General features: G+C 40.7%; 24 protein-coding genes and 1 pseudogene across 104 annotated transcripts in view; 15 read left to right on the top strand and 10 right to left on the bottom strand.

The window, feature by feature from the left end:
* Nucleotides 1–1,222, top strand: part of LOC1269049 (Y+L amino acid transporter 2) — an 18,388-nt gene extending 17,166 nt beyond the window's left edge. For all 9 annotated transcript variants that reach the window (XM_061644009.1, XM_061644007.1, XM_061644006.1 and 6 more), the window contains exons 5-6: nt 1–308; nt 384–1,222. The exon at nt 1–308 is cut by the window's left edge and continues 142 nt beyond it. In XM_061644009.1, coding sequence (XP_061499993.1) covers nt 1–308; nt 384–714 — 639 coding nt within the window. In that variant the 3' untranslated portion in view covers nt 715–1,222. The remainder of the gene's footprint in view (nt 309–383) is intronic.
* Nucleotides 1,223–3,779: 2,557 nt separating this feature from the next.
* Nucleotides 3,780–5,955, top strand: LOC1275923 (signal recognition particle subunit SRP54). Its single transcript, XM_315212.5, has 4 exons — nt 3,780–3,950; nt 4,020–4,907; nt 4,981–5,242; nt 5,325–5,955. Exons 2-4 carry the CDS (start codon nt 4,123–4,125, stop codon nt 5,790–5,792), a joined length of 1,515 nt encoding a protein of 504 aa, XP_315212.2. The 5' UTR covers nt 3,780–3,950; nt 4,020–4,122; the 3' UTR covers nt 5,793–5,955.
* A 1,278-nt stretch (nt 5,956–7,233) lies between these two features.
* On the top strand, nt 7,234–9,873 carry LOC1275924 (glucosidase 2 subunit beta). Of its 2 annotated transcripts, none has more exons than XM_061650318.1 (3): nt 7,234–7,380; nt 7,494–8,963; nt 9,049–9,873. In XM_061650318.1, exons 2-3 carry the CDS (start codon nt 7,534–7,536, stop codon nt 9,296–9,298), a joined length of 1,680 nt encoding a protein of 559 aa, XP_061506302.1. In that variant the 5' UTR covers nt 7,234–7,380; nt 7,494–7,533; the 3' UTR covers nt 9,299–9,873. The 2 variants fall into 2 exon arrangements, with proteins under 2 accessions (XP_061506302.1, XP_315213.4); XM_315213.6 differs by having other exon boundaries at nt 7,258–7,434.
* A 207-nt stretch (nt 9,874–10,080) lies between these two features.
* On the bottom strand, nt 10,081–19,369 carry LOC1275925 (uncharacterized). Of its 15 annotated transcripts, none has more exons than XM_061650310.1 (9): nt 19,108–19,369; nt 17,632–18,053; nt 16,224–16,427; nt 15,935–16,059; nt 15,096–15,439; nt 14,893–15,016; nt 13,934–14,808; nt 13,339–13,738; nt 10,081–13,263 (listed from the first exon to the last, which is right to left on the bottom strand). In XM_061650310.1, the coding sequence occupies exons 2-9, from the start codon at nt 17,751–17,753 to the stop codon at nt 12,071–12,073; spliced, it is 3,387 nt and encodes a 1,128-aa protein (XP_061506294.1). In that variant the 5' UTR covers nt 17,754–18,053; nt 19,108–19,369; the 3' UTR covers nt 10,081–12,070. The 15 variants fall into 15 exon arrangements, with proteins under 15 accessions (XP_061506294.1, XP_061506296.1, XP_061506297.1 ...); XM_061650312.1 differs by having other exon boundaries at nt 17,632–18,013; nt 19,108–19,358; XM_061650313.1 differs by having other exon boundaries at nt 19,221–19,356.
* Nucleotides 19,370–23,258: 3,889 nt separating this feature from the next.
* LOC4576922 (uncharacterized) lies at nt 23,259–24,840 on the top strand. 2 transcript variants are annotated; one of them, XM_061650301.1, is made up of 5 exons: nt 23,259–23,395; nt 23,498–23,732; nt 23,887–24,000; nt 24,150–24,402; nt 24,489–24,840. In XM_061650301.1, the coding sequence occupies exons 1-5, from the start codon at nt 23,299–23,301 to the stop codon at nt 24,795–24,797; spliced, it is 1,008 nt and encodes a 335-aa protein (XP_061506285.1). In that variant the 5' UTR covers nt 23,259–23,298; the 3' UTR covers nt 24,798–24,840. The 2 variants fall into 2 exon arrangements, with proteins under 2 accessions (XP_061506285.1, XP_001237639.4); XM_001237638.4 differs by having other exon boundaries at nt 23,884–24,000.
* Nucleotides 24,441–25,669, bottom strand: LOC1275928 (huntingtin-interacting protein K). Of its 2 annotated transcripts, XR_009765434.1 has the most exons (4): nt 25,372–25,667; nt 25,172–25,279; nt 24,930–25,108; nt 24,441–24,761 (listed from the first exon to the last, which is right to left on the bottom strand). XR_009765434.1 is itself a non-coding variant. In XM_315218.5 (3 exons), exons 1-3 carry the CDS (start codon nt 25,522–25,524, stop codon nt 25,013–25,015), a joined length of 357 nt encoding a protein of 118 aa, XP_315218.4. In that variant the 5' UTR covers nt 25,525–25,669; the 3' UTR covers nt 24,914–25,012. The 2 variants fall into 2 exon arrangements, 1 of the variants encoding a protein (XP_315218.4); XM_315218.5 differs by lacking the exon at nt 24,441–24,761 and having other exon boundaries at nt 24,914–25,108; nt 25,372–25,669.
* Nucleotides 25,670–26,603: 934 nt separating this feature from the next.
* On the top strand, nt 26,604–27,811 carry LOC1275929 (zinc finger protein 830). The gene is made up of 2 exons (XM_061646372.1): nt 26,604–26,785; nt 26,913–27,811. The coding sequence occupies exons 1-2, from the start codon at nt 26,652–26,654 to the stop codon at nt 27,787–27,789; spliced, it is 1,011 nt and encodes a 336-aa protein (XP_061502356.1). The 5' UTR covers nt 26,604–26,651; the 3' UTR covers nt 27,790–27,811.
* A 7,374-nt stretch (nt 27,812–35,185) lies between these two features.
* LOC1275930 (uncharacterized) lies at nt 35,186–88,063 on the bottom strand. Of its 12 annotated transcripts, none has more exons than XR_009765432.1 (9): nt 87,796–88,063; nt 86,436–86,655; nt 78,467–79,365; nt 68,610–68,762; nt 63,736–63,876; nt 63,530–63,647; nt 38,389–38,585; nt 36,634–36,980; nt 35,596–35,826 (listed from the first exon to the last, which is right to left on the bottom strand). XR_009765432.1 is itself a non-coding variant. In XM_061650293.1 (8 exons), the coding sequence occupies exons 3-8, from the start codon at nt 78,918–78,920 to the stop codon at nt 35,681–35,683; spliced, it is 1,209 nt and encodes a 402-aa protein (XP_061506277.1). In that variant the 5' UTR covers nt 78,921–79,365; nt 86,436–86,655; nt 87,750–88,056; the 3' UTR covers nt 35,186–35,680. The 12 variants fall into 12 exon arrangements, 9 of the variants coding, with proteins under 9 accessions (XP_061506277.1, XP_061506276.1, XP_061506275.1 ...); XR_009765431.1 differs by having other exon boundaries at nt 36,638–36,980; XR_009765433.1 differs by having other exon boundaries at nt 36,638–36,980; nt 38,398–38,585; nt 87,796–88,062.
* On the top strand, nt 38,712–45,751 carry LOC4576815 (ATP-binding cassette sub-family C member 4). 5 transcript variants are annotated; one of them, XM_061650285.1, is made up of 5 exons: nt 38,712–39,012; nt 40,871–41,603; nt 41,719–44,010; nt 44,091–45,193; nt 45,293–45,751. In XM_061650285.1, the coding sequence occupies exons 2-5, from the start codon at nt 41,076–41,078 to the stop codon at nt 45,588–45,590; spliced, it is 4,221 nt and encodes a 1,406-aa protein (XP_061506269.1). In that variant the 5' UTR covers nt 38,712–39,012; nt 40,871–41,075; the 3' UTR covers nt 45,591–45,751. The 5 variants fall into 5 exon arrangements, with proteins under 5 accessions (XP_061506269.1, XP_061506268.1, XP_061506270.1 ...); XM_061650284.1 differs by lacking the exon at nt 38,712–39,012 and adding an exon at nt 39,243–39,355; XM_061650286.1 differs by lacking the exon at nt 38,712–39,012 and adding an exon at nt 39,313–40,512.
* LOC5667623 (ATP-binding cassette sub-family C member 4) lies at nt 46,598–56,398 on the top strand. 3 transcript variants are annotated; one of them, XM_061650282.1, is made up of 13 exons: nt 46,598–46,699; nt 47,998–48,438; nt 48,509–48,716; nt 49,394–49,616; nt 49,928–50,650; nt 50,749–51,224; nt 52,169–52,552; nt 53,087–53,442; nt 54,066–54,480; nt 54,587–54,737; nt 54,827–55,057; nt 55,138–55,852; nt 55,927–56,398. In XM_061650282.1, the coding sequence occupies exons 2-13, from the start codon at nt 48,104–48,106 to the stop codon at nt 56,234–56,236; spliced, it is 4,527 nt and encodes a 1,508-aa protein (XP_061506266.1). In that variant the 5' UTR covers nt 46,598–46,699; nt 47,998–48,103; the 3' UTR covers nt 56,237–56,398. The 3 variants fall into 3 exon arrangements, with proteins under 3 accessions (XP_061506266.1, XP_061506265.1, XP_061506267.1); XM_061650281.1 differs by having other exon boundaries at nt 47,978–48,438; XM_061650283.1 differs by lacking the exon at nt 46,598–46,699 and having other exon boundaries at nt 47,691–48,438.
* Nucleotides 56,549–63,687, top strand: LOC4576814 (probable multidrug resistance-associated protein lethal(2)03659). 2 transcript variants are annotated; one of them, XM_061650290.1, is made up of 11 exons: nt 56,549–56,804; nt 56,948–57,244; nt 58,477–58,702; nt 58,770–60,400; nt 60,464–60,764; nt 60,825–60,975; nt 61,047–61,277; nt 61,403–61,698; nt 62,473–62,733; nt 62,943–63,115; nt 63,189–63,687. In XM_061650290.1, the coding sequence occupies exons 1-11, from the start codon at nt 56,704–56,706 to the stop codon at nt 63,442–63,444; spliced, it is 3,924 nt and encodes a 1,307-aa protein (XP_061506274.1). In that variant the 5' UTR covers nt 56,549–56,703; the 3' UTR covers nt 63,445–63,687. The 2 variants fall into 2 exon arrangements, with proteins under 2 accessions (XP_061506274.1, XP_061506273.1); XM_061650289.1 differs by having other exon boundaries at nt 56,912–57,244.
* A 4,319-nt stretch (nt 88,064–92,382) lies between the features above and the next one.
* LOC1275934 (putative defense protein 3) lies at nt 92,383–94,495 on the bottom strand. The gene is made up of 2 exons (XM_315224.6): nt 93,944–94,495; nt 92,383–92,537 (listed from the first exon to the last, which is right to left on the bottom strand). The coding sequence occupies exons 1-2, from the start codon at nt 94,381–94,383 to the stop codon at nt 92,456–92,458; spliced, it is 522 nt and encodes a 173-aa protein (XP_315224.5). The 5' UTR covers nt 94,384–94,495; the 3' UTR covers nt 92,383–92,455.
* A 2,300-nt stretch (nt 94,496–96,795) lies between these two features.
* LOC1275935 (probable phosphoserine aminotransferase) lies at nt 96,796–99,405 on the top strand. Its single transcript, XM_557484.5, has 4 exons — nt 96,796–98,007; nt 98,091–98,463; nt 98,543–98,712; nt 98,887–99,405. The coding sequence occupies exons 1-4, from the start codon at nt 97,832–97,834 to the stop codon at nt 99,260–99,262; spliced, it is 1,095 nt and encodes a 364-aa protein (XP_557484.2). The 5' UTR covers nt 96,796–97,831; the 3' UTR covers nt 99,263–99,405.
* On the bottom strand, nt 99,274–100,055 carry LOC1275936 (guanosine-3',5'-bis(diphosphate) 3'-pyrophosphohydrolase MESH1). The gene is made up of 2 exons (XM_315226.5): nt 99,833–100,055; nt 99,274–99,759 (listed from the first exon to the last, which is right to left on the bottom strand). The coding sequence occupies exons 1-2, from the start codon at nt 99,960–99,962 to the stop codon at nt 99,338–99,340; spliced, it is 552 nt and encodes a 183-aa protein (XP_315226.4). The 5' UTR covers nt 99,963–100,055; the 3' UTR covers nt 99,274–99,337.
* A 4,889-nt stretch (nt 100,056–104,944) lies between these two features.
* LOC1275938 (pyruvate kinase) lies at nt 104,945–110,672 on the top strand. Of its 6 annotated transcripts, XM_061650279.1 has the most exons (5): nt 106,523–106,803; nt 106,877–106,917; nt 108,310–109,690; nt 109,855–110,011; nt 110,099–110,672. In XM_061650279.1, the coding sequence occupies exons 2-5, from the start codon at nt 106,879–106,881 to the stop codon at nt 110,109–110,111; spliced, it is 1,590 nt and encodes a 529-aa protein (XP_061506263.1). In that variant the 5' UTR covers nt 106,523–106,803; nt 106,877–106,878; the 3' UTR covers nt 110,112–110,672. The 6 variants fall into 6 exon arrangements, with proteins under 6 accessions (XP_315228.5, XP_061506264.1, XP_061506262.1 ...); XM_315228.6 differs by lacking the exons at nt 106,523–106,803; nt 106,877–106,917 and adding an exon at nt 104,945–105,313; XM_061650278.1 differs by having other exon boundaries at nt 106,250–106,803; nt 109,855–110,672.
* A 2,345-nt stretch (nt 110,673–113,017) lies between these two features.
* LOC3291047 (gamma-aminobutyric acid type B receptor subunit 2) lies at nt 113,018–158,794 on the bottom strand. Of its 7 annotated transcripts, XM_061650270.1 has the most exons (13): nt 158,632–158,786; nt 155,787–156,365; nt 154,093–155,654; nt 124,291–125,793; nt 123,920–124,138; nt 123,264–123,559; nt 122,749–123,112; nt 122,321–122,656; nt 121,877–122,180; nt 121,017–121,089; nt 120,447–120,873; nt 119,826–119,991; nt 113,018–118,190 (listed from the first exon to the last, which is right to left on the bottom strand). In XM_061650270.1, exons 4-13 carry the CDS (start codon nt 125,218–125,220, stop codon nt 117,292–117,294), a joined length of 4,014 nt encoding a protein of 1,337 aa, XP_061506254.1. In that variant the 5' UTR covers nt 125,221–125,793; nt 154,093–155,654; nt 155,787–156,365; nt 158,632–158,786; the 3' UTR covers nt 113,018–117,291. The 7 variants fall into 7 exon arrangements, with proteins under 7 accessions (XP_061506254.1, XP_061506258.1, XP_061506253.1 ...); XM_061650274.1 differs by lacking the exon at nt 155,787–156,365 and having other exon boundaries at nt 121,017–121,086; nt 158,632–158,794; XM_061650269.1 differs by lacking the exon at nt 155,787–156,365 and having other exon boundaries at nt 158,614–158,786.
* Nucleotides 158,795–179,944: 21,150 nt separating this feature from the next.
* LOC1275940 (cyclin-dependent kinase 20) lies at nt 179,945–183,143 on the top strand. Its single transcript, XM_315230.4, has 3 exons — nt 179,945–180,940; nt 181,124–181,789; nt 182,214–183,143. The coding sequence occupies exons 1-3, from the start codon at nt 180,737–180,739 to the stop codon at nt 182,259–182,261; spliced, it is 918 nt and encodes a 305-aa protein (XP_315230.4). The 5' UTR covers nt 179,945–180,736; the 3' UTR covers nt 182,262–183,143.
* A 7,252-nt stretch (nt 183,144–190,395) lies between these two features.
* Nucleotides 190,396–211,002, bottom strand: LOC1275941 (EH domain-containing protein 3). 2 transcript variants are annotated; one of them, XM_061650266.1, is made up of 4 exons: nt 209,271–210,983; nt 194,906–194,962; nt 193,775–193,945; nt 190,396–193,461 (listed from the first exon to the last, which is right to left on the bottom strand). In XM_061650266.1, exons 1-4 carry the CDS (start codon nt 210,493–210,495, stop codon nt 193,253–193,255), a joined length of 1,662 nt encoding a protein of 553 aa, XP_061506250.1. In that variant the 5' UTR covers nt 210,496–210,983; the 3' UTR covers nt 190,396–193,252. The 2 variants fall into 2 exon arrangements, with proteins under 2 accessions (XP_061506250.1, XP_315231.5); XM_315231.6 differs by lacking the exon at nt 194,906–194,962 and having other exon boundaries at nt 209,271–211,002.
* A 1,230-nt stretch (nt 211,003–212,232) lies between these two features.
* Nucleotides 212,233–219,926, top strand: LOC1275942 (serine-arginine protein 55). 16 transcript variants are annotated; one of them, XM_003436812.2, is made up of 8 exons: nt 212,233–212,645; nt 212,880–213,030; nt 213,106–213,176; nt 213,265–213,363; nt 213,449–213,548; nt 218,326–218,399; nt 218,481–218,774; nt 218,869–219,926. In XM_003436812.2, exons 2-8 carry the CDS (start codon nt 212,905–212,907, stop codon nt 219,158–219,160), a joined length of 1,056 nt encoding a protein of 351 aa, XP_003436860.1. In that variant the 5' UTR covers nt 212,233–212,645; nt 212,880–212,904; the 3' UTR covers nt 219,161–219,926. The 16 variants fall into 16 exon arrangements, 9 of the variants coding, with proteins under 9 accessions (XP_003436860.1, XP_003436861.1, XP_061500259.1 ...); XM_003436813.2 differs by having other exon boundaries at nt 212,249–212,645; nt 213,467–213,548; XM_061644275.1 differs by having other exon boundaries at nt 212,448–212,645; nt 212,850–213,030.
* Nucleotides 219,927–222,654: 2,728 nt separating this feature from the next.
* Nucleotides 222,655–224,574, bottom strand: LOC1275943 (lysosomal acid phosphatase). Of its 3 annotated transcripts, none has more exons than XM_061644272.1 (4): nt 224,313–224,574; nt 223,972–224,240; nt 223,641–223,883; nt 222,655–223,576 (listed from the first exon to the last, which is right to left on the bottom strand). In XM_061644272.1, exons 2-4 carry the CDS (start codon nt 224,218–224,220, stop codon nt 222,890–222,892), a joined length of 1,179 nt encoding a protein of 392 aa, XP_061500256.1. In that variant the 5' UTR covers nt 224,221–224,240; nt 224,313–224,574; the 3' UTR covers nt 222,655–222,889. The 3 variants fall into 3 exon arrangements, with proteins under 3 accessions (XP_061500256.1, XP_061500258.1, XP_315237.6); XM_061644274.1 differs by having other exon boundaries at nt 224,409–224,574; XM_315237.6 differs by having other exon boundaries at nt 224,413–224,572.
* Nucleotides 224,575–224,951: 377 nt separating this feature from the next.
* LOC11175844 (N-alpha-acetyltransferase 80) lies at nt 224,952–229,113 on the bottom strand. 8 transcript variants are annotated; one of them, XM_061644268.1, is made up of 8 exons: nt 228,932–229,113; nt 228,691–228,792; nt 227,036–228,601; nt 226,407–226,959; nt 226,236–226,345; nt 225,984–226,166; nt 225,650–225,907; nt 224,952–225,572 (listed from the first exon to the last, which is right to left on the bottom strand). In XM_061644268.1, exons 3-8 carry the CDS (start codon nt 227,409–227,411, stop codon nt 224,983–224,985), a joined length of 2,070 nt encoding a protein of 689 aa, XP_061500252.1. In that variant the 5' UTR covers nt 227,412–228,601; nt 228,691–228,792; nt 228,932–229,113; the 3' UTR covers nt 224,952–224,982. The 8 variants fall into 8 exon arrangements, with proteins under 8 accessions (XP_061500252.1, XP_061500251.1, XP_061500250.1 ...); XM_061644267.1 differs by having other exon boundaries at nt 228,691–228,760; nt 228,932–229,111; XM_061644266.1 differs by having other exon boundaries at nt 228,691–228,760; nt 228,884–229,109.
* An 84-nt stretch (nt 229,114–229,197) lies between these two features.
* LOC1275945 (kanadaptin) lies at nt 229,198–231,717 on the bottom strand. The gene is made up of 3 exons (XM_315239.6): nt 230,411–231,717; nt 230,193–230,329; nt 229,198–230,107 (listed from the first exon to the last, which is right to left on the bottom strand). Exons 1-3 carry the CDS (start codon nt 231,471–231,473, stop codon nt 229,310–229,312), a joined length of 1,998 nt encoding a protein of 665 aa, XP_315239.5. The 5' UTR covers nt 231,474–231,717; the 3' UTR covers nt 229,198–229,309.
* Nucleotides 231,718–231,747: 30 nt separating this feature from the next.
* LOC1275946 (uncharacterized) lies at nt 231,748–234,126 on the top strand. Of its 2 annotated transcripts, none has more exons than XM_061644284.1 (3): nt 231,748–232,248; nt 232,876–233,199; nt 233,282–234,126. In XM_061644284.1, exons 2-3 carry the CDS (start codon nt 232,983–232,985, stop codon nt 233,743–233,745), a joined length of 681 nt encoding a protein of 226 aa, XP_061500268.1. In that variant the 5' UTR covers nt 231,748–232,248; nt 232,876–232,982; the 3' UTR covers nt 233,746–234,126. The 2 variants fall into 2 exon arrangements, with proteins under 2 accessions (XP_061500268.1, XP_315240.3); XM_315240.4 differs by having other exon boundaries at nt 231,889–232,248; nt 232,881–233,199.
* Nucleotides 234,127–237,045: 2,919 nt separating this feature from the next.
* LOC1275947 (ADP-ribosylation factor-related protein 1) lies at nt 237,046–238,248 on the top strand. Its single transcript, XM_003436808.2, has 3 exons — nt 237,046–237,306; nt 237,382–237,806; nt 237,898–238,248. Exons 1-3 carry the CDS (start codon nt 237,214–237,216, stop codon nt 237,983–237,985), a joined length of 606 nt encoding a protein of 201 aa, XP_003436856.1. The 5' UTR covers nt 237,046–237,213; the 3' UTR covers nt 237,986–238,248.
* Nucleotides 238,249–265,674: 27,426 nt separating this feature from the next.
* Nucleotides 265,675–267,166, top strand: LOC133392167 (uncharacterized; annotated as a pseudogene).
* Nucleotides 267,167–267,912: the final 746 nt, after the last annotated feature.

Raw genomic sequence — 267,912 nt, 5'->3', positions numbered from 1 at the left:
TTTGGCTCCGTCGCTTGGCTGATACCAATATTTGTGGCTCTCAGTACCTTCGGTGGGGTTAATGGAATATTATTCACCTCGGCTCGTCTTTTCTCTACTGGTGCACAAGAAGGACATTTACCAGCCTGGTTTTCACTAGTTCATGTCGACCGGCAAACCCCTATACCGGCGCTTATATTTACCTGCATCACTTCCATAATCATGCTGCTTTCTGCCAATGTTTTCGTTCTGATCAACTATTTCAGCCAAATCCTCTGGCTTTCTGTGGCCGCCAGTATCGCCGGTTTGCTGTGGCTAAGAATTTCAAAGTATGTCCATAAATGTTTTCGATATGCGTGTAGTACACATAATTATTTATATTTCATTTTATTGGTTCTTTACAGACCTAACATGCCGAGACCTATTAAAGTTAATTTAGCTCTGCCAATCATATTTCTCGTCTGTTGCCTGGGATTGGTGCTGCTGCCGTCGTTCACTGAACCATTCAACCTACTTGTCGGTTTGGCGATTACTTTGTCCGGTGTTCCTATTTATTATGTGTGTATCGTATGGCGCAGTAACAAACAAACTAAAAACCAGCTCATGCAATGGATTGAACGGGGTTGTCAAATTCTGTTTAATGCAGCCTTCGTGGACTGTCACCACGACCGTAAACGGGAGCGAGAATTTTCTGAAATGCAGACCAGTATCGAAGACAAAAGTGTAAGTCACTAAGCTATCGAATGAAATAGTACCGTTGTTGCAGTTTTATGTGTATGCCCGCTACGACAATATTTGAAGCCAAACGACGAGTACCCCAGGACGAGAAAGACTTGTTGCTGCAGTAGTGCCAACAAAGCCAACGCAAGTAAAATTTAGAATTCTGAAGAGTAATGTTCTTGAAGAAAAGAGGCCGCTAGTTTGATTGTTTATTTTGCAACACAAATCTTTACACGCGAATCTGTAAGATTGAATGCAGTGCTTTAATTACGCAGGAACATAGAACAAAGTCTTCATCGTAACAACTACATTATTTTTAAATATTTGTGCACAATAAATGTATGAAACGTACATTATGTTTAAACACAAATATACAAACAAAAAAGATAACTCGTGAACTAAACAATACATCGCTATCTCCAACGAAATGATTTCTACTGAAGGTTTACTCTATGGTCTTTGCTTATATCAATGTACTTAAAAGATTTAAGATAAATATTAATAAACAAGCATCGTTGTTTAACTGCTGTAGTGCTTGCTTAATTATCAACTGATCGGTATGGAAAGTTGAAGTGAGTTGAATCGTAAACAGGTGAGTCATTACGTCGCCGTGCCAGATATATATTTTTTATTGCATTTCTAAACAATGAGTAAAATATTATATATTCACATTTGTATTATGTTTCTACTTAATCTTACTTTTTAATCTTTACCAACAAAAAATATATTCTTCCTATATCACATAATCCCTACCGTATACATATATACAGCACCGTGTTTTGAAGTCTTCTGGACTCGACCTGGATGCTCGAATAACACGGATAATGAGTCGAAGTATATATTTTAGCACAAATTTCTGTATTATTTAAATTTATATTATGTTTTGGTAACCAGTATTAATAAATTTCATGTTTTTCCAATGAAAATGTTTGAAATGTCATGTAAATCATAAGATTTTATGTTATGATAATGTGCTCTGATAACCGTTTTTCAGCCCGTTAATAACCGTTTCGTTCAAATTACCTTTTTATTGAACTGTCATTTCTCAACAGCCGGATAAAAGGTACCCGGATAAACGGCGTTCTACTGTATATATACATACATTTTTTCTACTCAAGAGGAACGCCTAAACGCCACAGATTAAGCATAAACGACTGGAAAATCGAATATCCTTAAAAAATGAAAGCTTCATAATAGCTTCATTGGTTTGATCTATTGAGCAACTATTACAACTCAGCATTATATTGCTGTCATTTTTTTGCATGTATTGTATTTCGACAAGTTTCATCTAATCATGAGCTACAAGCCTTATAACTTTCTGAGCAAAAACCATATGAATGGTCGTGTGGTCAGATACGTGGGTATCAACACCAACGACTGTTATTCAAATCTCACTTGCTTCAGTGCTGGTGGTTTCCATTGGAGTTTAGTATTTAAACAATCGTATCGCCGTTCTAGTTCTAGCGATGCATAACTTCAATGCGAAACCATACAACAGTACAGAGGGAATGAAAAAGCTCTCCATGCGTGGAAACTCCACTGGTTGGGTATCCCACCACCAACAGAAGGCCGCACCAGATTTTTGCTATTTTTAGAATGCATGAGTCGTTTGACGTCTGCTAAACGAAGTCTTTCTTTCTATATTCCGTTTAGATAGAGAGCTTGAGTCGTTTAGAACCCGTTTAGTGGTCGTTTAGAGGACTTGTGGCACTTGGGTTGTGTGTGTTTGTTTACTTGCAAAAGGACTCATCGATTTCGCTGCTCAGAGCACAGTTTATAGATTTATAATATTGCCGAAATTATGCTGTGATGTAAGTGAATGAGTTAAAGTAAATGATGTGTTAAAATCATGTTCAGCATATTGACCTTAGCCCGCACTTGATCTATCTTTTTCTCGTCAACATGTTTGGAAAAGATGGGCCAAGCGTGGGCAAGGTCAATACATCTTATTAGAACTGACAGCTCCAATTGTTCTAAAATTTGGACTGAATCGACCACCACTAAACCGATTTGGTTATTTGGACTACTTCTTAGAGCGTTTCTACATACACCGAGACTGCAGCTGAGAAAAAAGCTGACAGCATGCTTTGACAGCGACTGACAGCATTTTCGGTGAGAGAAATCTCCTCAGCATGCAAAGAACGATGGAGCTGAGAAAAATTAAATTGGCAGTTTATGGCGAACGATCAATTATAGTTTGCATTTTTGCAGTCTAATAATCGTAGAAAAATTACTAAAAAGTAAAAGATTTTTTTTTTTACTTCATTTTAGCGATTCAAATGGATTTTTTGAACATAATGTTCCCTCTCGTTCTCTTCGTCCACGTGATACTCTGTCAATTGAAACACGTCATACTCTTTATACTTTCAATGACCCTCTTCTGTCCTGTTTCAGGTTGTTTAACCACTTTTACTATCTCTTTGATTTCGACTCCTCTCTTAACTCTTTCCGTAACCGTATTTTTTCTTCTAATTCCCTTTAATTATTCTCCTTAGTTTTCTATTACTCTCTTTTTTTTTTGTTAAGTTTATGATAGTCTCTACGCTCTACCCTTGTTTTTTTTTTCTTTTCTTTCTTGCTAGGTCAAGACTAGGTTAGTTAGGCTTAGTTTTTCATGAATTATTTTGTTTATTTGTTAGTATTTAATTAGTTTTAAGTCTATTATATTTAGCCTTGATGGTGGATATTGTATTAAATAAATGAAATGAAATGAAATGAAATGAAATAATTTTAAAAGTCTCATCTCGGCGCTTTCCGGAGCTTCTACACACACCGGCGTGAGAAACCGGTTGTCAATTCTCTCACAGCCATCTATCAGCTGCAGTCTAGGTATATGTAGAAACGCTCTTAAACAAATTATCGATGGTATTCGGTTGTTAGAGCTTTTTGTCGTTCGTGTGTATATTTTTGGTGCGGCCACGAGAAAAGCTCTTTTTTGCTTATGACAAGCAATTTTGACAAAGTTGAAAAAAAATCAACATTTTGTCACCTCCGTGGCTAAGCGCCTATATCAACTCACTTTGGTTTTGTAAAAGGCTTTGATTGTCATGTAGACAATTGAAATGGAATGACCTTGCTTCAATTTGACATTACAATTTGACAGCATGTCGAATGTTGTCCTGCTGGCACAACGGAGCTGTACAAAACAAACCTTTTTCTACGACAATTTGCGTATCGTTGCAATCTCCAATTTATAGTAATATTGCAACAATTAACATTATTTTGAAGTATTATTAGGCCCCTGAACGCAGGTAAACAAGTAGTTCACATTAATACAAACTAGACACTCCACTGATTTTGAAGTGTATTCTTTGTCACAGAAAACGTGCAACTTGATTAAGGTTGCCTCGAGGCTGACAAAATCCAATCCGGAGCGGTCCAAGATTTCAGGGAGCGTCGCACTGTCTGTATTAAGTGGTCAAGATGGTGTTAGCCGATTTAGGACGCAAAATTACGAATGCTTTGCACTCGCTAAGCAAAGCGACGATCATAAATGAAGAGGTGTTAGATTCAATGCTGAAAGAGATTTGCACGGCATTGCTCGAGGCGGACGTCAACATTCGGTTGGTGAAGAAGCTGCGTGAAAATGTACGTTCTGTGATCGACTTCGATGAAATGGCCGGAGGTTTGAATAAGCGACGAATGATTCAATCGGCAGTGTTCAAGGAGCTGGTTAAGCTGGTTGATCCGGGCGTGAAGCCATACCAGCCCATTAAAGGACGTCCGAACGTGATAATGTTCGTAGGACTGCAGGGATCTGGTAAGACGACAACTTGTACAAAACTGGCGTACCATTATCAAAAGAAAAACTGGAAATCGTGCCTAGTCTGTGCCGATACGTTTCGTGCTGGTGCGTACGATCAAATCAAGCAAAATGCCACCAAGGCGCGTATTCCATTCTACGGTAGCTATACCGAAGTCGATCCGGTCACAATCGCACAGGATGGTGTAGAGATGTTCAAAAAGGAGGGCTTTGAGTTTATAATCGTGGATACGAGTGGCCGACATAAGCAGGAGGAATCACTGTTCGAGGAAATGTTGGCAGTGGCCAACGCGGTCAACCCGGATAACATTATTTTCGTCATGGATGCTACCATTGGGCAGGCTTGTGAGGCCCAGGCAAAAGCGTTCAAAGAAAAGGTGGACATTGGTTCGGTCATCATTACGAAGCTAGACGGTCATGCGAAGGGTGGCGGTGCACTATCAGCGTAAGTGTTTGTTTTATTCTTTCGGATAGTGTACCATGCAAATGCCTGTTTCTATGTTTTGTGTCGTTTGCAGGGTGGCAGCAACTAACTCTCCCATCATTTTCATCGGTACTGGTGAGCACATAGACGACTTGGAACCGTTTAAGACGAAGCCCTTTATTAGCAAACTGCTTGGAATGGGAGACATTGAGGGCTTAATCGACAAGGTGAACGAATTGAAGCTGGACGACAACGAAGAGCTAATCGATAAAATCAAACATGGTCAATTCACCATTCGGGACATGTATGAACAGTTCCAAAATATCATGAAGATGGGTCCTTTTTCGCAAATTATGGTATGTCTGTCATCGTCGTTTTTGTGAAGAAAATACTGATCTTATTGTTTGCACCAACAACCAATATTTCTATACATTGCAGGGAATGATTCCAGGATTTTCTCAAGATTTTATGACCAAGGGCGGTGAGCAAGAGTCAATGGCTAGAATCAAGCGTCTAATGACCATGATGGACTCCATGTCTGACGGGGAGCTCGATAACAAGGATGGTGCGAAACTGTTCAGCAAACAGCCAACACGAGTAACGCGAGTGGCTCAAGGATCGGGCGTCATGGAGCGGGAAGTGCGCGATTTGATATCACAGTACACGAAATTCGCTGCAGTCATCAAGAAGATGGGAGGTATTAAGGGACTGTTCAAGAGTGGCGATATGACGAAAAACGTGAATCCGACACAAATGGCCAAACTGAATCAACAGATGGCAAAGATGATTGATCCGCGCATGTTCCAACAGATGGGCGGCATGAACGGTTTACAAAACATGATGCGCCAGCTACAACAAGGTGCGGGCGGCCTCGGTAATTTAATGAGTGGGTTCGGTGGCAAATAGATGGAGGATCGCACCAGAACATTCATCAGCTATTCATCTTTATACTTCCTGGGCTCATTATGTTTTATAATGTGTTGAACGAAAAAAAGGTTTGTTTTTAGCAACTTATCTGAGCGTATCGACAAGATCGGAGCAATAAATGGTATGATTTTGTTAGCCTTTATTGATTTTTTTCTTCTTTTATTAAAATGCTGACACGCTCCCATGTATTTTAGAATTGACTTTATTTTATAATTTAAATTTTGTTAAAATCCTCTGCTCATCCTATGTTTGTGTTTAATGAAATATTGTATACTTTTTATTCATATGTTTCAATTCACTGTACAGGTAGTCCCCGAGATACACGGAACCTCTTACAGGGGTTTTCGATAGAACTCATGACCGAGGGATACTTGAAAACGTTGACGATACCGGGGTCTACGGATTTGTATCGCAAGACTGCGGCACACTATCGCACCGTAGGGACATATAACTTCACAGCCTACATTTTTATTTATTTTTATTATGAGATCCCGCTGTTTGAGGCTTGAAAAATTAATCTGTAATGGCTTTTTATTAGTTTTAAAGCGAATTAATTATTGATGCACAATCTAAAAACATAAAACATGAAATTTAAAAAATTTGACTGTCAAGTTATATGTCCTTGGGATGCCCGAAAAAGTGTGCCGCATTGTAAGTTCTATAGGAAAACCATGTATACGCAGTTTTCTAACCCAGCGCTCTAGCACCAATCGAACACGACATCGAACATGAAAAATCTATGGGATTTGACATATTTTATTTGGCAACCAACACCGCGAAAACCACGTGTCTCCGAATCCGCGTATAAGAGGTACCGTGTATCTTGGGGACCGACTGTACTGATTTGGTAAACGCCAAATAATTACCCTTTTGATTGTATGTTAAAACCCATTTGAAATGGTGTAAAATTGTTAAATTCAGTCAGAATCACATCAAATAATTAATATGGTGCCTAAAACCATCACCTACTTCCAAAATTACACGAAGATTAGTGATGTTTTGGCTGGAAATTATGAGATTCGACTTACGTGGAAATTCGAGATACGCGGTCGTTTTTTGGTCCCCATTAACTGTGTATCTCGGGGGCCGTCTGTAAAAGTAAATTTTACTTCAATTATTGGTTTTTCTGTGCGTTTAGCTTATCTTTCAGTAAAGAATCTGATGAAAATAAATTTTAGCCAAAAGCCCTGCGACAAAACATGCTACTTCAGACGTAAGGCGAAAGAACTCCGCAGGAGCCAAAGCCTCTCTAAACCATACTAACAACAACAACTTCAGACGTATTTTGCCGAAAACTAAACTTATTTTTTCTCTTAGCATAAGTATTGTCCGATCACGCCTCTATGTCATGGAGTCATTCAATTCATTTATTTATCTATTTATTTTTAAATATCGTACTGATAAAATGCTTAACATACAAAAGGTGCAATTTTAAGAATGTTGCTTCACGAAAATCATTATTCGTTGTACGAGTTGGTGCCTGCGCAGCTGTAATCGACGAAATGCTTGCACTGTCAAAATGACAGAAAAGGGACGATTCGGCTATTTCCAACTTGCTAAGAAAAAGGTTAGCGATTTACTTATGTACATCGAGCCGGATTTTCTTTTCCGTTTAGCAAAAGTAAGCAAAAGTCGTATAAGTATATACAATCAAATTGTGCAAATATTTCTTATTTCTAGGTATAGAACGCGCAAGATAATTACCGAACAGTGTAGGAAAATGTCACCCAAACATAGAAGCGGGGGCTGGTTGCTGCTGCTGGCTACGATTTGTAATTTTGGTATTCTAGTGCTCACCGAGCTACCCCGTCCTAGGGGAGTTTCTATCGCACAAGCTAGTCTGTACGAAGACCGCACCGGTAGCGGGCAGTTTGTATGTCTCGATGGTAAAAAGATAATTCACCGGGAGAACATCAACGACGATTACTGCGATTGCGACGATGGTAGTGACGAGCCGGGTACGGCCGCTTGTCCGAGTGGCATCTTTCACTGCACTAATGCCGGCTACAAGCAACTCAACATCCCCAGTTCAAGAGTAAACGACGGAATCTGTGATTGCTGCGATGCCTCGGACGAGTATGCTTCGCAGGCGAACTGTGCGAACACATGCAGCGAACTTGGCAAGGAAGATCGAATGCGTGAAAAGCAACGTAGCGAGATGCTCAAGACGGGCAACCAGCTAAGGTTGGAAATGAGCCAGCGAGGACGCTCACTGAAGGATGAACAGCGGGCCCGGCTGGCCGATCTCGACAAGAATCGTGCCGAGGCGGAAGCATTGAAACAGGAGAAGGCAACATTGAAAACAGAAGCGGAGGAGTTGGAAAATGCGGCCCTGAAGGTATACCGAGACCGTGAGGAGGAATCGAAAAAAATGAAGGAAGAGGCCGACGCTGTGAACAATCGCGACGAAGCGGAAGAAACATTCCGGAAATATGATTCTAATCAGAATCAAATGCTCGAGCTTGTCGAACTGCAAACGAGGATCGTTTTCGATCGCAATCGGGACGGTGCGGTAACGGAGGATGAAGCTCGCTTTTTCCTAGACGAGCGAGATCAGGTGGACTTCGAAACATTCGTAACCTTGTGTTGGCCGCGCATCAAACCTTTCCTTATGATGGATTCCGGGCTATTTAAACCGCCAGGTGAAGAGCCCCAAGGCACAGCAGAAGAAACGGAGGAAGCGGAGTTGCAATCCGATACCTACGAACTGGAAGGTAGCGAACATGATCCAGCCGTAAAAGATGCCTCCTACGTGGAGGAAGGCTATCTACCGCACAACGGGGAGGAGGAAGACGAAGATACGATGGACGAGCAGGAGGAAGATGACGGGGAGGATGTCGGCGAAGGAGAGGTCGAACGGGCAGGCGGAGGCGAAAAGCCACCAGTTGAATATGATCCGGCGACACAGGAACTGATTAATAAGGCGAACGAGGCGCGTAACCAGTACACAGAAGCGGATCGTCACGTAAGAGAGATGGAACAGGAAATTCGCAGCATTAAGGAGCTGCTGGAGAAGGATTACGGCAAGGATGAAGAGTTTGCTGCCTTAAATGGAGAATGTTTCAACTTCGAGGATCGTGAGTACGTGTACAAACTATGTCCGTTTGACAAGGCGATCCAGCAGCCCCGAAATGGTGGAGCCGAAACAAGGTATGCATAAAGCAACAATGCAGTAGTAGTAGTAGGGAAAGGGCAAAATGATAACTAAACAACACGTATACTGACTGTCTTTTAGATTAGGAACCTGGGACCGATGGAACGGACCGGGTGACTACAGTGCGATGATATATTCGAACGGAGCACCTTGCTGGAATGGACCTCAGCGGTCTGCTGTGGTGCATTTGGAATGTGGCCTCGACACCAGGGTACTATCCGTCACAGAGCCGAACCGTTGTGAATACGAGTATCGCATGCAAACACCGGCAGCTTGCTTATATCAAGAAGAGCAATCGAACGGTTCCAAAGAAGCGCACGACGAGCTATAGGGTTAGACAATCCACACAGCAGCGGCGTTGGTGATATCGATGGAGCGATGTTCTCATCAAAATCCATCGGTTCACGATGCTGGGTTGTAATGCCAATAATCGGTCCCGCTTATCGAATCAACATTCCCACGCTGGTGGTACTGAGGGTCCGCATTAGCGAAAGAATGTAATCCGTTTATTTTAGTGAGTGGTATGGTACGGAAGACAAAAATGACTGACAACACGTGTTTGACGTGCAGGTAATATAAAATTCTTCATGGAGCAATTCAAACGACGAGGTTTGTTCAATACACCCCTCCAGCAAAGGACACAGCTTCAAGGAGTCGGTGTTTTGTAGGGAAAACTATGTTCATAATCTCGTGGGATCAGTAAAAATCAGTCATTCCAATTCTCAGGTCAAGTGAAGTATGAGGGTGAAATATACAGATGACAAACTTTCAGATAAAACAAGTCCAAACCAAGCAGATAGTGATAGCGGATATGTTGTGCCCACCCGTGAACTTCTGAAATTCATTATTATTGATCTAAAAACAAGAGTAAGTGTCTCGGCTAATAAAACAAAAATGTGTAAAATATCGTTCGTTTGTCGGCGTTTTCATGATACATTCAATGCAATGTGTTACACACCACGATACAGGAAAAATAAACAATAAACACGACACTCTAGTGAAGAATCCATCGACATAAAGGCATTATTTGAGTGCATAGCTGGGCGAAGGTGTTAAAGGAGGTAATTAATGTATTGATTTTTCTTCCATATAGAAAAGATAAACATTCATCTGTTCCATTTTCGTAAGTATTCAATTTAATTAGATCTTCATTTTGTTTTACATTTATTCACAAAGGGTTATAAATTTCATTCGTAAACTTTCGCTTTGCATCTTGTTTTTGTAACGTTGTGTATAAGAATTGTTAAATTGCTTTTCATTTTCTCATGTTAAAGTTTGAACAGTAATTTTTAAATGTGTATATATATCGCTCTTTTTTAATTCATTAACCTTAAATTATTATGCTGGAATATTTAAGTTGTGCAGAAAAAAAACATAATTTCGACTTCAGGTCTATTTATAATTTTTCCCTAAATGTATTCAAACACTCCGGTCTGGCATTACCCACCACTGGAGAATATGCTGCATACCAAGCACGGAAAATAGAACAAAGCACAAAAAATAATAACAACCAACATGAATGAAACAAGTAATAATAACGTAATAGTGTCATCAACACCATGCTGCTTCTGCGCCCTGAACCCAGGAAAGGGGGGTTTTGGGTGCTGCTGCTTTTGTCCCCTTTTCTCGCATTATATGAGTAATGTTTATTTCTTTATTTTAGCTATGCAGACATTGCCGATGGTATAGTAGAATAGGTCATATAAATACAAAAAATATTTTACGTCTTTAAAGCTTACGTATATTAATAATATAATAATATAAAGCTTGTAACAACAATCGATAATTAATGCTGATCGGAAAACAGTATTATTAAAAAAAACAAATAAACAAACAAACAAAACACCTTGGTCCGTGCGGGTTTAAAAAGAAGATAAACAAAATCAATAATTAATCTAATATTTTCCCTGGTGGTGGTAAACAATACTTTCTTTAAGAGTGATACATAAAGGTACAGTGAACGTTAGGAAGCGCGTAGTTGGCATATGTACAATCAACATACATAATTACGGGCGTTGCAAGACGTTGTTGTAGAAGACAGCAGCAGAGCTTTTATGTTTCATGTTCTGCTGTTGTCTAAAGTGTAGGTTACTATTACTAATTACTAATACAGATTGCAGAACTTTCACAGATAAAAAAAAAAGATGCTATCCAGGTAATGATTTGGAACGATCGAAGATGCGAAATTATTTAACTTCCAGAAAACAGACTCTCCTCCCCAAACCGGTGCCCCTATCTTATTTTAGCTAAAGTTTTCGTTGTGGCAATGCTCACTATCCCTTGCCTAAAGATACTTTCCTCCAATTGTAAATCACATGATCGAACAAATTCTCGACATTTTCTACAAGCAATCAGCTCCAATACACGTACGAAATTATTTTTTTGTTTCCTCTTGTCTGTATATGGTGGGATGCTTACTGGGGATACTTCCCGATCAGTCCAGTTGTAGTTTAATCATAGTCGATGTTTCTCTTTTTATCGTTGTATACTCCGAACTCCAAGTATGCCTTATTGCATGAATTTGGTGGAAGAGAAATGCCTTCGACCTTTCCTCGTACTCAAAAACCGCGTGAATGTACCTATCACGACTAAACGCACACAATATGCATGCAAATGCTATCTCCAGTGCTAATAAAAAGAATTAAGAAAAAGAATACAGTGCTTTTCGTTCTCCTACCAGTTGCTATCCCATACTCTATATGTGTGCGTGTTTTTTTAGTTGTTTGTTTTTCTTAACAGGCACAATTTACATCAAATGTTCAAGTAATATTACACACAAATGGTACAGCACAGTTGCATTGCAATAATCACCGAAGCCTAAAGACTGGACAGTTAGTTAATATCGTGGGTTGAAGCACTATAACGCTGTGGTTACCACAAGCCACACTACTATATGCTTCCATTACTCCTATCAGATGGTGTGGATGGCAATCGCTACAACCCATCGCATCCAACGTTGTCATTCGTTTGAAATTTATGTTAATGATAACAAGGATTTAGTTTTAAATAAATAAATAAAGTCAAAATTTGTCTGAGATAAAATAATCACTTCTCAGCGAATGCGTTCTATAGTGGGATAAGGGACGATCTAAGCTAAAACAAATCAAACTTGAAAATAATCACTAACCGCCGCTGTCCCTGTCCCATCACTATCCGGTGTGCCCGGACCTCTGCGGACGATTGCGATACCACCAGCAGGTAACACTGGTTGGGTTACAGGCGTTGGAGTTGCAGTATCCGAATCAGTTGTAATGGAATCATTCGTTAATGATTTAGTAACAGATTCTACACCGCTTGCCGCTCCACCACCTCCTCCGACTGCTTCATTGTGCAATCGTTCGTAAGGATTTTCCTTGACGTTGAGATATTTCACTGATTCGTAGTTTGGATCAGATTCACTTCCAGTGAGCGATTCGTAGTTGCTCGATATTCGACTAAGACTGTTATTGGTCGTTACCGTGGTATTGGTGTTGCTATTATGCTTACTGTATCCGATCAGCTGATCCGGGGAGCTTGTACTTCCATCACCATCTCCATCGGTTGAAGAGGGCGTGGTGCGAGTTTCCGAAATACTGGAATATCCTGGAGATGAGGAAAGCGTTCCCATACCTACAGAGCCGGTTCGGTCGGGCATGGGTGTAAAGTTGACACCGGTCTCTATAATACCACCAGAGATCCCCGATGAACCCGTTCCCAGACCAGAGCCACCACCTACCACTAACGCAGATGGTGAAGGAAGCGTCAGTGTACCGGACGCGGTATGAGGTATGCTGGAATATATATCCGACTCGTCTTCCGGTTCTAGATTGTTGTTAATATTTGGTTTTCGTTTTTTTGCTTCTTCCGTTATGCTGGCATAATCATGACCTGGTGGAGGATTTTTCCGTTCCGATATCACACTATACCCGGGATCGTAATCATCCTTCTCTTTGATACTGCTGTATCCTGGCGTATTGCTGTCCGCATCTTCATCATCTGCCGTTCCTCGCGATACTCCGAAATTCAATCGGCTTCTTGTCCCATTTCTCGTAGTTTGATGGAGTGTTTTGTCGGTCTCCCGTATACTACTGTAACCATCACTATCACGACTGGTGTCCTCAGCGTTTCCTCTCAAATTATGTGTCGCTGATGATTGATTCGCAGCAGATGGTTTGCTGCTAGCTGGACGCAATATTTCGTAATTTGGGTCAGAGTCCGATTCTGTGCGGTTTGAGCCACGATTGAGCGTTTCATATCCAGGGTCGTTGAGGCTCCCACGCGTGTCTGGCAAACTTTCGTACCCTGGTTCTGCGTTCGCTGTAAAAGATCGTTCATAATGCTCATCAATACCGTAACATATTTCCAGCGAACCAAGCGACACTTGTTCAATACCTTGCGCCACTAACGCGCTCAAAGAATTTCCATCACCGCCTGGCAACACGTTGCCAACTGTCATCCCACCAGCAGCTGCGTGATTGCGATGCAATTTTTGAATCTGCGCATAGTCGGCAGATTTACGGGCCATTTCCATACCCTTTATGCTGTCGCCGGGAATGGTCTCATATCCAGGGTCCTTATTTTGGCAATTACCGGTACTATTACGCTGTGGTCCGATCACATTTTTACTGGGTGAGCCACCGTACAATGATCCACTATCGTTACACTGAGACATATCCGAGTCTGACAGGAACTGTTGCTTCAGGTGCTGCTCATCGGTTGAGCCGTCTTTGCGCAGTGGAACAGGAGATGAATTTTGCGATGGAACTTTTGATAACTTATTCTTTTTCATAACCTGAAACGTAATCAGAAGAAAAAAAATGATTAGATAAGCTATTTAAAACCTCCTCTAAAAATTATCATTGGGAGTTATCGAAGAGATTGATCCAGAATCCCGGTGCATTTATCCAAAAAAAACCTATACAAACTTCCATTTTGCTATTTTTTTAGACTTAAAGGCACATTTAATGAAAAATTATTGATAGCATACCTTTGCATACATTCCTTCCAAATCCTTCGATGGACTTTTCTTCTGTTTGCTACCGGATGGAACACCATTAGGTAGCATTGTACTATCAATATCTGCACTAGTTTTGTTAACAGTGTTTTCCCTGTTGATTGCTGTAGATCCACCGCCGCTACATTCAATCACCGAGGCAACTGAGTTACGTCCAGAGGTTATTAACGTAGCGTTTGATGACGCTACACTACCAGATCCAATCATCGACTGGTTCGAAGTGTTGAAGAAATTATTTGCTTGATGTTTTAATGTTTTTGGCGTTGGAGGTAAAGGGCTGTTTGCTTGTCGTTTCTCCGGCTTTGGTGAGCCCAAATTTCCTACTGAACTAGTACAACTCGAGGATGAGGCTTGGCGTGAGTGTTGAACAAATGTTTGTGCTTTTAAACCACCCTCAGTCCCGGCAGATGAGGAGGTAAAGTGTCCATGGCTATGCTCGTCACCGGATGTTACCATATTGCCATGATTGCTAAGCCGATTCGGCGTTGTGGAATTCATTTTGGTGCTAGTAGAACTGCCGGCTGAATCAAGGGAATCATTCATTGCAGCATGCAGCGTTTGCATTGGTGGAGGTTGAGGCCGGCTCGATGCCCCCGTGTTTATTTCAACTGATACAGTCATTGCATTCGGAGGCTGAATTTGTGCGTACGTTTCCGATCCGCTAGTGTACAGCTCACCTTGATTTCCCGGATCATCAATCGCGGCGTACATTTCGTCCGAATCGTCCGATACCGTAGCATAGTGCGAATCGCCCAATACCTGTCTTCGTTTGGCCGTGGTCTGGTTGGGCATGTTCTGTGGCATTAGGTTAGCCAACGGTTCCCTCACACTGATGCTTGTGTAGCCCTCTGTTTTGTATGTTGTGAAAAACGAAATAATTACATAAGCAATCATCCAAATTATAATGATTCCGTTCGCAAGCCTCTACTCACTTGAGGAATCCTGAGAATCACCACTAAAATGCTGCGTTGAAGGTTGAACAATGGGAGGAGTCATGTATGGTAAATCTTGACTAGCAGAAACACGTCCAGCAATTGCAGACGCAGCCGGAATATCCTAAAATGGGGAAAAATAGATCTTCAAATACCATGCTCCTTCCAAAAACTGTGCCGATTGCGAATGATCAAAATCTTACCACGGTTGAAGTGTCTCGTTCCTCTATATTCTGCGTCGATTCACGGCGTGAAATAGGACTCATCAGTTCGTCGTCATCTTCGTCTTCATCGTCATCGGCATCGCCGTCCCGCGGCTTTGAACGGTTTGCTATTCCAGAAGGGCCACTAGTGCCACCATCGTACACATTACCGCCAACACCAGATCCAGCCTGTGCTACTTGCGCGTATGGATGTTCCATGCGGCGCAATTTGTCATATGCATGTGGCGGAGATCTGACTCGTGCATAAGGAGAACTTATATCATCCGCCTGACTGATGGAACTGTGTTGCGATACACTGGTTTGTTTTTTCAAACTGGCCGATGCTGCGAATAGTAATTATATATTAAAAGCGGGTTTTTCTTATTTTTGTATGTTGTATAATAAAAACTAAATTGAAATGTGTAAACGGCTTTTGGAGTAAAATTTATTAATTATACATAAGTTAAGTAAACAATATCAAACATTGTTTCAAATAAAAATCACGATATCATAGATTCCGACTCTTCCATTTCGGTTATTCTCTTTACATTCACAGATATTCGACATACGACTATTTCGACTTACGCCAACGGCTTACGGCTTTTGAACATTATTTCGGTCCCAAATACAGGCGTATCTCGGGAAACATAATACAAACGTAGGTAAACAACATTAGAAATGCGTTGTTTTTGTTTACTTTTTGTTTTGTAAACGGAAATTCTTTATAAATTTAACACTTTAACGAAAAAATAATAGTTTATTCGGTATTGGTTTCACTGATTGGTAGGGTAAATTAATTCCTTCCTGCATCCTTCTTGAATATAACGTAAAATACTTACGACTCCTTCCCTGCGGAAGATCCTGAACTTTGTCGCCCACGGTTGCATACAGTTCTGAATTGTTATCACCGGTGGGTTCGGCGATTGGTATATCTGGAAGGCTTCGATGAGGAGCATTGGAAGTCCTGGGATTGGGAATGGAATAGAAAAGAGTTAGTCAATACTAATCTAGCCCGGACGGTTCATTCTACTTAACAAGATTCATTCAATTTAAGTCAAGAATAATGTTTGATTACCTATACATCCGTACACATACGAAAGAATGACAAAATAATGAAAATTGACAAACCTTTTATTGCTGCTCTCAATATCTGAACCGAAAGCACCGCCAACACTGGCAGGACGTAGATTAGCCGTGTTTGATGAAGCTATTCCATTTGCACCGTTTGCAGTGCTGGCTGATGCATTTATTGCCATGTTTGAGCTAGTGGGTAACAGGGTGTCCTCAGGATTTGTGAGTTTTACCATACCTTCCAGCCCGAGCAGATCATTTCTTCAGGATTTTGCGGAGTCCACAGCAACGACAACATCAACAACAACAACAACGCGATGTTGAGGGGAGGTTGATGGGAAGGACGTTTGTTCAATGTTGTTGCGGTACCGCCCATTTACATTATCAGACCAAATGCAAGCACACGTAAATACCAATTCCATATACACACACGCACACAACATCCAGCAAACATCAAACAGTGAGAAAGAAAAAAAAAAGACAAAAAAAAACATTGCAATGAAACCTTATGAAAAAATTAAAAATACCCCAAAATAATAAATACTAATAATAAAAAACCAAAATAATAATAATAAAAACATATAAATAACAAAAAGAACATGAACAATAACCAACTTAAAAATCGAATATTTATGCATGTCTCTGGTGTGAGATCAGATAAGAAGCTTTTACAACAGAGTGCGACTGTTCAAATTATCAAATATACTTTTCATGCTTGTAATTCTTATGATTCATTAAGTAGTCTTCAGTCATTCAGTGTTATATTTATTAATAGATTAATGTATGATGTGGCTACGATTTTCCATCGCATTGTATCGTTGTTGACGTTTTTTAAACTGGTTTGGCACATTAATTGGAAAATGAATGATTCAAAAACAAGCAAAAATATGCAATTTTAGACAAAAATTAGATAGATATCAAAACTATGGCTGAAAACCACGAAAATTCGACACTCGCGATTCGAACAAATCTCGGGGAGAATATGTAGATCTTTTGCATAAAAACTTTAGTTCATGTAGGCAGTAGACTCAAAGCTATTATAAAACAAATTAGGCGTTCAAAAATTCAAATTTAGCAGTACTTTAGGCACAAACTTACAGCATATATTGTAAATTTAAATTAATTAAAACAAAACTAAAACACATACAAACATAAATGATTGCCACTCCGTATCGAATATTATCAGATGAATACTATAATGTAAAACTACATTGAATTCATACACTCAATTTATTTTAATGTGTTATATTTTAAAATATTTAAATGAATGTACGAAATTTAACGATTGAAAATTTAATGTCGGTTAGAGTCTGAGAATAATAATCGTAATCACTCACGGTTTCACCCCCTGATCCTTTAAGTTTACGGCCAAATTATTGATAGTTTACAAGATACCACTATTCATAACACACACCACACACAATAGGATAATATTATCTGGAAAACGTTTCATAACGCTACTTACTTCATCTCCTGTTTCCGCCGACAGCAGAGGCATGATAATATCGTGGTGATCATGCTGACCATTACAACGGCCGATATTGAATACAACCAGAATGTGTCGTACCCCAGTGTTTGGAGCTGCATTGTGTCTCGCGATTAACTTAGAGTTTTTGGTCAGTGATGCACATTAACACGGTAGAGTAGGGAGTCGAACAGCAAATAATATTGCTCAACACCTAAAACGGCACTGAACACGACCGAGTTGCGTACTGGAGCTGCGATCACAGAGCGTATTACTTTAATGTTTAATTTATCATATTGTCGGCGATCTTATAGCTTTTCCGATTTGTTCGCTAATCGCACTAAAATCTGGCACTGCACTGAAGCAACTGTTGGTGACATTGCTGCATTTTGAACGAAAACAGAGACCGTATAATTACTGCACTGGAATAAAAATAATATAATACATATCACATATCATACAGAGGAACGGAAGGTTATAGCTGTAAACAATCGATATCCCTTTTACTATATTTAAAACACGTTCATTAAATACTCAAAAAGTCATAACCACTAAACACTTCCCACCCATACAAATGCAAAGGGAAATGCAATACCTATGGAATGCAAAAGATGCACCATTCACTCAGTCACCTGTGAGCACACTCCTGCACAGCTGTGTCGTGCGAGGTCAAATTAGATTAAGGAAAAAAAACACTGTTTGGTAAACATGTATATTCGCACACATGGTTCCTTTGGGACAACATAGCAGCTCACATCCCCCAACATAGTTTGCAGATTTCGATAGTACACCGTCATATGAGCTTCACACCAATTTTCACCACAATCTCACTATGAAAAAGAAAAACAAACGCTTTCTCTCATCTTTGCACGGACGGTACACATCTCGCGGTTGACCCTCTTTCACTCACACTTCCTTTTGGAAATGCATTGCAGGTTTCCTATGCTCGATATAGATGCTGTGGAGTCGGATCCGCGGCAGAGCAGGGTTTGCACTTCCTCCTGCTATGCCATAGCTAATCCATAAAGAGAAAGGTGTCCCAAGCAATACGATAGCAAAGCGAGCAGAGTATGAAGAGATTTTTTTATTGCTGCAACAGCCTTTTCCGAACAGTCCGCAGCTATGTTGCCGGTTACTCTATGGCTACCACACGGGGTAAAGTGACACCGAACACATAAGCAATCTTGAAAAACGGGAACAAACTAACGAAAGTCGGCACAATGCCCCGGAATTCAACAAAGCAACCCTATACCAACCCACCGCTGTTGACTTCTCTCACTGAATTACGGAATATGACGGCCTTCGTCTGGTCGGTATGAAGGTGAACATAAAAAAATGCATTCTAATACATAGTAACAATACTGCACGATAACTTTAACATTGGTGAACATCCGTGACTCGAACGGAAAGCAATGCAAATGAATCATTCATCACCACTTTTTCACTTTGCTTAGAAACTCAATCCGATAGACGTACCATTACTAGTAAATTGCTTTAATCATTTCACCACGCATCAGGATCACACATCGATGCAATGCAATGTTGCCATGTAATCCTGTAATCGATGGAATATCGCATATGGAACGTACTTTTGCATGTAAAACTATCACAACACTTCGTAGGATCGAGAAAACATACTTTCCTTCGCTATGGTTACGGACGACGAACTACGCGATGCTTGTCATCAGCGAAGAAAGTGTTGTTAAAAATGTCGGTATGCCGCGTTCGAGTTTTTTACCATATGGCCAGTTGGGAAAGCTGGTATTTTTACTGCGAAATGAATCGCAACATCTAAACAACCCCTTTGTCAAATGACAGTCACCATTTCTATAGGACAGGTTGTTGCGAAAATCGCATTTAAAATTTTAAATACAGGCGGTCTCCGAGATACGAGGTACAAGTAATCCCCTAGATACGCGGTACCTGTTAAGGCCTTATTAAACGGAGGAAAATCCTGTCATTCGATTTTGGAATCTATCCTTCAAACATGGTTTGACAGATAAATGCGAGTCGGAAAATCGGAATTTGACATGCTCAATTCCGATTTGCTCGAGAGTAGATTTTTACTATCAATGTCGGTAGAGCATATTGAATTTCTTGTGAATGATGAATAAAAACAACAAAAATGGGAAAAAACGAATGAGTCTTACAGATAAAACCCTAAAATTCAATAAATTAAATAATAAATGTGAAAGGTGACAAAATAATTCTCTTGCCTTATTACACGTACGAGAGATATTTTTGTGCCAAAGTCTAAGTTTGACAGATAATTGTCAATCGAGAAATGACCCAAGTGCCACAAATCCACTAAACGACCACTAAACGGCTTCTAAATGACTCAAACACTCTACCTAAACGAAATACAGTCATTATCCGATATACGCTATCGCACGGGACCGAGCGCAATAGCGTATCTCGAGTTTTCGCGTATAGCGGATTCCTATGGAAAAATAGTTTACACTACCGGTTCAAGGGTTGAAATACAGCGTCACAGAGTTTTGCATTGAAGTTTTTTGTTATAAAACAGGTATCTTTTGCACAAATTTAATGCAAAATGCATTAAGAACATCTAGAAAATTCAACAATAGCATAAAATATTTCAAAGAATTAAAATATTTGCAAAAAACACATAGAGCTGTCAAATTTAGAGGAATCGCGTACTGCGAATTCGCGTATATCGAGTATCGCGTACTGCGGATAATTGCTGTATAGAAAGACTTCGTTTAGCAGACGGCAAACGACTCATGCATTCTGAAAATAGCAAAAAAGCTGGTGGCGCTATCTGTTGGTGACATACCCCAACCAGCTGAGCTTCATCGCTTGGAGGAGAGCTTTCTCATTTCCTCTGTACTGTTGTATGGTTTCGCATTGAAGTTACGCATCGCTAGAACTAGAACGGCGATACGATTGTTTAAATACTAAACTCCAACGGAAACCACCAGCACTGAAGCAAGTGAGATTTGAGTAATGCTCGTTGGTGTTGATACCCACGTATCTGACCACACGACCATTCATATAGATTTTTGCTCAGAAAGTTAGAAGGCTATATAGGTCTTCTTATCATGATGAAACTTGTCGAAACACATTGCAAGAAAAGGACAGCAATATAATGATTAGTTTTAATACGCCATCTATTGATCAAACCAATGACCCAAATAGCCAGCTCGTACTTTATAGCTGATTTAGGGCTGTTTAACGAAAAATCGTTCCGATGTCATACTTTGTGGCTAATTAAGAGATAGACGGTACTTTGCGGAACTATGGAGCTTTTTAACAGGCACATGGTACTCTTTGGAACTTTGCGGCTGATTAGCACTATGAGTAGGGTTCATGATGGAACTTGAAGGCTTGTTAAGAAAGGGTACTGAACTTGGTGGAACTTTTTAGCTTTTTAATGCATGACATCGGTATAAGGTGGCTCTTGTCAAAGTGTCAAAGATTATTGTCGGCAATAATCTCAATGCTGCTGCACAAGTTAGATTCGTTAATTGAAGAATGAATATTGAGTGAAGTGATTGTGAATTATCAGTAAATTGTGTAAAATATTGTGTAATTCATCAATACAAAAGATTTAAAAATATGCATATGTGTTTAAACGAAACAAATCTTGTTGTTTACTTCATCGATGACGCTTGCTTGCAAATAAAACACAAAGAAAAATAAACCCTGGCATCGTGGCATAAAGAAGCTGCTTAGGCGCTGTTTGAAAGACCCACATAGAACTTTGATGCTGTTTATCTACTGCAAAAGGCGAATTAGAGCAGCGATCTTTAGCGTGCCAAAATGAGCTGCTTAAGCAATTCTGGCTATTTGGGGAAGCTGTGGAGCTTTCATTTTTTCTATGGATGTTAAATTTTCCAGTCGTTTAAGCTTAATCTGTGGCGCTTGGGGACAGTATTTTCCTCTGTCTAATAAGGTCTTCATACGCTGATTTAGATATGCACGATTTTTTTTACAGTTCTTTGAGCAAAGTGTACTAATTTGATACACAAATTGTAAAAGTTAAAAACATATTTTACATTTGGGTCGAATTTTAACCGTCTTATGTAGGCCACACATTTTGTATGGAAGAATGATGTTTTTCGTGGTTAAAAGCGTATATCTTTTAAATTGCATATTAGATTAGAACGAAAACTGTCTTATATCCAACCCAAGTGCCACAAATCCACTAAACGACCACTAAGCGGGTTCTTAACGACTCAAGCTCTCAACCTAAACGGAATATAGAAAGACTTCGTTTAGCAGACGGCAAACGACTCATGCATTATAAAAAAAGCAAAAAAGCTGGTGTTGCCATCTGTTGGTGGGATACGCAACCAGTGGAGCGCTTTCCTCGCTTTGAGAGTTTTCTCATTCCCTCTGTACTGTTGTATGGTTGCGCATTGAAGTTACGCATCGCTAGAACTAGAACGGTAATACTATTGTTTCAATACTAAACTCCAATGTGAACCGTTTGTTCAGAATCAAGTGAGATTTGAGTAATTGTCATTGGTGTTGATACCCAGGTATCTGACTACTACACTACTATTCATATAGATTTTTGCTCAGAAAGTAAGAAGGCTTTGTAGGTCGTGATTAAGATGAAACTTGTCGAAACACATTGCAAGAAAAGGACAGCAATATAACGATGAGTTGTTGTAATACGCCATCGCCATCTATTGAGCAAACCAATGAAGCTGTGTGGAGATTTCGTTTTTTCTTCTATGGATATTCGATTTTCTAGTCGTATAAGCTTAATCTGTAGCGCTTCTGATGTTTCAAGTTACACCTTAATTACAATGCAATTCCACACTTACAACTATAATTTTGACAATGGTTCACATTTCCTATTTCTTCCATTTTTCTTTCATGTATAATTTTTTTTTAAATTTTGTACTTTTGTAAAGCAGATAAAACATTAAAATAATCACGAACCTGAAGCACATACCACGGACACTTTATCGATATTCAAGGCAAGAGGAACGGGCAGAAGAACAGTGTGTCAAAAAGCGCGGAAGAAAGGAACTGAGGAACTGATAAGCGCCCTGTTACTATCTTCGCCCAAGATATTGATACCATGCCCCATCATCATAGCTATGCCCCATCATCAGAAAGGCGATAGCAACGTTTGCGCTTTTCGATAAACATTGTTTTCCAGTTAGTCCAGGGGTTCACCTCATATGGGCTGTACAGGGAATTTTAGTGGGATCTTGAGAGCGGACTTGATGTAGTGCTCGCGTTTCTTCGTTCAGCGTTTCGCCGTAGTCGTCGAAGGTTTATTGTAGAAGAGGTAGTAAACACGACTACGTGTGCAGCGTACCCCATTCTGGCTCGCTGATATACGTTATTTTGGATTCCAAATGATACACTCGTCTTCGTAACGTTCGACGGTTGCGTACTATCTCTATCAATCGGGAAACCAAGTACGTAATTATGATAAGAACAAATGAGCTAACACAATACATCGATATACCGCTGCAAATCACCCCAATTGTGCTCGTATTTTCAAACCTCTATCGCCACTTTGATCGTGATTAGTGGCATATTGCATGCTAACGGTAACACCGTTCTTCCACAAAGGCATGTTTTGCAATTGATCCGGCGAAAAGTTAATTTTCTACTTTTGAATATGCTGTTTTAGTTGATCCACCCAAAAAAAATGTTATCCCGGTTCACCAACACTTTGGAATGGACACTACTAAGATAGCGTACTTGATGCTGGCTGTTTGCTTTAGTTGGCTTCCGGCATTGAGCGGCACAACCACTACGAACCCATTTCACGCAGGTATGCGGGTGCACTTGCTACGCCGTCATAGCAATATGCAGTGGTTTGTGTGCTATACTATTTATTATTTTATATTTGAGTGATTTCTTTGTTCGTTTGCAGCTCTAACTGATAATTTGACGCAGTGTGGTGCTGTAGTTTGTGTCGCGGAAACTGAAGTGTGCAGAGAGGATAGCTTCTGCGAGTGTAAACCTCACTTCGAAGATCAAGGATCCTTTCAATGTGTGCCTTGCCCAGCCGAAGGACAGTACTGCCGGGGTTGTTGTATCAGCGATGCACTTACCTGTTATCATGGCGTTTGCCGGAGATGTTCTTTGGATAGCAATGGAAATTGCATGTAAGTATGTGAAAACGGATCGTCACTGGACTTTGTTTTCTGTAAAACCGGCTCAATCAGTGAGCAGTATAGTCTTATAAAGTATATTGAGAAGTGTGTATAACAATGTGCAATGATGAAATTGTGTCTATCGTGTAAATCTTCTTCACAGCAGCCAGGAGTCTTTGTTCTTCTTGACCGCTGCTCAGGTTGCACTGGCAACTGCTATGGTGCTTGGTGTGATTTCTCTAAGCTTTCTCTTGTACAAAACACTCCGTAATCGTCTGAGGTAAGATCGTCTGATGTGTTCGTTTATCTTTTTCTAGATAGTGATAAAAATTATCTCCAGGTTTGGCTTTGGCAACCGCGATTGAACACTGTCGCATATCAATTTAACAACATTTGTGTAAATAACCTTTCCTTTTACATTTCCGCCAGACGCAACAATCAAGTGCTCGAGAGCGAATTTCGCCAATCTGTTGTTAGTCGAGTTTCTTTATCATCCATACAACAACGCGTCATTAGGCGCTTACGAGATCGTCCACCCAAATATGAAACTCGGCATAATTACGAGTACCAACAGAGGCAAACGGAGAGACAGATCAGTCAGCAGAGTTCATCGGTCGAGCCCGATAGACAGTCCAATCCTGCCCCCGTAGGTGGCCCGCCTCCAGCGTACGATGGTGATACGGTACAGTACTATATTTAGCCATAAACCACATGCAAGACTTGGGGTGTTCGACATCCAATAGTGATATGTTTCATCTATTTGTTCAGATATCTCTAGCTGAGAATCCGCCACCTTACACACAAGAACAAACTGACAGAACGAGCAGTGGAATAGCAGTAATCGATATTCCCACGACCACCACAACCGATCATGCACTATCCATGGATTTGCCAACCGATCGCACCTCCAGTAACCTTCAGGGCATAACAAATCATGCGTTCGAACCCGATAAACTCACTTCATCGCAGCCACAGATCATACAACCCTCCGATAATGGTGAAACGAATGGACGTCCCAAGGAAGAATGCTATGATATTCCTCTAGTCAATAGCAATGATAAGACGGTTTACATGTAAAGGGTGTTGATAAAAAAAATTAGAATAACTAAATTTAAATCGACTTTTTGTACGACTTAATTTGATCTAAAGCGTATAGTTTACAGAAGGCAATTTCTTTTCTTTTCCGCTCATACTTATTTTTGAACTTACTTTGCACTTCTTTTATTAGATTTTAAGCGTCCAGCGGCGCACTTCATATAGTGTATGGAAAGGAACACAAACGGCATAGATTTTTAGTTTATCAGCGCTTCTAAGGCTGCTACCACGTCGCCCCGGTGCACGCGTAGAGTCTGTTCCGCCTTGCTGCGAGTGATTTCCATTTCACGAATCTGCAACCAATCTTATCGTATCAGGCATTCTAACGTGAGTTTTTAAAACTACTGAATACTTACGATCAATTCTATGTCCTCCTTTTTCACATGTACTTTCTGTAGTTCTCGTTCTATTGCTAGCTTTTCTTCATTTTCCTTGTTGCGTTTATCTTCAAACAAGTTTGCAGCCTAAAAGAAAAGGCAAACGATCGATTTAATAATAATGGCACTAAACAGCATTTGCAGCATGTACGCTACTAGGGCAAAAGATTTATCCATACGTTTGAACATAAATTGTGAGATGTGATCTCCTTCTCCTCGGCGTAATCCGTCACTCTTTCCAAATCGGCGGCTCCACCATCATGCTTCGACGATTTCTTTTGCTTTTTGTCGTTCGCATCGTCGACACCATTTACTGCCTCCAGATCGGCCATTTGGATGTCTGATGTCTAAAAATTGCGTCCAGAACAACTTTACTGTTTACAAATTTCCGGCAATGCGGAATAATGAAATCAAACTATAATCGGAAGCACCACACTTGGTTTTTTTCTCTGTTATTTGACAGCGTTTACAAATGTCATAACATTGAAGCATGCCAAAATGGCAGGACGGATTCTGCGGCGGAACGGTGTGATCTTTTAAAAAGATGTCTATACAATAGATTTACAGAAGAGACAAACATATTAGAAAATATTTTAAATAGTAGAAGTACCAATGATAAAAATAAATAAAACCCCAAAATATATATTTTACTGATTATCTTTTATTGTTAATAACCTTAATTGCCGTTGATGGTGAGGCCTTGGTCACATCTATGACCCACACGATTTTGCCTCATGTGGCGAGAAATGTGTTTGTTTTTTACCGTTTAACCCTGTCACACTGCTTCTAGACGGCCCAAAAAATCTTCCGTGACAACTTTTGGCGATTTTTTCCATATGTCAAACCGTCCTTGTTTTAGCACGAAAGTATGGCTAACTTCGATCGTAATGTCGCGAAACGCGAGCGTTGCCTTTCTGTGAAAAAATCACAAACCCGCGACAATCACGGTTGCCTTACATTTTGTTCTAAAACTAAGATGTTTTATTAGCACAAAGAGCTCGCAGAAAATTTATCGCCGTATCAAAGTTGGTCGTCTAGAAGCGGTGTAAGAGATATCTCGGGGACCGTCTGTATATCAATGTTATGTCAGAAAAGTTGTTTTGTCTGGACAACCATAAACTATTTGCGACCATTTTTGACAACACTTCCCTTTTCTCCATCCATACAGGTTTTGGCTTGATGGCTCGTTGTACAGGCAAATTTAAAACGATTTGGCAAAATCTTATCGTGATATTGTATGACCGAGCTATAGTATTATATGAACCTTGGTCTTCTTGTAATATTTTATGGATCTTGATTTTGCCCTTTGGATAATAAAGGAAACTTCAAACAGTTGTACCTAACATTACACTCTGTGCATCCACTGTCAGGGCATTATTGGTAAATAAACTGGCCGGAATATTCTCTGCGAAGTTGAGTTTTGTTTTTCCCATTTATCGGCCCGTAAGAAGTTTCGAAAATGTCTGCCGCTTTTAAGTTTTCCAAGAAGAAATACTCTCAGCAAGATCTGAGGCGTATAATGAGTGAAACAAAAGCTGCCAAACAGCAGCAGTCCGACAGCGAGTTGAAACGCATCGAATCTCCACTTGCAAAATATCCTTTTCCAAAACAAAATATTTCGCGAAGGTTTTTAGGTAAAACAATTGAACACATTTCATATATAATATTTACACATAGTACATACAGTAGATTTTTCCTTAACTGTCGATTCCTCCAATACATATAACGATGCCGGACAACTAATGTGTGTTCTTTGTCGGTCGATCGTTCGATCAGCTGCGGTTTGGAAAGTCCACATACACTCTAAGCAGCACAAGGAAAACAATGAGTTAGCAAAAAAGCTCAAGGATGGTTCCGCAGTTGATAGTGTGGAGCTGAGAAACGCTCCCAACGCGAATCTGAAACGAACCGGCGATCCAGACACGGGTGTTGATAGCGTGCCTGTGAAAAAGATTAAAGGAATACTGAAGAATTCCTCGCAGACGGGAGCAACACAGAACACATTACCACATGACTTTTTCGATGATGCTGCTAATTCAGCTAATGCTCCCTCTTCTATCCGTAAGGATCTTGTCAACATAAAACTGCCAGAAAAGCATCGTGACCAGGTGGGAGAGCCGATGGATCTCGATCATACGGAAAAAGATGTTGGTGGTTCCTTAATAGTGGCAGATGAGGAAAAATTACCAGAAGGATTTTTTGACGATCCGAAAATGGATGCGAAAGCACGTAATCAGGAGTATAAAGACCCGAACGATGAGGAATGGGAAAAATTTCAGAAAGAAATTAAGGAGGCAACAAACATTTCCATGGCCATTATCAGTGAGGAACAAGAGGAATCCACCGCCGAAAGACAAATTGCGGAGATAGATGAACAAATACGCAACTGGTCTCGTGTGTTGGATTTGGAAAAGAAGAAAGAACAAGTTAAGACCATGAAAGGAGTTAAAGGCTCAGAAATGTCCTCCAGTCCTGCTAAAGGGACGGGCCAACCTGCTCAAACAGCCAATGACAATGATCGTGAGGATGATGATGATGATGCCGATGAAGAGTTTGATGAATTTTTAGATTGGAGAGCAAAGAAATCGTACAAATAGATTTTCATAGTATGAATGTGAATACACAATGAATGTTAACTAATACGAAAGAAAAGATTGAACTGCTTCCTGAATAAAGGTGAGAATAGAAGGTGGCGTAAAAAATAATAATATACAGGCGGTCCCCGAGATACACGGTACCGGATTTAGAAATTTTCTAAATTGGGATTTCTAAATTTGAGCATGTTGTACTGATTTGACTTATCAATTGTAAAATGCCAAATTTTTTTCCGTTTTGTTCGGATGTTAAAAACTATTTCAAACTAAGGTTTGAAACTATTATATTCAGTCTGAATCATATTCGTTGAGTTGATTTACTCAGCCATTTACCATCCGATTTGGACGTCCGTCCTCTCAAATGAAAGGCCGTGAGGCCGCGGACAGTATATTTTTTCTCCGCTCCTGTCCGAACACTACCGACCGAGTTTTACTACTTTTAAACTAAAAACTTAAAAAAAACTGTTTTACTAAAATATAATTAATTTTCGTATTTTTCTATCGATTTGCTTGTACGGCCCTTATTAGAAAAGAATTTTCTCCATGCTCACTGTAAAACGTTGATATATGTTCGTCAAAGTCAAAGTAAAAAAAAAACTATTCTTTACTCTATTGAAACTATTGCCTCATGAAAATATTTATCTCTTTACCCCCTCTCTGTTCCCTCTTCACATGGGCCGGCCAACGAAAAGAACAAATCGCTTGCATCACACCTCTAATCCGTTCGACCACACAAGTCTCCCGCATGCATTGAACGGTGGGTTTGGCGGAATCCTCATCGATGTCGATGTGTTCGAAAAACAATTGTTGGTGCCACCGATCCAAAAAATTGTCACCAAAATTGGTGGACAGCTTTTTACTTGCTCCTTAGACCGCATCCCATGCCCCTTCCTTCCTCAGACCGCACATCTCGTTCGTTTCATCGGAATTGAACACTAAACAACAGACCATGAAAGCAAGCAGAGCGAGAAAGCATGCTAATTTTGTTGCTTGAGACCATTTGCACGTCCCGCATACTATCGTGATGATCTTTTTCTTCTTTTGGCACAACAACCACTGTCGGTCAAGGCCTGCCTGTACCCACTAGTGGAAGTGAGCTTGGCTTTCAGTGACTTATTGTTACCATAGCAGGATAGTCAAGTCCTACTTGTGGGGGCACGGTCTATTCGGGACTTGAACTTGTGACGGGCATGTTGTTACGTCGTACGTGTTGACGACTGTACCACCAGACCGGCCCAATTGGGTTTTATAAGTGTATAATAAAATATAGTCCACTAAGTTTTTGGCCAGGAGTAGTAACCGTTGGAGCAGAAGTTGAGAGAAGATTTCATAGGCGGCATTTGGTATGGTAAAGCCACGGTAGTTTTCGCAGTCCAACTTGTTCCCTCCAGCGCCAATGGGGATGTAGAAAACACGCAGCCTCGGCTCAACACGTACTCTCTAAGGGACAATACTGTTCAACAGGATTTCAAAGCCGCTTTAGACGAGTCTCTACTACCACAAAACAAATATGAAACTACGAGCGAGAGGACTCTAAAAACAAAAATAATGTGCAAGAAAATCACTCCCATTACGTCGTGGAAAAACCTATCAGGCTGGTTCGACGAAGAATGCAGACAAGTGACTGAATGTAAGAATAATGCATACCGAGCAATGCAGCAACAGCATAGAACGCGAGCATGTGCAGAGGAATACTCACGGCTCAGACGCGAAGAGAAACGAGTTCACCGCTCCAAGAAACACGCATGGGAAGAGCAAAACATGCAGGATCTCGAGCAATTCATAGAGGCGTACGGACCGACGCGAAATTTTTACCAAGCAATTGCAAGTACAGGTATTTCCCGGTACACGCCATACTCGATATACGCGATTTCACTATACGCTATTTTCTAAATTTGTCATTCTTTGTTCTTTGAGTTTTTTGAGCAAAATGCAAAATTTGATGTCAAATGCAAAATAAATTCCCTTTTATTCGAAGTTTAAAAAACATTTCAAAAGGTATAAAATTGTAATCTTCATGTGAAATCAGATCAAATAACTAATTTGGTGTCTAAAACCTACCACTTCAAGCAAAATTATACGAAAATCAGCTATACCCAAATATCCAAAATTGTTTAAGCTTTCAATTTGGCAAGCTAAAGAGCGCTGCTTGAATTTGTCTTTTGCAGTAGATGAACAGCATCAAATTCAAATAACTAATCTAACTGGAGCACAAACCAAGAGACGGCGTCTGTCTTTGACATTTTGACAAGAGCCACCTTGTACCTATGTCATGCATAAAGCAAAGCTATAAAGTTCCACCAAGTTCGGTAGACATTCTTAAAAAGCCTTGAAGTTCCATCGTCAACCCTACAGATAGTACTAATCAACCGCTAAGTTGCAAACAGTACCGTGTGCTTGTTAAAAAGCTTTATAGTTCCACCAAGCACCGTTTCATCTCTTAAATACCCACAAAGTTCGACATCGGAACGATTTTTCGTTAAACAGCCCCAAATCAGCTATGGAGTTCGAGCTCGCTATTTGGGTTGGGTCCTGAGGCAGGCCAAGACCGCAAGCGCCGGATAAGTAAGTAAGTAAGTTGAGAACACACTTTAGAAGTGAATTCGATTCAACTCACATGCCGATCCCGGATTCTCTGACCTATCGTTGGATCCCACGTAAACTTCGACCTAATGACCGTTGAGAGTCATCAGTGACCATCTACGGGATCATCAATATATAATATTCTTCTATTTAATAATAATGTTAACAAATGGAAAAGGAATTTAATTTGACTAAAGTTCATGTGCATTCATTCGAGATTTTGATTACATATCGTTTGATGCATAAACATCATCAGCATATTTTGTGAGGATAAACAAATTCCAAACTCTCGTTATTCTGTTTATGCTTTCTCTAAATAATCATTAACCATTCAAAAAAGTAATTTTTAGCAGCTTAAATTATAGTACATTGGAAGTCATCATGTGAGAATAAATTAAGAATCGACACGTTTGTGTTTTTTTAGTTTATGTAAAGTAAATAAGTTTCATTAAAAGATTTTAGGTTCTGTAAAGTGATACATCTTAGCTAGATTTTTCATTTTCGTGTTTTGGTTTGTATTTTTTCATAATAGAGTTGTCGCTCAATTTGAGTATGCAGTAATGTAAGTCATCGTCATGTGCAGCTTGGATTTTCATGCGACAGTTGTTTCATATTGTGCATTTTCGTTAGCTTTGCCATTAGCATAAAGTGATCACCATATTTCAATCCTCATTCACACGCGCTCCTATGCTATGTTTAGCTTCATTTTTGTATCAGGCCAGATTCACTTCACTTGAAGTTTTACATCTGCGTTGCAGCATGTCTGCCTAGTTGAGTTAGTATGTTACAACCGTTAGCTGTAGCGTTCTTCCTCAAACAATCTACTTGCATATCTTAGTTGTGTGGTGTGTTTTTGTGTTTGTACGTATGTAAATGTGGAATTGTGACGAGTGGTGAAGCACACTTTTAGGAATGAAATTGTTCGTGATCATGTTGCCGTGATGAATCAACTATAACGTCCAGTAGTAGTAGGTTACAGTAGCTATCGTATGTTTGCCGAGCGTTTTCGAACGTAGCGTTTTGTCGCAGACTGTCACAGACAATGTCACCCAGAGCAGTCGCTAACTCTGTCGAACTCTGTATAGAAAAGTAGAACAGAGCCGGTAGAAAAAAAATCTTCTTATGTTGAGACCATGTATAGTAAACAGGAGACAAGGCAGACAGGTGCCAAGACAGTATTAGAAAAATAGTTCCCGAAGGTCTATAGCTAATAGTAGGCATACTGATAAATTGTTCATTACTTCACTAATCTCTGAATGAGCTGTCTAGTACCTACGTTATTCCTGCTCCTGGTTTTGCTACACAAAAGAACCTAAAACATGTACAGCGTTGTACACAGTTGTCGTCGTTTCATGATTATGCTACTAATGTTTACGCTTTGGTATTTCTATTGTGCTACATCACTAAATATCACCTAAATGCTACCATCCTGTTGCTATTGCTACTCTGGTCTGGCTGTAAATGAGAAGTATCTGTAGAATGATTGCGCATGGAACGCATTTTTTTGTGCAAAAAACGTATGTGTACTGGCAAGTTATCTTCATTGTACTGAATCAGCTACTGAGCTACACACGAAAATAGAAGCTCTCAAAAAAGCACTATAAGTAAATTTGATTCTACAGAATAATATTTGTTTTTGATCATTTCTAGTACATTTAGAAACATTCCTCTCCTTTCGTGTCTCATCTTTGCCTACTCCTGCAAAACGCATGGCAGTCTTTGAAATTCTTCCCCAAATTTCAAATTACCAGGCGTTTTAGCGATTTCTCTTCGTCTGTACTGATAGTTGTTTGTGGTAGAATACGACGCGTACCTTTCCTTTCTAATGCTAGAATGCTGGTAGTATTGCATTGCATGCATTCGCTTTCTTCTTAAACAGTATCATTCTCGTTGTACAGATTCTTTTAACTGTTTTTACCAAGATTACGTACGGTCAGAAGCATTCTGCTTTACTACAAGTTGCTTTCATGTTCTGCTACTAGCTATACTCTTATTTGTTTGATTGAAATTTTCAACCTACCGGATATCTCTTATTTACTACAGGTATGCTACAGTCATCGTTCCGCTAGTTGGCTTGCTAGTTCAAGTGTCTGTTTTCTATTCGTCATGCATTCAGTGATTCATCTGCTGCGCAGTAATAATCTGGAGCCACCTCTGAGACAGCATACGATTAGTTCCGTTGTCTCTGGTGTACGAACAAAGCGAGTGCAAAGAGTTTCGTTTCGCTTGACCATAGCTGAAAACCAGTCCCACTAACGAATGGCTGAGAGGTACAGATGCTTTCGTACTTCATCGCTTCCTGGTTGGTTCTATTTCAAAGATATTATATTAAATCTTGCCACTCATAGGACTAAATTGTGGGCTATATCCATTGTGTTGCGTTATGCATTGTATTTAAACATTCTCCAAAATCTATTCACCTACAATGGTTATTCTTACTCAATGCGGTTTCGTAACATTCTAAGCCATTTTTTGTGTAGTATGTTGTGTTTCTCGTGCTACTTCCTCTATACCATCTTTCTCGCAATATTTGCGGTCGTGCTGTTCAACTACGATCGTTCGCTGCATTATTTGCATTTGTTGCTGCTGTATGCATTCACTTTAGCTGTGATTCTTGTTGTATGAAGTAAGAGTAGACCAAGATATAGATTCTATGTATGTATAACTTATACGTGTTTGTGTATATATTTCTATGTATATATATTTTGTTTTGTATAAAGCCTTCCTATAATTATAAGATGCTTACCTTTAATATATATGTATATCTCAAGAAAGTTATGTCAAGTACATTTTGATTATTTTTTCACTGGTTGCATTACTTTTAATTACTATTGTTTGTAATGTTGACTGCAGGCAAAGGGCTATGATGCATTCTCGTATGATGTGCATGTACCAGTCGAGGGGTCTTGAGTTACGGAAATATATTCTACTGGCATTGCTAGTTTGAACCTACCGTCACAAACAGTCACGTGTTCAGAGAAAAGAATTTATCATAGATTTCACGGTTTAAAACAGCTACAATAGGAGAAAAGTTAGGGTACTTATTTCGTACATTCATACATTCGTGTAATTGCACACGATCTTATTTTACATTGGTTTGTTCCATTCATTATTAAAGCTTTTCAATGTATTAGATTGATACGGTAAGCTCATGCATGCCGCTACGAATAGGGAAATATGTAAATGTAAAGTAGTAAATTGAAGAACGCTGCTTTTTTCAAAGGTAGGTGCTTACTGTTTTGGGCGATTCTTGTGTAACTGCAGAGAAATAGAATGTTCAGAATGTTTTTCCTAAAATCTTCCCCTATTTTATGAAGAATATTCTGATGTTATTTCTCTGTTCAAATGTGAAAATAAATGTGTGTGAAAAACAAACTTCCACTGGTGTATCACACCATAGTGCATGCTATTATCTTTTTTTACATTTTTCGGCTTCATTGTTTTTATGATTTTTTTTTGTAATTCTTTTAGCATGTACTAATTTCATTTGGCAGCGCATTGCTTGTAAAATTCTATAGTGTATCAGTAATGGCGATAATAAAAAAAGCCTAAAAATTTGCTACACTCAGTACGTGTGATAGGTTTAAGTTTTTTTTTACTTTTTGAACATTTTTTTGATGTTTTTGTTATTTTTCTTCGTTTTTATATTGTAGTAAGATTTTTGCTTCTACAGCCTAAGCCTAAGAACCGAAGTTCTAAGCGAACTTCGTTCCGGTAATATCACATGCAAGTTGTGGTTTGTAGTTGTCTCTAGAGTAAAATTATGCTCTATAGTTCGTCCTTGTATAGCAACTGCTAGTTGCCACAGTGGAATAAGATGGACTTGCGTTTCGCCCGATCCTAGATCACATGGGTACACAATAGAGATTTATCTTTATTCGCAATAGTTTGAGTTTGTCTAAGTTTGGTGATTATTTAGATCTAATGAGATCTTCATTGCCAATAAAGGTGTTCGCAACGCGATGAAAGCCAAGCACGTTTAGCATTTAATGAGATGCGCAAAGCAATATACCTTCTTCCATTCTCGACAGCAAAATGTACATTTAAAACAAGATCACAAATAACCGTCCAGCGATGAATGTAGCTGAATGTTTAATATAATTTTCAAACAAAACCGATGTTTTTTTTTCTACTCTACTTATGAGATCTAGCAATGTTATGTTACTGATGAGAAAGCGTTTCTTATCAATATTAAATTATGTTAAAGCATGATACATTTTCAGGTTCACCCCTCCTCTTTATGTTTTAACCATCTTTGTTATCATTCGAAACTTCTGGACACTGTTGCATTGATAGCACACGCAAGATCCATTCATCAGATTTTCATCACGAACAGGATAAACGATCATCGGTCGAAGCATTTTTTCGTTCTAAATTTGTTTCAGTTTCGCTATCTCATGTAGGTTGTTTTGCTTGTATCATTCATTTTTATGTAGTCATTATCATAATCTGTCTTTCCTGCTATCACGGATGATTTTATGCTGCACGGAAAATTTTCCCCCCTCTCTCATGATCTTGATATTTGTTCGTCATTGTTTTTCATCCTTCGATTGTCTTATGTAGTGCACCTAAACTTGTTTCTAAATGTGTTGTTAGTCAGTAAATGTATTCAACCTTTCTGTTGTTGTAATCACCATCTTCATTTTGTTCACACCGGGCTGCAAGAATGCATATTTATTCGAGTTCATGTAATCAATTTGTATGCATTCTCATTAAGCAGCACAGTTGATACAGTTAACAGTGTAAATGAAGGCATAATGAAATCAAATGTCATCCTGTTACAATGTATTCCTGGCTCTCAAAACTAATTAGATCATTTCTCTTTGCAGGGAGCAAGATCGATATTTATTTCACTACCATCAGCTGTTTTTTCTTCTCTCGCCTTTACAGCAGCAGAACATTTCATTTAGCAAATATGCACTATATTTAGTTAAAAAATATCTGCAATACAATCCGTGCGCTAGAGCCAGTGTTTGTGTGCAATTGTTTGGATCTCCGTGCGACTAATTCAATTACTAAATTGTGCTTCTACTGTTAGAAGGTTTTGGGCTCTTTAGTGAAACGCGTCGTTTTGTGGTCCCTAAAATGGTAAGTTGTCGGAAGCCGGATGGTTCATAGGACATAGTATTTAAATTATGCCTTATATATGAGGCATTGATTAATGCTTTGGGAGAGCTTCACAATTAAAGGCAAAACATATCAAAAATGAAATACACATACATATAGTTTACCGTTTTGGCGCTCTTTTGCGGTTTTGTAATTTTCTTTATCGTTTTCCCATTGTTCTGTTCTACTGTTATCTGTTATCAATTTACGTTTTAATCTCCGCGATCTCAACCGTAACACTCTCGTTCGGGTGTGTTGTACCGTTGTCCTTTATGTGATGGTTTGCACTACGGTTGGATTTGGTGGAAGTTGCCGATGCATTACTGCTTCCGCGGGAACCACGCCGTGAGCCTAAATCCGATGGTATAAGATTGAACGGTGGTAAAAAATTAGAAATGTGAATTAATTACATACAGTTTAATAGTATCCTAGAACACGAACCATCAATTAAATCTATAAAATTAACAGAGTACTCGTTTCTTATGTACTTGATAAAATGGCAGAACAATACATTGAAGGTGCGTTTTCATAAAGTACTTTAACTACGCGGAAAAAGGGAGATTGAATTGTATTGTAAAGAGGTATTTTTTATATCATTTGGACTCACCGAACAAAAGATGATTTTATAAATTCTATAAATTTTTGACACATTGGTAGACACCGATACATGTCCAACATGGATTATACGTGTTTATTTCTAAATACCCAAGAACAGACAGTTCAATGTCAAGATGGACTAAAAAACACATAGCACAACAATGTACGATAGTAGAGTAAAACATGTGAGAATTGGTTCATTGATGCAACTTTCAATTGAAGATATGTGTGATGGAATGGATGGTAAGGCATGCAAACGAATTAGAAGGGTTTTTTTTACATAAAATAATGTGTTTATTCATTAGAAGAACATTAGAAGCCTTACTGTAAACGATTCAAGCTTTAGTAGATTGTATCACAATAATAATATCTATTCAGCATACAAATTGTGTAACTAAATATCAATCAATAAAATTAATCCGGTACAAAATGAAGTAAATGATTTACAACTATATCATAGCAACGGGGATAGAGCATGTAAAATAGACCTTTTTTTGAATAGATTAATAGAGCAACACTTTCTACCAACATTACTTAATTATTGTTAAAGCAAATAAATACCTACTAGTGAGCAGTTTTTCATTATTGAGTAACTGCGCAGACATGTTAAAGCTGTTCTGTTTAATGTTACTTTATGTGAATCCGCGAACAATTGTGCGATCAAAAGTGGAAGATTCGTCGGTATAGCCACATTGGAAGAAGTATACAGACTAAATTCTGATCACCTTAGATCGTTGTACGGCGATTATGCGAATAACGTATGTGCCCCCTGTACTGTTCACGGTGCTTAACATTACTTGAGCAAAATGTGGCAAATTATCTCATCTATTGTTTTGTTTGCTGAATTGATGCCGGCGTTGATGCTGCTTGATCTTGCTGCTGGCTTTTTTTGGCATGTGAATGTGTTTCTGCGAAAAATGGGACGAGGAATAGAAGTTGGGTTTGTTTTTCTTTGTGTTGCTTTGTGTTGTTGGTTGTTGTTGTTGAAGAAGCATCTGCATTTAGTATAACATGTTTTATATTGCTATGTTAAATGAGTAGCATTCTTTGCTTACGGTCAGGTACAGGTTTTTTCTTTCTTATTTTTGCTATATTTCCACTTCATGTAGTGGATAGAGACTACCTGTACATAATTAACACAAAATAGCAAGAAAAGGTACACGTAGAGCAGAAAAGAGAGAAGAAAAAAGAGAAAAAGAATGAAAAGAGAAAATACAAGCACGAAAGGATAGACATGTTTTCAGAGTTTATCGTAAACCAAACGAATAACGGCGTTCTAGAAGTAAATCAAAGAAATTATTTACACCACACACAATGCGCAAACGATTGTGATTAAAAGTTAACTTTGAATCAAATAACCATTGCCGAACTAAACAACGAACACACTATAAGCACTATTGACATAAGTCGTGACGCACTATTTGGTGCTGTTAGTATGCAAAGCATTTGCGTGTATGAATATTTTACGAACGAATGAAAATGATCAGAATGGTATTACAAACGCATTTTCCAATCGTTTGTTTCCCTCTTTCAAAGGACTGAGAACTATGTGTTTTTTAGCCAATCACAGACGAATAAATGTAAAACTGATAATGTCTTACTACAATCAGTCAGTTTCAAGTTTTCTCTAATTAATGGTATTCGCCAATTGGGTAGATTTAACTAAGACTAGAGAGTGGTTGCAAATGATAAGATCGTATGGCAGGTCTATAATTCTAAACGAAATAAAATATTTCTGTGTGAATCTATGTTCGTTTAAACTGAGCTTAATCGTCGAAAGCTAACCAGAATCATTGGAAATAAATCTCTTAACGTTGATATGCATTTAAATTTAAATTCTAAACAAACGTAACATAATAAGTATATATGTAAAGGTTAATTGATTTTAAACATCATAATATTGATCTTCGTCTTGGTATTTCCAAATTTTTAAGAAATCATAGACCAAGAACATAGACATAATATTTTTGTTATTAATTTTGAACAATTGTCATCAAGATTATTAACCAGTAACATAAAAAGTCGTAAAATGGTTCAGAAAAAATCATATCATAATGTGTTTCCAAACGAACAAGAATCAACAGTCAACTACAAGGAACGGCATGGTGAAACTAACCGAATAGGTAATAGATAGGGAAAGATTGATAGTAACAGGAAACGGCAGATGAAGAAGATAAGGTCAGCAAAAGAGCACAAGACAACGGATACTATCGACTTCCAGTGACACTAGAACCGAGAACGACTAACGGCAGCTACGTCCAAGCAGACACTTGTGATAATGGACGGGACATCGGGAGCGGATTCCCATATACAGACCTATCTTACCTATCGATGCATTCGGTGAATGCGGTCGCAGTGATGCCATGCTAGGCTGACGAGATGGTAAACGTACGGACATGCGTGAGCCGCGTCGTTCTTGGCCGTGCAGGAGTTTGTTGTCTCGTAGAAGCGAAACATTCATCAATCGCGGGTTCGGTGTATTGAAGATCGTTCGATTTTCACGCCAACGTGCCCTGTGTAAACGAAACGGAATGAATGAAACGTTATGAAGAAGTTAGACTAAAACATAGGATATATGTGCACACATCAACTAGTGAACCCACGACGAAACTATAAACGATGTACGATATGGTAGTGCTCAAAGATTGCACCACGATGTAACCACGTAGAGGATACTTTATTGCAATTGTTGGCAAAACATTACTTTCCGTTATGAAATTGTCTCTAGAGTTTCTGTTTGCGTTTGCATCAGCCCCTGGCAGCAAATCAACATGACAGCGAAGCTTATCAGTATGAGACTTGCTGGTGCCGAGAGCGGAAAGATAACATTGAACAATACGACATGACCGAGGCCATAAGAGAATACGCTTAGTATAGTTTCAGACATTGCTAGTAGACGGCGTGTGTGTGTGTGTGTACTCTTGCTGTTCGTTTGAACCGGTAAGTATTCGGGGAATTCTAATAGATGAGAAGAAGCAATGGTGACGATTGCAACAGTACTAAAACCGTTAACAAGTGCTCGGTAAACATGATTCCAAAGTGTGTTTTTGTAGCCGTTGCAACGAAAGAGCGTAGCTCAAAAGAGTATATTTCTTCAAACACTCTCTAGACGTAGGTAGGAAACAAAGAGTGGAGAGTTTAGAGCGCCCGCGCGAATGAGAAAGAGAGAACTGTCATTGACAGCTGTTTTTTCGTCAACCAGTTGTGTGGTTGTGTGTGGTAGCGTTGTATTGTTTGCCCTTCATTCATAATCAAACTACAGACGCAGACGGTACCGCCGCGGGTAGGTTGTCAGTGTGTTGAAATTCAGTCGCAAAAAATGCAGTTCTTGTAATACATAACTAATGCACCAATCACCAGCAGCATGTTGTAATGCTGAACTGAACGTACCAAACGTGGGTGTGAGTGTCGAAAACGAAAAATAAAACAGTGGTTCGGTTTTTTTTCGCTCTATCTATCAATCGAGGGTGATTGAACAAATCGGACATGGTGTGTTTATACTAAAGGCTTCAGATTCAGTGAAAGTTTAAGATCAATGGGCCGTTGCTTTCTATTGTTAAAAAAGAGCGAACCTTTCCGGCAAACGTTGTTAGAAGGCTTCGATTAAGAGATTTGAAAGCGAAGAAGACACGTATATTGCAAGAAGCTACCCTAATAAGTGATGTGATTGTTCTCAGCCGCCTCACGACTTTAATATATTCAGGCGGTGCTGAAATTAGGCAATGTTGATCGTCCTGCGTATACTTATTGATTGAGCATTGTTTATGAATGGCCTTCGATGCGAGTAAGCCGAAGTTATTGTTTGGGGTTGCTGTTAAGTGTTCACTGCAGGCCCACTTATAGTAGTGCACGTTGATTTTCTTTCGATTGCCGCAACAAAGCGAGCTATTTATAGTGTTTGTGCGAATCTATGTTTTACAAATGAGTTAGATTATTCTTCTGTGCTACAAAATACTTGAATAATCGTTGTGTGCAATCGTTGCCAGTAACCATCGTTAGGAAGTCCAATAGAGAGCTAATCCATTCACGGCACGGAACACTGACTCGCAAAGCACACATGGTGGTGGACTTTTGGCAGTGCAAAAAGGCGAACATAACACACTTTTGGAACCATTTGGATGAAGTTCGCATCAAACGATTGAAAGCATTTTTGAATCACGATCGACACATCATAGCAAAGCATTTCTCCGGCAAGCGCAGACTGCAGACGGCTTTACACTGGAAAAACCGGTTCCCACGTCGCATTGCTCTGACCGACATAATTCTTCTCTGCGTACTATTCCGGCATGCTGAACATAATGAGGGATATGAAATCGTTGATGCGGAATGATTAGTTTGGTCAGCCACATTGAATAACTAACTACACAACAATGAATGTGTGCAGCAGTCTGGAACTATTCGCATTGCCAGTTTTGCTGTTCGGTAGTTGGACTATTGTTCGTAAGCAAATTATATTATCTTTAATTCAGTAACATGTATCAAAAGTGTATGTACATTTTTTACCTTTTTTGGGGGGCTTATAAAAACATCACTATAAACTAGATCTGGTGTGTTTTAGATGCATGAGCTAGCTAAAACTCAATGATTGATCCAATATATTTGCTACGATCATACAAAAATGATTCATCCATTTACTATACCATCGCTCGATGGCTATATTTTTTCAATGATTATTATTTAGCCTTATACCGGCTTTAGATGCTTTGGGGATTCACACGGCGGTGGATGCGGAAATATTACCATAGTATTATAATTTGCAGGGGATTTTGAATGGAATATGTTTTCTTTTTCTTTTTAGATCCAGTTTGTAGCGGAGTACAGCACAGCCTTCCTCATTGATCCTGAAAACGAGCTGTAAAGACAACTTGCAACAGATTGATAATCGGCATATATATTGTGGTGTATCCTGCTAAATGGGACGTCATTTATGGCGAATGACTGCCCGTAGAAAGCTTTGCACTGATCAGTTAAACAACACGAAAAACGAAACGGTTTAGTGAAGAATGAACCGCGAAAACCCATTCGGTAATGGAAAGCAGGTCAACCCTGTACAGAATGCCTCCTTTCTGTCGAAACGTAGTTTCTGGTGGCTACGAGAAATGTTCCGCTATGGACAGCGTAAAGAGATTACGGAAGAAAAGCTTTACGCGACACTGCCAGAGCACAGCAGTCACGGTTTGGCGGAAACATTCGAACGCCTATGGTCAGAAGAGGAGCAACGTGGACCGACCAAGGCTAGCTTTGCTCGTGTTTACTGGCGTGCTTTCGGCAAGGAAACCCTTTTCTGGGGTCTAGTGTTCTCGGCTTTCGAAACGGCCAACCGTGTTGCTCAACCATTGCTGCTGGGAGAGCTAGTATCCTACTTTACTCCTAACCAGGACACCATCAGCGAACGAGACGCATACCTGTACGCGATAGGCGTTATCGCATGTTCGCTGTTATCGGTCATCTCATTTCATCCCTTCATCTTCTTTATTTTTCAACTCGGAATGAAGTTTCGTATAGGCGCTTCGTGCTTAATTTATAACAAGGTAACTTAAAGCAAATAGCCCAACGAGATTTACTATTACTAACGAGATTTAGCACTACTTGTAGGCTGTTTGTTGCGACACACATTACATGTTTCACCTTGATTCTGTCTTGTAGGTACTTAAACTCTCTAAATCCACCACTGCTGGCGACGGACTTAATGGAAAAATCATCAATTTGCTCTCGAATGACGTCGGAAAGTTTGACATCGCATTATGTTTCGTGCATGATCTGTGGAAAGGCCCCATGGAAGCTGTTCTGCTTGGCTATTTCATTTATTGTCAAATTGGGTTCTCGGGCTTGCTAGGAATGGCCTTCCTGATGAGTTTTATCCCGCTTCAAGCCTGGGTGGGTAAGAAAACGGCCACCTATCGAATGAAGGCGGCCAAACGGACGGATGTACGTGTACGATTCATGAACGAAATCATCCAAGGTATTCAGGTGATCAAAATGTACACGTGGGAGAGCTCATTCGCCAAAATGATCGAAAATATCCGGCGGAAAGAGATACAAGCCATCCGTGGTGGTGCATACGTGCGGGCAACGCTCATATCGTTCTTTACCGTGTCGCGAGTGTCCATTTTTATCAGCCTACTGTCATACACAGTCACCGAGAACGTTATCACTGCCAAAAAGGTGTTCATTGTGACGTCGTTCTACAGCATACTGAACGATTCCATGGTGCATTTCTGGCCCATGGCCATTACCTTCTGCGCGGAGGGATATATCTCGCTCAAGCGTATACGTGATTTCCTTTTAACACCTGAAGGAAAAAGTAGCCTCAGTACAAACATGCCATCAGATGTAAAGAAAGGCAAGAAAACAACGTCTACCAGCGATAAAGATAATTCGAGCCAAATGGAATCTAGTAAAGGAATCAAAGAAGATGCCCTGCAAAACGGCAGTAAAGGCGTGACAAAAAATGAAGACGTCGATTTTGAACCCTTGCTGCCAAAACGATTTGTACGAACGGTGGATGGAGAAAGAAAAGGGATCGTACTCGATAACGCCACAGCACGTTGGATGTGCCCTTCAGCTGTACCAGTTGGAGCAATTTCTACAATGGGAAAAGGAGGTGGAGATTGCTCAGAAGAGACTACAAATGTTGGCATTGAGTCTGTCAGTTTGACTGTCGATCCGGGAAGATTGTGTGTGCTGGTAGGTCCAGTTGGCTCGGGCAAATCTACTCTGCTGCAGGTGCTATTGGGTGAGCTAGAACTCGATCAAGGTACGGTGGAAATGTATGGAACAGTCAGCTATGCCGCACAGGAACCTTGGCTATACGAAGGCAGTGTGAGGAATAATATCATTTTTACTGAAGAGTACGATGAGCGGCGTTACTTACGGGTGGTTCGTGTATGTGCTCTGGAAAAAGATTTTGAACTTTTTCCACACGGCGATCAAACGATTGTTGGAGAACGAGGCATCAGCTTAAGCGGAGGACAAAAGGCACGTGTCAATCTTGCCCGTGCCATCTATCGAAAAGCCGATATTTATTTATTGGATGATCCACTGTCAGCAGTCGATACACATGTGGGCAAGCATATTTTCGAGCTTTGTATTCGCGATTTCCTCGCTAATCGAGTATGCGTTTTGGTTACCCATCAGTTGCAGTACTTAAAAGACGTACAACAGATAGTGCTAATGAACGCGGGCCGAGTAGAAGCATGTGGCAGCTATAAAGAATTGAAAAAATCAAATATCGAATCGATCATGGCACTGACACCTGACGAATCTCCCCTAGAAAGTCCTATAGAAAAGGAACTGAAAAACCGTCGCCCACGACGGACTAGTGGATCTTCGACCGGTTCGCAGCGTGATAGTGATCTTATGATGGACCTGTTGCAGCAAGACAAACAAGAAGAAGAAAAAGAATCTCAAGGCGGTAGCGGTAGTGTGGGGCTCTCAGTGTACAAAACCTACTTCAGCGCGGTCAACAGTTGCGGATGGGTGTTCTGGCTTAGCGCTTTAATGGTGCTATCGCAAATCGTTGTCAGTGGAGTCGACATATTTGTTGCAGAATGGGTGAATTGGGAGGAGAAAGTGGCTGGCATTCCTCCGGAATTTGATTTGAATGATAATCACACTATTTTGAGTTCTCGCGATGTGCGAATTTTACTGAGAGAGCAGGCTGATGTGAGCAACTTCATAGAGCGTCAGCAGTATATCTGGATCTACAGTGGGCTAATTATTCTGCTGGTTATCTTAGTTGTACAAAGATCGTTTTCGTTCTTTTACGTTTGTCTTCGCATTTCCATAAATCTACATGATCGTCTTTTTCGTGGATTGACCCGTGCAACAATGTACTTCTTCAATACAAATCCTTCCGGGAGAATTTTGAACCGTTTCTCAAAAGATATTGGAGCGATTGATTCAGCACTGCCCATGGCACTGTTAGACTGCGTTGTGGTAAGTATTGAGCTGAGTTGAACTGGAACTGGTTGAGAGCTGGTCAAATTGATTGCCTTTTACCCTTAATTATTTTGCAGTTTTTCTTGGAAATGATCGCAGTAGTAGCGGTGGTATCGATCGTCAACTATTGGTTCCTTGTACCTACTGCGGTGGTTGCGGTGGTGATGTATTACATTCGTCAGACTTATTTAAACACGTCTCGTGTGGTGAAGCGCATCGAATCTGTCAACCGATCGCCGCTTTTCTCACACACCAATGCGACTTTGCAAGGACTATCAACGATTCGGGCGTTTGGTGCACAGTCGATACTCAAGCACGAGTTTAACGAGTTTCTCGATGTGAACTCCTCTGCTTGGTACATGTTTATCTCTACGAGTCGTGCATTTGCCCTGTGGCTCGACGTGGTGTGCGTGTTGTACATTGGTATCATAACGATCAGCTTTCTCGTTGGCAATAGCAACCAAATGCTAGGCGGCAGCGTCGGATTGGCCATCACAAAGACAATCAGCTTGGTCGGTATGTGCCAGTGGGGGATGCGGCAATCGGCAGAACTGGAGAATCAGATGGTTTCCGTAGAGCGTGTGAATGAATACACAAACCTACCGTCTGAACCACCGCTCGAGACTGCGCCGAAACATCGACCGCAACGAAACTGGCCTGAGCATGGTACAATACGGTTCAACAACGTTGATCTGCGGTACTCGGACGATGGAGAGCGTGTACTAAAGGACCTTAATTTTACCATTCGTTCGAACGAGAAGGTTGGCATCGTGGGACGTACTGGGGCTGGCAAATCGTCCTTGATTCAGGCACTTTTCAGACTCGCACCCTTCGAGGGAAATATTGAAATTGACGACATAGATACAAAGACCTTGGGTTTGCGCGATTTACGAAGCAAAATCTCAATTATACCTCAGGATCCCATTTTATTTTCCGGCACGTTGCGTAGCAATTTGGATCCATTTGATCAGCGCAAGGACGATGAATTGTGGAGTGCTCTTGATCAGGTTGAGTTGAAAGAGGCCGTATCTTCGCTAGCCGGAGGTTTAGAGTGTCGCATGTCCGATGGAGGGAGCAATTTCAGTATGGGCCAAAGGCAACTTGTTTGTCTCGCTAGAGCCATTTTGAGAAACAATAAAATCCTTGTTCTCGACGAAGCCACTGCCAATGTAGATCCGGAGTAAGTAGATATGTACATAAGTACATTGTTTTTTAAAAATAGGTAATGATCTGTACAATTTACAATTAACATGTTATTTCTTTCTTTTTGTCCTTACAGAACGGATAAACTGATTCAAACTACGATTCGTACAAAATTTGCCCACTGCACAGTATTAACAATTGCGCATCGATTAAACACGGTTATGGACAGTGATAGAGTGTTGGTGATGGACGCTGGACGCGTAGTCGAGTTTGGGCATCCGCATGAGCTTCTGCACGGTCCGATTGGCTATCTACGGCGACTAGTGGACCAAACTGGTGTTGCTACGGCAGCAATGTTGATGCGTACTGCTGAGGATAATTTTAAAAAATCTAGTGCACGGCAGACGGAAGCAATTACACTGGGATTGTCATGAGACAAGGTCTAAAAGAAAATATACACACTTGCTGCATAAATGCTTGAGATTATTTTATGTACAGTATTTATGTACAACATAAACTACGAGCAATATTTTGTGTCAATTTTCACTGAAAGTAAGATTGAAATCAATAAAGAAATATAAAAATAATACACGAATTACTCCTCGTCTTTATCCTTAGTATACTAAAATTAATCAATTATATCATAAAAAGCACTTTCACAAATATGGAAGGCTAAACGATGCGGAAGTATGAATTGAGTATTAAGAGCATTGGTCAACCAACTGCCATAAAAATGGAAAATTACATAATATATAAATTCTAAAAAATATACTTTGTTGTTCATCTGAGGGTTACTGGCCGGATGAAAACAAATACGATAAAGCTAATAGAAAATGACGCAATGCGACAACCGACCAAACGAATGTTGACAACTGATCAAATGATATAGCTAAAAAAGATAGACCAGTTAAGAAATCAAATCAAAATCAAACCAACTTCCTTCAACCGCTTTAAGCAAAAATTAAAAATATACATACAGTGGCTCAATCGGAAAACCGGACTTGGGTTAAATGAAGTTTTGCCCGGTTTTCCGATTGAGGCACTGTAGATAGTAAAATTGTACGTAAATAAGTGTGCGTCTATATGTAACAAGTAACAGCTTGGTGTGGTCGGAATTTTGCAGGGAATATACGAAAGAACGGTATCTGGTTGTATCTTCCGTCGATTTGTTAAAAGTAATAGCAACTGACTGTTAACAGTTAACAGTAAGATTGTTGTAATTGAGAAAACCGAATAATGAAGAAAGTAACACACAAACCTCGAACAGTAAAACAAAGTTGGTGAACGTACGTTGCCAACCTAGAGAGAAGAAAATTGAGCACACATTCCGACAACATAGAGATCTGCTTGCGTGTGAGTAGCGCGAGCGAACGGAGAGATTGAGAGTGATTAAAAGTAGTCCGCATGGCATTACAACACGCGGTCGTTTGCGCTTTAGTTCGAGCAAGTACGTGAGAACAACAAGATGGTCCGTTTTTCGTGTGAAATTTCGCGTATTGTTTGTATAGTGGCTGTAAACGTGTCTTCAAGCTAAATTATTTTTGTAAAATACTTTATAAAGATATTTTATTACGAATGAGTGGAGTACGCAGACGATAAAAATGAGAGCAATGTGGTAGAATGTGAGGACGGAATGTACAACACGATACGACGATGTAGTGCGAACATACTGTGTGCTGTTTGGCGTGACGTTAAATTCGTTCAATTAATCTGCTGTAGCAACCGTTTTTGTTTATTTGACCCGTGGAATTGACACAAATCAATTGGTATTCACTAGGGACGGTACGAGTTAAACCGATCTTGTGTGGGTCCGTTACTGTCACGCGTCATTCGCGCTGCGATGAAGAATGATTAATCGGGGACAACGCTGCACAAGACGGTACCACCACCACCACGCGTTCGTGTTTTTTTCCGTCAGTCAAACTAACGATGGCAAACAAAATCATTGTCGATTGACCGTGACTTATCTTTATTTTGACGCTGTGCGTTGTTCGTTTCCTTGTCCTGCCGGCTGGCCACATGAAAATGAAACCTATTGCCTGGCGTCATCGTTCATACTCAGCGCAAGCCGCACACTCAGTGAATGCGCCGCATCATTTTCGACGCTACCGAGCACGTGGTTTGTTTTATTTCTACAGATTTTTCTTTTTGCCAGTCGTGTAAGCATATGCCAATCGTAGTGAGAAACTCTATCATACGAGTGAGAAAAGACCAATTGCTGGTGAACGTACCCACACAGATTCGTTTGATGCTAAATCGATAGTCAATTTGATGTTAGTATTTTAAATAAAACTTTAACTTTATTAAATTGAAATGCGATGTAAAGGTGTTGATGTTGGTTGAATATTCAACCACGACATTCCCACGACAAGTCAATAATGATCACGCGTAAGAATATTCGGGTGCTACACTAAATCTTCCAGCATACTCTCTGCTCAGGTTCGAAATATTTAGACGTGGATTAGAGATTCTCCCTGAAGCTGTAGTCATATTGTCCGAGATAAGAGTAAAGATTGTTTAATCTCCCAGCAGACGCCCAGCGTACGGCGATGGTACCAGCATCAGTACATTAATGAACCAGCATGCGACACCATAAACGTGTGAGCAATACGCGATCGACTGTCGCAACGTTTTAGTGCAGATAATAATTGTATAGCATAGTTTCGTATTCGCACTATTGGTTGTGTTGTGGAATTAATTGTTATACTAGAAAACTGTCCTGCATTTTAAAACGATTTAACGATATGAACAGCAGCAATGACCAATGAGATAGCAAATGTATGTTTAGCTTATTTGCATACATAATGTGAGTGTTTGTCAGTGAAAAAGATCCACTTCCAGACCACTGATTAAGCAGCGTTCAGCGTGATAAAGTGATAAGTTACAGTGTTGTTAAAAGCGGTTGCGTGTATAAGCTACAGTGTGTGTTTTTTGACCTTACATCACAATGAATCCGGCTGAGTATGACAAGGACACAAAAATACACGATCTCCGTCGGGAAACCAACCCGGTCACCGGAGCGAGCTCAGTTTCGTGGTACACTTTCTGGTGGCTCAAACCCCTGTTTGAAACAGGTCTGAAGCGCCCGATCGATGAGACCGATATCTACGAGACGCTTTCCACTCATCAAAGCTCACAGTTGTCGTATCAGTTTGAAAGCTACTGGAAAGCGGAACAGAAAAGCAGCAAACAACCGAGCTTTCTTCGGGTCATATGTCGAATATACTGGCGCTCGATACTTGGCTACGGTGCGATGTACACTATCGTAGACCTACTGGCTAGGTATGATAGGGTCGTCCCAATACCGAGCACCTGCTACATGACATGTGGATGTATTCGTCTTTCATTGCAGAATCTTTCAACCGCAGTGTCTTGGTGGATTGGTAGCGTACTTTGCGCCTGGCCAGCAGGATATTAGCAAAGAGGAAGCGTATTCCTATGCTGTGGGCATTATTTTGTGCTCCCTAGTACCCGTAGCTATCTTCCATCATTTTATCCTGTACATATTTCAAATTGGTATGAAGATTCGGGTCGCATGCTGTTCGCTGCTGTACAAAAAGGCAAGTATCGTTGTAAAACAAAGCAAACAAACAATGCTTCGTTGGCATCAGTTAAAAGGATTTCGAAAATGGGATAACACAAACGGGCAAAAAATCATGCACAAAAGCACCAACTGGCGACAGAAAGGCGTCGTGTGAGAGTATTGCAGTCTGCTAAAACATGCACAATTTAATCAATTATGCAACAATTTCTGCAACAAATCGCTGGCGCCATCGTTAACATAGAGACAGATTCCTTTTGAGTTTTGTGTGTGTGTGTGTGTGTGTCTGCGGAGGCAGCAAAGAGAGAAAACCATAAACATCAATATTAAACTAAACGTTGCCAGGTTTTCTTGGAATGGTATACTCAATGCAATGCACTGCATTTACAGATCATTTGTTTGCAGACCATTCGTATGTAAAAATGAAACATAATAGATAATCCACATAGGAAATGCAGTTCATCCATTGTATGAACACGAGATTATAATCGATATCTATCACAGTTGTTTGTTCACATTGCTTATTATACTATCTAACCCTAGTCATTGTCACTCAACAATAACTTTTCGTTTAATACGAAATAGATTGTATGTTTTATAGGTGTATTTTTGAGCTCATTTGGTAACAGAATTAGAAGAAAGCGTTTGCAAGAAACTTGTAATTAACTTGTTTTTGTTTGTTTGTTTTTACTTTAGGCTTTGCGCATCACTAAAGCAGCTGGAACGGATGGTATGACTGGACAGGTTATCAATTTGATGTCCAATGATGTGGCCAAATTCGACACGGCGACTGGCTTTGTGCACGATATCTGGAAAGGATTAATTGAGTTGGTAGTGCTAGGTTTTTTCATTTACAAACAGATTGGCATATCGGGCCTGTTCGGGATTGCGTTTTTACTTAGTTTTATTCCCCTGCAAGGTAAGCATCGGCACATCATTCTTGTTCAATCAATTGATTCGTGATATTCCAATACGATATATCACGTCAGTTATCATAACATATTCAATTATGTTGCTTATTAGTTGTTGCTCGAGAGATTCGCTCGTTAAAAGAGATATTTGTAGAGAGAAAATAGTAAACATATTATTGGCTGCCATTATCAATTTTCTTTTTATAACACAACCATAGTATGTTTAATAATAAGCACAAGCACAACTGAAACATTCCCAATCGTTTCAATTTCATTATAAGGAAATAATTGGAACCATAAACGTTTCTCGAATTTTCAGCATGGCTTGGCAAGAAGGCGGCAATTTATCGCCTGAAGACGGCCAGCAGAACCGACCGCAGAATACAGTTTATGAACGAAATCATACAGGGAATTCAAGTGATTAAGATGTACGCCTGGGAGGACAGTTTCAGCCGAATGGTGGACCGCATCCGGCGGAAGGAGGTGAACGGGATACGGGGAACTCTATTCATACGTGCTGGGCTGCTATCGTTTAATCTCGTTTCACGAGTGGCCATCTTTCTAAGCTTAGTCGCGTACGTCCTGTACGGAAACGTATTCACCGCAAAGAAGGTGTTCATCGTGACCTCCTACTTTAACTGGCTATACAGTTCGATGCTACATTTTTGGCCGCTGGCACTCACATCCGTTCACGAAGGGCTTGTATCGATAAGGCGTATACAGGACTTTCTACTGCTGGAGGAGCGAAAGTATGCACCGGACCGTACCAGCGTCTTAGGTGGCCAAGGAAGCAGTACTGTTCATGAGACGCCGGTGGACGAGAGTGCTCGCGGGCTGCTGAATACTTCAAATGGCTATGAGGTAAACAAGGTGGTAGCCGCAGCACCGGAAGGACACGCTGGCAGTATTCGCAAAATGGCACCTAAAAGCAAGCGTGTCATTAACAGAAAAGCTGTGGCACGGCAAGGGATTTTTATGCGTAACGCTACAGCACTTTGGGATAAGGATTTGCTAGCTTCCGCCGAGGATATTACAGTACGAGGTAACGTGGATGTTTGCAATGAAACTAGCTAGATTACTGGACAGTAGCATTTTGCACAGTAGAATTTTGATAAAAACACAACAAACTCTCATTTTCAGCTGGCGGAATAAAACACGTAACGCTAACAGTAGACAAAACAGAACCGTGCGCAATCGTGGGCTCCGTTGGCAGTGGCAAATCGACTATGCTCCAGGTTATTCTCGGGGAGCTGGAATTAGACGAAGGCCGGTTGGAAATCAATGGCAATCTCAGCTATGCGTCACAGGAGCCTTGGCTGTTTGAGGGAACGGTCAAAAACAACATCGTCTTTACCGAGGACTACCAGGAAAAGCGCTACCGAGAGGTGGTATCGGTGTGTGCTTTAGAGCGCGATTTCCAACTTCTTCCAAACGGGGACCAAACCATCGTCGGCGAGCGCGGAATTAGTTTGAGTGGTGGGCAACGCGCTCGTATCGGTTTAGCAAGAGCTATTTATCGGCGTGCGGACATCTATCTACTCGATGATCCGCTGTCCGCCGTCGACACGCATGTGGGAAAGCACATTTTCGAGGAGTGTATTATGAAATTTTTGAAGGTAACTAACATTGTTTAAAGTCATAAACAAACCGCTTATTATTACGTTGCAGCTACTGCATTTTAAAACATTCCCCTTTCGAACGAGCGTATGGTTCTACAACTAATAGATGTATTTACATAGGCGAAAGAACTCCGCAGGAGCCAAAGCCTCTCTAAACCATACTAACAACAACATGTATTTACAGGGTTTTTCAAGTCACTTTCGAATGTGCACATAATTATTCACCGCCTTCAAGATGTTTTTCAACAGCTCAAATGGTGTATTTGCTTTTTAAAAAATATCAGTTATTAAACATGATTTTCAACATCACATCGCCAACTTCCAACAATCCAACTTGAGATGTGTCTAAAATCATGTGGAACAACTGATACTTTATTGTGATGCAAATGCAAACATTTGACAAGTATTGAAAAACATCTCGCAAGCAATGAAAAATGACATTGGATAGATGGTAGACATTTAGAATTGACTCAGAATCTACAGTATTTGTCTTCTTTTTCTGCTAAATTATTTCTTTAAAGCAGCAACAGTAGAAATATTTTGTTGTTGTATATTTTTATAGAAACTTTGAGCCAATTGGCTTCATTTGTGTCTTTCATCCGGTTGATTAATTCTAAGCAGAAAAACAGTAGAAGTAGTCTCTGGTAACATGCATAATTCAAGTGTGAGGAGTAGAACGCGTGCTATTGACGACTATTTTACCCACTATTTTACCCTGTACGAAGTTTTCATTTGCAAAAAACACCCTTTCTTGTATAGATTTATATGCACATGTTTCTTCTCGCACGAGTTCTCATAACGCATATCGGTAGCACATAGACAGCATGGATTAGAAAAGACTAAAAACACCTTTGACCATCCTTTCGGTCGTTGTTTTTGGTTCGTTAATGCAAACGTAAAACATAGACTGCAGTAGCTTACGTGAACATTGCCAATTGCAGGAAAAAGTTTGCGTGTTAGTAACGCACCAGCTCCAATACTTAAAGGACATGAAGCATGTCGTGCTAATGAACTCGGGAGAGGTAGAGGCGCAGGGACCATTCCACACGCTGGCTGAATCGGGCCATTTTACCACGCTGCAGCAACCGCACCACGAGGGCGATAGACAGAGACAGAAGGAAAATAACGCATCGTCGGCTGATGCGCCGTCTGCAGTGCCGTCGGCGGAAGGACAGCACACTGCCGATTCCGCGCAATTTCGCAGCACCCTGGACACGGATAGCAGCCAGACACAAAAAGTCGATAGTGTCGCGAACAATGGGATTGAATACGATTCCATCGTCAACATTGATATCAACAGTAAAGCTGAGACGCATAAAATGACGGTAGGTGTTGTATACTATTTTTGCCATCCATTTTCTATTGTCTCCCTGTTCTCCCCCATATGGCCATCGCTTGTGGTGGACGCACCGTCTGAAAGCTATCCCTGTGAATTAAAAAAATATATACATACATGCCGTGTCTTATCCGGCTTTAGATCGGTGACCATATCGCAGGGTTGTTGTTGCGCTTTTTTACATTTCAAAATTGAAATGAATTCGATTTCACTCAACGCATAAGGGAGCGGTAGTGTTTCATAGGGAATAGCTTGTTCCCCCAAGGTGCCAGTACTGGTGGCGAAGTAATTTGAATATTTTAACATCATAACTAAACGCAGGGTAGTAACGGTAGCCGCTGTGGGATTTACAGCGATGCGTTTATTGAATGCTGCAATGCACGACAAACCAGTAATTGCTGTTAGATGTGCCACCTAGGGAAATGCTTTCTATGGTTGGAGGGTAGACAAAAAAAAACTCACATAACTAGTAGTCTCATTTTTAAGCTAATTTTGATATCCAAACAAATCCAAACACCACCAGGAACGCAGGCACTCGATTCTTCCCACACCAGCCCAACAGCATCTGGCGCATCAACAGCATCAGTCACTTTACCAGCCCTCGCCATTTTCGTCCAGTAGCATGGTCTTTGATGGGTACGATGACAGCGACGAAAATGGGGGAGCAAAAAAAAGAACAAACCCTTCTCAGAATGGTACTTCGAAGGGCGACCCAAATCACCTTCATAAAGAATCACAACTGACCGGGCGTATCGGGTGGCGAGTGTACAAGAGCTTCTTTGCTGCAGTGGAAAGCAACTTGCTGCTGCTAATGGCTGCTGTTCTGTTCTTGTTGGCGCAGGCTAGCATGAGTGGTATCGATTACTACATCTCCCAGTGGTAAGTGTAAATTAATATCAACATCGAGTGAGCTCGCAAGCAAAACGAACGTACGTTTTAAGCTCTTGGCTACGCTACGTGTTGATTGGTGGTAATAATAAAGCTTCCAATCGTAATGGGAAGGCATTCTAGAAAAGAGTTTCCTGGCACCGTCATTCTGTGATGGACGTGACCATTAGGAGACGACATTCTGCGAAACAAACCGACTTTGTCTAAAACATTACAAAGAGAAGAAAGATCCGAAATCCGAAGAAAGATCTTCCGTCCGTATATGGATGATTCTTTCATCGAAAATTAAATCATACGCACATATACGTCATTAAGTAAAAAGCATTTGCAAATAATATTCCAAACATTGCAAATAATATTACATTTAGTTTTATTTTTGTAGCATTTCTTTCTCAAGGAACCACTCTAAACCACCACATGCCTCTTTCATAGAACGTGAGCATGTGTTTGGCAGCACTTGTGGTGTAAAATACGGCGTGAAAAGCCCATTATCTAAAGTTGCTATTTCCGCTTCAATTATCCATTGGAAACGTGACGTTCATACCGTTAGAAAGGATTAGCCTACGCTCAATGTCGTTTCTTGCCAGGTATTAATCATTCTCTTCCATCTGTAGGGTAAACTGGGAAGAATACTCAAGCGCTCTTGAGAGACTGAGAAGCAATATAACGGAACTAGGAACGGACGGATCGGACGGTACCAGCAGCAGTAACAGCAGTGAAGCTTTACTGTCGATTCCGCCGAAACTGGAAGGAAGCATCTTCACGCAACTGTCCCGCGACGAGTACATCCTGATGTATGCCGTAGCGATGCTGTTTATGTTTGCACTATCCTTGAGTCGATCCTTTCTGTTTTTCTACATCTGTCTGCGTGCCACAGTTCGGTTGCACGATCGTCTGTTTCGCGGTATCACACGCGCCACAATGTACTTCTTCAACACCAATCCGTCGGGACGCATACTGAACAGATTTTCGAGGGACATTGGTTGCATCGATACCTTCCTTCCCTTCGCCATGATGGACTGCATTTTGGTAAGTATGTGCAAAGCGATCCTGCTGCTATCCTTTGTGACAAAGACACACTTTGTACTGAATTTAATTCCATTCATTTTCCTTTATTGATCGCATGAATCCGCAGTTTTTTGTGGAGTTTTCCGCAATCATAGTGCTGGTGGCAGTGGTGAACTACTGGCTATTGTTTCCAACACTGGTGATGGCCATTATTTTCTACTTTTTGCGTCATGTATACACGAACACAGCGCGTAGCATCAAACGCGTCGAAGCGTCCAGTATGTTGAGAAAAAATGGGTTGAGATTTTATAACTTGAGCACTGAATTTATGTTACACTTTCCTTGTTGTTGTTGTTGTACGTTCCAGCGAGGAGCCCCATTTTCTCCCATGCAAATGCATCTTTCCAAGGACTCAGCACCATCCGTGCCTTTGGAGTGGAAAAAATACTGGCAGATGAGTTTGATAAACATCAAGACCTAAACACGTCGGCATGGTACCTTTTTCTGGCAACAACGCGCGCATTCGCCCAATGGTTGGAAATGGTGTGTGTGTTGTATATTGCAGTGGTAACCCTTAGCTTCCTGATGGTGGAAGATTGTAAGTTTGGACTTTAATGGTATGTGTTTGGAACAATAATAATCTATGAATTATGTTATTTTCCCCATTCCGAACGATAGCAATGAGCGGTAATGTAGGCTTGGCCATCACGCAAGTGTTCAATCTAATCTTCATGTGCCAGTGGGGCATGCGACAAACGGCCGAGTTGGAAAATCAAATGACATCCGTCGAGCGTGTCGTAGAGTACGCCGAGGTCGACCCAGAGCCATCACTGGTGTCAATCGGTAAACACAAACCACCAGCCGACTGGCCGACCAAGGGTGCCATACGATTCGAGCATTTTTCGTTACGTTACTCGGCCCAATCAAATTCGGTTCTGCGAGACCTCAATATGTCAATAAACGCGGGCGAAAAGATAGGCATCGTCGGAAGGACGGGCGCAGGGAAATCGTCCATCATCCAGGCCCTGTTTCGATTGGCGGTTAACGAAGGAATAATACGCATCGACGGCGTGGACATTGGCACACTCGGATTGCACGATCTGCGCAAGCGGATTTCAATTATTCCACAAGATCCGATTCTGTTTTCCGGAACGTTGCGGGCGAATTTGGACCCCTTCAAGCAGCACGGCGATGAGGCACTTTGGAATGCGCTACAATACGTGGAACTGAAGCAGGTCGTTTCAGCGATGGAAGGAAAACTGGACGGTAAAATGGCGGACGGTGGTACCAACTTTAGCATGGGACAACGGCAACTCGTGTGTTTGGCGCGAGCTATTCTTCGCAACAATCCCATCCTGATTCTGGATGAAGCCACTGCCAACGTCGATCCTGAGTGAGTTACTGCTTCACACAACAGCAACGATTCATACATTAACTGTCGCCTCATCGACTTGTCCTGTTTTTCAGAACTGATAATCTCATTCAAAAAACCATTCGAGAGCAATTTGAACGATGTACTGTTTTAACAATAGCGCATCGCTTACACACTGTCATGGATAGTGATCGGGTGTTGGTAATGGACGCAGGTAAAGCCATCGAGTTGGCGCATCCTTACGAACTGCTGCAACGAACGGACGGTGCTCTGAGGCGGTTAGTTGACGGAATGGAGGAATCTACAGCGCAACAGCTCACTGGTATAGCTTATCAAGCTTACGGAAAACGATTGACGCAACCGAGCAGCACTCCGAATGGTTCCAACCGTGCGAAAATGGTTTGATGCCAGCGAAAATACAACGGATGGCGATAATGTTAATGATGGTGGATGAGGGTCAATGGGGTCCCTCCTCACATGTCGATTAACCAGTTTACCTCACTAGCATGTACTAAACGAAACCAGGCAGGCTTATCAAACAATAAAAGAATATCAAGCCTTTGTCAATTTTGGCACGTTTTTTACAGTTCCACCGTTTCACGACGGCACGACTCGCCGATAATCAACCGGCTATCCTGATAGTAGCGATACGCGTTATGCCACTGATAATAGATCTTCGCCGTTAAAACATTGTATAAGATGTCTGGCGAAGCCGTTATCACGCGTCACTGAAGAAAAGAGGCAACGATATGAAGAACCTTTATGATTTTTAGCGTCCGCATCGTTTGTGACAACCACAGTCGTTCGCTAGAAACTGTGAAATCTGGAGACAATTGGGGGCAGAGTATTGTGTTAGTGAGACCGACCGAGCAATGGAAACCTCTGCAAAGTTAGACAATCCGAGCGACCAACATTCGACGGCAAAGTTACATCCATACGCCAGTGCCAGTGCAGTTTCGCGTTATTTTTTCTGGTAAACCGTTTGAAATGCTTCTTCGCCCCAACATATTCAACCGTGACTCTTTGTATCGCTTTCTTTGTCCCATATTGTGCGTGATTGTTGCATTTGTCATCTTTAAGGTGGCTGCTTGATGTACTTCGACTTGGCGTGCGAAGGCAAATCGTACCGAATGATATTTATGACACCCTATCCACTCATAAGAGCGCACAGATCGGTGCATCATTCGAGGAGCAATGGCGACGCGAAATATCTCACCACCGTGCCTCGGCCCGCCATGGATCGATCAATGATGGCGAAAGCAAAACAAAAGACGACACGAACAATATGCCACCGGCATCGCAGCAACGCAAACTGCCGGCGCCATGGAGGCTTCTGCGGACCATAATACGCATTTACGGGACCGGTGTGCTGGTGTTTGGATTTGTTTACAGCGCTATCGAATCCGCGTGCAGGTGAGCGTTTTCGTTCATATTTTCATCACCAAGTACGCACTCTCTGTTTCCCACGACCAACATCTGAATGTCGCAGCTGTTCAACAGTTCCTTCATTTCGGGTAGTGGTTTGTACCGGTAGAAAACATCGACTTACACATTCCAATCGATATGGACAGCACGCTTGGGTGTATGCTAACGTTATACTTAAACCACCGACCAGCAAAATAAAAGTAACATGCCGTGGAAAAGCAAGTGAAAATCTGAACGATGAAATGATTTCAGTTTCCAAAGTTATCATTCCATCCAGCTTCGTATTTACGTTTGTTATCTTCGTCATTGAGTTTTTGTTATTCGATGTATTCATGTATTTGCCATCTGAAAGGAATGTCATGTGTTTTTATGAATTTCGTATTGTGGCAGTGCTCATATTCAGCAAAACACTTGTACATTGGCTCATAAATTTGATGGTGGATGATTTTGGTTTCGATTTTTTCGGCCAAATTTTACAACATATATTTGCTTCCTTTAATGCAGCGGTTGGGGGCGGTCCCGTGGTACAGTCGTCAACTCGAACGACTCAATAACATGCCCGTCATGGGTTCAAGCCCAGAATGGACCGTCCCCCCGTTGCAACTATTATCCGGCTACGTGGTAATGAAAGTCTCGAAAGCCTGTATAGGCCGGCATGTCCGCGTAGGACGTTACGCCAAATAGAAAAAGATTTGCTTGCTTTAGTGTTCAAAATAATTATTCGGATTATTTCTTTCCGTACATTGACCGAATTCGTACATGTCACGGTCGGGTCTAGCCACCGTTCGATTTGCGACCTATTTTTAATTGTATAAATTTAGACTAACTAACTAAATTAATGCTCCGAAGCACAGAAGTTGTCTAATGGTACTAAATCCGATACAGTTGAACCATCCATTCAGTATGCCACTGTATTAATTTGATAAAGGTCGGTCGGTGTGTTCAAAATACAACCTATTTAGGGATTGTTCCAGTATAAAACAGTTTTCATAATCAATCATACATTTATTCTTGCTTTTTTAAATAGCTTTAAAACTCAAATAGTAGAGTGAAATGATAAATATCGAAGATTTTTGACAGCCAATCACATAGAATACACGGGAGGGTTAATTAAATATTGCATTAAGATACAGATACATTATAGATACACATTACATTTCATTGTGTTGCGATTATCATCCGTAGAACTAATTGTTAAAATTTAAACAAAAATATTGTAGGATAGGCCAACCGTTTCTTCTTGGTCAGCTGATTTTATATTTTGATTCACAACGAAATGTAGCGTCGACAGATGAGCCAGCCACACTTGGAGCGGCCTATGGGTATGCGGTCGGTATTGTTTTGACGGTGCTGGCCCCGCTAGCCATATTTCATTGTTATCAACTGTATCTGCTGCAAGTGGGAATGAAGATTCGGATCGGCTGTTGCGCAATGATTTACCGTAAGGTAGCAAACCGTCACATGGAACATACTCTGCATATATGCTTGATGTACACCATCTTCTGTTTTATAGATACTTTGCATGAATAACGCCGGGGACGGTTTGTCCGGAACGGTCATCAATTTGATGGCAAACGATGTGAGCCGCTTCGATTATGCAGTAATATTTTTCCACGACCTCTGGAAAGGCCCAGTTGAGTTGGTGATCGTCGCTGTATTAGTTTACCGAGAAATTGGTCCCGCTGGGCTGATTGGGATAGGGTTTTTATTGCTGTTTATACCGATCCAGGCGTGGCTAGGCAAACAATCGGCTAGATTCCGAATGAAAGCGGCTTTAGCGACGGATGAGCGAGTGCGCTTGACGAACGAAATAGTTCACGGTATTCAGGTGATCAAAATGTACGTTTGGGAAAAACCTTTCGAGCAAATGGCACGGAAGCTGCGAACCAAGGAGATAAAAGCACTGCGCGGCAGTGCGATTATAAAGTCCGCACTCTTTGCGCTTCGAATTGTACCAAAAGTGTCCATCTTTCTGACACTAGTGGCCTACGTTTACTTTGGCAATGCTCTAACAGCTCGACGGGTGTACATGCTGATTTCGTTCTTCAGCGTAATCCATCACTCCATGGTCGAATTTTGGCCACTAGCCGTTACGTCCGCTGCAGAAGGATGGATCTCGTTAAAACGCATACAACAGTTTCTTTTTGAAGATAATGTACGCGACCATGGAAAGCAAGCAGAATCTCATTGCCCACATGCAGATGTTCCACCGTATGTGGAGTTCAAAAATGTCCATACTTCGTGGCCAAATTCCAATTTCTCACTTCAGGACGCATCGTTCAGAGTAGAGGCAACAGCTCATCGTACGGCAGTAATTATTGGTCCTATTGGTGCTGGTAAATCGACATTGCTGAATCTCGTGATCGGTGAACAATCAGCAACTCACGGAACAATTACAGTGAACGGTACAGTTAGTTACTGCTCCCAAAAACCTTGGCTGTTCGAGGGAACGGTTCAGCAGAATGTGATCTTCGTCGACACGTACGATGAAACACGTTATCGAACAGTTGTAAAGATATGCGCTTTGGAACACGATATTCAAACTTGGCCCCATGGGGACCAAACGATGGTCGGTGAACGCGGGTACAGTTTAAGTGGTGGACAAAAGGCACGGATCAACTTGGCGCGTGCCTTGTACCGTAGGGCAGATATCTACCTTTTAGATGATCCTCTTGCAGCGGTTGATGCGCATATAGCGAACGTTATATTCGAGCAGGCGATAAGGGACTTTCTTCAAGACAAACTGTGCATGCTAGTAACCCATCAGCTCAAGTACATCCATCAAGTGGAACACATCATTGTGCTGGAAGATGGCAAAATTACTAGTCAAGGACACTACAGCAAGGAGTTATCAGAATGGTGCACATCACATCAGCTTTCAAAAGATCAAAAAGCACCCATGGACAAAATGTTGGAGTGTGTAGAAAAAGACGAACCACAAGTGAGGCGTACCGACACCCAGGAGCAGACATTGCCAGCAGAGCGGAATGTAAAGGAAGGGCAAGAAGATGGTACCGTCGTGTTTAAAGTCTACATAGACTTTTTGAAGTCGGTTAACAGCATACCTATCGTAGCGTTTACAGCTTTGCTAATGATTGGCTACCAAGCAGCTTCATCGGGGACGGATTATTTCGTGTTTATATGGTAATAAGCGACTGCGCTTCTGCATTTGAAGCCAAAGCCTAATGTAACGTTTGTACTTTCCAGGGTGGACTGGGAGGAAACGTTCAGTAACACGGTACATGCACTGTGGACGACGGACGACCATGTTTGGTTCTACACTGGAGCGATTGTTATCACCATCATGTTAACTACCAATTCATTTGCTTTCTTCGAAATGTGTCTTAAGGCTTCCCTTCACTTACATGCCGCACTTTATCGAGGAGTAACAGAGACCGCCATGGCTTTCTTCTATCAAAATCCATCGGGCAGAGTAATGAATCGCTTCTCGAAGGATATCGGGTTAATCGATACGAGCCTACCCACCGTAATGATCGATAGTCTATACGTAAGGAATTTGCATTTAAGATTTTGTATTCGCGTATTAAACCCAGCGAAATGTTTGCAGTTTTTCCTTGAGCTTTCTGGTATTATAGTGATAGTGGCGTTGGCTAATTACTGGCTGCTCATACCTACTGCAATCATGGGAGTTGTATTTTATCTATTGAGGGGCGTTTTCCTACGAGCGGCAAGAAATGTGAAACGAGTTGAGGCTATTAGTGAGTGCAACGGTAACGTTTACCATGTGTGAGCGAGTAATCTTCACGTATGTTCTGTTTTTCCTCTAAAGCCCGCAGTCCAGTATTTACGCATACAAATGCAACGATCGATGGCTTGACGACGATACGCGCGTTCGGAGCAGAACGCTTTCTGGAAGAGACGTTTCACCAGCACCAGGACGTTAACACATCAGCGGCTTTCCTGTTTGGGGCAACGACTCGTGGCTTCGCTTTCTGGCTTGATGTCATTTGTCTGCTTTATATAGCGTCCGTGGTAATGAGCTTTCTGGTTATCGGAGACGGTAAGTAGCCTAAAGCATGGGTTTCCTCATTGTGTAAATGTTGTGTACATTTGCTCGGCCAACATCTATGGATGTGATAATAATGTGTTTCGAAAACCTTTCGCGGATGTTGCGGAATGCACCAGGCATTATAAGCGGCAATGTCGGACTGGCCATAACGCAAGTTCTCAACCTGATTGGAATGTGCAACTGGGGCATTCGACAAACGGCGGAGCTTGAAAACCAAATGACATCCGTGGAACGGGTATTTGAATACGCCCAGCTCGGACCTGAACCGGACTTGGCGCCGGGTGTCCAAACAATTGTACGCAACGAAGCGTGGCCCGAAAACGCCAGCATAACTTTCCGCGAAGTTTATCTACGCTACTCACCCACTGCCGAGCCCGTACTGAAGCGACTTAGTTTCACGATAAAAGCCAAGGTAAGCGTCACACCCGGTTAAGCAATCGATTTCCGTCCGCTTTGAATCGTACCAACACTAGTTTGAGGTTCCATCAGCCATCCCAGGACGAACGGTCTGCCAAACAACTACAAAACATACCACAAATAGGTTTAATGGTTTACGTGCTCGGCTTCCCACACATTGCCGTACAAACGACAGCGGTTTTTACTCGATGGACGAGCACGAAAACAAAAAGCAATATGCTGAATAGTTTAAAATGTGCCTCATGTGTGTGAGCGAAATTTCCTGCCAAATGGTAATATGTCCTTGCGGAGGCTGTGATTTATAATTGAAAACCCCACATACACTGAGCCTAACTGGGCTGTGTGAAGAGCGAGTGGTAAAAATTGGCTTAGTTTAACGCCGGTTGATTAAATTATACCCATATCTGTCGTATCTTTGACTCTTTTCGATTTTCTAACTAACCAAAGGTCTATTTTGTGACATTATCAACGATCGTGGCCTTCCCCTTTGTCCTTTGTTCCCATGTAGAAATGATTCAAGTTTTACGTTTGAGGGTGGCTTAAAATAAAATACGCATGAATTCTTCGTTTCGTCGGCCCGACCGATATCACTTTGTTGGAAGCTTGCTGATAGAAACAAGACAAAAAAAAACATCCCAATACGGCGTAGGGTAAGGAAATAAAAGAACCGTCATTTCATCGCTGGTCATATTCTTTCTTTTCCGTAAATGTTTCAACCCCACATCGCGCAACGGGCACACCCTGCCGCACGGTCGTGAACCACGCATAGGAGCATGTTGGAATTGTCGGACGAACCGGCGCTGGCAAGTCGTCAATAATTCAGGCACTCTTTCGCCTAACACCCTTGCACGCCGGCGATGGTAGCATCGAGATTGACGGAATCAATATCGGATCGGTGCCGCTGCGGCAGTCTCGTGGCCTCATCTCGATAATTCCCCAGGATCCGGTCATATTCTCTGGCAGTTTGCGAAGCAATTTGGATCCGGAAGAGCGGTTGCCAGATGAAGAGCTGTGGAAAGCGCTCGACCAGGTAACCCACCCCTAGGCTACATATTTAATCGTAACACATTTCTTCACCAATTTGAACGTTTAGTACATTTTTCGCCCTCACTTTACCCCTTTGACAAACTGCGCTGCGTTCGAAAATTGATTTGTCAGTACTTGGCTTTGTTTAACTTTTGCATATTCCGTGTCTCGATTGACTGGGCAAAACCACGCAAAATAATGGTGATCGAGCAGGTCGAGTTGAAAACCACTATCAGTACTTTTGCCGGCGGTTTGAACACGAAAATGATGGAAGGAGGCACAAATTTGAGCGCTGGCCAACGGCAACTGATTTGTTTGGCGAGGGCAATCTTGAAAGGCAGTAAAATATTAATTCTCGACGAAGCCACTGCCAATGTTGATCCCAGGTAAGAAAAGAACAATGCATCAATGTTCCACGCGTAAATCATACCACCTGTTTTTTTTTTCTTTTCTTCGCAGAACCGATGCACTTCTTCAGAAAACAATAAGAACGCAGTTCACCGATTGCACGGTTCTAACTATTGCGCATCGTTTGAACACCATTTTGGATTATGATCGGGTGCTGGTTATGGATGCTGGGCAGATGGTAGAGTTTGACAGCCCACAGAAGTTGCTGCAAATTGCAGACGGTTTCTTCCGTAGGTTAGTTGAAGAACACGGGGAACAAGAAACAACAAACAGCAACAACAATACACAACGGTATGACATTGACTAATGGCTGCCTTAAGCGGTATACTTTCAATGCGAAATGGTTTATCTAACGGGTAAGTAGTGATTAGCCATTTGCTGTAAAGACTTACTTGCTGAACAAGCGGAGAACTACACAAATGATGATGAACATGACTGCCATTGCTACTAGGACACCAATCATTGCGGGATCGATGTACTTCTCCGGTTCGATCGGTTTATTGATCGGAGCTACGAATATCCAAAATAAAAGCGAAAGAAAGAACATGAATACCAGTTTATAAGTAATCCTTAATTTCAACTGTAAATATTATCCTACCTCGGCACTCGACGCTTCCATCTGGCTTGAAGAAAGGGTTCATCTCGAAAAGGCAGATACATCTTCCATCACGACACTCGGTTTGTTCGGTCACAGCTTCGCATTGTTCACTGAAGAAGCATGATTCGTTCACTTGTCGTTCTGAATAATTTATAAAGAAAATTGTAACATTATTGAGAGTAATATAAAATAATAATATATTTCTAGTGTTGATATGCTTGCATAGCAATAGATTTTTATATCACAGTTAGTTGCAAGCATTTTTCCTAACTGGTGTTCATAATTAATCAAAAATATGGTTAGCTAGTTTAGTAAGAATTACTTTTTTCGTTTTGTTAAGCTGCAGAGTTTCTTTACAAATATGTAATGACATGCAAAATTTTATCAAACATATTTTACTTTCAGTTTTTGTGGTTTTATCTGTGTGGTAGTGGTGATATGGTAGTTTATTCGGCATCGTTCGATCCCCATCTTTTAATCTTCATGAAATCTCGTAAACACCCCATGTAGACGCTGCAGGGTACCCTTTTGTGAACAAAAATCCATACAGTTTGTTCATGTTTGCACAGTTGTTTACTTTACCTCCTACAGAAAAGGCGTGTGATTTTGAACAGCCAAGCCACCGCTATTTCAAAGCTCCATTTTCTTCTGTTATCCTTTGACGGTGTGGTTTTTCCTAAACAAATTCTACCACGAGACCTTACCCATGTAGGGTTTTTGTCATGATCGCTTTGAACATCGTAAGGCACTTGATTTAATCTACAACATATACTTTTGGGGTGGACAACATTAGCCTCCCTACAATACCGTTCCGAATGGTAGCGTATATACGCTACTGCATATAAATGTTTTGCTAGCAAGTAGATGTTTTGCTGGCATACGCATTTTTCACATCCAGTTTTAGGTAAACAAAACATAATGAAGTGTGAAGAACATGGTTAAATCAAATAGTTTTCACCTAGAAATCTATATGGTATATAGTACAACTTATTACGCGGACATACCGAACTATACAGGATTTCGAATTATAAAAAAATAATAACAATAAAAAGCGATTGATAAACGAATGTAATCAAACAAAGGTGTTATCTTGTCATTGATAAAATAGGATCGTTCGTTCCACAAAGTGTGTGTCTGGGTAAAACTCTAAGAAGAGTATTTATCAGGTGTCTCCAACATGTGGTCCGTGGCGTTAACAGATGTGGTCCGCGAAAGAATTTTTTTGAAGAAGAAAAGCTAATTACATATAGTGCAATTTTTCCCACAATCAAGATTAAGTAATAAAACAGGCATGTCTAGAATAAGATAAAAACATATTTTTGATCAAAAACGTTGAACTAAGTCTACAAAATGCATGCCCTCAATCGATGTGGGCCGCGGCAAATGTATTTTCAAAGCCAAGTGGTCCGTGAACCTAAAAAGGTTGGAGAGCACTAGTATATATGATCAGTTTTACTAATGGGCAAGGTACATCGAATTCCTTTTTTATTTATTTTATTTTTTATTCAGGAGGGGAACTCATTATTTTATAGTTTGTTTACAAAAACATTTTATGGATAATTGATACATTATTTTAATAATGAGTATTATATATGTACAAAAAATGATTCTTTTACTTTATTGTAAGAGCCACAATCAATTAAGTTCTTCCATAAGTTACTCGTGGATTGTTTGGGTATCTATAACTTATTGGTGTATCTATTGCAGGATAGTTAATCCCGGATATGAGAGACTTGGTTCATGACTTATAATGGTAGCTCATGAGCTCATGAAGTTAATGTTTTTAAGTCGTACGATTTGCTGAATGTAACTCCGAACAGATCGAAAATGGATATTAATAGAGGAAATATGATTATTGTTGAAAACTCGTGAGTGCCCAACAATCGGTCAGGTCACAACGCGAGAGAAGAAACGGAGAGATAACGAAAGAGTGAGAGGGATGTTAAACGAGCGAGAGGAATAGAGCGGGAAAATAATAAGTTAGGAGATAAAAGCGCAGGATTCATCTGCTCTTCTCTTTTAAGTTGAAAACGTTAATCGCTACAAGTGGACAAATTATTCACTATCACCATATCCAGTCACAATAAAATTACACGATATCTAAAAAAATACACTGTGTTTTTCAACAATTATTATAAACAATCTTTTGTTGTAACTGCATTGAAATCAAACCTTGAAAAATATGTACAAAGTTAAAAACTGTTCAGGCACTATAGTGAACAGTAGCGGCTAGAGCTGCATTGAAGTACACTATATTTAATTTTATAATTATAGTTTAAGTCATTCATTGACATTCTAATCGATAAGCATACTTTGAGTAAATGATAGTTTATTCAAATGCCAACATCGATTGACATGATGACCATCACCAACTGCTTTGAATTAATTGATTGAACCCAGAGGTTTCTGTTCCATCTTTATGTAACTAACCGATTATGTTCGGATAGTCTGTTCATTTGCTTTCGTTCAATATTTACAATAAACCTACCTCAGCACCGATAGAGATCGATGGCACGACCACGGTCACATTTGTAATTCAATAGCAAAAGTTGGTGCATCAATTACCAAAAGCTACCCAAATAGACTTCTTTTTACATAAATAAGTAGTTAGGTGTCTTGTATATTACAACACACTACAACAACACGATCGATTAAGCATCCAATTCGCCTGTTTTAACAGTTTTATTTTTATTTTCATTTTCTTCATCCTTATAAACAGAGAGCAGGTATGACAAGATACATAGTTTCTGGATATATTTTCAGCTGCTTTTCATGTTGAGTGAAAATTGGTTTGAAGGAGTATTTAACTCGAAAATGTTAAATATTATTGTTTAGAAACTATAACATTACATACAACTTAATTTTGTTTAAAGAATAGATTATTACAAGAAATAATGAGTATTAAAAAAACTAGATTCGTCGTTGCTTTTCTTTTGTTATGAATAATAATAAAAAGTTAAATCATTTCAAATTTCATAAAACATATGTTAATATGTTATGTATGTGTTCATTATTATTATAAAATATTATTAAAATACACACAACCACTAACAATTATGAAAATCCACCACTATCAAGTGTTGTGAAGTGACAATTTCACCATGCATGTTATTCATGTTCTGATATTCAAAAATATATCAATTATACTACACATCGGTATAATCATGGTATTTACAGGTACACTGGTACACCGGATTTCGGTAATCAACAGTGATTTTTGCATTTTCTATCATTTCCTGCGAACTGCTGGCAGCGACGATGCTGAACATTGCAAAATGGATATTCCACCGGATGTGTTACCACAACACATCGCGGTCATGTTCATGTTCAATATGCAATGACACAATTTTAATTTTCTGACCGAGATTTGGCTGATTGTTCGCTAAGCGACAAATGAACGTATGTGGTGGACGAGAATCATTGTGATTTAAAAAAAAATAGAAAGGCTGCACACCTTTTATTTTTAAAGCTGTTAGTCTAGCTATTTTACCAAAGTTGGGAATTTGTAATGACTGTAATTTTGACAATATAATAAGTTAACATCATGCCCGGCATGGGTTCAAGCATCATATGGACCGTACTCCCGTAGCGCTATTCGGCCGGGTGATAATGTATAATTCTCAAAACCTTTATAAACCGGCACCTTTATAAGCCAAGACTTATTTAAGAAAATAAAATAAGTGAACGTCTCAGTCTATATTGGGAATTATGCCTTGATGGTAAACAATACTTCTAAATTACTAAAACTAATACACTACGGTCAAATATACAATTAAATAATGTGTGGGCCTATACTCGTTGTACAGTCAACGACTCGTATGACTTTATAACGTGTCTGCCATGGATTTGAGGCCCGTATGAAGTCACTGTTAGCCAATCTCAATTAGCGGCTAACGGAGGCCTAGATACAAATCGAAACACATATACAAGTACAAACAAAAAAGAGGTTATAAAAGTAATGAACAATGCACATTTCCCAAAAATAATGCATAACATAATTTCATTTCACGCCCCTATGCATTTTTGCTAGTTGATGGTACTACAACCAGATTCCTTCTGGTTTTCCTTCCATCGGTATACGAAACGCGACAACAATGTACGAAGTGTGTGAAAAGTTGTGTATGACAACCTTATCGGCAACATAAAAAAGAGGTGCATCACTACCATGTACATTGTAATCGAACGTGTACAAACCGATGACGCATAGCATTGTCAATGATAAAAGACACCAACCACCAGGTATAAGGTGTACTTCCATTTTTGCTCACAACATTTGCTCTACTCTGGACAGCACACCATGGAACCACACTCGATGTAATCAATAGCGAAACCTGTCAAGGCAAATACTTTTCTTTATCCATAATCTATGGTAAAGTAGAGTAGAGGATAGATTACAATGGACAGCATTCTGTGATGATGAATGAAGCGGGAAACTACATACATTTATAAAATAGCAGCATCCTACAGTGGAAATCAATTTCGCACTCTCAAACATCATGATATCGCAGCAGTATATGTAAACGAGGATTTTTGTACAAACACGCAATATATGCAATATAATCTATAATATACGCTATATAATCATCTTGACATTACAAAATACAAATAGCGCAGAATGTCGATAGCGCCGCCGCTAGAATTGAGATTCATTTTTAAATGACTGGTTTGAACAGTGCAATGAACGAATCATTTTCCGATATAATGTTTTACAACATTTCTTGGTAATTAAATTTGGTAAAATTTCATAACCTGCTCTTCAAATTATTTACTCGTCTGCGATGCATTAAAAATGTTATATATTTGGTATATTTTATAAACAGTAGAGATAAGATTTATCTAGTTAGTTTAAATCATTTTAATATAGTCGTACTTACTTTTTCCGCATTTGTCGATGTGATTAGTTGCTGGTAAATCGACAGTACACTGACATGTATGCTTCTTCGGATCGCAGAACGATCCGGCGAAGCCACACTCAGTGGTGCTCTCACATTTATCACCAAACTTTTTACTACCGCGAGTAGATGCATCTGAAAAGAATATGTAAATTGATATTAAATTAAGATTCAACAGCTATAGTTACAATAGATCAAAGTTATCCCTGTGATGGTTGTTTTACTGACAACGGCACTGTTGTATTTTCGATAGACATACCGGTTTCCACAATTCTAGACGAGTTCTATTCCCATTTGGAGTGCCTCCCCGTAGCAAGGCTTCCTGCCTACGTGATAATAAATAAGTCTAGTAAGCCTGTATAGAGTCGGCATTCGATTAAACATAAATTCCCTCGGAAGATTCCTAAATCTTTCGAGATGATTCGTTTTTGATAATATGATTTGAACACTAAACCCATCTTCTTCTACTAGTTTTTGGCCTGTTACAGGTTTATGCAAGATTTCCAAGACCAATGTGATTAGATAAATTACAGGTGAGCTTACAGGGTTTCACACTTTATCTCAAGACCGCGGGACCCCTTACCGAATCTGTCTTAGCCAATGCCAAGACTGCGGTATGATGCATGAAAACGATGATACCTGAATTCATCGGGTGCAATGCTCAATCTGCGGCACATTTCTCGAACACACTGTTCCGCGCCTAGGACATGCGGTCGAACAATTTTTTTACACGTATAACCTTTGTGTACATCAGTGTATTGGAAACACCAAATTATTCTTTATGTTTTTACCAAAAAATACAATTTAATAAAATGAATGAATGCATATTTGTTTAATTAAAATATTTTAAAAGTCATGACAAGGATGCTAGCTGCCAACCGGTCATTCTACAGCCTGAAAAATCAGTTCACCTCTAAGAACCTGTCGCGACAGACGAAGCTGGGACTGTATAATACCTATAGGACCGGTACACATGGACATACGCCTCTGAGACATGGACACTGTCCAAATCTGAGGAAAGCCTCTTAGCCGCGTTCAAGAGGAAGATGCTCAAAAGGATACTTGGCCCCGTATGTGTGGAAGGACAATGGAGGAGCAGCTATAATGACGAGCTATACGGGATTTACGGCGACCTCACTGTCGTGCAGCGTATCAAGCTCGCCAGGCTAAGTAAGTAAGTAAGTAAGTATATATAAAGCCAGAATCCTAAAACCTGGTCTAACATTACTATATCTAAACTTGGCAAAAGCTGATCTCTTTATTGATGCCAGAATCAGTGTAGAAATTTGCGACCTAATATTGACGGTTTCTTTAACAACGCACTAGTGATAAATAAAAGACTCGCGTTAATCTCGCTCCTTGCCTTAATCCGGCAAAAGTATTTATTTTACTCTAGCGCACACGCGCGTTAAAAAATCCCGTGTTCTTTCTCCCGATTATTGATCGCAACTGGCCACTTCTTCTTGCGGTGCCACTCGCTCTCATTCGCTCAATAATCGGGAGCGGCTTAAACCTGGCTGATCGTGGTGGTCTAGTTCGGCTGTCACAACTGCTTTGGCAACAATCAGGATATGATCAACTACCAGGAAATTTGAACAGGTTAATTTAAAATGGAAGACATTATGAAGACGGATCCTATGGCGGAAATCAGGATACACTTGCTTGTGGGCGGCCTTCAAATTAGATGCGATTGGTTCCCTTCCGTTGTATCCTCAAGAAGCAAATACTGACAAGATATCTAGATATCTATTGTGTTAAAATGAAAACAGAGACTAAAACCGAGTATAAAATTTTGAAAAATGAAAAAAAATTGTAATTTGAATCAGTGGAACATCCCGAACGAAGGCAAGGGACCATGGATTCTTCTTCTTCTATTTGGTGTAATGACTCTTCAAGATGGGGCCGGAGAGGCTTACCGTCAAAATGCATCAGCTGATCGTGAAAGCAAGGCAGCCTACGACACCATAGACCGGAAGGAGCTATGGAGCATCATGAAGCAGTACCACTTCCCTGGGAAGTTGATCCGCTTGAGGCCACCATGAACGGGGTGCAGTACAAGGTGAGAGTATCGAACTTGACGTCGGAATCGTTCGAATCTCACAGGGGTCTGAGGCAAGGTGACAGACTCTGCTGTCTGCTCTTTAACTTCGCTCTGGAAGGTGTCATTCGAGGCCCGGGGCTAGACAACGACATCCGTGGCACGATCCTCAACCGATCTCTCCAATTTCTTGGCTTCGCGGATGACATCGACATCATCGGCAGGACAACAGCAAAGGTGTGTGAGGCGTACACCCGACTCAAACGCGAACCAGCAAGAATTGGATTGAGAATCAATGCGACGAAGCCGAAGTACCTGCTTGCCGGTGACTCAGACCATCTGGGAAGCAGTGTATTAGTTGACGGCGACAGTCTCGAGGTGGTAGATGAGTTTTGCTATCTCGGGACGGTCGTTACTTGGGACAACAATATCAGCAGCGGAATCCGAAGACGCATTGTGCAGGGGAATCGTGCATACTATGGGCTTCACCGACTGCTGAGATCCAGAAGACTTCGAGGCCGCACGAAATGTGAGATATATCGCACATTGATTGGGCGAGGTGGTCCTCTTCGGACCATTCGAGCGGAGGATACAGACGCTCTGGGCGTGTTTGAGCGACGCTTCCTCCGGACCTTTGACGGTGTGTTCGAGCATGGAGTGTGGAAGAGAAGGATGAACTACGAGCTTGCTGAGCTGTACGGTGAACCGAGCATCCTGACGGTGGCGAAGACTGGCAGGATACGATGGCTGGGGCATGTCATGAGGATGCCGGACTCATGCCCCACCAAGAAGGTGTTCGACAGCGATCCCCAGTTCGACATAAGGCGCAGGGGAGCACAGCGAACTCGATGGCTGTACCAGTGAAGGTGAAGCGCGACCTGGCGGAGATCGGGTGTCTGCATGGATGGGAGGCTGCAGCCAGGGACCGAGCATCCTATGGAATTGTTGAGCGGGCCATCGACGTGCTCTATCGTGAGCAGGCCAACAAGAGAGAGAGAGAGACCAACATAGTCATATCGGCATATATACATGATTTCGAGATTTAATAAGTACTCCGAAGTTGAATACTCAGTTCTTACCGTGGGATAACGATTCATTGAGCCTTGAACCTATGATGGGCATTTTTTAAAGTCGTTCGAGGTTACGACTGTACCACGGGACCGTCCCCATGTATTTGGGACATATGTAAACATGGGATCTTCTCAAACAAATCAATCTTTCTAAAAGTGTTTATAAGCTCGCGTTAAGTGTTAAAACTATGTTCCTTAAACGTAGCACAATCTGTCATAGCAATCCTTGCCATTGCGTAAGTTCCTCAAGATCTATTGTATGGTCCTGTAACCGGGCCAATTTAACTAGTAGAGATAATATAAATTCTAGCAACGACTAACGATGCGTTACTGCAGGGCATCTTGGACCATTTCGCTTGAAAAGCAACGACTGTTGCAGCGTGTGCAAACTATGAAACAGCTCTAGCTAAACCGTAATACTAAAGTGGAGTTGAAAGGAATTATAAAAAAAATAAAATCCTGACAAGAAGAAAAGGAAACTAGGAAAGGGAAGGAAAGAAACAGAGACAGAAAAGGAGGATCATTGTTAAATAATAATAATATTCATTGGTAGGATTATTAACCCGGTTTTTTACGCAGCTCAGTAAAAGAATTAGTTTTTTGTAAAATTTTTGGAGTAGATCTAAGAAGAGTAGAAGTATAATCCAATTAAATCCAGCTATATTTTCAATTTGTATTTGTATGTATGTTCGTGCAACAAAAGCATTAAGTCAGAGACGTATAATAGTAGAAATCTTTCTTAATCAACCCAGTCACTAGAAATGAAATATGGTTCTGCAAGGACTGGTAATTTAAACAAGATTAAGAAAGCGATATGGTCCAGAACTCAAAGGGAGTATGGGGGTGCAGGATAGTAGATGTGTTCAACATAACCTTGCACCCTACATTAGTATACACCCTGGCACAGTACTTTCACCGAGTCACACAGAGACAAGAATTAAACCAAGTGACAAGAGACAAGAAATAAACCAAAAAGTATATCCGGAATTTGGAGGAACAGAAAAGATAGTAATCCAGCAGAATAAGGGGACAGGGCAAGATAAACTGAGTTCAGGGTAACAAGTTGTAGGATGATGTGCATAATAACTGAAAAGCAATTGTTATAAAAATACTAAATAAATACATGACCGGGTTTTCCACTCTATGGCCTATTGTTGAAAATATGGGTTAAGGCTTTGGCAGGAGATAATACTGAACAAATCACCTGTACAGATTGCCATGACAGGGAAAAATTATGAGTTGTATTCCATACGAAAAAATAATATCGCATACCTTCGAAATTCGTTTGCGTAACCGTGTAACCGGGCTAAATAAACTAGTTTTCTATAAATGGCTTTAATGTTTAAATGGATACTAACCACGCTCAGAGAAATACATCGCTGTAAGAAAAGCGTAGCTGTGGTAGAGCATCTCAAATTTAGTACCACTGCGGAGAGAGTAGATATATAATTAATCTTTAATGAAGCAGCAAGCGACTTTTCCCAGCAATTTATGAAGCCAGCTAGACTACACTCAAATATTCATTTGAACAACCCCGAGCGTGAAGAAGCACTTTGGCCGAAGAGAACCAAAAAATGCTCTATAGATGGTCGAAACAAATCATCTGCATCGAAAGTGTCCTTAGTCCCTAGATCCCTGAGTCCCACAGCATCGGTATCGGTGATAACTACGAAATAAACCATGAGCATCAACAACATAGAACAGCATCCACGTCGTACAACAAGTAGCGATTTGTGTAAAGGTCTAAATAACCCACATTAAGAGTATAGGCATTAATCGGCGTAAATAGCGCACGGTCAACAATGCTCTTCAATTGCAAGAAAAAGGTCTTTAGCATTTAATGCAGTAAACGAACAGATAAACCGACTTAATGTTGTTTACATTCTACGTTGGATTCATTAGTGGGACCCAATCGAGTCTTAATTATCAAGCAAAAACTCCTCCAATTAGCTTCAACAAACTGAACAACCATTAAACTACTTTTGGCTACCCAGGTACAGAGGCAATACGCAACTAATTCAAACTGGCTACTTGTAACTTTCTGCGGTTTTTGTATTCAATGCAGCCCCGAACAGATATTATACAAACAAACATAACCACGACCATATCGTATAAAATTTGTTTTTTTTTGTACCAGCTATCGAAGAAATTTTTCGTCAAAGTTCAATCGGCTAAAGGTGGGTGAAGATGAAAGTACTTGCTTTTAAATATTTTACGTTTCTAAAAGCGTACCCATACCGAAACACATTTGAACACATCTCCCGGGAAACTAAAAATGAAAAAAGTGCAAAACGTACCCATAGCTGTAATCTCATGCAAATTTCATGGGAGCTATTCTGTTTTTCATGTGAAAATCTGAGAAATTTGAGGAAACCCAGCACAACCCACTCTCCAGATTTTGTATACGTATAAAAACGGACAGACGGTATTGGTTAGCACCCTCAGGTGGCTCCAGGACACACAGATATACACGCGAAAACATACCTACATGGGAACTCATACAATCGGGGTGTTATCCCGACACCTTGAAGTGTTTTTATCCCCTTTATCCGTGGTAGGGGTTTCAGAACTGCCAAAAATGGCAACATAATCCTCGGTAGTATTGCTCACACGTGCTTAATTTCAATGCAGACGCTACACACAGAGCAACGCATTGGAAAGGCCTTTCACCGTTTAATACTTTGTGTTTGTATTCGAACGAACTTTGAATCTCCCCTTTACGGGTAGGTTCTTTGCAAGGAATGTCGGAGCGCGGTCTTCCATTGAATTTGTTTACATACCCACGGAAAGCAAAGCTTATTCAATCTAGAAAATTATTAGGAATATCCTGTTCCTTCGAAAAATGAACCCATTCCATCGCGAAAAAAACTGCCATTTGATAAAAGCACTCGTTTGTTTCACTCTTTAACTGGCCTGTTTTTAGCGCATCACTTATTTACAGCATTAACACTGGTGTCTTTTTTTACTGGTTCCGGTCCCGCAGTTCAGTCGTCAACTCGCGCGACTTAACAATATGGCCGTCATGGGTTCAAGCCCCGAAATAAAATATCAAAGCAAAGCACCATTGAAACAATCCGGCGATACGCACAATTTTAGGACGATAGCAACGTCGCCTGGCGACGAAACGTGCGGCCGTCAAAGCCCAACCGAATTGACATTTCAAATTCTAAAATCAGAGTTCCCAACTGACATTTGTTCTAAATTTTTAACCATAATCTGCTCGCATGGTTCTCGAAATACCAAAAATTGTGGATTTGTGCATGATAAACCATGATAAACGCATAAAATATTCGTTTGTGCGTGTGTATGACCTTCTTCTATCGGATGATGATGGCGTTTAATTCGTTTTAGATTCATTTGCTTTAATTTTTGATAAAAAAGCCTTAAACTTCCCTTAAACTGCACTAGTTTAATGTAAAAGTCCATTAAACAAGAACAAGCCTTTTTAAATCGACTGTGGATATTTCGTTTCTTTCTTTGCTATACTTTGGAAAATGATGTTTTTGATTTTTAATATTTTTATTATGTGTTTAAACGACATTAGCTCTATATCGATTGTTAATTAGTGGGATAATGTGCACTCACTAACAGAAGTTGCAGGAATTGCGGGCAACCTGTTATCTACTTAAGCTTAAAATAAATATTCAATTGACAAAATTTAAACATTGCAATGTTCACTTATTGTTCCACAGATTAGTTTTTAATCTAAACAAACATACACCACTCTTGGTACATTACTGTTAAACCCACTATGCCATAATGTTTACCTTTTCAATGTTGAGCACCAATACAGGAAAGCGTAATTACCAGAGCTGCTGGTTGATGTTTTGTTGCGCTGTTGGGCTCAATGATAAATGTAAACGATATAATAACATTTTGATCGTCTTTCTCATCTAATGAACGACGAAGGCCGGTTAATAAACACGGTTATGTGAACTTATTCACGTAAACGCTTGAATGTGTGATGATTCCCCAACTTTTGCGGATAGGTTTTGATGAAGTCTTTTCGACGCCAATCGAGCGTAAATTTACTGCTGCATCAAACAACGCGCTAATTAAGTTGCAAAAGGTTTTTCTTTTGTGGGATTAGCGTGGGTAAATGTTCTACTGCGAGTAGTTATATTTGCCCGGCACATGGTCCTGTGGTATCAATACCACATTCCACATTCGCAACCGCTTAGCAGCACCCAGCTACGAAAAGTTGGTCGCCTAGGGATTGAAAATTTTAAATTACAACACCCCACCCTTCGTAGCCGATGTGGTTTTTGTGCCACCCGGTACGTAGGATACAAAATATTTCAAAACTCAAACTGAGTCCAGTGAAGTGGTGTAAAGACGATGAGGAGGAGAAAGTCTGCCCCATGATGAAAATTTATGTCCTTCGAACGCGTACACCTGGGCGGACGAAACATATAGCCACGGAGTTACACCACATTTATGGTAAATTGAGGAAAATTTAAGCTCCTTCTGTCTCTTTCTCTCTATCACTCCCTCTCTTTCTCTCTCTTTCTTTCTCTCTCTCTCTCTCTCTCTCTCTCTCTCTCTCTCTCTCTCTCTCTCTCTCTCTCTCTATGAAGTATTTCGTCTTTTAAATCATCTTTTTCCAACTGCTCGCACCTTGCCGCACGCCATTATTAAATATTTCTAATGAATTTTGCCTGCATCTACAGACTCAAATATGTTAAACGGATTTATTAGCTCCAAAGCTCACAAACACACGGAGGTCAAGTTTTTACCTTCTAAGAGATGAGGAAAATTCATGTAAAAAAAGAAAAAAACCAGTTTACGATACAAATAAAAAGAGCAAGAACAGGTTATTATGTTTTTGTATTCAATTACTGCTTGTGAAATTCAAAATTCACTTGTCAAATGAATATTCTAACACTTATTGTATTTCATTAATACAATGTTAAATCTGTAAATGCATAGAGTATTACCCAACTTGCTCCTACTTGTATTCTTGTAATAATAATAATAATAATAATAATTTTTATTATTATTATAATTATAATAATTATAATAATAATAATAATAATAATAATAATAATAATGATAATTATAATAATAATAATAATAATAATAATAATAATGATTTCAATATTATTAATAATAATAATAATAATAATAATAATAATAATAATAATAATAATAATAATAATAATAATAATAATAATAATAATAATAATAATAATAATAATAATAATAATAACAATAATAATAATAATAATAATAATAATAATAATAATAATAATAATAATAATAATAATAATAATAATAATAATAAAAATAATAATAATAAAAATAATAATAATAATAATAATAATAATAATAATAATAATAATAAAAATAATAATAATAATAATAATAATAATAATAATAATAATAATATCAATTATGATTCATAATAATAATAATAATAATAATCATCATAATAATGTATCATGGTAGCCATCCAAGACTGAGCAATTGCGACGAGAAATTGTCGACAGTACATATTGCGTGAAGACGTGGACCGGTGCAGAAAGTGCAACTCAGGAGGTGAATCGATCGAGCATGTCATTGCGGGTGTCCTGAGCTAGCTGGGTCAACATATGTCGATCGCCACAACGACGTTGCCAAAATTGTGCACCATGCTATTGTCGTTGCTGACCTTTGGCCCGAGATAGGTGAATTCTGGGACGACTTCAAAAGTGGGTTCACCTATCTGTACGTCACGCCTACGTATATAGAAGACGGTTCCCGTAGTCTCCACCCTCGAGTCGCGGATGGCCCTCCACGAATTTGGAACCTACCACAAACCTATATCGGTCCTGGAACTAATCAGGAGCCCATATCGATCCTGGAATCATTCATAAACTCATACCGATCCTGGAATCAATCACGAACCCATTCCGGTTCTGGAACCGACCACAAACCCATACCCAGTGGCAGGCATAGAGTGTCGCTAACACAGGGTCGTACTTTACCAACTGTTATACGTGCAGGGCCAAAGATCTACGGGCCGTCAACAGTTAGATCCGCCACTGCCTTTAACTCGAGGCCTCGTTCAGCTCGGGGTCCCCCGCTTAGTTTGCTTACCGTCGAACATGCCACTGTAAATACCGGTCGTAAAACTGATACTGAACTCATACTGGTCCTGGTACCAATAATAAATTCGTAGTGTAGGTATTAGCGTACAATTTTGGTATAGCTGATTATATAATGGTCAAAATTTTAGTACAGAATTCGTTACCTTATCTGTATTACTTATACCCCTTACCCAACATAAAACATTAAGGGTTTGTGGTCAACGTGCTTAAATTGTTCTATCTATCTGTAGTGTGGGCGAAGTAATAGTAAATCCATTTAGCTTTACCCCAACTATTTATTATTCATGAATCATGGAAACAGTCGTTTTATTAAAATTCGATTACCTACCACAATGGCTTAGATTTATCTATGTTCGTTTATGATGTGTGTCTTTTACCGTTTTATGGAAGCATACACACCTAGATTAAGCATATAATCGTCCCAGAGGAGGTATCATTCTCATCAATTCAAAGAAACACCAGAATTACATAGACGGAGCCTCTTGGAAAAAGGACATAGCCGAGATTTAACATGCTAAATCCTTGCAAGATAATATTTTCGTGATGGTTCTTATCATTAATCATTCCTTCGGATAAAAGTGAAAGGGATAAATGCCCTAGGAGATGATGGTACGCGGAATGACGAATCATGACTACACTTACCAAACGGAGCCGCCTCTCCCGTGCCCACATTTTCGTTACTAGATGTGGTCCAGGTTTCTTCGGGTGGAGTAGTGGTCACTTCATCGGCCAGCACTCCGCCCCCATCAGAGTTGCCGCTGAGATAGGCAAAGTCGCTGGCAAATGTTATCAACAGCAGAACGATAGGAACAGTAGCGGAAAGGTTGTTGGCGAAGAAGCGACGCGAAATAAGTGATCTTCCGGAAGACTGCAGCAGCCTGCAGCGCAAGGAAGCGGATTGAGAAATCCTGCCGCCGGTCATCTTGGTGCTTCGTCTACTGCTGATAGTAAGGCTAGTGCCCAACCCAAACGGTGCTTGGCTTCTACTGCTATAATAGCTGGTGCTGCTACTAAATGCCGTGTCCGACATTGCCTGCGGCATGGCACTCGGTTGCTTCCACGCTGGGGGCTCTCGAGCCCTCACACGATTGCTCATAGTTTCCGTTCCAACTCCTCATCCATAGCGGATGATGCCGCCGCGGATGGTTTGGATGAATAACAGATTGATAATCTTTGCCTTTCCTTTCGTCGTTTGGACTTTTCCGCGCCTGCAATCGCCACCGTCGTTTTTAAGTTTGCCCGGTTATGGCACTCAGTCAGATTACGTGTATTCTTGGCCGGTTGGTTCTGTGACTTCTAACAGTTCACTTGGTCCAATCGGATAAGGCATGCGATGAAAATCGCGCTAAAGTAACGCTTATTTTGTCCACTGTCCAGGGGCTGACGGAATGCAGGATTAGTGAGAATTATTCTTTCCTCACTTTGACCAAAGATTCAAGGCAACATTGTTTTCCTTGCAACAGACGTGGTCCCGAATTTTCTTTTCGGCACTTTCCGTTATCAGCGTAATTGTTTATCTCGGTATCCTTCTTATGTTTTATCTGTAAAAAAACGAAAGAAAAATATCACAGGCATGTTAAAATTTCAGACGCAATGTAAACAATGAATTATGGAACATGCTTCCTTTTTTCTACCTGACACCCTCACCAACTGAATACATTATTTAAATGGATCATTTGCTCACATTCAGATTTCTTTTTTCCAAAAAATACCTTTTGGAAGAAGATATTTGTTAAAAAAAAAATTAAGGCTGTAGGCTGAAACAAACTGTTTCTTTAAAAGGTGCGTGCTTATGCTTCACACGCATAAAAGAAATATTAAAAATTAAAAGCAAAAAATGAGTGAAGTTTGAAACTAGCGTTGCTGGCAATAATAAAAATCGCTGACCTTATCAAAATAGCACTTCGACACGCATAAACATATATACGAAGACTCCCAATTGAGAGCCTCGCGAAGCAGGTCACCATATGCTGAGTATTAACCTTTGCAAAGAATATTGCAAAGAATTCGTTGAAACCCCTGTAATGTTGAAACTGAGTAAAGTATCACATATTTTTAGAAATTATTCATATTCTCATTTCTAAATTTATTTCAACAACATTATTTGTTGCAGAATATTTGTACTTTAAACTGTATTTAACCATATAAAATCTTTATTTAATCATTGTACTATCTTTCAACTGTTTCATAGCTTTACCGGTTACAGTTGAATTTAATCATTCTACGATACAGCGCTGTTCGAAAGAAAGTTTTCGATTGGACTGCATCGTTTCAGTGCAAACAAACGTAACAATGAATATGAAACAATAGTTCTGTTCTACATTTGCGAGCATTGTTGATTAGTGAACAATGCGACGAACAATTTGTCACCCATCGGACACATTGCCGTTCACACATGTCACACAATTTGCTTGGGGCGTTAATACGTTAAGACAGCGTGTCATTGTTTTACCTATCCATTCCATTCTGCACTATCAACATATTGTTAAATGTAGAGCATGAACATTTCACTTGTGCATTTTTGGACCCATCTTTATCGTTGCATCATAATCATGTGCTTTTCCTGCTGAATTTCCCATCGGCATTGCCTTGTCGTTTAATAAGAAAATCTGTCACTACACCAACCGTTCTGCTGTCAGTGCTGTTGCCCTGTTGGGTCCGTTAGTACTCCAGTATGGAAGCACTCAAAACAGCCGTTGCATACATTGGCCAACTTGTCCGCGAACCGTGATGCGTAGGCGACTGCACGTGTGTATATTTGGTATTCATGAAAAGCAAACAAATAAAATGGTTTCCATTCGCTTCACACAATGGTTGAACTTTGATTCTCACATCCTCCAGCCCACTATACCTTGGAGAGCTTTTGACAATATGCGAAAGCTTTTCGTTCCATACCACTTTGAATGAAGTTGAGAAGGCGATTTTGGGCGGCACCTTGGAGTTTAGAAAAACGATATAAAGATAGAAGAACAAACCTTACACAGAAAAAAGGTTAACAGCTAGTGTGAGATTAGCAAATTGAAATGATTTGTTATAAATGCTAAAGTTCCCATCCTTATTCCCATATGTAACGGAAACGATTGTATACTAAGCTTTCTAGTTTTGAATCATGATTTTTTGAAAGATGGAATTTAACGGAAAAGAAGCGTTTCATTTGCATTGCTCATGATAAAGATCAATTTAATGTACTGCTGTAATGTTCTTACTTACTTACTAACAATGTTCTACCACTACAATAATAAAAGCAGAAAATACATACAGGTAGTCCCCGTGTATCGCGGTTTGCTAACTTTGATAATACTTTGAGCAAATACATAAACATACTTTGATTTGACACATAAGTTGTCAAATGTAAAATAAATTCACTTCTGGTCGAATATTATAATTCTTTCAAGAAGGTTTAAAATGTTAATGTAATGACAGAATTGGCATAAAAATACGGATATATAATGGATATAATGGAAATACGGTGCCGTAATAATGGAATAAATAAATGAGTCTGAATTAGCATAACTGTGCCAGTTTTCGACAATGTACCTATTTTAGGCTGGGTAATTTAGCCAAAACGCATTAATAAATATTTAACAATAGTACGGAAGATTTCGTGATTAACATAATCAGAATAGTAAACCAATGAAAGTATGAATTTTTATGAAAGATTCGATGCTTGCCGAATTGTTTGTTGGTATTTTCAAAAAAGATAAAAAAGTAATTTTTCAACGCAGCCAAAAAGAGGGACATGATAAATGAGGATTTTTGACACTTTAATGCTGTGGACTTCTGAAGAAACTTGTAACAATAACACACTCTGGATTTTGTAAAATATTCCTTTAAAACTTTTATCAGAACACTACAATACGTATGTAGACATATACTACAACACTTCGAATATCAAATGGGGACGTTTTCGGTCATACTCATGCGACGGCTTTTTTTGACGATTGCATATAATTTTGTTCTGTGAGTTAACAAAAAGCAATATTCAATCATGATACACTCTGCATAATACACTTTTCTATAATTATGTTCGAAAAACGTATTCACTTTTTTATAATTATTCCATCCACCGTATCTTAGGTTTAAGATAAAGTCTAGATACAAGCACGTTTCACATTTACAGACGATGCAGTAATGAGTATACCAGGGACATTTAAATTTAATTTACTCGCAGAAGGTTTTTGAATATGGGCATGGACATGGTAAGGTCAAACTGATTGAGATATTGCTTAAATCTACGTATCATAGCGTTGAGTGGTGCGTTATTGACATACAGAGTGTTGACGCATGTTTCGTGTAAATTTTGATGATTTCTGGAAGTGATACGCTGGTCTGTAAAACTTAGATTACTGACTAAACACGTATCATCAATCGTTCCTTACAATAATCCTGCTATGAAGCAATCTTGAGCCATATAGCGCCTAGTTTCTAACGATTCTAGGCCCAAAGTTTTTATTGGGTTACTATGAAAATTAGGCGGTGCAAGTACGAAGATAAGAAATTGCAAAATGTATAATAAATAAACTTAGATAAACGTAATACATAAAGGGACTAATTTCACTATTCAAACTATTTAATAACCAACTATACTAGATATGTTTGCCATGTCGATAGTTTAAGCTGATGTGACATCTCCGGTGGGTAATGAAAAATTAATTTCAACCCTACCCTCACATCACCATAAATCATCACCGTAACGCACATATTCCATCGTAGCCCGTGTTACAGTGTTTGGACGGCATTGGCCAGAATGGCACGCATAAACAGAAAACAACCATACACAAGGGAATTCAATGGTACAAAACTGGGTTCAACACATTACTATGCCAGGGGCTGTCTGTTGGTTTGGGCTATGTATGAGCTGTTTGTGATCATCCAATCCGCAATGTTGCTGTAAAACTCTTACTTACTCTTATGTTCTAATTCCTCAAGAGAGTAATGTTTTTGGACTTGTCATATCAACTTTTTTTGTTGTTTTTTGTTTCTTAAAGATTTTTCTCTGATCCATACTAGGCTCTATGCTTCCAAATATTCAAACCTCCGAGTCTACACTTCAGCTACAACTTGGATTACAGTAAACATTACATACGAAAAACGACGCTGAAACAACGTACAGTTTTTCAAATGATGGTATATTGGCTATAGAGTGACTTTATTAAGCCTTATTCAAACAGGTTCGTTTTGGCTAAAAGTTGAAATTAACAAAGAAAATGTGTCTTTCTCAGGAAAGTAGCACAAATCCCTAAACCCACGAAGGTTACAGGAAAACAAAGGACTACATTTTGCGGTTGTTTACCCGTGGAACAAAAAAAGGCGCATGCTAAACCTTATCCAGCTAGAGAAAACGGTACCTTTCAATGTATGACATTACTAGGAGCCCACAACGGACGTCTGGTCATGCTCCATACTGACAGTACCACACAAATATATGCTTGTACCCCGTCTTTCTTGTGGTGACAAGTGGCCAAAATTTATGCGGTTGCATTTTAAAATGGTACATAGGCTAGTCCAGCGGTACTGCTTGACTCTCCAGTTAATCGAGACGCTATAGCCACACTACTGCCACAGTTAATCAATGTATGTGCTGCTACGTATGTTCGATGCAACTTAGCAGTAATGGTATAATTGGAGTAATATCGTGCGCTTGTTTTAACACACAATGGCATTAAATCATGCCCTGCCACTGGGATTTTGAATGGTTGGAGTAACAGACAAAATGATACGACACTGCTTAACATCTTTCGCTAGAGCACAATAAAACGTCCACTTTCCAACTACGGGCAAACAATGACTTTAAAGTTTAAACGATTCTACTACTGATACTAAACTTAAATTAAGAGTATAGTATTTTCAAAAATAGTATTTAGACTTTAGTATTTTCAAAAATACTCCTAATCGGTACTTTGCAGATTTTTATAATTTGAAATATCAGTATCCTTCTGCAATCCTTTTATACCAATGCCCAAAGAATATTATATGGGAGACTTTTCACACCTTTATTCTTCTGACCATACTTATTATCTATTACTGATAATGTGTAAAAAAAACTGGTAAAGTGTGTAGGATTATCATGATTATTAAAAATATTGATACATTATTATAATATTATAATATTATTGATCGTACATCGGTTGTTGTTGTTTTTTACTAACGCAAATTTTGATATCCTTAACATTGTACAAAAATACCAATACAATTGAATGAATACAATCGCTGCCTACCAATGCAACTAGACAAATAGCTTTGACGTTTGCATCGGATCGAGGAAATCCGCAATCCGGCAAGGCCCTAAATCACAACCACCAGTACGTGGCTATCGATTAAATAACCATGTGCAACCATGTGCCAACAATGTGGAGCGAATCCTGACCTCAGTCTTTTGGTTTGCGCCAGAATTTTTCCTTTTCGTGGCAATTCAAATTTCACGCGTTGTGCCAAGCTGTGTGGTAACCGGCAATACAATGGAGAAATTTCCTTCCGGTCAATCGATTGAATTTCGTTTTTTAGCGGCAAACTTTGAGCAGAGAGTCCACACGGCGCGGCAACGCTGGGAGTCTTAAATTTGGCCCAATAACAGATTAATTCAGCTTGTACAAGAGAATTCCCATCAAAATTGGGACGTCTTCATCGATATATTTTACCGGCGTTGAGCGTGCGGTTCAGTGCATACGCCCAATTTCCATTTCGATTCATCTAGCTAGTCAGTGGTGGTATACAAGCGAAAGCTAAACACTAAAGTTACCTCTCACCTTATTTAGCCTTGGTACCATTGAGTGATTTATGTGCTGGCGCATTCCAGCTTCGTTGCTTTCTAACAAACAAACAACCGCACTTTTGCGTGCATTTTTGGAACAGAACATATAGAGAAAACCATTTACGTATGGTTTGTGCGAAGCACAGATCTGCGTATGTAGCTTGCGTGAGTAATGGTAACTAATTTTGCAATAATTCGTGACACACGAAATCGACTTTCAATGGCGCACTAGTTGATAACTAATCAGCTTAACTCAACCGTTATATATTTTTCAGCAATTTTTTTACACGATACAGTTCTGAAAATCGACCTGCAATAGTATGTCGAATAAATGTGTTCATATATGATAAAACAAAATATAACTACTACCATATAAATAATCGTAGCCAAAACGTTGGTAGTTATTGCTATACTTCCGAGTGAAGTTGATGCCAATATTTCAACACTTAATGGATCACACTGACTTGTGGCCATTATCTGGCACCGAAGTGCAGTTGGCTTCAAGTCGGTCTCTGTAACTTTTTCTGAGCAATACTCATTACACGCACGAAAAAAATAAATCATGCAATTTAAATCCAACGAGGACGATCTTTTGAAAACGTGTTTTATATAAGAAAAGAAACGCAATAGCTAGTATTGATGTGTTTTTAATGTTCGTATTTGTTCGCATTCTCAGCTGTATAAAAGCCGTACTTAAATCGACTAAAACGATATATGTGTAATTTCAAGCATTGAGGGATCCACTGTGATTTTGTTCATACACTGATTTAAGTGCAATGTATTGCTCATTACAAGTAACCCTAAAATATATGGTATTGTTCGCAAACGCTGTCCAATAATCGGTCTGAAAGGAAATTCTATCCGGCGTATAGAATCTATCCGTATTCAACCCTATCTAATAAATTCACTATCAATCAGTTTCCAAATGATGATTGAAAAGATTTATTCTTGTCAACTGAGCTCTATTGTTAACTTCTAATTTTACCGTGCCGGAGCTTAGTAGAGCTTGTATGAATTTTCGCGTCGAATGAATATGTTGATTCTCCTACATTCTATTCAGAACCGCTTTTCCTAAGAAGGCGAAGAAATTAAATGTGTGAAATAAATAATTAATCGTAAAAACTCTAAAGGGGAAAATAATCCAACATATTAAAAGTTATTGTACAGGATTAAATGTTAAATAACTCTATATTTACATCGTATAATGTTTCTGAAATTCTATCAATGAAAATAATCTACCAAGAGCTGGAGTATTTTTGCAAAGCATTTCGTTGGCTTCTTTCACGAAACTGAATCGAAATGCAATCTTTTGTGTTAACTTCAAGTTAATTTTTACGTACCATCCATATACTTTTGTTATTTTTAAATTTTGTTAAGAAATATTTAAGATGATTTACGTACTCGAATACGCGATAATAAATCGTTCTAAGCTAAGAATACAGAAAATAGAATCTTCTGTAAATAAAAAACTGTATCATAAATAATGTCATACAGTTTTATGAAAATTTTTCTTAGGAATCTACAATATTTTTCATTATCTTTGTCTGGATATCGTTTCATTGCTGACTTTTAAATAAACGGAGATACTTGTCAGCGGAAACATTTCAAACTTCTTCGTAATACTTAGCTTCTATAAAGAACAGTAACCAGCTTTACCTGAAAACCAAACAATAATTTCGAGTAAAAATAAATATCAATATATAAAGGCGGATAGACATAAACTCTCTGAAAAATAATGCATACAAAACCACACACAGTTATCCGAGTACAACAATTTTTGCTGAAAAGATGTAAGACCGGGTTTTGAATCCTTCCCTTAAACTAAATTCCATTAAATAGCAAAATGGAAGGTAAACTTACATTCAAATTAGTTATAGTTCTTTGTTGCAGCTTGTTGTGTTTTTTCCCAGGTGCTTACCAAATGGAGACGCCTGATTGCTATAGCTTCCACGCTTTATATGAATGCCGACACTAACACTACGGTGACACCTAACCCACTCTCCTCACTTAAAGACGCTTTAGTACACACACTCACACGCAGGCATTTCAGAACGTAAAACACAGAGTTCGCGGATTGCAACTAAAAATAGGAAAATACGTTGAAGCTCTTGCTGCGTTGAAATCCTATCAATCCTATTAAATAACATTATTTCAGCTTTAGATATCTTACAGTACATACGCCCTACATACATAATATATGGGTAGCATCAAACTGACGTTACTAATCTAAACATTGCGCAGATGAATAAATACCAATCACACCTGCACAGGTTTATCACACATTGAACTTTTCAGCATAAACCAAGTTCATGATCGGCACTACTTCTTTGTACATTAAACGAAATAAAACAAAACTGATCATGTACCTCATAATTCAGAAGAGGCAATATGATTTAGCTTGAAATAAAACACCGAAACTTTGTTTTTGGTTCCCACCGTACGCCGATTTGTAGAACGTTGGGACAGTTTTTTTACGCTATTGGAACTGTGCGTTACAGTATGCCACACACCAAAAGCCGCAATCCATGTGACCTAAGCTCCTTCAACTATGAATGCCATTAACAGGACGCACTCGCAGTCAAGTATCTTTCCCGAAGAGCGGATTGGAGTAGTAGGCTACGAAATAACACACGTCGAACAATTTCACATCTGCAGAGTTTAATCACTGCAGCAAAATAAGGACAAAAGGAACTACCCTAAACACGCTTTCGTCCGCGATTTCCTTGCACTCTGTGATTCACATTATCGTCGATTGCTTCGTCACTTTAAAGTAATCCTGTTTTACTCCTTTTGCTGCGTCACTATAGACGAAAAAAAAATGTTCTCGATCATATCACTTTGCCGACGTTGTTTGAGCAGATTGTGAATTGTGTACACACGGTACTATACTGTTCAATGATGTTATTACAGTTGCGAGCTTTTTGTCTGCCAACCCCCACAGTAGTTCAGATACTAATAGATTTAAACTCTTCCAACACTCAGAACATTTTGGTGCCACTTTATTGTTATCATATATCAACACAGGTCATCAAATTTCCCATCTTCTCACGAGCCGCTTTTCATCACTGCAGTAACACAAATGTGTTTTTTTTATATCTGCACGACCACTGACACAACTTCTTTGTTCCACATTTCAATACACAACTAACTTTATGCAAAAAAAAAAACTCTCACACTCTATTTTGCTGCGGTAAACCACATCCTCATAATGACAACTTACCGCGGTGGTTACGTCGACTACATGAGCGATGGAAACAGTAAGCCCGACTGAATGAACAATCCCGACATCGAGCGGTCAAAGGCGCCGTTTTCCGAATCCTTCGCAGTAAAAATACTGCAGCGCTGTAGCAACCGAACGGGCAGCACACGGAACGGCTAAGAACGCGCATGCGTTCACCAACTCTAGGCTTTCGGTGGCCAATGGTGATGGTACCACTCAGAAGTTGTTCGACACTCACATAGCACGCACGAAGGTGCAAACGTTTTAAAATCAAATCGACTTTCCCCAGTTCCACGCACCAGACCTGGTGATTTTGGATTGTTTAGCAACGATGTAATGTGGTGTGTATCCTCTGACCCATGCTTGGGTACCTAGCGTTAGCTGCTGATTCGAGTTACCAGTCATCATGTATGCGTTTAAAGTTTTCCTTCTGAGCGCGTACCGCCTGGATGGCTCCACACGTCATGTGTGCTTCTTGCCGGGTTAGTCATTGCTCGTCCGCGCCGATGAATGGCAAAAAGGGGGTTTCCTTTCATGTAAAGTCATAATTTTCTCAACAACTCAGCAAGTGTGCGTGAACGTCGTTTGTGGTGTCAATAGCTGAACACGAACCCAAAAGCCTCTGGGTGGTATAGTTGGGGTGGTTGACATGTATGCGCTGCTCTTTTGATTGTTTTAGTATTGTTTTTTTGTTATTCTGTTTTCGTATATTTCAGTCATTAGGTACAGTTTTAAACTTTTGAATTGGGAGTGCATGAACACATCTTCTACTTTCGTTAAAAATGTTAGCAAATGTCCTGAGCGTTCAACTAACAGTCGCTAGTTTAGTTATGTTTTGTGAAGGTTCCAGCTTGTTTGTAGATTTCGGAATTGCCTTTAAGTTAGATTAAGTATTCTAACTGGATCATTATGAGTCAAACGAGATAAAAGATCTGTTGGTGAAGTTTGAGCAATTTTGATCATAGCAGAAAATGTCATAAATATGTTATGAATAAAATGCGTCCAGTATTTTATCCACTTAGGTATACGAGAAGTTAGCTAAACACGGACACATTGAGGAAAATGTTTAAAATTTTGAGACATATGAATACATCGATGAATGTATAGGTTTTATTTTACATGCATATATAAATACATAATGTTTGAAGTTTCCGTCACTTTTGTTTTTTTTTTTTGGTTTTTGTGCTCAATTAAAAATTTGTTATTAGCGGTTGTAAAAACCGGAAATACCTGAAATGGGAATCATGGACAAGAAATCGTTAGAAATCGAAAAGGGTTAACTATATTTAAATATTACCAGTACCGTTTCCAGGTGTATTGTTTACAACAATAAAATCCTGGTTATTTACGTTACAGTCCTGGTACGATTATGCTGTGAATTTAAGGACTGTAAGCTACACTTCCAATAATAGAATGAGCAGCTGAGGTTTTACTTACTTACTTATCCGGCGCTACAACCGCTTTGCGGTCTTGGCCTGCCTCAGGAGTGTCCGAAACCGCTCACGGTCCCGCGCCTTCGTCTGCCAGTCCGTTATCCTGGCCTTAATGGTGGGACGCCTCCAAGCCATCTTGCCACCTCAATTTGGGCCTACCACGCCTCCTCTGTCCTTGTGGACGGCCTAAAAAGACTTTACAGGCTGGGTCGTTCGTTTCCATGCGTACAACATGGCCAGTTCACCGAAGCCTGGCGAGCTTGATACGCTGCACGACAGTGCGGTCGCCGTACATCTCGTATAGTTCGTCATTATAGCCTCCATTGTCCTTCCACACATACGGGGCCAAGTATCATTCTGAGCATCTTCCTCTCGAACGCGGCTAAGAGGAATTCCTCAGATTTGGACAGTGTCCATTTCTCAGAGGCGTATGTGAGTACCGGAACTATATAGGTACCATATAGTCCCAGCTTTGTCCGTCGCGACAGGTTCTTTGAGGTGAACTGATTCTTCAGGCTGTAGAATGACCGGTTGGCAGCCAGCATCCTTGCGCGCAACTCAGCTTCCATGCTATTGTCGTTGCTGACCTTTGACCCAAGATAGGTGAATTTTGTGACGACTTCAAAAGTGCGTTCACCTATCTGCACGTCACGCCTACGTAAATTCGGATTATTTATTGGTAGGTCCGTTGATGTTGCCACCATCAGTTTGGTCTTTGCCTCGTTTATCTGCAATCCGAGGTTCTCTGCCGCCTGCTCGATCCCTTGGCCGGCTTCTGCTACATAGGAAAGCCGCAGACCAATGATGTCTATATCATCAGCGTATGCCAGGATCTGGGTTGACTTATAGAAGATGGTTCCCGTAGTCTCCACCCTCGAGTCGCGGATGGCCCTCTCTAGCGACAGGTTGAATAGGAGACAGGCAAGCCCGTCCCCCTGACGCAGACCCTTGGTGGTAGCAAAAGGTTCTGAGAGTTTTCCATCCACCCTCACCTGGCAAGTGACGTTGGTCATAGTCATTTTAACTATCCTTATCAGTTTAGCCGGGATTCCAAAAGAGCTCATAGCGTCATATAGTTTTACCCTGGCTATGCTATCATATGCGGCTTAGAAGTCAATGAAGAGATGGTATGTGGCGTGTCTGTATTCAGCCATCTTCTCCAAGATCTGCCGCATGGTGAAGATCTGATCAGTGGTTGATTTTACGTTTCGGAATCCTTATTGATAGTTTCCGACTATCTCTTCGACGTGCGGGACAAGGCGATCCTGAAGGATCAAGGAGAATATTTTATAGGCGATATTCAACACCGTAATACCCCTGTAGTTGTTGCAGTCCAACCTGTCTCCTTTCTTGTATATGGGGTAGATGATGCCGAGATTACAGTCACAAGGCATCGATTCGCTATCCCACACCTCAGTAACAATTTGATGAATCTCGTTTTCTAGTCGTGCACCTCCATTCTTGACCAGTTCAGCTGCAATTCCGTCGGTTTCGGGTGCCTTGTTATTTTTCAGCCGACGGATAGCCTTTTATGTTTCCTGTATGCTAGGTGGCAGTAGCATGACACTATCTGCTAGTGGCGCTTCTAGCTGTTTGTTAAACTGGTCGTTGAGTAATTCATCAAAGTACTGAGCCCACCGCGAGAAGACCTCTGGCTGGTTACTGACCAGGTCTCCATCCTTGTTGCGACAGCAGGTTACCTTAGGTACAACGTTGTTTCGGTGACCTGCTATCGCTTGGTAAAACTTTCGTGTCGATCCGTACGCCTCTCTGGTTTGCTCGAGTTCCCGCATGTTTTGCTCTTCCAAAGCATGCTTCTTGGAGCGGTGAACTCGTTTCTCGTGGCCCACAAACATTTTTTCTTCTGGTCGAGTGAAATTCCATACAACTCCACCCTAGCCTATGGTATTGTTTTGCATACGAGAAAGTTTCCTTCAATCCTGAGTTCAAGCTTCGCAGCCCAGGTTCCGGAAGTTGTCAACATGTTCAAACATCGTGCCGCCGTCATTGGTTTACGACAAATCGTTAAAGTGTCCACCGGTCTCGGGATGAATCGCAAAACTCTTCAGTAACCACAATTTTTATATACAACAATATCTTAGTCGACCTCAAATATAGTCCGATCTAGACTTTTTATGGTCGGTAACAACCACATTCAACTAGGTGCTTAAAACATTCAATCAGGTTAATGTGATGGTACTTTATAAAATATATAATAAATTAACAGATGAATGAAAGAAAAAAACATATGTTATATGCTGCCATAACATTCGCTTTTGTCTTGCCAATGATATCTGTGTCATCAGCAAAGCCAAAAAGTTGAAAAGATAGGTAGAATATCGTACCACTGATGTTGTTGTCTAGCCCCTCGCTTAAAATGACACCTTCCGAGGCGATGTTGAAGAGCAGACAGGGGAGGTCGTCACCTCATTAAACGATGTTTAGTATCAAAACTCTTATCGGCCAGAGCGATAAGAGAAAATAAAGAAATAATCAATGCTAACCGATCGTGATCTTGATTTTGCATCGGCCTCACACAAGTGTATCCCAACTCCCAATGAAATTACTGGTTATGCGAGGTTTATTCGTTAAGAGAGATATTTGTTGAGTATTAGGATTGTTAAGATCGTTATGCGAATAACTTTTCATAGGGGGTTCCACTGTATGTTTCCAAGTTATGAGTGTAATGTGTACCGATGAATTGCAAGTAATTCATATTTTCGCGTTAATAAAACTAAGCGTTTTCACTAAATCCATCGCAAAAGTAGAGGGCATTTCTTCGGTAAATTTTTTTTTAGTTCATTCATTAAGCTTCCTCTGGGCAATTCGGTACCCTTGTCGATTTTGATTGTTTATTTATTAAAATTCTCGAAATCTCCTTGGATATTGAAATTGGATGTTTTGTATACTAGAGTAAACTAGAGTTTTGATTCCTACTCCTAATGATATCCGAAAACGACTCCGTATCCAATCGAAAGATGGGCTGTGCCTGAACGAGTATGAATAATTTCTAATTCTTCACGATTGCTCTCCTCGTTTGACCGCTAACAATGTTTTGCACCGTCAAGAACAAAACTTATTACATTGTGTTTCATCGAACAAGTAGAGATGATAAATTCGGATAACGATTAAACTACATGAATGGGAAACAAAATACTGAACGATGTACTATATTTACAAAACCAGCGTGCTCTGGCAACATGATTGTGCAGTGCTCCAAACTCGTCTTATTGATGGCGCCCAAATGGTGCAGGTACAGCGGCAATTATGCTCGACCAATAAGTACCGTAATTTTTTACAATAGTACCGCTGTAAAAAAAAGGAAACGAAAATCATATAGAATATATTAAATTGAATACCAATCTAGAACAAGTACGAAAAACCTGTTGCAGACGATACACGAGCACAGCAACAAAACGACTGAATCTAACTAACTACAGTGGAGCACCCGGGCTTCTCGGGACTTGACCTCGAATAACACGAATAATGAGTCAAATGATATATTTTATCACCAATTCCTGAATAATTTTTGGAAAATTATCTAATTTTTTGATAACAATTACTTCGTTTTTATTGACTTTATGTTTTATCCAAAAGATATTTAAAATTTGCCTTGAATTTTTCGTGTCTTTTGTTATGACACTGTGCTTTTTAAACCGCTTTTTCAAATATCCTTCACATAACGCAACGTCACCATTGTATTGAACTGTCATTTCTCAACAGCACGGATAAACGGACAGCCGGATAAAAGGTACCCGAATAAACGGCGCTCCACTGTAAATCCAATTCCGGTATCTTTTCAGAGTTTATTACTAACTATGTAATTTTGGTATTTTCAATCAAATGATTCAAACATTTTACATCAATAAAAAAGCGGGCTGTTACTGTTGTTTATTCGAAGACTGTTGATTCCGTATGAGTTACTCCACTGCAACGACACCCACTGACATGTACTGGCATATATTGCAGATATGTTTTCAAAGTGCTGACGAAGTTGCATTCTAAATAGGCCACATGCATTGAAGATTTATAGGCCACAAACAGAAACCAGTTTTCTATGACAGCTGTAGTGACCACTCTCCAAAATCGGTACCGTCAATTTATTGTGCGAATGACCGTTATGGAAGCGGGTTTTCGTCAAGCATCAACGAAAATATTTACTAGCGTCAACATAGTGCAACAAGTTGAATAATTGATGGGCAAACAGCAATTGTCTCTAACGCTCATAAGTGATGCTGTAGAGTGTCTTATTATGTAGATCACACGTCCCCATACTCCGAGCGTAATAGTAATAGACCGTTTCGAAGGGTACAGTTTCAACCGGAAGGTATTAACGTCTTAGTAAGCATAAGCTACGCAGGGAACCGGTTTAGCTGTAGATTGAAAACGTCGTTGATGTCGCTCTTTCATTTGACCTACATTGACCTGCCATTAAAGGCGTTCCATATGCAACCCGCTTGGCATCAGTGGTTTTGCCACATAGCCTGGCACAGGGTGGCATGGGAAATTCCTAATGTAATTTACGCTCAACCCACTGCACACTCGCCACTCGCTTGCATGCGTTTTGCACTGACACGCAACTCGCAAGGGTATATTTTGCCCACGACAAATCGCTTCAAGTTAGTTCCACCTTTTAGAGGTTGTTTCGAAAATCGAAAAATCGCACTTTGAACCTGCAACACGTTCGGTGTCGCGACAGGCGCAGCAGTACTTACGTGAAATAAACCTGCCCTTGGCGGTCTTTCGGTGCCTGCCAGACGAAGGTAGCCTGCTCCTTATCCCTGTTATCGGCGTGTGTCACCGACGAGCACTCTGGGATGGTTTTCGTGTTGGGTGTTTCGTACCACGAGCCGATCCATTCGTTTGTTTGTGCATCACGCGCCTGCAGGAAGAATCCTCGAAATACATCCTGCTGCCCGTGTATGGAGACCTGAATCTGTGTACCGGGACCGTACACGTTGCTGCTCGCCGTCACTTGGTAAGGTGGGTTTGCCAGACTTTGACTGCGTGCCGCGCCATGATTCGGCTCGTTGGTGCGACTTTTTACACACGTATCCGCCGGTGCACCGTCTGGAAAAGCGTCCACTTTACCGATAACTAACAACGCGCAACAAACAAGGGGCAAAGCACTAAAGCTTCTATTTGTACGGTGCATTATAAAGAACGGTTTCAATAATGTTTTTTGTTTTATAAACTACACTCCGTTTAGCGTGATTTGTAAGTAAAAGCGACAGTCAGCTCTGGGCTCGATTGTGGACTAAACGTCCAAAAACTCTATTACCACTTCTTTTATAATACTTTTGAGCCCCTACCTTTACTCCTTTCAGATTAGCAGTATTTAGAAGGGAGGGGTTTTTTCTGTCCCAAGTAGGAGGGACATTACTGCAGCCGCTGCCGAGTTCCAGCCTCGTTGGGTCGATGCGTTCATACACGTGGCCGCAGAGTGGGGACAAACAATTATGTTTCGGTTAATCAAAGTGCACGCACTTTGCCTGCCAGTGGATTATAAGTGGATTTGGTGAATGAACGGTTGGAAATTGGAATTATGTTATGTCTCCCCCTCCTTTCGGATGCGATGCAGACCTATGGAGGTTCGGTTTCGTCTCGCCGGTTTCGAATTGCATTCACCATGATCAAAATACAAGACAGTAGTAACCTTCAACTCACCGGTTGATCCGAGAAGAGCTCTTTACAACCACCGGTCCAAAGTTTTATTACGTTGGTTCGAGAAGGTTTTCGTTACTCTCTTGGCCAATACAAGGTTGAAATGTGAAGAGAAAACATTAGGCTTTATTGAAAGAAATAACACTTTACATCAAACGATCGTCAGATCAGATTGTACAAAGTTCAAAGGTTTCATACTGAAATTGTTATGCATAATGGAATATTTTTTAATCAGCTTTATGTAACTAAATATAAGTATATTTTATGATTATTTTGGAACGATTAGTAGTTTTTTAGTCGTTTAATGTTTAGTGGTTTAGTTTTTTTCTTCTAACAAATGCCTCGGTATCCGTTTAATGAAGAACATGTGTGTAATATAGCAGGAGGCTCCAGTTTGTGGCTCGCAGACTACTCGAGGTCCACGGAAGAATTGATTTTTAAACGAAAATATATTATACATTTTTATGAAACAAGATATACTTATAATTAAATTTTCTAAAGAGTCATGAAAAATCCAATTTTCTTCGCACCTACTGATGTTAGGAAATCACTAGAATCCAAAATTATAAAACTGGCTATAATCGAGATATAATGATAATTTGCTTTAATACCTCCAACCACAAAAGCAAACCGCTCCCCCCTCCTCCCTTCTTCTTCTCTCTCGCCCCTACCGTATGGAATAGGACAACGATTTTAATTACTATACACTTAATTAAAAACATCTCATGCCTGTTTTTCCAAAGTTATGGAAATAAATTAACAAGGTAATACAATACTTCTTCTACGTTAAATTGGCTTCAGGTAGTCGCAGTGACAGTTGCTAAGAAAACTAGGACCAAAACGGTTTACGTCAATTATTCAATTATTAAATAAAATCAAATGCCGACATCCTCAGTTTCCAGACGCAGATAGTGGCTCTCGGAGCGGTAGAAATATCTGGGAAAGCCCAGAGTCTTAAACAGCTGCGTAATCTACTCTATAGATGATCGAGCGTTGTGTAGACGCGACAATTCATGCAAAGGCCAGGATGTGTTTCGATTCCCATATGGACCATTTACTTAATTTTTAGCAGATCTGTATGAGGCCGGTGTGGCCATATGGCTTTAATTACGAAGAAGTATAAGGACAATAGCAAGTAATTACATTTATCCAGCAGGCTGTCGCAGATGTTTGGCACTAAGCCATCGTTGGCTTGTATTGTGCAAGCGCCAGTTAATCTATTGAGATTGTTCCGTAGTACTACTCACTAGGTTCGTTCGCCCCCGTAATTCCAACCCAAGTATAGTGCGTTGAGCAGCTATACTATAACGAACATATGAATTCAAATAAGGCGTGTTAAACATGATTGGAAAATTGGCGATTACTTAAAGAGTTTAGCATAAAATGTATGTTTGGTCTATTTCTTCGTGAAACAAACTACCCCGGCCATGTAATTAGACATATGTCACTATATACCAGTGATGAGAAAAATGAAGTTTTTGTAGGAATCGATTCCGGCTAGCTCCGCAGTTTTCTGGAATCGATAGTTGGTCCGGTATCAGTTTCCGGAATCGATTCCGGAATTGGTTTCGGGATCGGCTCCAGATTCGGAATAGACTCCAGAATTGATACCGGAATCGGAATCGGCTCCGGAATCGGAATCAGTTCCGGAATCGGAATCGACTCCGGAATCAATTCCGGAATCGGAATCGGATTTTTTTTTAATTCAAGAACTAATTCACATTCCGGAGGTAATTCTAATTCTGGAATTAATTATGATTCCGTTATCGGGGCAAATTGCGATTCAGATCAATTCCGATTCCGGAGCCGATTCTGATCGCGGAATCGATCCCGGCGCCTAAAATAGTTAAGACGGGCATTATTATTTATTTTTCCACTATCGCAGTATTTTCCTTTTTATTCGTTATTCGCACGTCGAAGTGCAACTACAAATAAATAATTCGTATAAGTGCCGTACTTGAATTCCGTTAATCTGTCTACCCCGTTCTGATACGGGTAATCTAATCTGTGCAGCAGTAGTGAGTGTTCCGGTTAAGTTGTTTGTTGCCGATTGTTGCGCTGCTGTACACTTTGTTGTCACGGGCGCGCTTTCATCGGTGGCGATGTTTCAAACCAACCAAGTGATATTTTTATGATCGTTGCCATTTACACACTACACATAGGTACCGAACAGGGCTGTATTGCGGATTGATCGTGTGGAATGTACTACAATGAGATGAGATGCAAAGGGAAGTGATTACGGTGGAGTGTATCATTCACCCACAGATAGGAACAGTATAGAAGAGTACAATCGAACGATTCTATTATCGTTCAGACGGGCGTACACGGTAGGAGGAATAGAACAAGTAGGAAGTATAGAACAACAGAACAACATCTTGTTCGTACGATTTCGCCACGAGAGAACAAATCCTGAAAGTGAATATTGGCCAGTCGACAATAACTGATAAGAGGCGCCCCGTACATTGCGATCCAGCACGCTAGAGCGAGACGCCACATACTTTCACAAATCGAATATGCATTACGACGGCGCGCGACGTGTTTGCGCACAGTCAGTGTACCCCCGGAACCCGCCCGTCGATCTGCCCTTGCTTAAGTGAGCTGCTCCCTTTGGCTCGTTGACAAACGGGTCTTATTTGCCGCTTGTCGCTATTGCCCACGTTCTTGTAAACCGGTTAGAACAGGCTCATCTTTCGAAGCAGACAGATAGAGTGCCGTCTTGTAGCGGAGGTCGAGACGAGTGGTTCCCGGGTTAATTTGCGGAGCGTAACGGCAATTTTGTTGCCACCGCTGTCCACATTCAAGAACTGTCCGGCGCGAGATACAGTCGATTACAAACGAAACAGTCCGCTCGTGTGCACGCAGGGAACTAGTGAAGGTCAATACAGGGGGTGCTAAGGTGATTTCGATTGAAGCACAACAACCATCCGCCGGTGAAAATAATGGTAATCAACTTTGGGGCAGGTCCAGCGAAGTTGCCTCGCGAGGTGTTGGTGGAAGTACAGAAAGACCTTGTCGAGTATGGAACTAGTGGTATGAGTGTGATGGAAATGTCCCATCGCGGAAACACCTATGTTGCCCTGCATGACAACACATTGGCTCTGGTTAAGGAACTGCTGTGAGTATCGCTACTGTTGGCTAACAAACCGTCCAGAATCGCTCATTAGTTGGTAGATTCTCATCCGTTTTCCTCTTCTCCAGTGATGTGCCGGATAACTATAAAATCCTGTTGATGCAAGGAGGAGGAACGGGACTGTTTGCTGCCGTTGCGATGAATCTTATCGGTAAAACGGGAAAGGCGGACTACCTTGTTACGGGAAGCTGGTCTTCGATGGCCGCCAAAGAAGCGGCACGGTACGGAACGGTTAATTGGGTTGTGCCCAAGCAGGATAAGTATACCGGCATTGCGGATCCGACTCAATGGAAGCTTGACCCGGAAGCCTCGTACGTGTATTACTGTGACAATGAAACAATTGGTGGAATCGAATTTGACTCGGTGCCAGAAACCAACGGCGTGCCGTTGGTGGTGGATATGTCTTCAAACATGATGTCTCGACGAATTGATATTAAGAAAGTGCGTACAACTGACCATCATTTGACGTGACACTGTACATGCTAATGCTACAACTGATTCTGCTTTTCTACATCTACAGTTTGGCGTTATCTTTGCCTGTGCGCAGAAGAACATCGGCCCATCCGGTATTACATTAGTGATAGTGCGCGAAGATCTGATTGGGCACGCAATGCCAATTACTCCGACAATTTTTGATTTTAGTGTCATCGCTAAAGCCAATTCAATTAGCAACACGCCGCCAACGTTTATGTAAGTCATGTGTTGAATAGATAACGCACACAGCATCTAGGTTGTTGCAAGTTCTTCATGGAGCGGACTGCTATCACTGACGATGCAAGCAAAACACAGTATGCAGACCGCTGCACGCTTATCGCTTGTTTGTTTACCCTTTCCTTCATCCGTTTCTTCCAACCTTCTCAACAGCATCTATGTGATGGGACGGGTGTTTGCTTGGATCAAGCGCAACGGTGGCGTTGATGAGATGTACCGCCAGTCAATGGTTAAGTCGCAGTTAATATACGATGTGGTTGCGAAATCTAACGGATTTTACTTCTGCCCGGTGGAAGCAAAGGTGCGCAGCCGAATGAACGTGCCATTTCGCGTCGGAGGTCCGAATGGAGACGAAGAGCTCGAGAAACAATTCTTAAAAGGCGCAGAAACCCTCGGCATGCAACAGCTGAAGGGTCACCGTTCGGTCGGTGGGATTCGTGCCTCCCTGTACAATGCGGTTACGGTCGAGGAAACGACGGCCTTGCAACAGTACATGCTGGAATTTTTGAAGAAGCATCAAAAATCTTAAAAACCTAGTGGTCAGTTTATTGCCGTATACCATCGGGCGGCACGCAGTTTACTTGCTAAGTAGTAAAATATACATTTAATTGACATTCTCCTGCCGAAATATATCATCCAGAATGGATTCTAACGATTCGTTCGTTCCCTTTAGATTATCGCAAACTTGTTTCGCCCAAATGAAATATTCGCGACATCTTTCGTTAGTCCAATTTTTCGGTTTACAGCGTTGAAGATCACGAAGATTGTAAATTTTATCGGCGAGCTTCACCAGTTTGGCCTGATGACTCTTCTTACTAGCATGCTCAATCTGTAGCCGTTTCCGCTCTTGTTTCGGCAGCGACTTATCGTCCGTTACCTCTTGCACGATAGCGCGCACGGTTGGGCCAAACAGAGATTCAATTTCTTCGAACGAAGTGTCAGTATCTTCTACGGTGTCGTGGAGGATGGCGGCTTGCAATACTTCTAAATCCGTAATCCCTGCTTCAGTAAGAATGTAGGCAACACCTGAAAAGGCACAAGTTCCATAACCGGCGCTACATTACTTCCGAGTGTTAGAGCAAGCTGTCTATTCACTTACCGATAGGGTGATTAATGTATGGGGTTTCATCGGAATCCAGACGACGTTGATTCCTATGTTTTATAGCTGCAAAATTTATGCATTTGGTGTAAATTGTTATAAAATTCTGCGGGATTGAAGAGTGCTCCATGGTATGAATAACATTTGTTTTTATTTACATAAGTTCGACAGACAGCAGAGACAGTCATTTTGTAGTGATGGGCACAAACGAAATACGGAACAGACAGTTCTAATTCTACACGACAGTTATTTTGGCGAAAATCGCCATCGCAACCAAGATGGAATATAGAGGAGGTGTCTTCTTAGGCAGCGGTCTAATCTTGTTGCGCGCAACATTGTTGCTCGGAAACATATCGCTGAGCTGGTCTATGAATGTTGCTGACAACATTTCGGTTTAACATTGTTCAGCTTCAAAAATTGCCATTTTACAGCTCAGAGTTAGAGTTAGTTATTTTTTATCATTCACTTGTTGAATAAAGTGTTGAAAAAATAAAATATACACCAAAAAATGTATTATAAAGGTTAAAATACAAATTTAGCGGATGTCAACAAAACGCACACTGCTGCTGTGTCATTTCATACACCCGATTACCATGACCAAGGTAAATAGAAAATGTTGCCTGACAAAAATCAAATTGGTTTGAATTTGGCTGGCAACAAAGTTGCGCGAGCTGTCAAAATCCATACATTTTGCCAGCAACAATGTTGCGCGCAACAAGATTAGACCAATGCCTTAGCGTTTGGTATGTTGCCATTTAGAGATTCAGTTTGACATCAGCCGTCGATATTTGTTTACAGACAGCAGCTGCATTATAACGTGTAAAAAGCCGATTAATGGAGTGTGGAAGCAAAATACAAATTTTTATTGCTAAACAAATGTTTATTAAATGAAAACAATTCATTTATCCCATCCAAATACCAGCAACATTCGTCGCATTTGACAACTGCCGTCGATCCTGGTTTTGTGCTTTTTTCTAAAACCTTGATGCCCAATTGTTCTACATGACGACACCTCCTTTCTACCCACTTTGGCCCCAACGCCCTTGCATTTACCTTGCATAAGCTGTGAGGGCAAGCAGTTTTTCCGTCCATAGTTTTAGCAGGTCAACTCGTACGACTTAACAACATGCCCGTCATGGGTTCAAGCCCCAACTAGACCGTGCCGCCATACGTGGGACTGACTATCCTGCTATGGGGGGGGGGGGGGGGGGGGGTAATCAAGTCACTGAAAGCCAATTCCATAAGTCCCAAATAGCCAGAATCAGCTTAATCAGCTCATTTTGGCACGCTAAAGATCGCTGCTTGAATTCGCCTTTTGCAGTAGATAAACAGCATCAAAGTTCTATGTGGGTCTTTCAAACAGCGCCTAAGCAGCTTCCTTATGCCACGGTGCCAGGGATTATTTTTCTTTGTGTTTTATTTTCAAGCAAGCGTCATCGATGAAATAAACAACAAGATTTTTTTCGTTTAAACACATGTGTATATTTTTAAATTCTTTGTATTGATGAATTACACACAAATTTACACAATTTACTGATAATTCACAATCACTTCACTCAATATTCATTCTTCAATTAACGAATCTAACTTGTGCAGCAGCAATGAGATGATTGCCGGCGTCAGTCTTTGACACTTTGACCAGAGCCACCTAGTACCGATGACATGCATTAAAAAGCTATAAAGTTCCACCAAGTTCAGTACCCTTTCTTAACAAGCCTTCAAGTTCCATCATGAACCCTACACATAATGCTAATCAGCCGCAAAGTTTCAAAGAGTGCCATGTGCCTGTTAAAAAGCTCCATAGTTCCGCAAAGTACCGTCTATCTCTTAATCAGCCACAAAGTACGACATCGGAACGATTTTTCGTTAAACAGCCCCAAATCAGCTATAAAGTACGAGCTGGCTATTTGGGGTGGTACAGGCAGGCCTTGACCGACAACAGTTGTTGAACCAAAAGAAGAAGAAGAAGTTTTAGCAGGTGTAAATATAGGGTAAGTGTACCAATTATGGCTATATTAGGTCTGCAAGATACCGATTTTACTCCTGTAAGTATTGGGTAAAATATGAAAATCTATACAGGGGTTCTCGACATACAGTAGAGCGCCGTTTATCCGGATACCTTTTATCCGGCTGTCCGTTTATTCGTGCTGTTGAGAAATAAAAGTTCAATGCAAAGGTGACATTACGTTATGAGGAGGATATTTGAAAAAGCAGTTAAAAGAGCACATTAGCAAAAGACACGATAATTCAAGGCAAATTTCAAATATTCTCATTAAAAACACATGTAGGGTAACTGTACCAGTATTCGGCAGTGTACCTGTTTTCGGCAGGGTAACTAAAAACGTGTAATTACGCAAAAACGCGTTGAAAATTGTATCAACATATATTTTTTACATAGAGATATGCTCATTTGTTATTCATATACGAAGTTTCACATCATTTCCATGCATATTTTTCAAAATATCAAACAAAATGTGTAGAGTTCAACATCCCAAATAGCCAGAATTGCTTAAGCAGCTCATTTTGGCACGCTAAAGATCGCTGCTCTAATTCGCCTTTTGCAGTAGATAAACAGCATCAAAGTTCCAGGCGGTCCTTCTAAATAGCGCCTAAGCAGCTTCCTTAAGCTACGGTGCTGGGGATTATTTTTTTTGTGTTTTATTTTCAAGCAAGCGTCATCGATGAAATAAACAACAGGATTTGTTTTGTTTGTTTATAATAATAATAATAACAATTCATTCATAAAAAAAAACCAGCACAACCCACAAACACAAACGAACAAAAAAAAAAAAAAGATTTAAATTTAACTTAAGGAAAGACCATGAAAGGGGAACCATAATGGAAAATCGCTTAGAAATAATAAACCGAATCCAGCCCGGTATAACGTAGTAAAAAATACAATATAATACAAAAAAATAAAAATAATAATAATAATAATGAACGGAGGAAATAACGGAAAAAGACTAAGTAACTAACGACACAATATAAACCAAACTGGAAAAAAAGGAGACATGGATGACAGTCCACTCCCAAACTCAGATGGTACGCCTCTGATTATACCTCCCAAAAAGAGAGTATAGGAGGATGTAACCCATCAACCTAAACAGAAGAAGAAGAAGAAGGAGTTTTGTTTGTGTACATGTGTATATGATTTTTAATTTTTCAATTCTTAATATTCATAAATTACACGAAACGTATCACAAGTTACTGTACAATCACAATCACTTCCTTCAAAATCCCTTCTTCAAAGAACTAATCTAACTTGTACAGCAGCAATGAGATGATTGGCGGCGTCTGTCTTTGACACTTTGACAAGACCAACCTTGTACCGATGTCATGCATTAAAAAGCTATGAAGTTCCACCAAGTTCGGTACACGTTCTTAACAAGCCTTAAAGTTCCATCATGAACCCTACACATAGTGTTAATCAGCCGCAAAGTTCCAAAGAGTACCATGTGCCTGTTAAAAAGCTCCATAGTTCCGCAAAGTGCCGTCTATCTCTTAATCAGCCACAAAGTACGACATCGGAACGATTTTTCGTTAAACAGCCCTAAATCAGCTATAAAGTTCGAGCTGGCTATTTGGGATGCTTTTTAGTTGAACGCTCGATAGTTGGTTGACAGTTCAATTAAAAAGCATGCGTTTGTATCAAAAACCGGTTTTTGAAAATTTCACAAAAATCTCATGGCCTGCCGAGTAAAATTTCATCATTTTTTGATATGGAAAAACGTGCTAACTAAAAAGCACATATTCAATAGTTGGTAGGGAGTCGAAGTTCAACCAGTGAGTTCAGACTGTATTCGATGACATGACTCGAAATCCTGTATTACAGAAATAAATTAAGAAGAATGTGTTTACGAATGAACGGAATTTACGAATTAAAACTTTGGAATAGTCCGTAACATTTCTGTGTAACATCACAGGTCTGTGACATGTTAAAAGCTGCCATTTAAAAAACAAAACGGTTCAAACATATCGCGTTGAATAACACGGCTGAATAGAAAAGCCATTAAAAATGCATTTCAAACCATTAGCAAGTGAAAGTTGTTATTTGTATTAGAGCAAATATCACATGTACAGTTCTACTGATCACATTTTACTTTCAAAACACCCTGCGCTTGTCTACAATACTTTCTTCTTGCCGATCTTGGGAAGGTCATGGAGGACGATGCAATTTCTGTGTAGGTTATGAAAAAGCATCGTACCATAATTCTCCCGCAATGATCAACTACGCCGTTGCCTCTCCTTTCTCCCAGCCGCGCTAAGTTCATCATATCAGCTAGCATGTGCGACTCGTGCTATTACCCAATGCTGACTCCTCGGTCGGTCGACGAGATGCCTTTCGCGATGATAACTCGCAACGAGTCGTGCTGCTCTCGTCATTCTGTTGACTGGAGCTCGTGCGGCAAGTTGTAAACGTGTCCTACCTATCCTAGCAAGCGTTGACAATTGTAAATCTCGATTATTTGTTTGGTGTTTCCATAAAGTGTTGTCCAGAATTCCTAATTTCGTGAAACGTTGGTTAACAACAAAGTAAGTAATTTCAATTCACCCTAGTCGAAATAAAAAAGTTAGTCCAAAAATATCGTTATCATACACCAGTGGCTGCTGTATTCTGCGCGACTGTAGAGCTTTCGTTGGAATGATTTTTTGTGCCGCAATACCATTAGTTACTATAGTCAATTATCGTTTCTCGACGAACTAAAAATTCCCTCTTCGGTGACAAATGAATGTAAAAGTTCCGGAACGATGAATTTTAATATTGGCGCAAATAAATGGAGGTTTTAAAAATGTATTTACCCGTTTAACCTCTGACTGACCTTCATTCTCGCATCCAGAGAATGACGCGTGCCCCCCTCTCGCAGTTACGCCATGTTTTACAGTTTTGCAAGTATGTGTGCGTACAGTAAGCAGCGACCGGCGTTCCGTTTTGTAATCTTGTGTTTAGGAATAAAATGCAGCCGATATGTTTGTGTGGATGCACCAAACGTACGAAACAAAATGTACTGCCAGTTCTGGCCGTATTATTATGCGATTGATAAACAATAACAACAGTGTATCTAAGCTATTTAGACATTGGTTAGCTCGCGTAAGACCAGCGGCTGTTAGGTGGATCTATCAAACCATCGAACTCGCTATCTTACGCACACTAGCATACACACCTCTCTGTCCAATTGACGCACCAGCTGGTTTCTTTTTTTGCCGGAACACGAATGCCGGTGAAGCAGATCTTACATTCCGTCCGAAGAGTTAGTTGGTTTTCTCACGTGCGTGCTCACCGTTTATGTTCGTCTTCGACATTCGGTTGTTGCGTGATTTCTAGTTGAGTTACACAGTTGTGGCCAGTGTATCCGTGGCAGTGTCTGGTTTATTTTCGGAAGATTGTGAAACTGAAGCCAAGCTTTCGGTTTTGAAGTCCAGCTGCATTGATTGTGGTAGCAGTTTAGCATTTTGTCCCTTATTCAGGAACACACCATGGAGGTACGGTACATGTATTACACCCACATTTTAAAGCAGCGTTTTCTTTTCGTCATTCTTGGTTTAACACTTTTAGAAAAAATATTTACATTGTAAAATTTATTACGTTTTTGTGTAATACTAAAATCGCCTAGAACTGCTACGATTGTTAGCAAATTATATTCTGCACAATAACACTACCACACACATATGTTGACATCAGATGATCGGGGTAAGTCAGGGATGATCAACCTCAGGTAGTGTTTCAAAATGTTTGCAACAATTCCTATACAGTTATCCGCACTTGACTGAATGCGTTTACAAAGAAAGTCATTTTTTTTTAATAGAAAGGTATTTATTGTTTTTAATGAAATATCACTACTTTTGACCGAACTGTGCGGAATACCGAGCGTATACTGTAAAATACTTGTTGATAGCAGCGAATATAAATGACAAGTCATCTCATTGTGAGCATAATTGAATATTACCTCTTGCAATAGTGTAAAATAATTTGAGAGAAAACCATATTGAATTTTCGTTTTAAGATGACCTTGAATCTACATAGTTTCTTTCCAGTGTACGCATGCGCTTCATTCGTCCTTCCATGTACAACCGAACCACTGGATGAATTTCACGAAAAGCATGTTCATTTGAAATCCCTCCTGAAATGGGTGCTATAATTTTAATTATCCATCTCCGCTTAGAGCATGGTTTGGGGTATCGTTTTCGTCAACCTGATGGCAAGGATGCTCTAAGATCTATTTTTGAAAATGAATCAAAAGGTGATAGGGAACTGCGAAAACTGCGACGCACACTTGGATACTAGTCTTCCCTGTGTAAAGCAACGGAAGTTTGCGTACAGACAGCAAACATCTGATTTTGTGAGTTATTGTCGTACAACGGAAATGGTAGCGTGTTAAAGTTAGTCGGGAAATGGAACAACATCGTCCACTGAACTTAGTCCACTGAACGCACTCATTTCCGCAAACTCCGATTTCAAAATGCACGGGATAGCAGTAAACAGTTGTGTAAAGAATTTGATCGGTCGAAAAGGCTGTAGCGCAGCGGTAATTCTGTTTTCGCGGTCAGATGAAATGATAATTCAACAGCGGCAAAGATTCTCGGGCTGCTTGCCATTTGTCGCCCAGCACGATCGTCAGTTCATCAGTAGCGTTCATGCGCCGATTCACAAATCGTGGCTAAAAGATGGCATTTTACCAACACGGCTGTATTATGAGCCACAAAACCATCACGTACATTCATTTCAGCGGCGACCGTTGAATCGTGCTAACCTCGCCAAAGTGCCAACCTTTACCGCGGTCACCATATCATTATCGATTGCTGGTGCTAAGCAACCGGACGTGAAAAGGTTTGCCTGCTTTTTCGGTGCCAAGTGTGGAACGTTCTCACCCGACTTCCTATTGTCGCGTTCCATCACTCTGTGTGCATCTGGAGTGACGCAACCTAAGCAGCAAATTCAGCAGTTTGTACTGCATCCGGCCGCAAGAAGAAGTGTAATTGAGCTTTTCCCTCGAGCAGGGCCATTCTTTGATTTCCGCTCATTGATAAGTACCTTTAACCGTTCAGGGATGATGGTGTGGGTTTCCGACTACGATTTCGACCCCAAGGTAAGCGGAGCAAGGAGGTGCTTGTGTAAGGAGTCTTCTTGGCGTGCTTTCCGTGTGCATGATGTGCAGTTACGTGTGCTAACACCTATCATCTACCAGCTGGCGATGCTCTGATGCATTATATCGATGATAAATTCCCGGATGACACAACTCTTCAGAAACGAGATAACTCATCATGGTGCAGGAAAAAAAAGTGCATACACACATCAACGCAGGAAGAACGGTCAAGGATAAGCAAATTTCGATTTGATGTTTCGGTGCTCATCGTCTTCGTTCGTCGTGCTTTGAGTAACTTGCCAAGACTGTGAGGAAAAAGTGTGCCGAGAAGAAAGAAACTAGATAGCGCTATTTTTAATCCATTTGTTTGCAACTAACCCTTTTTCTGTACGTGCGCTAAGCTGATAGTACATGGCAGTCTTACGTGCAATTACGAGACGCTTTGTGGACTTCCTTTATGAAATGTGCCATCGGTAGTATGATATTATCGTTCAGCAGGTTTCTACTAATATAAAACGCATAGAATAGGAATGTTTTAGAAACGTTTTTTTTTGTGTGCACTAGCGGGCAAATCGACCGGTTGGTTTGCCCTTGACCAAGGACAAGTGAAAAATTATTTTCCTTCGTCGACGCTGCACTTACACGCTACATCGGTGCGTCGTGACGCTCTAGACAGTATTGTATGCGTTATGAGTTGTCTAAATATTGGTCAAACCCCCATTTGCTGATGAATGTATGGGTTTACATGTTTTTCACGTCGTGTACATACAGTTCTATGTTTACTACAAAATCTAAGGTGCAAGAGAGGGAGGTGCAATATACGTGATTTCGTTCTCTAAGATTAGCTCATCCTCTGCAAATGATTAGTATCGTGTAAATGGATTCATCTCGCTTATTCGAAATGTTCGCATACATACAGGCAAGCCAAACAAATGCAATCTAATTGAAGTTGAATCTGTTGGGTTACGATGCCAGTTGATAGCAAAAGTATTTATATGTTGTGTGCATTCACACAAGCGCGTGTCGCATTGTGTTATGTATTGATTACATAAACTATTGATTTTATACCACCACCTATCACAGTGGTATGGTACACATACGCATATACACTACACTGGATGTACACGGTTTCCTTATCAACAATAAACAATGGTGCTAACTTTTATTTCATGAGGCAAACATTAAGTCACCAATGAACACATTTCTAGTGCAGTGCAAAATTTCGAAATGAATCTTCCCTTTAACTAATATTATAACGGCAGAGTGCCACGATTAGATAAAAATTAAAAGAAATGTAATTGACGTTAATGCATGATGTAGTAGTGCAAAACATTTGTGTTATGATGTGATAAAACGATATTTAACACTCATTTGTTTTTTTTTATTTTATTTTAGGGTAAAAAAATGAATCCCGAGGCAGTTTCGCATTTAGAGCATATTTGCTCCCTCGATATTGACTCGAAAACGCCATTCGTTCGTCTGTCGGGTATTATCTGTACGATTGGACCGGCCTCGGTTTCGCCAGAAATGCTCGAGAAAATGATGGCTACCGGCATGAACATTGCTCGGCTCAACTTTTCGCACGGTTCTCACGAATATCACGCCAATACAATCAAGAACATCCGCGAAGCTGTCGACAACTACTCGAAGAAACTGGGCAAACCGTTCCCATTGGCCATTGCACTCGACACGAAGGGGCCAGAAATTCGTACCGGTTTAATCGAGGGCAGCGGCACCGGAGAAGTCGAGCTGAAGAAGGGCGAAAAGATTCAGCTGACCACGGACAAGGAGCACTTGGAGAAAGGCACTAAGGATAAAATCTACGTTGATTATGTGAACATCGTGAAGGTGGTCAAACCTGGCGATCATGTGTTCGTTGATGATGGTCTCATTTCGTTGGTGGTGGAAAGTATTTCTGGTGATACGCTTACCTGTACCGTGGAAAACGGTGGCATGTTGGGCTCGCGCAAGGGCGTAAACCTCCCAGGCGTGCCGGTGGATCTCCCGGCTGTGTCGGAAAAGGACAAGTCGGATCTGGCGTTTGGTGTGGAGCAAGGAGTGGACGTCATCTTTGCGTCCTTCATCCGTAACGCTGCTGCGCTAAAGGAAATCCGTACTATTCTTGGTGAGAAGGGAAAACACATCAAGATTATTTCAAAGATTGAAAACCAGCAGGGTATGCAAAATCTCGACAAGATTATTGAAGCAACCGACGGCATTATGGTTGCTCGTGGTGATCTCGGTATCGAAATTCCGGCCGAAAAAGTGTTCTTGGCGCAGAAATCGATGATTGCAAGGTGTAACCGTGCCGGAAAGCCGGTAATCTGTGCCACTCAGATGCTGGAATCTATGATTAAGAAGCCCCGTCCGACTCGTGCTGAAATTTCGGACGTTGCTAACGCCATCATCGACGGTGCGGATTGTGTAATGCTTTCGGGTGAGACCGCCAAGGGCGAATACCCGCTTGAGTGCGTGCTGACGATGGCTAAGACATGCAAGGAAGCGGAAGCTGCCTTGTGGCATCGCAATCTCTTCAAGGATCTGGTCGACACGACGCCAACACCGCTCGACACGGCAGCTTCGATCGCAATTGCCGGTGCCGAGGCCTCGATTAAGAGTCGTGCCGCCGCTATCATCGTCATTACCACCTCTGGCCGTTCGGCGCACTTGATTTCCAAGTATCGACCACGTTGCCCTATTATTGCTGTAACGCGTTTCGCGCAAACCGCACGTCAGTGCCATCTGTACCGAGGCATTTTGCCCGTCATCTATGAGCGTAAGTTTTGCTAAAAGGGCGATATGCTACGGCTTTGGGTCTGGCGTTTTTGCAAACAACATGGACAATGTATATCCATGTATATGCTTGCTCCCAACATCATTAGCCACCTGCCTACGTTAGAGGATAGATGATTTCTAATAAATATGTTTCACTCATTTCAGAGCCTGCTATGGAAGATTGGCTGAAGGATGTTGATGCCCGCGTACAGTACGGTATCGAGTTTGGCAAGGAACGTGGATTCCTAAAGCCGGGCAATCCAATCGTAGTTGTTACTGGCTGGAAACAGGGCTCTGGATTTACCAACACCATCCGTGTGATGTACGTATACGATCATTAGATTCGAGAACACTGAAAATAATGATTATCTACTTTTTTTTTTAACTTGATCTCGTTTTTCGATTTTAGCAATGTTGAATAAACACAATTCTAAACGTAACACCAGTGCGTCATAAACGGGGTTGGTAAACGGAACCAATTTCCCATTACAGTGTCTAAAACCGTTGTTGGAATGTGTTAAAATAGCAATTCATTTAAAACTAAAAATCTACAACTCCCATTTTACAAATAACACACTCATACACACTTCCCGAGACATACAATGTCCCTTTTTATCGTTCCTTACGTACATGCGGTTTATTTATTATAAACTAAAATTTAAATTATTATCCGTATTGTGCAGTGTGCGTTAATTACTTGGCAGCATCAGCGATAGCAAATGCAGCTAAGTAACGATATGAGCATTGCCTTTAGCTCATGAATTTTTATCATAATGTGAAATGAAACAGGTCAAAATCATAAAACAAGTTTAGGTTTTCTACGGGACAGATAGTAGGGATATTAGGAAATGCAAAACACAACTATGCATAAACTCCATCATGTGTTGCACTATTATTCACATACCAATAATCATCATTCAACATAAGCGTTGCTGAGTAATAGTTACATTGAAAATGGCAAATAAAAACTGTGAAACTTAAAATGTTTGTGTTCTATTTTTGGTATCCGAAATAGAAACCCCCAAATTAACCAAATTCATTGGACCCTCCTCATATCGAGTATCTCTCATAACCATTTTCACATAACGAGCAGATCTCCACAAATAGCCCCAACAAGTAGCTCATACATGCTGCCAATCTAATGTACTTTTTTATCTCTTAACCTATACCGCTAATGGATGCTACAAACACTTTAAAAAGATAACAGTGAAACACATACAAGAATACGTTATTGTAGACGTGCCTGTTGAAAATTTAAGCTTAATTGTGGGGAAAAAATGCACAATATTTATAGTAAAAAGCTTATCTTTTTCAAAAATAAATTCTTTTGCGGACCACATCTGTTAATGCCACAGACCACAGGTGGTCTACGGACCACAGGCTGGAGACCACTGCCCTAGAGCGCTCGGTGTCAACCTCTGTTGATCCCTGATCCCACTAGCGATGGGAAAATGAAAATTTCATCAGAATCGATTCAGGCAAACTTCGAAGTTCTCTGGAATCGATTCCGGATAGTAGGTCCATAATCAGTTTCCATAATCGATTCAGGAATCGGAATCGGTTCCGGAATTGGGTCCGCAATCGGAATCGGTTTCGGAATCGAAATCGGCCTCGGCACCGGTCTGGCTCCGAAATCAGGATTGTCTTCGAAACGAAGTCGGTTTCGGCTTCCCCATAGGAATAGATTTTTGAGTCCAATAATACTATTTATTGATAACCGCAAAACAATTTCATCAAAATCAAAATCAAAATTTACTAGTAAATGATCCATTCTCATCGAGATTCCCAGACTGATTTCGCTTCTGAAACTTCTTATTTCGATTCAAGAACTAATTCCAATTCCGGGGCTAATTCCGTTTCTGCAGGCAATCCTGATTCCGTTATCAGGTCAATCCTGATTCCGTAATTGCGATTCTCAGGTCAATTCCGATTCCGGAGCCGATTTCGATCTCGTAATCGACTCCAGAGCCGACTTCAGAATCGGCTCCAAAGTCGACTCCGGAATCGGCTCCGAAATCGACTATGAAATCGGAATCGATTTCAGCATCGGAATCGGCTCCAAAATTGATTCCGAACACGGAATCGAAATCGGGTAAATCCGATTCTGAGCTTCCACCACCACTACGCACACACCCAGACACTCAGATACGATCGTGCGTCGATGGCCGACTATCGCTGGCCGAGTAATCGCTACTGCGGGAGTGCGGGCGTGCGTGTGGAAAAATCAAAATGTTTTCAATAAACGGAGATTCAAACGCGGAAGTTCTTGAAGTTAACACCTTTAATTCCAACATCCGAAATAGGACAAAACTCCTAGATTTCCTAGCTAAACATCCCCTTTCGTTTGCCTAGGCTTCCCATCCTTTGGATCAGAGGCATCTAGTGGGAAGAACTGGTTAGTAGGAACAGTGTCAAAGAGTCCGCTGTTTGTTTCTCCTCTGCTACGACCCTGCGACTCTTACTGAATGCCAATCTAGTGATGGGTAAAGTTGGTAACAATCCGGAGTCGACTCCGATCCGACTTCGATAAATTCGGAATCGACGCCGGAAGGTTAGTCCGCGCTGCAATATCCGGAGGTGTTCAGAATCGTCCGAAATGGCCCGGAGTCATCTGGATTCATCCCGAATCGGCTGCAGACGGAGTCATCCGGAGTCATCGAGAGTCGGCCGAGGTCGGCTTGTATAGGAAGTGCACGCTTAAAGTGAAAGACAAAAAAAAAAACAACGAAAGGAAATGTCTGATTACAAACACATTAAACCATACGGCTCCTGTTGACTCCGACCAACTCCGATTCCGAACGACTCCGGGCGATTCCGGACGACTCCGGACGACTCCGGACGACTCCAGGCGACTCCGGGCGATTCCGGACGACTCCGGACGAATCCGGACGACTCCAGGCGACTCCGGGCGATTTTGCAATAGTCGGATCCGAGTCGTGGGTGCGCTCCATACAGCACATCACTATGCCAATCCTTCGCGTGGCCTGTCGGAGAAGCTCTGCTCGACATTACCTATAACTGTCGCCTAACCTGACACTCTAGCACAAATCGAATACGACATCGAAAATGAAAAATGTATGGAATTTGACAAGTTCGAGTATTGTTTGTTCGAGATGTCTGATGATGCACCTCCGTTTAGCACCATTCCATTGTTCGATGTCTGCCAGAGCGCAGCCTATGCTGGTCCTTCCGGATCGGGTTGTCAATACAGCGCCATCTTTATCGTAGTAGCAGTACTATATAGCTTTGAAAATCTCACATGACTCATCGCTTGGGGCAAAAGGTTTTACAAGTGTCCAAAGTAAAATTAAGAAGAAAACTAACATGATTTAAAATTATTTTGCTCGTTTTATTAATTTCCGACTCAAAATCCAATTCATTAAATCGACATGTCTAGTCCTTTTTCATTTAAAAGTACATGATTTCCACGCCATGCTTCTCCCTTCGGGCTTATTACTTGCTCTAGACCAGTCATCTAAATACTTTTTGGTATGATGCAGTAGTGCCATCATGTATGTATCGGTATGTTCCAGTGTACCTGTGTGTGTGTGTGTGTGTGTGTGTGTGTGTGTGTGTGTGTGTGTGTGTGTGTGTATATAAATGTGTTACGCTTACAACAAAATGTACTATTCTGCGTTGCGCCTTTGCCGACACACCGGCGGATGATTGACGAGTTTGGCTGTTACGTGTACGTACATCTGTTATGTATGCTTGAATGTTGCAATGTTAATTACATTAATTTGCCGACATATCACTCACTCTTGTGGCTACTGCTGCTAATTTAAGTATTGTACCTAGCCTTTTCTTCTTAAACTAGTCGTAACGTTTTGTATAGCTAGAAGGTATTACCTACATTTTTTTCGTTGGAGCGCTAGCACTGCTCTGCACTTTGTCTCTTTTTTGTCTATTACAAAATAAAATCAACATTTTATTTGAAACGTTTAACATATGTTTAACCAATCGAACAATACATTAATTTGAAGTGAAACAAATCATCCTACTGTAAACTGCTTTTTGCGCGTTACGTTCCTATTGAGCTTTCGATTGACTGGCCAAAGCGTGTTTATTTAGCCTTTTATCTATTTAAAACGGAATTGATCAGCGTATCGCTCATGATACATTCTCAACGTAAGTACAACTCACCCAAGAGTGTCCATTGCGGTGTGTCCTCCGGGATACATACATAATTAACGTGTTTGCAACGATTCTATCTCAACGAGACTGTTTCCTACGTTAGTCGACTAGCCTTTTAATTGATCTAGGATCTCTCAAGCCTACACTAAAAAAACCCACACGCCCACTAATTCACAAATGTGTGTGTTCAGTTTGGTTGACTCGTTTACTGAGTGTCATTAGCTGTGTTGTCCTACCTAACATTTTATTTTTGTTTTGCAAGTGCTGTCCTTGTGCAAAACGTCGCACCTGATTTTTTCTACACTTGAGACGGGTGTTCGTTGCATTTACTTTCGCTAGTACAACGCATCTGTTGTACACTTAATTATTACGACCACTTTTGTCTGGGCAATCTTCCAGCCTGTGCATGCACATGATAACGCTCCAGCATTATCGTATATACTGTCAACCAGTTCGGCTCAACCCTGATGTTTTTTTTTTGCTTTATTAGTAGATTTAATGATAAACAACTCATTCGCATATACGTCTAACTTCGTTCGATGAGCATGGATTAAATGCGATGAAAATTAGCAACAAATCTGTTTTGCTTTTTTTGTGCTGTCGTATATTTTTTGTGGGTTCGTGGATGCAATGAGCAAAGCATTGCAGTTTATGCATTTTCTTTTTTGTTATAAACAAAACACTTACTATACGCAAAACTGTAGATAGAAAATTAGATTTGTCATTTTTGTCAAAGCAAAGACCCTGTCCGAAAATGGCCGGTCTGCCCTTTGTATCTTACAACAAACATTAAACAAGTGTTTTTTTTTTAACAATTTTAGTGTCCCTTTCAAATACGACTCACACAACGCAACTAACAATACGGCCAGCCGTTCTTTCTGCAAAAACTGAAACTTTACGCAACTGAAGTGGTTTGCGCATGCAGTGCAATGCGTTATCCTTCCATTTCACTACGTTGCGTGCATCAGTGCGCGATGCGCTTTTGGGTTCCGGTAAAGCGGAATCTCTTTAACATAAATTAACTTATTTGTATTATTTTTGTTGTGCGTTTCACTCGCCTTAATGTACATTTCAATCCGCCCAATACATTCATTGGCAGGTATCCATCGAGAGTATGAAGGAATGTAGCGAAATGATGGAAAAAGAGATAAAAATAAAACTCTCACAACATCAATTTGACATGAAAATTACAATTTCGGTGCATTCAAATGTGTTCGTGTGCGTGCATGTGTGTAAAGTGTGTTATTGTTTGATTTTTTTGTTTTTTGTTTTTGTTTAATTACAAACCCCCCTACCATACTGCATAATTCGTTTTCGATCCACCATCGATCCACCACCGTAGTCCACCATCGATCGAGTGCGCTTGGGTTTGTGTAGTACAAAGTAGTATCTTGCAATGCCATCCAACCATCCATAGTAGAAAGATGATTGTATACGGGTGGGGCAACAATATGTTCGCAATGTTCGCGGCTTTTACAAAATGTGCATAAGTTGAGTCAGTGTGACTTGTTTGTTTGTGGTTTTGCATGTGCATGAATGATTGTGATTTTACTCGACATAGAGTGGTGAAGTTGGTGACGGGGGTAAAGGTAAAACTGATAACACAATGGCTAGGCTGCATTTTGTGCACGTGTTGTATGTGTAGTAATAGTAGGAAGACGATTGTACTTATGTTCACCAAGTTTCGCTTAGTCCAATGCTCCGCGGATCTTAGTTTCACTTGCTATCGGATTTCGCTTTCCCCTTGTGGCAACAACGCCACACCTGAGCACGTTCCAAGTGACATCGCTGTTCGTCGCAGCAGAAATACTTTTTTTTGTTTTACAATTGCAATCTTTTAGGGTTTTTTTTTGTTGTGTTCCCCACCCCCCTTAGTACGTCTAGCACTTGCTGAACGAACACAGTCTGGATTGATTGATATTTTCGGTTATTTGCAGTTGCATTGATTAATTTTTCTAATTTCTTTACATTACATTCCGCACTATGTTTTGCGTTGTTGCATGTTCGTATGTTCGTGCTCCGTCTATCCTTAGTCGCATAGTCCAGTTCAGTGTGCTGACATATGCTCACTAAGGTATGCCTCGAGTTAATATTGTGTTCTTTTTCCTAGCCGATGGCGCACGTGCTGGACATTTCGCTCAGCCGTCTAATTTCTAAGTCATCCAAAATTTATCATATTAGCCTTAAACATCGATTCGATATGGAGATCGGTGAACTTGCAAATGAGAATTAGAAATCTTGCGTTTCTAAAGAAACAAAAACGGCGTTTAATAACACGTATCATGCAAAACAGAGCATAAACACCCATCTCACCTGTAAGATCAAGTAACCATTCGCTGGTAACCCTTCGCAACGCGGCTACATGTAAAGATCGGGTGTGTCAATTGTTACATATTTGTTGCTTACATATAAGGGACCAACCTACCAGCCTGCTGGGTGAGTTGCTCTAACTCCCCGCGTACTAACTTCCGACATGGGCATGGGTTCGGCTATACTTTAAATGTTTTTTAAATCTATTGTCATATTATGTTTGCACATAAATGAACAAATTCAACACACGATTCAATGCACACTTTTTTGTCTTTCACCTTGGCCGTCTAACAGTCTACAGTAACTGTAACAAAAACACTCTTCTGAGTATCAAAAACCGTGTAAAAACGTGTTTACCCTTGAACGGTACTTTTCCGGCATCGTTTGAACATTTGCATTGGCATTGTGCAAACCCAGCTGTGCAAGTACAAGTGCAATGGAATGCGCAGCAGAGAGTTGCCAACATTACAGTTTCTCCCCGCACGGCCATTCTAACCATCAATCTATCCTAATTTTGTTTTTACTAGCATTTGCTTTGCCGGTTAAATCACTAACAGTCACAATTATCAAAACAATCTATCCTAACGTTTGTTGTCTATTTATTTTACATTGAGTTTTACATTTTTCTGTTCGCTCCCCCAGCCCCCCAAAAAAAATAAACGTCACAGAGCTTACGTGCAGGGTATGTACATACTGCTTTACTGATCGCTAACACACAGGTAAGATTTTATCGAATGCTATTCTTCCGTACAATTCCTTCGAATATTTGCCTTGATATCTACAATGCTCGTAACTGTTCCTTTTTTTGTTTACAGAAACTTGATAATTACCCTGTTCTCAGCAGTGTGGAGTGGGTCTAATAACAGTGACAAAGAAAGGAAACAGGACAGGAAATTAGTACAGGTAACTACGTTTTAAACCCAAATCACATCCGTTCTATCTGCACATACGAAGTCAAGACACAAGTCGTTTCTGGTTTATTTCGTTCAACGCGATTATTCGTTTTTTTTTTTTTGGCGGATCACGGACCCGGATAATTGTACTTCACTATTAGTAAGTACTAACTCTCACGCACGCCTAGCGCATGAGCAGCGCGTTGATCGTACTCTGTTGGCCAGGAGCGTTTTTTTATATGATAAACGTTGCCGCGTGGAAAGTTTACAAATACTCAACAATATCACATTTAATCGATATATTAGGGCAACTGGCGCCTACCATATTTCTTGCTCTATACCTAGACTCCTTTTCGTTAAGCAGCTTGCGGAAGATGGGCAGAATGGCCGTTTCACCATCCAGCAGCTCCGATTCTGAGCACGCACCGTACAGGTTTGGCTTCGAGGCGGAGCCCTCCTTTTTTCGATGCTTGCTAATGTGTCCACCGACACTTCCGCCCGTGCTGCCATCGGCCGTTCCGCGCGAATCACTCGTTCGGTGCTTGCGATCCATCGTGCCTGCTCGCTCCATCCCCGGTGCTACATTCGGTGTCGAGTGATGGTGCGAATGCTGCGACTTGGTTAGCCTTCGTGACGACATCTTGTTGGGTGTAACGTACCCGCCGGCACTCACGCTACCGCCGCCGGCCGTACTGCCGACCATGGAGACGGTCGCCGTCGAGCTGGCCGCCGTCGAGCAGATGGACGAAGAAAAGTTCTGATAGTCGCGCTGCTCCCGTTCACTGTCCGTTTCGCTCTGGCACGCTGTACTCTTATGCTGCTGTTTGTGCCGATGCTTGGTGCGATTCTTTTCCGAAACGCTTCGTTGGATTGGCCCTGGTGAGGTGGTTGCACTATTGTCATAATCGTATTGCTGTTGAGCATGCAGTTGCTGTTGCTGCTGCTGCTGCTGCTGCTGCTGTGGTTGCTGTGGCGTTTGGTTTAGATGTCCATGGTCGGGACAGCGGCTCGAGCCCTGATGCGATCGCGGCGATTGTCGCTGGTGCTGCTTGGCATGTGATAGCGTGTGCGTGTCCCAAAGATCACTCTGGGAAACCACAAAGTTACCCTTCAGCGAGGACGTCATCTGTACACTGACGCGCCGTGATCCATCGCTGTTCAAATCTACAATTAAAACACACACATAATCAGTAGTACATACTATTACTATTAGTAGCTGAAATTGACGGATCGTACATATGTTCCGTCATTTTCCATTGAGCAATTATCGACCATTTGGCCCACTTACTGATTGAAGGATTTTAAGCGGTTTTCAACATTTTGGGACACTTTATTTACTCTTTAATACCGGAAATGAACTTTATGTATCGGGAATTGGCTCTACAGGTTCCCTTTTGGACGGTTAAAGAAGTACATTGAAAATTCCTATAGGATTTGAACAGCAGCTTTCCCATCTTCGATCGTAGAGGAACGATAGCGACAGATTGGCTAGATAAAACAGTTGCTATAATTTATTTCAAGAGAAGAAGCACATTGAAAATTCCTAAAGAATTCCACCAGCCGCTTTCCCAACCTCGATCGAAGAGGAACGAGTGGGGCAGGCTGACTAGATAAAACGGTTGCTTTAATATATTTAATGAGTGTACTGCTGAGTAATGTTTTTAAATTTATTACCGTTAGAAGATCTAAGTCGATTGGTCCCATTAATATCGACTTAATATCAACAATTAAATCAAATCTTACTACATTTTACTTTTCCTGGTAAGTAATGCGTCAAATGCGTCATTGTAATGCGTCATTGTTCAAACATTGAAGGGAACTACCATTTTATGTCATTTTTAGCAACCGTTTCGGTCGAATTTGGGAAATTGGCTGCAAATTAGTATGTGCAAAAAGGATGCCGTATAGTCCACTTCCCGTAAAAAAAGTAAAAAAAAAGTGTCCAAAAATTATAAGAACTCTAGTGATGGGAAAAGTGAAGTTTTTGTCGGAATCGATTCCGGCTAGCTCCGCAGTTTTCTGGAATCGATTCCGGATAGTAGGTCCGGAATCAGTTTCCAGAATCGATTATGAAATCGGCTTCGAAATCGGAATCGACTCCGGAATCGATTCCAGAATCGGTTCCAGAATTGGAATCGGCTCCTGAATTGATTCCGGAGTCGGAATCGGTTCCGGAATTGAAATCGGCTCACGGTTCGGAATTGACTCCTAAATTAGAATCGGCTTCCAAACGTAGTCAGTTTCGACATCGCCATAAAAATAGGCGTTTGGGTCCAATCATGCTACATATTGATAACCGCAAAAAAAAAACAAAATTTACTTGTAAAAGAGCCTTTCTCATGGAGATTACCGGACTGTTTTCGCTTCTAAATTTTTTTTTTTCAATTCAAGAACTAATTCACATTCCCGAGCTAATTCTAATTCTGGGGTCAATTATGATTCCGTTATCGGGGCTAATTGCGATTCCCAGGTCAATTCCGATTTCGGAGCCGATTTTGATCGCGGAATCGATTCGGGAGCCGACTCGGGAATCGTATCCGGAATCAACTCCGGAATAGGGAATCGACTCCAGAGTTAACTTCGGAATCGGCTCCGAAATCGACTCTGCAATCGATTCCGGAATAGGAATCGATTCCAGCATCGGTATCGGCTCCGGAATTGATTCCGAACACGGAATCGGAATCGGGTAGGTCCGATTCAGAGCTCCCACCACTAAAGAATTCTGTATACCCAATTCAATATAATAACTTCAATATTCAAACCAGCATTGCATAGAAATGACACACAAAAACAGCATACCTCCTCTACTCTTACCACTCGTTTTTGAGTGATGGCACAGTTGATTCAGTTCCGTGTTGGAATGTGTGGTGGAGGTTGTAGAACTACTGTTCGCTTGCGCGCTAAACCTCGCGACCGTCGTTGGACCGTTCGTCGTACGCTCATCGTCGTAGTGCCGGTGCTGTTCCTGCGGAAGAAAGGGGGGAACGAAAAAGAAAAGATTAAGAGATTACCAAAGACAAATGATCGTTCATTGACGACGATTGCTAGAGATGTTAATGCGAATCAAGGGTAGAGATAATAATTTGCAAAAGCGCTTTCCGATGCTAAAGCATTATCCCTCAACAAGTGACAAATTTGTACAAAACGGCCAAATCCAAATGAGAAGCGATTGTTTTTGGCACTACGCCTACTTCTGGCGACACAGGAATCCAGATCCTGGGAGAGGATGCTTTTGAAATAGGATATTAATAAGCGACCGGATCAACAATTGCTGGCCTATGCTAATCTCAAGCTCCGGCTTCAGAAGACCGGACAGAGTGGTTGAACGGTTTCAGCAAATCTCCAGAGAGTTTAAATTAAAATAATAGGAGGAGAATAAATACCAGCATTGTGGAAACATGTGAGCCACTGGCCACTTACCACGGTTTGTGTTTGCTGTTGTTGGTGATGCAGCGCCTGCCCTGGAGACCACTTGGAGCTAGCCGACACAGACTCCCGCCGGACGTCGTTGAACATGGGTTTGCTCGGATCGACCGGTACGCTCGTACTAACGTTGATGGTTTGCGCGGCAGTTGCCTGTGTTGACTTGGCAGTCGCCGTGACAGCCGGTCCTTGGGATTGTGCTGCTGCATTGTGTACGGTGCTGGTGGCCTGCGTAGCTTGGCTGGTCTGTCCGACCTGCCCTATGGATCCGGTTGTGACCGCGGCAATTGAAGCTACTCCGGCGCCGGCCCCCACTGCCATCGTTGTTATAGCCGTCGCCAGATTGACACGCGAACCAGACGCTGCCGCCGTGGCCGGCAACTCTTCCCCGGGCAGGACTACGGTAGTTTTCTTCTGCTTACGACTGGACGGTGTATGGAAGAGGAAAGGAAAATAGGTAAAAATGAATAATTCTAAAACTTACCAAACGATTCTATAGCACGAACGACGGCGGCAGCGTGGTACACTGCCGCGTACGAGTGTGATTGCAGTTGCAACAATCGTTACCTTTCAGGTCCTGCCGAATCCAGTGTGTCATTGCTTGAACCCACGCTGCCAATGGATGTGAAGTCAGTTCCTTCTGGAATAGAATCCGTTACGAACGGTATAAATTATTTATTTCAATAATCGTTCCATTCACAGTTCCATCATATGTATGTACGTGTATTTAGCAAATGCATAAACTGAGTGTCACAACAGGGTGTACCAATTGTGCAATGGAAAATATGTTTTGTTCGATATTCAACCCATCGTGATGTCTCACGAAACATCCTAGGTAATCTAACATAGATGCACAACGACTGTATCGTGGTTTGTTATAATTAACACGCCAGGAATGAAGCCATTTTCATTCCACACCGCCGAATGCTACTCAAAATTTATCGCAAATGGCATAACCACTAGAAGCGAGAAATTTAATTAAGCAACCACATTCTCGAATGAATAGCCCGTGAGGGCAACGTAAAGTAACAGCAATGGCAATAGGTTAACCAGCATGTGTAGCCGACCTGAAGCGCAAATCACATTAAGTCGTTATCGTTAGTTGTTGGCGTCCTAACGATTATGTCGTTCGCTGCAAGATTGAAGCAAACCAAAAATTCCACGAACCGAATTGTGAACGATTGTGAGAAAATTGGAAAATTAAATGGTTACGCACACCCATGCTGATAACAATTTCAGCTTAGCAGTGTTGGAAACGAAACTGGCTCAATCAATAGCAGCCAACAAATACAAATAAACGCACAGTGAAAAGTGGTGTAAAGTAGCGAACATGATTTGTAGCATTAATTTTATATATAAAAGTAGCATTTTTATAACAACAAATAAGAATAGTTAATGGCTATAATCTTGGCCATGCACATACGTACCACTTGCGTAATCCTTTTTCACCTGCACCTTGACCGATTCCTTGTTAATGTCCGGCTCAGACGAGGACGCTTCCAGCCCAATCCAAGCCCGTGCTTCCGGGCCAACTCGTTTGATGAGCGCCTGCAGCTCCGCTTCCTTCTCCATCAGCACCTTCCGGAAGCGGCAATTGGTCTGCTTAACGTCGCGCATTCTTTGCTCCAGTTCGCAGACCGACGAGTCACGGCGGTTCTTCGAGACGGGACGCAACGTGGCACGTACCTTTTTATCAACCACCCCGCTAGGGTTGCGTTTCAGTTCCACCAGCTAAGGGCATTTGGTAGCAAACACGTGGCAGCCAAAGTGTAACATAAAAGGAATCAAGATAAAACCAAGATAAAAGAACGCCCTTCCGGATGGACGCGTTCGAGTAACCCCCCCCCCCCCCCCATCCTTCCTTTTCTTACCTTTGGCACAAACACCAGGCAGAGTGTGGCCGTCGTGCAGAAAATGATGAACACGGATATCAGTATGAACATGGCATCCTTTCGGTCGGACAGGACGAGCGCGATAGCAGCCCCCATCACGCACATGATCACGCAGTTGTACACCGACAGGCCCACGTGTTTCGAATCGTTCAGTGCCGGTATGGACACGTGGCGGGTTTCCCATGCAAGAAAGGCACCGAAGATTAGCAGCAGCCCTTTGTACGCGTAGATGACACCGATAAAGATGGTCATTTTGCTCGACTGGCAGTATTCGTTCTCCTGCACGATGATCACGTCCTCCAGTGTCGGATGCTCCTGTTTTTTTTTTGTAGACCAAAAAAGAACCAACCAATCAATCAATTGTGCGCTAAGGAGGTAATGCCTTCGCCGATGAACCGTGCACCTACCGATGGTTCGATGTACTTCGTTTCGCGATAGAATGGATCGGCTATCTGCCAGGTGGTCATGATCGCCAGATCGATCGCCAGCAACACACCGACCACAATGAACAGCTGATAATCTTTTATCACCTTCTTGTTGAGCTTCAGGTCGGTGAAGATGGAATGCACACGCCACGTTTTGGAGAACATGGCACCGAACGCCAAACTGAAGCCGGCCATTAGCAACCAGGCCCGGGCCGTGCAGATGTATGGGAACGCAGCCACACTGCTCAGCCCACTGTCGAGGCCGAGAAATATTACGCTCAAGTACGTGAGGATGCAGCCAATGATTATGAGATTGTTCAAATGAGGGCTGGACATTTTAATGTACCTACGAAATGCAGACACAACAAACACGATGCGAAATGTTTAGTTTGCTGTAACTTAAGTTACTTAAGTTGCTGCTTAAGTTGATTATGCTGGTGAGTCTGAACCGATTGTATAATAGCAAGTAGCGCGTGATTGTCGCTAATCCAGCTTACCTCTGATTGCGGAAGGTAATGTTGACGGCGAGAAATACGGTCGCCATTATAATGCCTACGCAGGAGGTGCTTGCTAACACGACAAAGATGGTGATGTTCACCTGGCTGTGTTCGATAATTCGTAGCGTGCGATCCTTGGGTGGGCTTCGGCCAACCCACTTGAGCGGATGGCCCAAGCTCAGATCCAACCGCCCGGTGAGTGAACTGTACTCGCCAATCTTTACTTCCGCACCGTTCTGGAACTGCTTCAGCAGAAAGCTCGCCTTTCGCTCGTTGTTGTAAAACCGCACCGGACCCTGCGAAGAAAAGAGACGTGCGAACACGGTGCCCCGTCAGTCAGTCAGTCAGTTAGGTCAAGTAGCATCGATGTCGAATGAAGCAGAAAAACGATACGCCAACGGAATGGAGGTGAAAACGACATAACAACGCTGCTGCGCCCAAGACAAATACGCGAGCGTTGAGAGGGGAAGGGGTCAAATGATTGCTATCGGCGAGCAATGGCGTGGCACTGAAAAGTGGCCCTCCATTTACCCGTTCGCAGAACGATGAGTGCTTGCCACTACCACTATCGATACCGCTGCCCGGCGGCCTTTTTGTAGTGCTAGACAGGTAAGGTCTGTCTGGATTCTGGCGGGCGGGCAGAAACCCGTACGTACCGTAACTCCCTCGAAGCTGGTGTTCTTGAGCGCTTCTAAAAATATGTCCTCCCAGTTCTTCATTCGATACTCGAAGTGTGTCAGGGAGTGTTCCTTGCGCTGGGACACGTACTGTATGGCGCTGGCAACGGCCCAGATACCATCGTAAGTGTAGCCGTGAAAGCGCGAATATTCGCCACCCCGTCGGCTGTTGTACTCGGTCAGATACTCGTCGGCCGTCTGGGAAGAAAACAGAGCAAAAGGGACACACGAATGCAATCAGTAGTGTACCAAAGGGTCGGCACAATCTAGCGATCGTAATTAGCGTCACGGTGCGCTCAACAGGTCGCTTCCGTTCCCGCTAACCACGAGAGCGCGGATGTTACACGTACAATGCCGGAAATGGTAATGTCCCCGCTGGTGGACAACGGCAGCAGGTCCACAAGGATCGTTGACTCGAGTGCCGTCGTGACATGGTCGACTGTGCAGTCGGTATCGTTTTCGGCCCACCACTCGTTACCGTACGTGCCCATAACAAGCCACTGGTAGGAGCGACCGAACATGTCCAGCTTGTACGCCTCGCAGAACACCCGACGGGCCCAGAACTCGTTGAAGTTGCCGTAGATGATGCGGACGTCCTTCTCGCGCAGCTTGCGCAGCGATTCCTCCACGTCGTACACGAAGCTTTGCGTCTCGACCACGTCCAAACCCATCGCGTCCAGGTCGGCGACCATGTGGTTGTGCGGCAGCGAGTAGCGCGGCTCGTTCTGGTAAATGGTGCCGATGCGCGTCCAATTGAACTCCTTGAGCAGCGCTAGCCGGGGCGCGTTGAACGCGTTCTCCGACGGTACCACGCGGAAAAAGTTTGGAAACGCGTCCTTGGTGAACATCGGATGCGTGTCGGCGTAGGACAGCTGCGTCAAGTGCCAGTGCTTGCTGGCTTTGGCAATTGGATCCGTCACGTGGGTGCAGGCCGCCCCGAACAGCATCAGCTTGTGCGGTCCGGAATGCATCATGTCGAAGAACGATTTCATGCCGACGGCCGCATTGCATTCCGTATCGTTCCACCACATGTGCAGCCGGTAGTTGCGCAGGATGGTGGAGTGCTCGTTCACGTGGTCGAGCGCTAACTTCACGCTAGGCATGACACCGCGCCCGGTCTCGCCGTTCTCTACGCCCTCCCCGTACGGGAAGAAGCCCGCTATGTACACGTCCAGTCGGTGGCTGGAGCCGGGCCGCGATCCGGTCGCTCCCCGGTTGCCCACGAACACCAGCACGATTTGAGCAAATGTCAGCACCAACACTAGCGACGACGGATACATGGCCACGGGGCAGCGATTCCGGCGAGTAAGTAAATTGAGCCGCGTTTGATTTAATTTTATGATAATCTCTCCCCCGCACACTGGTTGGTCCGCGCGGCGAGTACGTTTTTCGCGCGGCAACGTCCTGCGGTTCTGCCAAACTTGCTTTTTATTATGTTGTGGCCGATCGATTTCGGATTATGTTCGCGGATGCCGGTGGAGGTGGTTTCGTTTTATTCACTGAGTTCGTTGAATGCGACAGCGCCCTGACGTTGATGCGATGCGACGACTTGCGATGGTAAATGCGGCGGACCGAAATTCCACCAGGGTCCTTTTATTTATTTTGCTTTCGATTTTTTGCTGCTGCTGCTGCTGCTGTTGCTGTTGCTAGTTGTGTGCGTGATTTGTTGTGCGCTTTCGTCCGCCATGCTCCCCGCGCAGGCTCGTACATTAGTGATTGGGTTTCACGCTTCCCTCCCCGGGTCCTTTATCCTGGCATGTCGCCGCGTAGCTGCTGGGTTCCGTTGCCGATTCGATGGGGTAAACAAGCAATCATCTGGCTGTTGTGGGCTGCAGGGCGAGAAAGTCGATCTGCTACATGTGCGATGAAAGCAAGAAGCAAGAAAGAAAGAAAGAAGAAAGAAGACACACGAATTCGTTAGCACGAGTTGAATAAAGAGGAAAATGAGAGAACAGCATCGAAAAATCGGTTACGGTTCATGGCCTGGCAGTGGGGAGCGGTGTTGTTGTAGCTTAGATGGGATCTATTTCCGGATTTATGCGAGAGCGCCCGGATCTGGGGCCAATGCGTTGAAAATCATCCATCATGAACGCATAAATCTTCCCCCGACTAAATGATGAGCAGAACAGGTAAAAGCAGCACCATTTATCTGTTGTTCTATGTGTGGTAAAATTGGAATGTTTTCCGTTTGGAATCGTTCATGTAACGCCTTTTTGAAGACTTTAGATGTCACCAACGAATGAGGAATGATGGAATCCATCGCGAAAGCTTAACCGTGAAATTATTAATATTTACATGCATCGAAGCAGCGCAGTCATTCAAATGATACATTGAATACATTTCATGAAACGATGATAATTTACTTTTAATTTTTATACCAACACAAACAAACTAATTAGTGATATAATAACTGATCCTAAATATTTCAGGAAAACAGTATTTAATTCTTCACTTAAAATTCATATTGATAACTGCGTGCATTGTGACTGTAATATTTAACTTAATTTAAACATTTTGGTTAAACACTATCTTTAGTAAAGTAATCTAAAGTTTAGTAATGAAAACAATAGTTCTTAATAAAAATATACGTGTTACAGGTGTAATAAGAAATGGTCAAACGTTTCACGTAAAATAGCGGTCGCTTACTAACATACAGAATACATTTCATTTTAACAAAAACAGCTTATTGTTTGGACGTTGAATTAGAAAAAGGGGCCCAGAATCAAAAAGTAATATCAAATCCACAAATGTTCCCAACGTTCCAGAAAGCATCGATTTTACAACACGACAGCATGCTTAATACCAAGCCATACGACATGAGAACATCACGCCATTAATACAAAAAGCGTTATTTTTTTTGGTTCGTGTGTTGTATTTCTCATATTTCCGGAAAGTAGCATCACTTGATTGAAATGAAGTTCATCAGGAATATCGCCAATATTTCAAATGCTTTCATCGAGCATCTGCAGAAAAATGTTCACGACATATGGTGCTTCCAACAGTATGGTAGTATGCTACGCTTAAGCCTGATTTCAATTTTCTATGATTGACTGTTGGTGAGTGGGTCTGTTCGTTTTCTTTTTTTTATTTGCTCGCATCTTCACTGACACCGTCACGTTCCAGCGTACCATCAGCCGTCGGTTCGTTCGAAAGGATATATTGAAAATATCACACGTACGGCATGCTGTAGCACGACCATAAGCGCCACTACGTACGAGGGAATAAATATTCATCAAAGTCATGAGATGGTTGGTTTCCGTGGGAAAAAAATATTAATTAAGATCCGCTAGTGTTATTGAATCTCGGAATGCATATATTCATGCAATTAACGAATGGAAACTTTTCTAAAGTACACATCCAACCACGATGTGTCGGTTATGTTACAGTTGCGTGTTATGCATACACCTTCGACAACATCGACTGAACTAATAGAAAAGCATATAATGAATCGTTAAAATGAGTTGCAAGCGACAGAAATCATGTATATTATCATACGTATACAAATTGGAGCATTTAGCGTGGAGGAAGGTTGCACAGTTTAGTGTTATTATGTTTTAAATGTGTTGAATAATTGGAGGCTGTGGTATCTTAAGGTGTTTTATTTTACATTTCAGCAGTGATGGCTAAGACCGTACAGTAATTATGTTTTAATGTAGTAGGATAAAGTACTTAGGATAGCATATATTAGAAGTAATAAAGTAAATTTTCCTAGCATTATATTAACTTTAGTCTTTTACGAGAGGGCATTAAAGTTAAACATTATTCCGGATTTCTGAGGATTTAATACCTAAAGGGATCTTGTGTTAAAAGCACGAGTTTCCTCGTAGCGCTGTACATATCTACTATAATATATCTTTACCAAAACTATTTCATCTTTTTTCTTCTTCTTCTACTTCTTTTGGCTCAACAATCGTTGTCGGTCAAGGCATCCCCTTACCACTTATAGGGTTGGCTTTCAGTGACTTAGGATAGTCAGTCCTACGTATGGCGGCACGATTGATTTGGGGCTTGAACCCATGACAGGCATGTTGTTAAGTCGTACGAGTTGACGACTGTACCTCGAGACCGGCACCAAAACTATTATGAAATTTAATTGATTTAATCAAATTCATTGCATCTTGGGCCTATTTTCTCATGTTTTGTAATTGTTAACCATAGTGCTATTATAGGTACAGCAAACAGCCATGTTAGTGTGGTGGTAATAGTCATAAAATCAACAACAATCATCCATTCTGAAAAATGTAGGATGATATTTTTGACCACTCGTACTGATAAAGAAAAACACTGAAACACTGTTTGGAAATATTGTATTATTTTACCAAACAAAGACCAATATTCTAGCAAAGGCCATTGCAGGGTGAGCGGAAATCCACGTCAAATGAAGCACATCCTTCCAGGGCTGAGTTGACTACAGTAGTTATAGGTAGTTTTTTATGTTTATTTGACTACCACCACTCTCCAGAAACACAATATGAAAACTATAATCCGTACCATCGTTATGAAGCAATTAGAAAAAAATATTGTTTCGCATGTTTGTTGTGTTTAATGGTTGTGTTCCATTAATAAAGCGTACATCAATATTTACAAGTTAAAAAAATACATTTCTTGACACATGAAATTCATTACAACCTATGTGTGCCACTACATTGCAACATTTTTCGTACATTTTTCCTACTATTTGTTTTGAAAATAGCATTCGTCTCATATTAAATACATTTGATTTAGAATACTTTTTACCAACCCATTGGATTATATTAATAGCTGTATAGTGTCTCATATAGCTAGGCCAGCAATCAGCAAAGTGCGGCTCGCGAGCGGCATGTGGACTAGAGGTGTGCTAAAGGAACCAGAACCATAAGGTTCATTCAGTTCACGTTAAAATATGAATAAACCGGGTCATAATAATACAACGCTAAGGTTCTTTTGATAAATTGAAATAAAATAAAATTTAAATAATGCGTGCATGCAATCCTGATTCTTTTGACAAATTAAACAAATTATAAAAACGACTTTCAACATCGGCACATTTACATGCAATTCCAGAAACGGTCGATTTTAAACTGCGCAATGCGTTCTAGCGTCATGTAACATATTGCCAATTTTGACTTGCTGTTCAGATGACCAGAGCTATCTGTAGTTCTACCGATTTTCTAATAGTGTACCGATTCGCAGGTATTACTATTTGTAAATGAACGAATGAATCGAGATCACTTCACGTTCATTATGGTGAACGACTTGGTTCATTAACGTTCAGTTACAAGAACCGAAATAGATGTTTAGTTTGTCGATCCATGAGCTAGGCTGACCAGATGAGGTTGATGAAAAAACGGGACACATATTTAAAAAAAAAACACTAGACATTGAATATTTTAACGAATTCAGAAAACGTTTTATTTATTTTTTAGTGTTTCATAGCATAAGTGTGCAAGAAACACTCGTGAATATACCACACATATTTGCATACGACACTTTTCCTCCTGGCAATAGTTTTATTTGAAATAAAGCATAGTATCGTAACTTTTTTTGTCAATGTGAAATTCAAAATTAAAGAAATGCTCAATGCTAACCGATCGGTCGATCTTAATTTTACATCGGCATCGAAAAACGTACCAGAATCACAAATGTTATCGCTCGTTACGCGAGATTTTATTCGTTTACAGTGGTATTTGTTGAGCATTTAGATTTGCTCGTTATGTAAAAAAACTCTTCATAAGGGGTACTCGTTATGAAGGAATCACCGGGTTATAAGCAAAGGAAGGTATGTGTATTGTACCTATGTGTGCCGATTCGATGTTTCATTTTACTCTCAGCAGTTAATTAAAAGTTAATAGGACTTCTCATTAGCCGGTCTCGTAGTACAGTCGTCAACTCGTACGACTTAACAACATGCCCGTCATAGGTTCAAATCCCCAAATAGACCGTGCCGCCATACGTAGGATTGACTATCCTGCTATAGGGGGAAATCAATTAGTCACTGAAAGCCAAGCCTACAGGCAGGCCTTGACCGACAACGGTTGTTGAACCAAAGAAGAAGAAGAAGGACTTCTCATATCGAGATGCAACATGTACTGTGCAGTTTTATGGCTAATAAACATTTGGTTCCTCCGGTAAGATCGTAGCAAACGGTAAGTGTTTCGTAGTTACGGAATGGCAAACAATGAAAAAGTCTATCAATGTTTCTGAATACAGGGTGGACTCAAATGACTTCTTCTTATGTCTCCATGAGTGATTGGCCGCAGGAAATTGGAGGGTTAAAATATTATTTTTATAAAACTCGTCTTCTTTTCCGTGTTAACTATTAGGTGAAGGTAGGTAAAGACGGACACTGCGGGTAAGATGAACACTTCTCATAAATGCATGAATTTTCGAAAAAATCAACAATGCCGCATCCTAACTTAAAGTTAAACAACACATTTGAGAACATTGTTGGCGTAATGTATGCTAAATTGGTTAAATCCACGAACGAAATAAATTTTCAATCGTGTGCACTCTTGTGGATCTAATTTGACTACTGCGGATCTTAAGCTCTACAACTTGTATTATTTATACTTTCGGAAGTTTAATCACATGACTGAGTTGTCGTGATTATTAAGCAAAAAACTGGCCAAACAATGAGGATGAAAGTAATAAAAAAATCTCATTTTCTGGTGGTATATGCTTCCTGACACCAAAGTGGGAAAGACGGACACTTTGTTGTAGGGAAAGATGGGCATCGAATTTATTGATTTATTTTACTTCTTATATCATTTGGTGATTAATAGATTTCTTCAAATACCTTAAATAAAGGTATTTAGAAGATATAAACCATCCAGCAACTAGAGAAGGCATTTAAATATACGAGAAACGACTCACCAGTCAAAATAGTAGCCATTCGTTATGCTATTACTCGCTCGACGCTGATGAGACGCTTTACAAAATCCAATATCTTGCTTCGTCTTGGACAACTTTAAGCAATAAAAAGATGAGGCATTGATACGACATCGTTTAGGAATAGATGAAAAATTCTATGGGATTACAAATGTTGAATTTTGACATGGTGGAAAACGGCTTAAACTACTAACAAGTCCCTTAAAAAATACTGGAGTCGTGGGCTTTTCGAGGAGTAATTTCCTAAAGGGAAGTTCTAGACTGTTGTTCTGTAAGCTGGTGCAACGTAAGCTGTTGGTGCCCGATATTTCAATAATGCTTTAGATTCTGAATTCTTCGAGATGTTAGAAGTGACGCTTACAATTCCTAAATTCACGGCTGAATGAATCGTCGTTGCAATTGGCCAAGAATTGGTTTATAAACGTACCAGGACGAGGGAAGCGATAGAATTTGTTAAAATACTATAAACCTCTTCCATTTCGAACGTTTTTTATAGGTGTCTATCTTACCCTTCATGACGTCCATCACGTCCATCTTTCCCCTATCAGGTGTCCGTCTTACTTGAACATTTCAAAACTGCACGAAAAAAACATGTTTTCGATTCATAAAAAAACGCAAAAATCGATGGAAACTTAAAAATTTCAACACATTTTCTAAAAAAAACATGAGTGTAAGATAATGTATGCACATTTTCATGGTCGTTGCACTTATATATCCCTAGATTTTAATCATTTACCTTAACGTGTCCGTCTTTACCTACCTTCCCCTACCCATGTGTTTGTGAAAACTTTTTCATGAAACTGTCAAAAGCGAGCTGAAAATAGCAACCTAACAACGGGCTTTCCATCGACCTGTTCTCTTTCCCTAACTCGATCGATTTCGGAAGCAATTGTAGCGATTGTCAAAATGACTTTAAATTGTGGTTTCCTTGTATATTTTTTGAACAATTTGCCATATTGTACGCTAAACTGAGCAGGATACTCATGAAATAAATTAAAGCAACCGATGTATGTAGGCAACGGCAACTATCCTTCCTCTTCGATCGAGTTTGGGAAAGTGGCTGATAGACTTTGAATATGAGTAATGTTGTTCTGTTTCTCAGAAGACTCTAATGCCGTTTCGTAGATATTTCCGACAAGTGCATAACATTTCAATTTTTAATTAAATAAATAAAACTAAATGACGTTACGTTTCTAATTGTCAAGTTTTTTTTTTAAATTCAAAGTTTAATAATTGGCTAACAGTTCTTTTAAAAAGCATGCGATTGTATGGAAAATCCAGTGTTCGAAAAATGTATAAAAATGTATAGATTTAAATATGCCTTAAAAACCAAAATAGCACAGATTCATATGAATATATGGGGCAGTATCATGGTATGGCCGTCAACTCGCACGATGTAACAACATAGTCCTGTGGCCAAGTAGTTCGTTACGCCAATAAGAAGCACAAATCCAATAGTTGGCATGCAGTCGAAGATCAACCCAACGTCTTTAAAAAAGAACAGGTCGATGCATAGCCCTTTGCTAGGTTGCCATTTTCAGTTCGCTATCGACCGTTTCAAGAAAAAAGTGTTTAGAAACAGACGAGCAATAGCCAAGGCAAAAAAGAAAACGAATTTACTGGTAGGAAGATTCTAATGTTTCAATTTCTAACTGTCAATCACTCATAGATTAAAAAGCATAAGCAAATTGCAGTCTACTCTGTATCCAGAACCGCTTACCCTTTTCCTTGTTTCCCATTCTGTGACCACGAATTTGTACCATTTGCAACGGTGCTGCGACGGATGAGCCCAAAATATTATTAGACTTATAGTAGCACATAAAATGTTCTTACTGCATGGGAGAAGACATTTTGACTTTCAATGAAATATCGAATGCTGAGTGCAAAACATCGAATTGGCACACACAAGTGCAATATGCATACCATCCTATGCAACCCGACGACGAAAGCCATAAAACATAAAGCTACTCTAATTAGTTGTTTCAAAAGTGTTCGAAATAGTGAGGAGTGAGGGTTCTCATTAGCTCCATAACAACGACCCAGAAATAAAAACAATATTTAATTCAACTGTCAAAGTTTTCCCACGGCTATTTTTGGTTGGACCTTGGGGGTTTGACTGTTATTTACTTTTTCTGTTCAAACGCAAACATTTTAACAAGACAAGATTGTAAGCAGTTTGAAACGTTTATTTACAATTCGATGAAAGAAATATAACTCCATTTTAGCTCAATACAGAGTTTCCTACGATTTATTGGTCAGTTCCGATTCATCGCTTCCTATAGATTTTTGGTTCGTTCCCATACTTTATTGGTATCGTCCGATTGAACATCAATACAATATAACCAAAAAATTCTGGAAATCGGTCAAAAAACCGTCTTAAACCGTGTAAAGTAAAACAGAAAGTTTTTCAGATTTGTTTGTACACAATTGTTAAAAATCAATAGACAGAAACCAACTTACAATCAATTATGAAGTATGCAACCCGAATGATTACTTTATTTTCACATACAGATTGAATTAAAATTGCTGTATTAAGCCACCAACTGGGCTAATGTACGATTTAAATTAGCAACTCTTATCCTGGCCCTGTCATGAACAAAGCATACAAATACTTTAGAAAATGCCAATAGTTTCCCAACTGCTACATAAATTTACCCGTACAATATAGTTTAAAAATATGGCTCTAGAATAGAACTCAAGAGCAGTGGGTGAGTTTTAGTTCGTGAATATTTTCAACATGCGATTGAGTAGAAGAGTAAAAATCACATCGTATACGATGTGACGCAAATTTGATGACAGGTCATATATAATGCATTTATCTTTGCTGTTGCTCAATCTAACCCAAGCTTCGGCCGTTGTTATGAAGCTTTCAGCGGTGGACCGGAAAATATGTCCTGCCACAAAACCTCTAAAAAACCCAGCAACCAATTCGCTAGCCGTCTTTTGTATTTTTTTTAACCAAAAATATCGTACACTACAATACACCGAGAACGAGCACGGTCAAATGTCGAGCGAGTAGTTTAAAAAAAGCTAACAAAACAAATCCTGCAAAAATAACTCAGCAAAATCCCAACCGCTGGGCAATAACAAATGACGCCGGTCTCCAAACTACCTCATCATCTTTGCGCAGTGGCCTAGTGAAGCTGACCGGGGGCCATTCCATCCGGACGGAACGCTTGATGTAAGAAGAAGAACAATCGCGCGGAGATGCTTTTGGCCTGTTCGAATTGCTTCGTTTCCGCAACGCGTTTTCCATCGAGAGTTCGTTTTATGTAATTTTAGTTTCGATTTATTGCTTTGAACGGTTCTCCAATCCAAAACCACCGGTATCGAATGCTGCCCAAATCGATTTCCGGAGAGGGTGAGACAAAACCCCGAGCAGAAAAAAAACCCGCAGTTAGCCGGGAAGGAAGGAAACGGTAACGGTACGTTATTCGACGGTTCGCTTCAAAATGTGGGCTACGTGGGGGAGCTTTGTTGAACAAGTTGCATTGGTTTGGGGCTGGACGGTGGAGAGGTTTGTTATTTTGTTCTGTTTTCGTTTAACCATCAGGCGAGCTTTCGTCATGAATACACACGAAACTTACCAACAGATTTGCATTCGTCCCGGTTTTTTTTTTGGGCGAGCGTGCGCATTCGTTTAACGGCTTTTTTGCATGTGTCAAATGATTTCTATTCCAACGTAATCAGTGGTGTTTTTCCCTACACACTGTACAGTAGAACAAGTTATGCTTCGTTCAAAGTGTCTTTGATTTGATTTATGACGTTGGTAGTAGAGCAAGGAGGAGGCAAACATAAAACGCCATCACAGAAAGTGTATGCAATTTCGAGCACCTCGGTTCGATCGACCTAACATAAAACGGGAAAAATACACCGACTGGAGCATGGCTGCAATATATGGAAAAGAACTGTTGCATCAATCAAACAACGGTGGAGGGCAACAGGCAAAGCGAAATTTCACATCCCTTTTTGTGAGCTCCACAGATTCCCGGGCTCTTTTTTCAATCGCTGTCGCTGTGGACGCTGTGAACTGTCGGTCCGGGTGAATGTTTAATTGCGAGAAAGTAATTCACATTCAAACATCGCCGTTTAGCTGCTATCCGCTGGACGGAACTGTAAACTAAGGTTACTATTCTTGACAGCTCCATGTGATGGTGCGAACGAAACGAAACTGGCACGGCATGGGTTCTAAATCAAAGAACAAAAGAAGAAGAAGAGAAAAAACATAACTACAAACAAATAAAGCAAAAAGGAAATCAAACTGCTGACTTGGGACTGTTCAACCGTCGCGTGGGTCAAAAATGGAATTTGACATATCGTTTAGCGAGTAAAGAGGCAAAACGTGAAAAAGAAGAAAATAGAACGGTGTTCCTAGCGTTTTCATCAAGCTGGAAACGCACACACACATACACACACACACAAAAGAAACTTAACCGAGCCGAGCACCGGAAAGTGCCAGGCCAATCCGAGAAGGACAGCAAGCTGCCACAACCGATCGACTCCAAAACCCGGAGCCCTTGCCATTCTTCTCTCAAAACAAACTGGTGCCGCCGTGAACAGTGCTTCACTCGGCCACCATTTCAATGGGGATGTTCGGGGACTTACAATGGCAAAGGTCGCTCATATTTTAAGTTAGAAAACACCCGTCCCAGTCGAAAATGGGCCATACAAGGGTACAAATACGTTTGGGTACTGGCGCAGCCGGCGGCACTGACAGGGAAAGGTATTTTGAATCTTCTACCAATTTCGTGCGCACAAAAAAACATTCCACCTCGGAGTTACACATTTGATGGCGCGGCAAAGGTGGGCACGCAGGGCAAATGATAATAAATTTCATAAACACACCAGCGCCCTTGAAGCGAGGGAGAAAAGCATACAGATACTTCCGCCGAGGGGCAAAAGGGGCAAGCTCAGTCCTCGTTCAAGGTTTATGCTCTTCGCACAGCGTTAGCCAGTTATTAGCATTATTATTGTTTGCTCTTCCGCAGTCCGCTTACGAAGGCGTGCGGAAGGCTCGGTGGCTTTCACGCCGAATTGCCATTTTATAGAGGAATACCCTCGATGATAAGCAGAGAGCAGCAATGCTGAGTTTAATGAAAAAAAAGGACAAACGAAACAACAGCCGTCGAAAGACACACGGACAAACATACGGGGGCCATTCGTTTGGCATTTCCGTTTCTTTGCAATTACACACCCTGCTAGCGGCCGATCCGGAGGACGACAGGAAGGACCCAACAATTTCACTGCCAAACCGTTGCCATTCATTCGCACTCGTGCACTACTGTCGGTCTGTGCGACGTTCGCAAGGGAATCGCAGCGGTTGCGCAACTAAACCAAAACGATGTACAGTTACCCAACAGGACCACCGCCCGTTTCCGATTGGTCGTTAGAACGGCAGAAAATCGTTTGCGCAAGGAGTCACTAACTCAATCTGCACACAAACATAGCCGGCGAATGGGACATGGTCGTCGGGAAGACGGGGTCTGTCCTATTTATAAAAGGTTTTGCCATATTTATTTACAACGGCCCCATCGCCTGCTCGAGCGGCCACAACGACTGATTCACGAGCATGTTTGATCGCCTGCAAATAGCACACACACAGACACACACACACGACCGAGGCGGATGATTCTTGTGTGGATGGTTCTACCTGTGCACCGGTGTAGTAGAGAAGTGGCAACCACCATCGCCGTGTGCGCCTGACAAATTATGCATTTTCAATCGGAAGGACAAGCTGTCATCGAGCCGGAACAAGAATTCAATCGGATGAAACAGGTAAGGCTGCCGGAGCAGCAGAGCAGGAAAAACTCACTCGCGGAAAAGCGAACCCCGGAAGAGCTCGTGATGGTGTAGAAAAAGCACAATATCCGCCATTAGCAATGCCAGCGAGACACACGATTCATGGTGGGCAACATGGATGGTTCAAACGAACCAATGAAAATGTTGCCCCTTCCACTCCCCCCCCCCCCCTCACCACCTCCTGGCATGGTAACCTCTCTCGTGGGGCATTACCATCCGATCCAGAGTGTGGTTTGAACATTGCACAACGAAGCCAATGCAATATGAATGATTGAAGCGCAATAATGGTTCCTCGTATTACGGCAGGAAGTAGTCATCCATTTCCCGACTGTACCATTGTGAAGTGCTGGGACCTACACTGAGGCCCAGTTCAAAGCCATGCAGGGCAAGAGTATCAAGGATCCCTTATCAGCAATCGAGTTGAAGCTCTGATTTTGCGGCTTGCTCTGCCACCTTGTACATGACATGCCTGGAAGATGCCAGCATGCCGCCAAGGGGTGCCTATACCATCACCTGGTAGGTAAGTAAATGATCCAGAAAATTGATACGCCAATCTCTTCGCCGCACCTTTACAACGCATAATCTTCACAGGACGACGCATCTGTTGGGACCGTTTGGTCTATCTGCTCTCGATTGGGAGCTTACGTTGGCTTCTTGGGCTTCCTTCACCGACAGAGGTGCACCCCCTACGAGTATTCAATTGGCTCGCCTCGCGGCCATGTTGAGCTCACCCGCTCTTCGATCGCTCGGCACACGCAAGACGACCGAGGCCACCGATTGTATGGAAATCGTGAGGCAATCGTGAATATGAAATATCATTACACTCAGCATGGGCGAACCACTCACTTTGGCTGAAATAATTCAGTTAGGAGTAAGAACGTGCACGCCTGTGCTGCCTCCGCAACACCATACTATAGAGGGGAATACAGCGAGAATTGCTCGGGAGCAAAAGAATGTGCGAAAAAAAGCTAGCAAAAGGGAGGCAATGGAAGATCCTTAGCTGGAAGAAGTTGATTGCCGTTATGGTGCTGCCGAGCAGGCACTTCGGGCGAGCTAGTTTGCGATGACCTTATTCCTGCCTTATTCTTAAGCGACGGTGCAACGGGGTAGTGGCATTTGGGGCAACCGCGGACGAGTCTGAGCGGCAATGGGACTGGGAGTAATGATAAAAATAGTAATAATGGTAATCATAACACTACTCCTGATATAAAGAAAACAGCCGAACCATGGCCAGAGTTGCATGAAATATTCGCCAGCACAAACGAACACGTCCCCGAACCCTCCGAGCCGCGGCTCCACCGGTTTTGAGCACGTTTTTACATAACGTCTATAGATCTCAGCCCTGGGAAACTGCCAACATTGGGGGATGCGGTTTACCGGCGAGCGCGAGAAGACTGGTATGAAGTGCCGTTGTCGGTTGCCTTGCACGGATATACCAAGGATGTGCCGCACCACCTGATCTAGGCTCATCTTCGCGCAAAGCTTGTTTTTCGTCTTACCAAACCCGGTTGCCTTTGCAACGAGGCCAACTGTCTTAAATGTATATGTGTGTTTTTGAGTGTGTGTGTGTATGTGTGTGTGTGAGAGAAAGAGGGTGTGTGTATGTGTGTGTGTTAGAGATGGAATGAAAAGTAAAACGGTGCAGGAAAAAAGATTTTCCATCCCACGCGCGGAAGGAAAGAGATGAAATAAACAAAGTTGTTGAGCAATGACGGAGAAACCTGATGTATAAATTGACGGTTAAGATTGGAGGGCAGGATCGTTGCGCCGGACCTGGCAGGTGAGCGGACAGGTTGTTTATATCGAGCGGAAAAAGCGCCACCGGTGGTACGTGTTACCAGCCTTTGCGCTTCGGTGAGTTGTGCGTGCTTTTTTAGCCGCCTCCAGCCGCAGCTCCCATTCCGCTCCCGCATCCCCTGTGCTTGGGCAGGATGTGAGGAGCAATTCTTATGCTGCTGCTTAAATATTCATGAGCGTAATAATTCGACTTCGTCAGAGTCGGAATTGAAAATGAAGATAAATGCAGACAGAACCGCTGCTGCTTCCATAACCGCACTACTGCCACTTCCGAAGCGGAAAAACTCACACAAAAAAAAACTGGTTGACTGGTCGACTGGTGAGCGCAAGCATCGCACAGGCAGAAGAAGACCCGAAGTGGCCGAAGCAACGGGTAGGTGATCTGCAGAAGAGATGGATTGGGTATATTTACCTACCGGTTACGTATAGCTGCTTGCATTGCAGCAACAGCAAATGTGGTTCCTGCTCCTGCTGCTGCTGCTGCTGTTAAGTACCGGTAGTATCGGATGTGGCCTAACCAGGATGCGGATGTGGATGTAACGAGGTACAAAAAACGAACCGAGACCGAATGAAATCAAGGCAGGGAGTGATTTGGAGTTTGCAACCCCGGCGCAGTTAGGTGAATTGAGAGAACGGGACCGAAAACAACAAAACCACCATCAGCTAAAGTGCAGGCATGAGTTACAATAGCATCGTGTGACGTAAGTAGATGTTATATCAACTATAGAACAATATTCATTGAGAGAGAGAGAAGGAAGGGAGGGAGAGAATGAGAGAGAGAGAGAAAGAGAGAGAGAGAGAGTGAGAGAGAGGGGGGGGAGACAGAAAAAGATAAAAATATAATGACAAAAAATAGAGGACAAACAGTGGGAGAGACGAAAAGAAACCTCAACAGAATGATAAGGAGGGAGAGAAATTCAAATAAAAAAGCAAATTGCCAAAGAAACCCTTAGCAATGCGGGTCAACGGAGAATAAAGGGAGCAGAAGAAATCATGCTGTAAGTGTTTAACGACATTTTCCAAGCTGGTAGGTTCACTCTGCTAATGTAAGCTAGGAAAAATGATAAAAAATAAAACTAAGAATTAGGGGAAGAGTGTCCAAACATACAAAACGATATCCCTGTGGCCCATCGCTAAAGAAGTACAATAAGAGCTACAAGAAGAAGCTCCATGCTGGATATCCTAGGGTGTATATTGGACACTTGGGCTTGGCAGCTGGGAATTGAGTTAGTGGCCTGATTGCCAGTTGTGCACGAGAATTTCTCGTTCTAGCTTTTATTAAAACTAACCTCGAGACACATGAGCTTCCGACGACCAAAGAATAGCCTGTGTGTTGGCGACTCGGCAGGCTCGATAATTCGTGGTGCTAAACGACTCTTAGCTGAACGTTTCCGGGTAGCGAAGACACGGAATGGACGGGCACACGACGCTTTACTAGGGAAGTGGTTCAAGTTTGGGGTAATCATTTCTAATTTGCGATCAACGAAGTTGAATAGTTTTGCGGTTTGACCCGCAGCTAACTGCATTATCGAGGTCGTGCGGGCGCGCTACGCCGTTGTCCATTAGTGCGAGCATGGATCGATAATTGCTGTCCTTCGTTTCGGGCTGCTGGACAAACACTAGCCACTTTACGAGCGTTTTCCGTCCCCTCTCCACCCAACGAATAGCTCGGATAGCTCGGAGGGAAAAGTTTAACAACTTTTAGGCTTGAAAGGCTACCACAGCGACAGATGAACGGCAGCGAGGCAAAGACATTACACTCATATGTGCTACACCGTATTGATTTTTTGTCTGTAGGTCTTTTACAGTTTCCCTTACATGTAGGTTGTGCTTGCGATCATCACATGTCAGATACTACAAATAGCCTAAAACCTTGCAATGTCGCAACTCAATACCACTCGGTAGCACGAAATCGAAACCAACCTGTAGGGGTTGTAAGCTCAGGCCGCTCGATTTTTCTTGCCCGGGTACAATGAATGGCAATGAATAATAGCGCAGCTTCCGTTAGTTTCTTCGTTGTCGCCAAAAATGGAACTCAAACCGGTCGAAGCGATGGATGCAAGATAGCAGTGCTGGGCAAGGAACATGCTAGATAAAAGCTCGCTCTGGCATTAATATTTCGTCTATAATATACAGCACAGAACACGTGTACTTTGGCGGTAGGGATCCATCAATGCCACGGTGCAATCATCGGAGCTTCCTGCTTGACAGAAGGCTCCCACCGGAGAGTGTCTTTATCGTGAAGCAAGGACGCAAAGAACCTGCCGGTTTAGGTTACAGTGCACGGCTGGGTATGAATCAATTATACGACTAGCTCTCGAATTCATCTAGTCAAGCATTCTCCGAGGCCCGGAGCAGCGTGCTGGCCGATACATAATTCATCACCGAGCGTGAATAGATTGTTATTAGATGTAAAGGGAGCGCAGCATTGCTATGGGTTGGGAGTATGCTTTTGAAAATTGTAAACTCGTATCGTGTTGCTCCGTAGGGTTTCTTCGTTTACCAATGAGACACTTGCCAGGGCTGGGCCCCAACTCGAGCAAATCGTCTAATTTATATCGTTGTTACAGTGCCCTGTTAAACAAATTCAGTACATTCCATTCTAATGCTGCTTTTTAAAATCTAAAATTGTTTCGCAAGGGTGGCTGTAAAGTCACCACACTGGGTGTGTGCGAGCGGTTCTATATGCCTCATTAACAATTCTTTCTAGATGGAAACTTTTGTTTCGGTATGTGTTGGGATAAACAGGGCGATTCAACGCGCACAAACCCACAACCCGCAGGCCGTCCTTTTCACATCACCAGCTAGGGTAGCTGGAGCGCATGTGTGCACAATATGTGGGACGGGAAAAAACCACATACACACAGAGCAGTTCTAGCGTGCAGGCAAGGGTGGATTCTGTGAGAAAATGTCTCATCTGTTGTCGTTGGCTTTCCTATCGTCGTGGGTTGCCCGAGCTACGAGCTACTAAAATAAACCGTAGGTGGGGCTTGCCTTCCCTCCCCCCTCCCCACCCCCCCCCCCCCCCCCCCATATAACCGTTTTCCTCCAATTCCAGTCGGCGACGCTCGACTTGCTATCCAGTTTACAGCAACCCCAATAAAGCTTTGAAAGTTTCGCACTAATTCTAGGAAGTCCCCGTTAATCGACCGTTTTCGATGGGAAACAAAATTAACGAAGCAAATTTGTTGCTTTGTCGCGTCGCACCACACCACGCCTGTGCCCAATTACTAACCATCCAATCAAGCTTTTGTCGATCACTTGCTAAATGTGTGCGAGGAAGGTATACAAGCATTTCGGCAGCCCATTGCGAACCAGCTGCGTTGGAATGCGGTACTACATTGAACCCCAAAGCGATGGCCAACAGCTTTTGTGCTCAGCAGTGAGTATGCTGGGATAAAAGCATGTGGGGTAGCTAAAAACAACATTGAGGGTAAAGTGTATGTTTGTGTATGTGGCATAGATTGGGCAGGTCCTAGGGAAATCAAGCTTCCGAAAGGACAGGTGGAGATCAACACTCCTGAGGATACACAGAGGTTCTGTGTATCCCGTGTACACCCTTCAAGCTTGCTAAGCCATTTCCCTACGAATGTATACTGTTTGGCACATATGTTCGCATAAATGGGACGCGCTGTTTTAAGAGGATCGTGAAGCAAAAAATCCTATAATTCAAGCAATCCAGTGATATTTGCACTTATAATTATAACTCAATAAATGTGTTGAAATGCAAATGTTTGAACATTTTAGATTGTTGATTTCGGCATTGTTTTTTTAATAAATAAACCAAACAGAGAATGAAAGAACCATGTTTGTCCAGAGGTGTGGAGATTGTGTTGAAAATATTTTATACAGTGAGTCCTATTGAACCCATCCAACGATTTGTCTGAGTCTCACCCAAACAAGTATAGCGCTTTTGTAGTGATTTGCCTAGGTGTGTCTTAGTTTTAGAGTAGTTTTTTGCTTCATTTTTCGTTGTGCGCGGCAGTGGTTGTTGGATACATTTATTGTTCATTTCCAGCAAACGCTACATTGATTTTTACATGAAATTGGAATTTTTTATTGAGGGGGAACGGTTCAATTTTTTAGTTTTTATTTTCTCAACACACAATGATTTCAAAAAAGTCATCTTTGCTAAAAACGTGAATATTTCTGCATTTTATGTAACTTAAATAAAAAATTGACTAGGAAAAATTAAAGAAAAACATATAGTAAACGCTCAATAAATCTTTAGACCAATGCAATAAATAAAATAAACAAATAAAAAGCGCGGGAATCCTAAATCAACATTTAAAAAACAAACAAACTAATTAATATATCTTGTTATACCGTCGTAAAAACAAAACTGCATTTTGTATGTTTTCTGATTTTTGAGATTAAAACAAAAGCAGGCACTGATACTAGTACAATTTGAGAGACAAGGTCAAAGTATAGTTTAAGAATCAGGTCTGGTTTTAACAAATGTAATAGTGTTTTACATTTACTATACTATACAAGAAAGCCCTTTGCTCACACTCTTCAGTTAGTATACATACCACGAACACTACAATCGGGCTCAAGACTAGAAAGAAACTTTATTATTTTATTATGTTTTTATTTTCCATGAAAATAATGTTAGTTCGGTTGATAACTATCGTATTAGGGTAACTGTACCAGTATTAGGCAAGTTAGTGCAGCAGTTTCACATAAAACTACTCGTACATTTACAGTTTTTATGATTTTCCATAAAAATTACGTTATTTTGAATGTTAAACTATCGTTTTATGTTTATGTTTTTTATGTTTATTTTCTTGTTAATTTATATGTATTTTTTAGATAAATTCGTGAAAATGCAAACACTGTTTTTGTTTCTATTTTCGGCAGTTTCTTCCTATTTTCGGCTTCCCGAATACGTGTCGGAAAATGCTATAATCAATGCAAATAGTACTACAAAAATCTTTAAAACAGTTTTACTCTTTCACTTCCCTTAGTTTTGTGTTAAAAATCACTTTAGTTATTAGTTTTATTAAATTTTAATTTTTGATTTTATGTTGCCTGTTTTGGTAATTTTGCTGGAAGTTTTTACTCTGATTTAATTTTTACTGTTTTTTCTCAAACAGTCAGGGGAATGTAGGTAAACGGACATTGCGGGTAAGATGGACACTTCTCATAAATGGTCATTTTCGAAAAATTCAATAAAGCAGCATCAAAACTTAAAATAAAACAACTCATTTGAGAACATTTTCGGCATAATATAAGCAAAATTGGTTAAATTGTATTTTCTGCACAAAACCTAGTGTAACTATACATTTCCTTCTCATGTACGTGGCATGGAGTAGTTTTTTTTAGTAATTCATCACTTAAAAACGAACACAATCAGGAATCTAGTCTCTCAGCTTTTGTTCTCTTGAGCTGCACATGATTTCGTCCTAATTTTGGACACTGATCTTGTTAAAATCGATAATTGCATTATAATTCTATCTTTTTTATATTCGTCAACTTTTTGAAGTACAAAATTATGAATAAACGTCGTAAAAATGACCGAAAATGCATTCAGACCACTGCATGCACAACAACTAAAACCTCAATGCATGCAGCGAATAAACCTTTGAAGCTTTCTCATCCAGCTGATAAAACTTTCCCATGCTTTATGATCAAATGTTCTGGATGACTCAACCTCTGTATTAAATAGACTTTGATATAGACTATGCTAGCAACGAATAGAAACAAAGAATAGCGCAAACTAGAGCGATAGATGCCTTTGAGAAATTTGGTGCAATTAATGCTCGCAATACACGGCGATGGGACGAGCTTTACATTTTCATAGCGACTTCAATAAAAAAAGTGTAATAAAAATGATCAAATTTGTCGTTGGTGCTCTTTGTCTGCTTATTAGCGCATTCAGATGACATTAGCGTTCGTGATACAAAAATGTATCCATAACACAAACGTTATTTGTCGTTAAAAGTGGTTTTAATAAAGCCGTTAGATTTTCAGCACATACGAAAAACTCATAAAGTGTGGTACACGTTATGAGTAGGTCCACTGTATTAACCAATTCATACTACAGGAGGACGGTCTGGGTGGGATTCAATCTCCTCCGACCTAGTTGGTCGAACCCTCTATCGAGTAGCGCCAACCAAATATTCCGTTCCTTAGATTATGTTGGGTTCTATGACTTCAAGGGAGTTTCTTTGAAGACAAGAATAGAATTTGATTTTAAGATTAGAATAGGACTTAAAGTAATTTATGCGATGACACATTATGTCCACAGTTTGCTCGCATGTAGAAATGAGGCCAGGTTGTATGAGTTTGTCAACTCTAGTTAAACCATTTTCCAATGAGTTATACGGAACCTAAATTGACCAAACCAAACTTTATGTATGTAAAACATGAATTATGTATATTCTGAAATGGCAAGTGACCCTAATTGTTTATGAAAACTAAATTATGACGTCAAATGTATATTCGTCCACATGATCATAGAAATGCTTTGTTTGACTTCAAATTACATTTATTTGTTTGACTATAAATTATAATGTTTTCAAAATTTAGGCCTAAATATGACATACAAATCAAGCAGATCTTTTTTTATTTTTAGATTCTTCTATAAAATTATCCAATTTTAACTTGTATTTGGTGTAACGACTTACGCGACCTATGCTGGCTTTCGACACTTATCAGTATCAAGTAGCCGGATAGTCACTCCTTGCTACGGAGGAACGGTTCATATGGGGCTTGAACCCATGAACATGTAGCGGCCAACTTGTACAATCAGAGGTACATTCCAGCTACTTCCATCAAATTAGTAAACCACTGTTTAATTCCTGTAACCAAATCAACTGAACAATGTGGTTGTTTTTCATGAAAAAATACTTCAATTTAACTGTTCATTCGAATTAGTAATACGTCTTCACGTTGGTAGCAAATGCAGTTAATTGGAATTTCTGTGTAATATTTTCTGCCTTTTGGAAGGAAAAAACAGAAACCATCAAAATTATACTTCTCCTCAGACCGTACGCCTGGCTGCTAGTCACACAGCCATTCTATTTCGCAACCATTCAGTGAGCTGCCAGCATCAGCACCTGTTGGGCGTGTGAGGACGGCGCAGGTAACTGCCTATTTTCCAGTTCGTATTTGTGTATGTGTCCACATTTCTGCACGCTTACGTCTAACCGAGATGGCCTAGATGTGTTGTATCGCATGACGGATGGTATAGAACTTGTGATGGGCTGGGCAACGCTGAGATAAAAGGGAAGGGTAAATGTATTGTATCAAAACCAACTCGTGCTAAAATTTCCTTCGTTCAACTGCCTCATTTTATGCCTTTCCCCGTATGCCTGTGGAAAATTTCCGGTGAAAAACCATTATTATTAAATGGATAATTCCTTCTCCTTTCCTGTCGACCGTCTTCCCCACTTTGAAGATTAATCTAACCTGACTGAAGGACAAACGCTCCACAAAACTCAGGTACACCCAGTCATGACTAACCGCCGTTTAGTTGAGCAGTAGAAATAGTTAAACTTTAACCGGTTTCTTCTCTATCCAACACGCTACCTTCCGAACGTATACTTGCTCTTCCTGTGTGTGTGATTCGTATGTATGGCACACATTAGAATATAGCTGAGATTAACTACTGCTAAGGAAAACTCGCATACAGCGGGTGAACGGGAACCATGTTTCATTTGTTTCATCTAGCGATTCCTCCATCATAATCTCACGTCCACAAAGTTGCTCCGTCTCTGCTCAACTTCCAGTTGGCTTTGGGATGGAAGCGAAGCCTCGTTACGTTTCATTACACTCTGGACGCATTTGAGGTGTTTAAATGTTCGCCCAAGCTCGCATCCAAACATGGAATCGAGACCCAACTGAGCGGTAGATGAAAGAGAAATGGAACGAAAGGATCCTGCCTCCTCCCAACCACCATGTTCATGGGGTGCACATTAAGTATGTAAATTAATTCCATGTGGCTTCTTAGGGAATCAATTTAATTTCAACCAACCGAGCTATCTTTTGTCTCTTTAACGTCGGTTGAAGACTGGATCTTAAACAGACGAGTGAACGAATAGGCGGATGATCGCCGGGATATGAAAGGAGTCGGTCGATGCCTTATGCATTTTCTGTTCCGCTAGCGTAACGACGGAAGGGCCCGCCGCTAATGGTGAGAATAAAAATGAAATAAAATGAAATGAAATTTCCCGGATATCTCGACGTCAAACAGAGTAAAACCAGTCCTGCTGCTGCGTCACTGGTCGGACGAACCGGGCTGTTCAAAGCCGTCGGGGTTTGTTTGTTTGTTTGTACGGTGGAAGCCGGAAGCAGGTTCAATATTGAACAAAGGCTTAACATTCTCCACGCCGAAAGGAAAACTTTATCCATTCTAGCATTCTAGAATCCTTCTCCTGGCTGCTGCCATCTCGAGCGCATCAAACAATGCTCGCGGTAGAAGATTAATTTACCCCTGGTGGGGATTTATGAATGAAAATACAGTTTTATCTCGACGCTGCGTATCGCATTCCAAATGCCCGGGAAGCGCACACACTTTCGGTGCGCGTGTTGAAAGTCCTGGGGAAAAAGTTGTTTTTTATTTATGCGAAAATAATCAAGCACACAACACATACACACACTTCTGATGTAACTGTTATAAAAAAAATCACCCATGTGTATGAAGGATGGTCTAATTCACTTCATCACATGTCTTTTACGCCAGGTATGAAGGATTAGACCTTCACCTTCATCGTCCCGTTACGATGTTAACATCCTTTTGTTCCTACATGTCCTTTTCCCACTTTCACACACACAGGTGCATGCATGCAAAGGATATGTAAATAAATGCAAAGAGTATTGTGATTGTTGTTATTGCTAGACTTAGCTGTAAGCACAAAGCTTCCATTGTGGAAGTTATTACTCACTGTATTCACAAAACCGGTAACGATAAGACGATGACTTCTCAGTTTCCGCGAGCTTTGCTACAGAAGCATCTCATATTTATTGTTGTGTTTTATTATCGTATTAATTATTTAATTATTAATTTTGTTTCTTGAAAGTTGTTTCTTTTGATTGTGGAAGCTTCGTTGGCGATAATAGAGAATATGATAGGTATGGTTGAGGTAAGCCCTTCTCACCAAGTATCAGTGCGTGGCTGAACACGAAATGGTTTTTCTCCTTATAAATGTGAGGTTTGCTTCAGATGGATTGAGTGGAATCGTACACCGTAAGCAAACGAATAACAAAACCCATTAAAAACGCACACAAACTTGCACAAGTAAGCATTGGTGGCAAGATGCTGTAAGGGACAGTCGTACGCCACTGCCAAAAGAACGTGTTTTAATTTCTATGCGCTTATCACTGTTGCGAAATCGTAATAGAAATGGAAACCCCCATAACATGTGTTGGTGAGAGTGAGATCCATTTTCCCCAAGCAAGTATACATATTCTACATATTCTCCTTTTCATTCATTCCTTATTCTCGTTCTACTCTGCAAATGTGGACTAGAAAGAATCATACACCATGACCATGGCACTCGTATCGCACCTTCACGACATAAACCTTAACACGTGCAAGGGTTTTGAGTTTTAGTGATTAAAAAAATCGTTATTCTATGAGACGGATGCGTGTTAATGGTAGATTGTGAAAAAGTAGAAAGGAACCACAAAAGCGTGAAATCACGTCACATTGCAATACACACGTAGCTCGAAGTCGTTTGCACTGATGCTGCTGATTTCTGTTTCTCGGTTATGTCTATGTTTTACTTTTCACCATAACCTATCAACGAACACAAACCTCGCATATTTAGCAGGGTTGGGTTGTTGTAAGACATTGCGTACCAGCTATAAAATTTTCATCTGCAGTCATCTCAGGAAACTCGCTCTTTGCTGTCACCCCACATAAAGTTGCAGGTGCCAAGGCAATGGTATGTTTGAAAGAGTACATGTAATTTCAAACTCATTCGAGTGATAATGATGTTTCTTCGTGTTTGCGTCTTTTTAATGAATAAAAAACATCACAACTTAAAACATGAAAGTCGTATCAACTTAAAAATCAAGAAAACTCAAATCACTTCCTACAAAATTCACAAAAACGTTCGAAAGCATTACTATCACAGACTATGATTCCAAATCCTTTGAACAAGTGTGATATATGGTGCACATATGACTATATATAACTACTTAACCGCCAGAATTTTTAGAGTGCTGATGATTTTTAATTTTTCGTTACTCAAACGCTCTGTTCAGCTTTAAAACACGGAGTGCGCCATACTGTTTATCTAATCATGAAAAAGTGTGCCGTATTAACATTCTGTATTTTAAAGATTTCGATTATGTTTTACTGTATATAATTAAGACAATAATTCAGTTCCTCTCAGCGAGATTGTACGGCGTGAAGTTGAGCTGCTCTCTTTTCAGAACCAATAAAAATATATTAATGTTGTGTGACCCATGCCCGACATGAGCTCAAGCCTCATTTTAACCGTCTTCCAGTAGCCAAGGAGTGATTCTTAATAAGTCTCGAAAGCTGGTATAGGCCGGTATTAATTTAGTCTGTTGTTAAGAATCAATTTAGGCATTAAATTATTAAAGGCAGTTGCAGCTATGGATTAGAAATAGAAATTGTTTAACCTAAATAGGCCAGCAAGTTGAATAAATTATAAAATTATGCAATTATCAAATTATGACAGCGTAGTTTGTTACGCCGTAATGCGATTATAAAAAGAAGGAGAAGGAGAGTATTTAGTTAGCAAAGTGTTTCGTTTGACATTTAACGCATCGGGCTTAAGGATCCGCAGAGTTAAACATCGGTCGTTTGGTTGTTGAATATGGACTTCTTTTCAGCATTATAGGATAGATAAATTGGCGTGTCTTCAAATATGTAACTATGAATACTTCAGATCTGTTAATAAAAATGAATTGATGAACGATGTAAGTTAGATCTGAAACACATTATTTTAAAATAATGAAACTCGATTCGCTGGTCTAATAGCAGACACCCAGGCTAATGTAAAGGATAGACATGATTCAATTTATTAAAGACTGCTAAATATTTGCAAAAGGGCAAGCATTAGCATGCATGGTAGTGATGGGTGGATCGAACCGAACATATCGGGTCGGAGCCATCCACATGCGACCTGGAGCGCTCCGGGTCGTAATTTTGATTCCAGTAGGTTCGGTAGGTTCCGTAGGTTCAGTAAAGCATACGCGACTCCAACCCGTGGGTGTAACGAGTTCAGTAGGTTCATACGAGTTTGCTAGGATCATACGAGTTTGCTAGGTTCATACGAGTTCGGTAGGTTCATATGAGTTCAGTGGGTTTAGTAGGTTTGGTGGGTTCAAGCGAGTTCAGTAGGCTCATACCAGTTCAGTAGATTTGAACATGTCATGTTGTTAAGTCGTACGAGTTGAAGATTGCAACACCAGACTGTCCCGACAAAAAATAAAAAGATAGTATTATATAATTACTTGCAACAAAAATTGATTTGCTCGGTTGCATACATAGTATTGCATCATTAAACGTAAATTTACGCCATGGTCCCGCCATGGGTTCAAGCCCCGAAAGGACCGTGCTCCCCAATACGTAGGACTGACTATTTGGTTATGGGTAATCAATCAGTCTTTCAAAGCCAAACCCACTAGTGATTCAGACAGGCCTTGAGCGACAATGGTTATTGTGCCAAAAAAGAAGAATATATTTACAATTAGGAAAGTTTACGTTTTTTAATGAAATAAAGCAAAATTCTAATCCTACTAAACTGGAATGGGCCACTGAACTTGCTTGAACCCACCAAACTTCTATGAACCTACCGAACTCGTATGAACCTATAGAACTCGCATGAACCTACCGAACTCGTTGCACCCACGGGTCGGAAACGATTCCGGCCAAGCCGCATCCGACTCCGGGTCGATCCGTTGGTGGAGTCGTATGGCACATCACTAATGTATGGTGTTACGCTCATAAGAATAGTTCTTTAATTAATAAAAGAGCTCTACAACAATGTGAATTATTATTCAGGAGGGGATACAGCAATGTGAATATCAATATGAAATTACTTGTGTTGTTTGCTATGAATATTATTGCATACTTATAAACATTCCAGATACTTGGTCTAGGTAGTATTGAGAGATGCTGATATTACGTGGATATTATTTACAATATATAGGCTAGTCTAGCAATCGGTTTAGTAATATAAGTTTATAAGTAAAATGTTTAGTAAAATGATTTACTTATTTAATTAGCTTTGTTATGTTATTCTCGATTTTTCCCCATACCCAGGAACAAAATTAGAATTCGTAGCATTACGTAAAAGCCAATATATTTGTAATTGTGTTAAATTTAAACGATTGTACAAACAATAACATTAATTATTTGATATTCGATGATTATTCTCAGAAGTGGACCACCTTCTATTCTACTTTAAGAGGCAGCACTTGTACTAAATCAACAGTTGACGTTACACATTTGCATGTAAATTTCAGTCATTTCATGATAACGAGATAGAAGATTATATTTCCGTGAAATAATATTACCGGCCTTTAAATTGCCAGTTGTCAGTCAGTTAGAAATGAAACATTTCCTTCCATTTGCATGTTTATTTCACATCACATCAACCACCAGGCGTCTCCATCCGAAGGTAAATACGCCTCCCGGTGACCAAAGATATTCCATTTACGGTGAGTTAATTAAACCACTTCTCAACCAACCACTGCATGCACCCTGCCATTAATTTGTTCCAGTTCTGTGGAATCGTATCTAGAAGCCAGGGCAGATTCTCTCGATTATACAAATAATTATTGGCACGTAGTGCACCAGTGTTCCTCCTTTGTACGTAACTTTTAAGGAACCCAATGCGAAAGTTTGATAATTGCTTTAGTAACTAAAAATAAATTATTTAATTAACTAATTGTGCATTAATCAAACATTTCTATTATAACACTAATAACATAAACGGTAACAACGGTAGATTTCTCCTTTCAACAAACATCTAAACCTACTCTACCTATTTTACCAATAATTTCATTGCAGTATTAAAGCGAAAATCTATTTAATTAAATACCTATACCAGGACTTTCCGGCGGCCCCGTGGTACAGTAGTCAACTCGAACGACTCAATAACATGCCTGTCATGGATTCAAGCCTAGAATGGACCGTCCCCCCGAAGCAAGGATTGACTTATCCGGTTGCGTGGTAATGAATTATGTCTCGAATGCCTGTATAGGCCGGCATGTTCGCGTTACTCCAAATAGAAGAAGAAGAAGCAGCACTTTAATGTTAAGGTGTCATCCATCAATTATGTAACGCTGATAGAGGGGGAGGGAGGGGGTGTCATCAAACGTTAAGATTTGTTACATGAGGGAGAGGGGGAGTTTAACTTTTGTTACGTAACGCAAAATAAAATGTTAGACTATTTTTTTTTAATAGCAATTAATGCCGATCTAAAAAAGATCTCGCTACTTTTGGTTAACACGGACGGACAGACGGACGTAAAAACTTAACACTGGATCGTCACAGTATCGTTGCATTCCGTTACTGCGACTACCACTCGATTGTACAGGATAATAGCATGCGATTCGCAAGTGATTGGAAGCAAATGGCACGAGAATCATCTGTAACGCTGTAAACAGGTGTTATACCAATCCAAATCAATCATCCAATCCAACGTTTCAAACAAATTTGAGTTGGAGTTGATGCAGTAAGCCGTTTTTTCGCCAGAGTTGATCATTGCTCGTAATTTTATGAATATATCAAAAATGCAGCCGAAGCTTTTGCAAACATTACCGATTTTGTTTGTAATTTGTAAGACACGCGTAACATATTAAAGAACACATGTTATGTGAAATAGAATAATCAATTAAATCCAAAGAAACATTTCTGGAAAGATAGACATATTTATGGAGGACCAGGAAGATAGCTGGATGAAAAACGCTTCTGTTGATGGTGATACAAGAACATTGCAAACCGTGTTGAGAATCAGATTGTCAATTTTTTTTTAATTTGATTACTACTTGTGACAACTTTTCTTTACATAAAATAAAGTTAAAAAAAAAGAAAAATTCACAAAAAATTGATATTGCTCAATAAACTAAGCTATAACTACTAACTAAGGGGGTTTCTTCCAACGTTACAGTTTGTTACACTAGGGAGGGGGGGGGGGGGCGAAAATTTGACATTTTTCCGTTACGTAATTGATGGATAATGCCTAATGTTCTTAATAAAACAACAAAGAATGAAATTCCTTATAATCATCCATATTCTTTCACAGATGACGAGTGCTTGTATCGTGCATAAAAGTATAAACATGGCTGCCATTTTCGAGGTCGGGGGCAACAACGTACATATTGTGTGCTTGTTGCCAAGGAATCTTAGCGATCCATACGATCCAATAATAAGCGAGGTAATCAAATTAAGAGTTAATAAACACCATTTTTTTGTTACTTTTGCCTAGGATACCGACACACTGCCAGCCAGTGAATCTGGTATACGGTGAACGGAGTTCGAGAGTGCGAAAGGAAACAGTGCGGTTTATAATAATGTTTATCTGCTAGGGATCCTGCTTTTGGTTATGGATATGGCATTTGCTGTTAGGATCTTATTATAGAAAATACTGCCAAATTCTACTTTAATCGACGCATGTACCCACCTTCATGCAAATAGAAAACGAATCAGAATTCTTCAAACAAGCGGACTGAAAATATGTTGCTGTCTAAATGATATACAAAATGGTTTCTACGATACTAACCAAAATTCCAAGACAACCGTTAACAAGACAACAATCTGGATTCTACCGAACGTTCCTAAATAGCGATGTGGAATGAAAAATATAAACTTTGATTTGCTCCTTTTTCTATTTGTCCAGGATTGCCGGTAACAAAATTGACTGGTTAGAAAATTCCTTTTCTTGTTAGACGATGGAAGCTTTAGCCATGGACTACAATTGCTTTGTGATTCCACTTTCCCAGTACGACCGGCCCACGTATTTTCAAACTCAAGAATACTTGTCCCCTTGAAATGAATAGGCTCTGAAGACCACGGTAGAGTACAGCGATCCACTGAAGAGCATCATAGTCAAAACGAGAGCTGTGCCTGGGCAAGCCTACACAAACCGAACCAGGCTCGCGTAGTTACGAGAAGTGGAATTGCACTCTCGGAAACCAATTCTCCATCTTTCTCACGAAATTGTCTATCTATCGGTTCTCGTATAGCTTAGAAGAGACGCCGAACGATAAAAGCACATTAGTTTCCATGATTTTTTCCCTCCGTCATTGAATTAAGTGATAACATCGTTACTGTGTTATTACTGGCTTATCTCTAAATTTGCCATCGAAACTAAAACCGAGTTCGTCCTATCCATTCTGGTTTGGCGTTGTGAAGATATTGTTCTTAAGCCATAGTGGCGTAACCAGAATTTTGCTGATGTAACGGAACAGAACAGTGTCATGACGGAGCAGGATAAGTCGCCCATCCATCTATCCATCCATCCATCGTCAAAATATTGGAAGTCTACTGATAGACGAAAGCAGTATAATCGACTGAGCAACGGAAATGGAGGCGAAAGATGGCAAACCATCAAACGTGGCCGTTCAGCTACAACAAAAGTACCTTATCTCCCTAGTAGAGGTGAATATTCCGTGCAAAAAGCGTAAAAAGAACACAGGAATAACGTTCAGTCGTACTACACGGTTCCTGACCACTGCAGATGGGCTAGGGACGCTTCACTTACCTTGATTCAATTTGAGCTTGGAACGTCGGCGTTCGTTCGTTCGTTCGTTCTGCTTCTTACAGTCGTATTTCTCCACGAATTGCCTGTTTTTTGCTAACGTGATCAAAAGATAACGTCCTCAGGTGTACACAAGTTGCAGGACCGCATTTGGCCCATGTGCAACGATGATGAATTGCAGCTATCTTCTTGTTCCCTTTGCGCCGTCACACCAGCGCGTGCTATCGTGGAACCTTTTTTATGCAACCGGTGCACTAGACTGGTCACTGGCGATGGGCAAACCCTTCAGTAACAGAACCCTTTTTTCATCGTTTCAAAATGCAATTTCGCTCGCTGCTATGTTTCACTGTCGTCACACTGCAGCTTTTAGATCCCACGGTACACCACCATAGCTCCGCTCACAGTGGATCACATTGCTTCCCGGATGGGCGCTTTTCTTTTCGCATCTGCTTGTCTCGTTTGCACACACAACGATAGAATCACTCACAGGCCCTAAACCTACGCACACATATGATCACATTCACAAACACCTACGTGCCCACACACACACACACGCACTTACAACACTGTGCAGGCACCAGTGGTAAATAGACACACTAATGCATTCCTGATCGATCCTCCAACTCCGATTACGCCACTTTACTTCATGCGCACCCTTTGCAGCAGCTGCTACTGCTGCTTCTACAGCCGCCGCTGCCACTGAACAACATGATGATACACCACTTCAACCCAGTGACGGATGGATGTGTTTTGGGAGCTTTTGTTGTAGAGCCATAGGCAACACCAACATCAGAGCACTTGCAGCAGTACCGAACACACTCACTCACGCACTCACACACAAATACACCTCTCACAACACTCAGTATTTCCTGTCTGCACCGGAACGGGAAAAATAAGCATCCACCTGAGTGGAGCTGTAAATCGACGCCATAGGCAGCACACCCCGTTAATTCGTTGCTGAAGAGTGAGTTTGTTTGACGATATGACTTACAGCGATGTTGTGTTTGTACGGAGCGGGTGTGCCTATTTTGCTTTTCTTCGATTTCGATTCAAATCGTTCATTCCTAGCAGACAGATTTGTGGAGAATTTTATGCGCTTCCTATGTTTGCGGGTCGTTTGTTTCCATCCCCGTTACTATGGCAGCACTTTACGACCATTCCAACCGCTCCGAGACACGGTACTCTGAAATAACATCTTCACACATGTGGTGCAGTTGACTGGCTTGACGCATTGCCCACCTTCACCAAACAGTCCACGGGTCCGAGGCGTTGACTTGTTATACTGTTGCCAGCTAGATAGTGTCTCGTTGGGTTATTACTATTTGTTGTAGTTTTTTTTACGATTCCTCCTGCCCATTGGCGCAGGAAGGAAGGAGTTCCTATGTAGAGGATGATTTTCGCAACTCACAACATTGTCCGTAGCCTATTCCAGTTTATTCCTACGCCTACGCAACATTTTTGACACTTGTCCTTGCTGTAGCCAAAATCGATGTTTCCTGATACTGATACACGATGTGAACAAAACTTGTCTCGTCATTGCACGGGACTATCGCCTGTACCGAAATCTTGCAATGTAAGAAAGATAAGTGAAACAGAAAGCTTAGTATGTGGATCCTTCCCAACCCAACGATAATGAGTCAAGGGTTGACGTAAAAAAAACAGGATAGAAAGAACATTTTACCCAACCAACCACAAACCTGGACGATCACTGACTTGCCACTAGGATCAGCTCTATTTCCATTTACATACACACACACACTGACATAGATAGTACAGATTTTGTTATTTCCGAATTTCACTTCCCAGTTCTGAGCGTGTTGTAAACGCTACAAAAACCGCTCGATATGGAGCATGGTGTCTGGGGTGCTTATTGCATACACCCACCCATAAGCTAGTAGAGGTATACGGTATCACGTTAGCAAGCCACTACACATGAATGGGTTCGCAGATATCTATCAATAATTAACGTTTGATTCCGGGTGCTAACCCATTCGGACTTCCGTCCATTTTGATTTTCCTCCCTGTTTACCCCTTGACATGGGCCGTTTCGTTCTTAGTGTTTTCACCACTCACACGCCCTCGACCACTATGTGTTTGCTTTTACAACGAATTGAGTTTTTTTTATGCCCACACAGACCAGCGGTAGATTTCTTGCTCCTTCACTTAGTCACGATATGTCTAATGGTTCACTTGCGCCGGGTAGGCAATTTGGTTTTTGCTCCCTGAAAAACTCATCGGTGCTTACGTGTGAAGTTTGTAAGGATCGTAAATACGAACTGTCAAAAGTAATACAAATTGATATTTAGCAAAGGCTTTTTACATCTCTCGCTGCGATGTAGGGTTAGTTATGGTGTGGTGTGAAGCTTTTCTGGGAAATCGCTTTCTTGGAAGTATCGGCCTGCGTTTGCTGGCCGTTTGTTTTTTTTTTTTCGTGGAGTTTCACGATTGATTTACAACTTCACCCATCGAAGGCCACCATCGCTACCATCAACGGTTACCTAGTCGCCGCGTTTAACTGTCTTTCTCATTCTCGCTTCCATCCACCTTGGTTTCTCTTGCTCTGTTTCGCTCCTTTGTGTCACTTCATAACCGTAAGCTTTCTTCCTTTGCTTACAAGAGGTTACATAAAACGCTACATGTGAACCACCAGTCAAGTGCGTGAGCTCTGCAATTTCGGTTGGCCTCTGCATTCGCGACCGGAGGGCACGATTCCCGTTGACCCGGTTACCCTTAGCCGCACATTACTTGACTGCCAAGGATTCCATGCGTGCTGTCTACCTCGACCGCGTACTTCATTCCAGTTTACCGCCCAACTACCAGCGCAATGTTTGGGACTGTAGCGAAAAGGCCAAGTTTTTCTAACTTCTAACCATCCGTAAGCCACACGAATGTCACACGAATGTTATGTTTCCATAGTATATCGGCCGATGACGATGCTCACAGTGGTACGTAGATTTCGATCAAGTGAATGGTCTACTTTTTACGGTCGTTTCGCTTTCGTATGCCCTCCTGCTATATGCTTACATGGTAACGGATGCTGGCTATGTCACACATTGCACAAGAAAGTGATGTGTAGATAAGAATGACGATGGTGATGAAAATGACATCCTTTCTGAAAAGTGTTTATCTCGCAAGCGAGCATAGCACTGGATGGAAGCACCATCGTTGTTTAATGGAAAAAGTTGTAAATCGTAATGAATAATTTTTCGATGGAAAAGAGCGTGAAAACTTTCTTTCTCTCCTCCAGCCGAAGGAATTATCTTTTTTTAAGTAAAATTAACTTTTGTTAAGGTACAGGTTAGTGGTGTTAATGGAAGATGTCCCAGTTACCTTGACTCTTCTTTTGTTCTATTCTGTTCTATTTTTTTAGTGATTGTTTTTTCGACTGTTTAATCTTTTTTGACTGTTCAATCATTTTACATTTCCACACTTAATTCAACTTTTCCCTTCGTATCATACGGTAATTTCAAGAACAACCATTACATTACATGTTCCACGCGAGGAAAGATGAGCTTTTTATGAGATATTTGCTAAAGTGGAACGCTAAACCCTCACTAACTATAAACGCTGAACGAACAAGAAACATTCCGGTACGAGTGCAAAAATCTTCAGTAACTACTAAGACCCAGTTTTATCCAATACCAAGGAATAATGTACAGTGCTAGCAACAGCAACGTATGAGTGAGAGTTCCTGTGCCAGGGTTTAAGGGACTGAATGCTACGCCGTCTGAGATGTTATTCCTCAGAGCTGAAGGACCCTTCATATTATCCACGAGGAAGACAAGTGGACCTTCCAGCAATGGTAACGACACGCTAACAGTGGTAGTGCAGCCAGTGTGGTATTAGTAGTAGTAAGTGTAAAGCTTACTGTAACGGTGTTGCTTGTCATTTGAATAGTACGGCTGTACGAGCAGAGCAGTATCAGGTCGGCATGTGCATGTGGCACGAACAAAAGTTGATCTGATCTTATGCAGTACATAATTTTACCGTTCGTTTACACAGCACATCGGATGATGACGATGATGATGCTGGTTCTCTCACCTTCACTCATTACATACGTACGTAGGCACCGTTTAGCAACGTTTAACACCATTAAAAAGCGTTCGCATTTACAGGTAGTATGTCCTTGCCGAACGGGCGGAGGCTACTACGATGGCTCGTAAAAACCGTCATTGCAGGAGGGTACCGTAACATTTGCGCTGAGTAATAATTTGGGAAATTCATACACCAATACGCTGCCAGCTCGCTGCTAGCTCGGACAGTGACACACATTTAATGACGTTGCCTGGCTCCCATAAACAAGTAAAAGGGTGGAGTACGGAAAACGCTTCCGATCCGGTAAGCACTCCCGTACTGCTGAATGTTCCGCAAGCAGGCACAGAAAGGAAAGTATGTTACGGTTGTGTGTTGCCTCCGAATCCTCCGAAAAGTAAGTAAAAACACTTTTTGTTCAGTCCTACACGCACAAGCACACGCACGTGCACAAAGTAATGGCAGTTTTTAATCCCAATCGTAGCTACTAACACATTCACAATTGCACACCTCTTGGACGGTACACGGGATCCCGTGAAATGGTTCGATATCGACGGATAAAAAATGCCCACTGTCACTTCAGCTTGGCAAGGACCTAATGGCGAATCTAGAATGCTGGCGTGCGGCATTATGCCACTGATCTGCCTCTCGTTCGAAATGCTCCTCTCAATCATTTTTCTCTTACTCTCTCTCTCTCTCTTTCTATATTTCTGTGGATGTGTGTGTGTGTGGCTCTCTCTCTCCTAGATTATCTGTCACTCGTGGCGCTACACGCAACCGGGTGGGTTCCAGCTGTCGAAGCAACCTTTCGCTCACAGGACAACGGCACAATTGTACCGCTACTAAAATGACGCCAAACACAGAACAAACACTTTTAGGTACTGTCGCTCAGAGCCTTCGCATCGAGCTTTAACGTAACATTTTCTCGTGCATCATCTTTATCGAGAAAAACATAGGGAGAAAGAGAGAGAGAGATGTTTTTCCCGAATATCGAAGAAATGAGCAACAGTGGCCGCCCGTATTTGTGTGACCCTCGGAAAAGTCAGGAGAGATGCAGGAAAATTCGGAAAAGCTATACCAGTAACACCTACACGTTCCAGGGATGACCGATGCTTGCGAATGGCATCGAGAGAACGGACTTTTCGTTAATGGAATGGTGGCTTTACCCACCCGGTTCACCTCCTTTCTCGACACGAGCCGCATCTGCCATGCGCGGCAGCAGTGGGTTCGTTTGCAAAATTCAAACGAATTGATGCGTTTGGCGAGAGACCTAACAAAGTGTGAGCAAAAGAGCGAGCTCAAAATTGTTGCCTCACCTTGTGCGAGACTTGCTGTGCTGAGGGAATACCGTGTGTAGGATCCTCTAGCATAATGCTGCTGTGTCGTTGGGCAGTATACTAATAGACTCACGGCCCAACGTGTCCCGTGTGTCGTCAGTTCTGCTTACAGCATGAAAAGACGTACTATGCCATACGAAAGAAAAAAAAAGATTGTCGGAGGGTTTTTCCTGTTCTTTCTCATCACACGTTTTTGGGGCCGCAGATAACTTTTGAATTATGACGGTTCAATTCAACGGGCCGGTGTGATGAAAGGTTTCAGTTCCGTTTAACGTTACGATGCCAAAAGCTAACGGGCAAGCGGTTCAGGGCTTTTGGGCAAATTTGGTTGCTGTTGTTGGGCCATCCACGGGGTACTATCCCAGAGACTGCGAGCTATCGATCGTCGACTGCCTCGATACTACGGTTGTTATTAAATACCAGAACTGCTGTCCTTTGCAGATCTTTTTTTTTCGCTCTCTCCGTAAACAACGCAACATTTTCCAACTTTTCAAAGCTTCAAAAAACTTGCAGCCTGCAGCAATACGTTCTAAATCTTTACCGTTCCTATGGGACTCATTATCACCGGATGGCTGGACTATTTGTTGCGTATGGGGTCGCGGAGTGAGTGGGGGGAGAGAAAGGGCCATAAACCCACCCTATAACGTGCGTGGCAAACGGCCATAATGAATCCACGCTGTACGTGTATAGGGAGCGTACGACAAACTCGCTGGTAATACATGAAGGCATCTCTGGGAGTTGCACTCAACCATCAAGCAAATGCTAAGTTATGACGGGCATGCGGTATGGTGGTTCCATTAGCACTATCAGCCGAAGCGACAGGCAACCGAGCATTCAGCCGTGCACGATCGCGAAAGAAGGTAGCGCCAAATCATCTTTAGCAACAACATCTCCCATAGCAACCGATAGAAATGTAGCAAAAACTCTAGAGACCAGGGAGCACATTGATATGCAGAACGAATTGGATACGTACGTCGTTGAAAACGGCTCACAACATCGGACACTTCCGGGCAGGAAAGTTGTGCGAGAAACGACTAAAACCAGTCGCGCTGTTTGGGATGTGTGTGTGTGTGTGTGTGTGTGTGTGTGTGTGTGTGTGTGTGTGTGTGTGTGTGTGTGTGTGTGTGTGTGTGTGTGTGTGTGTATGTGTGTGTGTGTATGTGTGTATGTGAATGTGGGTTGGTACGGATCGTACCACAACGGCACGCATTTGCATAAAATGACTTTTTGAGCTGGAATTCTTCAATAAAGAAGGAGATATAAAATGGCCAGAGTGATACGATTCATTGGTAGCAAATTGGTGGGTTGTGCAAGGTAGGAATATTACGAGCATCCCAAAAGGGAGCATGCATTGTGGGTTTGCATGCCAAACAAATGCAAAAATGATGCAAATGTGACAATCAGCGTACCGCTGCACGATTCAGATGGCAGAGCTGAGATTTGTATAAAGTTCTCAATCCATCGCTCCAACTAACACCACGTATCGTTAAGGTGACAATGCTTATGATTGTGATAAAATTGTGTAGCTTTCTTTTTCACATCTTCTTTATTCGATAAAAGAAAAACTGTGGACCATGGAACAGAACAGGACAGAAGCACCACTGTGATGAAAGTAATTAAAACAGCATCGTCCAAAACGAACTATCAATTTCTGCATCACGAGTACAACACGTCATCGCTGAGTAACAGATCCGCCAAGTAATAGAGTCGGGCAAGCACTACCAAAGCGTCGCAAACATCTGCTATTGGTTTAATTTGGTGACGTTCGCTTGAGTGCTGCCATGTGTTTTGGATCTACTCAAGTGTATATTTGTGTGCAGCCGGGCACAAATACACACCGACTCACCAATAGCACACGCACAACACTCATTAGCTTCCAGGTTCTCTCGGAGTTACTAGCTAGGTAAATCGTCAGAAATCACAAACAAAGACAAAGTGTCCGATCTTTGCCCGTACACCCTCCTGGCGTCCGGTTACGGTGGACCTAACCGCCAAACACATTCAGATCGAACGTGATGGCGTTAGACAAATGCAATACACAGTAGGCCACACTGCCCAAATTGCCGAATCACGCATTACGCCTGCTGCGTTAGAAGACTGACGGACAGAGTAAGACAGTAAAACTTTAATTCATTAACCCTTAATTAGGTAATTAATTAGCGCACGCGATTCATCTTCTTCGCATGAATACATTCCAAGCACCGGTACCTTGGCACGATATTCTGACGCTCTGGCATGGGTGTCCAGTGCTGGCAAACGATTCCGCCTGGCCTCCTCGTTTACGAGCGCAATGTACGTGTCCGAGTTTTCGGGATTCGGTCGTCGCTTCCCAGGTTCGGTTTGCCGGATTTACAGAACCTTGCATTCATCCTTCAATCCATTCGAACCTCATTTAGCATGATACCCCGCCAGTCCAGGCCCATCTCAACCCCACCAATTTCGTTCAAGGATTAGCGCACCAGTGCACGGATACAGCAAACAGGAAGCCTGATCTCATTAGAATATCAAAGCGTTTCTGCAAGCAGCCTCGTAGATTGAGACGGTTGCCGTGAGGTGGAAGATAAGTTTCAATTTAGATTTAAACGGTAATGAGTTGCATGACGGCAAGGCGAACGAAAAGTGAGGCTGTTTGATCGTGCGCTTACAGCACCTAGAAAACTTTGTTCCTTGCTTTGGCTTGCTGTCCGTTTTTTTTTTTTCACGGACCATTATCAAAATCCCGTTTCACGCAAAGCAGGACTTAAGCAGTACATGTCTCTCAGAAAAGGATGGCCTTGATTTGATAGCAAAATTAATTGAAAACCTTTACTTTACGCGCGCTGTTTTTAACGGGTGACAAAACACTTTACTGTCGTCGGTATTTAAGCCCATCGAAGTGCCAATCATTTGATAAGTGCGATTTGAAAAAGTGCTGTTGTTTGGCAAATAAAAATACTTTTATTACACCCGTAATTGAAATTGTACAGCACCTCACGATGCTGACGGTACTAAATTTTGAACGGCAAAAAGCACGGCTTACGGAAAGTCAAAGTCACGTTATTAAGGAAGATGTTGCTCCATCTCATGATAGGACGTAGTTAAATTATAATGAACAAAACACACAACAGCGTGCTGAATATTCCGATGATAAATTATAAACATAATGCTCAAGTAGGAACAGGAAAAGTAAGACAGAACGAAAGTACGTAAGAAATGTCGGCAGTTAGGAGGAACAATTTAACATAAACATTACTGTTTAAAATGTCATCTACTCAGCGGTGCGTTATGCTCTGTCGTGTATCAATATTATCTAAGAAAACTCTCCCGGGAATGAACAGTATGGTAGAAGAATGCTTGAGAAGCACTATACACGGTTTGCCGCCGCCATTCTTCTTGCATTGATCGCTTTGCTTTTACTGTGTGACATTGCAAACTATTTACAGAAGCTGAAATGCCGCAGGGAAATATCGCAATATGCCGCTGGTGCTTCAAATGGGAGTTAAATAAATGATTTTTATTCTCTTTTGAGAAAATCAACATATTTCGATTGTCGGCCACAACATTCGATAGGCACAGGAATGGAAGAAAAATAAAAGAGATTTACGAATATCGATGTAACCAGAAGAATCAAACCATTAAAATGATTATCGCTTTATAGTAATGGGACGGTCATGCTAATCCTTAACGCAATTGCACTGCTCCAAGCAAAGCTTTCAATATCGAATCAACGTTTTTAGTATTAAGTTCATTGTTTACATTTTGAAAAAGATGACCTTTTTAAACATACTTACTCACTTATCCGATCCACCGCTTTAAAGTTTTGGCGTCTAGCAGAAGTGCCCGAAAACGATCACGGGCCTGTGATTTCTGTTTTTGTCTATCTTGTTTCCCGGCCACATTTGTTTATCAAACGCCTGGGACCTGTTTTGTTCTATCAAAAGCACAATCGATGCTTTCTCTCAGCTTGAATTATTTACGACCGGTTATAAGATCCGTATCGGTTTGGAATCAGATCTAAGATGAAGCGAGACCTGGACCGGGAAACAGTTTTGTTTTAAGTTTAACAACATGTCGCTATGCCCGATTCATATTTCACAAGGCTCGATTAGAAATGACAGTGCCCAATTAAGGGTTTACGTCGCCTGAATAAGTATTTACGGCGACCGATAACGCTTTGACTATGCCAGATTGGCTAGGTATACCCTGTAATACTTAAACGAGTTTAAAAAGCGAACCATGAAACAATTGAAATCTATTAAAAGGAATAATAATACGAAATAGAGACATAGGAAAAAGGTAGTAAGACTAGTTCTGGCTTCTAAATTGAAGGTTAAAGTTCACAGTTATAATTCGATTAAGGAGTAATCGAATGATGCGAACAAATGCGTATCCGTAACATCTTCTTCCAGTTCCTATCTCGCTTCAGCGTGTCATGGATGTCGTTGTCTAACCCCGCGCTTCGAATGACGTCTTCCAGGGCGACGTTGAAGAGCAGACAGGAAAGATAGTCTCCTTGCTTCAGACCCCTGCTAGATTTCAACGATTCCGACATCAAGTTCGATACTCTCACCTTGCACTGCACCCCATTCGTGGTGGCCTCTAACAGCCGGATCTACTTCTCAGGGATGTGGAACATCATGCAGTTCTATTGCTCATTCCGGTCTATGGTGTCATAGGCCGCCTTGAAGTCGATGAACAGGTGGTGTGTAGGGGTCTGGTGCTCTCGCCACTTCTGGAGGATCTGCAGTAGAGTAAAAATTTGATCGATGGTGGATTTTCCTCCAACAAACCCAGCTTGGTAGCTCCCGACGAAATTTGTAGCAAGGGGCTCCAGCAGCTGTTCGTCTGACTCTTCAAAACGGCGCTCCTTGGCCTGGAAGAGCAGGGTTTCCTGTTTCCTCAGTCGTCTATAGATCTCCACGTTCTGACGGGTTTCATGCCGTAGCATGCGAGCGCGCGCTGCATTCTTCTCGGATAGTACTCGTCTGCACTTTTCGTTGAACCATTACTTTTTCTCTCTACGTGCTAAGCGGCCGATGTTGTGTTCGGCTGCAGTACTAATGGCTCGATCCACCATACACCAGTGTTCTATAAGGGGTAACGCGGCGATGCCGTTGTCGGCCGGAATCGTTTCCCCTCGCGCTATCGCCTACCCCTTCGCCACATCAGCACACTTCAACCTGTCCAGATTGAGCCTTGGGGTGGGATGACTCCGTTGATTATTAAAGAAACACGGATCTTTTAAACATTTCAGAAGTTTCATTTTAACAAGTTTTTTACACGATCGTTAACTTCAACTGTTGATTTGCAACTAACTTACAGTAACATGAATCGATCGTTATAAAATTTATTAAAGACTACTTCTATAAATACATTGTTACTTCGATTACACGCGGCTATTTGGTTCCTCGATCCTCTCCGACGATCGCTCTCAGGCGCTTACGGGTCGTCAACTGCAGTAACAGTACCGATACATCCTCTGTTATCTTCAAATATTGGGAGAAGTTTTGTAAACGTTAGTCCAAGATCCTCCAAAAGTCTCCCAAATAGTCCCAACCAAATAGCTACAGCCGTAGCAGCACTTAAAGCGACGTATGCAGCTTCACTGGATGTTGTGGTAACAGTTGTTTGTTTTTTGCTTGACCATGAAACTGTGTGTTGCTACTTGTGTAGCACTCGATTAAATGAGTCGCAAACGGTAAAGATAATTTTACAAACTGTTGTTTATTCACGCAGATTTCAAGCAAATTTCAAGCAGTTTTAAAATTGGTGCTTTCTTTCCGTGGTCTAATTTGCAACTAACTTTGCGTTTAGCGATGGCGCCCTGTTCTCGATCAGCTGTGCGAACTTGACCCTAGTTGAACCGCTTCCTGATTGATCCTATTCTGGGAGAACTAGTTGTCGCACAAGCTAACCCTGTCGTCCCTTTCGGTGCATCTAGTGCGCCATCTGACGGGTAAAGTGGGAGTTAGGTCGATCTGCTGTTGACAGATCGATGTTTACAAACATTACTTCTGTCTAGAACGCATGTGGTCTATATCGTGCCAACACTGTGTTTCCAAAAACCTTGAATATGTAGTACCTTAACTGATTTCCGATCGATAACATCGGCTGTCCAGTCTGCATCTGCAAATCCGACGAGCTGTTCGACTTGTTCGTTCCTTTTCAAAGTCAGTACCAAATTCTTTGTACCTTGGAGATACCATACAATTCGCTTCAGCGCTATCCAGTGTTGGTGTCCAAGATCCTGTTGAAATCGACCCATATATTTAACAGGATAACTCAGAAGTTCACGGTAAGGTTCTGTTATACCGGCATCTCCTGTTCCAAGTTTCTGACCTTTCTCCATAGGTGTTCTTGAGGAATTACAATCTGCCATGCCAAATTATTCAAGAAGTCGATCGATATTGGCAACCTGTAACAGCTTCATAATTCCTGCATTTTTATGATAGTCGATCTTGATTCCCAAACAATATTTCAAAGTTCCACAATCCTACATCTCGAATATTTCCAATAATTTCAATTACAGCTCCATGATGGTATTTTTGTTTGTGCCTGCTATCAAATCATCGTCATATAGTGCAATTTATATGAAATCGTTGCCTTGTTTGTTAAGCCAAGTGTAAAGGAAGTAGTCATGCTTGGAACGAACAAATTCTAGCTACAACAGTGCGTCATTGAATTTTTCATTCCAGCAACGGGGCGATTGCTTTAGCCCGTATAATGATTTCTTCAAACGGTATACCATGCCCCGAATATCCCTTTTAGATACCACCGGCCAGTACTGTTCGAATTGTTGTTAGTTTTGCCACCGGCGCGTATGTTTCGTGATAATCTATTCCAGGCTTCTGCAGAAAACCCTTCACTACTAGTCGGGCCTTACACTTTACTGGACTACCATTCTCATCATCCTTTACACGAGAATGAATTTCAATGGTTTACACGATGTCAGTCGCTTCTCTAATGCTCAAACTTCGTTTGTTTTAAATGAAGACAATGCATCCTTAGCTATAGCTAAGATATGGATAGCTTCCATCCATAATGTACGATCTTCCCGATGCACGAATTCGCTGTACCTAGATGGTGGTTCTGTTGACAACTGTCTAGTGCCATTCGTTTGGCATGTTAGAATTAATAAGCATAGTTCTGAACTTCTCAACCATCATTCTGTTAAAACGTTCTGCAACGACATTCTGTAGACTACCGTACACTGCAATTGAATTCCTTTTTGCTGGTAATATATTAGCTGCTCACTGGATCATTATTCACGGCCCTGATGTACGGTTATTTTGCTTATTTTTCTCTTGAAGTGAGCTGGTGCCATTGTTTCATACTCTTTGAATCGCTCAAATACCTCGGACTTACTTGTAATTGTATATACTACCGCAAAGTGCTTGAAATTATTTCTGAAGCAAACAAAATAGTTGGATCCGATTCATACAACAGGATTTATAGGACCCCAAACTTCTGAATGTATCCTATCTAATATATTCTAATACGTTTAATGTGGGCGTGTGGCTCGTATTCGGTTACCATCAAACGGTTCTCTACAATGTTTCCCGAGAACGTACGTGTCGCAAAAACCACGCTGCTTTGGCTTTGGATCTAAACCAGCTACCATATTATGCCGCACTAAAGCGTCCATAGAGTGTTGACTAGCATGTTCAAGACGACGGTGCCATAGTGTACTCACCTCAGATATACACATACTTGCAGATGATCGGATCGTCTCCAGCTCTAGTTGCAACTCGTAAAGGTTTCGCCGTATATGAGCCACAGCAATCATATCCTTCTTGTGTTGCATTATAGCCTTCTCACAGACATTTTTGCGAGTGAAGAGATCATCAATTCCAGCATCCGACATTTTCTTGACAGAAAGTAGGTTGCTTCTCAACTCCGGTAGATCAATTACATTCGTGATTTCCACCGTACCGCATTCTTTGGTTTTTTCTGTTAAGCTACCTTCATATTCGCCTACCAAAGTTACACCGTCATTGGCAACGTCCACCACGAACGGTTCGTTGAGTTTCTTTATATTTTTTAAATATTTTCTATTTATTGCTGAATTGGTCACTGCATTCAGTGGGCCTCATCGCGAACGAAAGTCGATAACGGAGTGGATAATTTAGCCGATCGGTTAGCAAAATTCCAATGTTATCCAATTGGGTTTTCTCAATCAGAATCTTCGCTAACCGATCGGTTTGGCAGTGGAGTGGAATGGTGTTTGCCGCCATAGCAACGTGGTTAAAAAGTCGAGCAGTGGGATATGCAGTTGAAAACTTCATATAAAAAAAACCATTTCAGTCGGATATCCATATCTACTGCTCCACCCCAGTTGATATAACAGTGGAAAACTAAATAATATTAAAAACCATGTTTCACAGCTCGCAAAAAAGGATGTTTTATCGCTGTTTGAGTTATTTAAGATGTTTTATCACTCGATATAGGTAAAATATTCTTTTTTAGAAAATATAAATTTACCTGTTTTTTTAAAATAAATAATCAAAACACATAAATTTAGGTTGATAACAGGTATCTAGTTTTTATAGTTCAAGCTAAGAAATAAGAAATAAAAAAAAATCCTTTTCTGCTAATCCTTCTCTTTTATCCAACCTTATGTTATGGCCTTATGGCATGTTAGAATCCGTTCCGACACGTAAATGCAACGAGATTGGGAAGACCAGTATTATAACTATGTACAAGAAATTATAAGCAACTCATATCCGTTGGAGCGGCGAGTTCCGGTCGGAATCGTTTGCGTTGTTTTGCACCTATCGAAGGTGTTGTGCCTACTTGTACCTTCCGGACTATCCCCAAAAACTCAGGGTCGCTTATGGAAGGGTACAGCCCGGGAGTGTTCGGATTGACACACACATCGCTATGTTCCACGCCTCGTGATAAACGTGTCACCCAATGATTTTTTTTAATCCATTTTAACGAATATGTACACTTGAATAGCTTCTCTTCTGAATCACATACATTACAATTTTAACGTAGTTATTTTATTTTTATCAAATCTGACGCAATCATCATCGTACGTGTGGAAGCACACTCATTGTCGTATCAAGCTCGCCAGTCTTCAGTGGACGGTCCTTGTTCAAGGTATGGAAACGATCGTCCCAGGTGTTGTGCAGGGAGAGGGGGTGGGGGGAGATTTCATCTCTTGGCTTTGAATCAAATACACTATAATTTTTTTCTTTGGGAAGTGGGGGGTATTGGTCGGAATCCCTCATATATGGGCCCCTGTAGTCTTTGAGTCTCTTCGTCCATGGAGCCTCTATCGTTCATGGAGGTCCACGATGAGACTACTGTACACACCATATATGCTGGACTTTATATCCACGGAGCCTCCTGCGGCCAATCAGTCCGCTTACGGTTAAATCCGCAATTGCGGAGAGGGCGTAGTAGGTTTAAATTTAAGTGGCCAGATGACTTGGAGGCTTCAGTCATTAAGGCCAGGATAATGGACTGGCGCGGGCGAGAGACCGTGAGCGGTTTCGGACATTCTTTATTGCACGGAATAAGTGTACCGCGTTGTTTCAATATATTTTTGCACGAGGGCGTAAAATACGGACGTTCACGGATCCAACGTTCGCGGTGGCTGGAGTTGATGGACGCACATGGTATATGGCACAGGACAAGCGTCAGTGAAGGTGGCAAGCTCAGAAAGGATTCAAACCTCGTCCTCCAGTTCATACGATTTTGTTTCAACTAGACTTGTTCAGCCTACAACCCGTTTTACACTTTACCCGGATTGTTTGAATAGGCCTACAGTCAGTACTGTCTAAGGCCTGGTGTGGATTCTTCACTAGATGGTCCGTAAATAAGCAAAATTTACTATTTTATTCATTCCGCAAAACAACACCTCTAAATGTAAACAAAAGTGTGATTGACAGATAGGCAAAATCAATGGCTACTCGAATCGGAAAGAGTTATCCACCGGTGGAGAAATTATCCACCGGTGGAGAAAATTATCCACCGGTGGAAAATAAATTCCACCGGTGGATTCGAGCAAATTAACTGATCGGATAAATTTTATCGACTTTCGTTCGCGATGAGGCCCAGTATCAACGATGAAAGAGTTTACTACGAATTATTTTTCTTCGACTTGAAGCTGCGATTTCACCATAAAACTCACAGTTTTCTCTGCCACGACAGAGTTGGCATTTCTTTTTTTTATTTATTTATTTATTTATACAAATGTCCGCCTCGAGGGCTTAACAATGTTTCTTAATTACTAAGGAAAGGATACGGATGAGGAAGAATGAAGACGAGAACGGAAGAGGGATAAAGGAGTGTTAAAATCGAACAAATGATAGTATGAATTAAATGCAATCTGAGCTTTAAGGAATGGGTCCAATGGCACCTTCCAATCTAGCAATATCCTGCACATTATTGGGGGACCAAACTACACAAGCGTAATCGAGAATGGGGTACCCAGCAACAATAGAGAGACTTGAGACACAAGGGATCGCGGATAAACTGAGACAAACGGGTAATAAGGCCCAAAGTACGATAAGCTTTGCTTGTGACAAAATCGATATGGTCTTTGAACGTAAGCTTTTCATCCAACCAGACGCCAAGATCTTTGACTGAAGTTACACGATTGATGGGAATATCCCTTAACGTGTAGTTCCAAAGTACACCCGTAAGGTAAGGAACGACCAAACGAGATGGCGTTGCATTTTAGTGGACAAAGACGCAAGCCATTTTGTTCACACCAAACAGAGAAAGAGGAAAGTACATTTTGAAGATCATAACAATCCTCAGGAGAAGAGACAGGAAAGAAAATTTATAGGTCATCCGCATACATAAGAAGACCATCGGGCGGAAGCACATTTACACAGTCATTTACAAACAAGACAAACAAAAGGGGGCTTAAAACGCTCCCTTGTGGGACACCAGACAGGCCCACAAAGCGGTTTGATAGACAATTTAAGACACGGACTCGGTAAGATCTTCCAACTAGATAGGACTTCAACCAGGCGACAATAACAATAACAAATTGATAGGAACACTATCAAATGCTGCCTTGAAATCCGTATAAATCGTGTCCACTTGACGATCAGAGGCCATGTTGTTGAAAATGAACGAAACTAGGGACATGAGATTAGAAGAGGTCGATCGTTTGGGCATAAAGCCATGCTGGTGAGGTGAAATATAATGCGCTACACGCTTAAGCAGTGAGAAGTGAATAACATATTCGAAAATCTTGGCCGAAGCACAAAGCAATGACACCCCGCGATAATTTTTGGCGTTAGCTTTTTCACCTTTCTTATGTACAGGCACCAGCCATGCACATTTCCATAACATTGGAAAGGAACCGGAATTTAACGACTTCCTAAATAAACGATACAGTAATGGAACAAAAATCAATACGCATTTTTTAATCACAGATGAAGGAATACCATCGGGACCTGGAGAGAAAGAGAGCTTGAGCTTAGATAGAGCCATATCAACAACATCCTCATCAATTGCGACATCAAAAGAAGGGATGACATTTGATGGTGTATGGGTGAGGCCATCCGACAAAGACAAGGGACAAATAGTTGGGTCAACGAATACGCTTGCGAAGAGTTTAGCAAACAAATTACATTGGTCAGCGGGAGAACTGGCTGACTCGCCGTCCAAGGAAAGTAGGGAAGGTATAGTATTAGGGTTTACCCTGGCATTACAGTACCGCCAAAAAGCTCGCGGATGCATCGAGAAGCGATCTTGGAGCCTAATTAAGAATGCGTTGTGGCGCCATCGGTTATAAGAGCGATACGCCGATTCCGGTCGATTCCGACTGTTCCGACGATTCCAGACGATTCAAGTTCACGTTCCGGCCGCCGCGCATATGTCAATGCTGTCTGTCGTACATTTAAGCCAGGAATGTCGCGCACTGAGTTCCTCAATATCGTTCGATATGGACGCTAGCATCTTGTGTTACTGTTTGTATCTATTTGTATTAGGTTATGCACTGAATAAATGACATGAAATGAAATGGAATTCCAACGATTCCAGACGATTCCGGGCGATTCCGGGCGATTCCGGACGATTCCGGGCGATTCCGGGCGATTCCGGGCGATTCCGGGCGATTCCGAGCGATTCCGGGCGATTCCGGGCGATTCCGACGATTCCAGACGATTCCGGGCGGTTCTGGCTTGTCGGATTGAACCTACCCTTCGGAACTGGGTCCGAAATTTGTTGGAATCGTCCGGACCCAGTTCCGCTTTTTTGTGCGTTTTGCCCAACTCTAGTCAGTACAAACACATCGAACTCGGACTCAATGATTGCCATACGAATGTCAGCGATTTTTGTGCGAAGTCCTCTCACATTCTGATAGTAAATAAATAAATTATTGGAGAGTGTAGTTGAGACTGTAGTATAGTTGTTTACGCCACGTGGGATTCCTCTGGAACTATTGTACGTTGTAACAGGTTGTTGGTGTTGTGCTGTGGCTGTGTTAGTGGTACACAATCTGGTGCGTGAGGAGAGTGTAGGTGTATCGGATCACTGGAGTTGTTCAATGGAAGATGTTGGGTTGCTGATCGGCATTGTAACGGGTCGCTGATGTAGTGCAGTGGATGAGCCTGTGTTTGTGGTAAACATTGCGGTGCGAGAGTAGCAGTTGGAAATTGAGGATCGTGATTGACAAACCTCCAAAAATTTTGTGTATTGGTAGTTCGTTTATCAATGAATTCGCCGAACACAATACCTCGGTGCCAGGTGGATGCTGATAGTGCTTTCTCTTTGAAGATAAGCGACATTCCGACTTTAAACGATACAGAAGTCAGTGTACTTACTTCACGACCAATTGGCAACAGCTTTATTATAATCACGTCATCGGTTCCCAGTTGTCCAATGACCATCTCTTTAACTTCCTGATCGGAAACCGAAGGAGCAATTCGTGTTATATAGAGCCAAAATCTGGCGTCGTTTGATGCATTCATAGGAATTGTCAACACAGTCCGAGACGAAGGTGAAATGTGTGCTGCGCCAATGTGTAGAGGAGCCGCAGAATCAGGAGCAGGAGGAGTAAAATCGACAAGCCTACGTTTAGGCGCATTCCGTTGCGGTGCATTCTGCGAAGCACGATCCATATGATGGCCGAGAGCTAATAGGTGTAACTGCCGCGATGTTTGAGGTAGGTGGACGTTCCATATTCGATGTGTGCGTGAGAGCGCTGCCTCTATCAAGCATCACGAACACATCGTTGCGAACAGCATCTAACGCTTGAGTTAAGCGGCTATCGAACTCGCAAAGCAATTCCGATTTTAAGTTGGCCAATTCAGCAGAAATGTTATCCATGAGTGCAAGTCTCCCGTTACGTCGCAAATCGGTACAGCAGCGACACATCCATAATGATTGGGTGTTCGGGCGCAGAAGTTCAGATAGCGCCCCGTCATTGATCCCAATACAGGAAACATGAAGAGTTGCCTTGCAGAGTCCATCACACATATACACATCCGCGTTATTGATCAGTAGCGAACACACTGGGCAGGACACTGACATCGTCGAAGTGGTACTAACACAGATGCACTATGCCGAGGCGACAACAATCAGCAGAGACGGAAAGCACTCGAGTAAGATAATCCGAATTAAACCAAGAAGAGGCAGGCAGTGTGCATATAACACAATTTAACAATGCACTTATGATATTTATCCGTCCACATGTCCAATTCACACAACAATAGTCACAAAGGCGTATGAAAAATAACCGATAATCCAGAGCGCAAATAGGAGGCGTCTAAGCAGTGCGTTTGACGTTTGACGTTTTGACGGAATGCCAACACCTTCCTTTACAGAAGAGCACTTAACCTAAAGGAACTCGGTTCTTTTAAACACAAGTTTTAATTATTAATCACAGAGAGTTTCTGGCGTAGCTTTACCATGACCAGGAAATGGTCCGAGTCGACGTTTGCGTCTCTATACGTTTTGACGTCGATAATATCCGAGAAGTGCCTTCCGTCAAATAGAACGAGGTCCATTTGGGAATTTGAATCACCTTTAGGGTGTCTCCAGGTGTAGGTATGACGGTGTGCATGCTAAAAGAAGGTGCTGCGGATGTTCATATGCTTGAAGGAGGCAAAGTTTATCAGCCTGATGCCCTTGTAGTTTGTCAGCTGGTGAACGCTGAAGCTTCCGATGGTTGATTTATATGCCTCGTCCTGTCCGACCTGAGCATTAAAGACTCCGATGACGATCTTCACATACTGTATTTTATGCAGCGGTCGTGCTCCCTCTCCAGCTGCGTATAGAAGGCCTCCATTTCGTCATCGGTGCTCCCAAGTTGCGGACTGTGCATCGGACTGTGCAAAAGTCAGGGCTAACGGATGTAAAAAAATATTTCGATTGGCTTTACGCAAGTAAGGAAGTCACTTTTTGTTCAAAGGTAAAGGCAAACTGTTAAGGAATCCTTAGAATTGTATTTTTAAGTTAAAATTTATTATGAATATATGCATGAATAAAAAAAAAACATTTGTTTTGATGCGGAAAATGTCACGCAGGCTGATATAATCCAGAAGGATTATTCATGCTTAAAAACGGTGAACTTATTAGGGTATCTAGAAAATTATAGGGATGCATAAAGTCTTAATCATTATCATGCCAAAGATAAATATAATTCATGTATTTAACGTGTTCAAACATGTACAGTAACCGAGCCCTAGAACAAAAATGTTCAACCAATTCGAAGTAGTAATTATTCTATCTAAATAATGAACAACGGCATTGAGGAAATTTGGACACTAAATGCATGTAAGGCAGCAAATTTAAACTACTCCTTCATTTCTGATACTTGCAAAGTTAAAGAAACGCTAAAATTATGAAAAAAAAATATTAACATTCTCGTTAAAATTACTATACTACTTCTGTTGGAACCTTGCAGAAACGATATTTGGCTGATTGACGATAAGGCCATATAGCGCTTGGCCTAAATTACGTAGTACGCAGATAACTACCCAAAATAGTCGATAGGCCAATAATAGCTAATATCAAATGATTTTAGCATCATATAAGTTAATATTGGCAGTTTACGTGTTCATTTTGCTATGAAATGACGCCTGTCCGAATTTCAGCGGATCGCATGATGATCAAGTGAAGGTTACGCTTAACGATGTTATGATTGTTCCGTCACTTGCTGGAAATTTGCTCTCGGTGAGTAAGATTTGTGATCTTGAATTCAACATTTTATTCGATGGAAACGGTTTCAAAATTATTGAACTTTGACTTTGACATAGTGGACTCTATCGGCTGAAAAATTACGTGGAAAAAGTACTACTTACAAAATAGAAACACCCGGAACTCTGTGAACATTTGTGGCACCGTCGTTTAGGCCATAGAGATCCCGAAGCCATCTCTGCGATTGTTCAAAAAGAACTTGGATATGGACTACAAATGAAGAGATGTGATGTTCAATGTGTCTGCGGAATGTGTTGTGAAGGAAAGATGAGCCGCTTATCGTTCCCGAAAGAATCTTCAAGCAAGTCGCATACAGTTGGTGATTTAATTCATTTTGACATTGGAGACCCTATGTAGAAGTTACTACACCGGGAGGTAATAGATATTTTATGACGATGTTAGATGATTTTAGCGGATATAATGTTATCTATCCGTTGAAGGAAAAGTCAGAGGCTGAGTATTTTTGTATCTTGGATCTACAACTATATCTTTTATAAATAATAAGTATTATTTTACACTCGGAGCTATACGATACGTCCTTTGGCTTAGCCGATCGAGAAAGAAGAGAACGATCTCTTTATCCCGAAGCGCGTCGATCGTGCATTCACGCACACGTGTTGGGGCGAAGCAATTACAGCTGTAAACTATCTGCAAAATCGGCTACCATCATCATCAATTGAGAAGACACCTTACCAATTTTGGCTTTGTGAATAATAAGAATCTTTCATATAGTCATATAAAAATTTTTGTTTCGGAAGCATACGTACATGTACCGAAAGAGAACCGTTTTAAACTCAAGGAAGCCTTCACATCAAGGCGGAGAAAATGGTTTTCGTTGGATATGCTGAAGAACGAAAAGCCTACCGTTGTTTGGGTCGCAAAACTAATTAGATGGTGATTAGTAGATTCATAGAAATTCACAGAAATGCACGAAACGGATTTGGAAAGATCCAAGACTGAATCGATTGAACCAACTATTGAAATGGTACAACTACCATCGTCGAGGACCGCACTAATGAAAACCTACGGAAGTATTGAAACACAAACCCAAGCAGTGGTTGAAATTGAAGATCATGAAACCACCATCACACAGGAACTCGGAACAATGATACATGATGAACCCCCCTTGGATGAACTGGACGATACGGTTTATGAGAACGCGTCCGAGGGTGAGCAGTCATTTCAAGAACTTCAATAAGACGAAATTCCTCGACGATCGTTGCGACCTAATAAGGATGTTCCTCCCAAGCGGTTGATTAAGGAAGCTTTAATCGCCAAAAACGAGGAGAAGGAAGCACGAAACTTACAGGAGGCGCTAAACTGTGAGGACAGTTTTGAATGGAAGAAAGCCATGGCGAATGAGCTGAAATCTCAAGCAACAAATGACACATAGATTTGGTGGAACTACCTGTAGGCCGTAAGCTAGTTGGATGTAAATGGGTTTACATACGGAAGCGAAATGCAGCTGGCAATATTTTGAAATATAAAGCACGTGAAATATAAGCAGTGGCACAGGGATTTAGTCAAAAATATAGGGAAGATTGTGATGAAACCATTGGCCATTGCAAGCATGAAAAAGCTGATTCTGAAACACTTCGATGTGAGGCCTGTATGGTAATCTCCAAGAGGAGCTATATATGAAACAACCTGTTGGTTATGAGAAGAAAGGAGCAGAAAAGCTGGTATGCAGACTTAGGAGGAGTTCTTACGGGCTGAAGCAGTTTGCCCGGTGCTGGAATCATCGATTACATGACGTTCTTGTTGGAATGCAGTTTGTGCAAAGTAATTCGGATCACTGCTTATACACAAAAGATGTTAGCGGCGATCGAATCTACATCTTAGAGTATGTCGATGATATTCTAGTCGGAAGTGAGAAAGAAGCTCATACAGGCAGTTGGCGGATAACGGTACGCGGACTGAGTGGCCGCGGGAGGCCCCGTCAATTTAGGGGCCCCGTGGATGGTAATTCCAGCACATACAACAGTGTGTACAGTAGTCTCATCGAGAACTTCTGTGCCCAATAGGGGCCTCATGAACGAAGAGAGTCATACTTGATGTTTGGTACTTGGTGTCTTAAAATGATCTAGATAATTTTTTTATTATATCGTTTCATAGATTAGAAAAACGATCAAGTATAATTATTCGTTTTTAGGCAGCGTGTTAGATCGTCATCAGGAAGTTTGTGATCTAGGTGTTTCACTATACTCTAGTTTAAATTTCCATTTACACGTTGACAATACTGTTAACAAGGCATACAAGATGCTAGGTTTTATCTTTCGACAATTCCGATAATGTAGTTATGTCTTAAGTCTTATGTCGTTGTTTACATGTCTTGTGCACTGGTGGGTGATGTACTGCTCAGTACGTTGGTTCCCAAATTGCACTACGATGCGCAACACAATAGAGGCAATACAACGGAAGTTTACAAGACTTGCTTTAAAATGCCATCAATTCAGAGGAACTACAACCTTGCCAAGTTATCGCTCGCGTTGCCTGCTGCTTGGTCTACAGACGTTCGAACACCGTTTTAAGGTAAACCAATGAGTATTTGTTGCTAAAATATTCGTCTAAACATCGAATTAGACGTTGCTTCTTCGAGATGAGCAACATCTACGTGCCCTCGAGACCTCTTCGCTTTCATAACTTGCTTGTTGGTGAGAGCAGGCATACCTTATATGGATACAATGAGTTGTTACTAGCTATGACAAGGCAATTTAATACATGGTCTTATCACTTTGATTTTAATTTAACGACCAACACATTTAAAGAGAATATTTTATTATTTTCCAATATTGGCTACACCGGATTCAGGCAGATGATAGGGAAATAAGTTAGGGATTAGGTGTTGAATACCTAAATTAATAAATTAAATTATTATTAAATAAATAAATAATTAAACTTTATGGGTAGTCGAAGGATCAAACCCCTCCCCCCCCCCTCGCTCGACAGCAATAGGGGGCCTCAACTTCTGTTACCGCTTAAGGCCCCCGATACCCTAAATCCGCCACTGCGTACAGGGGAAATTTATTATTCATTCAAAAAGGATTTTGAAATGACGGATCTAGGAGACCTGAATTATTTTTTAGGTCTAGAAGAGCATTCGCAAAGATGAAAACCGAGAGTGTCCCATTGAAGGATTCGTCTACGTACAGAAGCCTAGTCGAAGCACATTTGTACATCGCGATGTGTGCAAGACCGGACATAGCGGTGTGTACATCACTACTTGGACGTCGTGTGGCCTCACCAACAGAGGCAGATTGGCTACAGCTGCAAAACGTATAGTACATTATTTGAAAGGGACGAAACATTGGCGATTACACTATGACGACAAGGCAACATATTTAGTTGTATACTCAGATGCTGAAGCAGAATTCGTGGCGTTGAGCGAAGTGAGCCAAGAAATCGTTTGGTACTACGTACGTACCTCGTCTGTTGGACGATCTTGGTGAAGCTCCACGACAACCTATTGTAGTGATGGAAGACTATCAAAGTTGTATAAAATTCATAGGGTCAGAGCGTATAAATCGACGTTCGAAGCATATTCATGCAAGGGAATAATTTAACTGGAATATTGCCCTACAGAAGACATGTTTCTGACATGCTAACCAAGCCGCTTGGAGCAATCAAGATAGTCAAACTATCATTACATTTAAAAATTAAGGTTTAAAATCCTAATTATCTGATGACGTTGAGGAGCATTGGAATAATTGGAATATTCGAATAAGCAACGTATCAGAGATGCATATTTTTTTAAATACAAAATAGTAGGTTCGTTCTACCTTGTTAAACTATTCCGATTTAATCAACTTTAAACACTACACGTATTTTCAATAATAGTGGTCCGAGATTTTAAAAGATATCGGTCTGATTTTTTCTACTATGTATAACAGTTGTCAGAGTAAGACCGAGACTAGCGAATTGAACATAAATAAAAATAACGAACTGCGACGAATATCGGCATGATGATATAATGAATTACCCTACCTCTTTGAACGAGTGTGACTTGTCGTAAAAAAATACTTTCCCGATTCTTACAACTTTAGTGATACCCAACCGTTCAATAAAGTAGCAGGTGTTTATATTATGTGAAGGTTTAAGGACCTATTTTTGTCACAAAGGACCATGACAATCATAATTATCTTGTTTACATCTACAAAACCTGATTTTTTACTTATCTATCTCTCTCAGGGATAAATTTCAAAGGTAGATAGCATTTATGTGCTATCGAGGGGACTGTCCAGATGAGCTACTCTTAAATTATTTGTAGTTTTCTAAAATTTTACGATAATTATTTCAATTTTTTAGATATTAAATTGGACAAATATCTAGGTTCTCTCGAATATGCTAGTCATGTTCTTTATTCTTTATTTGAAAGAAGACGAAAACAGTTATATTTGTCCTTCATTCATGAAAGATAACAAAGCAATGTGAATTTATCTTCATTGAACATCTTTCGCATCGAAACGTTTCGTTTCTAAAACAGATTCCGCGATCTTCATCATTTCATCCCTGATTTCCTTCCAGCGAGACTGGCATGAAAGAAAAGGACAACAGAGTCCCTGCAGGCAACGGCAGAGATTAATTAAAAGTGTGCGGCTTATAGCAAAAAGCATAATTTAAGCTGTTAATCACTCGATGCTTTGTGTTGCATATTTTAACCGGTATGAAAACAATGGAAGTAAAAACAGTAATACTGCTTAGAAGGGACACAGATTTGCTATGCTGACTTTTGAAAATGTTAAACTTATTATTTCATTTCAGATAGTGTATCTGTTAAGTTTTTTTCTATGTTTTGAACACATAATTTCATGCACTCAAATCCTTGACATGTGGTGAGGCGTAATCGTACAAAGTTTAATCATTTTGCGTAAAAATAATGAATTAGTAGTTGTTAAACATTATAGTACCTTGCTGTACTGAAAAAAAAACTTAATAAAACACAGCATCGTACATTCTAAAGCAGCATGGCTCAATATCTGCAAACAATAGCAACGAATATACCCAAAAGAAATTTAGGATATTTTAAAAAAAGAATTTAAGATATTTAAGTAAACAAATATCGGACAATTGGACATTTACCCGGCACATAGCGATATTGAAAAAATGAAAATCAAATTCTATGCCTTTTATGCTTGATATTACTTGTTCCACAAACCTTAAGAACAGCATTTCCCTTCATGGGTAAATACACCCCTAGAAGAAAAATATTAATGATTATGAATACAGTAAGCGAGCGAAGAGGTAGGCTCTAGAAGGGACAGAGATCAATAATGATCTTGATTTTCGATTTTGTCTTTTGTTTTTGTTCAATGACCTCACTTCAAGATTGTTGTTCAGATGCCAAAATCTAGCCATGTTAAACCATAAAAATACTAAAATTTAAGACAACATTATTTTGTATTCGTTTTGGTTTGCAAATGCGTTCGAAGATGTTCCAGCAACATGAAACGAATCGATTTGTTTCTGATACAGCAACAACGTTTCCGCTACATGAGTTTTACAGTTCGTTCTAACCAATTGGCAACAAATGTTTCCGCAACATTTTCATAGATCCTTACGCGTTCCTTACACGTTCGGCATTGGCGTTACCGTTTCCGCAGCACCAAACATTTGGTTGCCAAGGGTTACCGAAAACAACAAACAACCTTTACGATTAAGCATGGGTGATGTTTTTCCATCGCGCTGTTAGTATGTGTTTGTCCGCTGGCGTGTGTTACAGGTTGGCGCATGTTTGAGTGGCGGTTTTCGGCAGACCTACTGGGGCAAATGTCGGTTCCCAAAAGCAAAGCACACTTCGCCAGAACCGCATATACCGGTTGAACGAAGTGACGCTAATTCCATTCTACCCTTTTGTCTTTGGTTGGCTGCTGTCCTGCGGAGGCATGTTGTTTGTGCGATTTTTTATCGCTCGACACTAATTAAAAGTAAACATCCTGGTTGACAGACCTTTCGGTAGAGAGCAAAGTGCCGCAACAAAGTTAGAAGAGTAACCCTCGAACCCCCGTTCACAGTGAATGTTGAGGCTCCGGCATGGTGCAGTAACAGACACAATCTTGGGATTTTTCCCTAACAACGGAAACAAAAACAAACCTATCAGCCTGCCGCCGCCTTAATCTAAAAGTGTCCCAAACACAATGGACGATTATATGCCATCGCGCTATCAGCTGCTCGGCAGAATCGGTGAAGGAGTCCATGGAGTCGTCGTAAAAGCTCGTGACCTGCAAAGTGATGACAAGATGGTTGCCATCAAAAAGCTATCGTTGCGAACAAAGTTCGGGGTTATATCACTCAACACGGTTCGCGAAATTCGTGCCCTGCAGCACTGCCGGTGTGATAATGTGAGTATCCCGTTTGGCCGTAAGTACACAAACACACACCTTTTAATAGCCATTGGCTGGTTGATCGGTTGCCATAGCGACGAGGTTAGGACATTCATGTTGCAGGCATTGGGATTCTGCAGCTAAGTTAGTTTGGTATGAGGGATCGTTTTTAAAATTGCATTTTTTTGTTTACATTTACAGGTTCTAGAGCTACTAGATATGTATCCTGATTTGGCCGGCATATCTTTGGTATTCGAGTACATGCCGCACACACTGTACAGTAAACTAAAAGACGAAGAGAACCCCTTATCCCGAGCAACCGTTCGACGCTATACGGGAATGCTGCTGAAGGGTTTGGCCTATCTTCACGGGTTACGTTTGATGCATCGCGATATTAAGCCTGCCAATCTGCTCATTGATCGACATGATGTGCTCAAAATAGCGGACTTTGGATTGGCTCGCATCTACACCGAACCACAGCAGCAATCAAGCAAGGTGTATTCACCACAGGTTGCCACCCGATGGTACCGAGCGCCGGAAATACTGTGGGGCTGCCAACGGTACGGTCCCTCGATAGACCTATGGGCCAGCGGAGCCGTGTGTGCTGAGATGCTTCGAGGTGTTCCGCTTTTCGCTGGCGCCACCGACATAGAACAACTGGCGCTGGTAGTCCGCACACTAGGAACTCCAAATCAGAAGGATTGGCCCGAAGTGCGAAGCCTTCCGGATTATAACAAAATCCGCTTTCCGAACTCGCGCGGAGAGCGCTGGGAGGACATCTTCCCCAGCTGTACCACTCGCGACGAGATCAGCCTGGTCGATGGGCTGGTGAGATATAATCCTGCTAAGCGTCTCACGGCCGAAGAGGTGGGTTTTTAACCTTTTGTGTTTTCCGGTTCGGCATCGCTTCCTTCCTATTACATCCTTGTGAGAATTTTCTATGCTACCTGCTCAGCCGGGTTGTGCCAGCATTCGAAAGAGCAGTGGTGCATTGTAGTAGCATTTTTAAATCCCACTTTTTTGCTACCCCTAACCCTGATTCCTTTTCAATCCCGGCAATGTTCCTGTGCCTAGCTATCCTGCTCCATCGCTACACTTTTATTTGTCTTTGTAACCTTCATTCATTTGCCGACTATTCGTTCCTGTATGTCTCTGTCCTTGTCTGGCTGACCTACCGTTGACCCTTGGCCCTCGCTTACACTGTACCACACAGGTGGTGCTGTGTACCACCACTATATTTCATTGATTTTTTTTTCTTATTTCTTTTCCTCTGATTATGTACGGTTTGTAGGCTTTACTTCATCCCTACTTCAACAACGCAGCAGCGAGTGCAAATTAATTCGCAACAGGCATCCTTCTCCGGCAACCTGCCCTGTAGCACACCCTGCTGATCGTGCGTTTATGCTACACCATATTTTAAAACCAGGAGGAAACGCCATGCTCACGCGTCAGAAGAGCGGAATAAGTAAAGGACCAAGCATTTTCCATTCCACTTTTCCATGACAGCGGAGCGGCAAGTTGAATTTCCGCAGGCAATTTTGAAGTCCTAGGCCTGGGTAAAAAGTCCTACACCCAGACCCTGTGAAATGTAACGGAACGTAGCACACGCATCACACAGGGAGCTGGAGTTCGTGTTTTGGAGAGTCCCATCGGTACATGAAACAATCGGGCATCCTGCATAATCCGGGCGAAACGGGCAAAAAGTACAAATACTACGAAACTCGAAGATAGCACACTCCGGCGCGGTCCGGAACGTCTACCAACAAAGCAGGAACGCGACTGCAGAAGCTCTGAGGTTCTACCGCGCAATTGGTTCAGCTCCGAAACCAGCGCTCCTTCCGTGTAGTACGAACACGAACTGTACAGAGTACACCATTAAACGGCAATGAACTTTCTCTCACTCTGTTGCTCCCAATTACTTGGGGCGTGATGTACTGGTTGAGCTTCCGAAAGGTGAACGAAGCCAGTCGGAAAGATACGCGCGTCTGATGTTTTGCGATGGATGAAAGAGGCTACTGGCGGTGAAGAAGAATAGCACTAAACTTCTGGTGTCAGGAGCAAATCCACACAATTATGCCATTCGAACTTTCTCATGTGTCGTATCCCAGAGTACGCAGCATGCATGAAACGTAACGTATCGCGGTACACACATAGTATCTCTCTGTTCGCTGTTCCGATTCAGGAGACCTGTTGAAAAATAATATATCCAAGTTACAACCTACGCTGAACAGCTTGCGCGAACGCATGGAATGGTGCGTATCTTTTCCAGTAGCGTTATTATTATATTAATTTAAAATGCCAAATGAATATGCAACATCAAAATGAAACACATAGCGCAACACTTTATTGTGTGGCTTCCTTGGTAAAATCACTCGGCGGCAAATCAGACCTTGAACTCGTTGTAATGTTACTAACATTAAGCACATTTTTACTCAAGTGCTTAATGCGTATCCATTGTGCTGTCAAATCAGCTGCCGATTAATTGGAAATGTTAACATCAAATCGAATCAACTAAAACTGGGTAGCTTTTTCTTTCCAGCAGCGTCTTCGTTATCCTGTACCAATATTTCAAGGAACGGTTTAACTGGGGAGTAATTCAATTTTCATTAATTTTGACTGTTCTGCTTTAAGCTAACGGCTTTAAAGGCTGAATGTCACATTATCGAAAGAAAATTGAATTGCATAACACAGTTTCTCCTGCAACTTTATTCAATTATTTACACCATAACACTGAGTGTAAATTGCCATTCCATTAATATAGACAAGTGCATAGCTAAGAAGTGTATATTTGTATATATGTACAAGTGTATATATGTAGGGAACATATGAAAACGCTCTAAAATTGTTGTGTTCAGATTTTTTCTTTTCTTTAAAAATGTTTCAATGAATGAACATCTTTTCTCCTCGTAATGATTTATTTGGACACGAGATAATTCAATTTAAATAACGATTCTGCATCGAAAAAAAGCTCAGAAATTAAGTCTTAGGGCTAGGTAAATTGTAATTAGTCCCTTTTGTTGCTTATTTAAAATATTTCTTAAAATCCCGGCCACGAAAGGAGCAACAAAATCGAATGCCCCTCGTCATATTAAGCCGTTCCCTTTGAGATCCATGTTTTTGCCTCTTTTATTACAGCCTGGTCAATTTATCTGTGAAAACCCCGCAACTCTAAATCACCACCGACTCGGATGATAAAAAGTTGAATTATTAATCATGGATTTTACCTTGTCACACGGCGAAGTCCTTTCGTGAGTCCTTTTGTTGTACCTTTAGAAGAGTTGGACCGGACCGCTAACTTTTCTTAGACGGGATGGGTTTTGGTGTTTTTTTTTCTATCTCACTGGATGAATGCCGTTGTGCGTGGAGCCACGCTTCACTCCGCGGTGTGTTTGCACACGTTTCCGCTTTGGCCGCTTTTGTGTATCAAATTAAGCACTGGCCATGTAGTTGGGGCATAAAAATTAAATATTTAGCCACAAAATGGTGTCGTTTAGTGCCACTTTTTCTGTGCCATTTGTGCGTTCGAATTCCAGACCAACTGCTTGCCCCGCGGCCCTCCCGCCATTTGACCACGGCTCGACCTAATGATGGTGAAACCCATCCGCGAATCTAGCAGTCTCGCTTCCAGGGAAGTACTCCTTTTCAAAGTTCGCAAGACGCACAAGGGCATGGTAGAGAGCCGTCTTCTTTTTGGCCGATCTTTTCCCAGAAGTGTCATTTGGAGCCACGCTGGATGATTGTTTTCATTTCTCCTTTTATTCGCTCCATTCCGAGTGCGAACATTCGTGATTTTTGGGTTTCGCTGTCTTGGGATAACGACGAGGAAAACCATCGGTTTTGGCAATGCGGAACGTCCTCCGTAGTGATGGGCAATTACGAGCGAACTGGTGGTGTGGTTCCTTTCATGGTTGGAGTCAATGACATCAGTTTCAAAAAAAATCATTTATCTGTTTAATTGCGATACTGTTCCATTTATCGTTCAAAAGTTCCTATGAACAACTGTTCAGTAATTGTTCATATATTTCTGATAATGCGGGGTTCACGTAACCATATTCATGCTGAAATCATGTAATATTCCATACAAAACCATTCGCTATTCTACTAGTTTAGGGCCTATTACATTACTGGAATAATTCTGGAATGTATCTGTCGTTGACCTTTTATGACAGGAACATCCACTAAGCAAATGTAATAAGCGGGCCTCCACATATCGCGGGCTACCCCGCTATAGTCTTTTTCAAATGAGTAAATTTTGACTTACCATCTGACTGGCAGATCCTATCGTCCTCGTCCCAGTCCTAGCGGTACGGTATAACCGACAAATAGTGTATGGTTTTGATGCACTAAGTGTAAACAACGTCATTTAACTTTCTAACTGTCCATATTTTACCTTTCAAATACAAATTTAATTTGCGATGAATAAGCGAAAAAGTACAGACAGTCCAAAAAGTATTCGTCTAGCAGAATATTTTGTAGAAAAACGCGAATTATAACCGCAATAGACATGGAGCGGTAAAAGTAATGATGAAGTTTGATAAAGGGACCACCAATGCAACACGTATTGCAACAAAAAAAAACATTAAAATAATGCAATAGCAGCCAAAACACATAAAAAACTAAATAAAAAGGCGTTTGAAGAGTATACAAAAAGTATTCGTCTATTTAGCTTTTTACTTATTTACGCTGGCCAATCACTACGTAGATATGGATTAATTATTATTAATATCAATCTGCTAGTGGCTTCTTACTAAATGAATGCCTTTCCTGTGTTTCAATTGTACTTCGGGCGGTCAGTGAGGCTCTAAAGGCGGGGGACTTAAGGAAAAGCTGTTGGAGCGGTTCCATTCCTTTCAAGAAGTGAACGATTTCGATCCGCTCCTTTTTTTCGGATTTTTCCATCTCTATTAGTTAGCGTCAGGTCCGATTTGGCGGGCAATCAACCCACCCTATTGAACACACATACACACACACATACATACACACTCACAAGCACTGAAACATAAAGTTTGATTCTGTCGATGCCTAAAAACCTTCATTTTACATTTTATAGCCACGGAAAAGGAAGAAAGTGTGAACATACAACACTGAGCTTTGGCTGCAATCAAGGCATTGCTTACTACGTTCAACGTTGGCCATAAAAATAAACTAATGCTTCTATCTTCACAAGCATGGAAACTCAAATCATGATTTAGCCTCACAGTGTATATGTGTCTAATACATAAGCTAGCAAAGCTCAATAAAGCAACGAAAAGTCCAACGATTTATGAAACATCGCATTTCAGATATTTTGTGATGGATTTTTTTCCTATACGACTATACGACTTGTGGGATTGGCTTTCAGTGGCTTATGGATTACCCCCCATAGCAGGATAATCAGAGTCCTACGTATGGCGGCACGGTCCATTTTGGGGCTTGAACCCATGACGGGCATGTTTGTTAAGTCGTACGAGTTGACGACTATATCACGAGACCGGCCGAACGATTTAAAAAGCTTTAAAGCACTCAATAAAGTGCAACTTTTTTTCAAAATGGGTGTGTAAAATCGACAATGAATTTGGACAATCGTGTATCTTTGAATTCGCGTTTAGCTGTATCACAGGTAGCACCGTGTATCTTAGAGTGTATGTGCATTTATTTATATATCATAATATGTTTATACCGACATCTACATATTTATAATGAGTATATAAATATATCGACCTAGAGGAAGGATAAATGTTTGAAACGGTATTAAAAGATTCCATTTGATTGAGATACGATAATCGGCATATTGGAATTGAAAGAGGATTCGATTGCACCACCAAACCGTGACCGCAAAGAAGTTAATCTCAATGTCTCGTTGGTTTACGCATTCGTTTTGAACCCTTTTCTTTTCTTTATGAAAAACAACAACAACAAAACTACCGCTGTTGTGTACACCCATTACAGACAGACAGGCACACACACACACACCTCCACCTCCAGACGTGATAGGTTGGCCGCAAAAACTTTACATGTTTTGAAAAATCCCCTCATTTTATTATCTTTTTTATTTCTCTTGAAACGCGTGTGCTTGTTGTATGTGTGTAGTGTGTATCGTTACAATACCTCTTTCTGTCCATATTGCACCACGCGACAGAGCACTAGGCGAGGGCAAAGGATGGAATCAGTAGTGTTTGTGATAAAGAAATGTGTGTAAAGCAAACAAAAAAAAACAGAAAACCGAGCAGACCCGATATAACGTCGTCGAGCACCATTAACGGACAGATGTTATCCTTTCGCCACCCCCCCCCCTCCCCCAATGAAGAAGATCCCGGGCCAGATTTTATTCCATTCTCTTTGCTTTTGGTAGTGGCATTTCTTCCGCTTCGCACTTTGCCACCCCGTTTGATGACAGCATACTACTGCAAGGCCCATAACGAGCAACGAAACCCTTGGGTCTTGGATCAAATTCGTTGCCGTTACCACGGTCGACCTCCGGTGAGACATTTCGTGGTAATTCAATCAGCAATCACTTTCAATGCCCTTCGGTGTTTGGTTCTAGTTCGGCGGGATCGGATCGGGCTAGATGGCCGGGATCGGGGAAAATAGGGTATTTTTGCGATTTTACACGCCCTTTTGCTTTGCGCACCCACTGCCGTCATGGTACGGCTTACATTCAAACGACGGTCAAACAACATGGTGGAAGCTTTCTTTAGAATGTGCCGATACGATCGTTCGCACATCGCACGATGCGCACACACATCACCAACCCATCAAACTAGAACACCCCCAGACGCTAACGCTTTCCCCGAAAGCCGAGTGGTGAAACAAGTTTTAAGTAGTGAAAAAAGAGCAACATCTTCAATATTTGAGATGCTGTCCAAACACAGGCAAAGAAAGTTTGTACTGAGATGGTTGTTCATTTCTTTTATTTCTTGATTTGCAAATTTAAAGTTAGTTCTCCGCTGCCAGTACTTAAAGGTAGCGCGGCGTGCTGACTTTTCGTCCAACTACAGTATCTTCCTATGTGGATGTTCTGGCAAATGTAGTTTCATTTGTGCTACAATTAATTTATGTTCAAAGAATTTATAGATTTTTTTAAATAAATATACATTCAAAAGATCAAATGGTTTTTTTAGTTCCGATTCTTATAACTCTTTGGTTGTTTTTTTTGTTAATCAGATAAAAAGTAACACATGCGTTGATAATCCATCACTAAATCTGTACCTTCATTCACCAAATAGTTACGGCGGCTTTATGGTGCTAACAAATGTCAGAGCAGCAAGTCCAAACAACACTAAAAATTACTACTTCGGCGAGTCAGAGAAAGAATGAGTGCACCGGCAGAGATGGAAACTCCGATAAGTATTAAATAATGAGGTAACAAAATGTACTTCTAAGGTCAAAAAGGCAACAACAGAGAAAGAGAGAGTTAAAGAGAGAGAGCCATCAAATGTTTTCCACAATCAGCTTTCCCTTGAAACGGCTCCCAGTGCGAAGCAATAAGGAAGAAGAGGGAAGGAAGGAACAAAACACTGTTCAGAAACGTTATCATTTGGCAGTCTGTTTTCTGTTTTCTGTTGTGGGCAAGGTTACTTTCTGCGCCGCGGTACGGGTTCGTTGTGATTTTAAGACGAAAAGCTGCATCAAAAGACGATAACGGACGATCCCTGTGGACGGTCGTGCAGCAACAGCAGCAGCAGCATTGCGATGATTCTGCTTATTTCGCAATTTCATATCCGTGCCAGCTCCGTCCGTCCTGCCAGCCTCATCTCAGTATTTGTGTTTCTTTCTTTACGCCCCATATCAATTACGCTCATCGGGGCTATTGAGACAACGATGGACACACAGAACGGCAGCAGTAAAGAACTGTTTTAAGGAGCCCAAGACACGGATGTAGGTGGAGCGAGTATGGCCCTGCAACGAATGGTTTTGCCGCCAGGGGATTTCATGTCGACTGGTATTTTCCATCATTTCATCACCCTGGCGGCCATCGCCTGGGGCACATTTTGAGTGCACTTGCCGAAAAATAATGCTCAAGAGGATTATGCTCCTATTCCGGTGGTTATTTGTCTTCCAATAGCCAAGTTAAAATTTGCTACACATTTTTCATCCCTCCCTACGGAGCATTTAGCATGACAAATTAGGAAACATGCTGTGCTATTATGCTTTTGCGTGCATACTACAACATCACCGGTGTTAAGTTGTGCAAGAAAACTGATAAAGTAAGTTCGCTTAAAATGAATAATTAAACTGTTATACAAAACTCCGTGCCATAGAACGGATTCCATGCCGAATTTGTCACGTTTAGCTAACGCAATCAGAAGCAAAATGCACCAAAGCAATTAAAGCAGCTTAAATCGAACGATGATTGTAACGTATGTGGTGGTGTACATAACTACTGATACTGTAAACTGTAAATTTTCATAATAAACCTACTCTAACGCTACGCCGAGATGGTAATTACATACCGAATATTACTGCACCCATTATGTTTCATCATAATAAACCGGAACCTACGAGCCTAACCAACGCGTTGGTATAGGACACCGACGGAAACTGACGATAATAAGCGAGTATAATGTGAAAAACTGGAGCCATTCAAAACTTTTAAGTTGATTAAATTTCGTTGGGTTAATTTTAATTTCCTTCTTCCGGCCAGATAAACGTTTGTGCGGCACACGCACATCCAAGGCACCGAGCGACTTTAGAAGATTAGTCGGCCAGCTGCAGCTCTCGGCTACGTGGCTTGAAATTCTCGAGATGGATGAGTTTCTCGCTGAAACTTTTTCTCGGTATGAAAAACGTACAACAACCACCTACAACAACAACAAAAACAAAGTACAACCATCAAAGGAAAGTTTACTGCTACAAACAAACCTATGCATTAACGAGGTTTTTTTCTTTCTTTTATAATAAGGATTAATATTTTTATTTTTTTTACATTTTTAACTGTAATTGATCAAATTATGAACAAAACAAATAATTTTCCATTCTGTATTCAATTATCAAATACAGCGTTCTATGATTGAAGTCTTCTAAAAATTAGGACCAGATAAAACCCAACCGAAAAACAGTAAATAAAATTACAATATCTAGGTATTTACTCACCTGTTGAATGCGGTTTGCTTATTCGGGCTTTGTTAACATTTGCTGCTGTGTGCATCACTTGATTCTATTTTCTCCAGCGTTTTCATTTGTGACATTCATGTTTTGGTAACGTATTTTTTTATGAAAAATAAAATAACCACATTGATAACAATGGCAGTGCTGTAATCAGGCAGAAGTACGAAGCATCATTACAACCACAGCACGATCAAAACTACCACATTTACAGTCGGTGAAAAAACAGCCGAAACAATGCAACAAAAATCAGCAATGCGTCCTCTCCTGGTGCCTATGGATACTCACCACGCTTCGCCGGTTATTATTCTGAAGTCATTCTTTCAGCAACGTTCAAGGCCGTAACATTGGACGACCGAAAGCAGTGAACATAAAAAATTACGATACTGTTGTCGTTTTGTTATGAATCATTTCTTTTAACTACATTTGCTTATCGAAGCGTGCCGTGCGCAGCGGAACCTCTCCAGGGCTTGGCCGTTTCTCTGTGTCGATCAGCGTGTGCTTTGATGTTGTTACATTGCACTAGTCATTGTGCTTTATTTTTTGTATATAGATCAGCGGCAATGTATAGATCTTCTATGCTGTACATACATTCACTTTAGCTGTCTGTGTTTGGTACTGATGGTATTTTGTGCACACGTTTTTACGCCGAAAAACGCATGTATACACGCAAAAACACAGACACAGAGAGTTGATGATTGAATGATCGACCAAGAAGAAACGGGTGATTTCGTTCTATATACACATTTTTGAGACGCAAAACACCCAGGTATCGTCCATTAGCAATCTCATTCTTACCAATTTTAACACAATTTGCTCCTTTGTTCGTCACATCGTATGTTCGTTATATTTTTCCCATAACTTTTTTCACGCGCATTTTTCCTACAAATACAAATACCATACAAATGCTATGCATTCCGCTTGTAAATGTGTATCAATACATGATTTGTTTTGTGTATATATGTGTATATCCGGTTCCGCGAAAATCCTTTGATTTCGGTAATTATAGTCTTTGTTTTCTATCTTTAGATGAAGTAAATTGCGTTAGGCCAAACTTTGTGTAGTAACAAATTCTGCATGTAGTTCAAAAGGGGGCTTTTTATTTTAGGCATATTTGCAGTTTGAAATGAAAATTTAGCAGACATAATAAGTCGATCAATCCGGTCAATAAAATCACTCCCACATTTCTGTAATGAACTTTTTAGCTTCCACTAGATGCCACCAGTAGTTCGAAACAATCAATACAATTGAAGTAATAAAATATTCAAATCTTGTCGCTCCTATTTTTAAACTAAATGCGGACGTTGCATACCCATTTCTGTTAACCAGCTCTAAACAAACCCTAAGCGAGACGACCAATGCCAAAGTAATTTTAGGTTACAATGAGAGCAAGTGGTTCCGGCTCAGCTGTGGTTGAAATCGTTCGAGAGAGTACGAATTTTCTGTCTATCAACAGACCGACAGCTATCGTTGGTAGTTCGCATTACTATTCCTCCTTCGCCATTCCGGCATTCAACACTATCACGCATAAATTATGCAATTCGGGGTAAAGAAAAGAAGCGATAGCACTTGATGGAGTACTTCTGCTGCTGCACGAACCTGCAATCAAATTTGAAGCGAACATTCAAAGGCTTCACTGCGAGGCTTGAGATGTCAACAAAACGACTTCACTTTTTGTTACAACAGAAGCCACTTACTCTATGGCCAGGGCAATATTGCAACAGAAAGTGAGCAGCGAACGATACAAGAGCAACTTAACCCTTTTTACTCGTCTGAGATAAGCACGACGATCACGAGACTGTTGATTCATACGGAATCATCGCCGTTACGGATTAAACAAACAACACTGTCACGAATTCAACTAGTTATTGTTTTGTTTGACAAATGAACACCAAACGCTGGAAACATAAATACATAGTAAAAACACCAAAACACCAACCACTCTGTTTCTGAACATTTTTTTCTGACCAGTTCGCGCCTAAGGATTCAACATATTGTACGTATTCTGTATGATATCTTCAATCCTACATAACCACGTCACACCAGCTTCTGTTGTTCTCTACACTACGTTCGTGGTAGATGTGATTAAATGTTTTTAACTTTCATAATCAATAACATACATGCAGCTTGCCGTATCTTCTGCAGCGCAAATTAAAAAAAAATCAACAAACCACTTTTAATTTAATTTCATTCCTTCCAATTTTCCACTACAAACAACATAATGTTTTCTTTACTATTATTGCACACCTCCACAAACTATACTGCCAAAACAATAGTACAATCATCGCGTAATAAATGACAATATAGACTAAAGCACCTAATAAATGAAAGTATTGATTGTATTCGTTCTCTCTATCGGGTTTTATAATCGTTTCACTTCGTTCTAATTTGCGCGGCAAGTTTTTTTTTGTTTTGTTCGCTACATACAACATGTATGTATGTGTGTTAATGTAAAAATGTATTTGTTTGGCTAAATTTCGTTACAGTTTGCTTCACTAACTAAGTGTATAAATAATAAATTATCGCCTAAAAGGATAAGGCCTCACAGTGCAAGAAACGATGTTTTGTTGTAAGCGTGTGTTTTTTTTTTTTGATTTTTGGCGATTTTTTTTTTTTGTTAAATTTGCTATTTGCTCACTACGCATCGAAACAAAACGCTTGTAATTTTCTTGGCAGCATTATGTTGTTTTTGTTTTGTTCGAAGATAATAGTAAAAATTAGCATTTTTTATATAAACCCAGTTTGCACCATGACTGAAATTGGCCGTCATTGTGTGGAACACACAAACATTACAAGCAAAACACAAAGAAAAACGTCTGCTTCCTCTGTTGCTTTCAGTTGCTCCATCAACGTTTCCGCTTCCTGAAAACGTGAAGAGTAACCGGTTGAACGAACCCCAGGGAAGAGAAACTTTGAGGATTGATTGGTCGCCAAAAACAAGACCAAAACGTACCAACACACATTGGGGAAAAGAAAGGTCAAGCAATAACCAAAAGATGATACACAAAGTGTACATGCGTGAACAAACTCTCGGGTGAATGTCAGAGTTGACGGGTCGGTCTAACGGATAAGCAATATTTGAGGCGTCCTTCCACTGAGGGCAGTGGACAAGAAAGTAAATAGGGAGAAAGATTAACAATCAAGCTAGTAGTTTAGCCGTCACATACACACACACACACAAACAATAACGCGAATCACTATACGGCCTGCTGGTATTCTTGGTCCGGAAGCTAACAATACCTAATTCTAGTCCACCCGCCGCTTGGACGGTGGGACCAGATGAAGTGGCAAAGCAGTGGGCAGCTCATTGCCATCCATTTTGACGTTGATTAAATGCATTGCCAAAGCAAACTCTTCGATGTCCAGGAAGCCATCCTGATCGTAATCCGAGAGCTTCCAAATCTTACTCAGGACGTTGTTTGGTAGCTTCGATTTGATCAGCTCCGACTTGGCCGCTGCAGATGGCGGATGGGGTAAAGGACGTTCAGCAAGGTAAGTACCGGCAGTTTATCACAGTAAAGCACCATCAAGAACAGCGGCGAATCAGTTCCAAAAACAGACATTAATGTTCGCGTACCAGAAGAAAAGAAAGGCAGAAATCAGAAATCATTAGTAAATGCTATTCTCGATCCATCCATCGTCTGATTAATCGATTCACAGACTAACACGCACAAGGAAAAACAATTTCGCACAGGTTCTGATTGAGATTGGAGACGAACTAAGCTGACAAAGATATTTAACCTGGCTGAAGATGATAATGATACTTACCGGCACCGGAAATTTTTCCATCAACCGGTCCAAGCGACTCAAAGATAGGATCCGTTCGGGCACGATCACGATTGCATATCCAATCGACCTCACCATACCCGGCATCGATTCCTTCGCCCTTCCGGTATCCGAATGGTGAAACGACATCTTCCACACCGTCGAAAGCGCCTCCTAAACGTCATGCCGTGTTCGAAGAAAGTTATATCACGACACAGATTGTCGGGCAATAACGAGAGAGAAGGTAGAGAGAGAGAGAGAGAGAGAGAGAGAGAGAGAGAGAGAGAGAGAGAGAGAAAACACATATACATTTAGAAGATCCGAAAATCAAACACATCTAGCACTAACAAACGCGGAAATGGAAAACGGAGATGTTGTTCAACTTTCAGCATTTTCAAATTTAACATATTTCTATATTGTTGAATGCTACCTCTAACAATTGTCACTCGTTTTCTATATTCTCACTTATTGCCTAGACGAAGCAACGCATCTTCCAGGCACCACACCACCATACCCTTGATCATTTCGAGCACATTTTAACACTGAAACATGACAATATACCACACTATTGGACAAACTGTTCCCATAAACGATGACAAACAAGCTTTAAACCACCAGAAGGACAAGACCAGCCCAACAAATGATTTGATTGTACCGATTTTAATGATAAGATGTGTTTTGTTCTTTTACATAATCCCAACCACCAATCCACATAGCACAAGCACCATTATAAGTGAACAATAAAATGGACACAGCAAATGAAAGCACTTTACTTTAGGCAAAACTGCATGTAAGTACCACAAATGGCAGAAGATTTACGATTCCAATTTAGTGTAATAGAAACCCCCTGTTTTTCGTAGTACTACTGTACGTATAGTAAACGATATAAAAAATATATAATAAGCTGAATAAAAACAACAATAATAACAATAATAATAACACAAAATATTTTGATAAAGATAAAAACAAAGTAAACATTTTTATGTCGATATACATGTGCAGATATTTTTATTTTTTAAGCAAACGCACATGAATGAAACCGTAAAACTGGCACAATATATTACAGAACATTTAAGCGAGTAGAATGGAGTTCAGTGAATATTACATTAGTGGAGAGAAAAAAATCATTCGAACCTTTCAGTAGAAGATGGTCCAAAAAGTTGGTTTCCATTGCCGTCCCGTTGCTTTGTCCTAGAAGCCAACGTATTTAAAAGATGGATTTTAAGTAACACTATCGCTAATGAAGAGAAATGGAAATGATGATAACAGAAAAAAGAACTATTCTTCTGTTACGTACATCGATTCTTTTTCAATCTTCTGAATTTGAAATTCCCTTTCTTCTACATTCCTTAACATTGACTAAGCAGTATGACACAGAAGAGATGCATGTATAGATGTTCTTATTAGTTCCTAAAATATGAACATCTATCAGCAAGCCAGTTCGATTTCACTTGCCATATCCTTCAGTGTGCCCGTGCTCTAAAGATACTAAGGTTTGTCACTTAACAGAAGGTTTGTAATAACAAATTAGATAAACGGAAAATGTATATGACATAATTTTGGCGTACTGGAATACCATATGACCTCAAAACAACGGGAACATGTGCAGAACACACCGAACGCAGAGCCATGCATCGCATCAAATTTTAAAATGCACATTTTGACAAATGTTTGAACATTTTTTTGGACGTAACACTGTTTTGTGTTGTTGGGACAATCAGTTTTAAACTCGTCTAATTCGAGAAGGAAAAAATCAGCATATTCGGATATTAAAGAAATTGTTTTAAAATCTTTGACTTAAAGATCTTTATAGTATTATATTTGTCATACAGATTAAACTAATACGTAATAATCATTTTTTAAGTAAGTAAGTAGGTAAGTAACACTACACTAATAATAAACACAAAAAGGAGGAGATTGGCATCCAACATTTGAAATGCATATGAACTTTTCTTCATACATACATAAATTTGGCTAATTAATTAAGTTATTTAAAGATTTTATTATTCAAAAGCACAAACTATTTAATGCAACTCAAAATTTGCTAGATTTTCCGTTCTAATTTCGAAAACAATCTACAATTATACGTACGACTGAACGTATCAGCACGCTTAATCAAGAACGCCAAAGAAAATACTAAGGTTCAGATAAAAGCTGAGTAAGTATTATATAAAATTTAGCATTTAGACTTGTTAAAATTTTATGAAAGATCGTAATTTCAAAATTTTACAACTACCCATTTGATTATCTTCTCATTTCCAAATAATTAAAATTCCGTGTTAATACTGTTGACGACCAAATAGCTAATTTCGAACCAAATATCAACATAAGTTTACGGCCTCATATTTGAAGTAAATTAGCGATAAGGATGAAATTGTGTCTATCAAAGGTAATGTTGATAATAAAGGAAAGATTAATAAATAAACACCGAGGACCGTAATCATAGCATTTGAAACGATTGAGAATGGAAATAGTATCTTCTTTCTTGTTCTGTTTTCTATGGTACAGTAAACCGATAAGATATTAAAACATATTTTTTTCTTCCATGATACTTTCCATCGACTGTTGCATAACAATGACATACATTATCAACAAGTGTTGATTATCTTGTAGTATATTTATGAGAGTGTAAGCATGAAAATCACATTTGAAATACGATTAAGTATAAATAAATCAAACAGCGACTTTCTCCGGCATTTGCTAGTCTTAGGCTGGTGCAAATAAATTCAGAGAGACAATGTCGTGCGTGCGACGATTCTAAAAGTAGCTCAATTTTGATAACACAGCTACTAGTCACGCGCAAAAATTCTCAACTTCATCCGGAACAGTCAAATTGTGCATCTTGTTTTCAAGCTAGATTAATGCCAAACTCAAAAAAATAAAGCTAAGGGGTCCATCAATTGCATAACGCTTAAATAACTAATTTAAGACCTCCTCCCCCGCTATTGTAACAAACTGTAACGTTGAAAGAAAACACCCCTCAAACATTTTGTAAATGATTGTGCTTCCCCCCATAAAATTCGATTTTGTTCAATAATATATACTTATTGTACAAGTCGTATTTTTTTGTGAATCATCCCTTTTTTAACTTTATTGTGCAAATGTCACATTTTCATAATTGAAACGAGATTTTTACTTTTACATTAAAAGTGGCCCCATATAGAAAAGAAATTCAAAAAAAATCTGATAATCGGATCCTCCGCGTCGTTTGCAATGTTCTTACATCACAATCATCAGAAAAGTAATCAATCCATCTATCTTCCTGGTTCCTCCATAAATATGTCAACCTTTTTCAGAGTTGTTTTTTTCTATTGCTTTAGATATTGCATCATCATACATTTGGCTGTTCTATTTAACATAATATGTGATGCTTAATATATTATATGCACCTCTTATAAATTACAAACAAAAACGATACTGTTACCTTCCCTACCCTCTATCAACGTTACGTAATTAATGGATGACGCCTACTAAACTCATTATAACTTATTTTGTCTATGTTTATAAACAAAAATAGATAGGCTGAATTGATTAAATGAGCAACTTCAATCAACGCGATGTGTGATTTATCATATCATCGAAAACCTGCACGACATTGTGGCGCTCTACATATATTAGCAGGGTAAGTAGGATCATCCTATATAAAATTCGTAACTACTATTTAGTGTCGAAAATTTTGTGTCAATTTTTACTTAATTTCACTTAACTCTCGCATTCACCATTTCAAAGATCTACAAGCCTAAGAAATGTTGTCAATTTTGCAGATTCCTTCTGTTGATGATATGTTCTAATGGAAAACCACCGACAACAGGGCACAATTTTTACAAGGCAGACCTTCTATAAAAGAATCGAAAGAAGCGAAACGTTTTCCTACATCACACGCGTGATATCTCTGCTGTTAATGTCGTATTAGTGGTTTCTACTTGATTCATGCAAAATAGCTTGGCACGGTTCGACGAGTAGAGAGGAAAATGCCCCAAAACGTAACACCACAGCCATGAAGGTTTGCTTAAACGTGTGGCGTGCAATGAATAAGACACCCATTACCTAACGAGGGACAAAGATCCCACTCCATCCATTACCATTGGCACTCTTCTATAAGATTCTTCTTTGCGTACGCGCACGAGATACGCATGGAAAAGAAGCCTTTGCGAAAATTACCAATCAATCACGTGCGTGCAGCGTTCCACCAGTAACAGAACAGTCACGCCGTTGTGTTTCTCCCAAGACCTTTAGAGCTACGCATCGTTCCTGTCTAGGCGTCGAACGGTTTGATTTTTATTGCAATAGAATGTTCTCAAGAGAACGACAAAAAAACGAACGAAATTGCTCTTGTCGGTTTCAGGTACTTTTGGAACATAAGAACATACACTGATGTTCATTCTCTTTTTTTATTTCATTGTACTATGTATGTTCAATTAATCGTGTAAAACCTGTTCTATCCGCTTTTAAAACAAAACCAAGCATTCCGAAAACGCTGGTATCAACTGCAAGACTCCTTTTCTATATGGTTCTTCTCCATTTTCGAATTAAAGTTGATTTCAAATTGCATTGGTCATTTTGGATTGATTAGAAATCACGAATCTATTTCAACCAATTCTACAGAAGAAGGAACGTTTCTGACACATTCTTTAATTTTTGTTAGCAAGTGACAATGAATATCCTTATTTCCCGGAGCACAGAATAATAGATTAATGAATCGACTAATGAAAACAGAAAAAAGTTTAATGTAATATGTTATGTAACAACACACAGAATGCAGCAAAATCCAATTCAATCAACAATCAAATCAACAGACATAAGTTTATTCAACACAACAAAAAATCCAATGAGAACTTAAACCTTCATCTACTGTTTTTATAGTACAATTTAAAAAATGGCCAAGGCTCTATACTTAGTTACAGTTAAGTTAGAAGGCCAATTAAATGAACCCAATTTGTTTGTAAAACTTTTGAGCAAAGCGTTTCCAATCACATTTGACACCAGCTTGGTTGAACGGTCACGTATTACGATGTTTCGTAATTCCATGGCATCATGCGGGTGTCCAAAAACTTGAATATTAAACTTTTACATTCATTTTCTACTCCTTTCATATTGATAATCACCAAATGCAGGTACATAGTAGACCCGAAGCACACGATACCTGGTATATAAGGATTGAGATAAAACTGGTTTTCTAAATACAAAAGCTAAATTATAATTATCAAGTTAAATTGATATTTAACCAAATTTGGAAAACCATTATCAAAAGCAAAAAAGTGCAGTTTTATATTATAATCTAAAATAATAATTGATGATAGAAGAATGACAATGAACAGACATAGACTGTAATCAAAAATCTGATAACAGAAAATTCATAGAAGCCCATTTCGGTGAATACTTCAACGTCAAGATTCCCGCTAAGAAACAAAAGCAGGCAGAAAACACGACAAACAGATCATCACAGTGCGAAACTAACGACTCTACTATGTCCCCACTATTACTGAAGAAGGACAGGCAGATGGACAGACAGACAGACGCCACCATGCTACCAGAAGAACTTCAAAAACACATTCACACATCACAAGACAACTGAGCAATGGACACGTACAGTTTGTCCTGCAGTAAACAACACGAGCTTGCATCCTTTAACCCCAACTGGGTCAGGTCATCGTGTGTGGGCGCACTGGCAAATACAATCTCTAGGAACACACGGAGCAAAGGCAAAAGCTTCCTGGAGGAATGAATGAGGTTAGATTTTTTTTACAATAAAAGCAAAATAAAATAACTATAAAAGGTGCGGACGGTGAGCATGCAGTCAACAGCATGCCCGCAATGTACCGCTGTGAAATGAACACCGACTGGTAGCAGATACAGAAGCTAACGGCTAAAACAATATTCGCACGGTACTGACTGCTCGGTACGACAAAAATGTTTTCTTAGTACGGCCTCTACTCAGCAGAGAACTGTTTGCTTTAGCTAGACACGCCCGAATTCGGACCATCGCGGACAATGCTGGAAGATTCATTGGACGGTCAAACTTCATCAGCATGCAAACAGCATATCCACCTACCGGGCAGCTTTTGTGGCGACCGTTGGTGTGCTGCTGGTGTGGGGGGGGGGGGGCAGCCTAGCAGACTCGTTGATGGGGAAAATTGAAAAATTACCCCCCTGCCGATGACGGCCGTAGTGTACTACAGCTTTTGTCAGCTTTTGAGGTTTCCCGAAATTTGGCTTTCTACTCTTTGTTGGCCTTGGCCGCACCTACGCAGCACCGAGATGAACTTCCTTCTCCGGTGGGATTCGCGGCTGGAAAAGTTGCCACCCCAGTGCGAAAAATGGAGCCTGAATAAGTGAAGGTACGAACGAAATGATGGGTGTAACGAGGCCGGGTAAAGTAATGATATATTATGAGAAAAGGTAATGTACACATACACCGGCACTGGCACACTGTGCTGAATAATTAATACCGCAAAACCTGTCCTCCATTTTCCAAGACAATCGCAGAGAAGATGATGCAAAACGTATCACTGGTAACTGGCTGATGGCAGTCCCATTTAAATATCCCCTATCCTCCTCATTACCATTAATTCTGGCCATAGTCGCGATGACAATCCCTCCTCATTTCCCTGTGCCACTACCCACAGCAGCATCCGGCAGACATTTCCGGATCCGGGGGCCATTGCGCTAATGTGGAGTGTTTATGTAATTTAAGACAAACACTCTCCGTGATACCTCGCCTTCGCCTGTTGCCAGAGTAAAGAAAGCAGAGGCAACAACAATCCAGCTAAAAGAAAAAAAAAACAAAACAGACCAAGACCAACGAGAGCAAAATATGCGCTGGAAGCAATTTACTTTATTGGAGTATGCACCCAAATAAGGGAATCATACCATGGATGACAGTTTTACACTACGAGCGGGAAGAGACATATTATGCACGAACATGCGGCATCCGACCTCGAACGTAGCAGTACATGTGTTGAGGATATCATGCCATGCTGTTACAGGTTTTGGGACAAAAAATATTCTTTCTTATGCATTTTTTGTGTGCACTTCAAATATGCTGCTTTTAGAAAAATAACTTCCTGTCGAACAAAACTAAACAATATGCTCAATATACCTTCCTTTCATTATACCAGTCATTGCAACTAAATGTTGCCCGTGCTGCCGTTTTTTTTTAATTTATAAAGTTGTACATGGCTTTTTAATTTGTGAGTTCCATAAATTGTCACACCTCGCAACTACGGGTCGCTTAGAAATGTGCTTAATGTTCTTCTTCTTCTATACCAGGGGCCTCCAAACTTTTCAGCCCGCGGGCCGCATTGCTTCAAAAATCACCATGTTGAGGGCCATTTGATGTTACCTATAATTGATGAGTGAACGTTTAAATCTCATTTTTATAACAAAATACTAACGATACTTGAACAGATTCGTGTTACTAAAGCTTGATTTTTGTCTAAGAAATGTAAAAAAATACAATTTCTTTTGAAAAAGTCAAAATAACCTAATATTTATTCTAAATCTGGCAAAGTCATCGGGGCCGCATTTTAAGCACTTGAGGGCCGCATGCGGCCCGCGGGCCGTAGTTTGGAGACCCCTGTTCTATACCGTCGTAACGCCCTACGCGGACATGCCGGCCTATACAGGCTTTCGAGACTTAATTCATTACCACGTAGCCGGATAGTCAATTCTAGGCTTGAACCCATGACGGGCATGTTATTGAGTCATTCTAGTTGACGACTGTACCACGAGACCGCCCCGTGCATAATGTATAAAAGTTAAATATCACCATGCCAATTTTCAAAACTACAATAAAGTCTTTATGTTTTTATGCATTATCAGATATTAACGTAATTAAATTGGATCAGCTTAAAAAATAATGAATACTGTCATAGGTATATTCTTGCAATTCTTGCAATGTAAACAAATGACCAAACACATGGTCCGATAAATTGCCGGTACCTTGGTACAGTATTTATCATGCACGACTTAGAAATATGCCCGTCATAGGTTCTAGCCCAGGATGGACCCGACTATCCAATAGTCAACTAAAAAACCCCCAAATACAGGCGCCAAAATAAATCACCGTAGAAAATTTTGAACAACGAATCCATCGAATCATTTCTATGCTTTCTTTTTATTCATTGTTGTGTATTACTTAGTATTATTCTAACTTTTGTTGAAGTTTGGTTTTGCAACAAATTAAACACCACGTGCTTATTCATAATCGCCAAGTGGGATTTACACCATGCTTTCAGGAACTTAACATTATCAAAATCCCTGGGGCATTACAAAACCTCTCGGTGAAACATGCCATGACGATCCCTAGCCAATAATAGCAGCAGTGGAAGTAAAGTTCGATTATTATATTTACTGGTGGGTTCCTTTTTCCTAATCAAGCATTCGCTTTACTGTTTTATTTGTTCATGCACAGACCGATTCCTTTCCCATTAGAAATGTGTAACGGCTAAATTTACGGGTCGCTTGATATGTCCCGACCGGCAGGACTCGGCGTTAGGCCCGGGTACGAACTTAGCCATTATTTTCTGTCACTCTGCAGCATACAAATCAAACGCCTTACGGTTCGCATCCGAGCAGTACAAAAAAGTTTCGACAATTGTAAAAGGTACGACAAACGGAATGAACAAAAAAGGCATCCCCGTCAGCATATCCATCCAATAACCTACCATTTTGACAAAACCCCGTCTCCCGGGGTTTACTTCCCGCTTTCGTGACAACAAACACGATAAGATATCATAACGACGGTTGACATTGGTTTGTAGGGACCCTTGAATAGGGCAAACAGAAACATACAGACACAAAAGAAAACAAAATAAAATATAAAGATTTCCTAGTAAGGTTAACGGCGGCCGCAGTGAAGTAAAACCAAAAATATTAAAGTTAAAGTGTAGATTTAAAAAGAAATTTGCTACCGAGGAAGAGAATAACGTACGTGCCAGCCAGTGCTACATTTCAGGATGGGAAAACGTTAGTGGGAACTAAGCTGACGAGAATATATACCACCATACAACATCTGACACACGTACTGTGAATCTAACAGGGACGGATATACATTTATTTATTTATTTATTTATTCGTTTATTCACGGAGCACTAGCCATATTTTGTTGACTCTAACGCAAAATTTCAATCCGCCCAGGATGGGGATCCTGGGTATTGTTATAATTACACTTATACATACTTGTACTTTATTTACACTTACATATTCTTGTTAAGGTTTATAACATATTAACACATGCTAAATTTAGTTAATTCCGCATACATTGCATGCAGATATTAAGTAATAATAAGTGAACAAAATCATACAGCTGTTTATGTAAAACACAATTTGCATCTGCTGTCCAAGTTGCGATCATACTCACGGTTAATAAACTACCACAACCTGCACCAACAATTTGATAAAGCTATTTCAAGTTTTTTTTTCGCTCCAAAAGCAGCCCTCTTCAATGGCACCCTGAATCGTGTACGCGTGCACCAAAATCCATCGTTATTTTTTATATCCATTCTTCTAGCTTCTTGCCCTTTATCACAGCAACTGAGACACTTGACACAAGCACCATTAAAGCGCCACGCATGATCCCTATGATGTCGTTGAATGCTGACGATTTGGGATAGACAGTAAAAGCAAAATCCACTCGATTGGCATTATACCACGCTGCCCCTACCCTAGTGAATGTTTTTGTTTGGTTTTCTGTGATTTCCCAGATTGTTGTGTAAATCCCTTTTGTTACAGTAATAGGATAAACATAAACTGTAATTCGACTGCACTATTGTTTATGTTGGAATGGATGTAACAAAATTTAACAAAAAAAGCTATTTGGCAACGTTAACTTAAGGTTGAGAACGTTAACTAACGGGATACTGAACTTAATGATAAATAACCAAAGTTAGTTATGAACTCGCACGACTTAACAACATGGCCGCCGTGTGTACAAGCATCGCATGGAACATCCCCCGTAGCAAGGAATGACTATTTGGCTGCATGATACTTAAAAACAGGTATGTAAAACTGGTGTCCCTCGAGCCGCATGCACTCCCTTGTGTGCGACTCGAAGCGCTATACGAAGTTATGATTAATCCAATCTATATTTGAAATTGAACGCCTTAATCATCGATATGCGACGAAGATATTTCGGCCCCTAATGGATTTTTAGTAGAGTTGTGCGTCAAGTACCAGAACTGTACGATTCACTCAATTCATCTTAAATAACGAACGATCTACGTTCATCTAATCAACGTTCATCGATTCTTTATAAATCATAATGCACTGAGTTGATCACCAAAATAACGTCCTAAATAACGCCGCCAAAATAACGAACGTTATAGTACGCCAGAACGTTAGTTTCCTCCATACAAATATGAACGTGAACCGTATGACCAGGACGTTCACGAAAAGAACGACCTATCCGGTGGAAAAAAGAACGTCCTAGTACGCTAGGTCGTTCATTCCCGCCAAACAAATATTAACGTGAACCGTAATACCAGGACCATGTAATGAACGTCCTACCCGTCGAAATGAAGAACGTCCTAGTACGCCAGGTCGTTCATTTTTCCCATACAAATATGAACGTGAACCGTATGACCAGGACATTCACGAAAAGAACAACCTATCCGTCGAAATAAAGAACGTCCTAGTACGCTAGGTCGTTCATTTCCGCCATACAATGTTAACCGTAATGAATGTTAACCGTAATACCAGTACGTTCATGAAAAGAACGTCCTACCAATCGTAATAAGGATCTTCCTGGTCTGCCTAATAATTTTCAAGATGCAAAACAATTTACAATTTGCAAAACAATAAAACAATTTACCATATTTTCTTCAACTGAAATGAACGAATGAATCGCGATTCACGTTCAGCTCATCTGAATGAAAGAACTAGTACGTACACGTTCATGGAAATGAACCGAATTGCCCAAGCCTAATTTTTAGATGAACAAGTGGCAAATGAGTTTGACACATCTGTTTAATAAGACTCAAATACCTGTATGGGCCGGCTAGACCGTGTAGATCGTTACGCCACATAGAAAAAATAAGAATCAACATGAGTATACAAAACATCCGTGAATAAATAAACGAACATCTATAATATGATGAGCACAACGAAATTCAAACGTTCATTAAGTAGGATTAGTTCAAATGAAAAGAAAGAAAAAAATAAATCAAAAGGTGATTGTTTCTTGTGAAGGCAAGTAATTCCTGTAACCTAGTAGAGTTTAAAGTTTTGAACCGTGAATAGTTAAATTAAATAACTTATCCAGCGCTGCAATCGCTTTGCGGTCTTGCCCTGTCTCAGGAGTGTCTGAAACCGCTCACGGTCTCGCGCCTTCTTTAGCCAATCCTTAATGGCCTCCATGCCATCTTGCCTTTTCAATTTGGGCCTATTTGGGTCTGTTCTTATACACGGCCTAAACATATTTTAAAGACTTGGTCGTCCGTTTCCATGCGTATTACATGGCCAACCCACCGGAGCCTTGATGCTCCGTTATATTGGCTCATCTATTGTCCTACCAAACATACGAGGCAAAAAATCCTTCTGAGCATCTTCCTTTCGAATGATTAAAATAAAGAATTTTGCGTAATCGCTTTAACAGTTTTACAATTATTCGATCTATTCGATTCGAATAACACCAGAGTAAGCATCATTAACGAAGGTGCGTATGATGTGCAACATTTCAAAGAAAACTAAGCGTGACTAACAACGATTTTAAAACCAAAATGCATGATTCACTTCCACATTGTTATCGATACTATATGACGTATATACCGGTAACGGATATACTTGTTTGTAAGCCCAATCAATTGATTCTGCAATACTCTTCAAGGTACTCTAGCTTCCACTACATGACGCTTCACCTCATGTTTACTTCCTCCATTAATCATCTCGAATCAACATCAACTCAAATATCGCGGTTATCAGCGACTCAAATACGTTTACAGTGTGAGATGCTTTTATTGAATATGGTGCTTTTAGTTACTAAATTAATCTAATTAAGGTAAGAATTAAGACAGAGCTAAGACAGAGTTAAGACAGAATTTCATTTTATTTTAATGGGTCATGGGAGAAATCAATAAATTTTACTTTAGGTATTGTAGAAATAAGTCGGATAAGTCATTCGGATAAGTCATTTTGTACACACTTTTTGAAATATCAACTTTGTTAACACATTTCAAAGTCAGAATGTTGCGAGTTTCTTCGTCTTCGTCTTCTTTTTCTTTGGTACAACACCGTTGTCGGTAAAGGCCTGCATGTACCACTAGTGGGATTGGCTTGGAAATCACCTATTGATTACCCATAGCCGGATTGCTACAGGCAGTACAGTACAGTACAGTCAATTCGGAGCTAGAACCTATGTCGGACATGTTGTTAAGTCGTACGAGTTCACGGCTGTACTACGAGACGAGTACAGTAGGTGACCGCTAACTGAGAGGTAAACAAGCTCCAGTTAACGAACAATGTTCGCTAACTGGAGTGACTTTTCTATGGATTGATTGTTTTGATTGGCGTTGACTGGAATAAACATACCAAACTTTTTTTTCATTTATGTTGATGTAAAGTATAGTAATTCGTGTAATACAGGGTTTCCCACGATTTATTGGTTGGTACCCATCAATTTTTGGTGGGTTCCCATATTTTATTCGTGCGTTCCCACGATTTTTTGGTCGTTTCCCGGAATTGTTTGGTCCAATTGTATTGATATCCAATCGGAAAATACCAAAAAATTATGGGAACGAACCAAAAATCTATGGGATACGACCAAAAAATCGTGGGAACGTACCAAAAAATGATGGGAACTGACCAATACATCGTGGGAAACCCTGTAACATAAATTAATAGCAAACGTAGGCAAGAGACCCTAAATTTGTTTGAAAAAAATGCACATTTGCGACAAATTTCTCTTCATGAGATTCCGGATGTTTCATGTTTTGACGTTTAAGTGTTCGTTAACTGAGAGTAACTCCAGTTAGCGAACCTCCAGTTAAAAAGCACTCCAGTTAAAACACATCCAGTTAGCGGTCACCTACTGTATCAGGAATAAAACTCTTACTCCGCGGACACTCAAGAAGCAAGTATGAAGGGCAGTAAATATAACTATATCGAAGGGAAAACCCAATGACTACCACGGACGTTTTGGCATAAGAAAGGTTAGCAATGGAATAATTCCTATCTGGACCTGCAGTAGGTGATAATTTTATGCTTAAATAGGTGCTAAAATTACCGTATATTATAAAGATGCAAGAAGAATAAACTTGTAGAGTCCATATGTAAAATGTCTAATAGTCGCTTGCTTGCTAGTTTTTGTTTCTTTTTGAAACTCCTAATGGTTACGATTTGGTCCAGTCCCATTATAGAGTCGTCAACTCGCATGCCCGTCAAGGGTAGTAGAAATGCATTATACAAAAAAAGCAAAGTTGTAGATAACAGCGTGCATAGATGTGCATTCTAGCAACAGTGCACTAGTAAATAAATGCGAAGGGCATGAGCAGAGCTCAATCTAGAGTTCTTGGAGCAATTATTATCAATAAAAATAAATAATGTTAACAAAATAGATAAAATGATAAAAAGAACACAACTGCTCCCGCTTCACATTAATACAATGAATACTTTTCACGATGCACGCAACTATTGAATGCTAGTTGCTGATATTTCTTATCGGCCTTATGAATATCAATAAAACAAGACATCATGCACTGGATAATATGCGACTGAGTGTTACTAGTATTTTATTAGTATATAAAGAAATACAAATAGTAATTTCTATCATTTTCCAGACTTTTGTTATCAGACTTTTTTTTAAAAAACTTTATATATCAAAAAAATCAGTGTTCTGTACTTATTGATTCAATATGTGAAACACTAAAAAGCATTAAATACTAATAGCCACAAACAATGTTTTAGATAATCCAGATAATAAAAAAAGATAATGAATTAAAGATAAAGATAATAAACAAACACTCCAACACTGCATCAGTCATGTTCTACTAGATATAAAAACATCAACTACATATGAAATGTTGAGACAATATATGCTCAATTGTTGAAGGCGGTATGCACAGATGGACCTTGCGCTCACCGAGCAATTTATGATAAACTGCTAACGAATGTGCGCCACTTTCGAGTGTTGTCCATGGGCTCGCGAAATTCTTCTTTGCTCTCTTGTCAGCCTTTAGCAATGATCAAGAAGTGCCAGGTCCTACTTCCATGCATCAATGATAAATCACCAGTGCAGTTAACCATGAACGAGCCAGAGAGCTAGCAGTATAGCGGAATGGAGGCGGATGATCTAAGTATTGCTCTGTTTCGACTTATGTATCCACTGCATTCCGGAGTTGAACGGAATTGCAAATGGAGCAAAACATAACAAGTGGTGGTGGTACGGTCATCGTGGAAAATACTAACCAATAAATAAGTCCAACCATGCACGATGTCGCACAGCTGCCGTACAATGCTAATTGTGGCCCAACGATCTTGCCAGCGGCATATATGCTAGTATGAAATTAACATCATCGCTCTAATCGTCTACGATAGACCGATCGTAGCATCACCGAGGGGTAACTAGAAGAAGGAAGTTAACACAGTTGCTGCCACGATAATGTCATAAAAGAGCAATGCGGTCGACAAACGTTTGAAGTGTGTAATACCCATGAAGTAGAAAAGCAGCGACAATAATAAAATAAGAACAGAATAATGTATCAGAAGTAGAATCAAACAATGCATCAATGCTCGTTTATCTGGTTATCGGTAAAGCCAAACAAGTCAGTCTAATGGTGATGTACTGTCGGTAGTGCATAACCAACCCTTTGCTAGAAAATTTTAACACGAAATACAATGACATGTAAGAAGAATGATGGCTACTGGAAATAGATCTACTACTCGTAAACAAGTTAAGTCATATAATGTCTTCAAGTGGATTTGTCCCTCAAGTGCAGTCCATGGAAAATGGAATGAAGCAAATGCTATGAAACATAGAACTGATACTCTACAGATATGTCTACCATTTACCTACTCTTTAGCTGATATGGACTTCGGGCACAAATGAAAAAGCGGACGACACCGTTGTAGATTATTTGAAATGAATAAATTGTAACAGCTATGGCTTGGACCGGTTCTACATTTACTGACTCGATATGGCAAAATGGCGAAATGGCCAGCTAGTTGAGTAATAATGTAAACATTCACGCATAAAGTAGGTTAAGTTTTAACGAGTGCTTGCTACACTGTGCAACTTTATCAGTGTAGAACGACACATTGGCCTCGCAGCTCGACAAAGGGTTAATATGTTGTCTACTATCAAAATTGTTCGTGTCCTGGCAACCATGTGTTGCAAGCAACAAACCAAATCTGTGTTGCCTCAAACAGACCAGCTAAAGATTAGATAAAACGGAACGAACTTCGTCATACCGTGGGTTCGCGTACAACGCCCATCCATAACGTCAAGTGGATTGCGTAACTACGCTGCGTTTCTGAAACTTATGTATAAGCGATTGAAAGTACCAACCTTTAACAAGCGGTTCCGAAACCAACTGCATCTCTTCCTGCGGAATCATGCTCATAAGACGGGCAATGTCCACGGCAAGCATACGGTCCACGACCTCGATAAGTGGCATTTTTAGCGAATGGAACTTGGTAAAGTCCTGATTGGCGAGTACTTCTTGCATTTTCTTGATATCAGGCAAATCTCCAATCGAAACCTGATGCTCCCGGCAGACGCGATCGTAGATAGTGCCGAGATTTTTTATCAGCTCCTTTTTCTTACTATCCTTGCCGAAAATTTGAGGCATTTCTTTCCGAAGCTCTGAAATGAGGTAGGCGTGGACCTTTGCTAGTCGAGCACGTTTGATAAGATCGTTCAGTTTACGCAGCGCCGCATTTCGCGGCAGCGATTGCAAATCACGGAAAAGATCTTGCTCCTCATCCTCGAACAGTCGCCTGTTGACGTCGTACCGCAGTGGCTGGTCCCAGAAGGAGCCAATGTAGACTCTTGCCACCTCGGGCGTTTGCAGTACCTTGCCGAGAGACCACATTAGAGCACCGTACACGCGCATCAGCTGTTGATGATCGATCATGTCCGCCTTGTTTAGCACGATCCGTATCTTATCGTCATGTCCTCGCAGTGCTTCGATTGATCGCCTAAATTCATCCGAAATGTCCAGCTTGTGGGCATCGAAGAGCAGGATAATACGATCTACGCGTTCCGCAAACCATTCCAACACTCCAGTGAAATCGTAACCTCGGTCCACGCGCTGCTTTTCACCAGACAGAATACCGGGCGTGTCCACGATTGAAATGGCTCGTAGTACGGGGGACGGTACGTGGGAACACTGGAAACGGTTGAGGAAAGCGTTGCCATACTTTTCTAGCGGCCGGAACTGTTTCTTCGGATCGACAACAAGCGCATTTCCCGGTATCATGCCCTCCTTGTCATCGTACATGACAGCTATGAAACGGTCAGTTGTTGGTTCCGGTCCGATCCTAATGCCCGGAAAATCACGTTCCAATAGATACCGGATGAAGGTGGTTTTACCAGTCGAATACTGGCCAACCAGCAGGATCATCGGTTTCGCATCGAAATCCGAATCCTCCAGCTTCGGCGAGTGAAAGTCATGGAAGTTGTAATGCTCCTCCAGCGGTAACAATTTACTGCGATAAATTTTTTTCAGCTCTCCTAAAACATTTTCCACCACCTCCTCCGTTTTCGTTTCTCTTTTCAACCAACTGAACATGTTGCTTGGTGTAAGTGGAAAACTCAGTTATTCCTGTGAGTCACTTTCTACCGTGATAAAAATGCACTATGACTCATTCAGCAGTTCGCAGATCGGTGAATTATTTGATGAACTTTACATACACTTGTGACCGGTTGAGTACGATAATGTACGTATTCGCTGTTCCTAACGTGTTTCTTTACAAAATCATACAGAAATGCGATTTCACTTCGGGAATAATTATAGCAATGAGTAATGAGGCGCTGGCGAGACGTATGCCTTATCTACGAAATAGGCGTATTAAACTTCTGAAAGGAACTAACGAAAGCTAAATCAATTGAACGAAAGATAATAATCGAGCCTTTATCTAACGAAGGCACTATAAAACACTGCAAGAATTCGTACGATCAAAACGGTAAACTTGGAGCCGAGGTGTAAGCAATTTGCAGTTTGGCTACGGAAAAAAGAAATCCAGACACATCACATTTGTCAAGTTTCGAAACAAGAAGGAGAAGAAGAAACGAAACACAAATGTCAGAAAAGACAATTGTTCGCCACAGACCAAGGTGGTTAAAGAAAAATCCGAAAAAATAACCCCATATGAGCGACCGCTGTGTTGCAGCAAGGTGTATGTATTTACTAGGTGATTTTTGCCGATTTTGCCGGGCGCTAGCTATCATTCGCAATTATATACAGGTATTCCCCGATATACGCTATTAATGCGGACCGGAGGCAATCGCGTATCTCGAATAATAGCGAAAGTCGAATATCGCGTAAGTTCGAGCTTTACGGTCAAATAATAGCTAATTTTCGTATAATTTTGCCTGAAGTGGAAGGTTCAAGCCACTAAATTAGTAATTTAATCCGATTTCAACTGAAGATTTCAATTTTATTCCTTTTGAAATGGTTTTTAATGGTTTTTAAAGAAAAATTATTTTACAATTGACATTCGATGTGTCAAATTAGTACATTTTGCTCAAAGAACTGTGAAATTTAAAACATGTATCGGAGGAATACCTCCCAAATAGCCAGCTCGAACTCCATAGCTGATTTGGGGAAAAATGATGATTTAACGAAAAATCGTCCCAATGCTATTCTTCCGGTATTCTAATCTCACTTGTTTCAGTGCTGGTGGTGTCCATTGGAGTTTAGTATTTAAACAATCGTATCGCCGTTCTAGTTCTAGCGATGCATAACTACAATGCGAAACAGCACAACAGCACAGAGGGAATGAGAAAGCTCTCAAAGCGTGGAAGCTCCACTGGATGGTTTCCAGATGGAGCCACCAGCTTTTTGATATTTTTAAAATGCATGAGTCGTTTGCCGTCTGCTATACGAAGTCTTTTTATATTCTGTTTAGGTTGTGAGCTTGTGCCGTTTAGAACCCGTGTAGTAGTTGTTTAGTGGATTTATGGCACATGGGATGCGATTGTATGGAAAACCGGTTTTTGAAAAAATCACAAGAATCTCATGGCTTGTTGAGAAAGTTTTATTTTTTTTGTATGGAGAACCGTGCCCACTAAAAAGCACATATTCAATAGTTGGCAGAGAATCAAAGTTCAACCCGTGAGTTCATCCTGTATATTCCTCTTTGGATCAAATACCAAATTTACGAAAAAGTTTACGCTTCATGTGATAGGGGTGCGATAAAAATCAACCTTCGAAAAATGTGCATCTTGGCATAATCAAATACGGTCGTATGTCGGGGGTCGCCTGTATTTAAGAAAAAATGGACAACTGACATGTGCTTGATGCAGTGTGATTTGTTTATACCTATGGGTACATTCTCCAAGACACCATTTGATCAATTTCGAATGAAATATATCTTACAAACCGTCCTAAAAACTTTACTAAAGTTCGTTTAAAAACATAGAGCTATAAATAATAAACGTTATTGTTACACTGGAATGTTAAACTGTTGTATAAAAATAGGATTAATAAAACAATTTTTTGGACGAACTAATCGTTAGTTTTCGTCATGTCATATGTCCATTGTGACTACCTTTGTGCCTTCAACGAGCAAAATCGGCAAACTGGGTTTTGGCGTGAGCGTGTGCGTGCGGTGAAAATTCTACAATTTTGTGAACCGGAAAGTATCTACATCAGCAAAATCCACGCTTATTTGGGGTTCGATAGCTCAGTTGTAGCTATTTGAAGCAATATTGTGACAGGTACGCAGAGTTTTATCATTTAAATGTGTAATCTTATTTTGCTTGTGCTTTTCCATCCGGCATTTCATGCCGTCATGTGTATCACAGCAATGCGGAGAAGAGAGTGTTAAGCCGCCATGTTTAAAGTACGCGTGACTTAAAATATTTTAACCATTAACTCACTCAATTGCTTTATTTTTAACCTTTATTGCTGCTTGTTGTTAGTTATTCACTATTTATTCGCTTTGCATTAAGGCGTTTTAGCGGCCAACTGCAAGTAATGGTGGGGTCACGCGTGTATGTTGGTGGTTTGCCGTATGGCGTCAGGGAACGCGACTTGGAGCGTTTCTTTAAAGGTTATGGCAGGACGAGAGATATTCTGATCAAGAATGGCTATGGCTTTGTTGTAAGTATCGCTTTATTATTAGCTGTTAACTGACAAAAAATAACATTTTTTTCTAATGTCTCCTACGTTTGCTAGGAGTTTGAGGATTATCGTGATGCTGATGACGCCGTCTACGAATTAAACGGGAAAGAGCTATTGGGTGAAAGGTACATATTATTACTTTGTTTTTTTTTTTGTTGTAAATATTGACTTACTTACCAAAATATGAATTACTTTATTTGTTTTACCGTGTAGAGTTGTTGTGGAACCAGCAAGGGGTACCGCTCGTGGGCCAAGCGGTTACCGCGAAAGAGATAGGTACGATAGAGATCGCCGTGGTGGAAGGTATGACAAGTAAGTATAACTACGTGATGGGTGTCAAATAAAGAACCCTCCGATTAGTATTAATAACACACAATCCCTTGAACTGTCGGTTTAGATATAAAAGCAATTCCAGGAACAGTTCCCGTTATGGACCCCCACTCCGTACCGAATACCGTCTGGTCGTGGAGAATTTGTCGACCCGTGTCAGCTGGCAGGTATGTACTTTCCTCAAATTCTTACACTGGAAGGTGAACATATGTACTATATAAATTTGTTTGATGATAATATTGATAAAGAGATGTGGGTGCAGTTGTTCGGGAACCGGTGTTTCCATTACTGTTATTTGAACATCTAGACTTCAAACACGCTTGGTTATTATTACACGTAACTTAAAATGATTTTTTTTAATTCGATGCGGAATCATAATTTTAAAACAGTGATAGGAATAAATAGATTGAGGAAGTAGAACGATCCTTAACAACGCTGAGTTCTTTTTCCACTCAGATAGAACGGCCAAGGCCGTATTGCTATGTATTAAAAATGGTAACGATTTAGCTATTCTGAGGTATTTTAGAAGTTTTCTCGAAGCGGCATGCGAACATCTCAATTTATTATTTTTTTCAGCTAGTCCCTATTATGGCATAGTAAGAGCATAATTTATATATTTCAACATATTTATCTTATTTTTTTTAACAAATCCTTTCAATAAACTCGTTGCTCTTAATAAAATTATTTACTACTTGGAAAAACGTGTATACAATGCCAATGGCATGATTTGCAATATTTTCCCATTTCATATATGCATATGAATGGTCTCAAAAGTATGACAGTTAGTGGTAGCTAATTGGACCATCAACCAAACCAAAGGATTTTTTAAATTAAAATTCAGATCTTGTTTAGAAATATTCAAATTAAATGTATGACAGTGCGTTGTGCTGACATTTGTGAAAGTTGTAGGCCAAGTCCTTCCAATCTTTTCAATTACCGGGTCCCGCATTGCATCAAGTTTGTACAAGAACTTAAGCTAAATTGTCATAGTTAATATTTTGATTTAAAAAACAACCAGTTAAACATATAAAATTTCCCAAGATTTTTAAAGTTGAAATACAAAATTGGTCTTGGACTTGTGTAAAAGTTGGGCAGTCTTCTCAGATGGACGGATCACCTTTGATTTTGATCCGTGTTCCGTAGTTTGTGAGCACCCTGTTTTGCGATACATGCCACAAGCAGCATATCATAAGCCGGATAGATTGTAGTGTGTGCAATTCTATGCAAATGTAATTTGCTGTTTTAAAGACTTTTTATCTATCAATATTGTAAATCGTGCTTAGTATTAATGTACACTATTATTTTACTATTGCTAGCTTAACAAATCACTCTTTACCGCAAATGTCGTCATTGCTTTAGTTATTAACGTTCAATATTGCATGAAATAATCATAGAAAGATGAAGGATACTTTTATAATATTAAACAAGTGATTAATACTCCATGAAGCATTAAAGGGATTAAACGAAGTTTTTAATGTTCTAGGAGCACAGAAGGACAGAACAGAAATGCATTGTTTGTTATCAGCTATGTTTATGACAGAAGATATCGTTACCTGTTCGAGGAAATGTAGTAAAATTGTATGTGTATTATATTCTTTTTCTGTTAAGGCGGCTGCCCTTATTTCATGATGAGAGAAGTCATAGAACTAGGGTTTACACAAGATAATGTGTGGTAGCGTCGTTTGATTGCTTCCCTTCGAATGGCTAGTGATTGACCACTGGGAGACGTGCAGCAGCCTAATTAACATGGATGTTTGGAGGTACTGGTGGGGTGGACCTCCACCGTTCCTCTCCGTGCAGGATGATAACACCCAACGAGAGAGATGTCATGGTTGATCTGGGCACATGGATCAGCACTCGACTACCGATAGCACATATGCTGAAACACCGCTCAGCAGATCATAAAAGAAACTTACATTCCTGGACGATTAATTTGACGGCTACTGATGATACCACTCCAATCCAGACGTAGTTCGCAAAAAAGTGTAACTCATGCACCAAGTACGATCAGATATTATTACTGAACACCGTTGAATCAATGCACACCAATCATACCAAGTTGCGGGTAGATGGTGTTCAGGAGCTCCTTCCATATATGATTCGGAAATCATAGGCACCGGACTTCCCCTCTCTGGCCAACATCGACCACATACTTCGGATACAGCATACTGGGGCAAACTTCCAACCGTGTGTTCCAGCAAAAAAGTACCGTTATTGTTCCATTGGTTTTCATTTCTTATATTTTCTTTCCTATTCAACTGTTCTTGCCCTAATCAATGGTACACTAATTCTTGAAAATTTTTCACATTGATTAATTTTGAAGATTTGTGCGCGCCCAAGGATCGACTGCTGCCCCTTGGTCGTCTGATGATTGTAAGAGGGGATGACGTTATGAAATGGCATGAGCGTGATGGATGAACTCCCAAGTGATATTCTCCTTCGATCGCCACAGGCCAGCGGAGTCAGTATGTGGTTAAGGACTTCTCGTCTAGGCATTTTATCAAGATCTGCTCTACTACTTTGGATTGCTATAGAAAATTGAGTGAAAAGGTTGGATTCGAATATCTCAGCTATCTACGATGTTTCCTTCCACTGGTACTAATTTTGTTGGAATCATCGCAGTTCTACAAATGCAGAAGAGACAGGAGAATGTCCGTTACATAATTACCTCCACCATAGTCATCCTTTGAGACGAAGGCCGCTAAACAATTTCAACGCCTGATGAGGTATCACTCGTTCTAACGATGGCTAATAATGTACTCGTTTCCAATTCAACCCTTACTGCTGCGACGTGAAATAGTGCACGGTTACTACTCTCGCTCTCTCGTACGCCTGAAACTAGTGTTGGAATATAGTATTCCCTGTGGACTGAAGGGGATCCTACTCCGCGAGAGAAAAGACGAGACTTGGCCCTTGGATGTGTGATGAACGCGAACCGGCGGCGATGTCATCGGGATCGGTCCATCCTAAGCGTCATAGACGAATGCTCTTTTCCTTTTTTCTTTTCTATTTTCAAGCTTTGACTGTTCTCCTCCGTCGCCAAATGCGTATTTCAATCCATTTCATCCTCCCGAGAGCATGGACACTCATCGGTTGTGGCTGGAGAGAAGATGATGACACAAGCACGATGAGGTTTAGTCACCTGTCTACCATACTGCCCGTACCATCTTCTTTTCTTGTAATCAATGGCAATGGCGCTGTAGTTACCTATTCTCCCCCGGATGTTGCGTGGATGTTTTGGAAGATGATCATTTCCGAGGGTTCTGCGTTAAGCTGCAACAGGAGGAACGTCCATTCGCGTACACTAAGGTGGAAAATCTTCGGGTGTCGCTCTGATGTCCTTTTCATTCATCGGATGCTATTCTTTAATGCCATTTTTGGTGTCGTCGATTGTGTTCCCCTTCGAAGAAGTGAGATCCCATCACAGAGGTCGGAGGCACTAAGTGAAGGATCGATACCACCCTTTTGGCATTTAACGATGATTCCAGCTATGTGAGTGACGGTCATGCTCGCTCGGTATCCACACTAAACACACACATGCATGAGGAGAGGTCAAATCTATGGTTCTGTGAACATGAGAAAGGAAAGATGATTCATTGACTGTCCCAAATACCAAAACTGTGTCCGGCCGTAAAGGTAATGGTCGATATTTTTAGATTTTGATTTCATCTTTTTACTTTAAACGTTTCTTTGAATCTTAATCGTTTTTGTCCCTTTCAATATTCTGTTTTTTATTGATGGTTAGAAGAATGTGAAAACTGTCGATTGCAATACTGCTAGTTTAGGTTATAGTACGAATTGTTTGTCTCCCCTACAATTTTTATATCCTCTGCTAATTCAATCAAGGAAATGAACTATCCTGATTAAAGTGTATTTTTGAAAATATGATTTAAACAAAATCATTGTCACCAATTGTCCAATTTTTTTTAAAACAAAGATTAGGTAAGCATGCAATTTTGCAGCCTGGAAAGTATAAGTATGTTGAAAAAGGACATAATGAAAAGAATCATAAAACATATCGTTGTAAGACGTCTCAACATAGACTTCCTGAAGCGGATTTCACATAAAAACGAGCATAGCAAAGACCACAAATCGATTTATGGTGAAACACATCCAGAGAAGGAGCCGGAGAATGATACACTGTTATCTCAAGAAGCGGAATTATCTAGTCGCTGAACGAATGACTGATCCTCGTTTACCAAAGAAACATAATAATGGTGAAATATGTTTTAACAATGAGAAAGACAGCATGATGATTGTGTATACTTAACTGTATACTGGGAGGAATCAACTTGGCGAAAATCGACTACATTCATCCTGATCCTGACCTGTAAACCGAATCTAAACCAACAGCCACTGATGGGAAGATGCTGAGACTGATGGAGAATTTCTAGACCACACAACCCAGAAAATGAAGACACATTACCGGTTATAAAACGATGAAACGAAACAAATTGAAAAAAAAAAAAACATATTCAGCATTTCTTAATTTACTGCAACACATTCTGCAAAAGGCATTGGACTTGCCCTGCGTGCTTAAAGATCGTACAATGATTCTTTTCATTATGCCTGATATTAGAAAAATACGTACCGAAAGAGCGAACGGACCGGCAAAAATGATACATTAAGGCGTCTCATTATTCTCATCGATAGATATTGAAACTTATATACTTTTGGTATATTTTTTTATTCTCTCTTTAATGTGTGCATTGTAAGCGCATATGATGTGACTTGTAAAGACATATTTTGATGGTGTCTAAATTACGCAGATGATGTGATCTCACTCACAAGCATTCTATTGCAGGTTTAAGATTAAAGAAGAAAACACAGTTACCCTCTAATAAGAGTCTTCTTTCAGAGTATTTACATAACCTTTTTTTTATAGAATCGTTCCGTATTAATTTACTTTTTCTGTTTATTTACGCATTTTTTTGTGTTCTGAAGGATCTCAAGGACTACATGCGCCAAGCTGGAGAAGTAACTTATGCAGATGCCCACAAGCAACGCAAAAATGAAGGGTAAGCTAAGCTAAACATAGGCATTAACTATTGTGTGTAAGTAATACCATTTTGTGTGTTTGATCATTTTTAAAACAATAGCGTCGTAGAGTTTGCGACATTATCGGACATGAAAACTGCCATTGAGAAGCTGGATGATACAGAGCTAAATGGACGACGTATTCGTTTGGTTGAGGATCGTGGACGTAACGGACGAAATGGACGTGGCCGCTCACGGTCTTCGAGCAGTCGCTCTAGATCGCGTTCGCGTCGTCGATCGCGTTCCCGTTCCCGGTCTCGTCGTTCGTCTCGTAGCCGTTCTAAGTCGCGTAGCCGATCGAAATCGAAGAATGGATCGAAATCACCTGAAAAGTCTCGTTCGCGTTCTCGTTCAGTGTATGTATTGTTTAACGTGGATCATTAGTATACACATCAGTATCTCATAGCTACGAACTTTATTTTAATGTAATTTGTTTTTAATCTTTCGCAGCAAATCTCGGGATAACAGCAAATCAAAATCACGTTCTCGTTCACCGAAACGCGATCGCGATGAGTCCCGCTCTCGTTCCCGATCACGCTCAAAGTCGCATTCACGTTCGCGTTCCAAGTCCAAGGATAACAAATCGCGTTCGCGATCCCGATCGCGCTCTCGTTCTCCACGATCCCACTCAAGGTCTCGCGATCGCTCGCAGTCGCATGATAAGTCACACGATAAGTCCCGTTCTGCATCTCCCAAAAATAACGATCACTCTCCGGAGCGTAATGAAAGCATGGAGGATTGAGTCCAAATGTGCTCTGTTTTAATCACGTGTAGTATGAAGACGAAGACGGCTACGTTTGGAGAAAAAATTGCACCTCAACTTTATCCATTTTTTAAATAATAATTATATGCATTAACCACAACCACTTAGGAATAGGATAACTCTACATAAATGATTGCCCTACCTGAGTTTTAAGCAAATGAGACAGTCCTTCCAAATGTTGTATTTACCTACAAATTGAGAAATTGCATTTTCTTTGGACCATTGCTCACATCAGCTTTGCTCTTAACATTTTGTCAAAATGCGAAACACACTCAAAGCAAAACGCAAGCTCTGACGCTTGGCGCACACGTTTGCGGTGTTTTGATTTGATTTGAGCGACAGAGTGCAACACAAATATGATCTAGATCATAGCACCGATAAGTCATCCGATAATATTGTAAAAGAATGTCTCTTTTTAGGAATGGGTAATTAATCGATTTCCGTCTAGAATGGAGTTCTTTCTACTTGGCAATGCAATATAGGTATCGAACGGCGATAAGGATTTTCCTTTTGATTGCACAGTTGTTTTACCCAGGTGTGTGTATGTAACGAAGAGAAACAAAAAATGTAGGATTAGGTTTCATCTGTAGTAAAGACGCAAATTCTGTACGTTCCATAAACAGTGGGAGCTGAATTCAACACAAAACTTACCGCAAAAAATGTCATATTGCCCATTGAAAAAAAATATTATTTTATTTGTCCAATAAAGTAACCATAATGGTAAAAACCACAACTGTCTGGAAAAGTGGTGGGTGCTTTTGATTTTCTTCAATATAAGCACGTATTTGATATACTTCACGGGCTCAATATCCATTTGAAATTGGAATTGGGCTCTTAAGGAATCGGTTTATCTATCTTGGATGTAGCATTGTTTGAAGTATCTACCAACTCTACTCATTATTAACCTTCATTTCTATAACCACCTACCCGGGTATGTTTTGCTTATTCTTTTTATTATAACTTTTTACTGGGTTATCGAATCGATCCAAAAAAAATAAGAATGCCTAGAGAAACATGTTTTAAAAGAGTGGTAAAAAATTCAGAATTTCTCAATTTTTTTAAATGTACTTTAAAAAATAAAATCAACTTTTACCCCTTACTTCTATAACCACCTACCCGTGTAGGTAATACATACAATAAAGGATTTTGGTTTGAATTAGTCGCTAATTTTGTAATGATATGTATAGCAATGCATGTAGTTATATTTATAGAATCTATTCCAAAAGTTTTTTAGCTCTTAATTTTCTTCTAAAGTCACATAGAATAAATGATTGCCCCGACAGTCGGGAAGACATGGCGGCGTATTAGTGTCAGTTGAACTAATTGCTATGCATTCAATTTATGTAACTAAAAGCCATACTTCATAAATTTATAACATGAAAACAAGTGTTGTTATTATAGCTGCATAGAATAAGTTTAATAAGACATTTTTTGACCAATAAATATACAAATTCCCTTATAAAATGTATTACCTACCCGGGTAGGTGATCATAAAGATGAGGGTGTATTTGTGGTCATAGAAACGAAGGGTAAGCAAACTCCCAACCATTTCAAAGTCCGCATGTCTGCACATTTGTTCCAAAAGGGGTAGGTAATTGAACATAGTATGACTGTAAATAGCCTGTCCATTCTCCATTCAGTGGTTCTCAACTAGTGTTGGGTAAAAGAGCACAATTAGGTGTGCTGTGCGCACACGCACGCACATCTCAGTGTGCGGTGCACATTTCGCACTGTGCGTGCTCTACGCACTGTGCGCGCTCTACGCACTGTGCGCGCACTCCGCATTGTGCGCGCACTCCGCACTTTTCGCACACTTCGCAAAGTGCGCGCACTTTTCGCACACTTCGCAAAGTGCGCGCACTTTTCGCACAGTGCGAGCACAGTTCGGACTTTTCGCATACTTCGCACAGTGCGAGTACAGTCCCGAATTTTCGCACACTTCGCACATTGCGAGCACACTCCGCACTTCGCACAGTGGAAGCTTCGCTTGCTTCACTTTGCACTGTGAGAGCACACTTCGTACCATATTATAGGAAGTCAGGTGGTGTAATACTGAGCATATTTTGACAAACCGCCTTTTGTCGTACAGGTTCTCACCAGGTTGTAAAATGCGGGGTTTCTCTAACTGACTCAAGCTTCAACTGTAAGCTTCATTTCAAATTCGTAAAATCTCAAAACAACATTGTCAAATGTATGTCGAACGTACACAAAGCAACCAATGACATATCATTAGAGAGAGAGAGAGAGAGAGAGAGAGAGAGAGAGAGAGAGAGAGAGAGAGAGAGAGAGAGAGAGAGAGAGAGAGAGAGAGAGAGCGCGGAGTGTGCGAAAAGTGCGCGCACTATGCGAAAAGTGCGCGCACTGTGCGAAAAGTGCGCGCACTGTGCGAAAAGTGCGCGCACTGTGCGAAGTGTGCGAAAAGTGCGGAGTGTGCTCGCACAGTACAAAGTGTGTTGTGCAGTGCGCACATTGAGGTGTGCTGTGCGCACAGTGCGCACTCGCGCACAATGCCCAACACTATTCTCAACCTTTTTGCAGCTTCCCCCTCCCCTCCCCCCATGAATGTACTCAGTCAAGATTGACTGATTCTTGACCCTGACCCTTTTGCACAATTGTGAAATTCTTTGGCTGAACACTAAAAAAAGGAAGAAACATAACTTCTTCTTCTTCTTTGTCACAATAACCGTTGTCGGCCAAGGCCTGCCTGTACCACTACTCAGGATAGTCAGTCCTACGTATGGAGACACGGTCCATACGGGGGTTGAACCCGTGACTGAACCCACCCATTCGGAATCTCCCACTACCAGCCATTATTAGCACAAAATATCTTCCGTTCTGTATTACTGTGATTGAAGGATGTTGTGAATCACAGTATTCATATACAACTTCATTTTAGAGCAATGTCCTTACTTCTACTGAGTTGAGGTGGTACAAAAATACTTGCAAAAATGTTGCCATTTGACGCTCCTCTAATTATAACTTTTACTTCACCTGACCTAGTTGTAAATAAACGACGAACCCGTGGTATTTATTTCTCTGTTATCTGTTATCACAACACTTGCCATTGAGTGGTGTTATTTACTCTCCAACAGTACACTTTTAACACAGCGTTGAATTATAAGCAAATTCATATCTCATGTCATGCACTTCAGGCTATTCAAAATATCATTCGGAATTATATCCGGAGTTGTTCAGATCCTTTAGGAGCTTTTTTCCGGATTGGAACTGGAATTGGATTTGTTATATTAGCGTAGGCATCGGGGTAGATCCATGACGGCAATCCGCATTATATATTACTAATACATTCCCGCTATGTATCTAATAACTTTGAAGACTTCTTTCCATAGCTTGATAATTTATAGTATAGCTTTAAGTTTCCAGTTACTGTAAAGCGAACTATACTTACTTCTGACCGACCACTGACTTAAAGATACACTAAAGCGAATCTAGCTTTTGGTTTACGGATGAACAAATTTAACATTTTAGTAACACTTGTATTTCAATAACGATAGTACACAAATAACAAAGAATTAAGTAACGAAGACTGTTCGAATTTGTTTTCAATGAGATTGTCTTTTTGGCATTTGGCAAAGTGTGCTTTTAAGCTAACATTATTCACGAGACTCTTACAAATATCAAAGTGTAACGAGTGAGGTATGTGGCAATATATCGTGCCAAATGGAGGCACATACCACCCAAACAAAGCCTTCAAACTAGCTGACAAGTTTCATCGTAGTTCCTGAGACGCACCGTCTCCATCACCTGTTCAAACTTGGTCAAAGAGCAAGGACTTTCACAGTTGGGTATTTCTATCTCCTTCGGGTACTTATCGTCACTGTTGAAGAAGTAAACGATTTTCACCTCAAAATCGTCATCAAACGTAATGCTATGGTGCAGCTCGAATACGATCGCTGCCGAAAAGTCTGGTTTACCCGTCGTCTGGTCGATGATGTTTAAGGCGCGCATGAAGTTTACCAGCGTCACGTCGTGGCCCGAATAGATGAAAATGTTCCGCTCGGGTATCAGTATTCCCGATCGTCGGCGAATGGCATTATCCAGCAACTCGGCCACGATCGCACCGCCCTTGATTTTTTTCATCAGCGGCAGTTCGGTTATCAGTGCCAAGCTGCGCTCAGCAATGGGTAGCATCTTCTGCGGAAAAATACCTTCCGTCCAGTCCGGCAATTCCAGCCCAGCCGATTTCTCTATCTCCAATGTGTTGTACAGCAGCTCCACATCGAGTATGGTACTGACGTTTTGTCCAGTTCCTTGGCTTAGCGTGCGAAACAGCGCAGCATTCTTTTCGTACAATTCTCTTATATCTTTCGGAGGATAGGCTACAAGACGTTGTTTCGATTGTTCGTACCTTGGGCAGGGTTGCTTTTGAGCTAAAATCTGTGTCCAGCGAAGGCGCAATTAAGAGACGAAACCCATTGTGCATAAATGACATCATGCTTACCGTGTCACGATCCCGTGGCAATACATTTACAGCTGCAGGTTGCCATGGAATGGGCAGGGGATTAGTATTTTCCAGCGGGGGAAGAAATCCAGCGATAAAGCTTTGAGCGCTCATGATACATCGTTCCGCGTAGCTACTGACGATCGTCATGTGCTCCTTGGAGTACAGCCCGTTCGGTGGAAGCAGCCGATAGTATCGTGGGCGCAGCAGTTTGCCTAGTTGATACATTTGCTGAGATCCTTTCTGCGAATTATACAACAGCGAAATGCGATTCTTCGGTCACATGATACGAACGGTTAATAATAACAGGCGATCGCAACCTCCAGCGTACCTCAGAGAGAGCACCCAATCCTCCAGTCCAGTGATGATTTCGATGCGGATCGTTTGGATAGAATTCAGTGGGCGAACGATCACCATGGCGAAAGATGATGCTCACCATACGAAGCGTACGCAGGCCGGATTCATCAGTGCTGTCCCCGAACGCCAAATAGGCCAGCATTACCGTTAAGCAGGCACCGCCTAAAACAACAACCGACACCGTGAGGCCCCGTTTGCCCGGCTGCATGCAATCAGTGCCCATTGTTGCTTCGATTCCCGCACCTGTTGAATGCGGTGGTAAGACAATAATTCTATTATTATCTCTCCCTCTCTCCACAATACTTCAATCTTTACATAATGCGTTTACGGAAGGGATAGATTTTGTGTAACGCGAGAGCGATGCTTTCACGAAACAGCAGTTAACAATTAACTTATTCAGCTGTTTGTTACCTACTTATAAGAAATTCAGCTAATTTGCGTTAAAACTAAATCGACTAAATCAGTGGCACGCAATGGCGCACAGACAACAGAGCACAGACTGATAGAACATAAACAAACCAAATACGATGACAGGAGCACACCAACACAAAGACAACACGATGTTGCACAATGCGCCTACTATTGAATTTTGGGTAAAATGAAAGAACAACACTCGCCAGTATTACAAAACGCCTGAAAGTATGCTATATGTAAAATGACCAACCTTTTGAATCAGCTTAAAAAATAACTTATTCAAGAAAAAAAGATTTTGAATATTCTAGCATAAAAGAAATAAAAAAATAAAATAAAAAACCACTTATAACTTATAACACTTAAAAAACGCGTGGGTTCATTAGCCTAAACTAATGCTGTCCTAATTTTTACCTACAGTTGATCACAATGGCGAACAATCGGTCAGACATCGTTGCATGATGTGCGTGTATACAGCCGAGAACCAATTAAAATTGTGATTTTCTCTCTGTAATTGAACGTGAACATGGAAGCATTCCGTGAAGTGGTAGTATAACGATTCTTTACAAACGGTTTATAGATATTTAGCACAAATTTTATCTCTCTTCTGCTGACCATGCACAATGTCTACATGAGCTCGGGTTTCGGAGATGTAAGTAAAGATAGGCTCGGGAGGAAGTTGGTTCATATCCCCTTCCAGCTGTTTCAACTCTGCTACCGAAGCCAGGTTGTGCAGTATGCAGCACACTTTGATCAAGTCCACCATCCGAGATAGATGTCGTCCCTTGAGGTGATGCAGCCGGCGGAAACGTGTCTTGAGATGGGCGAATATTTGGTTACATTGACTAGTGACCGTCTGCAGGTGGTCGTTGTAAGTTTTCTGCGCTTGGGTAAGCAACACTTCGTCGACAGGATAGGGCACCAACAACTGGTTCAAGCAGGGATATGAAGCGTTGCCAAGCAAGCAATACCTATTGCCACATATGCGTTTGACCGTTTCCAGCAGTTCCGGCTCATCGGGATATTCCACGAAAACATCAACGAAACGTAAGTTTTCATCAATAATTGCTTGCAGCTGAATGGAATAGTGCCCCTTTGTAAGTAGATACCTCTCTGGGTTTTCTCTCGGTTTATCAATCTTGATTTGTGTTCCACCAACGCATCCTGCCGATCGAGAGTAAAGCTTATGTAGATCGATCACGCTGCACAGTGCAAAACAATAGAAATTCATAAATACTCACCAATTACGCCAGAAAAATTACATTTCTTGGAAAACGCAATGTCCGATGCTGTTTTCCTCGCTTCAGACAGTGGTATCATCAGGATGTGTTTCATACTCAAAATAGCATCCGCTACTCTGCAGATAACACTATGCAAACAGCTTACGGATAGATTAAACTGAGTTGCTACATCCCGATAGGACGTTTTATCGTGCCCAAGAAACCACAGAAACGATAACACGTGCGTTTGCGGACTAATAGCTTCGTACCCGCCATGTCCTGGAAATAATCACACAAAGAACGAATATATTACATGTCGAAACAAACCTCCAACCGCATGGCAAGTATGGCAAACCTCTTAATTTCTTGTACGCCGAAGTTGTTTCTAAATGGTTGCAGATCATCTGGACAGCTTTACGTCCAATTCGAAATTGTCGTAAAAACTCTTCGTCACTGTATTTTGGCACCACGTTTCGTATGTAGTGTGAAAAGTGCATCGTACACTGTCTGCGAAGAGTTAGTTCCAGCACTGGTTCCGCTATGGATGAACATGTTGATACCGTAAAGGTCATACAATAACTATGAAACTATTAAAAACAATGATTACCAGTTTTCAATGTCGTCTCATGTGGATCTGCCGTTTCGTGTGGATCTGCCGTTTCGTATGGATCTGCACCATCTTCCAAGTCCGAATGGGAGATTTCCAAATGTATGATCCTGCAAATAGATTTTCGTTCTTAATTAGCGTTATTCAACATTAGCCCAAAGCGTAGCTCACCTATCCGAATCCGAAGTCCCATCAGGTCGAGCATATGTCGGAGAGCTGGTTTCGAAAGATAGATTATCGAATTCATTGTCGACGGAAGCTAGTTTAAATTGTTCGATATCATTTTCTGACACATCTACCACAACTAAACACTCTTCAGACGGCATTGATATGTGTTTGCACATATCATAAGCCAAGGAAGTGGTAGCATGGTTAGCATCATCGCTGTTGTGTTGATCAACTTTGAGGCGTTTCGGGGGAACTGAAATATCGTTTTGTGTTGTCAACACCTCGGTAGAGTTTTCAACATTTACAGCACCAGACGATTTTTTAGATCCATCCGCATCGATGTGCGGCCGGTCATAGGTTAGGATACCAATGCGGCCCCATTTCACAACATTGTCGATGTGATATTTTGCGTACATCAACTGCTGGGGCGGTAAACGTTTCAGCGCGGGTACGAGCGACTTGCAATAGAGAACGATCTCATCATCATAATTATTGATACACGAAAAACTATCATCAATGGTGCTAAAAGATGTATCTATTACGATGCCAGAATTGTCTGTAAAAATGCAGATAGTTACATGAGTAATTTTGCTTTTAGCAACTATTTTTTAGTGGTTATTATAATGACATACCTCCAGTTAAACCGGAATGCAATTTTAAAGTGCGCAGTTCTTTCGATTCCAAAAAACTTAACGCTTCAAAGTACCACAGAGCCGATCGGTAGTTGCTCAAACTATTGCCAGTGGCATATGTGTGCTCCAAAGCTAGCTTCAGTTCGGTTCGGTAAGCTAAGCGAAGATCTTTTAAAAGTTGTTTAATTTCCCTAACCCCTGCTGCGGCATCTGTTTCTCGATATTTTCGTAGCAGTATATTAAGCGCACGATCACGAAGATGTTTTGGTTTGTTTTCATGTGCGTCTGACCACAGTATGGGGAGATTGCGGTAAAGTTCGATGAATTCATACCAAAAAGTTGTATCCTGATTTGAAGTCTCTATTTTGAACGCCATATTTAATACAGTTTTTTTTACGACCAATAAGCACAACACTAGTACACTACAGCGAAATAACGGATGAGAACGATGCACGATAACAAGAAAACAAAGTGTTCGTGTCGTCCATTATTTATGAACTGTCATTAGTTGTGAAACATAATCAGCCAACCCTGTCCAGCCCGGCGAGCAGGGTTCGTCAGAAAACATACACATTTCTTTCATCAAAACGTTAATCTGTTGAATCTATTGCTCCAAATCAAAACGTATATGTAATGTGGTTTTAGGATAAACTTTAGAAATGAATTCAGCCATGATTGATCCTAAAAAAACATATCGCAACATAAACCATATGTTACCGTACGGTTGGTATTAGCTTTGTGAAACAGCCCTGTACACACCGTGATGATGGGAGTTATTCGAGTACCTATTTTTATCACACCTTTCGAACCGCCAAAACATGATACGGCTCGCTGCGAACCACGAGAGACTGTTTCACGGAGTCAAATGGTTTCTATACTGTTGAATTTTATCTAAATAAATAGCATCTTTAATCTATACAAAGGCCCAGCAGTACAATACCAGACTTACTGCAGGCTAAGCACTTATCAACATACGAGAATAAATACAATTGTGTTCCTAGTACCCGTCTTTAAGTAGCTCTAACTATCCGCACTCTTGAACATCCATATTTTCTTGGTGCTCTTGTTAAGCGTGGGACGTGACCCGAAAATGTTAATTGCACTGCATAGTTTGTATCCAAGTTTCGCGTAAAATGCTTGCTGGTCAATCGTGGAAAGGTAAATTTTCTTAAGATGCAGCTTGTGGAAGCAATGCTTTTCCACTTCTTGCATCAACAGTCTCCCAATTCCTTGGCCACGCCGCTCCCGGGTAACCACTACGCTTTCCACAAACACAGCCTCCCGATCCGCAGGAATGGGAGAGAGTTTGGCATGAGCTAGCACGATGGTTTCATCTTTTATGTCCGTCGTCGTCAGCACGAAGCTGGTCGGTAGTGTTTCCTTCGATGATTCCAAACTCCACAGCCGGGCGGTGTATGATCGAGGCCATTCCGAATTTATTAGTGCTATACACTGGTCCATCAGCTCACGGTGTTTGTGGATCGGAACCACTTTGTACGGTTCGCTTATTACAGGTTGAGGAGGTGGTAGCGTCATGCCTGCGACTCAACTTCAATCGTACAGTAGCTGGAGAACAAGCAGAAGTATGTCAAGGTTACGCCAACTCATGTCGGGAGCTACCGGACACATCGCAGGAAAGGGAAACGGTAACTTACTTGCTTTTTTTTGTAACGGGACGGGATTTCAGGGTGTCCGAACGAGGCTACATCACAGATTCATATGGTGCTAAAAATAATTGTACGCACACGCACACCACCCTGAGACGGTGTACGTAGTCTGCGGATTAATATTGATAATGATGTCTAAAATTATTACCCAATAATATCGAAGCAAAGCTCTAAATAGTACCATCAGTAGGCAGCAGGAGAGTTGGGTTTTGTTCCGGAATAAACTCACTTCTCTGTTATTCTCGACATTGATCTCTTCTACTCAATGCGGTTTGCGTATGAAAATGAAGCAAAGAAAAGAACAACATTCATAACAAAACAAACCACCAGCCAGTTATGAAATGTCAAATCGCGGCGCGGGTGAAAGGCTACATGGATATATGAAATAATCTGGATATTTTAACTCATCTGGAACAAATGTAAAAATCTAAATTAAAAAAAAAAAGCTTTTGCAGCTGAGCTTTAAGAAAGGAATGAGTCATTTCAAACTCTTACTTTGTGCTGCTGAAATTCATTGTACTTTTTTATTGACTGTCACTTGAGCACATAAGCAACTAATACGCATACGCATTTAAACGAATTATCCTTTAGTATGGAAACATTCATACTAGTATCCAAACTTTTCATTCAGTGAAGTTCGGCCATCACCAGTCTGGCCCGACGGTGGCACCCACTCGACATTTTTATCATCGCTCGCTAGTTCGACAGCATCGTCAAAATCGACGTTTTCGCGAAATTTACCATCTCGGATCCGTTGTCTCGGTCGTTTCTTCTTATTGCTACTACTGCTCTCGCCGGCAGAAGTGCTGTCGGTTATAGTATCTGCTTTACTTGGTTCGTCAGCTTGCGCTACCAAAGATGACCGTTTCCGTTCATTTTTATAGTTGCTCGGTCCACCTGGCACTTCTCCCCGCGAAACGGACTTGCTTCCGGAGGGAATGTCTTCACTATTCGGAGCTGTCTTTTGAATCGATTTTGTTTCCTTTGCTATGGAAGTGGAACATTCCCCTGCATCCGCATCATCATCTTTCTCCGCTTTTATGCTAGATTCGCGGATGCCAAAAGTGTTTCGAAGCTTATTGCGCTTACCATATAGTGGCAACATTGGACGTTTGTCACCCGACGTTCCCTGTTTGACCAATCCAATCTTATCGATATCGACAGGTTTGGTTATTTGTATGAGTTTCTTCACCTGGGCAAGCTCTTCATTCAGCTGCACTTGCTCCATGCGCAAACGCCGAACCTCGAACTTGTCTATTACTTTGTCTTTAGTCAGGTTATCCAAAAATTTGTCCACATCATCGGCATTCTCTGGCAGATGCGTTTCCTGTTTGATGAGCCGCGCGTTTTGTATCTTCGATTCATTCGTCTCCAAACGTTCGAGGATTTGTGCCTCTTTGTGAATCTGAAAAAAGGGGAGTGCGATTTGTGATGGAATCGGTTAGGCATTTTGGTGAACAATATTTTAATTAATCCACAGATGCACTTACCAAATCAGCGTATGTGTGCGTTTGTGGATTTTTGGCAGCTTCTTTACGCTGCCGTCGTTTTTCGACTGCGCCCGTCCGGTCAAGAAAATCGTCGTCATCGTCCGAATCCGATTGTTTTTGGAATCGTCGTCGCGGCTCTGGTATTAAAGGATGCAAGTGTTAGTACGGCTTGGAAGTCGTGGATATAATCGAGCTTGTGGATTTAAAACTACACTTACCATGGTTAGCTTGACGCAGCAATCCCTGCCGATCTAGTATACGACAGGCTTCCAATGCACACTGCACGACCACCTCCTTTTTCTTGCCTTTATTTGTCGCTTCGGCTACGATGGGACGCCCGTCGGCATCGTCGATCGGCAGCTCCACTTTGCAACAGTACGTGCCCGACGACAGTTCTTCGACTTTATACTCCAGCTCGTGGCCCTCGCGCTCGAAGTATCCGCGCAAAGTTTTCTTCGGATCGTCCAGAAACAGTTCCTCGTTGTTGGATGTAGCGTACGGATTCTCGGTAAGGTCCGTCTCTTCGTCCGCATCTTCCGCCATACCCCATGTAATCCCCTGCTGTTCCTGTTGCAACTTTTCAATGCGTTCCTGTTCCTTTCGGGTGATCTCGTTTATCTCTTTGCACATTTCCTTTCGCTTCTTAATGTGTTCGCGCATTTCCGTGATTGTTAGACCGAGCTCGCCATCGTCGGAGGGTCCTTGAAAGATGTAAGTCCGCGAGCTCGAACCCAGCTTTATCATGTAGCCGACGCGGACAAGAACGTACGTGCGAGGCGGTATCTGTTGTTTGTTTAAAAACGTACCGTGCGTACTGTTAAGATCGTACAGATACCATCCCGGTTCGTTGGTTGCATGTGCACGATGGGTCGAAGCCTCTTCATCCTGTTCCTGTGCAGGTGGTGCACGGTACTGGAATATAGCGTGATAGCGTGAGATCGTCGGATGTGCCATATTGATATCGCAGTTGGGCAAACGACCAAACAGCCAGAACGGTTTGCTTTGCAGTTGTTTTATCTTGTCAACAATGACTCCGTTTTTCTCCACCTCGAAGCTGTATTCCTGAGATGGGTCACATTTACGGGACCAGGACGGTTCCTTATAAGGTATCGGAGGAATCTCGACATTATTCTGCTCAAACTGCTCGGCGATGTTTGGTTCCGTTCCTGTCGGTACAGCGATGTCCGCCTTTGAAACAGACGCTGGTAGACCAGACTTCCGCAGCTTGGTTAAAACCTTCGGATCTACGTTGGGTATCTTGAAATCCGCCTTTTCCGTCATATCCTGGCTTTGTTTCGCACTGCAATGTGTCCGGCAAAGGAAATATACTATGTTTGTAGATACAGCTAGGAGTTAGGCCAATCAATTAGACTGCGCTAGCTTCTCCGGAAAACAATACGCCGTAATAAGAAAACAACCCACCATCCGTTTGTTACCAGTTGAAAATTCAACACTGACAGTTGACAGTGAAATCACTGACAGTGCGATGACGTTTTCAAGCATAGCGGCCGAGATCCATTTGGTACAGAACTGAAATAATAAAAAATAAAATAAAACATTCGAATAACCAATCGGCTAATTTAATTAATCACGAGAAATATTTTCTTTTTCTAAAACTAACCTTAATGATGCTTTTGTACACACAAAACAAAAACACACTCACATAAAGCAATATTGCGTTGTCCACTAAAATAACACTGTGCGAGCAACGATCGTGCGACAGTTTGCTGAGGTAGGGTCTTCATTCAAGCAAGAGTGTGTGTTAGCAGCGGGGTAAAAAGTGAAACTATCGATCGAATGATAGAAATTCTCATAAATGTGCTATTAACAGATCCAAGCACTGCCACCATAGTATGTATAATCACGCCTATTTGATCACCAAAAGGACTGCAGTTGCCAATACCATCAAACGATATTAGTGGAACCGAAAGAACAACAGGGCAATGGTGTTACGTTTTTGGCAGAGGTTTATTGTTTTAGAAATGTTGTAGCTCCATCCTGTTACTGCCAACCATACCCAAAGAAACTTTCCAACCGTGAGCGCCAGTCTAAATGTGTAAGTGTTTAGTTTTGTTTACAAAGCAATGTGTTGTTATGCTGCTTGTTAATGCCCTTTTACTAAGCCTTAGCCTATTATCCCAACTGTATCGATCATGCAGCAAAAGTTATCCATGGTGGCTTCTACAATACCATCGAATAGGCCTCGAAACATGTCATCACCATTTTTCTTGCCGGACGTCTTTGTGATACATACGAAATAAGAAGAAAAGATTCACGACAGGGCGTTTTACTTATTCATACTTTCCAACGTTGATTGATCGTAGCCGCTGCCTTGTATTTTTGTCTTGCGTGTATATAATGTCAATAGTACGCTTTAAACCCATTTTAATAGGTATATGCTAAGGAACTCTTCTCTTATGTAGAGATTAAAAAAAAACCTTATGCGAAGGCTACTAGATTGAACTTTTAAAATATTTTACATCCATCGTGCAAAAATGTTGAGTAGCATAATAGGGTATGAGTGACAAGGTTTAAATAAAAAAAACAATGCCGGTGTTGGGACGTGCTTCTTTGAGCATCTTGCAGCATTGTAGCTTTTACTTGATATACGCGTACCTTAACATTTTTACCTTTTTTTTTCAAAGTAAGTTACATCAATTTCTTTATCTTTATTTTATTAAAGCACAGCGTATATGTTCTACGCTCATTTTGCTGCTTGTAAAGACAAGTGACGACGTGTAAAAAAAAATAACGTTTGAAAAGTGCTAAACGAACATCAATCTTGAAACCATGAGCCTCAAAACACGCAGCATTGTGTTTGTGACTTTTTTCACCAGCTGCCTGATCGTTGGATTATTAGTGGCCAGCCTCACGACCAACAATTGGATACAAGGAAATGCAAAGCGGCGAAATTATAATGAATCAAACGGGCAGGTCAATTTTGGCCTGTTTTCTGGGCATCGGCGGCTGAACGTTGGGTTTGGTTTAAGGGACCATAAAATCGATGGTAAGTAAAGAGGAGTCTCTACAGCTTTGCTGCTTATCAAACACAAGTATTGATATAATAAGCATATTTTTTCACTTTCCAGTTCCGGCAATGATCCGCAACGAACCAGACGTTATGAGTTATTGGCTTTGGTTAGGCGCTGCACTTGGCACAGGTTTCGGCATTCTGGGTGGTGTGATCACTGCCATCGCATCTGTACTTAAGTCGGCATCGGCATCAAAGAAAACTGGCACTATGGTGGTGCTGCTAGTAAGCAACCTATTCACCGGTTTCTCCCAGACAATTGCATTTGTTTGCTGGCTGGTACAGTTCTACAACTACCTCACCCACAACGTTCTGCTTGCAGAAGATCGTAACAATAGCTGGTACAGTACCGGGCTGGTAGTACTGGGATCCAGTTTCTATTTTATTCCGGCGGGTATTGTGTTGGTAGTGGTTAATTTAATTTTACTGATTGTCGCGACGCGTCTGGAACAACGGGAAAGGAAAAAGTTCCTAAGTCCTCCAACTGATGATAAAACCCAAGGCGCGATCATGTTGTACTAAAATTGCAATGCGGAATGTTTACATATTGTCGTACAATCTCTTTACTTACTCTACCAATACTCAAATTCACAAATTCATTAATTTTTGAATGTATTATCTAAAAATAAGGATGGTTTTTAAATCATGCCATAAGATGAACTAAAGACAAATGAACACAATCCACGTGAAGTTGTGGTAGTTTTAGCTACTTGCGGGTAGAGTAGATATCCACCAGTACCGTTTTAATTTTACCATTTCGGGCCTGACCTGATTTTAATCTGCGTAAGATACTATTAGGAATTCATTAATTCTTTTACCATGAAAACGAAAGCATTATTTTTAACATGAAAATAGCTACTTCAAGCTTATGAAATAAAAACAAATATTTTGTAGGATTTGTAACACATAATTGTTTCTTTTATGTCGTATGTAGTAACAAAATCGGACGTATGTATCGACACAAATATGATTAATTTATTTCTTTTATTTTATTTTATTTATAAGGAATCAACTACTATTTTACAAGGAGTCAACTTTTTATTTACAAGGAATGGCTGTTCCGTATTGTTAATGATACAACTTTGCTCCGTAATTATAGGTCTGTGTTGACGAGCTTGTGCATCGTATTTTTCCAGGTTCAAAAGCACGAATATCTTTTTCCAGGCTCTCGTGGTCTAGCCGTTTTCTTACCCATCCATCTCTGGCCAGCGACCCGAAAATTCAAGCACGTCCTTCCATGAACATCGGCACGGTTGCTGGACTACGTAACGGATTTTCCGGTTACGCGATTATCCTCTGTCCGTATCAGGGGCGGATTAAGCACTACGCAAACTAAGTCAAGGCCAACCACTTGTGGGGTTGGCTTTCAATGGCTTTCGGATTACCCCTCACATCCTACGTATGGCGGCACGGTCCATTTGGGACTTGAACCCATGATGGACATGTTGTTAAGTCGTACGAGTATGGTCCGCGTAGTATGCGATACAGCCTGTAATCAAATGACTTAAACGATGGGGAAGAGAGGAAGTGTAGCTAACTTAATCCAATTAATATATTTTAATTAACTTTACTGTAACTGAATATGTACACTGTTAGTACTAATCATGCCTTGATTGGAAAAAATAAGACAGGTATGAAATTTATGCGGTCCACTGAAAGTCAGACAGTTTTTATTTAATTCATTTAATTTAATTCAGTTCATTTAATAACAAAATGACCACGCAGCATGCCAATATGGTTCTTAAACTTTTTGATATCAGTTATTAAAGGTCCATCGACTAGTTCAGGTGACCATCTGCGTGCACGAATGTTCAACCAATTCGAATCAGTAATTATTCTATCTAAATAATGAACAACGGCATTGAGGCAATTAGGTCGTGAATGGCAGGTAAGGCAGTGCATTTCCATTACTCCTTCATTTCTGATACTTCTAAAAGTTTAAGCAACTCTAAAATTATGCAAAACAATAACTCTCTTCAAAATTACTATGATACTTTTATTGGAGCCTTCCAACCACGGTATTTGGCTGATTAAGACCATAGAGCGCCTGGCATAGGTTATGTATAACATATCTGGCCACCCAAAATAGTCCATGGAGCAATAATAACGGATATCAAATGATTTTAGCATCATATAAGTTAATATTGGCAAATTACGTGTTCATTTTGCTACGAAATGAAGACTGTACGAATTTCAGTGGACTTCATAAATTTCATACCTTTTATCACATTTATGAATATTGTTCCGAAATTTTAAAAGATATTTTGTCTGGTTTTTTGCACGTGTATAGTTAAAGAGTGTCCTCAAGGACTTGTGAAGAAAGTTTTCCGATAAGTGGTCTAGAGAACTGTCCAGGGTGCCGCAAAATCAGATAAAAGGTGAAAATATGAGGTGTCCGACATTAGGGGGCGGCCATTGTATCAGCATAATTCGGAAATACCCGCAAGTTTACTCGGCAAAATATCGCCAAAACTAGAATAACTTTGATTAAGTCGAAACCCGCTAATTCCACTTCATTTGCATTTCGTACGACTTAACCACATGCCCGTCATGGGTTCAAGCCCCTAATCGAACGTGCCGCCATACGTAGGACTGACTATCCTGCTATGGTAATGTTGTGGGCAGCCGTACCGACCCCTGGACTTGCCGTGCAGTTGCGCTGCCACCGGTCAACGTCCAAGAGGACGACAGTGTGTCACGCGCACTGTCGCATACACTAAGCGTGCGAGGGGTATCAGGATTCGCCAGCCTCGGGGCTCCAACGTCCTTCGCAGGAACCTCGTAGCTAGTACACTGTCCAGTTTTATACATACTATAGATTACCAATCTACGGGGCCCCAGGCGACCGCCTAGTCCGCCTGCCGTTAGATCTGCCGCTGCTTGACCGACACCGGTTGTTGTGCCAAAAAGAAGAAGAAGTAAATATATCCTTCATGGATGATTATGATAAAATATACAAAAACAGTAAAAGAAACTTTTAAAATTCCCATTTTTCATTAAGGTAAATCACACTAATGTTTGTGCTAACAAACAAAATGCATGGGATAACCGAGTATGTTGGTCGTATAGATGAAGATAACATGAACGTAACATAACAAAGTAAAAGAGAATTTAAAAATCCTGTCAATATTTTTTTCAATTAACACTCTGGGCGCTGTGTGGCTCGCTTTGGAATCACAGCTTTGTTCACTCCTCTTCTCTGTGATTGGTCTCTCAGCAACTCTCAGCAGAGCGCATTGCAGCGGGAAGAAAGAGAGAGCGCATATGGCAGAAGTGGCATCGTATGTGAGGATCGGAAAGAGAGTGAACGATCGTAAGCCAATGAAACGCTCTCATCGCTCTCTTATCTTGTACTGTTTTCTCTGCAGAAAGCTGATGCAAAATGCCAGCGCCCAGAGTGTTAATAATGATTTGCAACTTCAACCGCAGCCGGCTAGGTCGTAACTTTTGAGTGAGTGTTTTGCCTTTTTTTATTATTACACGTTTTTATAGAAGTCACTTAGTTTTGGCGATGAAAATGTTAAGCTGGTCACATCGCCGTATTTTGCGAGCAATATTGTATAATGCAGGGAGCGCACTCCCCTGTTTCTATTCGTTGCTAAGGTGTACTAGTGAAATTATTTTGAAAAAATATGAAAAACGTGCTGGAAATCACAAGATTCAACTTACACGGAAATTTGAGATACACGGTATTTTGCGGCCGTTTTCGGTTTTCAGTTCGTGTATTTCGGGGACCGCCTGTATAGCGAAATCGCGTAGGCCTATATCGAGTATGGCGTATTTCGTGGAATACCTGTATTTGCGGAATTAAGTTGTCAACCATTTTTTCCGTTAATCAACCAGTGTGGTGATCGAAATGACAGCACACTTGACGGCTGTTGTCACACACCAAAACAAAACAACACGACGGCAATCGGCACAGAATAATTGCAAACGATCCCTTAGACATTTTGATTCAAACTTTTTCTCAATAAATCCACATTTTGGAAAATGTACACATTGTTGAGTGGTTTTTATAAGTATCTCACACAGAAGGATGAGTATTGCATATTAATACTGGGACTGGACAACGCTGGAAAAACGGTAAGCACTTACTGTGAAAGTTGATGTGTACACCAATATTTTCAAAACATTCATTATCATTTCTCTTTGAACTAGACCTACCTGGAGGCGGCAAAGACGAAGTTTAGCAAGAACTACCGAGGAATGAACCCGAGCAAAATTACGACAACCGTGGGTTTAAACATTGGCCAGATCGATATTGCTGGCATACGGATGAGCTTTTGGGATTTGGGTGGCCAGCAAGAGCTGCAGTCACTGTGGGATAAATATTACTCGGAATCGCATGCCGTTATCTACGTCGTCGATTCGAATGATCGTGTTCGCATGAATGAATCAAAGGAAGTGTTCGATCGTATGATCAGCAATGAGTATTTATCGGGCATTCCCTTGCTAGTGCTAGCTAACAAACAGGATCTGCCAGATTGCATGGGTGTGCGAGAAATAAAACCCGTCTTCCAGGAGTCCGGTCATCTCATCGGACGCCGAGACTGTCTCGTGATGCCTGTATCAGCGCTTACCGGGTAATTGCTATACTTTAGTTTTTTAACCACCGTTAGATTCACCACTGTTTTTTACACGTACTGTTGCTCTTTACCTGATTTTTTTTTTTAGGGAAGGTGTTGACGAGGGTATAAAATGGTTGGTTGAGTCCATTAAGCGCAATTCAATCATTCGACCACCAAAAACGGAAGACACTTGATTGTAATTGAATGTATCAATGCTTTTATTTTTCTTGCGTATTACGATTGTGATAAAGCTGGGTGGCGATTCAGAGAAGCTATACAAACCAGAGTGGCAGTTTTTTCTTCAATAGAATTATGTTGTGTATCACACTTACATCATAATTTAAGTTCTTTATTTCAGGAACGATCAATGTCAACAACAACTTCTACCAGCTAATAAGAATGGCGAAAAGCATTGAAACTATTTTGTTGATGCCAAATAAAAGTCTTCACAGCCTTATTGTTGTTTACTTTTTATCATTCTTATATTTATATTTATTCTACACAAAATGTAATGAGTATGCACTTACAGATTCTTCCGGAAATATTACCATTTTCTCAATCATTCTCGTAACAATACATACAAACAACGGAGGAAAGAATAAATTTCGTAAGACATACGGTTTTATTGTAGTTGAACTGAATACTTTTTATTTCTCTTGTGATTCTAGTATTATAACGGAACTTTTTACATACTGAACTTAAAACGCTAAATGGTCCTAGTGTAACAACGTTTCGATATTCTTAAATCCATTCTTACTATTATACAAAATGTTAATTTGTTTAAGGGCTATGCATAATAGTTTATTACACTTACATTACACTAACCTACATTATTACATTACACTAACCTCGAACAATACGCGCACGCATAAACACTTGTATCTGTAGAATTTTGTACATGTTGTACATTCCATATTTAATCTTCTTAACGCCCCTTACCACTCAATCATGACGAATACAATTAAAATAATCCTATGATATGCAATATTGTACTGTGAGAAGATCTGCTATCAAAAGCTAGTTAGCATCTATTTGTTTAAACTTTGGCCTTCTACCATGGTAAGTTCTGAAGTTGAATTTCTTGGCCAATCTCGGAATATTATCGATGTTTCGTAATAAAAAATTCAGAACTTGCGAAACTTTTTAGAGGAGACCCATCGTCATCGCCAAATTTCTAAAACTTAATCAAACATTTTGCCATTACTTTAGATGAGTCAGCAAAAAATAAAAAAGTAATAAAATAAAATAAAAGTTTTATGTTCAAATTGATTGAAATGTTTTAGCCTTTCAAGATTTTGAAAAACTCTGCATCCTTACCACAGATGCATCAAACAAAGCACTAGGAGCAGTTAAACAACGAACCTCCAATGAAGAACGTCCAATTACATGCTTTTCTCGAACTCTTTCAAGAACCGATGAAAATTACGCCAGCAATGTAAAGAGATGCTAGCAGTTGTATGGGCATTACGAACCTTGCGAAACTGCATCTATGGAGCAAAGCTTAAAATTTTCACTGATCACTTCTCACTAAAATGTCGCCTAAAAATCGGCCTTTCTTAGAATTTCCTAGGTTAAGCGACAAACCAGAGAAGTTTGCTATCACGAGCGTATGAAATCGAACATCAGTCCATCTTTAGCACTCGACGCGATCGGTCAAAATAAATGAATTGTCACAGCAGTCCAAGTCTAAGTTTTAATGTTTAAATTCAAAACATTTTTTGGTCCTTCGATTCGAATTCGAACATTTGGTTACTCGAAACGAATTCCAACAGCAGTTTTGCTTAGTTCGATTCGAAACCTAATGCTAGCCACAATCACTATCCGCGAACGTGATTGTGCACAGTGAAAGTGTTGATGAACAATAAGAACAATGTCAGTGGAACGCACGCCGGTAAAAGTTGCCGATCTAGTGGGCGACCAAAGTGACACACCAGGTGAACAATTGCCGTTGACGTCTAAGATGGATCTCTCTGACCCGTTCAAAGGTTTCGGAACGGGAAAAAGTGACATGTTGGAACATGAAAAGGCTTCCAGAGTGCGTGATCATCTCGATCGAAAGATGAACCGACTGGATACCATTCTAAGCGATGCGGATCTGGAAATTTCCCAGCTTAACGAATGTGCGGACCGACTTGCGGCGGTGCAGTCGGAATACGAGAAAGTGCATGTGAGCATTTTACAAGTGTCGGACACAATCGAAGAAGAGGAAGAAATTTATGCACGCTTCGAGACGAAGTTGTATAAATTAATGCGAAACGCAAAGCAGCGAATCGCTGCAGCTACAGTGAAAGAAGTGTTACCTTCTAACGTTTCGAAGCAAACATCGCGAGTGAAGCTACCGGAAATCAAACTACCGAAATTTGACGGTTCTTTGCAAAATTGGACGACGTTTCGTGATAATTTCAAAACGCTGATAGATGCGGCGCCGGAGCTAAGTGAAGTGGACAAATTTACGTATTTGATTTCATGTCTAACGGAAGATGCAAAGCGCGTGATAGAAGTGATAGAAGTTACCACAGCGAATTACAGCGTTGCCTGGGATTTACTATGCACCAGATATGAGAACAAATATCTAATAGTGAAATCTCATGTGGACTCTATTTTTGCCATCTCTCCGATTAAAAAGGAATGTCCGGAATCTATCATGCGTCTCGTGGATGAATTTGAGCGAAATTTGAAAATGTTAGAAAAGCTTGGTGAACGGCCTGAAGGGTGGAGTACGTTGTTAGTGTTTCGCTTGTCATCGTGTTTGGATCCGGCTACTTTGCGACAGTGGGAAACACATAAGCGTTCGACTGAAGTTCCTACCTACGACGAGTTAGTGAAGTTTCTCCGAGATCATTGTAGAGTGTTACAATCTGTGGAATCAGTGAAATTAGATCCGTCGGACAAAACCTCATCACAGTTTCGACGCAAACCGGTCCAGAAGAACACAGCAGCGTATTCGACAGTGTCCTTAGGTGCAGCGGAAAAGTGTGTTTTTTGTCGTGACGTGAAACATTCTCCTTACAAGTGCGTTATGTTCCGAAACATGGCAGTGAATGATCGAAAGGATTTAGTGAAGAACAAGAAACTGTGTTTCAATTGTTTATCATTGGGTCATACGGTTAAGGACTGTCCATCAGGTACATGCCGTATTTGCCACAAGAAGCACCACACCATGTTACACGAACAATCGAATGCCATGCCAGTTCAGGAAGTATTGCAACAGCAAACGATACCCGAATGCCAACCCGGTCCTTCCACTCCCGCTTCGTCTAATCCAGAAACTCCAGCTTCGTTAAATCATTGTTTTGTGAATGTGCCACCGGCTTCTAATCAGGTATCTTCAACGGTCTTGCTTCAAACGGCCGTGGTCAAGGTATGTGACTGCAACGGAACGCAGTATTGGGCGCGAGCTCTGCTCGACTCAGCATCACAATTGAATATTGTGACAGAACGACTAGTACAACGTCTTCGACTCCCTCGCATCAAGGAAGTACACTCGATCGGCGGTATTGGTGAGTCGAAAATCATGTCTTACTCATCGGTCATGGTGAGCATCAAGTCAATTTGGAGTGCTTTTAGAACGACATCCAAATTTCATGTGCTCAGCCAAGTCACAAGAAATCTACCGGTAAGTGCAGTCGATCTAACAAAGCTAACCTTACCTCTAAACATCGAACTAGCAGACCCTAATTTCCATGAACCCGGACCAATCGACATGAAAATCGGCATGGACCTGTATTATCTAATCTTGGAAGAGGGCCTTTTGAAAATGCAGTCAGGTGCATTGGCAGTACAAAAAACTGTGCTAGGATGGGTCATAGCTGGAAGAGCCACCGTTTGCCAACCAAGTGAGCAAACATCAGTAGTGGCTCATGTGAGCAGCAACCTCGACGCACAGCTTAGACAATTTTGGGAACTTGAAGCATGCCAGACTAACAGCAAACTATCGGTGGAAGAAAGCAAATGTGAACAATATTTTGATAGAACAACAAAACGTAACACCGCAGGTCGGTTTGTGGTTTCTCTACCAACACGCGACGACAAAATTGCCCAGCTGGGCGAATCCAAATCTATTGCTTTGCGCAGATTCCTAGCATTAGAAAGACGTTTAGAAACCAGACCACAACTTAAAGCAGAATATTCACAGTTTGTTTCAGAATATATAAACCTTAACCTCATGGTACAAATAACAGAAAACACCACAGGACAAGTTAGCCCAAGCTATTACATGCCGCACCATTGTGTGCTTCGTCCCGATAAAACTACCACCAAGCTTCGGGTGGTGTTTGATGCGTCGTGCTCTTCCAGCAGTGGAGTCTCATTAAACGATTGTTTGATGGTAGGCCCAATCCTTCAAGACGATCTTATGTCTATCTTGCTAAGATTTCGTATGCCAAAATTTGTACTCGTGGCGGACATTGAAAAAATGTACAGACAAATTTTGGTAGCTGACGAAGACCGTCCCTTGCAACGAATTCTATGGCGCAATAAACCAACCGATCCAATTTGTACATTTGAATTGAGCACAGTCACTTATGGTACTTCTTGCGCACCATACCTCGCAACTAAAACTCTACAACATCTAGCAAAACTAGAAGCAAATACTTACCCAGAGGCAACAAAGGTTTTAGCTAACGACTTTTACATGGACGACATGCTAACAGGAGTCAATAGTGTAGAGGAAGGGCAGAAACTCAGTGACCAATTATTGAATTTACTTCAATCTGCTGGTCTTTGTCTTCGTAAATGGACATCTAACTGCTCCGAACTACTAGAAAAAATTCCCATTGATCTTCGGGATGATCGAACTGTTTATGATCTTGATTCGCCAACATCATGCATCAAAACATTGGGCCTGAAATGGCAACCAACAACCGACAATTTTCTCTTCGAAACACCTGAGTACAGCAACCATGACAATCCAGTTACGAAACGCATTGCTGTATCAGACTCGGCAAAACTTTTCGATCCTTTAGGATTGGTCGGTCCTGTGATAGTGGCAGCTAAAATGTATCTTCAAGAGCTTTGGCGCAATGAAACGTCTTGGGATGAACCTCTCAACCCACCACTACAGAAACAGTGGAGAGATTTTCGTAAAAATCTTGCAGAACTTAATAAAATAAGTATCCAACGTTGGGTTCTTTCTCACACGCCTGTAAAACAAATACAGCTACACGGGTTTTGCGATGCGTCGGAAAAGGCGTACGGCGCTTGTATTTACATCAGATCTGTATCCAGCGATGATACAGTTACAGTTAATTTACTAACGGCTAAATCTAAAGTAGCTCCTCTGGCAACTTCGCGTAAACAAAAACGAGTTTGTTTACCTCGTTTAGAGCTTTCAGCCGCATTACTCTTGGCACATCTGTATGAAAAGGTTTCCGGTGCCTTGAAAATTGAAATAGAACCATATTTTTGGTCGGATTCAAGTATTGTCCTACACTGGTTGGCAGCAAACCCATTGCGCTGGAAAACTTTCGTTGCGAATCGTGTATCGGAAATACAACATCTCACTGCAAATGGAAAATGGAATCACGTACCCGGTATAGAAAATCCAGCAGATATAATTTCTCGCGGAATGGATCCAGCACAGCTACAGCATGCCACCTTATGGTGGAACGGCCCGAATTGGCTAAATGAAGAACCTCTGATTTTCCCTACAAAGGTTGCAAGTAAGGTTGAACTACTTAAGGAAGATCTCGAAGAAAGAGTTACGTTGGCAGCTCATTCTATTGAACCGAGTTTCATTTTTAAACTGCGTTCGTCATTCGGCGATTTGAAAAGACTTGTAGCATGGATACTCAGATTTGCTCACAACGCAAAACTCAAAAATCGTGATCAACGACGATTTACGCATCTGACCACTGAAGAACTAAACGATTCAATCAAGTGTCTCGTCCGTCTTGCACAACATGAATCATTTGCGGAAGATTTTAAAAATCTTGAAAAAAATGGTTTCGTTGCAAACCATTCCAAATTGAAGTCGTTAAATCCATACATCGAAGCCGGCATACTGCGAGTAGGTGGCAGGCTACGTCATGCAGAAGTATCTAACAATCGACGACATCCTATGATACTTCCATCCAATCATCCCCTCACCGACATGATTGCAATGTTCGTTCATCTGAAAATGTTGCATGCCAGCCCTCAATTTCTGACCACGAGCCTGCGCGAAAGGTTTTGGCCTTTGCGAGTCAGAAATTTAGCCCGAAAGACAGTGCACTCATGTTTGCAATGTTTCCGCTGTCGACCAACATCGCTTCAACAAATCATGGGCGACTTACCGATGGAACGCGTGTCTCCAGCCTTACCATTCGTCCGCACGGGAGTGGATCTATGTGGTCCGATAGCATACCGCTATCCCCATAGAAAATCGCAGCCGCTGAAAGGATACGTGGTCATTTTTGTATGCATGGTCGTGAAAGCGGTGCACATCGATCTTGTTACAGACTTGACCACAGACGCCTTTATTGCGGCCCTACGCAGATTCATCGCGCGCAGAGGTAAGCCTTCATTAATTGAATGTGACAACGCTAAGAATTTTGTAGGAGCATCGAAAGAATTGGCTGTCCTAGCTCAGCAATTCAAGGACCAGGCATGGCAAGGCGACATAACTCGGATGTGCAGCGATGAAGGCATCGAATTTAAGTTCATCCCCCCTCGTTCTCCGAATTTTGGCGGCCTATGGGAGGCGGCTGTCAAATCCTTCAAAAATCATCTGAGGCCTACGATGGGAAACGCGTTGCTGACCTACGAGCAGCTCACCACGCTTCTAACGCAGATCGAGAGTTGCATGAATTCTCGACCTTTGACTCAACTATCAACCGATCCAGCTGATCTTGACGTTTTGACGCCGGGACATTTCCTGATCCATCGTCCGCTTTCTGCCTTGGCCGAACCATCCCTGGAAGCGGTTCCAATCAACCAGCTGAATCAATGGCAGGAAGTACATGAATATCTTCGAAGGCTGTGGAAACGTTGGAGTACTGAGTATTTGTCCGGTCTACAACCACGGACAAAGTGGACCCGCCAACGCAACAACATCTCCGTCGGATCAATGGTGCTTGTGAAAGACGATGGTTTACCACCCCTGAAATGGTGTTACGGTAGAATAGTTGAGATTTTTCCGGGAAGTGATGGGAACATAAGAGTAGTTACCGTCAAAACGAAAGATGGTTTGTACAAGCGCGGAATATCAAAAATCTGTATTTTGCCTGTAACCGAAAACAATTCTGTTGAATTCAATAATTCAACCGGGGGGGAGTATGTCGAAGCAAAAGAATACGATGCTAGGAACTAGGGGCGCCATATGGTGTGAGCGAAGCGAAAACAATACCAAGAACTCTGTATTTGCTTTGTAAAACAATGACACAATATGAACAGTGTGAAGCCTGCTCGCAAGTGGGATGAAAAGTTAAACAAAAGACAATTGTCTGCGCTAAGGCACGTGCGCGCTTTTGGTGGCCGATCGGCTTTTCTTAGAATTTCCTAGGTTAAGCGACAAACCAGAGAAGTTTGCTATCTCGAGCGTATGAAATCGAACATCAGTCAAGAACATCAGTTTAGCACTCGACGCGATCGGTCAAAATAAATGAATTGTCACAGCAGTCCAAGTCTAAGTTTTAATGTTTAAATTCAAAACATACGCTTTCCTAAAAAAATAATAATGCAAAGCTTAAAAGATGGAAATCATTTTTAGAGGAACATGATAATGAATTATGTTATAAACCAGGTAAAGCAATTGTTGTTGCAGATGTTTTATCACGAGTTCAAATTAACTCTTTAACTCCCACTCAACACATAGCAGAAGATGATGATAATGATTATATTATTTCAACAGAGGCACCCATTAATGTTTTCCGAAATCAACTTATTTTCCGATTAACCCCTAATTCCTCCTATGAACTAACTATACCATTTCAAGGGTATAAAAGACACACCTTCTGTGAACCTGAATTTTCAAGTGACTTCATTAAACAAACAGATATGTACACATGCGCTACGCGCTATGATACAGTTGCTGAGTAAGAAAACGGTCGCAAGCGAGCAATTGATGTTACTCCACGCGCGGAGTCAGGTTCCAACGGGAACTCCACTGGAAGCAGGTTCTCACGACCAGGTGTGGTGTCGTATGTTCGGACGGACCGAGGCAACATGATCATCATAAACGTGGATGACAACGTGACCGGCAAATCTGGCAGCACCGAAAACACCAGCCTAGCTAAATAGCACCGAATCCAGAAGTAAGCTTTAGTCTTAGTTTAGCAGTTCGCAAATAAAGATCCCCAGTGTAGCGACCCTTTTTGGTTTCTTGCCGCTTCCAATGACCGACGACACGTGCCTCGACAGTTACCTCATAGCGTGGGGTTCAACGCACACCTTAATGCCTTCCCCTCCGAATGATCCGCCCGTGCCTCGAACCTCCACCAACCCAATTTGCTGACGACACCTCATGGCGTAACCAGAATCAGAACTTGCCAACGATCGGTCACTCGATGCCTTCCCCTCCGAATGATCTGCCCGAGCGTCGAACCTCCACCAACCCAATTTGCTGACGACGACGATGTGCACCTCATGGCGCAGCCCGAACCAGAGCCTGCCACACCCCCTCGTCCGTGTCCCAAATTATTAACACATAATAAAAGCGCGATCGAGAGTTCGATCGTGGCCATACTTCACTAAACTTTCCGAGTTCACTTTGGTAGTTCGCTTTTCTTCGTAGTTCCTGTGCTCGAAAGAATTCTCGCCTGCTACAATTGGTGACAGCGGTGGGATTAGTGCTAATTAGACGCACTAAAATAATAGAAAAAGTGATTGAAGTGGGAGTGCATGTGGTGTTGTTCTGAACTGAAAGTGCGTGAGTTGTTCCAGGCTCCCGGCCCTCTTTGAGAAAGACCCATGCAGAAGGTGGCCCTTGCCATTGGATGAGAGTTTCTTTAATTATAATATACAAAATAAGTCTTGATGAGCAAGAGGGAATTGCGAGGGGGTGCAACAAAACTTCCAGCGGCCAATAGCCCTCTAGCAGTGATACCGTTGGCGGTATGAAGGGAAAGAAAACGTGGTAGCCGATTTCTTATCAAGGCTACCTGACTACGAAGGGAAACCAGAAAATGAATCAACGAACATCGAAGTGATTACCAGACAGGCGAAAAAGAAACAAGACATCCTGGAGGGAGGGAAGCCGGATGATAGTAGGGGTTTACAAGATGAAAATCATTGGGATGATTTATTAAAGATAGAGATTCCGAATGAAGAAACGGAGGAAAAAGCAATTAAAAGAAAACAAAAAGAAAAAAAGAAAGCAGCAGACAAGCTAGAAGTGCCTCAGGAAGAAGTAGAGACCATTCTGAAAGAATTTCATGATACGCCGCTGGGTGGCCATGTAGGCTCCCGGAGGATGCGTAAACGAATAGCAGCTGCCTATTATTGGAAACATATGAGAAGAGATATAGAAGATTTTGTCCGTAGGTGCGATTCGTGCCAGAAGAACAAAATTTGTAAAGTTAATCGGATGAAAATTAACCCCCGAACAACTAACCCTATGAAAATTATTACCACCGCGAAACTTTTCATGGATATAGTTGTTTTACCCGAAACAGAAATGGGCAATCGATACGCTCTTGTGGGCTAACATGACCTTACTAGGTTCCTTACGGTTGTGCCATTAGAGAACCAAGAAGCATCAACTGTTGCCAAGGCCTTTGTGGAGGGGCTCATTTGTTGGTTTGGAACACCCGTAGAGTTAGTTACTGATCAGGGCACTAACTTCATGAGCCAAGTAATGAGAGATACCTGTAAGATACTGAAGATAAAAAAATTAATACTAGCGCTTACCACCCGCAGGCAAATCTTGTGGAGAGGGCCATACTTCACCTAACTTTCACAGTCCCCTTTTTTGCCGTTCGTCGTTCGAAAGAATTCTCGCCCACTACATGTTGGAATTTTCTAATAAAACAATGGACACAACTTAAACTGTTCTGTATCCTTTTAAGTTACACAGAAAACTAAAACCTTTTTATTCTATACTATAGTCTACTTTGATTCAACAACACAACGTTGTATATATTTAATGATACGGCCAACCAGGCCGTCCTTACGAGAAATAAAAAAAAAAAAAAAACAACGTTGTATATGATATCCAACACTACACCAGTAATATTTTTTTAAAACTTACTCCGGGCAATCGTAAACATAATTAAACTTTTTAAAAATTCCTCGATCCTAAAGTACGTAATGGGATATAATGGGAAAAATTCAAGAAATTTTCAAATCAATGTACAATTCAAAAACAATGAAAATTCGTTATTCTCAATTGTTAGTACAAGATTTGGAAACAGAAGAACAACAATTAGAAAAAGTTAAAGAAGTACATAACTTTGCACATAGAAATGTTAAAGAAAATTCTATACAATTCATGAAGAAATATTATTTTCCTGGAATGCGTAAATCTATTTAAAACTTCATTCAAACTTGTGAAATTTGCAAACTAGTAAAATATGATAGAAAACCATAGAAGTCCATTCCAATTAAAACCCCAATACCAACCTATCCAGGAGAAATAGTTTACATAGACATTTTTGCCTATAATGCAAATCATCTTTTTATCACATATTTGGACAAATTTTCTAAATATTTAAAACTCAGATCTATAAAATCAAAATCAACAGCCAATATTAAAGATGTCTTGTTACAGCTTTTATCTGACTGGAATCTCCCAGCAGAAATAGTAATTGATAATGAGTCTTCTTTTGTATCAAATGTTGTAAAGCAATCAATATTGAATTTAGGTGTGAAAATATTTAAAACTCCGGTCAATAGGTCAGAAACAAATGGTCAGGTAGAAAGATGCCATTCAACTATACGAGAAATAGCCAGATGCATTAAATCTCTTAATCCTGATATGAGTATCATTTGCCTTGTACAACAAGCCACTTACAAATATAACAACTCTATACATAGCTTCATTAAAGATACTTCCAGAAATATTTGCATTAGAGAATTCTCGAGTGACCATCCATTTGCAGAAAGATCTCAAATACGTGAAGAAAGTGATAGGAAAATCGCTCAACTTTTCTAAGAAAAAGAAGAGAAAATAGTCGATCAGGAATATCATCAGACTTATGAACCAGGCAGCATTGCATACGAAAAAAATAAAACAAATAATAAAAGAGAGAGTAGGTTCAATCAAAATTAAACAAAATCATTCAACTTATATAATAGATTCTCATAACAGAAAAGTACATAAAGTTAACTTTAGGAAAATATAATAAAAAAACTAACAAAAAAAATGACTAACATTTAACATTTTATCTCTTTTCAGACTCGCCATTAGCGTGTCATTTAAATTGTTATCCTAACATAGGAATTATTAGGTCAAGCACGAGTCAAGACAGGAAATATAATAATCATACATCTTGATTGGATAGATCATTTAGAACAAGTTCTTATAAACAATGATGCGGAATTAAAACACCATGTGAACGATAATCCTCTTTACATTATTATAAAATTAAAGGTTAATAAATTGCATGAAACATTTAACAAGATTAGGCCACACACCAACAGAGATCGACGATGGGATACTATTAGCACCATATGGAAGTGGTTCGCAGGAACACCTGCTACTGAAGATGTACGTGTTATAAGCTCCACTGTTAACTCCTTGATTGACCAAAATAATCAACAAGTACTGATTAACGACGAAATTGATAAACGCTTGTATGATATAACCAGAATTGCAAACGGCGTCCTCCAACTGGAAGAAGAAAGATTTCATCAAAGATCGAACGAAATCATCCAACTAATTATCGTCTCAAATCTCGATACAATGCAAAACTATTTAGAAATACTAGAAGATGCTATTTTACTGGCAAAACATGGAATACCCAGCAGTAAACTATTATCTCTTGACGATCTGAAGCAAATGGTTAAGTTTCTAGCACTACATACATGTATCATCAACAGAAGAAGTGTTGATAAGATCTACAGCCCAGGTAACAATGAACAAAACACATATCATATATAGTTACGTAGACCGAATAGCTGAGTCCACGTAATAAGAAGCCAACACGTGGACACGCGCACCGAGCAACGACCGCATTCACGGAACACGCGCGCATAGCAACATGACGCGCATAGCAACGGGAACCGGCACGTGGACACGCGCATACCGGATATGCAGAGTCAGCAGCTATAGGGTAGAATCGAAGGCTAGGTGCATTGTAGAATTTAAGAAATAAGTTAGTTGTAATTTGGATCAGCTCAGTGTAAGAAGCGCTTGCGCTTAAGCAATAAAGTTTTTTTTTATGAAACGTGAAGCCTTGCACTTATAATTATATATTGAAATACCTATTTGAATCCAAACATACTTTTGAATACAATTATATTGATTCAGTTATAAAAAATGACAAAAGAATTCTCTTGCATCACAACTATATACTGAAGAATAACACTCATGTGTTTAAATTGTCCCAGCCCTGCGAACAAACAGATAATGGTAATTATCTCTGTGACAGCGTACACCTCAACCCATCAAGAAAGTGTATACTAGTTACATAAACTGGTAGCAAAAACTAGTACATGGATATCATTCTGATTGTTCTTATGGGAAAGTATATTTAAATGAAATAATTAAACGTATCCATGATGACATTATGCTCATTAACAGTGCTACAGTCAGAATTTCATCAAGTTGCAACAATGACACGCAATTTCTCACAGGCTCATATGTAATACATTTTGATAAATGCAACATCTATATCAACGGAGAAGAATTTCCAAACCTTGAAATAACAATACCGAACAAAGCATTTCAACCAACACTGGGGTTAATAGCAACAGAAATCGACGTCATCGATATACCACCATCAAAATATCTAAACAATCTCATAATTGTGCATAGATTAATGTTGAAAAAATGCTACCCTTATCAAATTTCGTAATTGCAACATTTTAATCGATAGAAAACCTTTTTCCTATGTGGATATTGTAGATATGTAGATATTCCGATACATCATCAAATTATCATTTTTCACATTTTAAGGTCGCTTTACAACTTGCGTGAAAATGAACGTGCAATTTTGTTTTTTTGTTGTTGCTATATTTCATTGAATATTCATCAGAATATGGCTTATCGTACACGAAAAGAAAGGATATTCAATTTCACAACTATTAAGGCTATAAAACATGCTTAAATAATTAATTAAATGCATTTCCTCATCATTCCCCGATGACCATTATTTTTTGCTATTAGGAGTATATGAACATAGGGAAAGAACCTGAGTATGCTAAGAAATTACCTTTTTTTAGGAAAAGCCTCAAGTTTTCGAAATTGGATAATGGAAAGTTGAAACCGTTCAAAATTTATATGAATGGCTCCGAGTATCAGATAATCCAAGGTACTATTTGAAAAAAGATACAAGGCGAAGATCGAATGGACATTCAATCCAACCTGGTGCGCCACACTTTGGCGGCGCTTGGGAGCGACTCGTAGGGAAGATCAAAAGCCTACTCCCAATTGAAGAAAGCTATAAGGAAGGTGAACTAAGATCTATATTAACGGGAAAAAAGTTCATTACGAATAATAGACCTTTAACTCATATACCCCTCGACCGCGAAGACGACGAGCCATTAACGTCTGCCCATTTTTCTGATAGGTTGTTCAGGCGAAGCCGAGCCTAACGTCATAGACATCTCAAAGGCTGAGGCTACTCGAGCCGGTTGGAAGAGATCCCAGTTCGTGACCCAACGTTATTGGGACCGTTGGGTAAAAGAGTATCTTCCAAATCTATCAAAACGAGGCAAATGGACAGACCCAGCTAAACCTCAATATATTGGGCGAACGTGAAGTGTGAATGTGGGCAAGGACGGGCAAACGCGATCCGCTAGCATAAAAGTAGGAGATTCAATTCTTACAAAACCAACAATAAAATTGGCACGGCTAGACGTAAAGGGAAATTTCTCAGTTTGGGGTAAGAAACGTAAGGTCGATATTAACTTCATAAAAGAAAAGGCAGCAGAGCTGTCGACACATACAGCAAAGAAAGGAAAAACGAGAATAAGACCGGTACAATGGTACACTTACCAATCATAGTAATTTTAGCAATTTTGGGTACTGCGACACGATTTTCCGTTGCACCGATCAATCAATCAGGATTATTTTTTGATCATCAAGGAACGCTCTTACTAAAAAGGGGGATATGGGAGACTAAACTCCATACCAGAGTCTACCCAAAAAGAGACTCAGAAATACTGAGGAAAATAGAGAAAAATTAGACATAGCTTTTGATAAATTTAATGTCACTAATCCAAAGCTCTTCCAAATTATAACAATACTTAAAGGAAATTGTGTGCACGCTCTACAGTTGATGTCTGAAACTATTAAATCAAGAGTTAAACGATTCAGCGGAGTTTTCGGCATTCTCAAAGATTTCATTTTTGGAGGAGATAGCATTGACAAACAACTGGCATTGTTTAGGGTCTCGGAAGATGAGAAAATGTCTCACATATCCGATTCCTTGAAACTGACCAACCAATAGCACGAAAAGTTAGCTCAATTGATTGATGACCGCGTCAATCAAATTAATGAAGGGATCAGTATAATCGAAAAGCAATTTAGCGAGAGCAAAATGAATATTCTTGCGAAATTTACATCAGAAAGAATTGTGACAGCAAACATGTTAAATCAAGGCATAATAAACAAGTACACAGAAATGAAGATCAAATCCCTTCATCCAGATGATGAGTTACAAATAGTAAACAAAATCATGACAAAACTGCCTAAAGGATATATCGTTTTACTAGATAGCATATCCCATGAAAGAAAAATGGCCGAAGATAAGGAACTAAAGGAATGGTACTGCAAGCAAATACCAGACTATATTCAAAAGGGTTATGTCCGTAAAGCTGCTCCATACGAGCTACTTGACACTAGTGATAAAATAAACTATATACTACATTTTGTTGTAATAAATCGCAACAAACCGATACATAAGCCTAGACTGGTATTCGGTGCCGCAGCAAAAAAACCAAGGCACCTCATTGAATTCTAAATTGCTGGCTGGGCCAGACGTAACAGCTTCCCTCTTAGGAGTTCTAATACGCTTTACGGCCAAGCTACACGTACCGGACGACATCGGACGATGCCATAAAACGTAGGACCCCAGACAAGAGATTCGCGTCGGGCCGGGCCGTGTCGGATCACAGCGGGCCGATTTTGTATGAGATTTGACAGTTGGCGTTAACGGATTTATAGCATCGTCCGATGTCGTCCGGTACATGTAGCTTGGCCGTTAGAGAACATCCGATATCGTGCTCGGGGGATATACAGGAAATGTTTCATCAAGTAGGGATTCGCCCAGAAGATCAATGCGCGAGTTGAGAGTTAGCAATATCGATGATCGTTGCAACAACATCGATGGTCCCAATCGCTTAGCGACCATCGATACGCGCCGTTAGCAGTAAACTGGCTAGCAACAAAATCGCTAGTAGACAAAAATTACAACATGACACAATTCGGAAGACGGTGCCCACACCCTCCCTTTTCCTCATCTACCCAACACTTGTTGGTGAAACAATAAAATAATTCATTCAACAATTGGCATTTGACTAGTTAACAACGTTAATCCACGTCCGAAACTTTAACTGGCGCCCGAATAGGGACCTGATAAAAGCGAGGTATCATAAAATATATAAAACCTGCACAACGCTCGGTAGCAAAAAGCTGTTATTAGTATCGTGGAACTTCAACGAGTGTAGAATATCAACCATACATCTGTGGACTGGAACGAGTTCGAGACATCTCTCTCGAATCAACCTGAAGGCACCCAGTAAAGCACCGCCCAAAAAGGATCACCTGACGATTGGACGTTTCCGCCCCGAAGAGGAATTTAACGACTCACAACCTGCTGCACACCACGCGATCGGAGTTCATCTGGGCAGGATGATGACGTTGACAAATTCTATGATGATTCTGAATCTGTTAGTTAAATAACTAGCTTTAAATATATTATCAAGTGAATTACTGTGCATAACAAAAAAGAAACAACTGTCTTACAAATCATAAAAAAGTGTAGGAAAAGCGGAAAAAACTTAGGAAAACTTTATCTGAAAGAAAGGTAAAGCTTTATGTATCTGTATGTATCTGTAGAAAGGTTTCATTCCACATTCCTGGAAATGTATCGTATAACAAAAACAGACCATCCATTAAAAGATCTATTTGATCTCGTTGATCTTACCGTTAATAAATATAACAGCTCAATTCATTCGGTAACAAAATTTACTCCCTTTGAAATAGTTTGTCCTTCAGAGAAAAGTTCTGAAATTATTATACAAGTACAAACAAACTTGCGTCTGAAACAGGAAAAAGATTTGTACTTCTTCAACAAAACTAAAGTAGAAAACGAAATACCTGACACAGCACTAGCTTTCGTGAAAACAAATGAAGATTGAAACAAGTTAAACCCTTTCAAGGCATCAATATAAAAAATGTAAACAGAAATAATGTAACTACGAAAGATGAGAAAAAGAAACACAAGAACGACCTAAAAATAATTAATGTTTTATATTATTTTACAGCTGGCTACACGTAGTGTATGGGCAAAACATTTCAGTATCAAACATGAACGATATTCCCATCTTTGCATTCGAAGAAGGTCAAGCTAGGATTTTTATTTGAAATAAATATTATGTTCACCATTTTAAAATATCAGAGTTACAAAAATGAAATCGATTCTTTGTCTTCAGAATTAAATAAAGTTGAGGATAATCAAGGAAACACTCAAGGAACAGTCTGGAAATTCATCGCTGGCAGCCCAGATGCTAACGATCTCAAATTAATGAATTCGTCTATAAACCAATTGATATCATATAACAATGCCTCAATCACGATCAATGGTGATTTATCAAAAAATTTAGCCTCAGTCAAAAATCAGTCTAGCAAAAGTACAAAAGGCAATTACAATTTTTAACTATTCCTCCATGGAGCTGTATTCCATTAATATTTTTATGAACCTCAAATATATATCAGAAAAATTATCAATAATTATAGAAAGTATCATCCTTGCGAAGCTAGGAACAACAAATGTACGATTACTAAGTCAAAAGGAAATGAATTTGATTATAGTTACCTGAAGGAGAATAATATTACCATACATACACCCATAGAAGCATTATCTCTGACTAAAACAAAAGCAGAATTTTTAAAATGACGAATCATTACTACTCACATCATCTCCAATTCTGAAAAGGGAAATATTTAGGAAGATACACGTCTATTCAACTATAAATAGAGACAAGAAAATCTATGTTCCAAATCCTTTCTACATTTCCCATAAATCCCAAACCTATTCCGTCACCTCTTTGGAAAAGCATTTCTACCACGTCCTCGATCTACAATCAGCTGATGATGAATGTATAGCAAAGCTCATCCGTGAAGAACCAGCGAAATGCGACTATCTCACTAATCTAGCAGCCGAGGAGATATACAACCTGGACATGAATCACATACTCATCACTTCGATAAGCAACTTTACATTAGAGTCTACATGCGAAACAAAGCCGAGAGTGATAACTAGATCTGTTTTAATTGAATATTCGTCATGTGATGTCTTCATCGATAATAGACTGGTATCTAACTCTAAAATAGATGTCTCAGGAACACCAATTCATCTTCCCATTTATGGACTTGCAGTGGAACAACACAGCAAAAGAAAAAAAAATTGAGCGTCGAATATCTTCATTCTTTGCATGCAGAACTTCGTAAGGAAATGGACTACATCAAACTGGAGTCAAATAGTTTTACATGGACATGGAAGTGGTCACTCCACTTCCTCATTGGATCACTATTCATCATTTTCATGGTCTACCATTTTCATTTACATGGTCTATCATTCTACAGCTGAGAAAGAATTCCACACTCATCGAAGTTCGAGTCACCAACCCAACAGAACTACCCCCCGCTGAAAACATCGTACAAAACTACAACTTTAATCCACCCACAATCCAAAACATTTTCCGTACGGAGCCTCAATGCTAAAAAGGGGCAAGTTAAGAGCCAGCAATATCGATGATCGTTGCAACAACATCGATGGTCCCGATCGCTTAGCGACTATCGATACGCACGGTTAGCAGTGAACCGGCTAGCAACAAAATCGCTAGTAGACAAAAATTACAACATGACACAATTCGGACGACGGTGCAGTCCGATACACTTCCCCTCGCACCTTTCCTTTTCCTCATCTACCCAACACTTGTTGTTGAACCAATAAAATAATTCATTCAACAATTGGCATTTGACTAGTTAACAACGTTTATTCCATGTCCGGAATTTTAACTCGCGCTAAACCAAAATATATCCAAAAAACGTCCCAGGGCGACGCTCAATCCTGTGACATGGCAATTGTCATAAAATTTGCTGTGCCGTATCCGCACTTAAAATAGAGCCATTTTGGAAGCCGGGTTGTTCTTAGATCACGTGGGCACGCTACGAACGATACGAAATTAATATCTACAATCGAACTCGAGCTTAAGAACGCCGTGTTGACAACTAACGAAACAGATATCAGAGTATTAAACCCAAAGACGTCTCTGGATAATGAATGTAAATATGTAAGGAAACTAATCCAAGTGTAGCAGATTTACTGCTAACAGTAGGTCACATCTAACTTAGCATTGCCAAAAGACAGGTAAAAAGACGTTAACCACCAGAAGCGCAAGCGCATAGCCAGCAGCCAGGTAAAGAAACATTTAACACCAGAAGCGTAAACGTTCTCGTGTTTTACCCCAGAACATAAATAAGGAAAACGCGCCACAGATAAACAATCAAACTTCCGTAAAACACAGGCATGAACAGGAAAACGTTCGCTGCAATGCACGGATAGTTGATAAAACACAGGCACGCTAGGTATAATTTAAGAAACACCTGTAAAAAATCCAAACCCGGAAAACCTAACGAAAGCTCACATTTGACAAACATCTGGTTGCCAAATGTGTCACAACTTTCACACCATCTTTGTTATAAATAAAGCTCGAACTGATGGAGAAGTCAGTTCACCTTCCATAGACATGTAGATCACTCGTGTTCTGGTGCATCTCACCAATTTGTAGATACCGCCGAAGGCTCTGCCCAATTTGATAATCACTTTTGGTTATCAGCTGTTCAGTCAGTTGACCGATCAGCATTACCCTCAACGAAGTAAAGTGCACATTTGCTCTAGTTCCACCCAACTCCTCCCACGGTGTCCGATTCCGCCTCGGTAATCAACTCGACACGCAAGGTCGATCCAGTCCGCGATTCCGCCGACTTAAGCAAGTGCTTCTTTTCGAACTTAGCGTAAGTGTGAACGGGTTGACGTAACCGATACGCGACGAATGTGTATACATTTTGGTGTCGCGTTCCGTACTATCCCCTTCCTCGTTCCACACCCTTTCACTGCGCTCCGCGCATTGACTCACCGAAACGGTTTGAGAAGCTCGGCCGGTAGGTTCGGCGACCGTGACAGTCTCCGAATCTACCACATGGCGACCGTGACAGCGTAGCAAAAACAAAGCTGCAAAAACGTTAAAGTGCAGTGAAAAAAAATAAAAGTGCAGTGCTGTGGAGAAAAAGTTATACGCAAAGTGCGGTGCGTGGAAAAAAATACAGTGGAAAGAAAAAGGTTAAAGAAAGAACGGTGTCAGTTTTTACCACATAACCATTATCGTGAGAACTCAATACAGTGCCCCAAAAATCTAATAAGCAATAAAGTGATCAATAATCGATTTTTAACAAAGTGCGAGTGGTGCAGTTTGAGGCATAAGGTAACACCAAACGCGGGAAATAAATAAAAACGTTCCAAGTGCGCTCTAAAAGTGGCACACGTTTTAAAAGTTAGCAAAAACACATTGTTGCGTACAAGTATCAAGTACCCGAAAAGCAGTGCAGGAAGTGAAATCGCAGTGTCAGTAAACGGAAAAAAGTAGTGAGCGTGTATATTTATTTTGGCATAACATACATATAAGTTATGGGTCACGATAACTCAAAACCGGAAACAAACGTTAAGGGCAATAACGACCTCACCATCGTTCAGACCCAAAACATACACACTGAACAACATGAGGCACACGAGTTCAAACCAGGTTATTTTGGCTCTGATCGCCTTGATTGTTATTGCAAAAGCGCTCAAAATAGTTTACAAAATAGTGAAAAATCAGGCGAAAGAACAAGCGGTAAATATGTTCTCTTTACCTAAAAAATAGCGAAAAAAAAAACATTAGTGAAGTGATAATCGGGTATAAAAGACAAATTGCCGATCAAGTGTTCATCAGACAACAACTGTAAGCCACCAGCGAGCCACCCATCAAGGAAAAGCGCAAGCCGCCGCAGCCGCCTTCAAGGAAACGTCCGCCGCCCAGCCGCCTACAGGGAAACGATCACGCCCACCAGCAAGCCGCCGCAGCCGCTTACAAGGAAACGTCCGCCGCCCAGCCGCAAGCCGCCGCAGCCGCCCACCAGCAAGCCGTCGCAGCCACTTACCAGCCGAAAATGGATGACCTGGCACGGACTGAATAATTTTAATCAAGACGGCGAGTACATCGGACCCTATATACCAAACGAAAAAGACATCGAGGATCACCGGCTCGAGATCTTGGAGCTGCTGAGGAGCACGGGCAACGCAGAACTCAAAAAAAGGTAGAAAATATTCACGATAATTATAGAGCTTACAAAATAACAATTAGAGAGACATTCGAGAGAGCAACCGATGTTTTAATGACATTATTAGGGCTATAGAGAAGAATAAAAAACAATTATATAACAAGAAAATTTTTTTGCATTCATACATATTATTATCAACAAGAAAGAAATTTTTTAGCTCTTTTACTATCAATAAAAATAATAAATAAAAAAAATCTTCTTTTACAAAAAAAAACAAATAATTTTTTTTTCTCTTACAAAAATCCACTCTCATAGAAAGAAAAATAACATTTAAGTTTGTCCACCTTGAAAAATTTTAGCTCTCTCTTTTTCCGCTTTTAAATAATCACTCTAATTACTTTTCACAAATAGAAACTCAAAAATTCAATCAATTAATAAATAAAATAAAGTAAGGAATTTTTCTTGTTTTTTCAACATATAAAATAAAGAAACTTTCCTCGACTCTCGAGGAAAACCAGATTTTATTTTATATAAGCTTTTATATAAAAATATAAGTCTGCTTTCTCTAAAAATCAAAATTGTACTTGGTTTTATGTATGAATTTAAATTATTTTTTTTTCCACAATCATTAAAATCCAAATCTCGACCATATGACTAAACTAAAGGAAATTGTTAGGAGACTAGAACTTATTTACAAAACCCTGCAGCAAAATAAAGGGATTATTAGACAGTGTGCATTAGCCACATACAGATTACAGGTAGACGAAATATATTCAGGAAAGAAGTAGAGACCAACTACGACAAATACAGCGACTCAGAAATCAAGTTCTATAACAACATTATCCAAAATTTAATAACCAACATAATAGAAAAAGTTAACGACGAGACAATTAACACCGACAACAATACTAGCGACTTGAATGAGACATTAAAAACACACAAAAAACTGACGTTAAAAACCACAGCTCACGTCATAATATCAATTTTATCCATATATAAAAGACAAAAACAAATTGTTCCGATAGCAAACATTGCCCACACAGCTATTAAAACAAATACGAGCGTAGACTCAAATAACAAACTAATCATGGATGCTTTAGAGATCCTAAAAACGGCCACCAGCCTCATATCTACATTTAGTGGTAGATATGACGAAGCAGAAGCCATGTTAGCTGCTTTAGAAACAATGAAAGAAGCAGTGGATGAACAGCACCACAGACTAATAATGCGGGTGGTACAATCAAAACTAAAGGGGAAAGGCAGAAAAATCATCGGAAAAACGGTGACCAACATAGAAGACGCTCTGGCAAAAATCGGTGCATATGTTAAGAAAACAGAGTCGCCAGAAGATATTGCCACTGCGATTCATGCATTAAAACAAAAAAAACTACACCAAAGGATTTTGGTGAAGAAATACAAGCTCTGGCAGAAGAGCTAAAACAAGCATATCTTGGAGAAGACGTTGCACCAGCACTGGCAACGGCAAAAACCAACAAGATAGCAATGGCAGCCTTGGAAAAGGGCTCAAAAAGGAAATCCACCAGGCAATAGTATTGTCCGGTACCATTTCCACCCTTGATGCAGCTATTAGAGCAATTATTACCATCGATAAGACGAATCAAAGCACGCAGGACAAAAAGTCAGACAATAGACAGAATGGGCAGGAGAACAGATACAGCTCGAATCAGCGTCAGACAAACACTCGTGGTATAGACCAACGTCAAAACAATAACAACTGGAGATCCCCACCCCAGCAAAACAATAACAATTGGAGATCCCAACCACAGGAAAATAATAACAATTGGAGGTCACCACAAACACAAAACGGTAGATAGGGAGCCGGGTTCAACACCCGAAACAGGCAACCCGCCAGCCCAATTTTTTTAGGGCAACGCGAACCGCAAAGGGCAATCCTTTACATGCAAATGGAGACCCAGAACCCACAGGTGGACCAGCCCTCCACAAGCCATTACGGGCAACATACACAATAAATGTGCAAAAATCAAATTTTATTAGGACAAGATTAGGTCTAGCAGATTCAATATGCAACCTATTTGTAGATTCAGGTTCCGACATTTCTATCATCAAAGGCTACAAAGTAAGACCTACACAAACTTATAAACCAAAAGATATAATGGATATCATAAGCGTAGGAGAAGGAACAATAACCACTCATGGGTCCACAATTACGGATGTAATCGTGGAGGGAAAGAAAATCCAACAATTATTTCACATCGTACCAGACAACTTCAAGATACCGGCAGATTGTATACTTGGTAGAGATTTTTTTATGGATCATCGATGTATAATCAATTATGATACTTGGATTTTCTCTGTAAAACACAATGGGAAGTTTTTAGTTTTTAGTTTAGAGAGATTTAAACATACTTTAAATCACTCAAACAACTGTTGTCGGTTTCACCGATAAAGGAAAAGAAGAGCAAAGATCCAGCAATAGCGATAACTATAGGCATAACCATAGGCATGATATCCGTTGCGATGATAATAGCATCCGTTATTGTAAAGTGGCATCTCCAAAATCAAAAGAAACCATTCCCCCTATCGTCAAATAATCTCTGAAAGGAATTACGGGGGTGTGAATGTTGCCGACAGAGCCACTCCATTAAAAGCGTAAATCGCGTGGTGCGAGATACCTTACAAATTTTTCATGGCATCGTGTCAGAACAACAGATGTCAATATTTAGTCACACAGTCCATCGCTTAATTGCACCATGCATGGATCAAAACACGTGACAAGCAACCGTGGGACAGCGGTCTCCAGCTACGACAAGTCTGCGCAACGCGGCTCCCGCAGGCCACCTGGGCTTGGAGCGTAATGTTAAACCCGTTTACCAGCAGTTGTATTTTGGAAACAGAATAAACAGGTTCTAATCTCTAATTGGACTCATTACTATAGATAAAATTAACAAGATATTAGAAGATATACAAGAAGCGATATCGTTATCCAAAATGTTTATTACAAGCAGCAAACTTCTATCACCACGCGAAATTGCTATTATACAACAGCTATTCGAAGACCAAGGAGTTAAAAGCGATATTCCTGACGAGATCATTTCTTGTATCACACCTAAACTAGCAGTCAACAACAACAAACTGCTCTACATACTTAAAGTGCCAGAGATGCAAAAAAAGGAGTCAAAAGTAATGGAAATACTAGCACTGAGTCACAATAACTCGTTAATCAAAGACTATCCAAGGCACCTCGTAAAATACGAGAAATACGTACAAAAGTATTCTGATATTATGGATTTTTTTGATAACTGCATCGCTCCATTAATAATGGGGAAAGAGAGTCATTGTGTAGTAGTTCCGGAAAACGTAACAACAGCTAACATGATAGGTGATAATCAACTTCTTATCAACTGATAATCAACTAACGCAAAAAATCATTTGATAACATCTGATTGTGGACCGAATGATCGACATTTGAATGGAAACTTCTTACTAACTTTTTCTAATTGCACCATGCAATTCAGAAACAAAAGCTGCACATCAGAAGAAATCCATGTAAAGAGTCCAGCTGTATATGGGACAGTATTCAACATCGCAATTCATCGAAAAGTTGTCGAAACTCCTTTAGCATCCCTGGATGATAGAACATTGACGAATCGCAAACGCATCGAACAGATCGACTTGTAACAATATAAAAATACTACTTGGAATTGGAGCTTATTAACTGGACTGGGACTGTCCAGTCAAATATCAAATCAAATAGAAAAGAGGAAAGCCCGCTCACAGAACTTGTCACGAAACTATCGTAGAGAAAATAATCTCAAAGACAGTTTAAACGCATGAGGACACGCTTTTTTCACCCCCTGGAGGAGTTATGTGGCATTGGGCACCAGCTTGTGGTTATTGTGTCGTGCCTTACCATATTGCAGCGCGGCACATTTCATCTCTTCTAGTTCCCACGGGCGCGCGTCATCGGACAACAGCCGAACGCAGACGGCTCCCACAACCATATACCGCCAACCGAGGTAGAATGAGAGCTAGTTTAGTTAGAGCTAGTTTTAGTTTAGAACTCATCCGAGAAACACATAATTATTTGAATAAAAAGCGATTTTGTTCGCTTAATTAATGTACACCGCATAATTACATATCGAAGAAACACTAATTTTAGCAAATGTAGTAATTGAGGGTATTATAACCAAGTATAAGGTACTAACACACAACCCATTAACAAACGAAGATGAAAATACCATGATTAAGGAGATAGGAAAACAACTTCCAAACAACGAAGTGCTGAAACGCCCTCTTGTAAAGAACAAGGCTGAGCTAGCATAAAATATGCCATGCCCGATGGAGCAGCGATCATCAGCATCTACCCGAAGTGAAGCATCCGCCCAAAGACAACTGTCGTAGAACATCCGACGAAGATGACATCGTGAAACATCGGCGCAATAGGCTTAGGCTCGAGCTAGTTAGGACTAGGGAGTTTAAGTCAGTTAAGAATTGTAACTCACCAGCGATAGACGCATTAGGTTAATTGAGAAAAATAAATGTTTTTTTTTTATAAGACTTAATATGTTCCTCGCATAACTGGCGCAGCCGTCCGGAGTGTTAAATGCTTAAAGTGTAACAAATAAAAGGTGGAACCTAATAAATTTCGTCAAAGCGATCCCGCAAAAGCATCCAGAGCATCAAATGAAATAATTTCCGCCGAGGAGTAGAGGATCCCCCGCGCTTCAAGTATCCAGTAACTTTCAAAGTTGGCACGAGCCCGCGACACGACAGCAATAACGTAGGTATTTTGTTTATTTCTGTGCGCAAATTCATACTACCAGAGAGGTGAAGCTTTTGTGGGAGAACTACAAGATAGGGCCCACGGAAATAGTGTAAAGTGAAGTGACAATTACTTCACAAAAATTTACATTACTTACAACAAAATCGGATGTGTACAAGTATAAAAGTTAATGTGTATGCACACTACCAGATAGACGTGTGAAGCGACCCTTTTTGTTTCTTGTCGCTTCCAATGACAGAATACCACCGACGACACGTGCTTCGCGTGCAGAATGGCAACTATACACTGTCAGCATAGTTACCTCATAGCGTGGGGTTCAACGCACACCTGAAACCAGGCCGACTACCTATGATCGAACTGACAGATCGGCACCGACAGTGGAATCATCGATCACGCGATGCCTTCCTCGCCGAATGATCCGCCCGTGCTTCGAATCTCCACCAACCCAATTTGCTGACGACGACTATGTGCACCTCATGGCGCAGCCCGAACAAGAACCCGCCTCACCCCCTCGCTCCGTGTCCTAAATTTAGCACATAATAAAAGCGCGATCGAGAGTTCGATCGTGGCCATACTTCACTTAACTTCCCGAGTTCACTTTTCTTCGTAGTTCCTGTGCTCGAAATAATTCTCGCCCGCTACACGTGACATATTGATTCGTTAAAGTTTGTGACATTCACGTCCTTGCAAGGCACTACCAGATAGACCGTGCAAGTAGAAAAGTACACATATATTTTGATATATCCTGATTATAGTAAACCCTTTGTGCTAACAACTGATGCTTCAAACTACGCTATAGGAGCAGTTTTGTGACAGGGTGAACTTGGTACCAATACATTACAATACATACAATACAATACATCCAATACATTTCGCCTCTCGATCGTTAACAAAAACCGAAGAAGTATATTCCGCTTCCGAAAAGGCTATTATTTGGTCATTAAAAACCTATAGGAACTATTTGTATGGAACTAAATTTAAGATAGTAACGGATCATCAGCCGCTTACTTTTACACTTTCACAGAAAAACACTAATGCTAAATTAAAGAGATGGAATCTTATCTCGAAGAGCTTAATATCTTATCTCGAAGAGCACGATTATGAAATAATCTACAAGCCAGGAAAAGCAAATGTCGTGGCCGACGCCCTAAGTAGGATTTGTTGCTCCATGACAGCAACCCAGCATTCGGCACCCGACTGTGGTTCGTTATATATACCATCTACTGAAGGACCTCTGAATGCTTTTCGGCATCAAGTCATAATAAAAGAAGGTAATCAAAACGTAGAAATTAAGAACCCCTTTTCGAATTTTAAGAGAATAACAATACATACAAATGATATGACTGAAAGGAATTTATTAAATATTTTAAAAACGCATTTCGATGCCTCAAAACTGAACGGATTATACACATCAGAAAATATAATGGGAAAAGTTCAAGAAACGTACAAAAAATATTATGGACGACAAAATATGTTAAAAATACGATTCACTCAAAAAATTTTAGAGGACATTGAATCACCTTCACATCAAATGGATATAGTTAGTAAAGAACATAATAGAGCCCGCAGAGGATTAGAGGAAAATAAGCAACAGATCATACGGAAGTATTATTTCCCAAAAATGACTGGTCTGTTAAAAGGATTCATAAAAAAATGCCTAATCTGTAACGAATGCAAATATGACAGGAAACCGAACAATCAACCATTGCAAATCACTCCTTTACCAGAAAGACCTTTTGAAATTTTACATATTGATATACTGTTCCAGGAAACGCATTACTTTCTTACATGTGTCGATAAGTTTTCAAAATTTGCTCAAGTAGCACGTATCAGTTCTAGAGCAACTGTAGATGTGTTTCCTGCACTTAAGGAATTTACACTAAAATACAGGCCCCCAGAAATTATAGTGATGGACGGAGAAAAGTCTTTCAATTCCGGTGAAATCTTACAATTTTTAAACACCTTCAATATCAAATATTTTGTAACCGCAACTGGTAGAAGCGAAATGAATGGCACAGTCGAAAGATTTCACTCTACACTATTGGAATTATATAGAATTTGTAAAACCGAGAATCCGCTTATGATCCCTATAGATTTAATACAACTTGCCTAGTTCAAATACAACAATTCGGTACACTCGTGTACTAAATTTACCCCTCTGGAAATAATTACTCCTTCAAGAAACAGTTCATCGATAATTGATAATAAAGTTTCTGAAAATTTGAAACACAAGCAAGGAATTGATTTAAACCACTATAATAAAAATAAAAAAGAAATAGAAATTCCCGATTCAGCACAGGCATTTATGAAAACAAAACGTAGATTGAAACAGTTAATCCTTATAAAAAGATAAAAATAAAGAAAATTAATAGAAGTACGGTCACTACAGAAAATGGAAAGAGAATCCATAAAAACGATTTGAAAGTCATTAATATATGACATAACATTACAGATGGATCCCCATAGCGATCGGTCAGCACGTAACGCTAACAAAAATGGACTACGTACCCATCGTAGCGTTCGACAGAGGTACAGCTAGAATAATTAAAAGAACTAATTATTATATACACCATTTTAAAGTATTAGAAATGCAAAACGAAATTAATTCACTGGTTACGGCTTTTAAGAACGCTGAAGAAACTCAATTCAGGCCTATAATTACAGCACAATTCGAACACGTTACGGAAATGTTAAAAACCTTGATTCCAAGACGACAGAAGCGCTGGGATACAGTAGGAACCGTCTGGAAATTTATAGCTGGTAGTCCAGACGCAAATTATTTAAGATTAATCAATTCTACGATTAATGAACTGATTCAGAATAATAACGCACAAGTTATAATCAATAGAGATTTAACATCGCACTTGGAGGATAGCTTACAGAAAGTAAAAAACGCAGTAGATATTTTTTATAGTTCTTCAACGGAACTATATTCCATAAACATTCTAATGAACCTAAAATACCTATCTGAAAAGGTGAACATTCTGATTGATAGCATAACCCTAGCGAAACTAGGAATTACAAACTCAAGATTACTTAGTAAAGATGAAACAAACACAATAATAGCAGACATACTGCATAATAACATTGACGCTAATACGACCATAGAGAGTCTATCATATACCACCACAAAAGTTGCTGTAAATCATGACGAGTTAGTACTCATTATTAGCGTCCCGCAACTTAAGCGTAGAGTATTCAACAAGATACATATTTATCCGACAATTAATAATGGTAAAAGAATGTATATCCCTCATCCCTACTTCCTTACTATCACTTCCCAAACCTACATCGTCTCGACGCTTGACAAAAGGATGTATAACCCAGAAGAACTACGGAAAGATGACCACATGCATAACGATGCTGTTACAACAAAAAAATGCTAGCTGTGACTTTATCACCAATCCAACAGAAGAAGAGATATTCAACTTAGACCAATCCCACATACTTATCAATTCGGTAAAACTTTTCACATTGGATACAAACTGCGGAGTAGAAAGAAGAAATCTTACTGGCTCTCTCCTTATCGAATATAATTCATGCAATATTTACGTTAATGGGAAACTGATTTCAGTCAACATAACAGAACTGCCTGGTTTTCCTACTAATCTACCAATCCATGGAGTACATGTTGTAGCTTCTAACAACGTGACAAACCTAAGCCTTGAACATCTACACAATCTGCACAAAGACCTTCGAAAGGAAATGCAGAATATTAAGCTAGAAAGTAATAGTATCATGTGGACTTGGCAATGGTCATTGGGCAGTTCATTTGTCATTCCAACAATAGTCATCATAATAGGCGTCGTATGTCTGTGCATAAAACGCCGCAACACCATCAACGTGGAAGTAATCACAACACCTGATGACAAACTGCAATGTATTGCAGAACCTAAAGGTTATCAACCAACTGACCCAAATCCAGAACCGACTAGTTACCAACCACCAACTTATCTTCACGTTTTTCGCACGGAGTCTCGAATTTAAGGAGGGAGAAGTTAACAAACGTAATTGTTAACACAGCACTTTTCTACGTGTTGTCAACCGCCACCGAAATTGCACCGTCAACGGCACCGGCAGCAAATAGCGGACCGCGTCGATCGGTTGACCCAGTTCTGACGAAATGCTGATCAACAAATTCCCGTCCAATTCCTTTCCTACACCCAACATAAAGTTTCAATAAACACTCTATTTCCAACAGTAACCACGACTAGTTGTTTTATTACGAACCCGAAATCATAACTTGCGCAAGCAGCTACTCCCAAGGATTTGGAAGCAGTATACGCTTTCGTGTGCAAATTTAAATGTTCGGAAAATATCGCGAATCGCATCGACTCGACACAACTATCTCAGCCCAGAAATCAGATTCAAAAACCCAAAAACCAAGTATATAAAACAAGAGAATATTTCGCAAGAACAATGCCATCATTAATTACAAAAAAGAACAACTGGATATTGAAAATACTGAAATACCATTTAAAACTATTTTCCGGCAAAAAACTGTACTCACATAACATCGAAGTAAAAACAGATACAGACGGAGATTGGCTAGTTCCAACCTTCCAAAAATTTGATAATAATACCGTTATTCTTGGTTCAGGTCTTTATAATGCTAGTGACAATAAAACTATAGTTAAAGTCCTGAGCAGTAAAAAGAAAAAATCTATGACAAAGAGCTTAATATCAACGTTAATAATTTTGAAACTTGAAACCCATTCCAATAGAATATAACA

The sequence above is a fragment of the Anopheles gambiae genome, chromosome 2 (assembly GCF_943734735.2).
Source record: "Anopheles gambiae chromosome 2, idAnoGambNW_F1_1, whole genome shotgun sequence".
In the NCBI taxonomy this organism is placed as follows: Eukaryota; Metazoa; Arthropoda; class Insecta; order Diptera; family Culicidae; genus Anopheles; species Anopheles gambiae.
This window is presented reverse-complemented; position numbering and strand designations above follow the sequence as displayed.

Bases quoted from the DNA above. Each gene is read 5' to 3' on its own strand.
- LOC1275923 (XM_315212.5), top strand. From the start codon at position 4,123: ATGGTGTTAGCCGATTTAGGACGCAAAATTACGAATGCTTTGCACTCG. The intron at 4,908-4,980 runs GTAAGTGTTTGT...TGTCGTTTGCAG, and splicing joins GGTGGCGGTGCACTATCAGC to GGTGGCAGCAACTAACTCTC. The intron at 5,243-5,324 runs GTATGTCTGTCA...TATACATTGCAG, and splicing joins GTCCTTTTTCGCAAATTATG to GGAATGATTCCAGGATTTTC.
- LOC1275924 (XM_061650318.1), top strand. From the start codon at position 7,534: ATGTCACCCAAACATAGAAGCGGGGGCTGGTTGCTGCTGCTGGCTACG. The intron at 8,964-9,048 runs GTATGCATAAAG...ACTGTCTTTTAG, and splicing joins AATGGTGGAGCCGAAACAAG to ATTAGGAACCTGGGACCGAT.
- LOC1275925 (XM_061650302.1), bottom strand. From the start codon at position 17,753: ATGCAGCTCCAAACACTGGGGTACGACACATTCTGGTTGTATTCAATA. The intron at 16,060-16,223 runs GTTTGTCAATTT...TCCCAATCCCAG, and splicing joins ATTGAGAGCAGCAATAAAAG to GACTTCCAATGCTCCTCATC. The intron at 15,440-15,934 runs GTAAGTATTTTA...TACTATTCGCAG, and splicing joins TCTTCCGCAGGGAAGGAGTC to CATCGGCCAGTTTGAAAAAA.
- LOC4576922 (XM_001237638.4), top strand. From the start codon at position 23,299: ATGGACACTACTAAGATAGCGTACTTGATGCTGGCTGTTTGCTTTAGT. The intron at 23,733-23,883 runs GTAAGTATGTGA...TCTTCTTCACAG, and splicing joins GATAGCAATGGAAATTGCAT to CAGCCAGGAGTCTTTGTTCT. The intron at 24,001-24,149 runs GTAAGATCGTCT...CATTTCCGCCAG, and splicing joins ACACTCCGTAATCGTCTGAG to ACGCAACAATCAAGTGCTCG.
- LOC1275928 (XM_315218.5), bottom strand. From the start codon at position 25,524: ATGGCCGATCTGGAGGCAGTAAATGGTGTCGACGATGCGAACGACAAA. The intron at 25,280-25,371 runs GTATGGATAAAT...CTTTTCTTTTAG, and splicing joins CTCACAATTTATGTTCAAAC to GCTGCAAACTTGTTTGAAGA. The intron at 25,109-25,171 runs GTAAGTATTCAG...GATTGGTTGCAG, and splicing joins AGGAGGACATAGAATTGATC to ATTCGTGAAATGGAAATCAC.
- LOC1275929 (XM_061646372.1), top strand. From the start codon at position 26,652: ATGTCTGCCGCTTTTAAGTTTTCCAAGAAGAAATACTCTCAGCAAGAT. The intron at 26,786-26,912 runs ATATCCTTTTCC...TTCCTCCAATAC, and splicing joins ATCGAATCTCCACTTGCAAA to ATATAACGATGCCGGACAAC.
- LOC4576815 (XM_061650285.1), top strand. From the start codon at position 41,076: ATGAACCGCGAAAACCCATTCGGTAATGGAAAGCAGGTCAACCCTGTA. The intron at 44,011-44,090 runs GTAAGTATTGAG...ATTATTTTGCAG, and splicing joins CACTGTTAGACTGCGTTGTG to TTTTTCTTGGAAATGATCGC. The intron at 45,194-45,292 runs GTAAGTAGATAT...TTGTCCTTACAG, and splicing joins ACTGCCAATGTAGATCCGGA to AACGGATAAACTGATTCAAA.
- LOC5667623 (XM_061650282.1), top strand. From the start codon at position 48,104: ATGAATCCGGCTGAGTATGACAAGGACACAAAAATACACGATCTCCGT. The intron at 48,717-49,393 runs GCAAGTATCGTT...TTTTTACTTTAG, and splicing joins GTTCGCTGCTGTACAAAAAG to GCTTTGCGCATCACTAAAGC. The intron at 50,651-50,748 runs GTAACGTGGATG...TCTCATTTTCAG, and splicing joins CGAGGATATTACAGTACGAG to CTGGCGGAATAAAACACGTA.
- LOC4576814 (XM_061650289.1), top strand. From the start codon at position 56,704: ATGGAAACCTCTGCAAAGTTAGACAATCCGAGCGACCAACATTCGACG. The intron at 60,401-60,463 runs GTAATAAGCGAC...TGTACTTTCCAG, and splicing joins GATTATTTCGTGTTTATATG to GGTGGACTGGGAGGAAACGT. The intron at 61,699-62,472 runs GTAAGCGTCACA...AACCACGCATAG, and splicing joins GTTTCACGATAAAAGCCAAG to GAGCATGTTGGAATTGTCGG.
- LOC1275930 (XM_061650293.1), bottom strand. From the start codon at position 78,920: ATGAGCAATCGTGTGAGGGCTCGAGAGCCCCCAGCGTGGAAGCAACCG. The intron at 38,586-63,529 runs GTAAGTCTTTAC...TCGTTTACACAG, and splicing joins GTTCTCCGCTTGTTCAGCAA to GGCACGTTGGCGTGAAAATC. The intron at 35,827-38,388 runs GTCTGTATATGG...CATCGGATTTAG, and splicing joins TGCATCGATAGGTAAGATAG to GCTCACGGCGTGGTTCCCGC.
- LOC1275934 (XM_315224.6), bottom strand. From the start codon at position 94,383: ATGCACCGTACAAATAGAAGCTTTAGTGCTTTGCCCCTTGTTTGTTGC. The intron at 92,538-93,943 runs GTAAGTACTGCT...TTTTTTTTACAG, and splicing joins CAAGGGCAGGTTTATTTCAC to CGGTACTATTGTAAAAAATT.
- LOC1275935 (XM_557484.5), top strand. From the start codon at position 97,832: ATGGTAATCAACTTTGGGGCAGGTCCAGCGAAGTTGCCTCGCGAGGTG. The intron at 98,008-98,090 runs GTGAGTATCGCT...CCTCTTCTCCAG, and splicing joins GCTCTGGTTAAGGAACTGCT to TGATGTGCCGGATAACTATA. The intron at 98,713-98,886 runs GTAAGTCATGTG...CCTTCTCAACAG, and splicing joins AACACGCCGCCAACGTTTAT to CATCTATGTGATGGGACGGG.
- LOC1275936 (XM_315226.5), bottom strand. From the start codon at position 99,962: ATGGAGCACTCTTCAATCCCGCAGAATTTTATAACAATTTACACCAAA. The intron at 99,760-99,832 runs GTAAGTGAATAG...GTGCCTTTTCAG, and splicing joins ATACATTAATCACCCTATCG to GTGTTGCCTACATTCTTACT.
- LOC1275938 (XM_061650275.1), top strand. From the start codon at position 106,291: ATGCACGGGATAGCAGTAAACAGTTGTGTAAAGAATTTGATCGGTCGA. The intron at 106,918-108,309 runs GTAAGCGGAGCA...ATTTTATTTTAG, and splicing joins ACTACGATTTCGACCCCAAG to GGTAAAAAAATGAATCCCGA. The intron at 109,691-109,854 runs GTAAGTTTTGCT...CACTCATTTCAG, and splicing joins TTTGCCCGTCATCTATGAGC to AGCCTGCTATGGAAGATTGG.
- LOC3291047 (XM_061650269.1), bottom strand. From the start codon at position 125,220: ATGTATCCGTCGTCGCTAGTGTTGGTGCTGACATTTGCTCAAATCGTG. The intron at 123,113-123,263 runs GTAAGCTGGATT...TGCATTTCGTAG, and splicing joins ATTACCTTCCGCAATCAGAG to GTACATTAAAATGTCCAGCC. The intron at 120,874-121,016 runs GTAACGATTGTT...TACACCGTCCAG, and splicing joins GATTCGGCAGGACCTGAAAG to TCGTAAGCAGAAGAAAACTA.
- LOC1275940 (XM_315230.4), top strand. From the start codon at position 180,737: ATGGACGATTATATGCCATCGCGCTATCAGCTGCTCGGCAGAATCGGT. The intron at 180,941-181,123 runs GTGAGTATCCCG...TTACATTTACAG, and splicing joins AGCACTGCCGGTGTGATAAT to GTTCTAGAGCTACTAGATAT. The intron at 181,790-182,213 runs GTGGGTTTTTAA...TACGGTTTGTAG, and splicing joins AGCGTCTCACGGCCGAAGAG to GCTTTACTTCATCCCTACTT.
- LOC1275941 (XM_061650266.1), bottom strand. From the start codon at position 210,495: ATGTTCAGTTGGTTGAAAAGAGAAACGAAAACGGAGGAGGTGGTGGAA. The intron at 194,963-209,270 runs GTTGGTACTTTC...GTTGGCTTCTAG, and splicing joins TTCGGAACCGCTTGTTAAAG to GACAAAGCAACGGGACGGCA. The intron at 193,462-193,774 runs GTAAGTATCATT...CGCCATCTGCAG, and splicing joins TGGAAAAATTTCCGGTGCCG to CGGCCAAGTCGGAGCTGATC.
- LOC1275942 (XM_003436812.2), top strand. From the start codon at position 212,905: ATGGTGGGGTCACGCGTGTATGTTGGTGGTTTGCCGTATGGCGTCAGG. The intron at 218,400-218,480 runs GTAAGCTAAGCT...TTAAAACAATAG, and splicing joins AAGCAACGCAAAAATGAAGG to CGTCGTAGAGTTTGCGACAT. The intron at 218,775-218,868 runs GTATGTATTGTT...AATCTTTCGCAG, and splicing joins CGTTCGCGTTCTCGTTCAGT to CAAATCTCGGGATAACAGCA.
- LOC1275943 (XM_061644272.1), bottom strand. From the start codon at position 224,220: ATGGGCACTGATTGCATGCAGCCGGGCAAACGGGGCCTCACGGTGTCG. The intron at 223,884-223,971 runs GTACGCTGGAGG...TATAATTCGCAG, and splicing joins GATTGGGTGCTCTCTCTGAG to AAAGGATCTCAGCAAATGTA. The intron at 223,577-223,640 runs GTAAGCATGATG...CGCTGGACACAG, and splicing joins TGCCACGGGATCGTGACACG to ATTTTAGCTCAAAAGCAACC.
- LOC11175844 (XM_061644268.1), bottom strand. From the start codon at position 227,411: ATGGCGTTCAAAATAGAGACTTCAAATCAGGATACAACTTTTTGGTAT. The intron at 226,346-226,406 runs GTGAGCTACGCT...ATCTATTTGCAG, and splicing joins GGGACTTCGGATTCGGATAG to GATCATACATTTGGAAATCT. The intron at 225,908-225,983 runs GTTTGCCATACT...GATTATTTCCAG, and splicing joins GGCGTACAAGAAATTAAGAG to GACATGGCGGGTACGAAGCT.
- LOC1275945 (XM_315239.6), bottom strand. From the start codon at position 231,473: ATGACGGAAAAGGCGGATTTCAAGATACCCAACGTAGATCCGAAGGTT. The intron at 230,330-230,410 runs GTAAGTGTAGTT...CTTTAATACCAG, and splicing joins GCTGCGTCAAGCTAACCATG to AGCCGCGACGACGATTCCAA. The intron at 230,108-230,192 runs GTAAGTGCATCT...CCCTTTTTTCAG, and splicing joins CGCACACATACGCTGATTTG to ATTCACAAAGAGGCACAAAT.
- LOC1275946 (XM_061644284.1), top strand. From the start codon at position 232,983: ATGAGCCTCAAAACACGCAGCATTGTGTTTGTGACTTTTTTCACCAGC. The intron at 233,200-233,281 runs GTAAGTAAAGAG...TTCACTTTCCAG, and splicing joins AAGGGACCATAAAATCGATG to TTCCGGCAATGATCCGCAAC.
- LOC1275947 (XM_003436808.2), top strand. From the start codon at position 237,214: ATGTACACATTGTTGAGTGGTTTTTATAAGTATCTCACACAGAAGGAT. The intron at 237,307-237,381 runs GTAAGCACTTAC...TCTTTGAACTAG, and splicing joins TGGACAACGCTGGAAAAACG to ACCTACCTGGAGGCGGCAAA. The intron at 237,807-237,897 runs GTAATTGCTATA...TTTTTTTTTTAG, and splicing joins CCTGTATCAGCGCTTACCGG to GGAAGGTGTTGACGAGGGTA.